Genomic DNA, 286,058 nt, shown 5'->3' with positions numbered 1-286,058 from the left:
ATAAGGTTAACAATACAAAATTACAGACCAAAGGCCAAAGATAAAAATAAGAGTAGAAATGATAAAATAGAAACATACGTTGAGAAGGTCTATTTGAAATGCTACAAAACTGGGCCCACATTCTCCCAGTTTGCCACATTTCTTTTTTTAAAGAAAACCCAGAAATCTCGAATTCTTTATATATTTCCCCCAATTTTTTAATTTTGGTGATTCATTCAAAAAATTTTTAAATATTTTATAGGTCAAATAAGACAATCCTCTTCCCTATAACTAGTTTCAAATCTCTGCTAGACTAATTTGATTTATGAATTTAGACACAAAAATCCCAAATAAAAAGTTAGCAGATCAAATCCAGCAGTATATTCACGATCAAGTGGTATTTATTCCAGAAATGCAAAAATAGTCTGAATTTAATGAACATACTAGTGCAGGGGTTGACAAACTATGCTTGCAGGCCAAATCTAACCCATTACTTATTTTTGTACAGAAAGTGAGCTAAGAATGGATTTTACATTTTAAAATGGTTTAAAAAGTTTGAAAAAATTAAAAGCTTTTCTGTGGCCATAAGATTTTTAAATTTCCAAACTAAAAAAAAATGAATCTAAGATATTTCTAAAATAAATGGCAAATATGTATATATGTACAAAGAAGTCTTACAGATCGGTAAGAAAAATATAAATGTACCAGAGAACATGAATAATCATTACACAAGAGAGGAAATGTAATTGACTAATGCATAAAAACTAGTAACCAAAGAAATAAAAAAGAAATTTTAAAAGAAGAAAAAAAATGCCTTCAAGAAGTTCAAGCTTTTGTATTTACAGATGAGACAACTAAGGTTTAGACTTGTTAACTGAATCAGATTGCTAAAGTAGGAAATAAAGAGTAGAGAAATAAAAATCCAGCCAAAAACCATTGCCCACCCTCCTGCAGAGTAGCTGGGCTACAGACCTAGTGGGAGTGAGACCTACATGGCTACACACTAAAATTCAACAAACATTTGCTAAGCTAAGTACCTATTTTGCTAAGTACCTATTTTGTGCTGAGCCTTCCACTGAGCATTGAGGACACAGAAGTGAACAATATGGAGTTTATAACCTAGTGGGAGATTGGATGAGTGTTCAATAAAGGAAATATGTCAAGCTGTGGCAACACAGATTAACATCTCACTTAGTCTGGGGAGCTGGGCAGATTTACATGACAAAGGAAGTCAGAGAATATTTCTCAAAGGAAGTGACCTGAAGGATGAGTTAGCCAAGCAGAGGAGTGAGAGAAGGGTTACAGGCAGAACGAACAAAACATGCAAAGGCCAGAAAACGAGAGTGAAGCATTGGACATTTGAGGAACTGAACAATGGGAAGTGTGGAGGGAAACTGACAGTTTGAGGGAGGGAGTAATATGCAAGACAGTAAACCTCATACAGGGCTTCATATTTTATTAAAAGGAGGAGTTTGGTAGTTGGTGCTCCAGTTGAACATCCAGATACTGATCCCCCATCCCTAGATAATCGGAAAGGGTGCTAAGTGAGCAGAAACTCATCACCCAGCGGAACTATCAAAAGTGTACCTCTTACAAGTTTTAAGATTTGTATTTCTGTAGAAAGGAAATGTGTTTTTTCCATTTGAGTCCATGCAGCTTCATCCCTGAAGGTTTTTAAAGAGTGCGTTAAACCCAGCTCTGAAAAATTGTAGGTCTCTAGAACAATTTTCATCTTTCATAAAAAAATCTTCAACCCATTTTAGGAATCTAGTGGTGTGCTGGAGCCAATTCATATAGGCCTATGAGAACACATTGCTAAATTTTCAGGACTTTTGCAAAGTCCTGATTGTTAAAGCCATTATTAAAAAATTTCATTATATAAACTAACAGTTAGACTCAAATTCTCAAAACTCATCATTTCCTAATTATTTTACTACACTTTATTATTTATGCTCTTGGGGGTTACTTACATCTATTGTGTCTGTATAGTATGCTACCGTGCAACTATTCCCAACTCCATGTTCAGTGATGTCACACTGGTAGTTTAAACCAGCCATGCTAGGAGTATTTGCACTAAGGAGATTAGCAAGTACTACAAATCAGGGCTTTATTTGATTTGTTGATTGTCTAGATTGGGATGCAATTCCATTTGTCAAAACACTGGTGAATTGAAACTATAGGTTGACTATGGATACAAGAGTTCAGAAAAAAATCATTGGAAGCATTCTGTGAAAATCAATTTACTATATGGAATTTGCAATAGAGTCTTTGTATATTTTTTAAAGGAGTTTGGGCTTTATTCTAAGAGCATAGGCATTTATTAAAAGATTTTTAACAAGATCCAAAACAGCCTTTATTTGTGTCTTAGATCACTCTGGCTAGAGTGGGAAAAAATGGATGAGGAGATGGGTAGCAGTGGGGTTGGAAACAGAAAAGTACTATTAGGTGAAGTCTTTTCCAGTAGTCCAGGTAAAAGATGACAGTGGCCAAACCAGTGTAGTAGCAGTAGGAATAGAAGAGGTAAAATCAACAGGACTTGGTGATTGATTGGAAGATAAAATGAAAGGAATCCTAGCTTGAGAAATTTGGATGTTTAGAAGTGCCCTTTACAGAAGTGGAGAACATGGGAGAGATCCCTTTACAAAGATGGCCAACTGAGGGGAAATTTGATGAGTTCAACTTGATGACTCTGCTAAGGTTGAGTTACCAATGTACTGTCCAAATGGAGATGTCAAATGAACAGAAAGCTTAGGCTAGAAATACAGATTTAGGAATTGCCAATGAAGCCATGGCACAGATAAAAGAGCCCAAAAAGAATATTCAGTGTGAGAAAGCTCAGGAAAGAACCAATAAAAGTACCAACCAAAAAAACGGGCAGAGGAAGAAAGGCCAGAAAGGGAGAAGGAAAGCCCGGGAGTGTATTAAGAAGGAGATAAAAGTCAAGAATGTCAGATACTGTTGAGAGATCAAGTAGGTTAAAAACTAAGAAGTGTCTGTTGGATTTAGCAACAAGGCAGTCATTGTTGACCTTCCATCCCAGAATAAAATGCTGGAAGGCAACAGCTCCACATGAATGAAAATGTAGCAAATTCACTTGAAAAGGAAAAATACCCTGGGCTCAAAGCCAGAGAATATTCTTGGGTCAGGTTTTTTTCTTGTCCTAAATTTAACCAGCTGGAATGCTTTGTTAAGTGGTATTTTATGCACTCTTGAAATGCAGGATTTGCCTTTGAAAGTATGTCTGCAATTCATCTTCAACTTAGAACACAGTATCTTTGGGTTAGTGGTTCTCCACAGGAGCAGATACTGGTTGCTGTAAATACCACTGAGAAACTTTAATTTGCCTCACATGGGGAAGATTTTGGTGACCTAAATACACAAACAGAGTGTAAGTGGGAAGTAAATGAAAAAATTCAAGATTTCAATTGACCCAAGAGGTGTTGTTTCAAAGTAGAAGTGAGCAAAACCTTTACTGCCAGCAGAATGTGAAATAGTAATCTGAGTCTAAAGATAAAAGGCAAAGACTTAGTAAGAGTTAGAAAAAGCAGAGTCCTCCATCTCTCCTGGAATGGCTCTGGGTCCTTGCGGTCACTTTGGAAGCCCTTTTCAAGAAGCACCCCTTTACCTGACCTGATAACAAGCCACTTGGATTAGCATAGTCAAGGGCTCCAGAGGCCCTCAAAAAGTTTTCCAAACTCAAAATATAATATAAACTTTTGCCTCCAACCAAGATGGAGTAACATCTTGGGACCAGATCCAATCCAGGAACAGGCTTTTCCCTCTCACCTGAAGCAATTAGAAGATTGGACAAAATATATGAAGCAGTAGTTTTCAAGATACTGGAAATTACGAATAAAAGGATAGTGATCCCTGAGTAACAGAAAACCAACAAGGTGAGCCCTAAGATTGTCCCAGTTTATTGGCTGGAGACTTTCTAAAAGGGTGAGGGAAGGAAGGCCAACTTCAAATCTCTGAATTGAGGAGTTCTGGAGCCAAAGCAGCTACAGTTCACAGAACAGAGTATCAGAGAAGAAAGAGCTACATGAAAAGAGAGCTCCAGAGATCTGCAGAGGGTGTCCCTTCACATCTTCAGCAATGTACTGATGAGCTCATAGGTATGAGGAACATACTCCAAGGAACAAAGAACCACTCAAAAGGATCTTTGAAGTTCACACTGGGCCAGGAATAATTCTTACTCTCATCAGCCAGCATGGAAAGACCTTCACAGAGCTTTGGGTAGGTACTCAGACAGTTTTGCCTCAGTTGTGGGGAATATTAGCCCTAGACTAAATGTTGTTCTAGTCCTATCAAAAAAGCTTAAAAGCAAGACCCAGCATGATCAAAATGTTTCTATATAACTTAAATACATCCCAGAACAAGCTCAAGCATATTTATAGGAATACGAAAATATCCAACACCCAAAAAGGTAAAATTCACAATGTCTGGTATCCAATAAAAAGTTACCAGGCATTACACTGATGGACAGTGACTGTAAAGGGTAGGTGGTGGGACTTGATAAGGGGGGGAAGTCTAGTAACCATAATGTTGCTCATGTAATTGTAGATTAATGATACCAAAATTAAAAAAAAAATTTTTTTAAGTTACCAGGCATGCAAAGCAGAAAAATGTGATCTATAATAAGGAGAAAAATCAATCAACAGAAACCAATCCAGAAATCATACAGATGACAGAATTAGTAGATAAGCACATTAAAATAGTTAATACAACTGTATTCTCTATGTTTGAGAACACTTTAAGAGAATGTTAAATACAGACATGGAAAATATGAAAAAGACCAAATACCTAGAGGTAAAAAATATAAATGTCTGAGATGAAAAAATACACAGAATGGGATCAACAGCAGCTTAGACACTGTAGGAAGAAGAATATTGAACCTGAAGACATAGCAGTAGAAACCTTTAAAAATAAAACACAAAGAGAAAGAGCATAAAAAAAAGATAAAAAGAACTTCAGTGAGCTGCAGGACAACTCCTAGTAGTCTAAAAGATTTGTAATTGGAATCCCTGCAGGAGGTAGGGGACAGAAAATATATTTCAAAAACAAAGCTGGGGGTATCATGCTCCTTGACTTCAAGCTATACTACAAAGCTATAGCATTTAAAACAGTGTGGTACTGGCACAAGAAAAGACCCATAGATTAATGGAACAGAATAGAGAGCCCAGAAATAAACCCATGCAATTAATATATTAAAATTAACATATGACAAAGGAGGCAAGAATATACAATGGGAAAAAGACAGTCTCTTCAATAAATGATATTGGGAAACTGGACAGCTACATGCAAGAGAATGAAACTGGATCACTGTCAAACACCATACACAAAAGTAAACTCTAAATGGATTAATGACCTAAATACAAGACACGAAACCATAAAAGTCTTAGAAGCAAACATAGGCAGGAAACTCTTGAACATCAGCATGAGTAAGTTTTTTCTGGATACATCTCCCCTGGGCAAAGGAAACAAGAGCAAAAATAATCAGGTGGGACTACATCAAACTAAAAAGCTCCTGTACAGCAAAGGAAACCAACAACAAAACAAAAGATAACCTAACGTATGGGAGAATATAGTCACAAATGACACATCCAATAAGGGGCTAATATCCAAAATATATAAAGAACTCATATGACTCAACACCAAGACAAACCCAAAGAACCTAATTTAAAAATATACAGAGGACCTGAGTAGACATTTTTCCAAAAAAGACATACAGGTGACCAAAAGACAGGCACACAAAAAGATGCTCCACATTACTAATCATCATGAAAAGGCAAGTCAAAATCACAATGAGATATCACCTCACACCAGTCAGAATGGCTCCTGTCCAAAAGATAAGAAATAACAAGTGTTGGCAAGGATATGAAGGAAAGGCAACCCTCTAGCCACTGTGGAAAGTAGTATGGCAGTTCCTCAAAAAACTGAAAATAGAAATACCACACAACCCAGTAATTCCACTTTTAGGAATCTATCCAAAGAAAACAAAATCACTGATTCAAACTATGTTTATTGCAGAGTTATTTACAATAGCCAAGATATAGAAGGAACAAAAGTGTCCATCAGTAGATGAATGGATAAAGAAGATGTGGTACATATATACAATATTATTCAGCCATAAAAAAGAAATAAAACAACATGGATGGACCTAGAGGGTACTGTGGTAAGTGAAATACACCAGGCGGAGAAAGACAACTACCATATGGTTTCACTTATATGTGGAATCTAAGAAAAACAAAACAAAACAAATGAACAAAACAGAAACAGACTCATAAACACTGAGAAGTGACTGGTGGTTACCATAGAGGAGGGGTTGGAAAGCATGGGGGAGGGGGAAAGGGAGGGGAATAAAGGGGCACAAAAATTTTCAGTCATAATATAACTTGGTCACGGATGGCAGTACAGCATGGAGCATATAGCCAATGATTCTGTAACATCTTTCTATGTTGACAGATAGTAACTGCATTTAATAGTATTTTAGAAAAGGAAAGAATGGGTGAAATTTCCCCAAATTTGATGAAAACTATAAACCCACAAATCCAAGAAGCTCAATGAACCCCAAACAAAAGAAACATGAAGAAACCTATACCAAAGCACATCATGATCAAATTGCTTGAAATCAGTGATAAAGAGAAAATCTTGAAAGCAGCCAGAAAAAAAAAAATTACACAAAGAGGAACAAAAATGACACTGGACTTCTTGTCAGAAATATGTACCATCAGACAATGAAATAATGTCTTGAAAGTATTCAAAGAAAAAAGTGCCAACCTAGAATTCTTTACCCAGCAAAAATACCTTCTTTCAAAAATGAAGGTAAAAATAAGTATTTTCTCAGACTTACAAAAGTTGAATGAATTCATCAAAACCTGCACTACAAGAAACTTAAAGTCTTTCAGACACAAGGAAAATATACCACATGGAAGTCTTGATCTACACAAAGGAATGAAGAGAACACCAGAAATGGCAACTACGTGGGTACATATAAAAGAGTTTTTTCTTCTTATTTTAATCTCTTGAAAAGAACAATGTAGCTAGGATAAAGAATCATCAACTAAAAAACACCCAGAGCTCCCTGCATCCTGGAATAAATTGTTATATATTGCCTTGTCTAAATTCTGATGAAGTAATTGCAAGGAGCAAACTCCAGGGAAGCAATTAGCAAGTTAGCATTTGCAGTTATGTGGGACTGTGGATTCTACTTATGGAAGAAAATAATACAGATATGTTTAAGTATAAAATGCAGCAACCAAGGCTGAGACCTGTGGCTCAGCTGGATTGAGCTCAAGCTTGAATACCAGGCTTATGTAAAGCAATGCCTATTTCTGGCTCATGTCACTCTGATGGTGATGTGCCCTTCCAGTGGACAGCAGTAGATCATACTGAGAGACAAAGGACATGGCATCCAGAGAACCCAAATATTCTCTGGGGAAATTTCACTGGGAACTAGGGAACATATCTAGGCTGCTTTCACCAGAGCTATAACAGAGAAGTGGCATATATTCCTTTGACTCTAGATTCTTACCAACCACTCTTGGACCCTTTTTTCTTCTCCCATCATTCTAATGAAACTGTTCACTCAGAGGTCACCATCAATTTTCTAATTATGAAAATCACTGCTTATTCTCAGCCCTCATCCACTTTGCCTTAGTTTTCCTCCCACTTCTCTGATAATTCCTGTTTCATGGCTCTCGCTGCCTTCTAGAGAGAAGTAAGCCCTTCAGTCCCCCTTCGTCAATATTCTCTCCTTCCAAGATCTCCTGTCATATAGCTACTGTCCCCTGTTCCAATGATGACTCCCAGAACTTCCTCCAACCCCAGGGCCCAGGGCCACCTCTGCTTTGCCACACTACCTAAAAATCTCCCTCCTCTCTGCACCCACCCTCCCTGTGACTGCTCATCAATACTGTGGCCCTAATTGTCTGTTTCCATATCTTTCTATCCAACTAGACTGTGAGCAACTCTAATGCCGTGAATGAGATGTATCATGTTATTAGCTATCTCCTGCCCACCCTAGTGTCAGGCACACATTTTAAAAAGCCAAATTTTGCCAGCAAATCCAGATCTAAAATCAGCATATATGGCATAGATTGTGAATAGCCAAAATTGCCCTCAAATAAGCCCTTAGTCACCCATAAAATATACATGGTATTGTAAATCAACAGCAAATTCACCTTCCCCATCTTGCACTCCCTCTGGGATGTATTTTCATTGCGTGGCAGAGCTAGAACAGCCCCTGTCAGTTGCATTTTATTCTCCCTGTCACTCCCTCCCACTTGTGCTTCATTTTTTGGCCCCACACACTGTTTCAGTTTCCATAAGTGAAAAGCATGTAGAACCATAACTCCACTGTGAAGGTTTGATGAATGAATTCTTTTATCTTTCCTTAACCTGGTTTTTCCTTTTGTCTTCATAGTTCTGATAAAAACAGCACCTTGCTGAATCAAGCAGAAAATTCTTTGATCCCTCCCTCTTCCTCACTCTCTCTTTCCAGGCCGTGGCTCCTGTTTTTTTCCTTTGCACAGCATCCCTTGGTCTCCATTCCTATGCCACCTACACACCCCAGGCCCTGATCTCCCTCCCATCTTGACTTTGATGATAGTCTCCTAACTGATCTCACTGGTCTTGCTGGACTCTTTCCAACCCATGTTTCACTGACATTAGATTCACATTTTCTAAAGCACTAATTTAGTCCTGTCACTCCCCTATTCAAAAGCCATCAAGGGCTCCCCATTGGCTATCAAATAGAGTCTACTCTCTCCAGCCTAGAATGTAAGGCCCTGAACAATCCAGTCACAAGCTGTCTCCAGTCCCACCCTCCACTCTTCCCAGATAGGAACACTACACTCCTTGCCTATCCCCCAGACTTTACCACCTGCACCTCTTCCCTCCACCTAAAGCCCCCCACCAAACACCTCCACTTTCTGAAACCTAACTCAGCCTCAGGTGGTAACACCCAAAGTGTCCCTCCTCCGTCTCATCACTATAGCTTATTCTTTGTGCCAGTCAGCTCCCCCTGCTCCATTATATGGACCCTAAAGAAAAGGAGAGATGTCATACATGTTTTCTATTCAGTTGTTCATGCAGCACACGTTATGGAACATTTATGATGTGCCAGTCACTCAACCAGGTGTTGAAGATATGCAGTGAAGACAGACGCCACGCACAGAACTTATAGTCTGGCAGTGCAGGATGGTAGCAGACAAGCTGTGAACCCCATAGAAGCTGGGATAGGAAGAGTGAATGAGGGGAACCTTACTCTGACCATAGTCAGAGAATGCTTCCCAAAATAAGAAATGTGTAATCTGAGACCTAAAGAATGAGTAGAAAGTAGTCAGGCAGAGCAGGGAAGAAAAGTTTTACAAGTTGAAGGAAAAGTACAGAGGAAAAAAGTCTGAAGCTATGAGAGGACAGGGCTCATTAGAAGAACCAAAAGAGAAAAATCATGGCTGAAGCACATGAGAACGGGGGGAATTGGGGGTCAGGAGACAAGCCGGGTCCAACTAGGCCAAGCCCTACCTTGTAAGCCTTGCAAAACAAGCAAGAGGTTGGGTTTGATCCTGAGGGCACAGGAGAGTTTAAGGAAAGGAGTATCATGATCATATTTGCATGTTGGAAAGATGGCAGAATGAGTGGCTGCAGTAAAGATCAGGGGTTGATACAGTGTCCCAGATGGAAGAAGGCCTGGACTAGGGTAGGAGCAGGAGAAACAGACAGGAGGGTGGATTTAGATGCTCTAGCTAATATGATTCGATGATTCACTGCATTCAAAGGGGCCATGAGAGGAAAAGCTCAGAGATGACCAAACAACCTGTGCTTTGCACACAATAGGTCTTCATTTAATATTTGTGGAATGAATGAGTTAATAACAAATAACAAATGAATGAACAAATGTACCAATGAATGAAAGGCAGAGAAGAATACACTAACACTAAATTAGGGGATTGTGGGGTATCATGGTTGGTGCACATGGTGTGTGGGGGGTCACAGGGAAAACAGTGTAGCTCAGAGAAGACATCTCTGTGGCATCTTACTACACTGATGGACAGTGACTGCAATGGGATATGGGGGGGACTTGATAATAAGGGTGAATGTAGTAACCACATTGTTTTTCTTGTGAAACATTCATAAGAGTATATATCAATGATACCTTAAGAGAAAAAAAAGAATGCACTAAATTATTTTTTGAATCCCTTCCAAGACAGAGCCATCCTTAAAAGTAATATAGACTAAAAAAAAGTCTGAATTTATTGGTTTTACCCTTTCTATATTTTTTATATAGGTGAAATGTGGTCAAGATAAATTTAGGAGATGTAAAGCAGTGTAAGAGCTTCAGATTACTTTTGGTATTTTTGCCTCCCTGAGTCTCTGTCCAACTGATAATCTGTCAGGATTATCAATAGCTCCCAACTTCCCAAAATCCTAGGTCTCTGGGTATGTTTCAGAATTTTCTGCACTCCTGAAATAGTTATTCCATTGACAATCTAAATTGTTCAAAGACTAATTCATTTGTTTATCAAGTATTTATTGAGTGCCTACTATATGCTAGGGCTATAACCTGGGAGTACAACCATGACAATAGACTGCCCCATCCTTCCAGAAGCTACTGTTCCCTTGAACATTTAAATTGGATCATACATATAAATATTGAAATGTGGGGTTTTTCTCCATTTACTCACAAATTAGTGTCTTTGGCTACAGACTGGCCTCAGAAGTAACCACAAGCCTCCAGTCTTTGAAGAGTATCATTTTCATGATGTAATATTGCCACCTAGTGGTACCAAGCAACTTTACCGATTGATCCAGGAAATTTTCTAGCTGTATTCCTGGAAATGACTACCTAGAACTTTTCCTTTCTCTATCATTATAACTTAGGGGTTGATTCTCGAACATATAATAGGTACTTGATGTTTGTTAAATAAATGTATAAATAGAAGGACAAATTGATTTCTTATCCTGATACCTGAGAGCAACTGGAGGAGAAAATGAAGAAAGTCTTTCCCATACTCATTTAGACTCCAGAGGGCCTCCAGTCATTTCTATCTAAAGGCCAGAGGTATTTCTGTCCTTAATTTAACAAACAATTCTTCTAGATGCATTTGAATAAACTGATTTTTTTAGAGGTCACTGCTGCCGTGGATGAAACCCTGACTCCCTCCCACCAAAAACAATCAAGAACAGATAGATTACACCAGATGTCAGCACCAAGACCAAAAGAAAGGACAACTGGCTCTGCAAGAAAGAGAGTGTTGACACAGAAGGTCTAAAAGTGCTTTCAGGGACTGCTTCTACACACAGGTCAGACTGGATCAGGTGTCACTCAGAGAACTATAGTGACCTAAATGAAGTGGCCTATCCCTAGTAAGGATAACAAAGAAAGAAAAGAACAAAGGGAACCAGAAACTAGTTTCTTAGGCATGTAGAGTTCCTAGGACAATATTCCAACAGGCTAAGCAGACAGTGGATCTCCAAACAGTTCTGGCTGGAGCCACCTGACTGTTAGGCCTTAATTCTCCTGATTCCTAAGGCCCACACAATGGAGAAATTGCCGTTGGCAGCAGTTACCTGGCTCTTCCTCTTTCAGAACATTGGAAGATGAAGCAAAGGGTTCCTGAGGGCTCCTGCCAGTCAGTCAATTCTTTTCTACATGGTCTCATTCTTCCTTTCCTATTAAGACTGTCCCACTGTGAGTTGGGCATTAAAGAGAGGCAACTGGAGAAGCATCGGAGTGCAGTGGATGAGAAGAGCAAGGACCCAGGTTCTAAGCCTAGCCCCCTTCACTGGATAGCCTTGGTGTTTCTGGAAAATTACTTAACCTCTCCAGCAAGGCCACCAGATACTATTATGAAGGTTGTGGACCAACTCTGGGGGTGAGGCTTTTATTGTAATCATTGTAGATGTATATATTCATTAATTTTTCAGCAGATGGTAGCAAAGTGTCCTAAAGGGTGCCTTTTTTCCTAATTCACTCAGAGACCCTATATGGGCTTTTATCAGCCCTATATTCTGAGCCTCAGTTTTCTAATCTGTAAAATGAAGATAGTTCACATCTATCGACATAGGTGGCCAAGAGAACCAACCAAAAGAGTGGATGTAAAATGCCTTGAAAACTCTACTGTAGTATACAGATTGTATTTCCCTTAATTCTGCTTGTGATTATCCAAATGTGAGGAATTGGTATAACAAAGGTGAAAGGTTTCAGCCTGCCAATGTTTGTCCTCCCTCTGAAAACAGAAGCTAAGGTTAGTGTTGAGATAACAAATATCTTCTCACTCAAAACATGCCATGATTCAAAAGGTAAACTTTGTACTCATCAACAGAGTTAAAAGAATGTGCCGATTTCTGGGAGTTATCAAGGAGTTGAGCTGAATTGGTTATCAAATAGTTAGACCTCTTCTCTGAATCTTCAGATAAAATGAGCAAGTGGAAGCTCAGCCCTGACCCATCCCCAACCCCTCTATTTACCACTGGAAGTCAGCTTTGCTCAGATGGACATGTCTGGGGGTATGCTAAGGAGAAGTGAAAAAAGTCATAATTCTTAAGTTAACCCACAGAAGTCATTCTGCAATGTAATGTACATTCGAGAAATAATTATTTCCAGGAAAACTGCCCACATAAACACCTCTTGGATCCCTCTAATCATGAAGATTGAGCCAAGTATAGTTCAGTCTAGTAACACAAATGATGTCATATCATTTTGATTTGGCTTGGAAAACAGGAATGGGTAGGCAGCAGTTTTAGCTTTCTAAGTTGGTCTGTTTTGAGAGAATGACATTTACTCTGGAGTTGGGTTTTTAATCTGCCTTTCTTATACAAACTGTACAAGCATTCAGTGACATTATTACACAATTTGGTTATTAGCATAACTAAGGCAAGGCAGGGACATGGGACAAGCATCATGATTGACTTTTCCTGCCTATGATGAAAAATGCCAAGATATAACTAATATAGTAAGAACAGGAGAGACTCCATCTTAAGCCTCAGATTCCATTTTAAAAACCAGGGAGTTATGAGGTAAGATTCCTAACATACTCTTTGGTAATCAGCCAACAACCTATCTGATGGCAAGACAAGCAGTCCTAAACAATATGTTCCCAGTGCTTGAGGGTAACCACTCTCTTGGAGAACAGGAACAATAAATTCCTTATGTTAAATTTATCTTAGAGAATTATCTAGAGGGCTGACCGCAGAGGGTGACATAATGTCTCTCACTGGAGAGAGACATCATGGGACCACATGTCAAGCCTTTGCCCCCACCCCAACCTCTGCCGTTTGCCCTATTTTTGAAAGCCTTAGAAGACAGAATCCTAAGCCCTTAAATGTGCCTTCTCTCTGAGGTTGCCCACCCTCCCCTCTCTTCAAGTGGGTACTTTTTGCCTTAAAGACTTCTTGCTGCTCAACTTACTGCGTCTTGTCTGTGCGCTCTTCCAGTAGTAAGCATCTTTGTTATTTCACTACTTCGTTCAATTCTCTAGACTTAAGCACAAGTCTTCCATCTGTTCTATTTCAGACAAGTAGGGAAGGCTACTGAGATCTCCGATTTGGGCTTCCAAGCTCCTGTCGCCTGGCTGGCCTGGAGAGGACTGCAGCTGTACAGTCATGCTCTTTAGTTGCCTGCCTGAAGATCTCTTTTCTTTGCCTTTGGGAAGTTCTCAGAACATCATCTCACTCCATCCAGTGCTCTGTAGCTCCCCCAAATCCTGGGGTGGTAGGGGCTTAGTTCCCACGCCGTGCAGATCCAAGTGGGTACTGGACGCCAGGTGACCCTGGCCTCAGGAGTTGGCAAGGGATTTGTCCTATGCCGAGCAGGAGTTCAATGAGCTTCCCTTTCCTCCCTCTGCTCTTCCTTGCTCTCTGCTGCCATTCACTGCTACCCTCATTTTCATGAATTCCTTCCTTATCAACCTGCTTGTCCATCCTGCTCGAGGCCTCCTGCTTGTTCAGAGTCAAGAACCCACCCCCGTCCAGGTTGAGGTTTCACCTAGTGCACAGGGAGAGACCTCCCCAGATGCAGCTGCCCAGCAACATAATCAAAATTTATGAGGGGTAAGTTTCTCTTACAAAAAATATCTCAGACTCAGTCCACAGTTTCACTTCCAGCTTAACAGTGTAAGGAGCCCTGCAGACTGCTCTCCAGTGAAATTGGTGGAAAAAAAATTTTTTTCATTTTTTAAGTCTCTGAAAATGGCTCTAAGGGCATACGTAAATGAAGAGACATTTGTTCAAGAAAATCTACAAAAATACAGTTAAGAACTGCAAGAGTGTACGGTATGTGACCCTAGACCCATGCCCTCCGCCCCCCTTCTTCAGCGAGACAGAAACTCTACTCCAGAGTGCTGCAGCCCAGGAACACAGGGCTCCCTCTCCCCCAGCTCCAAAACAAAGGGCTCTCTTCCTAGGAAGGACAGAATGTCATCATTTCTCCTGCCCACTGTGGTTGAGGCTAAGTACAGACAGCAGGTGGGGGCCCTCTTCTTCCACCCAGCTCCCACTTGTGGGAAGGAGGCTCGACTTTGGGTGCAGCGCTGCAGCATGCTGGGGCCCCAAGGGCCTTGCCCTGGCTCATGGGACATGAAGCCCAGGGCAAGGACCTTTATTGCCCACATCTAAGATACTGGGTACATGAAAGTCTCATTATGTTAGCCTCTTTACTTTAATGTAATTTTGAAATTTTTCTGTATTAAAAGGTTTTAGAAAAATTTGAAAAAAAAGTCCTTCCAAAAGCCCAAGGTCTCCTGAGACTCTGAAACACTGAGTCTTTATGGAGCACCGCTGAAACTTTCCCACACTCAGAAACTTAGAAACTGGAGCTTTAGACTCTTATAGGTTAATATGCATCCCATACCACATACACAGGAACACGTACACACACAACACAATGAGTGGTATCTGATAATGATGCAGATGCCATCCCAAAAGAAACCATTTTCAGAGGATGAGAGTTTCCTCTCTCATTCTAGGAACACAGTAGGGGTTCCCACAGGCCAAATTCATCTTCCTACAACTGGAAACCTTTCAAGAGTTTCAGAAGAAAGATAAAACTAATCCAGAAAACAGATACCAAGAAACCTTTCTTCCCTCCACCCAAAAACAGAATGAGTCTTCTGATTAAGCAACAGCTGTGTTTAATCACCCAAAATTATTCTGGCCCAGATGGAAGAAAAACATTTTAAGTTTAAAAAGGGTGGGACTTTTTTCCCTCACTTATTTTAGAGGCAAGTAGAAATGAATGAAGAATACAGAATCCCTATGGTCAGGCCCTGATAAAGGTTTCAGGGAGAAGTTCCCTTATGCCCTTATGTCCAGGGTCACAGGTGTCAGGATTCCAAGTATCCTGTTCTGGAATAAGACTGCCCCAGTGATGTCTTCTGCCTATGCCTCCATGGACTCTTCACTCTGTGACCCAGAGGTCTGGTTCCCTTCGTCCTCATCATGAGTGGCCTGAAGAATCCTCAGGAGTTTGAGCTCAGGGTTCCAGGTGGCTCTAGATATAATGGCTGAATGGTCCTTTGGGGTCTCCTTTTCGGCTTCCAGTACAACATCCATCTGAGCACTGATGTCCCCCTCATTGGTGGGTTCTGTCATGGATAATTCAGGATCTAAAAGAAGGTCCAGTCATTAATTGCACCTGTGGCCTTCTTCCACATAACTGTGAGAACAGGAAAGGAATGGCTGGGTGTCTTTAGGACCCTTCTGAGGGACGCGGATGTGTCCCCCAGGGAGGTGAACCATCTGGTCAACAGAGGCTCAGCAATCTGTCCTCAGTCACTTACTAAGGTTCCTCCACCCAGTACTTACTTTCCTCAGTGGGACAGGAATCCAGGTGGTCCTCAGAGTCGTCCCTATGTGGTCTCTCTTTGGAATCCTGAAATTCATTAGCATAAGTATGAGGAAACTTGAATGAAGACTTCAGGAAACAAAGGATTTTTCTAAAAGTTGCTTTTCTTAGAAAAATTAACAACTAAGACATGACATTGGTGGGTTCTGTCATGGATAATTCAGGATCTAAAAGAAGGTCCAGTCATTAATTGCACCTGTGGCCTTCTTCCACATAACTGTGACAAACAGAGAACAGGAAAAGAATGGCTGGGTGTCTTTAGGACCCTTCTGAGGGACAAGTCTCTTGAGACTGAAAAGAGGAGCTTGTATCATACATTCTTTGCTCTCCAGGCTGACCAGATGAAACCAGAACCCACTTTTCCCCATTCCCAACAGTCAACTAAGGATGAGTGCCTCCAAAGGTGGCTGCCAACAATTCCTGCCATTCCTGTTTGAGCACACCGTCCCTTCCACCAAGAGATGAGTTTGATTTCCTCTCCTCCAAAATCTGGGCTACACTTGTGACTTTTCACCAATAAGATGTGGCAGTACTGACACTGTTCCAGCCCCAGGCCCATCCTCAAGGAGTGCTTTCCTGAGATTACTACGCTGTCAGGAAGCCCAAACGAGCCACATGAAGAGGTGTGCCCCGTGGAAGAGAACTGAGGGAATGTGGCCAACAGCCCCAGCCCAACCTCCGGGTGGATACAGCTGCATGAGCAACACAAGCAAGACCAGAAAAACTGTCCAGCTAGCCCCCAGAATCACGAGAAATCACCAGCCACCATGGTCTCCGCTGGGGTGGTTTGCTGCACAGTGAGCGGTAACTGAATGCTCTCACCTGTTTCAAGGTGAGGCCTCCTGTGCTCCTCCGCTGCTGCCTGTCACCTTCCCGAACAGGGAGAGCTGTGCGACCTAGTGACCACAAAGTCAAGTCAATTCTCTTCTCACTGGTATTTCATATCCCATTGTTGGGCTTCTCGTTGATCCCTAGTCTATAAGTGACTCCCCATCCAAGACAAGACAGAACCTTAAACACAGGTAAAAGGGAGTTAGGCCTTCTGAGTTCTAGTTGTGATTCTGTTCACCTGGAACTGTGACCACGTCTATTACAGAATTAGAGACTAAGGTAAAGTATGTATTAAAAGACCCAGGATTCCTCCAAGAAAGCTAAGGGGCAAGTACCTGCATATCATAACTGCAACAGAAACCCCAACTCGACCCTTCCAGTTTGTGAGTATTCCTCTTACCCTCTTTTGCCATCCTTAAAGTACTCGTGGGCTTCTGAAAACAAAACCCCTCCCACAAAAAGCTCTAGTTCTATGATTCTTTTGCATCAGCTATTTCTCCAACTAGTCCCTAAATGCATTCATTCTTTCCTTTCTCAGTCTTTCTCTAAATGAATATCTTTCAAATTGCCACCAGAGATATTATACTATAGACAAAGCCAATCAAGGAACTTCCTTGCTTAACACTTCCATTGGCTCCCTACCAGCACTAGCTCTCTGTGTCACCTCAGCTGCACGCTGGAAGCACTGGGGATTCTAAAAAACACACTGAGATTCTGATTTAATAGGCCTTGGTGACCGCCTGGGTATTAGGGTCTAAAAGTATGCAGTGCAGTCAAGGCAGCACATCGCTGATGGGGACGATAAAGGTCAAACTATCCAAGCCCCTACCTACCTGTTTGGCCTGATTTACCACTCTCCCTTAAATAACTAACTCCACAGCCACAACGGACTACTCAGTGTTCCCTGAGCAGCCATGGTCCTCCAAGATGCCTTTGCACAGGCTCTTGTCATTTCCAGGAATTCTCCTCCACATCATGAAAACTCTCACACATATTCCAGAGCCAGTGCAAAATTCATCTCATCCATAAGGCCTTTCTCTGTTCCACAAGGCCGCTCGTGAGGACAGGCCAGTGCTCTAAGAACATAATGCAAAAGGGCACTCCAGCCACCCAGGAGAAACTGCTCCTATTGGAGGCATCAGGAAGAGGGACAGAAGGCATGGGAATGGAATTCAGGCAAGGACTGATCACTCCGGATGGGATGCTAACCTTGGACAAGTCACCTCCTGCCCTGGGCTGCAGTCCTGGTTCTGCCTACCTCATAGGAAAGGTCAGGAAACTTCTTAGATCCTCAAGTTAAGTATATGACAGCTCAGTGGAATTGGAAATAAACCAAGAGAGCAGCATATTTCTCAGGGAACATTTCACCCAAGCCCTCCCAGCACCTCAGGACTGGAGAGTTAATTCTTATGATGAAACAGTTATTTTCGTACTATAGTCAGCACTGTCCAGACTGAGTAGAGCAGAAGAATCTTCTAAGGTTTAGTGGGATTCTTTCTCCCTCCCTCCCATTCTTCACTCAAGCTGGAAAATGTCAGAGGACCAGGGTAAGTATATCCTTCAGCTCAGGTGTGACAAGGACTCCAAAAGGGAGGCTACCCATTCTCCTCTCTGGCACAAACACTACAGGAAAAGGATTGCCTTGCAAGGAGTATCTACCTGCCTTCTGGATGGGACTAGATAGTGTGCTGATCTGAATCTGAGGCTCCGGGAATTCCACCTGCGCCTGGGAGGCAGACAGCCCTGAGCCCTGCTTCCTCAGAACTCTCTTGGGGCTCTCGTGAGGGCCCCCAGTTCTTCCCTGCCTCCTTGGGCAGTGGGTCCTCAGGGGTCTTCTCCTCAGTGAACCTGGCCTTGCTCTTCATCCTCAAGCTGCTCTGCCTTTTCTCAGGGAGGACCTGAGGAAAACCGACTCTGACTCATGCCTGTGGTCATCTCCCCAGTCTCCACGTGAGGCAGACATCTGGCCCAGCTTGCTTGCTTAGTACATGCTTGAGGGAGGGGTGATGCACGGCAGACCAACCAAACCTAAGCACTCTGAGGAGAATTCCGAGTGCCTGGCAAAGGCAGGCCCCTAAGTGACAAGCCCGGTCGGCGTTTCCTGCCCTCAGCTCCCTCCTGGGATTCCGTCAGCCCCAAACCCAGAGTCTCCTTACCATGGCATGGGTCATAAACCAGGGCACTTGAACGTTTATGCAAAGTGTTCTGGCTCCCTGGATCGCTCTTGGATTTCTTTTTAGTCTCCTGAAACCCACATGAGGAGGAAATGAATCACGACTTTTCGAAGTAATGAAAACTTTTCAGAAGGAGTCTAAAAGAAGGAAGCTAGTATTTCCACCCAGAGGAGCTGCGCATCTATAACCAGACAGAACAGGGAGAATCGCACCTCTTGGGGACCTTCCTGTTCAAGCCGCACCCATCATGCCAGGCCCAGCGAGTCCCAGGGCTCCCCTGCTGCCCCCCTACCTGTTTCTTAGCAGGTGTTTTCACCTTCCTCTGTTGCTGCAGCTGACACCGCTGCGGCTTCCTGCGACCTGGGGGCCAGAGAGCCGGCTCAATCCTCTCCCCTGACTGCTCCCTCCCTCCCCTGGGAGTTTGCTGGTGCCCTGCTCCCCAATGGCAACACTCTGTCTCGGATGAGGACCAGCCCAGGGGGTGGGGATGGCAGGATGCTTCCTGGAATTGTGGTTTTCCGAGTTCTGCATGTGAGCCTCTATGCCTGTGGCCACAAATACAACTGAACTGGGACCCAGATGAGGTATGAAGAATGGGAGCAGAGGGGAAACGGTACCTGGAGATCTAGCAACACCAGCAAATTTACCTTCTGTATTCGGGTTATAATGTAATTTCCTCACATGCTCCGGGTATCTCAGTGCTGGTGTCTGGGGAAAACAAGAAGAAAAGCTATACTGTAAGTCTTTTCTTTTCCCAAACCGTATCCCCAAATGCATTTATCCACCTAGTCAACGAGCACTTTCTGAGCACCCAGTGTGTGCAGCATCGTACCAGGGGCTCTAGAGGGAAAAAGTGTGGGAACAAAGGGCCGAAGAAAGGGGGGACGTTGCTCTCCTCAAATCTCTCCCCATGTTTGTGTTGGCCTACATACAGCCCAGCCCTTCTGGGGGGCCTGGGTCCAGTGTGGAAGGAAAGAAGAGAAAGAAGACACAGTCAATTCCTCCAGCCTTGATGAGAGATGAGTTTGAATTTGCATCTAGACATCTTTCTCCAAGGCTCCCTCGCTCTTACTTGCAGGGTGAGGCGGTGTACAGATAAAAGCATCTTAGCAGAAATGGCGCTGTCAGGTCGGCTCCTTCCCAGGGGAAGTTTCTTTTTCATCATGGCCAGTTGTGTCTTCATCTTCAGACAAGGCATGGTTTTCCCTTCACCCGGCAAAAGGCTGAGAGGAACAGAGACAGCCAGTCAGCAACATGAGAAAGATGAGAAGGGCTCCAAAGTGAAGGAATTTCCAGTCTAGGCCTGACAAGGCCTGTACCTTCGGGTGTTCATTCAGGAACAGCTTTCAGATGCAATTATGATAATTACAGCTGTATGGAATTAAGTGTTTACCACACATCAGGCTCGTGTCCCTCACATCCTTACAACACCCCAGGTACCTTAACAACACTGTTATCCCCGTTTATTTAGCGTAAAGAGGCTAAATAAATTACCAAAATTTGCAATGCCAGTTAATTTCAATACAAAATTCAAAGGCTGTCTCACTCCAAACCACATAGCCATTCTGCCTTCCACTTACCCATAACTCACCTATAAAGCAAAGAGAGTAAGCATGTCTACTACTATGGACCTTTAAACGAGAGAATGTATGTAATGTGCCCTTGAGCCCAGGGCCTGACAGGTGGCCCGCGCTTGATAATTGGTGGTGATTACTGTCATCACCGCCTATTGGTTAAGTCCAAGAACCAAGTGCACAAATAAGGAGACAGCTTCTACCCCACCCCTACACTTGGAAAAACACACTGCACAGACCCCTCTCAGCTTGAGAGAGAAGCCTCTGGCTTGCCTCAGGCTGCATGATACTTACTCCTTCAACAGAACCTGAGGTAACACGTCAAAGTGGTTCCACAAAGGTATGGATTCTGGATGTAGTTGCTCGAACATGTGTACTGGGGAAGGCGGAGGCGCAGGCATCCAGGAAGGTCTCCGTGGCGTTTCTGTGTTCTGCTTTCTGGGCAGAACCAGAGATGACTTGTCTTTCTGGAAGAGAAACAATGACAAGAACTCCCTGAAGCCCTCTCTTCAATGCCGCTTCTTCCCCTCAGCATTCCAGGCTCCCAGCACAACCTCAGCACACAAAACTCCTGGTTTCCAGACCTACTCCAGGAGCAGTCCTACCCCTCTGCACTATGAGGGCCACCACAGTCTCCCCATGGCTCCCCGACCCTATACTGCTGAATTTGGATCACACAGGGATTAATTGCTTTGTTTTTTCCCAAAAAGGTTATTAATTTATGTGCTGAACAAACTGAGCAAATATTTATTGCCCAACTATGTGCCAGGGACAGGGCTAGGGCTGGGGATTCAGCAATGAACAAAGTGGACCAAGGCACCCCTCTCATGGACCCAGCAACCTTCTAGCTCTGTGACTTATCCAAGACTACATTGGCCCAGTACATGGCAGAATTAGAAGTCGAGGTCTGCTATAACTCCTCATCCATTGAAATTCTATTACTGTCACACTGGGAATTAGTTTTTAGTTGACCACAAATTACCCTGAATACCCAACAGTTCCTCCTAATATCTCTTTAAGGTACCTTTCACCTTCCTATAGGGAGACGGTAGGGAAAAAGAGTCTCCAACTAGAAGATGACTTGGTAATTATTTCCTAGAGTGATTTTCTTTTGCAGATTTTGTTCATTTAAAGAGAATGCACAGCAGTAGCCCTCCAGAAGGGTGTGAGGCCACAAGTGAAAGACAAAAAAAAAAAGAAACAGCAAAAGCCCCAGAAGGCTCCTCAGGAGAATGAGATGGAAGAGGACCCATCTGTCTCTTTCTCTAAGCTCAGGAAAAAGAAATCTTTTTCCAAGGAGAAGTTGATTAGTAGTGATCTCGAAGAGACAGTTGTCAATTAGGAGTCTTCCCCAGAGGAAGAAATCTCCCTCCAAAGAAGAACCAGGTAGTGGCCCTGAAGAGGCAGGAAATAGGAATGTCCCCAAGAAAAAGAGGATACTGCCTTCCAAGGAGGAGCCACTCAGCAGGGGACCTGCAGAGGCTGCTGGCACCAAGAGCTGCAGCTCCAAGAGAAAGGAAAAATGATCCCAGGAAGATTAGACTGGACATTTCCTGGTTGGGCATAATCCAACCAGGGTTGATATTTCAACCCCACCTCACCCCCTATATTCCAATAAAAACAAATTCACAAGAAAAAAAGAGAGAGAATGAGGTAAGAGGGAAAATATCTGAAAGGAAAACAAAAACTCTACAGAAAAATATCATAATTTAGCCAAAACATACTTACCACTATAAATTCCATTCTTTTCTTCTTCCCATCCTGGCTGGGAACAATATGCTTCTTCTCACCTGGACTTGAAATAAGAATAACCACAATGTATTCCCAGACATCTTAAACAAAAGCACCACAAATATTTGTGAATGAAGACGAAGATTTCTATCCTCTGTTGAGCACTCAGAGATGGCTAATTGGGGGCCCAGAGGCTGCTAAAAACAATACCCACCACCCACACATCTAAATTAGGTTCCCCACCATTCTCTCATACAATCCAATTATTACTTCCATAGCATTACTCCAAGTGAACAATTATATACTTAGGTGTGGTGATGTCTGTAACATCTGAATCGCCATAGGACTCCAGGAGGATAGGGACCAAAGTCTCTCTGGTCCTCCACTGAATTTTCACTGCTCAGCACAGAGGAGGTGCGCAAATATTTTTTGCTCTGCTGTCTTCCTCCTCCTTCTTGCCTGGAACATGGGTATGATGACTGGAGCTCTAGCAAGTCAACTTAGACCTTAAAGGTCCCCCTGAAGCATCGTAGAAGATAGAGGCCATGGGCTAAGGATGATGGCCCAAAAAGCTAGAAGGAGCTCTGGTTTCTGGTTTCTAACAGAGCTGACATTCTAACCCTGGCCCACCTACCTCTGTGCTTCATGTGCATGAAATAAACCCTTAGGGGGTTTTCTGTTAGCACTATATATATATTTATATACACATACATACACAAAAGCATATATAGAGACGCACTCACATGATTGTTTTTTTAAAAAGAAATTCTCAAGTCTCATCATCTCTAAACAGTCACTTAACAAGATCTGAAAGCCTCAGCAGTCACAAAAGAAAAACTAAACACTTTCTTCCAATGATTGCCAGTATTAGCATGCCTTTGGACCTTTGCCAAATAATCTTTGTCTCACTCAGCTTTGTACACAAGTTCTACATGCTTCATTTTGTACGACTATGCTAGGCCTTGGGGTTGAGACCAAAGATTCAAGTGCTTCACTGTCAAGTTTTTTCACCAGTTGCTGATAGCTAATAAAAAACTGAGAGTCAGAAAGCATTTGTTTCTCAGCCAAACTCACAAATACATTCAGTCATATCTTGTATGCTATTTACTGCCATGCAGAATTTGATATAGAGAAGTCCCACAGCATGAATCCCAAAGTCATTAAGGTAGAATTCCAGAGTAACAAGAGGGAAGGGAAAGGTGGTTTTAAAGGGATCACAAAAAGGCCTGCAGAGGCCAGTAGGGACTTGTAGGACACAAGAGTTGAAGACCCCTGAGTTAGACACATGATACTTACCTCACATGCTTCTCTGGTTCTTCTGGGATCCAGATTACAACAGTATTTCTAACATCCTGAGGGCAGGGAAGTTGTGTCTCATTCAAATTCAGCACTGAAAGCTAAGAGAAAGATGTAAGGCCTACGATGGCCTCAAAGGGCCCGCTCCTGATGGTATTCAGTACCAGACTCAGGACTGAAGTACCATGCTAATCTCAGAAGGGATCAAAGAGACATTTTTCCATGCCCAAAACATCTTCATAACAACCCCCAAGGAGCCGGGCATCGTACAGGTACTGGGCAAGAGTGAGCATTTGTACGTGGATAGCCTCCCCTGTCTCCCTGTGACATAAGGGTGACATTTCACAACTCCCAACCCCTTCCCTATGAGTATACCTTGGGGCTCACCTAAGAGAACACTAGTCACTCTGCTCACTCCACTCCAAAGACTTAGATCCCTGCAGATAATGCAATACAAGAGGGGGCAGGGAGGGAATTGGTAGAGACTAAAGCAAGTTTCTACCTTTACAAGCTGTCTACAATTATAGGCATCTACATAAAAGTCATAACTCTTTCCACATCTAGCTATTTAGTATACTAGAGCAAGAGTGTTCAAGGAAACCTTATAAACCATCTAGTCCATATCCCTGGTGGGATTCAGGCAGAAGGAAAAAACTATTAAAAAATAAGGTTGGCCCTGTGCAAAAGAACTGATTGGGTTAGGGGACAGGAGGAACTTCTTTGTGCTGTAAACCTCCTTATGCTTTAGAACCTGAATTTAGAATCATGTGCACATATTATCTTCAAATAGTTCATTTAAACTAATTTAATCTAGCCTTCTTCAAAAAGGTAAGTGATTTGTTCATCCATTCAAACCCATCTACCTTCTCTTAGTCCCTTACACTCTCTATCACATGACATAAAAAAGTGAAGTATCCCATGAAAATATAAAAGGCAGGAGGATTACAAACAATAGTAAATCTGCCTTTATTGCAGATAAGCAGAAGGGTTCTTCCTCCTAAACTCTAATTTACTTCTGCCCCTAACTAGCTATGTGCTTTAGCAAATCACGTGTTATCTGGTCCTCAATTTCCTCAACTGTAAGATAGATGAGACAGACCATAGTACTGTTCTTCGAATGGCAATTGCAACTTATTCCTAGGTGATAAAATCAAATTTTGTGAATTGCAACCTACATTGTTTAAAAATGAAATAAAATAGGACATGACAGAAAAATATCACAGTACCTCAGCCAGTTAACATAAGGATTGTTCCATATTTTGTTGTGAAATGTATTTCTTACCATAGCACATAGCTAAAAAAAGTTTGAAGGTCATCAGAGTGGATGTACTTAAGGCCCACTTTAGGTTCGACATTCCAGCATTCTAATTTCCCCGTATTATGAGATGCCAGTGTTTACTTAGTAACTGAACATGTTCCATGCAGGACTGAGACAGAGACAGGAAATTCTATACCAAACTGCCACAAATCAATCCTGCTTGTATCTAGGTTTTCTGGAAATAGTACAGCACATAGAGGCATTAGCATAGAGCCCAGTACATATTAGATACTTATCATCATCATCATCATCATATCATTATTCAGGTTATAGTCTTCCCGAATGTTAAATAAAGGTAAATATTTATTTCCACTAGTAAAGAGAAAATGCTGAGGAAGTACCTTTTCTAATCTGTGACTTACTTTAGGAGATCTATTAGTACAGTTGATTATATTTTTTTCAGGTAAATCCTTCTGAGGCCTAAAAAATGAAAGTTTCCAAACATGAGACAAAGACACAAGACTTATTGGAATGATGAAGTTAGTACTATGAGGAAAAACCTTCTACTTACCTACAGAAAACCATGGGCATAATGCTTACTGAATAAATAGAGGGTCTCAACAGCTCCTTAAGTTTTGTTTGTTTTTCCTGGAAGAGCTCCTCAACAGACATTGCATGTTGCAAATACTTCACAACTATTTGTTACATCAAACTGAATTCATAGTCTATGTCTCTCTCTCTCTCTCTCCTACTATAGTTATATCTCCATCAATAAAAGCTTATGAAGTACCCTTGATGTATTCAAAAACATGTTAAATAAACAAAACCTGGACATACATACAATAGAATATTTTTCAGCCTTAAACAAGGAATAAAATTCTGATACTTGCTACAGCATAGATGAACCCTGAAAACATCATGCTAGGTGAAATAAGCTAAAGACAAGAGAACAAATATTGTATAATTCCACTTATATGAGGCACCTAGAATGCACAAATTCAGAGAGACAAAAGTAGAATAGAGATTACCAGGGGCTGGAGGGAGGAAGGAGTGAGGGGTTATTATTTAATAGGTACAGAGTTTCTGTTTGAAATGATGAAGTTCTAGAAATGGACAGTGGTGATAGGTATACAACATTGTGAATGTACTTAATGTCACTGTATGGTGCACTTAAAAATGGTTAAAATGGTAAATTTTGTTATGTATATTTATCGCAACAAAAAAAGAAAATCATCCCCTTACATTTTCATATTACCTGCTATTTTATTTATTTTTTAGAAAACATGCTAAATGTATGTTGAAAGAATATTGCAGAGGTGTAAAACAAAGATCCAACTCCTTGGCCTCATTTATGAAGTCCTATGTGATGTGGGTCCCGCTTTTACTCCAGCTTCCAAGCCTCATCTTTGACCACTCTCCCATTCCTGTTCTGTGTTCTAGACACAATGAACTATTTTCCTGATCCCTAAAGAATTTCCTCTTGCCTCCATGCCTTTGCATATGCTATTTCTGTAGTCTAGAATGCTCTTTCTGTCCACCTCCCACCTGCAGCCCCACTTCACTAGACTGTTCTCATTTCAGGTGTAGGCACAGATGCCACCTGTACAGAAGACGGTTCCCTGGGAGGAACCCCTCCTGTGGGATCCCACACACCCAAGGAGCAATCGTTTCACCACACTCCTCACACTGAATGGCTCACCTCCCCAACTAGGCTGAAGTCCCCTTGGGGGTTAAGACTGTCTTGCTTACCACTGTGTCCCCAAATGTCCAACAAAGTGACTCCCACTAAAACACATTTGTGAATTCAGTGAGTGACGGAATGAATGATGTCATAGTCTTTGCCTTCATAAGCCCTGACTGAGAGAAGCCAGGGTTCAAGTCCTAGAGAAACAGAACGTCATCCTATCCTTTCCTATGCTATCTTGAGCCTAACAGAATCATCAAGGGCTGCTTAAATTGAACAGGAGGAAAAAAAACCACTACAAAGGCCACCACTAGTGCTTTGATTCCAGGCAACAGGGTCTTTGGATTTAAGTCTGTTTTCCATAGATACCAGTCGCTCAGCTTCCTATATCAGCAATCACTAACCAGCTGCCTTAGACTTTGAAGGAGAGTCAAAAGGAAATTATGGCACCTGCCTTTGAGAGCTTAGAAATAGTTTCATACCTAAAAATAAAGGAGAAAAAGACAGCATGTGTGGAGACAGCTTTCTGATGACCTATAGAATCTGATGAGATCCCCTTATGGGCTAAATTGTGCCTCCTACCCCCACCCCACCAAACTCTTAGATTGAAATTCTAACTCTCACTACCTCAGAATTTGACTATTTGGAAATAGGGTCTATTTGGAAATTAAGGTAAAATGAGATTACAAAGTTGGGCCCTAACTCAGCATGACTGGTCTGCTTATAAGAAGAGGAGACACACACAGAGGAAGACATACTAAGGCACAGGAAGAAGACAGCTACCTACAAGCCAAGAAGCACTCAGAAGAAAACAATTCAGCCAGCACCTTAACCTTAGACTTCTAAGAAATAAATTTCTGTTAAGCCACAGTCTATGGTACTTTGTGACAGAAACACTAGAAAACTAACACACACACCCATTTTAACCAACTCCTACAGCATAAATAAGAAGGATTTCTTTTTGTTTCCCATTGCCTAAAATAACTACTTCTTTAACTGATTTGGTTTTATTTTTTAATCCAGGTTACTCACAGTCATGGGTAAAGGAAGCCAACACAAAATACTGAGATAGTAAGCTCTTAAAGGAAGATTCCATGATAATTTACCTGCCTTGAAATTTGGAGTCAAACTTTGAACCTCGAGACAATAAAGAGCGAGACTTGGTGAAGGAAAATCCTGATAAATGATGATGAGCAGGTCTCTTGGCCTGGAAGCAGGAATTTGAGATGTTTACAATGGTGAGCACTGGGAGTTTGACTGAGAAAGCAAACCAAAAGAAAAACAGGTAACCTGTCAAGGGAGCCAAACAAATAATTCAAGTATCTTGTAAGGAAAGGGATAGGGCTGGCTAATTCACCTTCAGCATCCAGAGGAGTTTTACAAGGGGTGCCCAGGATTCGAGGGTGGCCCCTCTCAATCCGGCGAATAGTTGCCCAACATTGTGGATGCTGACAAACAGCCAAGTCACAAGTGGTTTCATCCCACTGGCTTTCATCTGGCAAGTCCATGGCTATAGTGGTTCAGGACAAAAGCCAATCTTGAAGCTTTCCAGCCTTCTGGAGAAACAACCACCACATATTAGGGAGTACTATATATTACCCATGCAGACCAAATATTAATTTGGACTCAAAGCATAAAATAGTTTCACTAAACCCGTATAGGTAAATAGTGGTCACAGAGTAACTAAGAACTGAGTAACAAGTAAGTATGAAAACATCTCAGTGTGAAGTACAGCGGCAAGAGTTTGGGAGCAGACTGACTTCAGAGGGTCTCCTAACTGGCCGTCTAACAGCTAAGAGACCTGGGACTTAGCCAGTTAGAGTTTGAGTTTTCTCAACTACAAAATGAAGATAAGCCTATTTCACAGGCTCATTACAGGTAAATTACTTAATGGGTACTAAAAAGTCTGGCATATAGCTCAAAGTTTTAGCATCCTTTCCTTTTCTCCTTCATAGTCATTAGCATCTCTCTCAGCCTATTTCTTTATATAATGTAGGCAAGGGGAAATCCCTAAGTAGGACTAAAGAAGCATTAAATGAGATAGTGTACTTTATGTATGATGATATCCAATAGGTGCCTGACAAATATTATCATCTTTCTCGCTCTAGGAATGTTTTTGGCAATTACTACCACCTGATCCTTAATAACTTTTAAAGGACAGTGTCTATTTTTTCTTCCTTTTACCCATTTATTGACTACCAAATACACGAAGGGACTTGTTATGGGCCTAGAGAACAGTAATTAACAAAATAATTCCCTGTTTTAAAGAGCTTTTATAATTCAGACCAAAGATACCAAACTATTGGCCTGCAATTGCACCTGGCCCATGTCTTGTTCTGTTTGGCCTGTACTTTGAGCTATTATTTTAAATGGAATTAGTCCATACTGTCCAGATTTCTGGCTCCTCTTAAAGATCAAAACACGTGACAACACGGAGCCCAATTCCAACTAGACAGCAACTAGCTGGAGCAGAGCATCTCCTGACATTTTCAACCAGGTCTGCTCTACCCAAGTGGAAAGTCTCCCACCAAACCCCATAGCGTCTGAGTTGAGATTTTGGTTCCCATTTACCATCGCGTTTGCTGTTGTTTTTCTCAAAATAAGTAAATATTTCTCTGTACTTATGTCTTTATTAAAATTAGGGAAACCAAAGGTAACTTGAGGAAGCATGTTTCAAGAAAAAAGCTTTAATACTCAAGAGTGAGGACAATTTCTACCTATGTAATAAGAAAACGATACAACTTTAAAAAGCCACTACAAAACCATGGCAATGTTTTTGATTGGGAGAGATGAAGGACGAACAATTCAATTAACTAAAAAATAAAAAATTATGTAACAGGGTTTATTAGTGAATGCGAATGCAATGCTGCGTTATTCTTACATTCGCAGCTTGTTGCAGTTTTATTACCTGACCTGCCCGGGTTGAGCCCCGAGGTCTAGTCACGCCCATCTCTAGCCATCATTACCGCTGTGCTCGCAAGTAGATTGCGTTAAAAAATTCTACTTAAGAGTTATTCTTAATACAATTATTACAGAGTTAGAAAGGGTGAAAAGATTAGAAAGTTGACATCAGCTCCGACACAGCAGGAAACAGAGTCCCTCCTTCACTCCGGAAAAGAGAAAACGGGAGAAACCGCCCTCAGAGTCATGTTTCCGCTGAAGCAAAGCCGATGTCCAAACCGTTAGAAAGCCGAAGCCCACTAGGAAATCGCCCACCAAGCCCCGCCTCTCAAGCGAAGGGCCCCGCCCAGCCGGCTCATACTTTCTCCCACGCCAGGCTGCGGCGCAGAGCACTATGGGGAAGGGACGGAAGCTTCAATGAGCCATAATTAATTCGGTGAGAAAGGTGAGGTGAAAGCGTGAAGCAGGGAAACAAGCCTGGGACGGACCGCCGGGTACTGGTGAGGCCGGACGGAAGTCTCGGCAGGCCAAAACCATAGTGGCTTGGAAAGTTTGGATTCACCGACGACTGGAGGAGAGGAAGACGGGGCTGAAGAAGGTGGGAGAATATGGCCGCGGGGCACTGTGGGATAGTGTGGACAACGTGGGGCGGGACGGAAGCCTAGTTGGGTCAGCCCGTGGCGACGCGGGAAGTCCGGACGCCGTAGTGTCCTGAAGAGGAACGCTGGGGTGGAGGCACGGCCCCCGGCCGCGGCAATGGCAGAGAGGCCCGAGGACCTAAACCTGCCCAATGCCGTCATCACCAGGATCATCAAGGAGGCGGTGAGCAGGGGACGGGCCAGGGGCGGACCAGCGGGCGGAGGGGAAGCAGGTCCTGGGGCCCGCAGCTTTGCTAACCCCCGGTCTTGTCACAGCTCCCGGACGGTGTCAACATTTCCAAGGAGGCCCGGAGCGCCATCTCCCGCGCTGCCAGCGTCTTCGTGCTGTACGCCACATCCTGGTGAGGCGGGCTAAGCTAGCCAGAGGTGCAGATAGACCCCCGGCCCTGAGTTCGTGGCCTGGAACCCACAAACCCCAATAATGGTGTCCTACACCAGTGGAGGGAGCTTCACAATCCTTAACCAATTCCTGCAGTGTGTCACAAAAACCCACGCATCTAAGACGTAGAATCTCCCATTATATGTCTGGGTGCTCCTTTTCCCACTCCATACGCAGAAAGTGGGGTTCTGACAGCCTCTGATATTCCTTAACTTTTTTTTCAGTGCCAACAACTTTGCCATGAAAGGAAAACGCAAGACACTTAACGCCACTGATGTGCTCGCAGCCATGGAGGAGATGGAGTTCCAGCGGTTCATTACCCCATTAAAAGAAGCTCTGGAAGGTAACGATTCTTTTGTTTTCTCAGCCAAATGTAAGAGGTTCTTCCTGTGTGCCCTGCTCACCTGATTCTGAGTCTTTCTCAACTTGGGCCAATAAGCAAGTATTGGATATGACTCAGAACCAGTTCATAAGGCACCACCTCAGGTCTATTCTGTTCCTTTTCCTTCTGTGTCTCAGCTTTTCAGTTATACAATAGAATTAGCTGCTGCAGTCTGTTTTAGCCCTGCCTCCTAATCTTCTCCTTCCTCCTTACAGCATATAGGAGGGAGCAGAAAGGTAAGAAGGAAGCTTCAGAACAAAAGAAGAAGGACAAAGACAAAAAAACAGATTCGGAAGAACAAGACAAGAGCAGGGATGAGGACAATGATGAAGAGGAGGAAAGGCTGGAGGAAGAAGAACAGAATGAAGAGGAGGACGTGGACAACTGAATAGAGTGGGGAGACTGGCACCTTGGAAGGTACCACTCTGAAATGTGGTACCCGTTTGTGAGAACCTTTTCCCTGCTGTCAGAGTAGTCATAGGCAGAAGAGCCTGACATTGAAGTAAAGACTGGAATGATCATCAAAACCAGTGCTTCCCAGACTCAAGAGCATCTAAGTAGCAGAATCCTGTTTTGCTTAGTCAGTCTTAACGTTATGTAACTTGTAGGCAAGAGGGATTCTGAACAGCTAATTTAGTCAGTCAATATGATCCCTCTTGTTTACTTATATATATATGGTTAGGCAGTTTTTGATCCCCAGTTCCCTCTCACCCCCACCTCCAAAAAAGTAATAATCACTTCCATGCTGCTTCCTGTGTTCCAGATCACAGAAGCAGTCAAGGCTCAGGAAAAATTGGGGCTTTGATCATGGTCAGCTTGTTTAATTGTATAGTATTTGGCAATACTATCACAAGTCATCAGAATGGCTTAGCTTTAGGAAACTAGTAAAAGGCTGTGGGAGAATAATGAAATCTGTTCTGTTGTCTCTTCACTTGACAGTAACATTAACAGACCCACTTGGCTTGGAGCCCACCCTTCTGTATTGCCTAAAGGCATTTGACCTGCTGGGGTGGCTGCACTCTGGGCAAATACGCTTTTAAGTCAGCAATGTAAAGTTGAATTAAGTGCCAGTGTCTCCTCTTACAAAACAGGTGATGAAGTCTTAGATGTACCTCACTGCCTGCCACTGTACAGCTATAGAATTTATCATCACCTCCTGGAAGGCATAAAATTTCAGGCTTTTTCTTCTTAGAGTCCATCTCCCAGGCTTGTGATTATGACTTCATTCTTCCACTTAATGACAAGTTCCAAGCTTTATTTTTTCTAGGCACAACTTTCTCCATCTGTGCTTCTTCCTTCCTGTCCCTCCTCTGTTCCCCATTCCACTTTCTCTCCCCCTCCTTTTCACAATTCTACCAATCCAGGAACTTATATGATAACCTAAATATTCCAATGTGTGGGTTCCTTTGATTTCTTAATTCTAATCTCATGTCTTAGAAATGATTTTGTAAACCTCTCAACCTTAAGGGAAATCTGATGTTGCTCAGGAATCTAATTTGCCTCAAAACCATCCCCTCTAACTGCTTCTAAGATACCTCTGTCGAACTTTTTTTTTTTCTCTTTCTATTTGGTGCTCCAAGCACTTACATATTTGTCTCTAAGTTGAGGGCTTGGAGGTTGCCAGGTAGTGAAGTGTAGTTTGACACTGTTGACTTGTTACATGAATTCGATAAAAAGTTTGTTGATAAATGAGTGAAGAATATTGAGAAAATCATAATGCTGTGTACAAATAAATAACATTCGTATTAAAAGTGATGACTCCTGTTTCATCCTGCTTGTTTATAGTATGTATTTGAGGAGGACCCACTGATCGTACCCTGTACAGTATTTGGGATGTAGACTAGACCACACCTTTGTAAACACGGGATCCTGCACCACCTTGGATGACCAGCAGATGCTGCTTGTTCACAGGCCAGGGCACAGCTCTTCAACCATGAGCTTCAACCAGAACTTTCCATGGCTCTGCTGGGCACCTTATACATGCTAGATGCTCAACAACTCCAAACATTCACTGAGTCCCTGCTGTGTGTCTGGCACTGTTATAAATGCTTTCAAGTATTAACTCTTAAGCCATATGAAGGAGTACTATTATCACCATAATCTCAACCACAACGCTATATTACCTCTCTAATCTATACATTTCAAATCATAAATTTATAACATTTCAAAAAGATTCAACCACAGTAGTCATTAGAACCAGTGGCTTTTTGCTTCACAGCAGAAACATCCTTAATTCCCATAAGCAACACTCAGCGAATCCCTGAAATACCATCTGGACTCGGCTTCCTTTGAGCTCAGCTTCCTGCCTCATCCCTGCTTCCCCTAGCTTCCCTTGTGTACTGCTTGCCAAGTGGATCTTCCTGGAACACTGCTGTTACAGTCCCTCACTGCTTCCTATTAAAGCAAATCCATACTTAAACCTGTGATTCAAAACCTGCTTAAAGAGGGCTCACTTTACCATCTTTTCTAATCTGGTTCTGTTTCAACAAAAGGCTCCAGTCAAGAATGAATCACCAAAAGAACTCTCCTTCCACACGGCTTTAGTTCTTACCAAACTTTGACTACCTTAGCAAAATGTTTGCTGAGAGGGGGGACTATGACTTAAAACTACAGAATTTAAGAACTGTGAGGAATCTTTGAGGTCATCTGCCAGTTTTCCCCAGCCACACCTCTTACCATTCCTTTATTGTTATCTAGATTTTGAAGTTTCCTTACTAGGCTTGTTACTGGGTGGTAGATAGTGGAATTGCTCAGTTCTTGTCTCCCAGGAAAGAATTCAGTGGAGACGCCTGTGACGGTGCCTGCCGTCAAGTCGAACAATCCCGAAGTGGAGGCGTGGAGCTGAATGAATATACAAATCACTCTGAGAGGACGCCCCACGTTGGGTGCCAGATGTAGTGTGCCGCACGTTTTCTTTGGGTGAAATGAAAGAACAAAAAACACAGACCGACAGTGGCTGCAGCCCCGATGTGGCACAGCACCTTTATTTTTATACTGCCTTTCTCGGACCTCAGCCAAGTGCTATACTCATCTTTCCCTTCTCATGGGGGGCAGGCCAACTCATCTTTCCCTTCTCATGGGGGGCAGGCCAGAGCACCTTGTTGATTTTCTTAGAAGCTGCCTGGTAAGCAGGGCCGGTGTTTTAACACGTCCTCAAGGTCTCTGTTTTCAGAGTGAGGCGTCTTGGCTCGTCTTCGAGGACAAGATATGTTTTTGTGGGCAGATAACTTCCAAGGACGGCACCAGTTCTCAAGCTGGTGCTTTCCCGTGCTGCACTCAGACATGGGGGAAGGTGCTTTCCCATTCTGCCTTCAGACATGTGAGAAGACAAAGGCCGTCCCCTACATGCCTGATAGAGGGTTAAAGCTGCAAAGGAATTTTTTATGTAGCAAAGCAAAAGGAAAATACGTTCAAGAGACACTGACCCTGAGGGTGGGTAAAGACCTGCTGAGTTTTACACTGTGTCCTTGATGGAGGTTTATTTGGTTTCCTCCCTCTCATTTTGTCATTCTTATATCATCCTTTGGATTTGTCTTGCTTCCTCTCCTTCAGCCTCTTTGTGCAAGTTTGTGATCATTTTTCCCATGAGTGCCTAAGAGAAACCCATGGTGGGGCCAAAACCATCATGTAAATTATATAATACTATTATGATGGCCTCAGGGTTATTAGTGACAAGGTCTTCCTTAAGTGTGTATGCTCTAAAATCAAGAAGGTCCCAGTGACCCGTATTTTTGCTTTTCAGTTTGTGCTGAACCTCAAAAGGGATTGGCCTAAGGAACAGGGGGGCCTCTGGATGGAGACAGGGTGGGCTGTCTCCCCCTTTCTCCCCTCCTTCTCACATCTAACTGCCTACTCTTTTTTTTTTTGATAGACACTCTTATGAAGGTTTCACATGAAAAATCAATGTGGTTACTACATTTACCCATATTGTCAAGTCCCCACCCATACCCCGATGCAGTCACTATCCATCAGTGTAGTAAGATGCCACAGATCCACTATGTGCCTTCTCTGTGCTACACTGTTCTCCCCGTGATCCCCCACACCATGTGTACTATACATAATACCCCTCAAACCCTTCTCCCTCCCTCCCCACCCACCCTCCCACACCCCTCCCCTTTGGTAACCACTAGTACCTTCTTGGAGTCTCTGAGTCTGCTGCTATTTTGTTCCTTCAGTTTTGCTTCATTGTTATACTCCACAAATGAGGGAAATCATTTCGCATTTGTCTTTCTCCACCTCTAACTGCCTACTCTTAACAAACTAAGGTAATATTTCTCACCCTTTTTTTTACTCATAGACCTTCATGCCTAGACATTCTGATCTGGATTTGGATGGTGGGAAGGTCACCATCTTTACCCATGCAAAATTACTTTTGCAGCCCAAACTATTTTTACAAATTGAAGTTGAGGCTCATCAGAGAGAACTGACTTGCTCAAGATCTTACCACTGATTTATGAAAGCACAGAGCTGTTCCAGTGGCCCATGGCCTTGTTTGTATTTCTTTTTTTCTAATAAGATTTCTATGCTGAAACAATTTTAGATATACAGAAAAGCTGTGAAGACTGCAGAGTTACCATACAACCATCACCCAACTTCCCTTCATGTTAGCATCTTACATAATCACACTACATTTGTAGAAACTAAAAAAAAAAACTATCAAATACCAAACTAATTATTTTTCTACTAACGTCCTTATTTGTTCCAGTATCCAATCCAGAATACCGTATTGCATTTGGTGAACCAATTATCTTCTTTAATTGAGATGAAACTCACAGAACATAAAATTAACCATTTTATAATGACCAATTCAATGGCATTTAGCACAAATACAATGTTGTGCAACCACCACTCCTATCTAGTTCCAAAACATTTCATCACCTCAAAATAAAACCCCACACCCATCAAGCAGTTACTCCCCATGCTTCCCTTCCCCAGGCCCTGGCAACCACTAATTTTTCTCTTTTTAAGCTCTTCACAGCATTTAGCACAATAACCTATACCCACCTGGGAGGCACCCACAATGATTTCATGGGGTTTTAGTTTTTCGTGGGTTGATTTTCTTGGGTTTTTTTTTACTTTTTATTAAGTATAATATGCACACTAAAAGGTTCAGGTAAGTATAGAGCTTGATAAGTTTTCACAAACTAAACACATCCACATAACTCACCCTCATATAAATAAACAACATGTCCAGCACCTTAAAAAGCCCCTTTGGTCTCCTTCCCAGTGGTAATTGCTATTCTGACTTCCAACAACACAGATGAATTTTGCCTGGTTTGTATTTCATACAAATGAAACCATACAGTATATACTCCTATGTCTGACTCCTTTTGCTCAACACTATGTTTGAGATTTTTTTCATATTGTTACTTTCTGTCAAGAATAAGAGAGAGACATGAGAAAAACAGATTACACCAAACAGCAGCATTCTTAAATTTTCCACCCTATGTGGGTTCTTAGAGGTAGACTGTCCTGATTATTTTTAGTTATCAATAAATTCAAAGTTGACACAGGTGTCATGAAAAAATTGTGGAAGGGATCTAAATTGTGAAGGGTGGGTGAGGAAAGAAAAACAGTAATTACCCCTATGAGTTGAAGGAGCATGGTTAGCCCGCATTGCAGAGAAATCCCAGTGTAACATGGGGCAAATTATTTCATCTCTCTGGCAAATCTTTGCCAATGTGTAAAATACAGATAGTAATAGAGCTGTCGCCAGAATTAGATAAATGAATGTGAAATGCATGGTACTGTTCCTGACTCTTTAATGCACACACAAAAAAACGTAACTTTCTTTCCACCAACCTTCCTTTTTTGACCACAGATTAGAACTCCTGTGTCATATTTCCCTAGCATTAACCCTCTTTAACTTGGAATACAGAGGTATAAAACAGGTTTGGGGTACAGACTTTGAGATACGAAATCTGATAGAAAGTGTAATACATGCAATCCACTGGCATTCTATACAGTTCAAACTCAACTCTTCAGTAATCGCTGACGCACCTTTATAAAGGCATTCCTTTGCTGTTCATGACCCCTACTTCACCCACCCAATCCTAACAGTTCACCTAAATCCCATAGACTTATCAGATCCCCTCTGCCCCTGTACATACTCACAGACCTTTGGTCAACCTCATTATACCCAGCATAGACAGGTCTGATGTCCCAGACCTGCAGCTTTTCCAGAGTGCCCATGTCTTTCACATCACATCTCCACAATCCAATCCACAGAGTAGAAGCTGAGTAATCACGTTGGAATTGATTTCTCAGAACTTTGGACCACAGCCTGGTGCTAAACTCAACAACTTTAAAATGCTCAGTCCGCAAAAATGTACTTAGCTATCGTATTAGGCATTACGGTGTTGTTCTAATGTCCTTGACTTCAATTATGCTTTCAACAATTAACCAGAGCCAAGTATGCGGTAGGCTGGGGAGAGGACTATAATGAGAACCTCGGAGCCTTAATCTCGCCGGAGGGTGTCTCACACCACAGCGACCCTCCCGCGCCGCTCCCCAGTGCCCGCTTCGGTTTCCTCCCGCCTTGCCCCCGCCCTCTTACGCGAGCCCGACGCAGGGAAGGACCTGCCCGCCAGCCCCTCGGCACACCGGATTGGCCAGGCCTCGAGCCTGACGTGAGTGGGCGGGGCCTATGCAGGTGTTAACCAACCATCAGGAGATATGCCGGCAGGGGCGTGGCCTGCATGCTGGTAGGGATGGGCTGTGACTGGGGGTGGAGCCGTTTCCGGGCGAGTCGCCCCGCCCCCACGTGGGGCCTGGGAGTCTAGAGCGCGCGAGAGCGGTGGCGAGAGCAGTGGCGAGAGTGGCAGCTCCGAGACCTAAGGAGGCCGGTGAGCAAGGCGGCTGGACTCGGGGAGATGGTGGACTTGGGAGGCGGGGGTTTGGGACACCAAGGGTTCCGTGTCCTCCGACCCATTTTATGCTGTGCGCTTGAACCGCTGGAGGAGCCTCTGGCAGTTCTGCCGGTGGCAGTCCCTGTGGGGCCCCTGTTTGGACTCTTAGAGGTAGATTGTCCTGCTGCAGCCGAGATTGGGGTCTCCGCTGGACGTAGCCCTTTGGGGCCGGGCTCCTCGTCTCTTCCCTGGGGTCCAGCCTTTCGGAGATCGCTAATACAGTCTCCGTCGGTGCAGAGCCCGAGGTACCTTACAAAGATGCGGGAGGGAGGTGGAAACACTAATAGCTGCTTTATGCTAGGCTTGTACGTACGTTACATGCATTGACCCATTCAGTCTTTACAACAGCCCAGTGAGGTCGGTTCAAGTCCCCATTTACCAGATGAGGAAACCAGGTGACACAATTTGAAAATGACAGAATCAGGATTTGAACCCATATCTACAAGCTCCAAAACCCACATACTTAATCATCATGCTGCCAGCTGCAGCCAGGTCCAGAGTCACCAGTCTGCCTCTTCTTCCATCCCCTTCACTCAGCTCTCCACAATTCCAGATCTGCTGTAATCAGCTTTGAAAGCTGTACTTAAAGTATCAAGGGGTAATGGTGCTGGAGACCTGGATTCTAGCCCCAGATCTGCCGCTGACCCCCTGGGTGATCTTGGGCCAGTGTCAGCTCTTCTCTGAGCCAAGTTTCACCATCATGTCAATGATGTAATCAACACGCTGTAAGGAGCCTGTTAGCCAAAATGTTCTAGGAATCTGTGGAACTGGCAAATTCTCCCTATAGCTCCAAATGGCTAAGCCCAGAGGAAACGGTGCTCTTCAAAGCCCTAGGTCAAGGCATGGTCTCATTCTTCTCTTTAATGTCTTTATCTAGCCCTGGGGCAGGCCCAAAGTAGGTATTCAGAAAATATGGGTTGAATAAACAAGTAGCCAACCTCGTCTGGGGTTTCTGCATCATCCTTTTTCCAGAACTACCTGACAGCTGCTGTCTTGGACCCGTCTAGGGCTTTGGATTTCTCAGCCCTGGCCACCTTCTACTTAAGCCAGTCCTCCTAACTGCCTCTTCTCAGGCTAGTGGCAGAGAGACCACCAGAGCTGGCAGCAGCTGCCAACCCCCTGTGCCAAAAGCACAGCCTCTGGAATCCTCAGAGGAATGCAACAAAGGGGTTCAGGCCTTGCCAGTCTTTCTCAGCCCCTCCTGGTGGCAGCTCTCAGGACCCAACTTAGGTTACTTCCACGTGGAAGAGGTTGCCTTCCAAGGAAGGAGATACCTTGCAATCAATCTGAAAAACTACTTATCCCTCATGTCCTCTCTTCTGTGAAGCCATCCTTGACTCCCAGAAACACAGGTCCCTCTCACAGCACCTATGTGGCGATTATTGCTCTTTCCAGGTCACTTCTACTCCTAATCATAAAATGGCCACATGTTTACTGAGTGCCAGGCATGTACCTCTTCGCTGTCTCCAGTTTTCTCTGGCAGCTTTGCAAATTTGGTGGTTTCATTCTCATTTTGTAGATTACAAAATAAAGATGCTGAAAGCCCAGCAACCTTGCCCAAAGTCACACCCAGAGCACAGACCAGACCCTGGACTATTTGATCCTCGAGCATGGTTCTTTCTGCATCACCCTATATTGGCTTCCAGCTGAGCTAACCTGTTCTAATGTGGGTGAGCATAGGTGCTAGGTCCCCTGGTGACTTGCTCTTGACCTCAGTGGGCTGCCCCAGGATTTAAGCTGACTTGCAGGCTCCATTGATTTGGAAGAAACCCTCCCAAGTGTGAAAATATCCCAATCTTTGATGGACTTCTTGTAAAGTAAAGCACCAGGCTGGATTTGGCTCTGCAAGCAGAGATGCAACTCTGTTGCTCAAGGGTATTTTTCTATTTCATAGACATTTACTGAGCACCTGTTGTAACAGAACGTTTGTGTGGTGTCAGTAATAGGGCACTGGGCTACAAGCTAGGATGCCCATGGTGAAGCCCAGCTCTGTGCCTGACTCAATGTGTCATGTCAAACAAGTCCCATCACCTCTCTGCACCCATTTTCCACGTCAGAATGTAGAGACAAATGGGATTAGTGACTCTCAACTTTCGAATTTTTTCAGCACTGATACTCATTTCTCAAATCAAATCTCTCCCCAACCCTAACATTTTAAAAACAGATAAGAGATGGACAGTAACTAATGGGGTATGTGGGGGGGACTTGGTGAAGGGGGGAGTCTAATAAACATAATGTTCCTCATGTAATTGTAGATTAATGATACCAAAATAAAATTAAAAAGGAAAAACAGATAAGAGTGGAACTGCCCCAGTGAGCCACACACCTCCCCGCTAACTAAGCACTCTCACCCTCTTCTCTGGACTCCGCTATCCCAGCCCCCATCCCCTGGGATTAAATGTAGACAGCAAAGCTCCTAGGCATTCCCACCCTTCTAATAAGCAGAAGGCATTTGCTCCCTCAGCCTGCTAAAGTGAATGGGGAGCTGATGCCCGTGGAATGCGCTGTGGATTCTGCAGGAGCCTGCTACCAAGGTTGTTCTCTGGGAAGTGAATCAGAGACATGTAGACCTAAGTAAAATCTGACTTGACTCTCCAGGATGACATTGACTTAAGGCTTCTGAGCCTCCATTTCTTTATCACTGAAAGTTACAAGTCTCTGCAATTAAATAATACATATACAAAGTATCTAGCCCAGTGCCCAGCACATAACATACATTCACACATTTTTCTCTCACATCCTCCGTCTCTGCAGCCTGCAAGACAAAGACAGTATAGGCAGAAAGATGCCTGTTGAATCAAGTGTTTATCAGTGGCATATAGTAAATAAAACCCTGCACTCATTGTCTAGAACAAATTTAATTTCTGGCTCATTTACTAACTAGTTGTGTGGTCTTAGGCAAGTGACTTAACCTCTGAGCTGCGCTAATCCCTGGCAGACCTGAAAGAAAATCTTACACAAAATGGGTACTCAGGACTTTGTATCTGCTGAATGATTGCTCATCTGGGGGTTGGGACATTTTTGGTAAGGCCTGTCTTGCCTCTGTGTCAGATGATGGAGCTGGCGCAGGGGTGTGGTGGCAGGTCGATGTCACTGTGGCTCCTGATAACCCCAAACATGCCAAGGAGGTGGACTGGATAAAAATGGGCCCCTGAGCTGGTTGGGACAGAGCTAAGGGGGCCTGGAAGACCATTGGGATGAAGGCACCATCACTGTACTAAAGGACTCCCTGCCTGGGAGTGGACACACTAGGCTTCCAGGCCTGCTGGTTTAGCCTCTAATTCACTGTGTTACATTGGGTAAGTCCCTGTCCCTCTGGATCTTGAGGTCCCATTCCCATTCTGTTACAAGGAGAGATTGGTGGCTCTTTTTTTTCCCCCTTCTTGGCTACTGGGGGTTCCCCCAGGAACCTCCAAAAGGAAGTATCTAGAAAAGAGCTCTCCACTTCCTCTCAAGCTCTGCTCCACACCGTCTTCTTTCTGCCTTGTCCCTGTCTCTGTTGCCCTCTGGGTCAGACAGGCGCAGAGTTTCAACCTCAAGAGGCAGTCTCTGCCTTCTGATGGCCCTTCCTTCTCCGCCCCTCTGACCCCACAGCCTCTGTGCTCCTCTGCTTCCAGCCTGCTTTGCTCAGGCTGCAAGAATTATCTTCCTACACCAGGCTTTGACTCAGCCGCTCCCCTGTCCCCTTCTCAGAAACCCTCCATGTCTTCAGTCTGGCCCCTTTGTCCCCTCCCCTCCCCTCCATGCACACAGTGCCTCCTCGGTCTTCAAAGGAGTCCACAGCCCTTCCTGCTTCCCCACCTTTCCCCTTTCCTGCCTTCCTAAGGGAACTTCTCTCCCTTCCCTCTGCCAAGCTGAACCCACTCATCCTGCAAAAGCAAATTCAAGCCCCTGTCTTCTTGGCAAGTTTCTTCTGACCTCCGAACTCATGTGAGAATGCATGGTCATCTGAGATAGGCTCCTCTCTGAGGTGATTTTAATCAGCCTGACCTCCTAGGACTGCAGTGCTAACTCGATGAGGAATCACATGTACAGGTGCCCAGCACAGACTGGTGCACAATAGGTGCTTAGAAAACAAATGTTAATGCCCCTAATTGCCTCTGTCTTAGTCACATATTTAGGGCTTGTTATCTTGTATTTCATGTAATTAAATATTTACTGTGTGGCAGAGTGCTGTGGGGGAGGCAAAAATGAACAAACTGTGGACCCTGCCCTGCAGAAGCCCTGTCTACTGGGACAGGAAAGGATAGGTCCACAAAGAACCGTTACGTAAGAGAGGTTGTGATCGATCAGGGCAAGAAGAGAAGCTTTAGTGGGAGAGGGAAGTGGGGGTGCCTTGTGGAGAAGCTGGTAGGGTATGGGGATGGGGAGGTTGTTGAGAGGACACCAACCTTCTGGGTAAAGGGGACAAGGTGAGCAGAGCCAGAAAGTGGCCAAGTATGGCTTCTATATGGGGAGGGCAGGAGCCTCTCAGGCTGGAAAAGACAGCTTCTGCCGGGGGTCTCTGTCTGTGTCTGTCAGGCAAAGTGCTATTTAAATGTGTCATGCCTCACAAGAAGTCCAAGGTGTTAACAGTGCTTTTCTCTAGAGGTAGAATTACAGGTTTTTTCTCTTTTGCTTATCTAAAATTTCTGCCAAGCACATGGACATTTTTCATGGAATAAACAAAGTGCAATGTCGGCTAAATCCATGCTTCTCGTGCCAATCTCCAATCCCACACCAATTGATTCTTTGATAAAATACAATAAAAATGAATTGCCAAAGAAATGTTACTTTAAAAAAAGAGAGCGCCCATATAAAATACAAGCCCAAATTGTTTATTGCCAGATTCAAATGGCTCTGGAAGTTTCTGAAGGTCTACTTTCACTTGTCTCCTTATCTTGTGATAGACCATCGGGCTTGGCAGAGCACACCGGGAGCGGCACTGGCTAGACAGCAGGGACTCAGGAATTTGGAACAGTGGGGGTATGTGACCATCTCCTAGGGACAGGGAACACTTCACGTACCTCCCGTTGCCCCCACAGAGCAGCAGACATCTCAGCAGCCCCGTGCTCTCGCTGCCCGCCATGCAGCCCCAGTCAGCTCTGCACAGCGGCTACTTCCACCCCTTGCTTCGGACCTGGCAGGCAGCCAGCACCACCCTCAATGCCTCCCATCTTATCTACCCCATCTTCGTCACGTGAGTCTCCAGGAATCGCCAGGTCTCCTACAGGCAGAGAGAGAGAGAGAGAGAGAGTGTGTGTGTGTGTGCTGCCAAAACAGGCATCTGTGTTGTGGGTGGTAAAGCGGACTGTCGGCTGGGAGCCACAGTGCTGCAAGTGGCCTACTGGGTTTAAGAACAAAACCAAAACCACCCTTCAAAAGAATTCAGTCTTCCCATTTGGAAAATAAGACAAATAACCCTTGCCTGCCATCCTGAGTTTTTGCAATAAGACAGAAGCCAAGATGGCGTCTTATAGATTATAAAGCACTAGGTATGTGTAAGAGCTGGCGGTTGTGATTATTAATAATAGCAATGGCTGACATTTATGGAGTACTTCCTGTATACCAGGTACAATGGCAAGCACCTACATATACGGTCTCATTCATTCCTGAGTTTGTAAGAAGAAGGCATGGATATTATCCCCTAGAATGTCAGTCTTCACGAAGGCAGAGTTTTTGTCTGTTTGGTTCACTGTTGTATTGCCAGAGTCAAGAAGATACACCTGGCACATAATAAGTGCTCAAGAAATATTTGTTGAATGAATGAATGAATTTACCCGGGATACAGATGAAGGGCCTGAGGGTCAAAGAGATGGTACAATTTGGCCAAATTTCACCAAGTCAGCAAGTGGCTTAGATAGCAAGCAAGGACCTTTTGACTTCAGAGTCCAAGTTCTTAACCACTTGACTCCTTCCTATGATGAGCATTCTTTTAGTATAATTGCTCTTGTCACTGTTATTCTTGTTGTTCCTATTGTTATTTCAGGCTTGAGCCAGGCTTGGCCAGGCAAGGGAACCAGACACTGGATCCCATCCTCTTCCCACCATCTCTACTTGTATATTCCTCCCCAGCTCCCAGCCATCCCTCCGCCAGTCACCCTGTCACCACTGTCCCGTCCCACAGCTACCAATCCATAGCCCACCCCCCACTCTTGCAGGGATGTTCCTGATGATGTACAGCCCATCGCCAGCCTCCCAGGAGTGGCCAGGTAGGAGACATGGTGGGGAGGGCAAGGGGATGATGAAGGGAGAGGTTTCCCAGGTGGAAGTGCTAGGAAGCAGAAGCAAAGCCAGGAGATAGAAGATCCAGAGAGGCTGACTTCAGCTTTAGTGAGAAGGGTATTCTCGGGGCCCACACTGTTCCACAACAGTAGAGGCAGCCTCATAGGGCATTGGGCGACCCATCACCAGAAGCATCACAGCTGAGTCTGTTGCAGAAGAGAGTTGAACTCCAGTGGGAGTTGAACTCAGGATACACGTAAACCTCAGAGGGCCTTACACAGCTCATATTCCATAGCTCTGCTACTTGGGGCCTTGGGCTCTCATCTTTCTGGTGGGTGCCCTCCTGCCCCCCCCTGAACTGTGGGGCTTGAGCCCTCATGGTGCCTCACGCTTGGCTCTTAACACAGGCACAGTGCAGAGGGTTGGCAGGGGTGGGGGGACCCTTGCCTGGGATCTGCATCATTTCAGCCCCTTTACCTCTCCTGCGTGCAGGTATGGTGTGAACCGGCTAGAAGAGATGCTGAAGCCCCTAGTGGAAGAGGGCCTACGCTGTGTCCTGGTGTTCGGTGTCCCCAGCAAAGTTCCCAAGGTGAAGAATTGAAGGCAGAGTTAGAGAGGAGGGGAGGGGAAGGGAAGGTTGGGTGAGGATGAGCTGTTCCACACTGACCACACCCTCATTACAACCTTGTGCTGGCCCTGGGGCACAGGTGAATAGACATGGCCCCTGCCGTTAAGATCGCACCCATGTAGGGGCAGGAAGCTAAGTAGGGCTGTGACACCCTAATCAGGTTCCCTCTACAAAATGGGGACAGTCCTCACTTCCTCCATTTTGGTTATAAAAGGAGAGGGCCAGGGCTGCAGTCTCTGAGAGCTGGCCATCGTGCCTCCTGAAGGCTTCGTGTAGCAGACTTAACTGCTCTGTCCTAACCCTGCCACTAGGATGAGCGGGGCTCTGCAGCCGACTCCGAGGACTCCCCAGCCATTGAGGCGATCCGTCTGTTGCGCAAGACCTTCCCCAGCCTCCTGGTGGCCTGTGATGTCTGCCTGTGCCCCTACACCTCCCATGGTCACTGCGGTGAGCTTCCTCCCTCTACTGGCCTGGCAGCCACCTCCATTCCCACAGCCTAGTTCTCCCCATTGTGGGACATGCCAGGGCCCAAGATGCTCCCCCAAACCCAGCTATTTGTCCTGCAGGGCTCCTGAACAAGAATGGGGTATTGCAGGCTGAGGAGAGCCGCCAGCGGCTGGCAGAGGTGGCACTGGCCTATGCCAAGGCAGGTGAGTGAACCACCAGCAGAGATGAACACCTTGGTCAGGGAGGTGGCAGAGAGGATAGGAAGGTCCCAGAGTTCTGAAGGCTACCCTCTGCCCTTAGGATGTCAGGTGGTAGCCCCATCGGACATGATGGATGGACGGGTGGAAGCTATCAAGGAGGCTCTGATGGCGCATGGACTTGGCAACAGGGTAGGGGCAAGAAGCACAGGGAGGGGCGTGGGGAGGTGAGGAGAAAACCTGGACCGGCCCTGCCCGCAGAAGTGAAGACAGCATTGGACGAGGCCTTTGGGATCCATCTCAACCTCTGTTCCTCAGATGAGGAATCAAGGCTCAGAGCTCCAATGGGACTAGACCACAGGCACCTACTTCCCAGCCTACATCCTTTCTCTCCCTGTCACTTCACCCTGGGACATGTGGAAAGGGCTGCCTGAGCCTTGACCCTCATTGTCGGTCCACATAGGTATCGGTGATGAGCTACAGTGCCAAATTTGCTTCCTGTTTCTATGGACCTTTCCGGTGAGTTGGGATAGGCAGTGTCTGCTGTTAAGTCTCTGACCCATTAATCCAAAGCTGGAGCCCACCCTGATGCCTCTGTTTCCCAGGGATGCAGCTCAGTCAAGCCCAGCTTTTGGAGACCGCCGCTGCTACCAGCTGCCACCAGGAGCACGAGGCCTGGCCCTCCGAGCGGTGGTGAGAGAGCCCAGCTTGAGCCCCACCCAGCCTGTCTCCCTCCCACCTGGTCTCCATGCACAACCCACACCATGCCTCATCCCTTAGGACCGGGACGTACGGGAAGGAGCCGACGTGCTCATGGTGAAGCCAGGAATGCCCTATCTGGACATTGTGCGGGAGGTGAAGGACAAGGTGAGCACAGAGCAGAGACAAGAGGGGGCTCAGGGAGATGAGAGAGTTTGTACACAGACTCCAGGACCTTAGATGGAGCAACTGCAGAATCCCAGAGTTGGAAGCAGTATGCTTCTGAACAGGAATCCTCCCCTTCACATCCCTGCCCCGCAACCACCGTGGGCTTTTGTACCAGGGCTTGAAGGAGCCTTTGAATAGCTCTGCTCTTAACAGTTCAAGGATGGGCCAAGCTGCCAAGAGCAACAGCTCAGGGCATGGAGCTCAAAATGGCCACAGATTGGGCATGGAGGGAGGGACACTCGCAGAGGCACTCCCACCCTCCATTTCAACCTGTCTGCCCACTGCTGCTTCTCTGTAGCATCCTGAGCTCCCTCTCGCTGTGTACCACGTTTCTGGAGAGTTTGCCATGCTGTGGCATGGAGCCCGGGCCAGGGCATTTGATCTCAAGGCTGCTGTACTAGAGGCCATGACTGCCTTCCGCAGAGCAGGTAAGCAGGTAGGGTGGGGTTTTTTGACCTATACCACAGGAACTGATAGGCACTTTGGCCAAAGAGAGAAATGAAGTCATGAGACAGCCTAGAGTCTCATGCTTGGAAATACCAGGGATCTAAACAGACACAGGCTAAGGAAAGAACATGGAATTGCAGAACAGGACACAGAACAGTGAAGAAAGCAGAGCCCTCTATTCCTTTAAGGTTTTGAGACCTTAGCTGAGCCCCTCTGAACTTCAGTGTCCTCATCTATGACTAGGGTTAAGAGACCTGGCGCATGGTTGTCAAGAGGGTTAAATGAGATGATACGTGTAATTTGTATATGCATATCACTCCATAACTGGGTGCTGGTTTTGTTGGTATGGAACATAGTGTGAGAAGAGAACTGACAACTTACCTATTGCCCCAACTGTATTTAATACATTGGTGGCAAACTGAAACCCAGAAAATGACTTGCCCAGGGTCACACAATGTACAGAACTATAACTGACCAAAGCTGGGCTCAGTCTTACATTGTGACACCCTCAAGCTGTGGCTCTTTATGGTAGCCTTCTCCCCGCTGCCCCCAGTTGGCCTTCATCTCCCAGAAGGTGTTTCCAGAACTGATGCCCAGCCCCTCCCCTGCTTGCTGCTTCTCTCCCGACAGGTGCAGACATCATCATCACCTACTACACACCTCAGCTGCTGCAGTGGCTGAAGGAGGAGTGACAGAGAGAGTTTTGGCTAAGACCCAAAAGCTAGGACTTCAAAAAGGTCCCAGGGCCTTGGAGAAGTGAAAACCAAAGTAAACGCTGCTTTCGAACTGTGCCCTTGTGCTGTCTTCCTGCTTACATGCCAGCAGGGGCCCTGCAGCCCTGGCTGGCTTCTTCCAAGATGCCAGATCTTACCCCTCACAGCGACATCCTCATAGGCTCTCCCAAGCTTCCCCATTCCTCCCCTGGCTCAGCCCTGAGGCTCACCTCTCTCGTCCCCAGCTCCTTCCTCTGCTGTAGTTTCAGCTCAAAGCCACCAGGAGTCACAGGCGCAGGCTTGGTGGGGCCTGAAAGAGGGGCTTTGGAAATAGGGGAAGAAGAGGGCAGTTGGATCATGGATCCTGAGAAGCTCTGGGAAGCCCAAGGCCTCTGGCAGCAGAGCTGGGTGCTGGGACTGAGGACTAGATTAACATCCCCAGGTTTAGAGTTGAGATTCACTGCACTTTTCCTGGAAGGTGATTCCCACACAGTCCAGGGGTTGCCAGGCTTCCTAAGATCCCATGTTCTACTCCCAGCCTTAAACCTAAAGAAAAATTACTCATTAACAAGCAGAAACATTGCCTGAGGATCAACATTCAGAAGCAAAAAGAAAGCTCCTGACTATCAGAGATGCCACCACCACAAAGGCTTTTTATCGAAGAGAGATTTTTTTTAGAACATCTGCTCTGTGCCTGGACACGATGCTGAGGATATAGCAAGACATACCTCAGCTTGTCTCTCTGCCTGGGATCTATATAAGGAGAATAGGGGAAACAATAAGAAAACAGACTAAGAAAGCAATTACAAATTGTAATAAGTGCTTTGAAGGAAAGAAAGGGTGTCTGAGACAGAATAACAGACGAGGGCCTTTCTTGAGAGGACAGTTGAGAAGCCCCCCTGAGGTTCCCTCCCTACAGTGGGCAGAGGGAAGTGCACCAAAAGCCACAGATGACAGGAAGCATTCAAAGACCTTGCAGCAGGCGGAGCTTGGCAGGGCTACTGGCATCGGTGAGGAAGAGGAAGGTGGCTGACGGGACTGGAGGGTGGAAGGGTAGACACTGCACCTTGAAAGAAGCGTAGATCTTATTTTGCATCTGACAGAAAGCCATGTGAAGGGTCTTAGCCAGAGGTTACATGTGCTCCAATTTCCCACAGTCTGCCACTATGAAAAACTGGAGGGCAAGAGAGAAAGAGCCTGGTTGGGAGGCTCTTGGAGACCATGGTGAGTGATGAGGGTGGCCAGTCCCAGGGCGGTGGCAGTAGGGAGAGGAGGAAGCAAATGTATTCAGGATGCATTTTGAAGACAGAATTAGCAGATCTCGCCAAAGCTTTAAATCTGGGACTGGGGAGACAGGTGTCAAGGGTGAGGAAAGAAACAGATGCTTCATTGGTTTCTGACTTGAGCATCTAGATGAGTGGTTTTACTTCATTCTTCTGAGACTGACACCACATGTTTCCCCCTAATGAAAGGTCCATCTAAGTAGGGGCCAGCTTGCAAGTCCACCTGCCTATTTGCAAAGTGACAGGACATTCCAACTCTAAGGGGCCCAAACCATTAATCGAAGATGAGCCACCGATGGGCCTTGGGACTTTGAGCAAACCAGAACCTTCCACCATCTTGATTTCCTGGCTTCCTCTCTCCTGGCCCCTGAGCTCATTTCTGGTTAGTGTAGAAGGGAAGGTTCTTCAAGGCCATCCCAGATTTGTCATTGCCAAGCAAGTAGGGGACCTGGCTCTGCTCTAGGCACAGAGAGACAGTAGATAGGCACTGCCCTTTAGCTACAAACAGCAGACAACTCTGCATCCAGACTCCGCCCCCCAGGGTAAACATTAAGGATTTATCACAAGGATGTGTCTCCCTGAGGAGAACCAGGAGACAGACGTGTCACCAAGTGGCACCTCGATAGGTGCTGTGGTGGTCACCAGGACCTGACCTGGTCTGAAGAACCAGAAAATGCTTCCTTGAGGGAGTGACATTGAAGTCTAGACCTGAAAGATAAGCAACCATGCTGATTTATCTGGTGAAGAGCATTCCAGGCAGAGGGACACTTGGGGTGAGATGAGCTGAAAGAACACAAGGCTGGTATGACTGTAGTTCAGGGAAAGATGGAGGAGGAAGTGACCTGGACCGAGTGGGGAGAGATGAAGGCCAAACCATAAAAGGGCTCAAAAGCCATGCTTAAGGAGGATGGAAAGCCTTTATTCCAAGAGGAAGGGGAGCCATTTGAAGGGTTTTAAGCAGGGGAATGACTCACTCTGATTTTGCATGTTATAAAAGCATTTTGACAGTGCTTTGGCAAGTGCAGATAAGAAATTTTGTGTCCAGGACTAGAGTGGAGACAGTGGGGGGTGGAGAAGGGGATGGATTTAGGAGGTAATTTAGAGGTGAAAAATGACGTTGGCTTGAGCTCCTGGATTGCATGGCCATTTAATGAGATGTGAAGGCTTAGAAGAGGGTTGCTGGAGGGGGAATCCTAAATTTACCTGGGTTTGCAATGAAGAAGCTATATCTAGACAGCTTATATGACTTTCCCCAAGGCCACTCAAGAAGTCTGGTAGAACTGAATCTGGAACCCCAGTCACGGAAAACATTGAGCTAGGATTTGAACCCACATAGCCCAACAACAAGGCCTTTACCCTAACCACTATGCAATACCAGCTCCCAATGTAGTAGCAAAATTGTGGGTCTAACACAATGCTATTATTAGCTCCAGTTATAGGGCAGACCAAGGGGCTGAGTTGCCTTCAGAGATCATGGTCTGTATGAGTGGTGGCCTCTGGAGTCAGGATTTGTCACCAGAAGTGCCAGCCTAGTGTCTTCTCCGGCCCCCCGTGTTTTGTTTACAGAGGCAGTAATGGAGGGATTTGGGCGGTCCGTGGGGTACTAGTTCCTCCACAGGCGCCTGTTTGTCCTGTTCTCACTAGTAGTAATGTTATCCTTGGGCAGAGAGAACTCAGCTTTCACAATCAGCAAGGCATATTGTCCTCAGACTTCCAAACATCACAACCAATTGGTGAACATTAAGGACGTTTCTTCCTCAAAGACAATTTTTCTTATTTCCTTCCCAGATGTGCCAGCTTGGGCTGTAATGTATCTTGTTTCTTGTAGGCCACAACAAATCACCAACACATTCCACTATCCTCACTTTTTGTTTCACTAAGATCCTAAAATTACAGCCTCAGTGGTCATACAGTCGAGGGTCTCAAAAAACAACAGGCTCTTCAACGAACCATTTTACTACAATTTCCCAATGAGAGTAGGAGAAATCCCCACCTGCTCCATACCCGATGCGGACTCTGCCAATTCTACATATTAGTGCCTGTGACATGCAGCGCTGTATATTCTGTATTGTTCTGGGTACTCTTGGCTGCAAGAACAGAAGCTCAATTCAGTAGCAAAAAGGAAATAATTGGTTTTCATAACTGAATAGTGATGCAGTCGGGTGTGGTTGGGTCCAGGGTCCAACCCTCTCATGGAGGCTCTGTCCCTTCCTAGTTCTCACCTAGTTTTGGTTTTATTCTAAGATGGGCTTTTGCCACTAGAAAGCAACACGATCCCTAGATAGTCCTTAAAACTTAGAATCCCAGAGAAAGATAGATACCTTCAGTCCCATCATTCATATAACAAGTCTCTGGAGGTCTCTGATTGGCCTTGCTCGGATCACATGACCAGCTTCTTGGTTTTAGTCACTGCAAACAATGGTATGGGAGATACGGCACCATCATTGACAAGGTCTGCCTCATTACACACAAATCTGGCGGGGTCTCAGAGCTTTCGTACCAGTGGTCCCCTTTACCTGGAATGCTCTTCCCCCAAATCTGTATAGCTGTGTCCTTTTTGTTAAGATCTTGGCTCAAATGTCACTTCCTCAAACCTGCCCTGACACCAAATTTAAAGTCATTCCCCTGTCACTCTGTATTAGTCAGGATTTAACCACAACCAGGATAGTGATAGCTTTTTAAGAGAGGAGTGTTCCTCCCTAAGCAGTACAGTCTATGTCAACACATAGTGTAGGGGGTCATGGCTCCTGCCTTGTTCTGTCTTCCTCAACATATCCTGGCTTCCATCTTGTGATCAAAGATAGGGGATCCAGTTGCCACCACTGGGTCCTCTTTTTAGTCAGCAGAAGGAGAAAGGCAAGTGGAGGGCATGACACTTCTTTATAAGGGCATAATCCAGAAGTTGCACACATCACTTCTGTCCACATGCCCTTATCTAAATTTAGTCACATGGCCATACCTAGTTGTATAAGGGAGGCTGGAAAATCGAGTCTAGTGGGGCAGCCACATGCTCAGTCAAAACTCAAGGATTCAATTACTAAGGAAGATGGAGATAATGTATGTGGGGATAAGTGGCCATCCCCACCACGTGGAGTTCCCTGCAGTCACAGAAACGGTGGTCAGAATGTCCAAAGAAATTGGTCCTTAGAACTAGGTAAACATAGTTTTTTATATGGGAGACAGACCCAGAGAGGCTACTTGTTGAACTTCACACAAGTCAGTGGCAGACCAACGCTGGGATTCAGGTGTAACTCCAAGCCCAGTGCTCAAAACTAGGGAAGGGATTATAAAGGAGTAGGGGGCAAGGGGTTGGTTTTAGAGGAACTTTAGCTTTTTATGTATTATCTAGCTTCAAATGCATTTTTATATTCATGTATTATATCTAACAAGGATATACTTGTGTTACTTAAATAAAAATAAATGAAAACTTGGCCAATACATGTATGAAGAGGTATTAATCTTCATTGGTCAACAGAAAAATTCGAATTAAAACCACAATGAGAAAGCACCATATATCCATCAGAATACCTAAAATATTAAAAAGGTAGACGATGCCAATTGTTGAGAATGTGAAACAACTGGACCTCTTAGCTGTTACTGGTACAATCACTTTAGAAAACTGGCCCTATCTACTAAAGCTGAATATATGCAGAACTTATGACCCAGTAATTCCACATCTAGGTATCTACCAGCAGAAATGGGTACATATGGTCACAAAAGACATATTCAAGAAAGTTCACAGCAACATTTTCTAATATTTGTAATAACCAAAAATGAGATAACCCTGGCATTTTTTATGAGAATGATGAGATAATGCCTGGCAACAGTAAAATATGGTATATTCATATAATGGAATATTATGGGTATGAGAATGAATGACCTATAATTACATATGGCAACATGGATGAATCTTACAAATAAAACTTGAGCAAAAGAAGCAAGACAGAAGAGTGCATGCTGTATTCTATATACAGTTCAAAAACAAGTAAAACTTCTATTTTGTATACTTTCTATACAAGTAAAACTACAAGTGAGGATAGTGGTTACCTTTTGTGCAATAAACAACTGGAAGCAGATAAGAGTCCTGAAAATACTTTTTCTTGGTCTGGGTGCTGGTTCCATAGGTATGTTCACGTTACAGAAATTCAATTACATGTACACTTCTTGCATTTTTTTTCTGTGTATGATATATACTTTTTAAAAAGCTTGAAAAAAATGAATGAAAGTTTAAAAGTAAAGAAAGGGAGATGTGTGATGTGTGTCTGGTGTGCCCAGCCTGAGCTTACTTTTTGAGAATCTCAAAAGAAAAAGCTTTCATGTAAAAAACTTGGTTTCTCAAATAGAAATAACCTAAGCCAGCTTCTAGTAGAGTGGCATGCCAGGTGTCTCCTGCAGCAAGCACCAGGCCAGAGTCCACACAAGGACAGGTCAGGGGATGAAACCCTCTGAGATTTCGGTCATCTGACTTAGGGTTGAAACTATACCCATTAGATGTACCTGTTTTGAACCGGCAAATCAAAAAGATGCTTGTTTGGATTAACAGGGACCTGTCATTGGCTTTCCTGTGACTCACAAGCTCCTTTTTATCTGCTAAAGAGAAAGAAAGGCAGAACCTAGAGAACAGTTAAATCAGGGCCACAGGGGACACATTTGCATAGATTAAAATGAAAATGCTCCCTTTGTGCAATGAGTGCCCTGAGTTGAAACAGTGATATGACTGAACAAAACCCTTCACCTCTCAGGAGATTCAAATACCTTATCTGAAAAGAATCATGTTCTCATTTGCCCCTGATAGAAACTTTGGTTCCATTGGCAAAGTTAATTACCTTGGAATTTAACATAAACTAGCCTGGATTTCAGTTGGTGATTATTTTGTCCAATCCCCTAATTTTGAATTTTGGATACTGAGGCCCAGATAGGAAAATAATTTAGTGGAAGGTTCCCACAGGATCAGGTAGCAGAGGCAGGACTGGAACCTCAGAGGCTGGGTCTCAGGTTGAGACAGGGCCCATGGATGTAGTCAGAGTAGGGTGAGAGCCTCTGGAGGGGGCAAGGTGGGATATTTGCAGTCAGAGCAATGTAACTACATGCAAGAACCCCCCCTGCTAAAACTCTTAAACATTGAGCTCTAGAATCATTCTTCAGTGAAATCAGTTAATGTTCCCCTGATAAAGAAGAGTAGCACATGTTTTATTATGCTAATCATTTGTAACCATGTGTAAGATTCACTTAAGCATGCTAAAAGGCCCAGGCCTATGTGCTGTCTTTCCTCCTTCAGATCTGACAAGGTGATTTTGCAAACTGAGCAACTAACTTAGCCTGCAGACCCAGCTGTAGACGGCATAGTAAAAGGCAGGAAGAATTCTATCTTGAAAGTAAGATTGCATTTTAACACCCAGAAGTTCAAGAGGCAAGATGCTTTAGCAAGTAGACAATACCTCAGCCCACGTTGAGGGCTGGGCAGGCAGCCTTTTGATATGCTCCCAGACCAAGGCGCCAGTGTCCCAGAGAGAAATCAAAGCAGGAAATTCCTTACAGTTAAGTTAAATTTTAATATTCAAGCACCACTTAACAAGTCCCCACCCCTAAGTTTTTTCATGTTCTCCTCAGCTGCCTATAAAACCCCCTAGACAAGGCACCACTACGGACTCTCTTGTCCCCTCCTGGCGGGAGCCAGGAGCTCTGTCCTTTCACTTTATCTCTAAATAAAAGCCTGTACCTTGCCCTCCTACCTTGAATGTTTGTGAAGCTCATTCTTTGGCTCCGCAAACAAGAACCCCAGCATCAAGGTGACCCTGAAAAGTAGACAATCTCAGACATTCTCGAGTGCTGTGAAATGCAGATGGATCTCTGGCCTCCCAATCACCGTTTTCACTCTCACTTGTAACACAGAACAAGTATTTCTGGCGAGTCCCTGGAGTCAGGCTCCCTCCCTTGCTGCCTCAAGCTCTGAGGCTCTGCACTTTGTATTTCCCCAGGCCTGAGCCCAGGGAGGGTGAGGTAGTTCTGAATTAAGTGAACAGACCAGTCCTGGAATACAGGAGAAAGTTCTGCTTAAAAAAAAGAGAAACAGAAACATCGGTATAAGGGAGGAAGAATGAAAATTATATGCATATTTGTGTGTTCCTTGAAAATGTCTGCTAGCATAATAACCAAAACTGCCCATGCAGCAACTGCTGGGAAGTGAGGAGAGAACAGAGACGCCCTCCTTCTTCACCCCCAGCTCCCTGCCCTCCACAATTGCTCTTGCTGTATAAGCAGGTTTGGGCCCCAGCATCTATGCACTTTCCTCACCTGGGGTATTCGTCTATTAATCTTTACATGGCTGCGTCTGATCTTTGCTCCTTCCCAACCTTCGCATCCAGAGAGGGCCCCCTGTCTCTGCTGATGAAACGATTCTGTTTTATTGCCTCCATACCACTCATTGCTACTTGAAATCTTGTTTGTTTACATGAGTTTTGTCTGCCCCTCCCATGTCCCATAAAAGCAGGAACCCTCTTGTTTCCCACCATAGCCTCAGTGAAGGGAAGGGTCAGACACAGAGCAGAAATGCTCAATGAGTAGTTAGTGAATGATGTCGGGCTTTTGTTTTTTACTTGTACACTTTGTATTTTTAAACATTTTTTATATAAGCATTATAATAATTATTATTTTAATCAAAGAGCTAGGTTACTGCAGAGGACTCTACCCTCAGCAAAACATCTTGGTTCAGACAAGCTCCCACCTGAAAGCAATTCCCTCCTGGTACTGATTAGAGACTCAAACCAGAGAGGGGCAGCGTCTTGCCCAAGTCCACACAGCACTCAGCAAGCCCCCTCTTCCCAAGTCAGCCTGAGCACCTCCCAGGGGCGTCCAGATCCAGGGGAGGCAAAGGAGCCTGGGAAAAAGGGAAGGGGGAGCGGAGGGAGCTCAGAAAGCTGGGGGAGACAGCGAGGGTGGGTCCGCATAGAGGACGGGAAGGGTGCAAGGTGACGGTGAGACGTGGCGTGGGGGGCAAAAGGGGGCGGGACGGGGAACTGAGAGGGTGGGGTCTCACGGAGGGGCGGAGAGAGTGACAGAAGGCCCTCGGAATGCGGAGGAGCGCGGCGAGGAGAGCGGGAGTAGCAAGGACAGCGAGCGGAGGGGCGGCAGAGGCTAAGGCAGCGAGAGGAAGAGGGCGGCCACGGCGTAGGGGCGGCGCGCGGGCCGCGGAGGGCTGCGGGCGCCGCGCGGGGGGCGGGCCCAGTGACTGCGTCGGCGGCTGAGCTCTGCACCTGTCCTGGGTCGGGTGCGGCTGCGGCTTCCCCGCGCGGCAGGTAGGTCCTGAGCCCGGAAACCGGCGCCCAGCCGTCGGAGCGTGCTGGAGCTGGGAGGGGCACCCGGGAGCCGGGCCGCAGCCACGGCAGGCGTCCGCAGGACCCTCCTGCCCCGCTCCCGCCGCACGGGGCAGCTGTAGAGATTTCGCTGAAGGGCAGGCTACCTGGATTTTGCCGCCGCGGAGCTCCGGAGGTGGGGAGGAAGGCTGAGCGATCCTGCAGTGCAGAGGCCGCCATTCTTGCTCCAGAAATGGAAATCGCTGTAGGTCGGGAACCCTTTGTTCTCGTCTTAGCTGTGCCACAGATTCCGTGTGACTTTGGGCGAGCTCCCCACGCCCTCCCGCCTTCCATCCACCCACCTGCAAAGTGAGAGGGTGTTTGGATAGCGCTCCCTAGTTTCCAGACTGACTTAAATTGATATCCTTGGCCGATTTCCTCTCAGGCTTGTCCCCAGATTCACTGGCCCCATCCCTTCCTCAGCAACAACCTGGCTGCCCTCTGAACTCTGGCCCATCAGGTTTCAACTAGACAGCCTTGGGCTATCTGAAAGTAACTAGGCGAAAAAAAGCTGCATCCAACCTCTGGACAACAGGCTGAGGAATTTGTTTTGTGTGCAATGAGGACCCATTTCGTTGGCTCTCCACTCAGCCAGACACTCACTACCTTCAGTAAAGATGAGGCTGGGGCTCAGAGAGGCTTAGAAACAGGTAGGGCTAGGCTGCTCTGTCCTGCCTTTTACCGTGTGCTATACAGGTTCACCAAATTCAGATTCTTTAAAAATCCAAATAGGTCTAAGCACGAGGGAAGGGCACATGGACTAGAGTCTGGAAGTTTGGGTTCTACTGGTGTGCCACTGATTCTTCTTAGGCAAGTATCTGCCCCTCTCTGGCTCAGTCCTCCCTAAAAAGAGTCAGGGATTTGGTCATATGGTCTGCAAGGACCCTTCTGTCTTTGACATTGCTAACAATACTAATAGTGGACATAATAATTGTTTCCTTACCTACAAGGCCCTGCCTTCCCAACGCACTGGACTTCTTGCCCTGCCTCAGGACCTTTGCACTTGCTGTTTCCAGGGCCAAGAACACTTACCCAACTCCATTTCCTGCACTGCCATTCTTCAGATCCCCACTGAAACTTCTTCACTTTGGTAGGAAGTTCCCTGACAACAAAGACTAGATTGGGTCCCTAGATTTATAGCCTTGTGGTACAAGCTGCCTTCTTTATGCTTAAGTGTTTATGCAGTTCTTTGTGTAATATCTGTATCCCTATTCTTTAGTGCCTATAAACACCTTGAGGGTGAGAATCTGTCCTATTCCCTAGCATCTAGCACATAATAGATACTCACAAATTTGTTGTGGAATGAACAGATGGTCTCATTAGTCCAGTTTTGTGAGGCTGGGTTATTGTGCTCCTCTTTGACATGAAGAGACAGATTCAGTGACACTTCTAGCGCGACACAGTGAGTTGTCAGTGCCAGAATTTTAACCCAGTCTGTCTCTGACTGCAAGGCCTGAATTTCCACCTCACCTGCCATCTCATTCCAGGATCTGCTGTGATGATGTCAGCCAATTGCCAGGAAATCTGACCCATGAGGCCCAGAAAGAAGACCTTTAAGTTGTGGAGGAGTAATCTGTGTAGCCGAGTTTCCCTTTGGCTTCTGGGACCTGAGGCAGACCTGGAGTAGACTTGGCCCCCTCCTGCAGACCCATGATGCACCGGCTACAGATAAGACTGCTGACATGGGATGTGAAGGACACACTGCTCAGGATCCGCCGTCCTGTGGGAGAGGAATATGCCACCAAGGCCCGGGCCCATGGGCTGGAGGTAGAGGCAGCCACCCTGGAACAGGCCTTTGGGCAGGCATTCAGGGCTCAGAGCCACAGTTTCCCCAACTACGGCCTGAGCCATGGTCTCACCTCCTGCCAATGGTGGTTGGATGTGGTCCTGCAGACTTTCCACATAGCAGGTATTCAGGATGCTCAGACTGTGGCCTCCATTGCTGACCAGCTGTACAAGGACTTCAGCAAACCCTGCACCTGGCAGGTGCTGGAGGGGGCTGAATCCACCCTGAAGGGGTGCCGAAAACGAGGTCTTAGGCTGGCAGTGGTCTCCAACTTTGACCAGCGGTTAGAAGACATCCTGGTGGGTCTTGGTCTGCGGGAACACTTCGACTTTGTGCTTACTTCTGAGGCTGCCGGCTGGCCCAAGCCAAACTCCCGCATTTTCCATGAGGCCTTGCAACTTGCTCAGGTGGAACCGGCAGTAGCAGCCCATATTGGGGACAATTACTACTGTGATTATAAGGGAGCACAGGCTGTAGGCATGCACAGCTTCCTGGTGGTTGGCCCAGGACCTTTGGACCCTGTGGTCAAGGATTCTGTACCCAGAGAACACATCCTCCCCTCACTGTCCCATCTCCTGCCTGCCCTTGACCGCCTGGAGGGCTCACCCCCGGGACCTTAGCAAGGGAAGTGGCTGGGCCTAATAAACATTGGAGACAGACGCCTTCCTTTCTGAGATGGGGCTTTTGCCTTCCTCTGCAGCCTGTGTAAGGTATTCTAACTGCAAAGCAGTTCCTGGTCTCTGAAATGGTTCATCACACCTGTGTCCTTTTTCTACCACGTGTCCCCCTCAGTATGAACAAGATTCACTGAGGGCCCAACTAGTTTCAAAAGCAGCCACTTTCGAACTTCATTTTAACAGCAGGGCCCTTTGGTCATGAGAGATCCTATGCAGAACTCCAATATGCAAAACAGGAAAAGCCAGAAACTGCCCAGGTAAAAGTGGAAGTCCTAGAGCCCCTAGGTCAGGCCCTGAAGCCTCTCCAACTCTACCCCTGGGAAGCCTGTCAGAAGAGCTTAGTTTGGAAATCAGGATGCTAAGTTGTGCTGTAGGGACATGTCCTCTAAGACTACAGTCTCCGCAGATTTTTATTTCATTAGCTCGAGAGGATTTAGAAAAATTTTGTATTGATGTATATTTGATACACAATTAGTTTCAGATATATAACTGATTCAACAATTATATACATTACAAAATGCTCACCATTGTCAGAGTGGTTAGCATGTCACCATACAGTTATTACAATATCACTGATTGTATTCCCTAAGCTGTACTCTTCATCCCCATAACTTATAATTGGAAGTTTGTATCTCTTTATACACTTCACCAATTTTGCCCATCCCCTGACTTTCCAACCCTCTGGCAACCACAAGTTTCTTCTCTGTATTTATGAGTTTGTTTTGATGGATCATTTATCTTTTGATTTCACATGTAAATGAAATACGGTATTTGTCTTTCTCTGACTTATTTCGCTTGGTATGATATCCTCTAGGTCCATTGAACGAGACTTTAGACAAAGAACACCTTAATTGTAGTATCAGAAGAAACTTTTTTTATGCCTGCCATGTATAAAGTAGTGTGCTGTCCTTTGTATAACACTCAAAACTACCTAGTGAAGTACATAATGTGACGTCCCTTTATACATGAATCAGATTCAGAGGTTAAGTAGCCTGCCTGAGGTCACAGCTAGTATGTGAGGGAGCCAGGGTTCCAATTTAACCATGTCCGACTCCAAAGCTCATTAGCTTGATCGCTAGGTTGTAAGTGGAAAGGGCTCTATGTCCTGTGAGATACGGTGCAGTGAAGATCCTGGGAGAATAGGGAAGGTGTCCTAAAGGATGTCAGTCTTGAAGGGAACCCCAGTCATAGGGACTAGTGTGAGAGTAGGCAAGCATGGGTAACAGATGGAGGCTCAAGGTGGCCAGAGTGCAGGGAATGTGGGGGAGTCACTGGAGACTGAAGTAGGCTGGGTTTTTTAAATTCCATGTCTCTTCGCCTTTCGTGTCCTCACACACCTACTTTACCAGACACCTCTGTGCTCAGTGCCAGGCATAGGAGATGCCATAGGTTTCACCAACCAAGAACTCTGTGGAGTGACCCTGAACTGGGAGTGGCAGCAGGCCTATGAACTGTGGACCGAAGGCTGCTGTTAGGAGTTAGATGGGCCATTTGGGAGCATGGCATAGGAGCCTTGAGGTGCCATGCAGAAGAGCTGGGCTTTGATGGAGGTTTTGGGGCACAGACTGCACCCAGGCAAAGGCAGGGAAGTTCTCTCTTGGTCAAACCTCTTCTGGGTCCTTCCTTAGGCTTGGTTCCAAGGCCAGGTGACTCGACATTAATTCTTGAGTGTCAGACAGTGGGGATGTGGGTCAAGCTGTGGTCTCTGAACTGCAAAGGCCTCAAAAGTCATCTCAACCAAAGAGGTAGCTAATAGGTCTTTGGATTGGATTCAATGCCCCCAACGTTTCAAATAAATTACTGAACAAACTTAGGAGTGGGGAGGGCTCCAGTCCCCATCATTGAGGCCAGGAGTCTGAAGTTGTAGATAAGATCGCCTTTGAACTGTGTTGTCAGATGAAACAAATGTGAGGACTGCTGTTCTAATGTGACCCTCAGAGAACAGGGAGGAACTGGTCCCAGCACCGGAGCGCACAGGACCATCGTCAGGCTCTTTCAGCTCTGTTTGCTGAGCTGCCACCCGCTTATAGATGGAAACATGGGTGACAGTGAGGAAGACACTGACTTCCAGCAAATGTACCTCCAGGATCTGAGCTGGTACTTGGGGGACTTGCCCAAGGTACCAACAAAGAACATGGAAGAAATTTTTCAATCTTTTAAAACTTTAATCACATACATGCTCCCTAAGGCCCTCTTACTCAGCTTTTTTTGGCTTGTAGCCTTCACTCCAGGTCTCCACATTATGTCAGAGGGCCCACTCATCAGTTGCAGTCAGGGGAAAAGTTCGTCCCAGTTGCCACGGGTGGGCACAGGCTGGAGTTCAGCTGCAGTGTCTGAGGCAGAGCTGCGGACAGGTGTGCTGCACGCAAGTCAGCTGGAGGTAGGACCCCCTCAATCATCCAAGTGGTCGGCAGGACCTGGGGGGCAGGCACAGTGCTGCTGCCCGCCTTCCAGGCCAGAGTCCTTTGGCCAGGAGCAGCCTGGCAGTAGTTCTAAATCCCTTTCAGATTGTCCTTGTATGAGAAAAATATTTTCTCTATGTGCCATGTCATGAAAAGGATTGAGAAGCACTAAATTAAGAGAATGAAAGAGCTTCAGCCACAGGCTTTTCCGCCAGAGAACTGCTGCTACATGCTCAAAGCTGGGGGAAGGGAGCTGGGAGGCAGTGCTTCTCCAGAGGAGTCTCCTACATGCACCCAAGTCACCTGTCCACCCACCTATCCAGCCAGCCAGCCAGCCAGCCAGCCACTCGCTCACCAAATATTTATTGCATACTCAGTGTCCACGGGGCACCATGCTGGATGCCAGAGATAAAGTGATAAACCGGACTCCCTCAGAGAGGCAGATGCACGGTGGATTTGGGAGACCAAGGCCTACGGAGTAGCGGGTTCCTCACAGACACCCAGCATTTAATGGTTGTACCAAAATCTGAAACAGATCCCTACTCCTCAAAAAGCTGCCCATTAGGCAGAGGCACCATTTGGGAAAAGGACTCAGAGGGAACACAGCCTGAAAGGGCAGTGGGAAGGTAGATCTGGGCTCCCTGTGGCCACAGGTCAGTGGATGATAGAAATGCTCTGGTCGGCCACAGCAAAGACTGGGAAGAGGGGCCCAGGGAAGGATGCGTGGTGGGCGTGGAGCACCGTGCCTGAGGCTGGCTCATAGAAGAGCAGTTCCTGTGCCTGCAAGTCCAGCAGCACACCCAGCCGGGCTGGGCAATGCAGCAGCCCCAGGGGCTCATGCTGCCCATCGTGTGAAAAACAGAACTCCTGGGCATAGCGGGAAAAGACCCAGGAGAAGGCATTATGGCCCAGACGAGAGTCATTGCCAGAACCCTTGCGGGGCAGCTCGCCTAAGGCCACGCCCACCTTATAGGCACAACTGTTCTGGACGTTCACCATCCACGTGTGCAGCCCAGCCTGGAAGGAGGTGGCAGCCAGAGCATTGGGCCAGTGGTCAAAGTGTTCCAGGCCATCTGCACAGGACTTGGACTTCTTGGCATTGAAGGTCAGGGTCCTTCGATCGTCTGACAATTGCAAGAAGGGGCCGACAGTCCTCTCGTCAATACGCACATCCTCCGTGCCTGCTAGAAAGAATTCAGAGTTGCCCAAAGTACCCCCCTCAGTCCTAACCTGGTGCCGCCAGGTAGTTAGGGCTTCCTCACCACTCACTGGTAATGTGACCTTAGGTAAGCCATTTATTTACTGAGTCTCAGTTACCTCATCTGTAAAATGGGGATCAAAATAGGACTTATCATAGGGTAAACATAAGAATCAAATGAGATGATACATATAAAGGCCTAGCACTAATACGTGCTCAAAAAATTGTGGCCATGGTAACAGTAGCTATTTTTAGACAAGACCTTCATCTGTAAATTCTGATTGAAATAAGGCCCAGAGAAGAGAAGCAAGTTGGCCAAAGTCGCACAGCAAGTTGTGGCAGAAGCAAAATGAAGATCCAGCATTTTGTTCCTATATCTAGCACTTAGCACTCGTCACTGCACTCTAGCTGGCCTACCTGCAGCCTCCAGATCAGACTTGTCCTAGGGACAAAGCCCCTAGAGCCCAGGAAATATCAGATACACAGTTTCCAATAACTAACTTGGTGGGCTTGCTGGCAAATTAAGCATTATGTTATACCAGAATCTAGAGATGACAAGCTATAACTTGCACTAACATTTTAAGGATAACATGCAGGACACAAGGGTTAAAATTAAGAAAAAAGTCAATCTCTTGACCTAACCTTCCGGTGAATTATGTAAATACCACAACTGGGAGTATGGAAGCCCCTGTCCAGCTTGGGGAGAGCCTGCTTTGATAACCCCAGCACTAAGTGGGAATTCCTGAAGGCAGGAGACTGTCACCTTCACCTCTGGGACCCCAGCACACAGCACAAGGCCAGGCCAGCCTGAGTGAATGTTTGTTAAGTGAGGGAGGCAGATCCAGGCAGCTCAGTTCTTGTTCCAGATGCTCACTGATTGGCCATTAATTATATCTCCTTGAAGAGAAGCTAGGTTTCCAAGAAACAATATTTAAGGAGGACATGATTTACAGGAACCAATTTACCCTAGCCCCAACCACAGAACAGGTTGGTCTGGCAACAGGAAGGACCTGGCCCAACTGCCCCAGGCCTGTTCAGAACCTTGGCCCCACTGAGCAGCCTGTATCCAGCACCACTGGTTGCTTAAACTACCATTGCAGAAGCACCAGTCTCCAGTATGGCCCAGCAGCAAACCCAAGACAGACAGAGGCGCAGCCATTCCAGCTGGGGCTGGGCTCCAGAGGCTCCTAACCTGAGAGGGACCCGAGGACCGCTGTTGCCCAGAGCTGGGTCAGTAGTAGGCTTCGAGTGCACTTCTCATTGAAGTTTAACTTTTCTGACTCCTGGGGATCCAAAATGCCCTCTGCTTCCTCAGTCCTTGTGCAGGAAAAAAACAGAGATTCAGGAAGATTCTGGAAATGTATCTGGATCAATACAGGGTGACAGAAGGGGGACAGAGGTAAAATCCTCTTCCCATGGAGGTGACATCAAGATTGGCAAGCCAGATCCCACATAGGTGCCCCTAAATGAGACTTGAGTCAAAAGGAAGGGTGGGCAATCTCCCTGTGTACCCCAGGAGCCTTAGTTCCAGCAAGGCAGGCAATTTCCAGGGAGGTATATACTTGGAGCCAGTATCAGAACTTGGGAGTCAGTGTGCTCTGTTGAAGCAACCTGCTGTGTTTCTCAGGAAGACAGTGGCAGAGCTGGGACTAGGGCCTGAACATCTGGGCACCAGTCTTCCCACTCAACCACCCTGTGTGGAGAAAATATCACCTCCCTTCAAAACCTTTGGCAGTGAAACCTATCGGTTTGGTCAGAAGGTTCAGCTGCTCCCTGCTCTTAAAATGCAAACACCCATGAGGGGTCACACAGGAAGGGACTACCAGTCATCACCCCAACTATAAATCAGTCATGGCACTTTGCTCCCAGTCACTGCCTCTCCCCAGCTCACAGCGGGGACTGGGTTTTGTGGAGGGTTTGGGGAAACATGAGATACCTGGGAGGGGAGAACTGGCCTGGCATTAAGCAGTATGAAGCAGCCTGACTCTGTGCTTGCTGTTTTCTCACAGAATCTCACACAACTGTTGCTATAACCTGGGAGGTAGTTGCGATCCCATTTGACAGGAAAGGACAGAGATTCAGAGAAAGTACTCATCTAAAAAGGGGAGCTGGATTCAAGTGCTATCTCCAGGCAAAGACAGAACAAACTATCTATGGACGACTGGACAACATTCAACATAATTTTTCCTTCAACTTGAAGTAAAATCTCAAAGGGGTGTAGGGCAAAGTGAGGATTCACCACAGAGCTTTGCAGAACTCTGAACTGGTTCCTGAGGAGAAACTTTCCCATTGCCTCTAATCCTGAAGATGGCTTTGGGATCAGGCAGCGGTTCGGAGAGCAAGCTCTTTCAACTCTCTTCTACAAATCTCATGGCTCCACCCATGAGTTACGGAACAGGGAGCCGGGGTGGCGCGTCTCCTCTTGGATGTGAGCTCTTTGCAAGCCTGTTACTGACTGTCCTGGCTTGGGAGGAAGGAGGGGGAAAGAGCCCCAGGAAAGCTGAGCCCATGCTCTGGCAACAAAGGCTCTTTGTGCTCAGGACAAGAGAGGGTCTCTTGCCATCCTCTCAGAGCACTAAGGCTGGCCCTGCAAGCGCCCCAGCCATTAGGTGGGGAGTATAGGGGAGCCAGTGTCAGCAGGACAAATCTGAGGCCAAGTGTAGACAGTAGAGTCTAGAGAACCAGCTGGACCAGCTACCTCCTGGTACAGAATGGAAATCTTGTGAGCCCAAAGGGATGGAAATTAAATGGGGCTCAGACACAGCTGGGCCTTGGCTGGGATCAGAATGCCCCTTCTGCGCAGCAGGACCCGTTGCCGTGGCCAGCCAGAGCTCTGCCCAGCCGTGGATGCGGAGCCAGCACTGGAGCCAACAACAGCGTTTCTCAGACAAATGACTTCTCAGCTAGAAGGGGCTTTTTGAACACAGTATTCTGGGAATATACACCTGCAGTCTCAAGAACTACAAACAGATCTTGAACTTTTTAGTAGGTTTGTCAGTAGTAGTGTAAGTTGAGCAATTCTCAAATAACTTTGTGTGTATTGTAGGATTGGACAAATGAATAAACATATTGATGTTTTTGGAAGCCAGGGGTCCTCACTAAGAAAGAAGAAAGATATAAATATAGAATGGGGGAGAGGCAAAGAAAAAACCCTGTGGTGTTCAAATGGGATGAGAAGTTGTGATACAAACTCATGAATAAAAAGATTACACACACACACACACACCTCCCAGCTGTCTGCTGTCCACTGAGAAGGCCTGAAAGCAATGACAGACACATCAGTAGCAATGTGCACACCTAAGGCCCAGACCTTGGTTTTTAAATATGATTCCCCACCAAAAGGAACTCCCTGGAGAAACGGCTAATTCCAGGGTTGAGGCAGGAAAAGAACAAGTTGAGTCTGGAATATCTTCTTGGGCTGGAAAGCAAGAAAATTCTCAAAGAATGATGGAACTTGTCAAAATGACACAGGATTCAGCTTGAAGGGGCTTCTACTGGCCAAGTCTAGAACAATTTTAAGAACAAAATTAATGACAACACTAGCAGATTATAATGCTTTGCATAAAATAAGAATCCATGAGTCCATATTGATGCTAAACACGTGAATGAACAAACAAGCAAATAGAAGAATTATTCCTGTTTGAGTTATTCCTTTATTTGCTTGCTTGTTCATTTATTTAGCATCAGTGGATGATAAAACCATTGAGTCAAAGGGTAAAAGGCTACGTACATAGAAAATATATCCTTAGTTGGTTATTAATTACAAAAGGGAAGCTGTAACTCTAAAATGAAGAAACCTGGCACGCACCACTATACCCAAGTGATCAAAATTAACATCCTTAATAATGGGACAAAGTGACATCACATGCCCCCTGAAATAATGGACAAAGGACACATCACTCATGAGATATTACTTCCAAAAATGCATAACCTGAACCTAATCTTGAGGTGATGTGATAAACCCAAACTGAGGAATATTCTATGAAATAACTTTCCTAGACTTTTTTTTAATGTGTGTGTGTGTGTGTGTGTCTGTGTGTGTGTGTTTTAGTTAAGGGTCAATTCCAGATTAAAACAGGCCAAGTGGAGCAGGAAAAAAAAAAAACCACCACCAAACACTCTTAAGAACCCTTTTGGCACAAGTGGTAACATTTGTACATGGACTATATATTAGACAATAGTCATATCAAAATTAAATTTCCTGACCTTAATAATAATTATACTCTGGTTATCTAAGAGAATGTCTTTGTTCTTAGGAGATAAATGCTAAAGTATTCAGGGAAAAAAACTCATGCTTTTTGCAACTTACTTTCAAATAGGTCAGAAAAAAATAAGTTTTTATATATATGTATTTAAAGATAGGAAGAGAGAGCAAATGTGACAAAATGTTGACAATTAGTATTTCTAGATGAAGTTCATTATACTGTTTTTGTGCTTTTCTATAAGTTTGAAATATTTCAAGACAAAAAATTAAGATCACAATTTTTTTTCAAAAACCAGATCAGCTTGATATTGAAGACAGACTGTATTAGGGTAAGATGAAGAGAAAGAGAAGACTAGCACAAGTGTGGAAAGGTTGTAAGACGGGAAAAGTGGGAACAAGCCAAGCACACAAAGGAGATAGTAAATAAATTTAGGTGCACCCACCCTGTGGAATACTTCACAGACTTTCCAAAAAATGAGGTAAATCTTTATGTACTGACATGAAAAGATTCCAAGATAGCCAAATACAAAACAATCTTATCTGTATTTAAAAAACAATTTTTTTAAAGAGGCAACCCCCCCTACCCCATACTCTCCTATGACTATATACAGGAAAACCCACAAGACACACATCTGTTAAAACTGACCACCTCTATGGAATAGGATTACAAAGAGGTGATGCAGATATGTTTTATTTTAAATAGTTTTATACTGGTGGAATTTTTTTTCTTTCTCTCATGCCCAGGTATTGCTACTGAAACTTAAATATAAGGATGAGAATGGACTGTGCTCCCCAAGTACTGCTCTGAAACCTCACACAGAGGATGTAAAAATTTAATTTGTTTGCCTGGCAAATTATATCCTCTTGGCCACTTCCTCTGGCTCTTGGCTCTCCAGGTAGGGCCTGGTGAAATCCTGTTATTACTACTGCATAATTCAAGTGAAATTTTGAGGGGCACTGTAGACTTAAATTTTAAAGATTTTTTCATCAGAGAAAGGGGGAGTGACGTAGAAGACAGTACTGGCCCAGGTGTCTGCTGGGGTCCAAGTCCCAGCCCTGGTGCTTAGCGAGTTCCTTCCCCTCTTTGAGCCTTGGCATTCTCACCTGTAGAGAGGGTGATAAAATGCTCCAACAAGGGGCCTATACATTTTTAAACAGGATAACCTTTAAGAAAGCCTGTGGCAAGCCTCTGATTGATAAGTATTTATTTCAGTGCCCTTCCACATTGGGTCTACAGCAATTCTCCAAGCTAGGGGTAGGAAGACGCCTGTTCGGGGAAGCCACTCAGCCGCACACCCTGGGCTTTCTCCTGGAGCAGCAGGGCCTGAACGCAGTGGACTAGCAGAGGCCTAAGGGCCATGAGCTCTGTGACCGCCTGAGCAAGTTACCAGCCATACTCACTTCTCAAAAATCTCCTGCTCCTTCTGCTGTGAGAAAAGAAAACAGAGTCAGTCTTAGAACCAGAAACCCAGCAGGTAGTCAAAATTTGAATACATTCAACTGTTGTAGAGGTCTCCACATGGACGGAGACTCTACAATAAAAAATTCAACTCCTTTAAGACCCAGCACAAAGCTGTATGGGTTCTTCTCTGCATTCCTCCCCCATCATATACAATCAGAGATAAGTCACTGTCCCCTGTGCCTGGGGACATCCTGAGTCTCCCTCAGCTATGCCTCAGGACAATCACGTATTTACCCCCAACAAGACTGTCAGCTCCTAGATGGCTGGGACTCTTTCTGAATCTTCTACTGTGACCGTCCCAGTGTTTGGAACGAATGTGCTCATACATGGAAGCTGTGTCACTAACTGAATGCACCATCTAGGGCAGCTATAGAAACTGCCCTACTGGACTGCAGTGGGACGGCTCAGTTGTCCCATATTCACATTCCTCTGCTTGGCATATGTACTTAGATATCACATTGTCCCTTAAAACTGCAGCTATCAATCTGCATATCTGTATAAAATACTTGGAAAGGATATGTACCAAAATATTAATCATGGTATGTGCAGGTTATAGGGTTAAGGATGAGCTCCATATTTTCATATTGGACCCTTTGTCAGCTCCCCTGAGTGCAGAACTGTCTCTGTGCTTCTGAACTCACTCTGCCTGTCCACTTGCTTTAGCGTAGCTGCTACCCTTAGCTTTCAGGCATCAGCTTCTAAGCCACTTCCCCACACCACCCTCAAGTCTGGATTATGGGGTCCCTATCTCCCAGTCCCAGTGATGTCCTCTACCATAGGACCTATCCCTCCACATCTTTATTGGTTTATACATTCATCTCTTTTTAAGGCTGTGAGTTGCTGACAGCTATATCCTATAACTCCACCCCATAGCACAATGCTTAGCACATAGTAGGCACTCAGGAAATATTTGCTCACTATTGAAAGAAGAGTTATCAGGTGCAAAAAAATCTGTATAACTTTATTCCCCTGCTTCATCCCTGCTCCAAATTATCATTATCTACCCACCTTCTACCAATAAACACTCTCCATGTTTTCAGACCCTGGGAAGTCTGGCCAGCTGGTCAGGCCCCAACCCTTGCCTGACTTACAATCAGCTGGAAGTCATCCAGATGGGTGAGCATGTCCACCAGGCTAGTGCGGATGGTGTCGAGTTTCCGCAGTGCCTCAGCCCAGTGTACTTTCTGTGTCAGGATACTCTGGTGGGCCCGCTCCTCTTCACCATGCACCTGTTCCAGCAACCGCTGTTCCTCACTCTCACACAGACTCCTGACCAGACTCAGCCGCTGGATGACCAGGTCCCGTGCTGCGCTGGCCGTGCTCTGACAAGGGATGAAACAAGGGGCAGGGTCCTGGCAAAGTTCCAGTCAAGATTAGGAGGGTCTGCATTCAGTGGGAAGGAGTGCTGGGATTGATTAGCAATGTCTGCCCCAGGCACAGTAATGGAAGTAATCGTGTTTAAGCCATCCTAGCCTTATGACCTAGCCTATGACCAAATATGGTCTAAGGTAAAGAAATTTGAGATCCAGACATCCAGGTCATATCTCATGGAGCCAGGATCACAGGAAGAGCTCGGCAGGGCCTAGAAACCAACTAGAATCACTTGCTTATTTATAGTTGGAAATCCCAAGGCCAAGGAACCAAGGTCAGAGAATCACAGAATTGTGGAGCAGAAGTGCCTACAAAGTAATCTCCATCATCAGGATCTGAACTAACAATAGTCCAGTTGATACTGTGACCATATCTGAGCACAAAATACTCATTTTTTCCTGGATTTTTCCTAATCCATCGCATGTGCTTCCATAGTAAAATTCTTACTTGCCATGCAGGAGGTCTGAAATCAATTTTTCAGTCAATGAAGTTCACATGTGTCTCCTAGCAATTCACACAGTGTTTGGCACACCACAGGTACTCAAATATTTATTGAATGACTGATGGGAAAGTTTTTTCCAACTTAGTCAAAAGTCTCTTGGTATGTTCTTATGTCAAGTCACTGACAGAGCTGGGACTAGATCCCAGGTCTCCTGACTCTCAGTCCAACACGATGTCCTACACCAGTGCCAACTGGTAACCCAAAGTTACCAGGACTGCCACCAGTCCTCTCCAAAGGCATCTGGTACATGAAGCATCTGTACTCTTGCCAGACAATTAAGAGGAGAATAGTCTCCTTCATGCCAGGAAGTCAGATAGCCAGAAGCTTTCCCTGTCCAGCCCCTGAAGATCTGCTTTGTAGTATGCAAGAGACAATTATCCCTGTTTTTTTTTTTTTTGGTATCATTAATCTATAATTACATGAGGAACATTATGTTTACTAGACACCCCCTTCACCAACTCCCGACATACCCCATTAGTCACTGTCCATCAGCGTAGTAAGATGCTGTAGAGTCACTACTTGTCTTCTCTGTGTTGCACAGCCCTCCCTGTGCCCCCCCCACATTATACATACTAATCATAATGCCCCCTTTCTTTTTCCCCACCCTTATCCCTCCCATCCCACCCATCCTCCCTAGTCCCTTTCCCTTTGGTAACTGTTAGTCCTTTCTTGGGGTCTGTGATTCTGCTGCTGTTTTGTTCCTTCAGTTTTTTCTTTGTTCTTATATTCCACAGATGAGTGAAATCATTTGGTACTTGTCTTTCTCCACCTGGCTTATTTCACTGAGCATAATACCCTCTAGCTCCATCCCTGTTGTTGCAAATGGTAGGATTTGTTTTCTTCTTATGGCTGAATGATATTCCATTGTATATATGTACCACATCTTCTTTATCCATTCATCTACTGATGGACACTTAGGTTGCTTCCATTTCTTAGCTATTGTAAATAGGGCTGCGATAAACATAGGGGTGCATCTGTCTTTTTCAAACTGGGCTGCTGCATTCTTAGGGTAAATTCCTAGAAGTGGAATTCCTGGGTCAAATGGTATTTCTATTTTGAGCTTCTTGAGGAACCTCCATACTGTTTTCCACAATCGCTGAACTGATTTACATTCCCACCAGCAGTGTAGGAGGGTTCCCCTTTCTCCACAACCTCACCAACATTTGTTGTTTGTCTTTTGGATGGTGGCCATCCTTACTGGTGTGAGGTGATATCTCATTGTGGTTTTAATTTGCATTTCTCTGATGATTAGCGATGTGGAGCATCTTTTCCAGTGTCTGTTGGCCATCTGAATTTCTTCTTTGGAGAAGTGTCTGTTCAGCTCCTCTGCCTATTTTTTAATTGGATTATTCGCTTTTTGTTTGTTGAGGTACGTGAGCTCTTTATTTATTTTGGATGTCAACCCTTTATAATTATTCCTGTTTTTTTTTTTTTTTTTAGTGTGGTGGTATAAATTTAATCATAAACCCTGCAACTATGGAATTCTGTAGATTTTTTTTTTTTTTTGAGAGGGCATCTCTCATATTTATTGATCAAATGGTTGTTAACAACAATAAAATTCTGTATAGGGGACTCAATGCTCAATGCACAATCATTAATCCACCCCAAGCCTAATTCTCAACAGTCTCCAATCTTCTGAAGCATAACGAACAAGTTCTTACATGGAGAACAAATTCTTACATAGTGAATAAGTTCTTACATGGTGAACAGTACAAAGGCAGTCATCACAGAAACTTTCGGTTTTGATCACGCATTATGAACTGTAAATCAGGTCAAATATGAATATTCGTTTGATTTTTATACTTGATTTATATGTGAATCCCACATTTCTCCCTTATTATTATTATTTTTAATAAAATGCTGAAGTGGTAGGTAGATGCAAGATAAAGGTAGAAAACATAGTTTAGTGCTGTAAGAGGGCAAATGTAGATGATCAGGTGTGTGCCTGTAGACTAAGTGTTAATCCAAGCTAGACAAGGGCAATAAAACATCCACGGGTGCAGAAGATTTCTCTCAAAACAGGGGGGGTGAGGTTCTAAGCCTCACCTCTATTGATCCCCAATTTCTCACCTGATGGCCCCCCTGTGACTGTGCCTGTCTTAGGTTGTTCCTCCCTTGAGGAATCTTACCCGTCTCTGGCTAACCAGTCATCTTCCGGGGCCATCCAGGGAAATGTAAAGTTGGTAAGTGAGAGAGAGGCAATATTGTTTGAAAAGGTTAGCTTTTTACTTCTTTGCAGATTTATGCCCTGTGGCTTTTAGGCCCAGCATTTGTCTTGAGGTATCTTTACCACTTGGAAGAATTATGATATTTGGTAAATTCGATATGAGGCACGAATTCTATTTAAGGGTTGTAATTAGGAAGGAAGAAGAAAAGCTATAGGAGTAGCAGACGGAAGAAAACATGGGAAGATTGATTATTTCTTTGACATATCTTCTTGTAGAGTAACTTAAGCATGTATAGGTTAATTATCCCTGTTTTACAGAAGAAACTGAGACCCACAATTTGTCCAGTGGGGAAGAGAGAGTGGCTAAGAGAAAAGCCAAGTGAAACCAGAGTTTATACGTTCCTGGGGACTCCAGCTTCAGTGTTTCCCTGAGGCAGCTTAACAATATTGGCTAGGAAATTAGGCTTTGGGGACCATGCCTAAGTTTAATGCTTAGCTGTTCCCTTTACTATCTGTGGAACTTTCATCATGTGACTTATCTTCCCTATGCCTCAGTTTTCTAATCGGTCAAATGAGAGTAATAACAGCACTTATCCCATAAGGCTATTTTGAGTTAATTAAATGAGTTATTACGCATAAAAGTAATAGAACAAAGCCCAGCACAGAAGTGTTCAATGACGTTAGCTATTGCTCTTCTCTGTCCCACCTTGATGCCTTCCCCACAGGGATGGGGCTCTAGTTTGTACTAGTAATCAGGACCAAGAACAGACCCTGACCCAAGATGTATATCAGGTATACTCCCTGAGGAGAAGACTGCAGTCAGTTTCAACAAATTTCTTGAGTCATTCCCAGAAAGGAATAACAGAGGAGAACAGAAAACTTCCCTTTCCAAAGATATACCAGAATAAACAAAAAACCCACCAAAAACAAAACACAGAACTGCTGGAAAATCTGCCCAAAGCATCCTCTTAGAAGTGAAGCTGCTCTGCAGACTCCCAGACCCCAGAAGGGACTAGCGGTTACCAAAGGGTGGGGTTGGGGAGGCAGGTGGGGAGGAAGGAAGAAGGGGATTGAGGGGTATTATGATGAGTACACATGGTGTGGGGGGGATCACAGGGAAGACAGTGTAGCACAGAGAAGACAAGTAGTGAGTCTGTGGCATCTTACTACACTGATGGACAGTGACTGCAATGGGGCATGGGGGGACTCGATAATATGGGTGAATTAGTAACCACATTGTTTTTCACATGAATCCTTCATAAGAGCGTATATCAATGATACCTTAATAAGAAAATAAAAAGTGAAGCTGCTCTGACAGCTCAGTAAAGGAAAGCCCCTAGAGCCCAACAGTGGAAAGGAAACTGAAAACCAGCGTAATCAAGAGCTGAGGACTCAGTTGCCCTGGGCGGGGCTTGTGATTTACTTCAGAATTTTATACTCATCTAACCATCATACAAACATGAGAGCACAATAAGGACCTATCTAATTGGAAAAGGAATATTTCCTATGAATGGAAAGAATTTATTAAAAGATGAACTAAACTAAAGTACTGAACAACATGTGAGACCAGAGGGGTTACTGGGGTAAAGCATTCTTACAGTACTTGTATTATTCACGATGATTCATTTTAGACATTAAGTATTTGTGTTAAAATCTGAATGGTACTGAAAAGAGACCATAAATAGGATGTATGGCTTCCAGACAAGCACAGGGGAAAAGAGGGAGAAGGGGTTGATTAACCCAAAAGAAGACAGTACAGGAGAAAAAAAGGATAGAAAAAGTAGACCAAATAGACAACATAAAACAAAATGATAGCTATAAATCCAGGTATAGTGATAAATGAATTAAACTCCCTAGTTAAAAGGCAGGAATCATAAGATTGAATTTTTTTAATAAAGCGAAACAAAATCCAGTGACTAGAGACTCCTAAAACCTAAGAACATAGAAAAGTTTAAGTAAAAGGAAAGAAAACAATGTATCAGGAAAATACTTGTTGGTATAGTAATGAATAAAGGACAAATTAGACCTTAAGGCAAAAAGAATTCCTGGGCATAAAAGGTCACTATCAAGTGACTAAAGGAATGGTTGTTTACCAAGCCCATATAACAAATTTAAATTATACATAATTAATAAATAGCACCAAAATATAAAAAGAACATTGAAAGAATTGTAAGGAAAAATAGACCAGCCCACACCATATAAGAACCTGTAAATGTCCCTTGCCAGTAATCAACACATCTGGCAGATAAGAAATTAGTAAGTATAGAGAAGATTTGAACCAATGAATAAGCTTAATTAGTAGACATATATAGGACCCTATACATTTTTAAGTGAATGTGAAACATTCACCTAACCTGACCATATATTAGGACATGAAGCAGTCTCCACAAATTTCAAGCAATTGGCATCAAACTACAATGTAGTGAAGTTGGAAATCAGTTTTAAAAATATATAATAATAATAATGATAATAATTTAAAAAGTAACACCATACATTTGGATATTTAAAAATACATCTTTAATGACTCAAAGTAAAGAAACAAATCATAATGGAAATTTTTTTAAATGCATAAATGAAGGAAAATGAAAACACTACATCAAATTTGTGGTGTGTACCTCTATCAATATGTAGAAGGAAATATATGGTTTAAATGCTCACCTTGAGAAAGAGGAAAGACTAAAATTAGTAGAATGTGTTTATCTCAGGAAGTTAAAATACAACTGAATATATCCCCCAAAAATTAGAAGGAAACAATGATAAAGTTAGGACGAGATGATAATGAAAAAAAATTTAAAGATACAAAAGAGAGGATCAAAATACTAAAAGCTGGTTCTTTGAAAACACTAACAAAATAGACAACCCTGTAGCAATTTTGACCAAGAACATAATAAATAGCACCAATTTGTTTTGACATTAAGAACAACTTTATGCCATTAAATCTAAAAACAAGACAAAATAAATTTTCTAGAAAATATTTACTAAAATGAGAGAGAAAGAATACTACAGTCATAGTGGGAAATGAATCAGTGGTTAATAATCTACCAAAAAAAATATCAGCAAGCTCAGTTTTACATGGGTGTCACCCAACACTCAAGGCACAAATAATTCCAATCTTATACAAACTCTTCCCATGAAAATAGAGCTCTGTTTCGCAACTCAATGAATGGGGTTTATGCAACCTCAATACCAAAAACTGATATGGACTATACAAGAAATGAAATTCTTTAGGCTAATCTGCCTCCTGAGCACCAAAGAAAAATCCTTTAAAAAGCCCTAAAATACAGCACTAAATTATGCTTTCTATCTTTATCTTGCATCTACTTACCACTTCAGCATTTTATTAAAAAAAAAAAAAAAGGGGAGAAATGTGGGATTCACATATAAATCAAGTATAAAAATCAAATGAATAATCATATCTGACTTGATTGTTTATAGTTCATGATTCGTAATCAAAACCGAAAGTTTCTGTGATGACTGCCCTTGCACTGTTCACCATGTAAGAACTTATTCACTATGTAAGAACTTGTTCACCATGTAAGAACTTGTTCATTATGCTTCAGAAGATTAGAGACTGTTGAGAGTTAGGCTTGGGGTTGATTAATGATTGTGCATTGAGTCCCCTATACAGAATTTTATTGTTGTAAACAACCATTTGATCAATAAATATGAGAGATGCCCTCTCAAAAAAAAAAAAAGCCCTAAACTTAGATTAGCAGTCCAAACCCAGAAATTTTGTATAACCATAATACAAGGGAAGGAGTATCAGGGAGGGGCTATAAAAAGGTAGCACAAGGGATCCTCACTATGAAACTGTTCTGCATCTTGATGATGGCAGAAGTCACACAATCTATACATGTGGTAAAACTGCACAGAATTAAATATATGTACAAGTGAGTGTATGTACAACCAGTGAAATCTGAATAAGGTGGGTTGTATCAATCTCAATTTCCTGGTTATGATATTGTACTATAGTTAGACAAGATTTTACCACTGGGGGAAACGGGATGAAGCTTATAGGACACATCACTATATGATTATCTCTTATAACCATACGTAAATCTATGATTACATCAAAATTAAAAGTTAAAAAGAGCATATATATATATACACACACACACACACACAAATGTATATGTGTGTATGTATATATATATATAAAATGATTGAGTTAGGTTGCTGGTTTACCCCGGGAATTCAAGGATGGTTTAGCATTAGAAACTCTCTAAATGTATTACATTAAGAGATTGATGGGGGAAAAAAATGTATCTATAAACTGACAAAAGGCATCTTTAAAAACCTACAGCAAAGGTGATAAATAATGGAAAACAGAAACAATGAGAGGAGAACTTCCACACACTCTGCCCATCACCTACCCATCTACCCGCACCTGGGCCCATATATTCTACTTCCTGTCTCTGTGGATGAACTGCCCATGCTCTTACCTATGGCCAACCCTTCCCCATGTTCACTAGATCCCTCTCCCTCTGCTGTCCCTGATTATCCCCTTTCTCCTGCATCATTAATTATCCCCTCTCTACAGGACAATTCCAATCAGCATACATAGATACATATGTAATTTCTCCCATCTTACAAATAAAACAAATAACCCTCTTGATCCCCAATTCCCCATCCACTATCATCCCTTTTCTCAGCTCCCATCCACAGCAAAGCTCCTCAAGATTTACCTGTGCCAACTATCCCAAATTATTATTCTATTCTCTCTGAAACCCACTTCAATCAGGCTTTCACTCCACCGCTCCACAAAACTCCTCTCATCAGGATCTCCAATTATAGGCGAGTTACTAAATCCAATGGTCCTTTCTCATTTCTTACCTTACTTGATATCTCTGCAACATTCAACACCAGTGATTTCCCCCATCTCCTTGAAACCTTCTGTGGGACACAACACCCTTTAGTTTTACTCCTGGCTCACTGATTGCACCTTCTTGGTCTATGTTGCTGGCAACTCCTATCTTCTCAATGGTTAAATGTTGAAAGCGCTCTCCAGCTCAGTCCTTGAACCCTGCTTTTTCCTATCTATACTTACTCACTTAGTGATATCACCCTTTCCCATAGCTTTCAATTTTCACTTTCATTTACACACAGATGAATATCAAATTTTTATCTGCAGCTCAGCCCTCTCCCAAGTTGTATATCCAGTTTCCTGCTCTACATCTTCACCTGAATGTCTAACAGGCATCTCAAGTTGAACATGTCCACAACTGAGCTCCTAATATCCTCCCTCACCAACCGTCACTCCACACGCAGACCTTCCCCACCTTGGTAAACGGCTGCCCAACCTTCCAGTTGCTCAAATGAAAAAACTTAAAGAGTTATTCTGACCCTTCCTCCTTTTCTCTCATAGCCTACATCCAACCAATCAGAAAATCCTGTGTTGCTTCCTTCAAAATACTTGCAGAATCCAGTCACTCCTCACTGTCACTCAGATACAAACCACTCTTTTGTCTCTCACCTGGATTACTGCAACGATTTCCTAATTGGTCTCCCTGCTTTTACCCTCCCTACCTACCTACACTCACTTCTCCACACAGCAGCCAGAGTGCTCCTTTTTTATCTTCAGTCATATCATCTTACTCTGCTCAGAAATTTCTAGTGACTTCCCACCTTACCCAACTAAAAGGAAAAGTCCCTATGTGGTCAGTGAGGATTCTATCCAGCATCCCCACCTCCTCGCCAACTTCATCTCCTGTTACCTTCTCACATGTTTACCTCTTGCTGTTAGTCCAACATGCCAAATACATGTACACTCCCACCTTCGGACTTTTGCACTGGCCATTCCCTCTAGAACACTCTTCCCCCACATATACGGTCCACTCCCTCACCTCCTGTCAATTTTGTGCACAATCAATCTTCTTAAATAGGTCATTCCTGATCACAGCATATGTAATTGCAACCCCCTCCTCAACATGTCCAACCACCCTTCCTGTGTTGTATTTCTCCACAGCACCTAGCATCTCTTGACATAGCATATATTTACTTGTTATTATCCCTCTCCCCTGACTAGAAAATAGGCTTCACGAAAATAGTAATTTGCAGATGTTTTGTTCGCTGCTGAATCTCTCGCAGGCAGAACAGTGCTTGGCACATGGGAGGTGCTCAACAGGGATTTGTTAAATAAATGGACTCCTAGCAGCTTTCTCTTTCCTGGCTATAGTCCCCTTTAGATTCTGAGAACTCCTGTATCCTGCCAGGAGATTCCCTGTTTCACTTGTGCCAGTTTGTCAATGGAGTTCTGTTCCATGCCATCGAAAGAACTTGACTAAGACAGTGCCAAGCCTGCCCTACGTACTACTTGGGAAGGAGGGAGAGCGTGTGCAGAAAGAAACTCAGAGCCTCTGCCCCTGAAGGGCATACTTGACAGTAAGATGTAGCTGTGGTAATGAGTCAACTGAATGAAGGGTCAGCAGTAGGCTGTGACAGGAGCACAGGCCTGGAGTCAGAAGATCCAAGCCATAGAACTGACTCTGGCAGGAGGATGTGGGACTTTGAGCAGGTCAATTACCCTCTATGGGACCCATTTCCCCATCTGTAAACAGTCATGTTGCTCCAGCTACTGAATAAGATGGTCATAAAGAATACTCAGTGCTACAGTCAATAGGGTATTTTATAATTCTGGGGATGAACACAAAATAATTAGATGGTAGAAGAATGCTACCTTTTCTGGTCCTTTACCCCAAGAAATTTCTAGCAGAATCTTTGTAGCCAGTGTGATACGGGGAATAATCCACTTTGCCCAGACGGTGAAAACAAGGCTCAGAGATGGGAAACCTCCCTTCCTGGGAGCTGGCGTTGGCTGGTAACACAATGAGCCTGTGAGGTTGGGAGGGAATCGTAGACTGGTCCAAGTTCCTAAGGCTAAGGTTTATCCTAGGAGGGGACCCAGAGTTGAGGGGAAAGGGGAAGAAATACCTACCACTGCTCTCTGGTTCTTCCCTGGCAGGACCTCAGCCACATACTTGGTGATGCTGGCACTCTGTAACTGCAGCCTCTCGCACTGGTCCACGATCCTGTTCTGCAAAACAAACACCTCCATGGCATCTTGATCCACGTTGGTCCATTCACTTATTCCAATGATTATTTTCCTTTTAATCCCCACTTTAGCCCCATGGTCACATCCCACACCTCATTACTATTGAAAACTACACCACCTCCAAAATCTTCAATGATCTCACACCCTGCCCACTACATCCTACCCTTCTAGATCACTAACTCTAATATCCCCATTCCAACAAATCTTAGCTTAGTTGGAGCCAGCAGCACATTACCTTTACCACTTTTCACTGTCCATCATCCCTTTTTGTGGCCTCACTTCCCTCCTTATCCTGAAACCCCGTGGCCCATCAGTATAATCACTTTCTTGCATACACTCCCAACCCTCCTTCACACTCAGCTCCCTGAATCTCCACATGTGCTCCGGCACAGAAGAACGTGGCTTCCCAAACTGTTCTTCCCCAAGTTATTGCCATCCACGAAACAGTACCATCAAGCACCCACCTCACTGCCCTGAGCAAAAACCCAGGGATTACTTTCCAAGCCCACATCTAATCCACCAGCAAGTCCTATCAGCCCTACCATCAGAGGCTCTCTCCCCCTGGACACTCTGACCTCCTCTCCCGCCATTCTATCCAGATCACCATGATCTCTCACAGGAACAGCTGCTAGAACCTCCTAACTGGGCTTCTGTTCTTGACCACTCCCCAGTCAGCCACTATTGCCTTCTGTAAGGAAATCTGATCAGGTCACATCCCTGATCGGACACCTCCAATAGCTTTCCAAAACACCCACAGTGAGATCAAGCTTCTTACATTAGCCAGCAAGGCCCTACCTGATGTGACTCTGCTCTCTCTCCAAAGTCACCTCCTATCACTCTCTACACTGGACTTCATAAAGACACCAAACTTGTCCTGACCTCAGTGCCTTTGCACCTGTTGTTTCTTCTATTTCTAGCAGTCTTCACACACGTGCCTCGCCTGCCCCACTCCATTCAGATGTCGCCCCTTTAGGAGCCTTCCCTGACCATCTTCACACCTTATTCCCTTACTTTGTTTATTTTGCTCCCTTGTGCTTATCACTCTCTGACTGTACATTATGGGTCTGTTTATTTTTTCTTTTGTATCTTTCCCTCCACCACTGGAATATAAGCACCATGACTTTGTCTTGTTCTCTGTATCTCACTACCTAGAAGAAAGTTTCTACCCACAGAGGCCCTGCATAAATATTTGTTGAATGAATGTATACCCACCTCCTTGACCACAAGAGATTCAGCAATTCACAGCTCCCAAAGCTGTGAGCCCACCCATGAAAGCAGGGGAGAGTTTTACAAATAAACTGAGGCCCACTAAGATGTGACTTGCCAAGCAGCTAGGACCAGGACCCTACTCTTCCACTCTATTTCTCCAGCTAACAACTGGAGCGCTTACAAGCTGCAACTCCTCCACTATTTTCCCTGAGAGCTTTGGCCCCATTCCATCTGCCACAGGACAACTCAGCTCCACTTCTAGACAGCCTCTGTAAAGCATTCTCTGCACATTTAGGAATTAGCCTTACACTTCACTGGTTCAAATACAAAGTTCAAGGACTGAGGTGACTGGAAGGAAGCTGTGATCACCACATCCCACAGGACTGAGGGAACTGGATTCTGAAAAGCTACAGAACAGGAATCCAGAAGGTAAGAGAGAAATTGAACTGGTGCTTTTTGTGCCCAGTTCATTAACAATCTTGCCCTAGGGCAAAATTTCTTTGCTGGCTACAAAGATAAAGGAAGGGGTGTGCAAAAGTAGTAACCTATTCAAAACCAGGGAAAGAGGGCAGGCCACACCTCCCTCCAGGCAAAGGAGGATGAATATGCTGAGAACTCCAGAGGATACAGGGAAGGTGCCCAAGGCAGAGTGCATTCCAAAACAAGCACCAGGCCTGCTACCCTGCCCCAGCTTTCACCCTTTCCGCCACTCAAATTCAGCCCTGATGGTAACTCTATTTAAAGATTTTTATTAAATTCTAACTCCCATTAGCATCACTTCCTCCCTCCAACCACTGAAGCAAAGAGGTGGTTTTCACTGGCCTAGTCAATGACTCCCCTGGTCCAGCCCCTGAACATTAGGTATCTTGGATGAGTTACTGCTCTAATCTGGAACTCAGTTTCCTCATCTGGAAAATGCAGGCAGGAACACCACTTCAAAAGCTTGGTCTAGATGGAATGGGATAATGGATATTTAAGTGCTTTGGAACTAGCAAAGATTCTGTCCATCATGCAAGTTTATTATACCACATTATCCAAGTTTATTTTCATCATCACTATCATGGACAGGACGAACCAGGAGCTTTTGTTTTCTGGTGTTTGCTGAGTAACTGAACCCTTCCTGCCCCCTCAGGTATGTTTATTACAGTTCGGTCTGAGTGGGCAAGTCCCCAGGAGAACCCTCAGGCTCACAGCTGGACAGAATCTCTCTGTGAGGTTGGGAGAATTGAACCACTTAATCAAATGGCAAGGAAATCCCAAGGGCCCACAGCTAAAGTGGAAGGAGGGAGGAAGCCCCAGGGTGACTTGGATTCTTCAGTCTCTGCAGCTCTGGGGAGGAGTGGTGACAGGAAGGTGACCAGCCTGGAGCTACCTGGAAGTGAGGGTGGGGTGAAATCTAGGTGAAGGACCCTAGTTGAAGGGTTCTAGCAGGAACCTGCAGATACCCTCCCCACCCACTGTTTGCCTAGATAAAACTATTACGAAATACAGTCAAAGCCAATGCTGAAAGCCAAAAAGAACCACCTCTCCAGGAAGCCTGAAAGGTGGATGAGGGGAGAGGTTTTGAGCTTAGGGCTAGGGAGTGGGCAGAGCTAGGTTTTATCGGAAGTCAGCTTCCCCTGGAACAGGAGTTGAGGCACACCTCGGCCAGGACAACTACAGCAGTGGAGCCCTTCATTGCCCAATGCCAGGCCTGGCTCTCAAAACTATCAACAGAGTGCTGGATGGGGTAGGGTGGGGTGGGGTGGGGTGGGAGGTGTTAAGCGATAGGCTAAACAGCACTTCATCCACTATATCTAATCTAGATCGCACAACGACTTTAATGAATGCATGCTACAATTGCCCCCGGAGTACAGCTGAAGGCACTGAGAGCAGAGAATTATTAAATTCACGAGGAGGACAGACGGAGGCGGGATTCGAACTCACAGCACCATGACTCCGGAGGCCACACCCTTAATCTTTCTTTTCTACAGCCAGTGCGACCGCGAAACCTAGGTTCCTAGACCGGCCACGGCGTTCGCACGGCCGCAGGCTCCCGGGTCCCTCTGGGTCTTGCCCAGCACGTGACCCTGCCGCCCCCTCCCTCCGGAGCCCTCCGCCTTCCAGGGCCCACGCCCGCTCACCCGCAGCTCTTCCGCGCGCTCCTCCGCCCGGCGGATGCGGTGCCCCCGGCAGCGGCCGTTCGGCCCCGCGCAGGCGACGCACACTGGCCGTCGCTCAGAGCAGCAGAACCAGCTCAGAGCCTGGCCGTGCTCGGGGCACAGCGGGCCCGACTTGGGCGCCGGCCCGGGTCCTGATCCCGAGTCCTCCGCAGACATGGCCGAGCGCCCGGCGCCGCGCGCCCCACCTGTCGCAGGTGGCTGCTGGGCGGGGCCTCCTTCACCCCGCCCTCCGGCCCCGACCGGCTGCCCTGCGCGCCCGCCGCTGCGCCTCCTCTCGCTTTTCTCTGGTAGCGTGGGGGACACCCACCCCGCACCCCTGACTCGACCCCGCTCCAGATCCCTTCCGCTTTAGACGTCTGTTTGATTTTTTTGGCTGAATTAAATCCCTCTGTATGCGTGTTTTATAAGAAACATAAAACACCAAATAATGTGACCGGAGGAAACTTAGTTGAACACTTAACTAAGTGCGGAGCTTTTGCCAAACGCTTAATAAGAGTTGTCTCATAATGCCACAGCGCTTTCCGAGAGGCAGCTTTAGACAAGGAGCTTAAAGGTAGGTTTTGGTGTCAGACTGCCTGGGCTCAAGTACCATTTAGCTGCTTGCTGGCTGAGTACCCTCGAGGGCCTCAGCTATAAAATGGGGACAACGAGGGTACCTACATCCAAGACTTGCGCTGAGGATTAAATGAGTTAAAAAACGGTATCTGGAGCACAGGCAAAAGTTGCAATTGCTAAGCTTCTGCTGAACACAGCATAGGGAAAATACTCCTATGATCCCCATTTTTACGAAGGTTAAGTAACTTGCTAGGTAGGGGTCACTGTTACTAATTGGTAGCAATGAGACTGGAACCCAGAGTTTGATGGTTAATATGATTAATAATTTTAAAATTGCACGTTAAGACCCAATGAGGAACATCTGTGTTAGGTTGGTTCCCCTAAAGTATCTACATCTAAATTTTCTTAATTTGAAAAAAATTTTTAATATTGAGAAAAATAATGCATGTTTATGAAGAAAATAGAATATGCAAGTAAACATGTGGATAAAAAACCCATGCGCCCCCCAAAAACACTGTTAATATGTATTTGAGCTGTCTTGGGGTTTTTCAGTAGGAACTGACAAGTCAGTATAAGCCCAGATTGACTTCTCTGCTGGGGCACCAGTCCAGTCTGCCTGGGTATGCAAGGAGAATGCTGATCCCCCAACCTCAAACGCCATTTTAGGAGATCTTGGCAGAAAGCTAGGGAGAGAACTCTGCCAAAGGGAGAAGGAGCCAGGCCTTGGGTGTCAGAGGGTATTCTGAGTTCACCAGAAATGGACGCTTGCGAGAGCAGTCTGAAAAATAAACATCTCTATATCTTGGACATGTTGGGACTCAGGCACCTTTACCCTGAGGCCCCTATGAGAAACAACTACAAAAGGGAAGAGAATCCTTCCCTTTTGTCAATCCCTACAGCATCAGCTCCTGAGGGTAAAGGCAGCAGATAGTCCCGAGATACACCTCTTAACAGCTTTGGGACCTGGGTCAGATTATTCAGTCTTTCTGTACCCCAGCTTGCTCTTTTCTAAAATGGGAGTGAAAAATTAATGCTTTTTGTCCCTGAGGGCTGCTTCAGAAATTAAATGAGATCTTGTCTGCAAGTTAGCTTGGGTGTATGGCATAAGCTAGGGGCTAATAAGTTTTATTATATGTGTGAGAATCTGTAAATACACTTGTAGCAGGTTTTCAGAATATAAATTGTATGAGGTCCCTTAGTGAGAGGGATACAACATTCCTGGCATCAAAAGAAGTTTCTAGTTCATTCCAGTGGGTGGGCGAGGGCCTCTTAAAGGGTATTTACCCGCTTCTGGGGGTAGGGATGGAAACTGGCTACCATGATTAGAGATTGTTGTTAGAGTTTATTTGTTCTAAGGGCTGGGGTTGTGGAGGGCTTTTAAACCTTACAGTAAGAACAAAAGAAACAGAAGAAGGTGACTTTGTGTGAAGGGAAAAAGATTGTGGAGGGCAGGGGAGATGGGGGAGGAGAAGGGTTAAGGTCCTTGGAGAAAGTGGGACCACTTCATTGGGTGTGACCCTGCAGCAGTCAATGGCCCTAGGTGGGCTGGAGTCAGGAAAGCCCCAGCAAAATCAGGCAGAGAGGGTCTGAAAAGAGTCTCCAGGCAGAGTGACTGAAAAGTGCAAGGAACTTAGGTGGGAATGGATTTACTTTTTAAAAATTGAGACCATTGGTTCCACCACTCGGGCTGAGTTGGACTAGACTGGAAAATCAGCCCTTTCCCTTACTGTGCATGGGGCCCTGCCCTATACTGTCCCCTGGTGAGGCCTCAGGATACTTATAAACTCCCAAGTGGTGGCTCTCAAATTTTATCAGGCTTCACAGTCACCTGACGTGGTTAGAGGAGGGGTTGTTAAGCTTGCAGACTTTCCAGTAAGATTCTCATTCACCAAGTCTGTGATGGAGCCAGGAATCAGCCATTGTGGCAGTTGCCCTGAGAGTAGGATACAAATGAGCAGCTTTCTGACTGCTCCTAAAAACACTGCCGTAGTGACTGGCCCATAATAGGTGGAGAAATCTTTTCAAGGGGTGGAGACAAGCATCTTTAAAAATAAAAAAAAAGAAAGAAAGAAAAAATTGAAAATATTGTTCATAGAAAGGGCTTTTTGTTTGTTTCAGTCATGTACTTGTGTGAGCACTGGGGATTGAATGTATTTCTTACTGACGGTCACAGTCATTTAAAAAGTTTGAAGACTGCTGCTCTAAGGTGACCCCTGGAGCCTTGGTAGGAGTCGGGAGAGCCGTTCTTGAACTTTAGAGCTTGCCTAAGCAGAACACCCTCAGCTGAGGATAGAGAAGAATGGACACCTTTGTTATATTTTAGTCATTTTTACAGATTTATTGGGCACCTATGTATGTGCTGGGCCATATAAAGATGCTGAGAATACAACCATAGAGAAGAACAAAGTCTACTGTTCCAGACAAATAAAATAAATGGATATGTAACATAATGTTAGAAAGTGATAAGAGCTATGAAAAAGATTAAAGCATTATAGGAAAGAGGGCTTGATGGAGGTGCTGATTTAAAAGGAGATGGAGGAGTGGCTCTGGAACTGTCCTGGGTAAAGACAGCAGGGTAACTGTGAGACTATCTGGGGGAGTTTTCCAGGCAGAGAGATTAACAAGGGCAAAATTTCTTTTTATGCCATGAACTCTGGTTACCCTCTCATCAAAGAACACACAATTTACATCCTGAAGAGGTGCTACAAGTTTATTTACAGATCCTCAAGCACCTGACAAAATATTCATTAACCCCTACTGAGTGACATAGGTGGGAATGAATTTATTTTTTATAAAATTGGGATTATCGGTACATTTCTGCTCTGAAACCTGACTCTTTGCTTGCTTGTTTATTACATTTGGTTTTGTTCCTTTTTTATTTTTATTCGATGACTTTTTATAGTGAACATTTGGGAAAGTTCACTGGAAAGGACTACCTTTCCCTGGCCTTTACTCTCCCTCAAGCCTCCTCTTCAACCGCAGGCCAGCTCTTGTCTGCCCATCTGGCAGTGTTCCTGGCCTATCACCAACCTGGCTTCACCCTGTCCCCAGGCCTCCTTCCTCCTCAGATCCTTATCCAGCCAGAGTCTCTGGTGTCAGGGCTGGAAGTCATCTGATGGGTTTGCACAGAGTAGCAAGACTATCAGCTCCATGGCTTCTTTTCTCTTGTGATATTTTCACAGCACAGTAGCTTCAACTGTCACCTTTAAGAAGGACTTGGCAGCTTGCCGGTGCAGACAAACTCAGACTACACGTGTCTCCTGTGTTGAATCCTCTTTGCTCAGGCCAGGCCAGACCAGACAGCACCGGATGGGATGAGACCAGATCTTGTCTCCCCAGGCTCTTAGGACCAGCCCCCTTCCCAGGAGTGACAATACCAAACTGAGCAAATTCAGGACAGAATAACCAGCTCAGGCAGTAAAGACCAAGAACTAGGACTGTAGTTACATAAAGCAGAGTTGGAGGCACTGGTATTGTTAGGCTGGGAGAATGAAAGGTGAGGGGGAAGGAGAGAGTACATGAAGTTATGTTGCTAACCTCACAGACACTGAGAAGTGACTGGTGGTTACCATGGGGGAGGGGTTTGGGTGCATGGGTGGGAAGGGTGAGGGGGATTAAGGGGCACAAAAACTCTCAACCATAATATCAGTTGTTCATGGGGATGGTAGTACAGCATGGAGAATATAGCCAATGATTCTGTAGCATCTTTCTATGTTGACAGATAGTAACTGTACTAGTGGGGGATGAAGTTTTAATAATATGGGTAACTATTGAGCCACTATATTGTATACTTGAAACCAATATAAGATGGTATATCAACTATACTTCAATTAAAAAAATAAACTATGTTGCTTACACCCATAGCATTCTATCTTGTTCCCTAATTGGCTGGCTGTGACTTCCCCTTTCCTTCTTTATTCAAAAATACTCAATGAGAAGACAAGTAATAATTCTGTAGCATCTTACTACGCTGATGGACAGTGACTGTAATGGGATGTTTGGGGGGGACTTGATAATAGGGGAAGTCTAGTAACCATAATGTTGTTCAAGTAATTGTACATTAACAATATCAAAAAAAAATACTCATTGAGCATCTGCTGTGTACTAGACCTGAGTTTTCCAATACCATAGACACTAGCCACATGTGGCTACTTCAGTTTAAAGTTAAATTAAAATTAAATACAATTTGAAATTCAGTTCTGCAGTTGCCCTAGCCACATTTCAAGTGCTCCATAGCCATATGCGGCTCAGGGCCAACATATTGGACAGTGCAGATATAGAACATTTTCATCATAGTAGAAAGTTCTGTTGCACTGCTGTGCTGGACCCTGGTGTTAGACACCAGCAATGGATACAGGTGTAAATAAGACTCAGTCACTGCCCTTATGGAGCTCACAGTCAAGCAGTCTCCAAGTAAATGAAAAAATCTTGCTATTTAGGGGAAGTATGGGGCTTTGGGAGCACAAAGGAAGGACAGCTACCTTGGTGTGAAGGAGGAGAGGGCTGGTTAAGGGAAGGCCTGAGGGTAGAGAAGGAGCTGGCCTTTAAGCTGAGGATAAATAGCTAGCCAGACAAAGATAGGTGAGGGGATATAAAAGAGATGCCCTGGGCAGAGGGAACGCTACATACAAGGATTCAAAGGTGACAGCAAAGAATGCTGCAAGCATATAGTGTGGATGGCAGAGGTGGAAGATGAGGCTAAAGAGATAGATACCACAACTTACAGACCTAACAAAGGAATTTGGGCTTCATCTTGGTATCAGTTATATGCTTGATATATATATATATATATATATACAGTGTTATAACAAGCCACCCCAAAGCTTAGTGGCTTAAAATGATGACATGATAGTAAGCGCACTAGTGGGGGTAAGGATTTAATAATATGGGTAACAGGTGAAACCAATATAGGATTGTATATCAATGATACTTCAATTTTTAAAAATGACAGCTGTTTATTTACTCACAATTGTGTGGGTTAGCAAATTGGGCTGAACTCATCTGGGCTGTTCTGATGGTTACCCATGTGGTTGCAGTCATCTGATGGCTCAGCTAGGGCTGGATGGTCTGAAACAGTCTCACTCAAATGTCCAGTATTTGATGCTAGCAATTGGATAGGCCATGTGTCTTAAACAGACTAACTTGGGCTTCTTCCCACAGTGGCATGAAACAGGAGACTACAAGACCTTTTGAGGCTTAAACTCAGAAGTAGCAAAATGTCATTTCCACTACATTCTATTGCTCAAAACAAGTTACAAGGGCAGCCCTGATGGGAGAAGCTACAAGAATTTGTGGCCATTTTTAATCTGTCACGTCTTGGGATGAAGTTAGCTTGAACCAAGGTAGTGGGCAAAGAGATATGGACAGATTTTTGTTTTTAGAAGATTTAGGAGGCAGAACTGAGAAGTCTTGGGGATTGTTCTGGAACAATGAACAAATGACTCCTACATCCCTGACATGAGTGAATAGTAATGCCCAGCACTCAGAGAGAAAAAAGGAAGAACAAGTTTGGGGAGAACATGATGTTCCCAGTGTGAATTGAATCAAGGATGAGGTGTTTTTAGACAGCCAGGTAGAGACAGGCAGGAAGTAGGTGGATATACCGGTCTAGGGAGAAGTGCTACAGGGCAAAGCAGTCAGTCTTTCCTGGTTGAAGATTGCCAGGCTGTTATGTGGAAAAGGGATTACGTTAGTAGGGAGAGCCCTCAGCTCTGAACAAAGATCAGTGTTGCAAGTGGCATGTGGGTAGATCCCAGCACCTGCCAGGAGGAAGTCTCCTAACAGGCCACTGGCACAGAAAGCAGTGAATACATCATCACTGAGGGAGGTCAGTAGGGTAAACGAACCTGTCAGGGCTGCTGTGGATGGGAATCTTTCTCTGGGTCGTGAGATAGACCCAATGGCCTGCCCTGATATTCTGTGAAGGTAAATGCCCTCACCACCTGTAACCCCATCCCTACAGGCACCCAACTTTCAGAAACTCCAGAGATCTTCACTGAAGACTGTTCTGCTGGGAGGTCAGCACTGCAGCAATTACCTACTAGGGTGCCAAAGAAACGTTGGCTAGGATTCCTGCCATTCATTCATTCAACGAACATTCAACAAGCCCTATTCTATTACAAGACCCTACTCTGTACCAAACCCTGGGTGCTAATACAGAAATGAATGGACTCTAGAAGCAATTAAACTGCAGCTACAAAAACTTTGTCTTGTAGCTGTTGGTAGTTTCTGAAACTGTCTTCCCACTGAATCTCAGGAAGGTACTAAGGGGGTCTCTTTGTTATGGTGCTGGGCTGTAAAGGTTTGATGGAAGAAAAAAAATGGGACTGGTGGCACCTGGGGAAGTGTCCAAAGGAGGAATTTCTGACTGGGTGGGATAAGGGAAAACTACAGAGAAATAAAGCAACACCTCAAATAATAATTTTAAAATAGACATTGTTAAGTCACGCTTTCTGAGTGACTATTACGGTGGTGCTCGGTTTTCTTGCATTACACAGAGTCTGGCAGCGTGGTCTTGGGCAGGCACACCGTTCCTCTTCTCTGGAATGCCATCGACGCATTGTTACAGTAAGAAAGCAGGGCAAGGCGCTGTCGGCTCGGACCCCGGAAGACGTCAGGTGAACGGAACCTTGGTTCAGTGGCCAGCGAGCGCTCCCGGAGGCTTTTCGTGGGCACTCCCGCCCTAACGACGCGCTCCTCGTTGCTAGGGGCGGAGGCGCGTGGAGCGCTGTGGTTGCGGACGCCCTATGGTACCGCGCCCCCGCCAGCCTCAGTTTCCCGCCGGCCCAGCCAGCCGGTGGGTCTGGAGCCTGAGGTGGGTGGAAGGGGCCCAGCGGGCAGGCAGGGAGGTGGGAGCCCTCACGTTCTGCAGACCGCAGCCGCACACCTGGCCAAATTGGGGAGGGAATTCCGAAGGCCGGTCTGGGATTGGGTGGCGCTACATCCCCATCTTGGGTGAAACCCCTCGCCTTGTCCCCACACCCCACCCCCGCCCCATAAAAAACAAGCGCTGGCTGGCTGGCTGGACAGGACTAGGGGCATTTGTGATGTGAACAGACAGAAAGAAAAAACTGCCCTCAGGTAGTCCCCGCAACCTGGGGCAGCCTTGGGGGTTCTGGCCGCATCCATTCTCGCAGACTATGCCTAAAGCCCAGCTACAAAAATGAAGACATTGGCCCTCCTCTCAAATATATTACATGTTCACAATATAAGCAGTGAAAGATAACTATAGTATTTTCATTTCTTCATTCTCAAGATTTAAATTGCCTTGCTATATAACATATAATGAATTCTTAGCCTGAGTATGAGCAATGTTATGTTTAATATATGTGTATTAAGAGTAGTATTTAATAAAGATGAAATTGCTAGTTTCAGTATTGCTATCACTGTTAATCTAGTAATCATGCGAGTAGCCATCATTAGTATCAGCAGTTTGCCAGAACTGAGGGTTTGCTATGCACTAGCTTTTGGAGAGATGCAGTATAGTCTGCTGGGCAAGGACAAGGCCTCTGGAGTCACACTGCCTGGATTCAAGTTTCAGCAGTGCCGCTTAGAGGTTTATGGAATAAATTAAATGAGGCTCAGAGGTTTGTGGAATAAATTAAATGAGTTAATATAAAGCACAAAGAACAGAAAACCTTGGCACATCCTAAGTGCTATTTTTAATCTTCACAGAGGCCAATGATAGAGTTATTATCCCATTTTACATGTAGGAAACTGACATTTAGGCTCAGCAACTTGCCCAATGCCACAGGAGAACTATAATTCAGACCTAGTCCTAATTCCCATGTTAATGCACCTAGTCAAATGTTGTTCTGACTCTTTTGTGTTTTTCTTAATTCTTAAAATAAACTACACTGTCAAATAGAGTTGTTAAAATGCAATAAAACTTTCTTCTTTGTAGATGTTTATAATGGAAATTCTGGACTAGAAATCAAGAAATCTACCTCATTACAATTTTGAGCAAATAATATTTCTGCTCAGATCTTTAAAGAGTTTATATGTGATGATTTTAAAAAGCTCTTCTATCTCAAATTCTGTGATTCATGCTTTAATTAAAGTATTATTTTAAACAAGGGAAATTGCCTTTCTCACAAAAACAGTAAGCTCTGAAGTAAGCAGCCAACTCTGAAAATTTTTGATAACAGAAGTCCAGTTATAATAAAAATGTTTATGATGCATTTAAATATACCCTACTTTGTATATTTAAAAATAGATGCATAATTAACATTATATACTTTCCCTATTTGTTGGAAATGTGTGAATTATATGATCTTGGAATTTTGTAAGATACCTCTTTCTTTGTGAGGGAAAACTATGCTTAATCTGCTTAATTAAATAAGGTCCTTATTTACTTTGTGAGTCTTTCAGTGCAAACATATGCTTAGACAGAAGAGATTAAGTGTCTTTTCAATAATTACAGAGATTAGGAAGTGGCCGCCTGAACTATTTTCCAAAGGATAAACATTATAAAGCATTGAATACAGCAGCTCACCAAAAAGATCCTGTTGGTTTGGGGGTAAGTAATTCTAAAAGTTATCTATTGTGTAGAATGTCCCATGATTTCTTTTCAGATGGGGAAGTATGGCTCTCTGAAGATACCAGCTTAGAATACAGTCAGTTTTAAGTAAAACTAATCCGTTTATACCATCTTCTGTTTCCAGTGACCTAGATCTATGGCTGGCATCTCTCCTTATTTGATAAGAATGTTGAAAAAAATGGGTTAGGCTGGCAGATAGGAAGCCCTGCAACCTCTGCCTGTCTATGAGCTTTTTGAAAACTATTACATTTTTCCTGTCAGACATCTTGTGCTTATTCTAGAGAATCCTAGAATATCTCAGCTGAAGTGACCTTAGATTCAGTACTTCACAACAAATGTTTTTGTGCAAACCATCTGAGGCACAAAGATGAATGTGACAGTGTCCTTCCTCTTATGGAAGTACTTAGTCTACTAAAAATAATTTAATCTGTTGTTCTCATTAGTTGATGGGGAAGCTAAGGCACAGAGTGGGGAAGGAGGAAGTCCTGGACACACTGAGAGGAGGTAGAGCTCAGACTAGAACCCAGGGCTCTTGATGCCACACACAGTGTTCTTTCCAATGCACTGTGCTTCTGTCCTGTTACCTATTCTTATTAGGAGGTCATTCTGGCAGCTTCTCAAAATGTAGGCTGAAATTCTTGTAGAAAACTATTTTTAATGGTAGGATTGAGAATACTTGCTTAGTGACTTTTAGCTGCTGTCCTTCCTATAGACTGTTCTTCCTAGAACTAGCATGGTGGTGCACATAGGAAACTTGTCTCCTACAACTTTTTTAAGCAGAACCCCAGAAGAGATGGGAACTGGGTATTCCCTTCTCCCCATTTATTTTCCTCTATCCTCTGGCTTCTCGGAATAGCTAATTGCAGAGGACACATGACCCAGAGGAGCTGAGATTAGCCCCAGTCAGATATCTTCAGTCCCAGCAGATGCCCACACTGGCCACATCTGGTCTTTTTTCTGTTTCACCAGCAACCAGAACAGGACCAGCATTAAGGGCTTAGGAGGTGTTTCCTGAATGAAGGTATGGGTGAGCATCTTTAAAAGTATAATTTATTCTCTCTTTCTCTTTACTTCTAGCCTCATTAGTTGTTGGGGATGATGCTAGTAAATCTGGAAACACTTAATTATTTTTATTCTAATATATTATTATCACCCATTATTGATATTGTTCAAGTCCTAGGCAAGTGGTTCTCTGACTTTTTGCTTCTGGACTCCCTTTCAGTCTTAAAAATGATTGGGGACCTCAAAGACTTTGTTTATGTAGGTTATAGGTTGGGTTCTACTCTACCACTTCCTATTGACATTAAGGTAGAATTTAAAAAATATTTACTATTAATTCCATAAGAAAATAATAAACCTACTGCATGTTAACATAAATAACACAATTTTATGAAGAATAAATATACTTTATAAAATGCAAATAAATTTGGTTGGAAAAGAGTGGCATTGTTTTATATTTTTGCAAATCTCTTTAATGTTTGGCTTAAACAGAAGACAGTTGAATTCTATCTGCTTCTGCATTCAGTCTGTTGCAATATATAGTATGGGCTGTAGTTTAGGAAGACACAGTTGGAGAAAGGAAGACCTCGCAGATTCCCTGAAAGGGTCTCAGGAATCCCCAGGGGCCCTCAGATCACACTTTGGAAACCACTTGTCTAGGTCATGACCTATATTGTCTCTTTTAGTATCATTATCTCTCACATCTCATACTTATTACAGAATAATCTCATGACTCTGCCACACCAATTTAGAAAAGTGTCACAGTGAAATTATTTAAAAACAATGCAGCAAGTTAAGAAGGTTATAACCTCTCAAAATAGCTAAGGTTCTCTTTCAAGAAATTCACTTGTGTAATTTATTTATTTACTTATTCCTTCATTCATTTTCAAATACAGCTCTTAGTATTTATTGTGATAGAATATACATGACATAAAATGTATCATTTACTATTATTATGTAGTGCATAGTGTCATGCAACCATTGTCATTATCTAGTTCCAGGATATTTTCGTCACCCTGAAAGGAAACTCTGTACCTATTTTTTATTAATTAGCCACTCCCCATTCCCCCATCACCCCAGCCCTTGGCAACCACTAATCTGCTTTCTCTCTCCATAGATTTGCCAAACTATGGATATTTCATATAAATGGAATCATACAATATGTGGCCTTTTGTGTCTAGCTTATTGCAGGCTTCGTATATTTTCAAGGTTCATCCTTGCTATCATATGTATCAGTACTTCATTCCTGCTGTATGGCTGAGAAATAGTCTATTGTATGTATGTATATACCATGTTTTGTTTATTCATTCATCAGCCATTAGTAATTTTCACCTTTTGGCTATTGTGAACAGTGCTGCTATGAACATTCATGTATAAAGTTTTGTTTGAACACCTGTTTCCATTTCTTTTGGCTGTATGCCCAGGAGTAGAAATGCAGGATCATATGCTAATTCTCTGTTTAACTTATTGAGGAACCTCTTGGTATTTTTTAAACAGGGAACACAACTTTCATCTGCTAATGCTTTATTGGAGGGTGCACTTCCAGGGCCATAAAAGCAAGTCAGGGAAAAGAAGAAAAGCAAATGCGGACAATTAATTTTTTTCAAAAAAGGGTTTATTTTTACATAACCATACCATTACTGTGCCTAACAAAATTAACAGTATATGTTCTTCTTTTTTACTAAACAGGGAACACAACTTCCAGCAGCCGCAAGGAATGCTGCTGCTCAGGTGCCATCTGAAATGAGCTCCTCCTCAGAAGGTTTCATGTGGGTTCCATGCCACCATGGGGAAACTGCAAAGCAAAATCAAACACAGCACTTACAAATACAGGTACTGCAATCCTACCTTGGGATCCCAAGTTTTATCGTGCCGCATTAAAATTCTCCACTCAAGAAAGAGAAGGCAGTCAGTCAATTTGAACAGTTTGGTCTGTTTTCTTTTGGATGAGAAACAGCTCAATTAGCTAGTGTCTGCGGCCACACAGAGAAGGCCCCTACATCTTCGGGACTAACTCTAGAGTTAGCCAAGATTTCTGGCTTCTTGGCTTCCGGATTCCCCCTTATCAGACTCCAATCATTCAGTCAACTCAGAATTTTCAGAGTTAATTATATAATTTCTGGCAGTGACAGAAATAATACAATTGCTCCTTTCTCCACCCTGTTTCCATCTCTCTCCTCAGCCTGGCCTGAATTGCTGTCATGGCCCCCACTCCTTCCCTTCACTCCACAGTGCACTCCCATGCCACTGGGCCTCTCACTGGCCATCCTCTCTTTAGCAGGCCCGACGGAATTGTAGCAGAGAGAATGCCAACTAAAGCCTGTCCAGAGTATAGCCCAGCTCACACGGATACTGTCTCTGTTGTTACCACTCTGAACTCGGACCTGTGCATCTCCGGAGGGAAAGATAAGGTGGGGTTTGCAGTGCTTCCCAGAGAACTAATCTGCTGCTGAGAAGGAAAGATATTTGGAAAGCAAGTGCTGGATTTGAATTTCTGGCATCAGTGCTGCGCAGTGTAAAAACATGGGCTTTAGAGTTAGAAAGACTGGGTTTAAATCCCTGCTCTGCCACTTCCTCTTACTTTGGGCAAGTCTTTACATTTTCTTGCCTTCAGTCTCCTTATCTATTAAATGGTGTGCTAATGCCAAGCTCACAGGCAGTGGTGAGGATTAAATTGTAACATCTTTAGCACTATGCCAGGCCACCCACGTGCTCTTTGTAAATGACAAGTATTATTGTTCCAGCCAATCCCTTTTCACACCTACAGGAGTGACTTGTCATCAAAAGGAGTCTTTTAGTCTCTTCTTTTTGCCTCTGTTTTGCCAAAATCTCTACATTGGTGTACATTGTGATTCCTCCCTTCTGTGTTTTTGTCCTTCCACCCACTGTCATTTTGACCTGGTTGCTTTCTGTCCCTCATATTTGGAGCTATCATAGCCCTCACAGCTCGGCTATTGGTAGCAAAAATATTGATTCTCTTGTAGTAAGTAATGCTTCTCATTTTCAACAGGCTTTTAGCATCTTCAAATTCCATTTTCATACTACAGTTCATGGATTCTAAGATATTTTCATATTCCAACACCTTTGAAATCACTATGCATATAAAAATATACAATAAAGCATGATATCATAATTTAATTGGTAGCATTTTGTCTTAAAATCTACTCAGATATATACAGTTTTATTTATATGATCCTCAACTGTGAGGGGGCACTAGGACAAGGATTATCCTCTTCATTTTGCAGATTAAGAAAGGGGGGTTTAACTAGGTCAGGTGCAAACATGCTCCTTCTCATCTCTAGCAATGAGCTATGGAGACTGGGCTAGAGTATGCTTTAGAAATGTTTAGGTGAATAATGCTTACAACAAAATACTACAGTATACACATGGAGAAAGACTGGACAACAAATTTTAACAGTGAGTCTCTCTGGCAGATGAGATTGTGAATGAGGTTTTTTGAAATTCAAAAAGGTGCGATCTGTTTCAGAACAATGAATATGCTTACATCACTGAAGTGTATGCCTAAGAATTATTAAAATTGTAAATTAAAAAAAAACTAAAAGTATGATACAGTTAGGGAAAAAAACTCTAATCCCTGGTAGAATTCTCCTTCAGCATCTACAACCAGAATCTCAACCTGAATCAGTTCCCCTTGAGTGTTAGTTATCCTAAAAAACTCACAAGAGTGGCCCAATGTCTTAAAGAGACACAGAGGCACCATCAGGAGGAAAGAAAAGAAACTCCATGTAGGGGGATATGAGGAGGGATACAACAATAAAACGCAAATGCTTGATGTAAGTCCCTTGACAGAGAGAAATTAAGTAGAGAATGAAGTAATGACTTATTGTTTCAGTAAATGAAAATGCAATTAAACTAAAATATTCTAATGACTCTCTGCAGACAGTTGTGGCCTATAATTGGAGAACTGGAAACGTGGTGAAAAGGTTCAGAGGACATGATCGTGAAATCACCAAGGTAACTGTTAACTGATTACTATCATGGAGGGAATTTGGAACTGGATGAAGGAGTATCTAATAGCTCGAGATGGTAAGAGTGACTGAACATTTGGTCTTCAGGAAAATTTGATGCTGTGAAGCCTCCTCCAGGCAAAGCAGAGCAGACCATCTGTTTGGCTATTGTTATGGTATATTAAGCACAATTTTCCTTTTGATATTAAGCCCTTAATAAATAGCTCAGTAGCAAATAGAGAACAGCTGAGAATAGTTCTTGCCATCTCATGCTAGCTTAGCAGGGACATCTATTGAAGGCTTACTGTGTGTTTACTGTAGCTAAAAAAAATGACAATATATATGCTCAGGAACCTTCTAATCTAGTTGGGGAAATTTTTTAAAAAGCCAACCACCATTAAACAAAAATTAATTTGTTAAATAGCATTACTGAGTAGAGTGAGCTTCCAACAAAAATGATAGAGAATGACAATTTATCTGATTCCCCTGTCTGAAGTCCACCTAAATGAATCAGAAATGAAGATGCAGACTGCATCCTAATGAAATTAAGCATCAGCCACAGTCCCATAGCATGCAATATGATATTGCCCTGCCAGATACAGCATGTTTTGAACCAGACAAAGAACAACAGGCTCTAACACTTTTATCCCATGGCTTTTTTCCCATTTTAAAGTCCAGTCAAGCAAGCACATCAGAGCTTTTTTTTCTTGAACAGATAGCCTGTATTCACAAATCAAACCAGTTCTTCAGTGCCTCTCGTGACAGGATGGTCATGATGTGGGACTTGCATGGTTCCTCACAACCAAGGCAGCAGTTCTGTGGCCACGCCATGGTGGTCACTGGATTGGCTGTGAGTCCAGGTAAAGTAGATCTCTTCCCACCTTTCTGAAAAGCCCTATCCCAGGCCCATCTTATGGACCATCTTCTTGCTATTATTTCCAAAGACTCATCACAGCTGTGCACTGGCTCTCGGGACAACACCATGCTTCTGTGGGATGTGGGGACTGGACAGTGTGTGGAGAGAGCTTCAGTCTCCAGGAATCTGGTAGGAACTCAAACTGGGTACAGAGTAGGACAGCAGAAGGGAGCCTGGGAGAGATCAGGAGACCCACGACCAGGCATTAGAGGCTTGGGTCCTAATTACCGCGCACCCCTAAACTCTGTCAGATGCCAACCTCTTCGGGTTATTGGATCAGATGATCTCTGGAGGTCGTCTGTTCCAGAGAACTATTCTACTAGTTCATACTGGAATTTTAAAGGGTGTCCTCATTTGTTCCTTCAAAATATAGTTATTCCATGTCTTGTGTGGGCCAGAAAAATAAAATAGAAAGCACAACCAGAACTAGCATAAATTGTGCTAGGAGCAGGATTAGTGACTCTGGACACAGTCCCTGTCCTCCAGGAACCCGTGGCTCATGCTTTTTATGTGTTCTGTATATGTAACATTATGCAGAGGAATAAGCATGACCTTTTGCTTTATGTACATTTGTTCTGTTTATGAAGGCCAGTGTTTTCTGGTTGCATACTGGTATATAAACTCTGTAGCCTTTGAGGTCATACCTGGGTTCAAATCATGCATTCATCACTTTTTAGCTCTGTTACCCCAAGGAAGTTACTTAGAGTTTCATGTCTTCATTTATAAAATAGGGAGAATAAATCCTATCACCTGACATGGTAGATGTCCCTGTAGTGGTCATCAAATGTCAGTCATAGTCATCTTTTCCAGTTTTGAAGACAACTGTCAATGGCAGGTTATGCTTGCCTTATGTGCTCCCTAATGTAGAGGTTGCTGGAAGAAAATCCTGTTATTTACCTTGGGTTGTTTTGAAAAATTGTTTCATGCCTGTCCAGTAGGGGGCTTCAGGGATTAATAAGAAAGAACACTTCCTAAACCCATAAAGCCTTAAACCAGGGCCCCACCTTAGGACAGGGGTTTAGCTGCCACCCAGCTAGCAGTCCTCTACAACATGTTTGGGTTTCAGACATTCTAAGAGTGCCTGCCTACATTCTGGTACTCACAACTGGCACAACAGCCACCATTGCTGCTGATAACCTAGGAGATGCAAGTAGAACATGGCTGATGGGTATCTGCAGAACATTAAATTCCTCTAAGTCAAATTTACTAGTTCAGCATCCTTGAGAAGTGGTGCAGAGATGCTGATTAGCACAGTTTACAGGAATTATGGCAGAGGAATGACTTGGAATGGAAAAGTTCAAAACTTTTTGCTGCTTCTAGGTCACTCACCTGTGCTGGGTCCCCAGAGAACCATATATACTACAGACATCTGAAGATAAAACCATCAGGTGGGCTTCCTGAGCAGCGTGAAGGTGTTTCCGGTGAAGGTTTGTGGCTCCCATGCTTACATGATTCTGTTCCCGCTCTGCTTCCCCACATTGTTGTGCCCTTCCCAGAGCCTTCCACCCCTCTGCCCTCGCCGTTGCTGAGGTCTCTCTGATCTGGCCCCGTGGTTCATCTGGTTGGAGGTTGAATGCCAGGAAGCCAGTCCAGGGAAAAGGCCCAATTCTGGGTGGTTTCAGAGCAGCTGATTCCACCCATCCCCACTGCGTGGACAGGCTCTGATTAGCCTCAGGATCGGTCACTTGCTCATGCCCCTGGCTGGCGCCTGGCTCTCTTTGCTGCCCCTGCTTGGCTCCTGCTGTTCTCAGTCACCCAGAGCTTAGGTGACGCTCTCTCTTGGGAAGAGAGGCAGAACCACCATCAGGGTAGTCAAATGAAGTAAATCGTTCTTAGAATGGAAAGCACAACTAGAAACTTTGGGTTCAGAAAAGAATCTACTTAGAAAATGGTAGTAATGAGGTCAAGAGGTAAAAATGAGACAAGAAGTAGAATAAAACACTCCTGAGTGGACCTTGTGGCCCAAGTTGGCCGAGTCCTATAAATCTCTTGTATCTGATTCTGGAATGATAACTGCTCCTCTGTATCATAGTAAGTATCTTTTAAAATATTTTAAATCACAGGCACAGAAATACCCTCTTGTGCATTGAAAGCAGCATCCCAAAGGGCCAAATTAACAATTAACTTGTACAATTAAGATGCTTGGTCTAAATTCCTATTAACTAGATCTCAAAATAGAAAGAAGTTAGATGTCACTCACTTTGGTTATTTCCTGCCAGCTTTGGAGTCTCCAAGATTGATCTGGTTCATGCTGCTGTTTTTAAGGTAAATCATGACATTCCATTTTGAGTGACTGAAGCAGCAAAGAGCCAAGATTTTCATGTTAATGGGCTATTTCAGATGTATTTCAGATACATTCACTACAAACTCATTTCCTGCTGTAATTTCTTTCAGATTATGGGACAGTCGGGGACTGCAGGTAGCTCATATGTTTTCCACAAAACAGCACATTCAGACCTACTGCGAGGTCAGTGAGGATGGACACAAATGTATCTCCTGCAGCAACGGCTTTGAAGGGGAAGGCTGTGAAGCCACAGTAAGAGATGATGTGCGGGTCCAGCTGTCTGGTTGCCCAGGAGCAAATTATTTACTCTGGCCTCATGCTTGTACTGAGCTACACAGGCAGGCTCTACTGATGACTCAGGCCTACTCCATATGCACACTGTTAAGTGATCCTTTACATTCTAGATGCTTCTTTCAGGAAATATCCATTAGCCTAGGGCTCTCTGAATTGATAGTAGAAAGAGGAATGGAATGAGAATCAAGATAGGAAGGTGCTAAACACAGAACTGGCCTGCTAACATCCCTTCTCCCAGCAGAGCTTAGAAAGGGGAGGGACTGTTTGAAGAGCCAAGGGTAGTCCCATTGTACATGTGGTCACAGTAGAGGAGGTTCAATCACTTTAGGAAGTTTGGAACTCTGCACCCCATCCCTTACCTATATACCTTTCCCTAAAATTAATTTTGAGATAGATTTCCTTGGCTCCTCCAAAGCACCTTGGATTCCTCATTGTAGAATATCAGTTAACAGGGTTATCTAGTGTCCAAATAGAACAATTAAAGCTGTCATTTTATCAAATATTTATTATGTTCTAAGCACTGGGAGAAGCACAGTACATGCATTATCTCATTTAATCCTTAAAACAACCCTGTGAGTTAGGTACTTTTATTATTCCTATTTTACAGATGAGGAGATAGAGTCATGGCAAGTTGAAATCTCATGCAAAAGACAACACCTCTAGGGTATTATGTTTAGTACACATGGTGTGGGGGATCACCAGGAGAACAGTGTAGCACAGAGAAGGCATATAGTGAATCTTGGCATCTTGCTGCACTGATGGACAGTGACTGCATTGGGGTATGGGTGGGGACCTGATAATATGGGTAAATGTAGTAGCCACATTGTTTTTCCATGTGAAACCTTCATAAGAGTATATATCAATAAAACCTTCATAAAAATTTTTAAAAAATGTATCTAAAAAAGACAACATCTCTACTAAGTGGTAGGTTGAGGTGTTGAATCCCAGGCTATTGATGTAGCATCTCTTCATCAAACTAAGCATTTCCAGCTCCTACAACTGTTCTGTGGATGAAATGGTATCCAGTGATTTCATTATTTTTTGGACACAATTCAGTTTGCTCTCCTCCCTGAACACTGTATTCGCCAGGTGTGGTCTGATATATATCAACAAGAGTGGGACTAGTGGGATTGTTACCTCCCTTGTTGGTAGACTCTTGTCTTCATATACCAAGGTTCAGCATCTAGGCAATAAATCAGGAGGTCTGTTCTTATATGTTCTTAAGAGAATATGCTCCTAACTATGGGGTCCCTACTGGACCCACAGATGCCAGAGACTGATATAAGGCAGGTTTTAGCTGTCATAAAAAGTAGGCAACCCCATACTGTACTATCGTGCTGTAGGACTTAGAGCCTCCACTTCCCTAACCATGACGTCAGTGAGGAAGACAACAGCCCTCTGGCACATCCTGAACCAGGTTGTTCGCGACATAGTTGATGCTTAAAATAACCACTGGATGGATGGGTGGTTGGGAGTGCAGATGGGATGGGTGAAGATTAAGGGGTGGCAACATGAGTAGATAAGTAGAGAGAATAGGTGTATTGTGAGGGTGGGGGGATTGATATCAATAAATGAAGCATGTGTGAAGCTAGAAAAATATGTATGTTGAGCTAGCCTATGTCACTACTTTGCAGTTGTGGGACCTAAGGCAGACACGGAACAGAATATGTGAGTATAAAGGACATTTCCAGACTGTTGCATCCTGTGTCTTCCTGCCAAGAGCATTGGCCTTGACACCTTTAATTGCTACCTCATCACATGACTGCAAAGTGAAGATTTGGAACCAAGATACTGGAGGTAAGTACTTGCTCTTGGTGTTTCTGAAAGGTACTTAATCCTAAAGGCTTCCCTAAAACTCTTTCTTTCCATTACTCAAGATATACAAAGCCACCCACATCCTGCCACTGTCCAGTCCACTAATGGTTAAAATACAATACCAAAATACCAGAATCTCTGTTCAGTCTCTGGCTAGAAGCCATCACCACCTAACCCCTGGTACCATGTTACACAGACTTGTTCCTGAGAGCTCAAATATATTTGGCCCTTATATTATTTTTACCTGAAGTTCCTCATCAGTTTTAAACTTTTGATGCTCAAAATGTCTGGTAAAGGGAAGAGGGATTGCCATTTTAAAATTTAATGTGCTCCTTTTTTATATCTAAATAATATTCTATTCTACAAAAAATATATATCATCAAGATTTGTTTATTCATTCACCTGTTAATGGAAATTTGGGTAGTTTCCATGAGAAAGAAAGAAATAAGTAAATTCACTTTTCAAGGACTAAAGTGAGAGCTGAGCAGAGCACATGCCTTATGTACACGGATTTCTTACAAAGACATCGTGTTTTATGATACTGCACTCTTGGCCTCAACTACCGGTTTCCCCTGCCTCCCCCAGCCTGCCTTTTCACCTTGTCTTTGGATGGATCAGGACCTTTGACTTCCCTGGCTGTTGGTGACACCATCTCCTTACTGTGTGCAAGTTTCAGCAGAGGGATTCACTTACTCCGAGTGGACCGCCGCCGAGGGCTGGAACTGCGAGAAGAGGCAGCATTCTGAGGCCAAGAGACATTGACCGGACAATATCAAACTGCGGCCCCTCCTTTGTCAGCGTGGCTTTGTTTTTCCATGTTATCTTGTGGGGAGGGTGATGTGGGACTGGTATTCTTTGCTTAGATTCACTTAGAAGGTTTAACAGTGTTAGAAATCAATTTAAGTCCTGTGGTTCAAATTCAGGTGTGGAGTTTAGGAATATGGACTAAACATAAGGTTCTCAATCTAAGTTAAATACAAATGGAATTTTTAGTGAGCTTTTGGGACTCCTTTTCAAGAAAAAGTTTATGGCTCAAAGTGATGACCCATAGGTAAAGGAGTGATAGGCCTTTCTGTGAGAGTCAGAGCAAAGGGCTTGAGTGTACTGAACTGATCTATTCCATGTCTCCAGAAAAGAAAAAAGTACATGGGGAGAGAACATCTGTTCTGGTTCAGAGTTGCCTAGATGGGAAAGCATAATGTGGCTCTGTCGAGGAAGTGGACGGTAGATGTGAGATGAAGCTGCAGTCACTAATCCTCAGCAATGTGAAGAATCAGAGCAAGGAGAACAAAAGCCTTGGCTTCAACTCAAAGCAGTAGCAGAGTGGAAGGTGGCCTATCCCTGCCTGCTCGTGGTCGCTTCCTTGACCAGTGCTGACGCTGCATGAAAATAAGACTTGAGGTCACTTGAAAAGGCTAATAACCACAGGCCCTTGCCCAGAAGTATAGGAGTTATCAAATCTGTGCTGTGGATAAGAAAATGGAGAGGTTCCAAGATTAAGACTATACAAACTTCATTTTTACATTTTAGTGTTTTTATTTCATTTTATATAAACTCTTTCTTAGAAATGGCCAGTGTAAGGCAAAGGGAATCTCTGCAATAACAATAGAATATGTGCAAAAAAGTAGAGGGATGGACTCAACTATGTGCCAGCCATTGAGTCCCCCTCAGTGAGGAGGGGTGGGGTGCTTAGGTCTGCCTGTGTGGTCCCCAGATCAGTCCCTAGCCTGGTGCTCACAAGCCCATTTTCTTCCTGGGAAAATAGATTCCCCCTGCCTTCAGGCAGGCCTACACATAAGGCAGCCAATGCCTGGAGATTCCCTTTTCGATGAGTCCTAGCCAAAGAGAGACTGCATTTGTCTTCCCTGGCCCCTGCCTGCCCCTGATACAGGGGCTGACAGCCATCTTCCTTGTCTCCCGCCTGCTCCTCTGGAGCCGGCGCCCCCATGCCATCTCCAGCTGCTGAGGAGGAGAATCTGAAGCTAGTGCAAAGCAGTGTCAGACTGGAGTTTGAATCTCCACTTCTGCATTTAGCTGGATGACCTTGGACAAGTTATAAAACCTGTTTCCTCACAATATGGAGCTTATAATATTATGTTCCTCACAGAGCTTATCTGAGGATGGGCCATAACTATAGTAAATGCCAAGCCAAGGTAGTGGGTGCTTTTAAGTGGTAGCCATAGTTACTTACTGCCCTCTCTGTTCAGACTAAGCACTCTCCCTTCCAAATGAAATGTTGACCATTCCTTTACCCATTTTCCTTAGATCTTACTTTCTAACCTTCAGTCATTGTTCAGCCTCCCGTTGACTCCTGATGTTACAGATGCTTGAGCTCTGGCAGGACAAAGGGGTCTCAGAGAGGAAGCTACTTCACTGAGCACCTACAAAGGCCTGAATACGTTTGTTCTCACCACAGTTCCTGTTATTCCAATTTCACAGATGATGAAGCTGAGGCCCAGGGATATCCAGTCCTTTGCCCAAGGTTATACACATAGGTAGGAAGGGTAAGAACTGAGATTTGAACCTGGGTCTGTCTGACTAAAAGCCGAATAATTTCCTCCCCACCCCTTTGCCTTTGCATGATGTCACAAAGTTCATTTTAGAAATTCATAGACCATGACATTCCTAGTGTATTTTCTAGGTCAGTTATTGACTTTTTGGCTTCAAGGAGATCCTTCTGGCCAGGTGCCCAGGAGCAGTACCCAGGTGTCTCAAGGAAAGCCCTAGCGTATACTGAACTGTTCGTGCTGCAGCTGACCCTTTCTGCTAGAAGGAAAACAGGCAGTGAGGCAGGAAATGCAAGGGAGTGGGTTGGGAGGAGATCCCAGGGAAAGGAACACAGGAACATATGTGAGAAATGGTTGACTTCTGATGAATTAACAGGGTTCTATTACCAATAAAATTGTTGCCCTAAACTCTACATGTGTGCTTGGTATACAAATGCATTATCTGTGCATTTTAAGTAGAAAAAAGATTAATAAATGCCAATGTTTTTATATGATTTTTAGTCTTACATGCCCTAATCAGGTACTCTGAGCACCTAAGATACAGTCTGCTAAAATACATCATTTGTCCATTGAACATTAATTGAACACTTCATTTTAGAGGCTCTCCCTCTAAAATCCTATAAAGGAATTTTCCAAAGACAGTTGCCTTTTTTCCTAAGAAAGTATATATGCCCTTGGAATCTGGCCAATTACATATTTAAAATTTAAAGAAATGTATGTTTATATATTTAAGAAAAATGAATGATGATGATTAACAGCCATCTCTTTTTTTTTTTTGGTGGCTTAGACTGTCTTATAAGAGGATCTTTATTTTTATTGAAAGGTTAAAAATGGCCTGGAAAAGAGTGAACTATATTTAGGCCAGTGGAGTACAATTGGAGTTCTATTCCTCACAGATAATCTAGGCTGTATATAATTTAGATCCCAATTTGTATTCAAAATACTGTTTTCTTAGGATCCCAGCCTAAGAAATTGCAAGGCAGTGGATATCATTGGGATCATGAAAGCCTCAGACAAGTTCCGGTGATCACTATCCTCCTGAACAATGATCGTTACAGAAAGTCCCCCAGGGGTTTTGAGTTCACAGTCACTAAGAAATGCTTCTAATACTTTTTGCTCTTTTAGTTGGTAGCAGCAGAAATTTACTTTCAGTTATATGTGTTCATCACTGGTACTGAGAGACGTGTTGTTTTCAGTCTGTAATGGCTTTCATTTTGACCCAGGAATGACAAGAATAGAACTCAGCTCACTTGGTGTTTTTAATCTTTTAACACTGAGAAAAAGGAACTTAGTTATTTTTGAGTGGCTTTTTGAAAATGTAGGTATTAAAGAACAGCTTCATCAAAAAAAATGTGGCAGACGGCTAGTTGTTTCCTGAAATTGGTACTTCCTGGCACAGGCTGCCCAGCTAAGACTGTGTTCCCAGCCAGGAGTAACCATGAGAATAAGGTCCTGCCAGTGGGCTGTGGGTGGGAGTGGCACGTGTACCTTCCATCTTACTAGCTCGAAAGAAACGTATTTGTCCAGGATTACCCCTCTGGATGCCTTCCCACTAGAAGGAGTGCAGAATGTCAACAGCAGCTCCAACTATTTAGAAGAGGGCAGTATGGTGGAACAGCAAGGGAGACGGAACCTGTGGCTCCAGTGGCCTCAAGGAGCTGAGTTGCTCTACCAGATGGACCTGCTGGGCTATGAGCTGAAAGAGAGGTGAACTTCATTCTTTTAAAGTCTCTCTCTCTATATATGTATATATATACATGCACATATTCAACTTTTAATTCAAGTATAGCAATCATGAACATTCTTAAGTTTATAGCCTGTTGAGCTGAACACACTCTGGTAACCAGGACGTAGATGAAGAAGTGTAACACATCCAGGAACTCAGATGTTCTTCACATACCTCTCCAGCCCTGTCTACTAAGGAATTTGTAACAGCATAAATTGGTTTTGTCTGCTTTTCTATTTTACATAGTGGAATCATACTGTATTATAGTAGATGGAAATTATGGCCACAGATTTCTCCCATCCCTGTATGTGTGACCCTTTGCAAGGTGACTTCCCATCACTAGGTAGGATCTATTCCCCACCCCTTGAATCTGCACTGGTCTTTTGACTTGGTTTGACTGATAGAATGCAGAGAAATGAAGGCTATGCAATTTCTGAGGCCTTGCTTCACCCTCTTGGAATGCTGCCATGTCAGAGAGGAGAACTGGGCCACATGGAAATGAACCAGGCACCACCAGATATGTCAGTAAGGTCACCTTGCTGAAATCAGAAGAGAAACGGCACAGCTATTCCACACAATCATGAAAAATAAATTGTTTTAGACGCTAAGTTTTTGGGTAGCTTGTTATGCAACAGTAGGTTTAAGTGAGATGAGTATATATTCTTATTTTTGGTCAGGTTTCTTTTGTTCAACATGTTTGTGAGCCTGATTCATGTTGTTGCACAAAGTTGAATAGCATTCTTTGTCATTGCTGTATAGTATTCTATTGTATGACAATATTATAACTTATCCATTTAACTACTGAGGGGTGTATGGGTGGGTAGTGTCTAGTTTGGGGCTCTTACAAAGAGTGCTTCTATGAACATCCTAATAATATGTCATTTGGTGAACATGTGCATGCATTTGTATTCATTATATAACTAGCGGAGGCCTTTCTGGGCCAGAGTAACTTGCATGATCAACTTCAGTAGATGCTGCTTTCCCAAAAAGGCCCCAGTTCACATTCCCACCTGCTGTACAGGAGAGTTAGCACAGTTTCTGTTGTTCCATACCCTTGCCAATACTTTGTGTTCATAAGCTTTGCAACCCTCAGTTTTAAAGGTGAGTGTATAGATATTGAAAAGTGTGCTAGGGAGGTGTTAGCTCCCCAAGCCAACGTTACAAAGAAGCTGAGCCAACTGGTTTTGATGTCTTCCTTTCTTCCTGACACCTCCAGTTAAGAGGCCAGAATTTAACAATAAAGCCTTACATATTAAACAGTGTTCTATATTTAAATACTACTTTCACAATTATAATTTCTTCCAAGTCCATTAGTCTCAAACCTGTGAGATAAGCAGCACGAAGATAACTATCTCTGTTCTGCAGACAAGGACAGGGACTTGACAAAGACCACACAGCATGTGGCAGATCCCAGGTGGAAGCCCAGGTCTTTGGACATGCAGATTGGTTCTTCCCACCAAGGCCTTCTCCTTTCAGTGGCATTATGCAGCTGGAGATGGGCAAGAAGGCTGAGGGGAGCCGGGCAGGTGGGAAGTGTTTGCTTTGCCCCTATGGAGTAAGTGACATAGGTTAAACATCACAGACAGAAGGAATGTCCAATCCATTCCCAGATGTTATCTCTCTAGGGTCTGGAACACAGCATCCTGCTTATTCGAGGTCTTGCACATAGCAAATTGGAAAGCCCAGATGGGTGATGGGGATTAATGTCAGCTCACACGGAATGTCCAGATGCTGGACTCTCGGTTCATCCAGAAATAGCCTTTTGGAAACTGGCCAATGTGATTAATAACCATGCAGACATTTAAAATGAGGCTGCATGGAATGTTGCCCATGATTTTCCCTAAGTGAAAAACAAAGGTAACAAAATGGCACCATCATCCCATTTTGGTAAAAATGTATCCTCACATATGTCCATCTATTTCCGGATAGATAAAGGTCCAGAAAAAAAAGCAGCAAAAATGTTAACAGTGTTACCACTGGGTATTGAGTTTAAAGATGAATTATTTTCTACTTTATGTTTTTCTGTATTGTTTCATTTTTTTCTGCAAAGAGGATGCAGCAGCTTCATTTTTAAAACTTACTTTTGAAATAGATAATCATTCACATCGTCACAATCAAGAGTACATAATTTTATGCGCTAAAGTCTCTCACCCACGTCTGCCTTCCATCTGGCTCCCTCCAGAGGTGACCTGTGTTACCGGCGTCTAATGTGTCCTTTCAGAGACTATGCGTATATAAGCAAATACATGTATTTGTAATTTCCTTTATCACTTTCATAATCAAAAAGCACTTTTTGATTTCTTCATTTTGAAGAAAAGATTGTAGAAGACTATTTTATGTAAAACATAAGTTAAATGTAAAAATATAAGTTAAAAAGGCTATAGAACAGTAAAGTATGACATATTTTATAATTAAGATACTTAAAAGAGACAGCAAGGCTATACACCCAAATGTCTCAGTGGTTCTCTCTGCCTGCAGGATTTTGGGTGAGTTAATTTTTTCCTTACAGGTGGCAGTATGGCCTGGAGGTTTAGGGTGTAGACTCCGGCCCCAAGCTGCCTGGTTCAGATCCCAGTCTGCTACTTCTTCACCCTGCAACTTTGGGCAAATGACTTAATCTCTCTGCGTCTTGGTGCCTCATCTATAACATGGAGGTGATATGATGATAACCACTTATCCACTGAGGGATCATCAGGAATGTTATTCGAGGGCCCCTTGAATAGTGCCTAGCATTGTTCCTAAGGGTCAGTAATTATTATATTCATCTGAGTGTCCTAATTTTTCTATATTGAACATGTATTAAAATAAAAGTTAAAGAATAAACCCCCATGACAGAAGGGAAACTACACAGATAGTGGCCACAGAAAAGAGGGTGAGACCATGAGGCCCCAGGAGGAGCAGAAGTGAGACCCTGCAGACCCAGAGAGGAGGTCGTCTCTGGCTTCCAGATTTTGAGACTCTAAAAGCCCTGTGAGAGGCTCCCTCTGCCAGTGCTGCCAGCTGAGCACTGTACGAGCAGAGCTGGACCCTGGCCCAGGAACCTTCCTGGCATTTGGAGAAGGCCTTTGAGACCTTCCTTGTACAAACAGCCTCCAGCCAACCCTTTGCCACTGTCTTCTGGCAGGGCTCACCTGGAGAAAGGCTTCAGAGTAAGTGTGAGGACTTATCTGGCTGTGCCTGGATCAACGTATCCTGAAGTCCTTCTGAAGGCCAATTTCTGCTACCCTGATGTGGCTGAAAGTCAGGAGGGTGGGGTGGGTGAAAGACAAGATGCTTTATTCACAATCCAGCTAGAGAAACAACTGTCCCATTTCAGCTCCATGTTTCTAAACAGCAGGCAGCATGTGCAGAAGGCATGTCGCCCTCATACTTCTGCTGGAGCCTGTCCCCTGCATGAGGACCGAGAGCTGCCCAGAAGCTCATGCACACCAGCCTCAGATGAAGGCAGGGCAGGAAAGCATAGGACCAGAAGTTGGAGGCCCTGGGGTCCAGTCTCAGCTCTGACATTTGCATTGATGTTAGCTTGGATGCACCCTTAATTTCACCAAAATCTGATTGCTTCTCACAGAATCTCTTGAGTTGGTGTGGGAATAACGATGTTGATGAGAAGTATATGAACTACTTTATATTTGAAAGAATATCGAGATCTTGCGGTTCCTGCTAAGTCTGAAATTAACAAGCACTGGACAATAGTATCATAAAAATGTTTCTAACTTTATTCAATTGACACATTCTGAGAATAAAACAATAAAATGGTTCATAACTCTTATCCACAATTCTAAAATCCCCACACTCTGAAGACAAAGCTTTTTCATTAAATTTGGTGTCCAAAATGACCTGACCATATGGTGCTTACTCTTTTTGGTATCTATACTTACAATAGATTGCAGAATATTAATGCAATTGATTACAGGATGCAGCCTTAGATTCCACTGGGAGAGTGAGAGCTGACTCAGTGTATGGTAAGTGCATCATACTATCTTCCTAAAATATGAAGTATTCTGAATTCTTACACACTACCTGGCCCCAGAGGTTTTGTGTAAGGGATTGTGACCTTAAAACAAATTCAGATGCTGCATAAAGCAGATGCAGGGGAATGCCCATTCCCGTGTTGGATTCATCCAACCCTGTCGGGGATATTTTATTCCTAGTCCCAGGTCCTTGGGAGATCTTTATGAATCTGAAGATGGATGTAATCAGGATGAATCAAGGAGCATGTGTTGGGGATATTTCTCCAAAATCAGCACTCTTCATACTTTAATATGTTTCTGAATATCCTAGGGATCTTGTAAAAATGCAAAAAAGGTCGGGAATGGGCCTTAAGTTTTGCACTTCTAATAGTCTCCCAGTGACTCCTGTGCTGCTGGGACTGTCCTAAACTCAGGACAGGCCTAAGGCAAGGTTCTGAGTGATGACGGTGTGATGCCCCACTAAGAGGGGCACCAAGAGTTGCCCCCTGCTCTTGGTAAGGGACTTGCTAAACACTGATTATCACCTGACCAAAACCTGCTTTGTCAATGCCGTTTCTCCGTCTTCCATGCTCATCTACCTTGTGCTGCCTCTTCATCCCCAGATGGGTTCACACCACCCTGCACCTCCACTCCAGACCCTGGCTTGGCTCCACTGAGTCTCATGACTCTACTCATCCAGTTCCAAGGTATTGCTTTGATGAGGTGCTTTTCCGGCTGGCTGACCTTACCCTACAAGCATTAACTAAATTAGTTTCACTCTCAAATTCCTGAGATGCCTCCCTATCTCTCCTGGGTATCTCCTCAGAAAAAGTTTCCACTGTTTGCAAAGTACTCCCTACCCCTGACCACCCAGAAACATTATGATAACACAATTGCTCACTAGACAATTAATGACCTGGAAAAGGCTTATTTAATTTTTATTTCAATGCTTGCAATGCCCTGACCTATTTCTTACATGCCCTTTCTACTTTCCTTTTTTAAGTTCTGGATTCCCTGGTTGCAGAAAACTCAGACTTACTTTTCAAATGAATTTTCTTATTACAAAAGTAATGTGTGTTTATTAATAAAAATGTAGAAAATATAAGTAAGAAAATGATAATATCAGTAAGCTTATCACACAGAAATAACCACTTTAATCTTTAGCCTTAGGACCTTTCAGTCTTCATAAATAAATTTTGTTTTACAAAATCTGGCTCACAGTACATATACTATTTTGTAAACTGCTTTCCCCTCTCCTCCATTTACAGTATACTGTACCATTTTCACAAGTCAATAAGAATTATTCTACAACTTCATGTTGCATAACTATGTAGTCTTCCACTGAATTGATGTGCTATAGTTGGGCTTTGACATTTTTTTCAATTGTTTGTGCTTAAAACTGCGTTGAATATCCTCACTTGGCCAGAAGATACAGGCAATGTATTCTGGTTGTGATACCAACTCTGATGTGTATTTTACTTATCAAACACCACCAAGCAATTCTCCAACACCTGCTCGGTGTCCTACAATTCAACTCAATTCCACCATGGTCTACATGGAGATAGACTCAGAGCCTACAAGTTAAGGGCTCAGTCCCAAGAGACTGCCTCCCCCCAACACATACTTCAGATACTAATTGCCATGTCCAGGTTGTCACCCGTGCTTCTTACTGACTGGCTGTAGATTGGAGGTTCCCGTGATCCTTCTTGGATTTGAATAATTTGCTAGAGCAGCTCCCGGAACTCAAGAGAAACATGTATCTGTTTGCCAGCTTATTATAAAGGATACAGATGAACAGCTGATGGAAGAGATGCATAGGGCAGGGTATGTGGGAAGGAGCACAGAACTTCCACACCTTCTCCAAGCCTGCCATTCTCCCAGCACCTCCATGTGTTCATCAGTCCAGAAGTTCACTGAACCCCTTTGAATCCTTTGGATTTTTATAGAGGCTTCATTAACCAGGCATGCTTGATAATATCACTGGCCACTGGTGATTGAACTCAATCTCTAGCCGCTCTCTAGTCCCAGGAGGTTGAGAGGAGGTGGTGTTGGGACTGGACTGACTGTTCCAACCTTTCAATCGCTTGATTGGTTCCCCTGGCAACCAGCCCACATTCTTAGGTCATGTAGGGGGCTTTCCAAAACTTTCCTCATTAGTCTAACAAAAGACACTGTTACCATTCTCCTCACTTAGGATGTTCTATGGGTTTTAAGAATTCCATGCCAGAAATGGGATGAAGACCAAATATCTACTTCTTATTGTAAATCACAGTAACATATATATCTTTTGATTCTTCCAGGGAATTATATTACTAGGTCAAAATGTATGAACTGCACGGTTTGCGTAAGTGTTGCCAAACCAGAAAGCATGGCTTCAGAACTCTCAAATACAAACCAGATCCTTCGGGCTGAATCGGTGCCTTGAATCTCCATTAACCTTAGTTAACCAGCAGGGACACCTCAAAGTGGGGAACCGTCGAGCTGAGAGGACACCCAGGGCACCGAGGCATGCCTTGAGCCATCCCTATCTCCCTTCAGAAAGAGGAGGGAAATTGCTTAGAGACCTTCTCTAGAGATTTACAACTTCCTGAAGTCCGCACCTTTTATTTTCACATAGTTCTAGGCTAATCTAAATCCTGCAATCATTTTGGCATTTATTTTTCCATCCAATCCTTATATATTTAACATGAAGGGATTAGATCGGTAGGAGAAAGGGTAAGCAGTTTACGGCACAACGTTTCAATGAAATACAACACAACCATCAAAAAACTTAAAAAGCTCCTTACGTACTAATACAGAATGTTATCTCAGATATATCATTTAGCAAAAAAAGTTGTAGAATAGTGTCCACCATATGCACAAATGTGGCTACATCACACTTTGCCATGGGAGTTTGTGCATCCATAAAATATCTTTGGAAAGATACAAAAGAAACTTTGACAGTATAATTCCTTAATTTTCAGGGAAACTAAGGGGCTGGTAGAACATTTTCATTGCAAAGTCAAATCTTTCACCTGCTGAACAACATGAATGTATTTCCTATTCTAAAACAAAAAAATTTAAAAACAAAATGAGGGGACTAGGGCATTTGACTACGTCATGAATCAAATACTTTTCTGTTTATTCTCCAAACCCCATTGAAAGGGCCATTAAAGGAATAAAAGAGGATCATAAGTACAGAGAATTTGAAAGGGGAACAAAAGATGGAGCATGTGAACACACTTTTGGGAGATGGTAAGGCAGTGGCCCAGATTTCAGAGCCAGACTTGCAGTCCCAGCTGCTTCTCAGGAACTCTTGGGCAAATGAATCCCTACTTACTTTGAACTTCTGCTTCCTTACCTGCAGAAGAGTAAGGATAAATCGTCAATTTTACATAGTCTGTACTGTGCTAGGCGCTGTGCCTTCTGGGATTGCTCAGAGGATTCATTCTCATAGATCAGAAGCTGTTAGTAAAGCACAGAGAAAACTGCTATTATTACTTTTAATAATAGCATTTTTTGCTACTATTATTTTCATATTTTTCAGTTTGATAGGAAAAAGTAACTTATTTACATTTTAATTTCTAATTACAAATGAGGTTGAACAGTTATTTACATTCCATTTGTATTTCTTTTTCTGTAATATGTCTGATCATATTATTAGTCATAGTTAACATTTACCACATGTTACTGTGTACCAGGCACTGTTATGATCTCTACATCTATTACCTCATTTTCTCTGCAGATCATGGAGGTGAAGTTATTGTGCCCATTTTCAGGTGAGGCAACTAAGGCTTAGAGGAGTTAGTTTGTTCAAGGTGCCCTTGTTTATAAGTTGAGTCTAGATTCTGAGTGAGGACTTGACTGGGAAGTCAGGCTCTTCAGGCTTATGCTTAGAAGACTCTCCTGTTTTTCTGTTGTATTCTTTGTCTTTTTCTTAATATTCTGCAAAAGCCCTATTTTTTGTCTGTAGGTGCTCAAAGTAGGGAGGAATATCTATCTGGGCTGAGGGACAGAACTGGCTTCGGAGACACCATGCCTTCCTTTCAAAGTAAGGCTGTTCATGAATCAAAGCAGTGCAGTCAGAAAAGATGGCAAAAAACCAACCCAATACAGAGCAGGAGACTGCAAAGATGAGTGGACTTTGACCCTCTTAGAGAAAAGTCAAGAGTGACTCACAGGAAGAAGATGAAGCCAAAGCTTCCAGGCTGTCTCCCATAAGCACGCAGGCCAAAATCACCGGAAGGAAGGGGAAAACCTGAAACAGAGCTGGTCAGGAGCTTGCTGAGGACTGATGCAAATGAGCCCCAGCCCCAGCTGCCTGGAAACCAGGTCACGAGAAGTCAGAACGCAGAGCACCTGCTGCAGGGCTGCACTAGGGAAAGGAGGCGGCGGCTCTGAGGAGCAGGTAAGGAGCCAGAGCGGGTCATGGAGGGATGGGTCATAGGGCCCTAGGCTTCTGAGAGACAGCATTGTCCCCCAGGTGAATACTGGCCTGGAGGCAGGGCTCCTAGGATCATCTTTGAAGCTCAGCCTGCCAAGCCACTTCACCATTCTGAGCCTTGGTGCCCCCATCTAGAACATGGGTATAAAAATACCATGCTAACTATGTATCGAGCACCTGCTGTGCTTTGCTGGGCACGCTGCAGACATTATCCCTCCCTGATAGTGAGCCTCAAAAGTGGGTTTATTAACCTATTTTACAGGGAAAAATGAGGCTCAGAGAGGTTGAGCCATTTGTTTAAGAACTCACAGCAAGTAAGTCTGGTTCCAAAGCCCACACTTTCAACTCCCTATCCTGCTTCCTCCACAGGGTGATTTTAAAGACTCAAATGGCCTTATACAAATGAAAGAAATTGTAAAAGACAATTATACCATGTAGATGTGAGTTGCTGCACTTAGATCCTAGCTAGAGGTCCTTTGTAAACTGTGAAGTGTTACAAAATTCCAGTTCTTCATCTCTCTACTCTTGAGGTTGTAAACTTAGGGGCAATGCTACAATTAACATTTGTCTGGTGACTTAGTCATAGACAGAAGCGATGCCTTTGGTTGTGATGTTTAGGACTTACTCTAGCTGAGACGTCCGGCTTGGGGTGGGTGGCGAGTGGGTACTTGGAGAGAGGCTCTCCTAGACCAGCTGGTCCTGAAAGAACAGTGGATGCCTGAGTGGACCATGGCAGATAAGGGCCCAGGTGCTGTTACAGCACTGAGCATCCACCTCTTGAACAGCCCTCTACAGCTTTGGCCATGGAACTTCAGAAAATGTAGGTCTGCTTTGTGGGGAAGGGGAGATCTTTAAGAGTTCTAATACAAGCTTACTATAGTAAAATTTGAATTTTCAAATAAGAGGGGAAAACCCACACCTATATTCTTACTCCCAGAGATAACCATTGTTGACATCTTGGTGTTCATTTTTCCAAACACTTTTTCCATTGCACACATACATTGGAAGATTGGATAATATTGTAACGTGGTTCTATTACTGGTTCTTTTCATTTCAGGACACATCACAAACATATTTCCATATCAGTAGGTGTTTTGGCATGTCATTTTAAAGGCTGCCGAATGTCTCTGCACGGATGGGGCAGAATTTATCTGGTCAGTGTCCTGCTGTTAAGTAACTAGGTAGTTTTCAGTACTTCACCATTAGGGGCGTGCTTCGATGGGTAGTCTATAATCAGATCTTTGCACAGGTCCTTGATTATTTCCATGGATAGATTCCCAGTGGGGAAATGGCTGAATCAAGGCAATGTACATTTTACAGCTTTTGATAAGTACTGAAGGCTTGCTTCTGACACATTCTGGCATTCAGAGACTCCTCAAAGCTCAATGCAAAAATTTCTGTGCCCTCAAAGTCAGCATTGACCCTTACATTCTCTCAGTCCATTTGTAGGGTAATGCCAGCCACTTCACATATAGTCTTTGCTGGGTGCCAGGCTCCTCTAAGAGCTTTACCCTCTAATTTATACTATTTTTAGCTTCCTTTGTAGAAGAAATTGAGGCCAGAGAGGTTGATCAATTCAACTGGAGTCACACCCTAATAAGCAGTGGAACTGGGGGCTAAGACTTGACAAACTGCTTCCATAATCTATGTTCTCCACTCCTTCTTGGGAAGTGCTTTTGATTTCATGTGCCAAGATCTGTTTTGCTCCATTCCTTTGATCTTCTCTGCCATCACCTCACCTACACCAAGTACCACCATCCTAGCCTCCCATTTCTACTGTCCCTTTTAGCCTGTTCTCTGCTCTGCAGCTGGAATAGTATTTTTTGAATGGAAATAGTGGTGGCAGATGGTAACTGCACTTACTCTGGTGAGCATTTTGTAATGTATATAATTGTTCAATCACTGTTGTACACTTGAAACTAACTTAATATTTTATATCAACTATACTTCAATGAATTAATAAAATAAAATGGAAATAGGGTCAGATCACCTACACACACACACACACACACACACACACACACACACACACACACCCATCCCCACCCCTAGAATAAATTCCAGATGCATCCCCCAGCTTGCAAGGCCCACCTCCTCCCTCCCCAACTTTGCCCTAAGCCACTTTCCCACCCCAGCTCCACCCACTGCACCTCTGTCACCTGGTCTCCCGTCACTCCCTGAATTTGGCAGAGCCTGTGCTCACCTTAGGGCTTTGGCGGAAGTTCCTTGACCTGGAAGGCTCTTCCTACAGTCTGCGTGGCTGGATTCTTCTCATCCTTCAGTATCACTTTTATATCACCTCTCTAGAGAAACTTTTCTTGGTACTCTCAACTGAAACAGCCAAGCCCCTAAACCCATTTTCCTTTCTGTCCTTTATAGCACTAATTAAAATTATGTATTTGTTTATTGCCCACTACTCATTAAATGTCTCTTTCCCTCACTAGATTCTAAATGTCAAGGAGCGTGGCTATTTGGTTACTCAGTGCCTAGCAGAATGCTTGGCATACAATGAGCACTCAATAATTCAACAACAATAAAGTGGGTGGATGGTCCTCATAAGAAGACATTCAAAGGCAAGCATCCTTGGTAAACTCTCCTGGCCTTGGTCAGAGCTATTTCATCCCCCTTCTGCGTGTCTTCACTTCCTCATCCCCACAGGGAGCAGCCACAGAGGTCTAGGAGAAAATCGGGAAGCCATGGGTACAAAAGTGGGAGCAGGTGTCAGTGCAGTCAGGGTGGGTGACATCATAGCAGGGACACATGGGAGACTCACTGCAGCCAGATGCCCTCAGCCTCGCTCCTGAATTCCTACTGCGAGAGATTATGGTCATGAGGAATTTCTGATAAAATGCAAACACTTACTATTTAGTTGATAACACACGCCCAGCAAGTGCCTGAATGGATGAGTGGTGTGCTTCAGCATGGAGGGGGACTGGAAGTCCCAGTGTCACCATTAACCAGCTGGGTGACCTTGGGTGAGAGCCACTTCCTGCCTCCCATCTGCAAACTGAGTGATTAGGAAGGAGAAGTGGTTTGTAAGCCTTTTTTGTCCTCAGTAGCTCAACTCTTCAGCTTACTCAAATGACCACTGTGAGAAAAGCTGTTTCTGGTTGAACTGGGGAGGTGTGGCTGGAGCCCTCCTCTTCCTGTCCCCCCGCCCCCATTTAAGTCCTTGAGGGTGGTCGGACTATCAACCCTTGCACACTAAGATCTCAGCAATCAGTGCCTGCCAGGCTGTCTGTGCTCTGAGAACAAAGAAGGCAGCCAGGCTTGTGTGTTGGGTGCAGCTACTTGGGCACCTGAACTTGCTGATTCTAATATTCAGAGGTTTAGCCTGTGTAGAGAGGAATTGCAGAGCAATTGAAGTGCAGGGCAGGCAGCCCCTTTGTGTTAGAAGGAGGTTTCAATCCTAGAAAAGAAATGAGGGTCCAGGAGAGATGAAGCCCAGAAGGCTTGGTTATCTTCTCCATAATCCAGAAGAAGGAAATTACCACCCCTACCTTGCCAGGCCAGGGATTCCAGGTCTTGAAGAGACAGCCCACAATCTTGCAGATACTTGGCTACCAGGGTTGGGTTGGTTGGTTGCCACACCCCCAGGAGGACAGGTCCCCCACCTTCCCATCCTGCTTCCTGCCACCCTTCACTGGCCTTTGCTGCAGGCAGGTAGCTCAAGAGGCGGCACCCCAGCCACCTGGCAGCTCCAGGTGCTGCGTGTGCGCTGCCATGGTGACGGGCCCCAGGGCTGGTGGCGAGAAGGCTGTCTCCCAAAGCTTTGCGGATTCAGGAGAGGGAGAGACTGGAGCCTCAGGCCCTTCAGGTAGTCTGCCTCATCACCCTGGTGCCAAGGAAGCCCAGGTGGGTGCCCCGGGTTTCTGGAGATAAGAGGGAGGGAGGGAGGAGGAGGCCAAGTATTGGGAGGAGACTCTGCAAGGGCTGATATGGGGACCTGGGCAGGGGAGGTTTTTCAAGCTTCCAGGCCAAGGGGAAAACCTTGTCAGGCCAGTGCAGTGCCCCATACAAAGACTGGGCAAATGGGCTCTGCAGGGTTGGTCCTATAGCCCAATGGGAGAGGAGAAAGAGGACCTGGCATTTGTCCCTAGAAGAGAGATAGACCAGGGAATTCACAAAGGCCATCTCTGCACTAGTCAGGGATTTGAGGCAGCAGGGAAGGAAATATTTGCCTTTCAGCATAAACCACTGACTGTGGCTCCGCTCCTTTTCCCTGAAGTCCAAGAAGGAAAGGGCAATTGCATGGAGCATAAGGAGCATTTTTGTCCTTCTCCAAAACTGGGGTCCTCCAGTGGCAGTTCATTCTTTGTGGGGTGGCTCAGGCCTTTTCCCTGAACACCAGGCTTAGTTCTACAGCTTAGGAACCAGGTGGTCTGGAATAAATCAGACTTTTTGAACCCGTTTTTCATCTGTGAAATGTGGGTGGCAGTACTTTTTAATTCAGAAGACTCTTGGCTTGGGATCAAGCACAGGGACAGAGCTTACCGGGTGTTCATTTGTTCCTTTTACCTTTCTGCCAGGCCTACGGATGTCTGGTCTGAGGATGGCCCATCAGCAGGGCCGGAAGCCTGAGGCAGAGTGTCCTGTCTGCTGGAACCCCTTCAATAACACATTTCATACCCCCAAAGTGCTGGACTGCTGTCACTCCTTCTGTGTGGAATGCCTGGCCCACCTCAGCCTGGTGACCCCGGCCCGGCGCCGCTTGCTGTGCCCGCTCTGTCGCCAGCCCACTGTGCTGGAATCCGGGCAGCCTGTCACTGACTTGCCCACAGATACTGCTGTGCTCACCCTGCTTCGCCTGGAGCCCCACCACGTCATCCTGGAAGGCCGGCAGCTCTGTCTCAAGGACCAGCCCAAGAGCCGCTACTTCCTACGCCAGCCCCGGGTCTACACGCTGGATCTAGGCCCTGAGCCTGACAGCCAGACGGTGCCCCCCCAGGACAGGGCCCCAGCCACCAGGCCTACGCCCGTCTCCATCCCCAGCCACTACTCTCTGAGGGAGTGTTTTCGCAACCCTCAGCTCCGGATCTTTGCCTACCTGATGGCTGTCATCCTCAGTGTCACTCTGTTGCTCATCTTCTCCATCTTTTGGACCAAGCAGTTCCTTTGGGGTATGGGGTGAGCATCTGTCCCCAACAAGAAACAAAGTCTTTCTCAGCGACTGCTGGGTATGGGGCCTGCAGGACCTCGTTTGGGTTGTCTGCCTTTATAGTATTGCTCATTTTACAATTAGGCCATGCATTTGCTTCTGGGAAAAGAGTCCTGCCATTAGAACCTCTGAAAGCTAAAGGGCTGAGAGAAGAGGCCAAGAGACCTCTGGGTATGAACTATGGCACCATGGAAGGGCAGAGCGATGCAGCCACTTGTGCCAAAGGGCTGGACAGTGGCATCCAGGAAGCTGGCTAGCCCGATAAGCAAGTTGCATTGCTCTGGATTCAGTTCACTTTTTGAGTTGCTTTTTAAATTACATGTTGCTAAACAACTTCTGAAAGTTGAGAGTCAATTCTGTGACCAAGTGTGTATGTCCCATCCTTTCAGATTCCTCTCCGGATGTTTTGCCATCAGTATCAGTAAAACTGGTCTGTTTTCATTCATTCATTCATTCACTTACTCATTCGGTAACCATGTATTTGGCTGGTGCTGTGTCGAAACTAGGGGAAGAGAAGGGCAGCATTATCCTCGGGGGACAGAGAGCCCTTACCAGCAAGGAGGGCATGTTCATCCGGCTTCTTCTTGTGCAAGACAACCTCATGTCCATATGTGGTTTATGGACTGCTAAGTATAAAAGTTTAAAGGCAAAAGCAGCTAGGGTCAGTTGATCAGGTCTGGGATTTGGAAGGTCCTGGTAGGAGAGAGTGGGCCTAATGAAAAGAGTAGGTGCAGAGTGGGCTGACTCCTTTCCCCTAAGCCCTGAAATGCTAACCTCAACAAGGCAGAAACCCTGGCTAGGGTAAAAGCCTTAGCTCCCATCGCAGCCCATGCAAGCAGGGAGCCCTTGTTTTCACTTTATGATGGATTCTAGGACCCAAGGAAAACAAGATAGAATTGGAAAGCTCAAGCTGCTGCTTGACGTTACTACCACTAGTTTCTAAAACCCTGGTTTTCATATTGCCTGGTGGCTCAGGGTTCTGAAATTATCTGAGTGGTTAAACAGCACCACAATTATGAAAAGGTAACATTTTGAGTTCTTCAAAATATTTATAGAATAAGCTTTCAGAAGCCAGAAATTGAGTTGGTTTTACTGCTCTAAATAACAATTCTGAGTTTAATGGAACTAGCTTCCATAAATTTTAGGGGTCTTAATGTACAAGATACTGCAAAATAGTCAAGACATATTATTTCATGTTTAGTAAGACCAGTCTTAAGCTCCAATGGGAAGAAAACATTTCTCCACTACAAAATTGGAAAGCTGCCTATGTATCCTGCCAGGAGACTAGCAACTACTTCTCCATTTGCGCCATCAAAGATAATTACCCTTAAGCTGAGACCTGACCTCTCCCCACTGACTTCATTTCTATACACATCTTTGCTCCTTCATCTTGTGGCAGGTAAATTAGGCAATGACCTCATCATGTTCTCTGAGCCATGAGGAACAGGAAGAGGAGCTGGGGGAGCTCAGGAGGAACACTTGCCTCTGCACAAGGGCCCGCTGTACCAGTTAAGTAAGCTTCATCCCTACTGCGCAGATGAAACTTAGGCCCTGCCGTTTAGAGCCTAGGTCAGGTTCACCCAGCTAGTAAGTGGTGGACTTTCAGTCAAAACAGAACTTACTTTCCTGGAATGGCTGACACACCATCCAAATAAGACATAAAGTTTGAGTTTTTTGGGATAGGGAAGAATATACTTAACATTATAGCGTCCTGTTTTTATATTCACTAGTTCTAACACTGGGGCAGTGCCATCCTCCTAGGGGGTCATTCAGAAATCTTTGGGAGTTATCTTTGGTATTCCAATGAAGGGGATGTGTTTTGGCTTTTGGTTCCAGGAGTCAGGGATGCTGACATGCTGCAAATAGTTAAGACTGTTCCACACAAGTATCATCTATCCCCAGATGCAAGTAGTTTTCTGTTGAATAACACTATAGACTCCCCCTAAATTCATGAGAAGTGAAATTAATGCCCTTTGGCATAAGTCAGAGTAACACATACAATGACTCAAAAGTGCAGTGTAAAATGGGAGTATCCTTTAAAAGCTCAGGCTTTGTACAGGAGACAGGCTATGCTGACTGGATTGGTCTTCTTATCTGGCCAGTATTGCCCACATACTCAATAAAGGCTGATGCAATCTTTTCATAACATCACAGACAGGAAGACCAGGCCCCACCACTTACTGAGTAACCTTGGGCAAGTTACTTAGCTTTTTTGAGCTTTGGTTTTATCTGTAAAAAGGGTATAATAATGAACTCACAACATCTGGAGGATTAAATGAGATGTCTGAATGTGCCTGGCATAGTGTCTAAGCAGAGAGTGTCCTGTAAAGTGGGGGCTATATTTATCTCACCATTATCATAAAATGCCACACTTGGCTTATGCTCCTTAGCTGCTTTTTTACAGTATTTCCAATGAAGAAATGTATATTCCACAAGATATTTGTTTTGCTGAAGGCTTAGATGAAATATTTTCACTCAGTTGCTACCTCTAAATCACTTAGAATGAAAAAAAAAGACAAATCTAATGGAATAGTAAAATATATAAACTTTTAAAACTGAGAACCTTTGTTAATGCAGTATATCCAAATTGCAATGCTAACACATTAATGTTCACTATTAGTTCACACACACAAGTAGTAATGAAAAATAGTTTCTTTTCATAGCTAATCATGGAGGAAAAGTAAGAGTCAATATTTAAGCAATAGCAAAGTACCCAACAGAGGGTAGAGCTGTTAATTCAGAAGCTTAACAAATATACACTATATGCAACTATTTGGTTATAATTGAAATCAGTTTAAACAGAATTATTTAGCTATAGGTCAAACATTCATAGTTTGCAGGAGTTATGCAAAACCATTCTAAGCCTCTCTGAACAACAAAATGGAAAGTGTTTTGAGTATTCAAAAAGCCTTCATATACACCCTTCTTGAATTCTCTATAAATTCTTTCTTTTAATTATTATATTTTTATGTGAATTTACTGTGTACTTTCAGTGGTTGTGTATTTGGGGTGGAAAGAGGTGAAGGTAATTGCTGGATGGTCATTGAGTAAGAATTAGAGTCCAGATGGAGTTTACTGGTAGTCTGGTCCACAATGCAACAGCCCTCTATTTCTTAAAATTTTTAAATTATTAAGAGTACTTATTAAGGAGACCAAAATTAGAATAAGCTGTATTCGAGATTTGTTACATCTGAAACCAAAAAAAGGAGGTCCTCTGATGGACCAATTGCTGGGATTCAGAAAATGCTTAACTATACAAAGTAATTCTTTAAAGGAGTTTTTATAACAGGATTTTACTCTGTAAAAAAAAAGTTTATGTTTAGGAATAACAAGGTATTTTTTTCAGTTATCTCAATATGAAGGGTACACATCCTTTAAATAACCAATAAAGGAGGCTGCAACAATACAGACATCATGTTTGCTTTCTAAGAATTTCATTAAATCTTGACACAAAGCCTAGCTTTGGGGTAACATGAAGGATGCCAAACTTCAAAGCAAAATGGAAGACATTTTCTGACAAGGCAAATGTTCAGTTCTGAGCTTCCTCACCCAGTTAGCACTCCAGGTGAATGCAACAGGAAGAGGCAAAATCTTCTTTAATTCATAACTCTGAGCATAGCTGTGGTCTACCTCTTCATCTCCCATTCTAAAGGCCAAGGAAAGGTTCTCACTCTGTAGGCATTGTTTCACCAGTGCATGGGGAGATGTGCCATCTGACCCGAGAGCTTCCAGACTATGGTCCAGCCATCTTGCTCTCTGGGTCACATGTAGTCCTGAAGCTTGTACCATGTACTGGAAAGCCAAGTTCCAAGAATTAAAAATGGAGTCAGTCACAATCCTGAGTGCTGTGAAGGAGGCAATAGGCATTCAAGCAAAAAATTAATAAGAACAATGTTTACAGTTTGTGGCAGGGCTTGAAAGATGAAAATTAAAATTTCAACCATGAAAATTAAAATTTTATGAAGTTTGGCATACAGGGACTGGGCAGGCTGCCTGTGTGGAGTGGGGACTGACATGGAAATCCAATTCTTTTGAGGGACTATACATAGTAATTGGCAAAAAACATGATAGAACCAAACATATTAATTCCTTTCTTTTGAAAAATGGCCCTTATGAGATTGCTTGAGGTGAGAGTCCTTTTTCCAAGGTCCTGCCTATTCAGCCATCCACAGCTTGAAGGTCCTGTCATATGAGCAAGTGGCTATGAGCTGCCCATCGGAAGAAATGTCCAGGCCCATCACTTTGCCTTCATGGCCAGCCAGAGTCTTCAGTGGAGACCAGCCTGGGTGGGTCCAGATCTTGGCTGTGTTATCATAGGCCCCAGTGAGCAAGAAATTCCCCTGGATAGCTACAAGAGAAAAGAAGGGAAGTTGCTTGAGGAATTCAATTATTCAAAAGACCATAGAAAATAAAACCACAAAAATATGAACATACTATTTTAAAAAAGACAGTATTTCCACATCCAAAAACCTCTCCCACTCACAACTATATTCCTAGTAGGCCTCCAGGGAAAAGGGACAATAGGCAGACTTAGTGAAACAAATAACATTATTAAGGTCTTTTGGCTCTCTTCTGGATGGATACCTGTCCACAGTAATATTAAGGACTCAGAGCTTTGGAACTTCCATGAGAAAGAAAAAGAAGCAAAGTATTCATGGAAGTCTCCTTTACTTCCCAGCAGCAAGATGCATGCCATGCCACAGCTCTGTCTGAAAGTATGGTAGAGGGAAGGAAATTAAAATTTGTTCCTTCAGCAGAGTCCAAAATCTCTCCAGTTCCACTTCCAACTTAAGCTAAAGCTGGCCCGCATTCCATGGAAGTGCAATCTGTCCCGTGATTAGGCCTAAAGTTGTAAAACCTTACGCTCAAACTTGACACCAGTCACTAAGTTCTGATGGGCAGGGATGGTGTAGACACAACGCCGCTGTCGAAGGTCCCACACTTTGCAGGTGTTGTCGCCACTGCCAGTTGCAACGTGATAGCTGTCAGTCAGATGAAGTATCCAAATTAGAAACAAAGAATACTTTCTGACCACTAGCCCTCCCCACCCCCCATTCAATGAGCTCGTTTTACCCATTGGGGGAGAAGTTTATTCCATAGATTTCCTTCAAGTGGCCTTCTAGGAACATGATACAACGTCCTGTGCGCAGGTCCCAAACTCGACCAAATGCATCCAGTCCCCTGATAAAATAATTTATAAATGAACATTTTTAATCCAGTTTTCTGTGGAAGTGGGCACAGCTAAGAGGTGAGACTACTGAGATGCCCCTGGTTATGTGGAAGAAGACTTACCCAGTGCCAGCCAAAGAGCCATCTTGATGGAAGGCGATGTCATATACACCCATGCTGTGGCCTTCCTGATGCAGGATCTCTTCCTGAGCCTCTAAATCCCATAAGCGCCATGAGCGGTCATAGCTAAGAAATCAAACAATTAACCAGCAGACACTCAGTTCCTACAATGTCTAAAGTGCTGTAGTTTGTAGCTCAAGTTATGTCTCTAAATCTCCCTATAAACCATATTAACAAGAATTTCTTTACAGGCATAAACAATGTCTCAACAACTGAACTAATCTGACTTTCTTGAGTGCTACCTGGGAAACCATGGGCTTCCTAAAAACCTACTTCAGTGGCTATTTTAAGAACAGAATTTCCTAAGAATGGCTCAGCAAAGACTCTGATGCCTTCTTTCTTAACCAATTTCACTATTATATCTTTTCATTCACTGAGAATTTGTTGGGCTCTAAATTGGTTGTTAGATACAAAAATCAATCATTAACAAACGGATCAACAGAACTGAAGAAAGAATATGGAAATAGACCCACGCATATATGGTCAAATGATTTTCAGTGAGGCTACCAGAGCTATTTCCATAGGGAAAGGAAAGTCTCAATAAATGGTGGTAGAACTGTCTATGTGCATGGAAATAAGGCAAAAAACAAACAAAAAACCCTATTAAAAAAATGGAAAAGTACCCAGACACTGCATGAAAGAGGATTTACAAATGGTCAATAAGTATATGATCAAGTACTCAACACCAATAGTTATTAGGGTAATAAAAAAATTAAAACTATGAGATTTCATTATGTACTTGCTAGACTGGGCAAAATGGCAAGATTGACAGTAGCAAATGTTGACAAGGATGTGAAGCAATCATAAATCTGGGAATGTAAAATGGTACAACCACTTTGGAAAACCATTTGGAAGTTTCAAAGAAGTTAAATAGTCATCTACCCTATGACCTAGCAATTGCATTCCTAGGCATTTATTCAAGAGACAGGAAAGAAAAACATGTTCACAAAAGGCATCATACAATTTTATAGCAGCTTTATTTTGACTAGCCAAACCCTGGGAACAACACAAGTGTCCATCAATAAGAAATGGATAAATAAGCCAAGGCAGAGTCAAACAACTGAATAGTCCTCAGCAATAAAAAGGAACCGATACATGTAACATATGAATGAATCTTCAAAATGTTATGCCAAGTTGCAGCCAGACAGAAACAAGTTCATACTGTATGAATAGACAGAATTAATCTATGGTGATAGAAATCAGACCAATGGTTGCTTTGGAATCAGGGGTTCACTGGGAAGGAGCATGGGACTTTTCTGGGGTGATGGAAATGTTCTATTGACAGAGATGTGGGTTACACATATTGTATCCATTTGTCAAGACTGACTGATCTATGCACTTAAAATAAATTCATTCCACTGCATGTAAATTTTGCCTCATTTAAAAGTTCTTTAACAGACTGTTAACTCATTAAACCTACAGAACCAGAAAGGGAGACCAATTTGTAAACAGAGATTATAATATGATGTGTAGCAAACACCCCTTTGGTATTGGTCACAGGAGAAGAATGAAAATCCTAGTTTTCTAGTGATCAGTGGTTGAAATTTCAGATTAACTGTGCTTTAAAAGCAAATACACTTAGCCTTAACTGGATCATACCCTCTTCTGATTCTGATTCATTGCAGTCCAACCAAATCCTATGTGATGATTTCTGCTCTAAAAATTTACTTGGCAGTTAGCTATAAAAGGTTAACAAGATGTCACAGCTCGCATGGATAGAAAGACAACAGGATGGCTTACCAGGTGGTACCCAAGAAACGCCCGGATGGGTGCCACATTACACGGGCCACACGCACTGTGTGACCTTCAATATCTGCCACTGGTTCATCACTGAAAAGAAGCCAAATATATGTGAGTAAACTATTTTACACTCATGTAAATATTCATTGAATTTATTAACTGTTTTCACAGATGCACCCATTTTGTATGATTCGAGATGTCAAATTGTAACTAAATTTGTTACTTGTTAAAAATAAAGGGCTTACAGTAATTTAAATCACTTCTCTAGGTTTTAAAAGGTTTGGGACTATTTCATGTGCCCACAAGGCAAAACTGCCCACAGCACTAAAATAAACATTGCCTTCCTATCTCAACTCATTATGTTAACTGACTCTTTATGCTACACCACTTAGGATTAGAGAAAAATAAAAAATAGTTCAGCTTGAAAGCAAAACAGTCTCTCTTCACCAAGTTGTGCTGAAATTCTAGAAAGAAAATACACTTTGATAGAGATAAGCTACAGAAATAAGTTTTGGTATGAGTGGATTACAGATAAATGTTTCTCCAACTTTAGCTTATTCAAGGATCCACATGAAAAAAGGAACTAGAGACTTAGTTCCTTTTGGTGGCTATTAAATTCTACTAGCCAGCAACTACATAAAGACCTAAAACACCAGTAAAAGGAAATAAACATGAACCCTAAAGAGGGCAATTAAAAAGGGAACTCTGTCAATGTGTACACACAGAGCTAAGCAAAGCCCTAGGGGAATAAATATTGCTAAGAATTACCAAAGCCTATTAAAACTTGCTATGCTCATAGGTAAGACCCGTCTGGCAGAGAGTAGAGACACTAATTAGCTCTTTACCAAATCCTGGAATAAAAGCCTCATGTACTTTTTTAAAGAAACTAAGCAACTGAATTCAGATTATCTCTTAGCCAACCAGATGCTTCTAAAAGTATCTTGGAAAACAATTATAAACACATCTTACTAATAAAAAAATGTTGCAGTTGGACCACACAGTCTAGGTAAAGGATGATGCTGTTGTGGGGAGACATCATTTCCCTGGCAATACTACTAGACAGAACCTCCCTTTTCTCTCCCCTGTGGCTGTTTGCTATGAACAAACATGCTGCCAAGTATATTATCTTTAGTCAATCTACCAAACAGGGCATTTCTCTAACATCAGTCTATTAAGGAGTAAGTATGATGGATCTTTCCAGAATAACTGGAGCTGGGAAACAGGGGCTACTGTGTTAAAGGAAAAAAATCAAGGCCCAAAGTTAACAAATAAGAAAAACCTGACACAACTCCTCTGATGAGAAAAGGTCTAAGAAAGCAATCCTCCATTCTTTTTTCACATCAAGTTACTCTGACTCTCAGAGCATCTCAGGGTTTAAATGGCAGATGTGCAGGTCCCAAGGGCCGACCAATCAACTATTTTTGTGACTGCTGTATGTACAGGACAGCAATATTCACCTGTCAAGGCTCCAAAGCTTCACAGAACCATCAGCAGCACAAGAAGCTAGATTGACATCTTTCTGGTCCAAGGAGACAGTGGATTTTGGATGGAATACAATTGCTCCTACATTTGTGTTATGACCTGAAGTAATACAAAAGAAAGTTAAAAGAGTTCCTGCCCCCTTACAACTTATGTGCAAAAACGGACTATGATGATTACTACAGATATGTATTAGGAAACATGTGGTCATAGAGTATTAAAGTGACTTTTCAACTATTAAAAAAATGAACTATTTTAAACTAATATTTAAATTACATCATAAAAGCAAAGCACACAAAATTTTTTGTTTTTGGTTTAGAGACTTTAAAATGCCAGAGTGGGGCTGGATTGAGAGAAAAATAGTGTATGTACAAAGTCATTATCTTCCAGCCTTGCAGTCAGAGAAAACCAAACCAAAACAAATCAATAAAGAATTAATTTTGTGCATATTGCACCTGAGTGTCAGCCAGAATTTTAGAACTTTACTGCTTGACAGAATTATTACTAGGAAAAGACTGAGATTTAAACAAGATTTTAACTCACCTCGAAGAGTGTAAAGAAGGTTGCAATCAGGAACAGACCAGAGCTTGCAAAGCCCACTCCTATCAAATACAAAGGAAAGCATCTCAGCCAGGGTTGGTCTGGGAAGGAAAAGGTACCTTGGTAACATTAATTAAGGACAATCTCTTTTCACCCCCAATAAACTTTACAGTGGCAGACAGAAAAAGAAAAGCTTATCATTTGAAGGGCTACAGAAGAAAGCTCCATCCAGGTCTCATGTACCCAGAGGCCTCTACTGGACTGCAATTAGTGTAAATTGTTATTTTCCTTAACTTTTGGATCAATTTGTGAAGGAAGATAGGACAAACTATCCAACAACAATAATGATACTATCTCCTTAAATATGAAAAGTATTTTGCTGCTTACAAAGTGCTTGAAGACTTTTTATTTCAGAAAATTTCCATCAAGTTACTTTTATACCTATTATCTCAAATAATCCTTATAACAGACCCACCAGGTATATAGAAAAGGAATGACCATCTCTACTTTAGAATGAAGGTAACTGAGGCTTGGAGAGGTAGAGGGATTTGTGTAGGTCCTTGGCTTTCTCTGAACCGCAGTCTCTTGCTGCCTAGTATAGTTCCTGTGCATACAATGTAGGAAGTTTCCCCTCACTGGATGGTCACATCCGTTAAAAACACTAAATAATTCAGTAGAACAAAACGATAAAGGTATCACATCTGAGAGTTTCCTTAATATATGATGGTAAGTACAAAACAAAATAAAGATACAAACAGCAATTCATGTTTACTGAGTGAGTCCTTACTATATACCAGGCACTATCAAGGCAAAATGATTTACAAACATTCTTACCCTACTTTACAGCTAAGGAAACTGAAGCTTACAGAGAGTAAGTACCTTGCCTAGGTCACATAGCTAAAAAAGAAAATTTATATTGAAGTATGCATTCTGGTTAGTCTACAATCTTCTAACTCCAAAAAGCTAGTGTCAGGAACACAACTGACATGTCACAGATCTCAGGGGTCCCTCTGAACACGAAGAAGGCTATATTGTATAACAAAGACTACATTGTATAATCTAATTGGTAAACACTAGAACCTTTAGTTTGGTGCAATCATGAGAACCATAGGAAAAGGACACAGAAACGGGCATCTAAGACACCCCATTTTAAGACAAAAAAGTCACTGTAAAATGGGACTTACCAACAAGCTGTGGCCAGCATTTTGGAATTAGGACTAAAGTGACAGTAGGAGATAGGCCGATCATCTCCAATCTGACTGCAGAAATTATTCAAAGACTAAAAAATAAAAGAAGGAAGGAAGTAAAACAATGAACATTAATAGGCTAATCTAGGAGTTTCTCGGCTTTTGCAACATTAAAAAAACAATCTTCCAGTTTCAACCCACCCCAAGATTCTTTCATAGTTTTTTTTGTTGTTGTTTAAGGGACACTTATGTTAACAACTGAATTGAGTCAAGGCTTATCTGGACTCCAGCAGACTGTCTTCTACAGTCTTAGTATCACCAGCATCTGTGTCAGCTAAATAAAAACAGGAAAACCATGGAGGGATCTAAAGTACAGCTTTGACATATTAAATTCAAGAGCAGAACCCAGGCCTCTGCTGAGTACAAAGTACGGAAGATTCCTGCCATCTAAACTGATGGTTCCTCCCAAATAGCAACAGTGTAAGCAGGAGGAATAATTATAGCTGCCTTTACCTACAGCTACCTTGGGCAGGCCAAAGTAGGAAATCTAATAAATATTACAAAAGCTTTAAGATACTGACTGGACAATTGCTGAGAGCCCCTTACCCGGAGAGATTTGTGCAGTTCTTGAACTTGGGAGGTTCTTGTTGTCTCAGGAATCTCTTTATGGAGACGGGCCTCTTCCAAGCGTTTCATTGCCCTGTGACACAGAAATGACATTATGACCATGAGTGAACGGGTTGTAAAGAAGGGTCCACATACGTATCTACCTGTCAATTTCATTTAATAACCACCATCATTATAAAGCAGATCCTCAGTCCTTGAGAGGAGACGAATAAAATAGGCTTCTTTCTCCTTTTAGAGGCTCTTCTTACCTGGGCAGTGAATAATTAGCAATCCATAGTCTGGCAACCTTCAGGCTGTTTGGCCCTTCGTGGTACCAGGTTTGATGATACTGAAAATTAAATTAAGAGCAGAAATGTTAAGTCTGAAGCATTCCTGCCCTTCTCATAGCTGTCAATTCCTTGTAACTGCCCAGGGAAAAGGTGAATTCGTTTAGTAATAGGGTGAAATCAGGCATACATGCTTCCTACCCTATTTCTTTCTATGAACTCTTATTGAATGGTTTCTGGTTCCTTGTTAAAAGGTACACCTTTTAACTAAGGTATGCTATGGTTCTTTCCTGAATGGGAAAATCACTCATCTGCATTACACCTACACAGAAACCAGAAACCATTGCCAACAACTCTTCTTAAATGGGAGAGTCTTCAAAGACATTCTTCCCCCACCATACAAACAAAGCAAACAACTGAAAACAGGAACTGAGAGAACTATATTCCTCATTTTCTTCATGTTTATACTATGAAGCCAAAGACATATTTTACCTCTTCTTTGGACTTCTTAGATTTCTCATCATCTTTTTTGGTCTTTTTTAAGGCATCAGTACCGACCACTGAGAGGATATTTCTTAACCTGTCACAAAACAAGATCAGAATTTAAACAGTGTTGAGATAACTTTGCAAAAAGTTTATCTAAGAAGGAAGCCCTATTATCACACCATTCAAACTTCAAGCAACTTTAACAGCCAAGTTATCATGTCTAAAATTCCAGTGTGTTTCAACCTTCTTTATCTGAAGATTCCCTAAATTGAACTATAAGCAGTTACCCTATTCAACTGAGAGTCAACTAGCCCCAACTGCTACCACTTGGTCTACAGCCAGCCTTCATTCCACACCATAGTGTGCTGGATATGGACTGAGGTGGTACATATACAGAAATGACTAACAAACAGTTCTTGATTTCAATTAGCATAGTCCTGGGGGCAGGAGGATGACAGAAAGCAAACAGAAACTATAGTACATTACATTATATATTATGACAGTGATAAGAACAGGGTGCTAGGGGGAAACATAAAAGGATTACCTAACATAGGCTTGGAGGGAGGATCAGGAAGGCTTCATAAAGGAGGTGTTACTTAAACTGAGCCCTCAATTAGACAGGTCAATAGGTCAGGAGTGGGAAAGGGCAGTTGAGGCAGAGGACTCAACAAAGGTCTGGAGGTAAGAACAGCATAAACTTGGAATCACAAATAGTTCAGTATGGCTAGAGCACGGAGTACTAGAGAAGGGCTGGTGAGAGACAAGGTGGCAAATGTAATTATGGGCCAGGATACAACAATCTCCTAATGCCTTGGTACGTATGGTTTACGTTTGAGAAAGATCCCTGGAAAAGTACAGAAAATGGATTGAAGAGGGAAGAGTAAAAGCAGGAAAATCAGACAGTATACTGTTGTAGGAATCCTCTGACTGCTAATGGTGGATTGAATTAAGATAGTGGCAGTAGGGACTCAAGACATTCACCTAAGGCACATAATAATAAAACAGACTTTGCTTTAGAGAAGACAAACAATAAACAATAAACATACCCTTTGAGAAGGCTATTAAGAAAACAACATGCTATGATAGAGAATAACGGAGGGGCCTAGTTTACAAGGGTCCAGGTTGTTAGGAAAGGCTTCTTTGAGGTGGTGGCATTTGTGTTGAAACCAAAAGAATAAAAAGGCTCTAAAAGACAAAAGGGGGAACAAAACCAAATTAAGTGGAAAGACAAAAGAAGTACTTGAGTATTGCAGGAGGGCAACTGTGGCTGGGTCTAGTACACTGGGGAAGAGTAGCACAAGGAGAGGTTTAAGAGCGTGAGGAGTTTTTGCTCTAAGTTTAATAAGATACTGTTGGACTTTAAGCAAGCAATTAACACTATACGTTTGGGGCTATTACAATAGCCTAGATATGAAAGCAGAGGAGGTGGAGAAGAGGACACACAGGAAGTAAATTTCAGAAGTAGAATAGACTAGATTTTGCTGATGTATTACAAAAGAGGTGTGGGTAAAATTGTAACATTTCCACAGTATCTCACCTGGCTTTAGTGCATTTGCATATCCTCAGGAGTGGAGAGAAGTTCATCTCCATGTCAACGGGTAATTACCTGGGCAACCGAGGGCGTGTCTGAACCTGAGAGTTTAAGGGGAGGGGCTTGCTTGCTTGCTGGTTGACTTCTTCCAGAGCAGAGGAGAGAGACAGCCCTGGACTGCAGTTTGTAAGCAATAAACAGGTTTTAAACTTTATTTCTCCCTTTGACTGATTTTGGTTTTTAGAGGTATTTTGCCCCGGGATTTCCTCTCCCCGGACTTACAGAGGTGAGGCAGTTTTTCAGCAAGGAGAATAGAAGGGTGGGGAACAGATGAGTTCAATGTAGACATGCCCCATCTGAAGTACCTATGAAATACCTAGACTACAGAGATCTGGGACTCATCAGAATATACCGCGGTAAACAATGCCACCAGAGTGGATCTGATTACCCAGGTTGACAGCAGGGTAAGGGCAAAGAATCTTGTACACAAAGATTAGGCAGGGCAAAAAGAGGCTTAGAAGAATTAGGGGAAAATCAGGAGGGCTTGGTCTTATGAGACCCAAGGAGAGGGAGTGTTTCAAAGAGGGAGTGGCTGGCAGTGTACTAGGGCTATTCTTAGTAAAGATGAGTTGGTGACTTAATAAAGAGCAATTTCGGTGTGGTAGTGGTCAACCAGTTTGAAGTGTCTTGAAGAGTAAATGAGGGGTAAGGATGTTAAGAGAGTAAAGATAGTGAGTGAGAAATAGCCCCAAGTCCTGAAGAAGCAGGCAGGCCAAGTGGGTCTTAGGAAAAGGGATCGTGGTGGGAGGGGCAGGCCATCATCCATGTTTCAGAGGGGGCTTGTGTCAAGGGCTCATGGGTTACTGGTTCTCCAAGTGCCACGGGTGGGCAGGTAGGGGCACTGAGCTCCCTCCTACAGTGTGCCCTGGTAGAGAAAGCAGTGATCTGTCCTGTCCCCCAAGCCCATCTTCTGAAGTGCCTTCTGTACCCCTATTAGAATAATTGTTCCCCTCCCATTTGGGAGCCCCTTTTTCTTTTTCTCCTCTAGTCCTTCGGTACCCAGCCACCTTCGCAGGCATGCCCCCTCCTCTCTCACCCCCCGACCCTTGTGGCCAGCTGGCTGATTTGATAAGATACTGGGTTGGTACCTATACCCTGAAAACTACAAGACACTCAGGAGAGAAATTTAAGACACCAATAAATGGAAATACATCCCGTGCTCATGGATAGGAAGAATTAATATTGTTAAAATGGCCATCCTGCCTAAAGCAATCTACAGATTCAATGTAATCCCTATCAAAATACCAACAGCATTCTTCAACAAACTAGAACAAATAGTTCTAAAATTCATATGGAACCAAAAGACCCAAAATAGCCAAAGCAATCCTGAGAAAGAAGAAAGCTGGGGGAATTACACTCCCCAATTTCAAGCTCTACAGTAATCAAGACAATTTGGTACTGGCACAAGAACAGACCCATAGATCAATGGAATAGAACAGAGAGCCCAGATATAAACCCACACATAAACGGTCAATTAATATATGATAAAGGAGCCATGAATATACAATGAGGAAATGACAGCCCTTTCAACAACTGGTGTTGGCAAAACTGGACAGCTACATGTAAGAAAATGAAGCCGGATTACTATCTAACTCCATACACAAAAGTAAATTCAAAATGGACAAAAGACCTGAATGTAAGTCATGGAACCATTAAAGTCTTAGAAGAAACCATAGGCAAAAATCTCCTGAATATAAACATGAGCAACATTTTCCTGAACGCATCTCTGCGGGCAAGGGAAACAAAAGCAAAAATGAACAAATGGAACTACATCAAGCTAAAAAGCTTCTGTACAGCAGAGGATACCATCAGTACAACAAAAAGACATCCTACAGTATGGGAGAATATATTTGTAAATGACATATCCGATAAGGGGCTAACATCCAAAATAAATAAAGAACTCATGCCTTAACACCCAAAAAGCAAATAATCCAATTAAAAAAATGGGCAGAGGATCTGAACAGACAGTTCTCCAAAGAAGAAATTCAGACAGCCAACAGGCACATGAAAAGATGTTCCACATCACTAATCACCAGAGGAATGTAAATTAAAACCACAATGAGGTATTACCTCACACCAGTTAGGATGGCCAACATCCAAAAAAAAAGGAACAAAAACTGCTGGCAAGGATGAGGAAAAAGGGGAACCCTCCTTCACTGTTGGTGGGAATGTAAATTAGTTCTACCATTGTAGAAAGCAATACGGAGGTTCCTCAAAAGACTAAAAATAGAAATACCATTTGACTCAGGAATCCCACTCCTGGGAATTTACCTGAAGAAAATAAGATAACAGATTCAAAAAGACATACACGAGGGAGCCAAGATGGCGGCGTGAGTAGAGCAGCGGAAATCTCCTCCCCAAACCACATACATCTATGAAAATATAACAAACACAACCCTTCCTAGAATAAAGACCAGAGGACACAGGACAATATCCAGACCACATCCACACCTGAGAGAACCCAGCGCCTCGCGAAGGGGGTAAGATACAAGCCCCGGCCCCGCGGGAGCCGAGCGCCCCTCCCCCCAGCTCCCGGCGGGAGAAGAGCAGGCAGAGCGGGAGGGAGACGGAGCCCAGGACTGCCGAACACCCAGCCCCAGCCATCCGGGCCAGAGCGCAGACACAGTGCGTGCGCGTGGGTGCCCTGGATACTAGGGAAACAGGGCAGCAAGAACAGTGAGCAGGTACCGGGGGCCTGGCGCCTGAGGACACAAGAAAAGCGAGCGGCCATTTTTTCCTTTTTTTTTTTTTTTCTGTTTTGTTTTGGCGAGCGATTTTGGAACTCTTAAAGGAATAGGGTCCCCAATACTAGGGTAACAGGGCAACAAGACTGGTGAGCAGATGCCTGAGGCTGGCGCCGGAGAATAAAGAAAAACGAGCGGCCACTTTTTTTTTTTTTGTGGTCGTTTTGTTTTGGCGGGTGCTTTTTGGAAGTCTTAAAGGGGCAGGGCGGGACACTTAATCCAGAGGTAGGGAATCCGGGGATCTCTGGGCACCCTAACCCCTGGGCTGCAGGGAGCAGGGAGGCCCCTTACGGAGATAAATAGCCTCCCAGCAGCTCCTGCTCCAAAGCGACTCCACCATTTTGGAGTAGCTGCCCGAGCCAGGCCACGCCCACAGCAACAGCGGAGATAAATTTCATAGCAGCCGGGCAGGAAGCAGAAGCCCAGTCTGTGCGCAGCGGCCCAGCACAAGCCACTAGAGGTCGCTGTTCTCCCAGGAGAGGAGGGCCACAAACCAACAAGAAAGGAAGTCCTTCCAGCCGTCACTCGTCCCAGCTCTGCAAACTATTCCTATCACCATGAAAAGGCAAAGCTACAGGCAGACAAAGATCACAGAGACAACACCAGAGAAGGAGACAGACCTAACCAGTCTTCCTGAAAAAGAATTCAAAATAAGAATCATAAACATGCTGACAGAGATGCAGAAAAATACGTAAGAGAAATGGGATGAAGTCCGGAGGGAGATCACAGATGCCAGAAAGGAGATCGCAGAAATGAAACAAACTCTGGAAGGGTTTATAAGCAGAATGGATAGGATGCAAGAGGCCATTGATGGAATTGAAACCAGAGAACAGGAACGCATAGAAGCTAACATAGAGATAAAGGGATCTACAGGAATGAAACAATATTAAGAGAACTGTGTGACCAATCCAAAAGGAACAATAACCGTGTTACAGGGGTACCAGAAGAAGAAGAAGAGAGGAAAAGGGATGGAAAGTATCTTGGAAGAAATAATTGCTGAAAACTTCCCAAAACTGGGGGAGGAAATAATCGAACAGACCACGGAAATACACAGAACCCCCAACAGAAAGGATCCAAGGAGGACAACACCAAGACACATAATAATTAAAATGGCAAAGATCAAGGACAAGGAAAGAGTTTTAAAGGCAGCTAGAGAGAAAAAGGTCACCTATAAAGGGAAACCCATCAGGCTAACATCAGACTTCTTGACAGAAACCCTACAGGCCAAAAGAGAATGGCATGATATATTTAATGCAATGAAACAAAAGGGCCTTGAACCAAGGATACTGTATCCAGCACAACTATCATTCAAATATGATGGTGGGATTAAACAATTCTCAGACAAACAAAAGCGAAGGGAATTTGCTTCCCACAAACCACCTCTACAGGACATCTTACAGGGACTGCTCAAGATGGGAGCACTCCTAGAAAGAGCACAGAACAAAACACCCAACATATGAAGAATGGAGGAGGAGGAATAAGAAGGGAGAGAAGAAAAGAATCTCCAGACAGTGTATATAACAGCTCAATAAGTGAGCTAAGTTAGGCAGTAAGATACTAAAGAGGCTAACCTTGAACCTTTGCTAACCACGAATTTAAAGCCTGCAATGGCAATACGTACATATCTTTCAATAGTCACCCTAAATGTTAATGGGCTGAATGCACCGATCAAAAGACACAGAGTAATAGAATGGATAAAAAAGCAAGACCCATCTATATGCTGCTCACAAGAAACTCACCTCAAACCCAAAGACATGTACAGACTAAAAGTCAAGGGATGGAAAAACATATTTCAAGCAAACAACAGCGAGAAGAAAGCAGGGGTTGCAGTACTAATATCAGACAAAATAGACTTCAAAACAAAGAAAGTAACAAGAGATAAAGAAGGACACTATATAATGATAAAGGGCTCAGTCCAACAAGAGGATATAACCATTCTAAATATATATGCACCCAACACAGGAGCACCAACATATGTGAAACAAATACTAACAGAACTAAAGGGGGAAATAGACTGCAATGCATTCATTCTAGGAGACTTCAACACACCACTCACCCCAAAGGATAGATCCACCGGGCAGAAAATAAGTAAGGACACGGAAGCACTGAACAACACAGTAGAGCAGATGGACCTAATAGACATCTATAGAACTCTACATCCAAAAGCAACAGGATATACATTCTTCTCAAGTGCACATGGAACATTCTCCAGAATAGGCCACATACTAGGCCACAAAAAGAGCCTCAGAAAATTCCAAAAGACTGAAATCTTACCAACCAACTTTTCAGACCACAAAGGCATAAAACTAGAAATAAACTGTACAAAGAAAGCAAAGAGGCTCACAAACACATGGAGGCTAAACAACACGCTCCTAAATAATCAATGGATCAATGACCAAATCAAAATGGAGATCCAGCAATATATGGAAACAAATGACAACAACAACACTAAGCCCCAACTTCTGTAGGACGCAGCAAAAGCAGTCTTAAGAGGAAAGTATATAGCAATCCAAGCATATTTAAAAAAGGAAGAACAAGCCCAAATGAATGGTCTAATGTCACAATTATCGAAATTGGAAAAAGAAGAACAAATGAGGCCTAAGGTCAGCAGAAGGAGGGACATAATAAAGATCAGAGAAGAAATAAATAAAATTGAGAAGAATAAAACAATAGCAAAAATCAATGAAACCAAGAGCTGGTTCTTCGAGAAAAGAAACAAAAGAGATAAGCCTCTAGCCAGACTTATTAAGAAGAAAAGAGAGTCAACACAAATCAACAGTATCAGAAACGAGAAAGGAAAAATCACGACGGACCCCACAGAAATACAAAGAATTATTAGAGAATACTATGAAAACCTATATGCTAACAAGCTGGGAAACCTAGGAGAAATGGACAACTTCCTAGAAAAATACAACCTTCCAAGAATGACCCAGAAAGAAACAGAAAATCTAAACAGACCAATTACCAGCAAAGAAATTGAAGCGGTAATCAAAAAACTACCAAAGAACAAAACCCCTGGGCCAGATGGATTTACCTTGGAATTTTATCAGACATACAGGGAAGACATAATACCCACTCTCCTTAAAGTTTTCCAAAAAATAGAGGAGGAGGGGATACTCCCAAACTCATTCTATGAAGCTAACATCACCCTAATATCAAAACCAGGCAAAGACCCCACCAAAAAAGAAAACTACAGACCAATATCCCTGATGAATGTAGATGCAAAAATACTCAACAAAATATTAGCAAACCGAATTCAAAAATACATCAAAAGGATCATACACCATAACCAAGTAGGATTCATCCCAGGGATGCAAGAATAGTACAACAGTAGAAAATCCATCAACATCATCCACCACATCAACAAAAACAAAGACAAAAACCACATGATCATCTCCATAGATGCTGAAAAAGCATTTGACAAAGTTCAACATCCATTCATGTTAAAAACTCTCGGCAAAATGGGAATAGAGGGCAAGTACTGCAATATAATAAAGGCCATCTATGATAAACCCACAGCCAACATTATATTGAACAGCGAGAAGCTGAAAGCATTTCCTCTGAGATCGGGAACTAGACAGGGATGCCCACTCTCTCCACTGTTATTTAACATAGTACTGGAGGTCCTAGCCACGGCAATCAGACAAAACAAAAAAATACAAGGAATCCAGATTGGTAAAGAAGTTAAACTGTCACTATTTGCAGATGACATGATACTGTACATAAAAAACCCTAAAGACTCCACCCCAAAACTACTAGAACTGATATTGGAATACAGCAAAGTTGCAGGATACAAAATCAACACACAGAAATCTGTGGCTTTCCTATACACTAACAATGAACCAACAGAAAGAGAAATCAGGAAAACAACTCCATTCACAATTGCATCAAAAAAAATAAAATACCTAGGAATAAACCTAACCAAAGAAGTGAAAGACTTATACTCTGAAAACTACAAGTCACTCTTAAGAGAAATTAAAGGGGACACTAACAGATGGAAGACCTTCCCATGCTTGTGGCTAGGAAGAATTAATATCGTCAAAATGGCCATCCTGCCCAAAGCAATATACAGATTTGATGCAATCCCTATGAAACTACCAGCAACATTCTTCAATGAACTGGAACAAATAATTCAAAAATTCATACGGAAACACCAAAGACCCCAAATAGCCAAAGCAATCCTGAGAAAGAAGAATAAAGTAGGGGGGATCTCACTCCCCAACTTCAAGCTCTACTATAAAGCCATAGTAATCAAGACAATTTGGTACTGGCACAAGAACAGAGCCACAGACCAGTGGAACAGACTAGAGACTCCAGACATTAACCCAAACATATATGGTCAATTAATATTTGATAAAGGAGCCATGGACACACAATGGTGAAATGACAGTCTCTTCAACAGATGGTGCTGGCAAAACTGGACAGCTACATGTAGGAGAATGAAACTGGACCATTGTCTAACCCCATATACAAAAGTAAACTCAAAATGGATCAAAGACCTGAATGTAAGTCATGAAACCATTAAACTCTTGGAAGAAAACATAGGCAAAAACCTCTTAGACATAAACGTGAGTGACCTCTTCTTGAACATATCTCCCTGTGCAAGGAAAACAACAGCAAAAATGAACAAGTGGGACTATATTAAGCTGAAAAGCTTCTGTACAGCAAAAGACACCATCAATAGAACACAAAGGAACCCTACAGTATGGGAGAATATATTTGAAAATGACACATCCGGTAAAGGCTTGATGTCCAGAATATATAAAGAGCTCACACGCCTCAAGAAACAAAAAGCAAATAACCCAATTAAAAAATGGGCAGAGGAACTGAACAGACAGTTCTCCAAAACAGAAATACAGATGGCCAACAGACACATGAAAAGATGCTCCACATCGCTAATTATCAGAGAAATGCAAATTAAAACTACAATGAGGTATCACCTCACACCAGTAAGGATGGCTGCCATCCAAAAGACAACAACAAATGTTGGCGAGGCTGTGGAGAAAGGGGAACCCTCCTACACTGCTGGTGGGAATGTAAATTAGTTCAACCATTGTGGAAAGCAGTATGGAGGTACATCAAAATGCTCAAAACAGACCTACCATTTGACCCAGGAATTGCACTCCTAGGAATTTACCCTAAGAATGCAGCAATCAAGTATGAGAAAGATCAGTGCACCCCTATGTTTATCGCAGCACTATTTACAATAGCCAAGAATTGGAAGAACCTAAATGTCCATCGATAGATGAATGGATAAAGAAGATGTGGTACATATACACAATGGAATACTACTCAGCCATAAGAAGAGGGCAAATCCTACCATTTGCAGCAACATGGATGGAGCTGGAGGGTATTATGCTCAGTGAAACAAGCCAAGCGGAGAAAGAGAAATACCAAATGATCTCACTCATGTGTGGAATATAAGAACAAAGGAAAAACTGAAGGAACAAAACAGCAGCATAATCACAGAACTCAAGAATGGAGTAACAGGTACCAAAGGGAAAGGGACTGGGGAGGATGGGTGGGTAGGGAGGGATAAGGGGGGAGAGAAGAAGGGGGGTATTAAGATCAGCATGCATGGGGGTGGGAGGAAGGGGAGGGCTGTACAACACAGAGAAGGCAAATAGTGATTCTACAACATTTTGCTATGCTGATGGACTGTGACTGTAAAGGGGTTTATAGGGGGGGACCTGGTATAGGGGAGAGCCTAGTAAACATAATATTCGTCATGTAAGTGTAGATTAGTGATACCAAAAAAAAAGGCAGTTCCTGTGTGGTGACCTCCAATGAGTTCTACACAAGGGTATAAAGGGCATATAAAAGTGTAGGCAAAGGGTCTGTTTGTGTTTATACAGAGGATCAAAGCCTAATTGGGCTACCCCGAAAATGAACTAAGATATGATATGAAAAGAATTTCCAATATCACCACTCTCTGGAAGACTCATGCCAGAAGATGATCATCAAAAAACCCCAACAAAGATCCACGCACTGCTACAGGTGTAGATGCACTCATCCCACCGGTTCCTGGACTTGCCATGGGAATGAAGAAGGATATATCTAAGCTGGCCTGTGCATACAGTAAAACAACAAATTTGACTGGACTCAACCGAGAATTAGGAGAAGTGCAAATTGTGGCGCTCCAAAATCTTACAACTACAGACTATTTACTGTTAAAAGAACATATGGGATGTGAACAGTCCCCAGGAATGGGTTGTTTTAATTTGTCTGATTTCTCTCAGACTGTTCAAGTTCAGTTGGACAATATCCATCATATCATAGATAAGTTTTCAAATGCCTAAGGTGCCTAACTGGTTTTCTTGGTTTCACTGGAGATGGCTGGTAATTACAGGTATGCTTTGGTTATGTAACTATACTCCTATTATGTTAATGTGTGTGTGCAATTTAAGTAGTAGTTTAAAACCTATACATGCTGAAGTTACTCTACAAGAAGATATGTCAAAGAAATAATCAATCTTCCCATGTTTTTTTCCGCCTGCTACTTCTATAGCTTTTCTTCTTCCTTCCTAATTACAACCCTTAAATAGAATTCGTGCCTCATATCGAATTTACTGAGTATCATAATTCTTCCAAGTGGTAAAGATACCTCAAGACAAATGCTGGGCATAGAAGCCACAGGGCATAAATATGCAAAGAAGTAAAAAGCTAACCTTTTCAAACAATAAGGCTTCTCTCTCACTTACCAACTTTACATTTCCCTGTATGGCCCCAGAAGATGACTGGTTAGCCAGAGACGGGTAAGATTCCTCAAGGGAGGAACAACCTAAGACAGGCACAGTCACAGGGGGGCCATCAGGTGAGAAATTGGGGATCAACAGAGGTGAGGCTTAGAACCTCACCCCCCGTTCTGAGAGAAATCTTCTGCATACGTGGATGTTTTATTGCCCTTGTCTAGCTTGGATTAACACATAGTCTACAGGCACACACCTGATCATCTACATTTGCCCTGTTACAACACTAAACTATGTTTTCTACCTTTATCTTGTATCTACCTACCACTTCAGCATTTTATTAAAAATAATAATAATAAAGAGAAATGTGGTATCCACATATAAATCAAGTATAAAAATCAAATGAGTATTCAAATTTGAACTGTTTATAGTTCATAATGCATGAGCAAAACCAAAAGTTTCTGTGATGACTGCCCTTGTACTGTTCACCATGTAACTTATTCACTATGTAAGAATTTGTTCTCCATGTAAGAACTTGTTCATTATGCTTCAGAAGATTGGAGACTGACGAAAATTAGGCTTGGGGTGGATTAATGATTGTGCATTGAGCATTGACTCCCCTATACAGAATTTTATTGTTGTTAACAACTATTTGATCAATAAATATGAGAGATGCCCTCACAACAACAACAAAAAAAAGTACACACTTCCAATTGTAGAATAAATAAGTAACTGGGATGTGATTTTAGCATAAGGAATATAGTTAAAATATAGTAACAACTTGGTATGGTGATAGCTGGTACCTAGAATTATCATGTATATAAATGTTGAATCACTGTGTTGTACACCTGAAACTAAAGTAATGTAATACTGTGTGTCAACTACCCTTCAATAAAAAATAATTATCTACTAAAAAAAAAAAAAAAAAAAAGATAGGGAAAGGGAACACTTTACCAAACAATAGAGGAGTCCTCACATGCAAATCACTGCATTTATTACTTTCTCTTACCTAAAGGATTCTGTAAAAAAGTGCTTTTTAGAGTACAATAAATATTTATGACAAAAAAAAAAAAAGACATACACACCCCTATGTTTATCGCAGCACTATTAACAATAGCCAAGACATGGAAGCAGTCTAAGTGTACATCAATAGATGAATGGATAAAGAAGATGTGGTACATATATGCAATGGAATAAGAAAACAAATCCTACCATTTGCAACAACATGGATGGAGCTGGAGGGCATTATGCTCAGTGAAATAAACCAGGCAGAGAGAGACAAGTACCAAATGATTTCCCTCATTTGTGGAATATAACAACAAAGCAAAACTGAAGGAACAAAACAGCAGCAGAATCACAGAACCCAAGAAGTGACTAGCGGTTAGAATGGAAAAGAGGGTGTGGAAGGTGGGTGGGGAGGGAGGGAGAAGGGGATTGAGGGGTATTATGATTGGTACACTAATGTAGGGGGGGCACGGGGAAGGCAGTATAGCATAGAGAAGACAAGTAGTGACTCTATAGCATAGTGCTACACCGATGTACAGTGACTGCAATGGGGTGTGGGGGGGAACTGGATAATATGGGTGAATGTGGTAACCACAAGTTGCTCATGTGAAACCTTCTTAAGATTGTATATCAATGATACCTTAAAAAAATGAATATCAGTGAACTATTCATCACTTTCTTAAGAGAATAAAAAAAAATACTGGGTTGGTGCAGTGATTTTTTTTTTCTTGTAAATAGGTCCAGCATTGCTGGTTCTGTTTAATGGATATAAGATAATGTTAGACGTTCTAAAATGATTTAAGATGCAGACTATGCAAACAAGAAAAAAAACAATGAAGGGGAGAGATGGGACAGTGGACAGAAAGAAAAGAGGATGTCCTCGTAATTGCACATGCTAGCCTGTCACTAAGAGACTCTGCAACCTTAAACTCCCAAGAGGAGGATTATCTGAGGACAGTGCCCATTTCTAGTAACATCCAAAAGACACTTACCATTATGCTTTATGTGATTGATAAAGAATGTACTTGTTGTCTAACTTTTCAAAGTTCAATGACAAATGTTTACCCAACTCAAAATTCCATACTGGGAAGGGGAAAGAGCATATTAACTCCCTGTTCATAGTTTCTGAAGAAAAATTAGTAGTGGAGTAAAAATTGGCCTAAGACTCAGATTATGGGCTAAACTAAATAAATACAAAGTAAGATATTCTGTTAAGATTATCTAAGACGGTCTATTAAGGTTTTAGTTACAGACACTAACTAAATTGGGAACTAGAACCTTAAGATTAAAAAACAAGAGCAATATTTAGAAAGGGCACCTTTCTCTTCTTTCAGCAGGACCCTCTCCAAAAAGTGTGATGGGCTCTCCCAAGGCTCTAAGGCAAGCCTTGACCTCTGAGTCATCTGTGGAAACATTGATTTGCCGGGCTCGCTTCCTTCTCTCAAACTCAGCTAATACTTCGGCCTGTCGCTCACTGATGTGCTCTTCAATTTCAAACACTTCTCCTATAAAAAAGAATACACAACATTAGCACCATCACCAGATGTTCTTCAAGTAAAGGTCAAGAAATAACTTCTTACTGTTAGAGTCTATGTATGTCCCTAGGGAAAGTTAACCATTACACACATTATAGTTTACTGTTTCTCAGTTTATTAAATTATGCCAAACACAGAAAACTAAATGACAGTTTAAAAGGCAGGAAAATGGTTCCATTTATCTTGTTTCATTTGGCAACCTTATACCTATATAAACACATAGCTTAGATGAGAAGAGTATGGAGTAAGTATCTTTAGCAAAGGAGTTAGCTAGGCTTCAATCTAGAAGGTAAAATAGATAAGTTATTTTAACAATCGTCTATTCTCTAAAACAATGTCAGTACAGGGACACTTACAAATGTAACTAATTGGAAATAATTACCATGAAAATTATATTCCTTGACTTTAAGGCTTTCTGGATAAGCTAGCAGCTAGTTTTAAAACTCACACCAAATATAAACATTTGGATGAAAATGAGAAGTACAGTGGTGAAGCAGTTATGTTCAAAACAACATAAAAGGTTTCAAAAGTTGCTAAGTACATGTGTACAGAAAAGAGAATGTGTGGGAGGATCAATGAGAAACTTGACAGAAGTCCTTTCTGCAAAGATCTTTTGATTTTATACCCTTCTGTGCTGTCTGAATTTCTTATGACCAACAAGTATATTTTATTCTAATAATATAGTGGACTACACATAGAGTGAAAAATGCAGGTTATAAAACAATTAGTATATCATGGTTTCATTTATGGAAAAAACTATATATTTCTTCAGCTTTATTAAATTCTTTAAAACATACAGACCCAATTAATAAGGATTATAGGACTTTGTAATTCACACATTTCTACATTATTTGATTTCCTTCAAAATAAAAATAGTATCATTTTCATAATTTAAAAAAGATACTTAATTTTAGTTAAAAATAATTGTAAAACTAAAAACGGGAGAATATTATGAACCCCAGAAGCTCCAAATCAATTCCAGATCTAGATCTCCAGAAGACAAAAGAATCAATCTGAATCCAAATACACAGTGAATAAATTCCTGGCAAAATTACTAAAAATTCACAGAAGAAAAACTGTATAAAAGGCTTTAAAGAAAAAGACTCTGGATGATACTAAATGAGGTACGCCAATTATGGCCTTATATAGATACAAGTTTAATAATTGAAATTTTGACAGTATAGAACTAGTGATAGCTAAGTTTAAGAAGGTATTCATTACAGAAAATTGAAGCATCAAAATGTGATGGAGTCACAATTTGCATCTTACCAGAAGTTATGTTAATATTTCCTGCTTCAATTCCTGCTTTAAGTCCTTCTTTTCCCAAAATCCCAGATTCTCCTTTGGCCAGACGCTCCCTCTCCTTCTCTTCCAAACTTCCATAATAGATGTGTGGTTTCTTCACAACAGGAGCGACTAAGTCATCAGGTGCCTTAGTTTTGGTTGCCTGCTAAATCAAAGACCTGGATTAAACTAAAGCTTAATCATAGCAATTTACTAGGGTTCCCCGAAGGATGAAGCTCATCCCCAGCTTCAATCCTGTATCTTCCCCAAAGTAAAGTTCAAGTTGGACACCAGTTGTCTTGTCTTGGGTTGGTTTCAGTCTCTCAATCGCTAAGTTTTGCAGATAGGAAGAAGTTGATAAAATTAGTTCATTTCTCTTGGTCATTTTTCTATCAAAGGTTTGCTTTGGAACGTGTTAACTTCATTCAGTTGGAGGTGCAATTTCTTCCAGGGTTTTATGAAATTTCCAGGATTATTCATCATCAAAGGGGAAATATCAAGGACAAGTGAAATAACCAACGCGGTGTTAAAGTGGAACAAGTTACAAAGTTACTGGTTTAAATATTTTAGACGTGAGGCAGTAGATATATGAAGTTAGGAGGCCTCATTTACAATTAAGAAGTCCGACATAAGACATAAATCTTGGCCAACACACTACTCCTTTTCAGAAATCCGTTTCTGAACCAGTCGGAAGGGGCATTTACCGTTCGGTGCTGTAGTATGCGGTGCAAATGAGCTAAAGCGCATCAAAGAGCTTGGGATGAGGGAAATCGCTGCTCAGCTAAGACAAGACAGGGTCTCGCAGTTTCCCTTCTCAGCCCTCCGCCACCTTAGCCCGTTCCCTAACGGCCCCATCCCGAAGGGACTCCCACCCCCTCGGCGCTCCCGGCCAGAGCGAGCTGAGATCTGTACCGTGGAAGAGGTTCGCGAGGAAGCCATGCTGGACTCTGGAGCCGCGAAGCCCCAGCTAAAGCGGACCTCTCCGCTTCAGACCGTCCACCACGCGCCCAGCAAAGAGGAAGCACGTCACCGACCGGAAGTGGGTCGAGGGCTGACGCAGAGCCCTGGGCGGCGCGGAGGGTGACGGGCATAGCATTCGGGGCGAGTCTGAGCGCGAAGAGAGGTATGACCAGTGCACGCGGTGGACTACGTTCTGCAAGAAGAGAGGCTCAGAGCAGTGTGGGAAGTGTAGTCCAGTTGGCTTAGCAGAAGACTCGTGGTGGGCGTCGATGTTCCTGGAAGGGGCCGAGCCGGCTTGACAAGAGGTAGGTGTGTCGAGTCGCGCGGCTCCAGTCAGACCTGAGGAGTGAATCCAGGGTTTCCGGAACCTGCTGTGGCTCCTGGCCCTGCAGTTGTCCTGGAGCCGAGGACCATGTATCCATGGAAACCTTCGCCTTGGACCCTCGAGTGCAGCCGTGGAGCTGCGGAAGGGGTGCTGTTCTTCTCTGTCAGGCTGTTCTCCCAGGGCTTCCTTTTTGCTGAGTGAATTTTTGGTGGATTTGGGCAGGAGCGGGAGATTAAGCTCGAAGAGCCCTCTAGCACAAAGTAACGTAAGGATCCGGCGGAGGAGCCACGGCCTGTTTTTGTTGTTTACAGCAGGGTCTTTGTTTCTGATTCAAAATGAGTGATGGATATGGAGGCATCAGGTAAACTGCAGGCACAGCTTCTCTGCGCGGCCCTGTGTTCCACTGGGTGCTGGGGCATCAGAGATAAACAAGACAAGTATCGGGAGTGGGGATACTCAACATACTGGTGTTCCTCGAGCTGTTACAATAATAATCACTGTTATTTATTGTGCGTTTTCTAAATGCCAAGTTATGTTACAGGAACATACTCTGCGTAATGTCATTCAATTCATGCAGATGAGGAAACTAAGATCTAGTGAAAGATGACACTAATTGTCCGAGGTCAGTGGGGATGGGATTAGAATCAGTGCCCTCTTGCCCTTTCGCCTCCAGAGCTAGGATTTTTACCCATTATTCTATACTGCTCCCTACTGGCGAGCTCTTCACAGTTTGTGGAAAAGTTAAGAAATGTATAGCAGGGTTGTTTTTTTTTCCTTTTAAGCATTTTTCCCCCTTTTCCCCACCCCAACTTTGGCTTCCTCTATCATTTGTCTACATAGGAATCAAGATAATATTGTTAGGAAGGAAAGGACTCAGCTCGGTGTCGCAGGGAAGTCAGGTACAGTGAGACGAGAGACCAAAGTCAAGAAAGCAAAGTAGGTTTTAATACACTCTGCATAGAGTAGCAGAGCGGGCCCTGCCTAAGACAAGACAGGCAGGCGTGGATGCTCATTCTGAGGCTTCTTTTACGCAGTTTTGGCAGGGCAGAGAGGTCCTTGATTGACAGCTGTCAGCTCTCCAGGCTTGTTCTGATTGGTGAAATGAGGACAGGGGCTGTGCTGTGCCTGTGCCTCTGATGTTTCTTATGTGGGGAGACCCTGGACATTTCCTGAGTCACTCTTGGACCCTGTGGCTTCATCTGATTAACTCTTTGAGTCATTTTTGGCTTTCTGGTTCTATTTGATCAACTCCCTGAGTCATCTTTGGGGGGCCCTTTCTCCTTTTCATCCTGCTCATTTCTGTCTTTCTGCCTAACAATATCTGATTTAGTACAAAGCAATTTGAAATGTAGGGTGCCAGTGTTTTATATTGATAATATCACTTGTATCTGTTCCAAGCTTCATGGGAGAAGGAAACATTTTTCCTTTGTATACTTCACAGCCCCTAGTTAAATCCTAGATACACATAATAATAATTTATATCTGTACATACTTTAAAAGAGCATTCACTTACATCATTCTCATTTGATCCTCACCTTGACCTATTTACAATTTGTATAGCAGGCTGACATTTGTGATACAAACTGAACAGCTTCGACTTCATCTGTAAATTAGGGGTAATTTTGTCAGCATCACAGGGTTTCTGTGTTAAACTAAAAATGTATTTAAATACATTTTAGAAGAATGGGAATGGAAAAGTATAGCATGGTACTCAAGCAAAGTTCATTTCACTTTTTTAAATTTAGATGTCGCAGTTTATTCAACAAAACATTGACCAATTGATTATTATAGATACACTACTGGATGCTCTGGAGAATATAAAGATGGTGCCATCAACAGGTTTTAAATTCAGTTAGGGAGTTTTATTTTCTTCTAAAGAAAAAAAAAGGTTTTTGTTAGCATGAGCATCACCTTAGGTTTTCAGACTCTGGGGTATTCTCTTGAGCCTCTGTGCATACTTGTTCTCACTGGCTGAATGCCCGTGATCCTTTCTCTGCCTCCTTCACAAGTCGACATCATCTCCACCAGGAGGTCTTCCACCTCCCTACCACCCCACACTCAGCTCACACTGGATTGAGTGCTTGTGCTACTCTCATCATCCCTTAGCGTTATGCTCATCAGAGTTCTTAATATACTGCATTGCAGTTTTCAGTTTACGTTTTTGTTTTCCATACAGACTGTGATATGCCTTTTACTTTGTAGCTGGGGCAAAGAAGTGTTTGTTTAATGAATGAATGACCCATTTAGGACCTGTTTAGACCCTGAGAATAACTCTGTGAATGGGTGAGTTAGAGGAAGTTTTCATGAGATTTAGTAAACTGATTTTAGCATTCAGGAGTGATCGCAGATGTCTCACAACTCTCATGTAGAGTCGATCAAACTTAATAGCTTGTCTCCTCTCTCACTAACTATTGAATTAAGATGTGATATTTTAACTTTATTTTCTTAGTTGGAGTATTTCTTTGAATGTGAGTGGAAGATGAGATTAAAGTAATTGTTGCCCAGAATTCTCTTTTATACACAGCTTACTATTTTAAGTTATTGAAGAAAGAGTTTTTTGGAATTACAGTTGTGGAACTCCATCATGTAGTAACACAATCTAATAATCGTATACCTAAAGACTAAAAGTCTGTGTGTGAATTGAAATAAGTCTTTTGTATCACCATTCATTTTAGCATTCATGCTGACATCTTGTTCTCAATTGTAACTGAGTTCTATTACCTCTAGTGTTTCTTCCTCTCTGTTATTTTTAACAGCTAATAGTTTACTGGGTCTGGCCCTTAGCATTGACTTCAGTATGCTGCGACGAAAACCAACCCGCCTGGAGCTGAAACTTGATGACATTGAGGAGTTTGAGAGCATTCGAAAGGACCTGGAGGTAAGAAGACTACAGCCTTCAAACCTTTAGGAATGTTTAAAACAATAACTCTAACTTTTGAACTCTAGACTCTCCTACCAACAGCTTATTTGAAATCTCTATTTGGATAGTTTATAGGCAACTCAGTGAATTTGTTTCCTGTGGCTGCCATAACAAATTACCACAGACTTGGTGGTTTAAAACAACTGATTTATTCTTTCACAGTTCTGTAGGCCAGAAATACGAAATCAGTATCACTGGTCCAAAATCAAGGTGTCAGTAGGACCAGGCTCCCTCCAAAGGTTCTAGGGGAGAATCTGTTCCTTGACTCTTCTGGCTTCAGGTGGCTTCTGGCATTCCTTGACTTGTGGCTGCGTCACTCCAATCTCTGCTTCTGTGATTACATTGCCTTCTGTTTTTTCTGTGAAATCTTCTGTCCCCTCTTATAAGGATACATGTGATGCATTTAAGGCACACCCAGGTAATCCTAGATACGTCTCCATCTCAAGATACTTAATTAAATCACACCTGCAAATACCTTTTTCCTGTATAAGGCAACATTTACAGGTTCCAGGGATTAGGACTTGATAGTTTTAGGGCTCATTATTCAGCCTACTACACTTAGCATATTAAAACCAAAAAAACCTCTTGATCTCTTCTTCAAACCAGTTTCATCTCAGTGTTCCCTATCTCAGTGTCTATGCAGTTGCCTAAGCTAGAAACCCAGGAGTCATTCTTGAGTTCTCCCTTTCCCTCACCTTTTATATTCAATCTATCTGTACATCCTTTAATTCTACCTCCAGAATATTTCTAGATCTACCCATACCATTTAATCTCTACTGTTACAGCCCCGGTCTAAGTAGCCATCATCTCTGTACAATTTCAATAGAATCCTAAATGGTCTTTCTGCTTCCATTTTTGTCTCTTCAGTCCATTCTCCACCAGGTATCTAGAATGATCTTTAAACAATTTTGGCCACATCATTCCTCTGCTTAAAACTCTTCAGTGGTTTCCTGCACTTAGAATAAAATGTCAATTCCTTATCATGGCCTACAAGATTTTGTGTGTTCTGGCCTCTCTCAGATTTCATTCACTTCCTGCCACTCTTTGCTTAGCCTCTGTACCCCAGGCACACTGGCTTTTTTCATTTCCTTGAACAGGCCAAACTTTCTTCCTCATGGCCTTACACATATTATTTCCCTCTGCTTGGAGTGCTCCCCTTTCCTTTATGTCTCAGCTTAAATGTCACTTCCTCAGTTTGACAGACCTCTTCTGACTCTATCCAAGTTAAGTGTGTCATTCCTATCCATGTTGCCTGCATCTCAGGCACTCAGGGTCTCTCAAAGCACTTTATTCTTTTATTTCATAGTATTATAATTTACAATTATTTATTTGTTTATTGTGAAACCGTTTACATTAGGAACCTTAACTGTAGAAATCATGTCTGTTTTCTCCACTGCTGAGTTGCCAGCATCCAGTTCATAGTAGGAGCTCAATATGTATTTTTAAGTGTAACCTTAACACACAGTATAGATGTCCTTTAATAAGACATAAATTCTTTAGTGACCTTCAGAATAAAGTCCAGATTTCTTAGGATGGCATACAAGGCCCTTTATGATCTGATCCTTACTCATCTCTCATCTTTATCTGTCACTGCCGGGTTATCTTTAACTTTCATATTGGTGCCTATGCACTCTCTGTTCCCTTTCCCTGAAATGCCCTGTCAGGATGGTTTAAACTTCAGTTGTAATGAGCCTCATACTGAACTCTGAGTCTGCAGAGTCAGCTCACAATTAAGTTAGGCTTACTACTAAAGACAAAATTATCCAGTGGCTTTGACCTGTTTTAGAGCATCTTAGGAGGGAGGGATAGTTTTGCCCTGAACTAAAATGAAATCGGTAGAAAACTGATATTTGATTTGTTACTAAAACTAGTTTGATTACATTTTGATGACCCTGGATTCTGAAACCGCACTGTTCACTGAGGGAAGCCTTGGACATGATTTCATTCCATTTGGATATCCTGGTTTCTCATGGCTTGTAAAACGATAGCATCCTTTTCCTTTTAGAACTTGTTTTCACAAAATTTGGGCAGAACTTTGTAATATTACTTATTGGTAGTGTAGACTAACTAGAGAGTAACTTAACAAGGTCATTATGTTTACATGTACTTATAAAGTAATACCTTATTTGATTCATGTAATTCACATAATACTTTGACTTCAGCATTTGAATGCTCACAGTTCAGCAATAAGTAGTGAAGAATGCTGGTGGTTCCAGTGGTTATTTGAGCCATTCTTCTAGTAGGAACTCCAGATAAAACATTTGTTCCTTCTCTCAGAGAAAGTTATCATCATCAAATAGCATCTTATAACATCTAAGTAGTAGTGGTAGTTAAGGGGTGTTAGTCTCTTTTTGAAAATGATCAAACTGAGACATAGACTTTGTGAATTATGCAGTTCACTTGTGACATTAGAGTCAAACCTTTTATCTGAAAACAAAAGAAAACTATTTTGATAACATAGCATGGGTTAACCCTTTTTATAAGAAAATTCAGGCCTTTTGATAGATAGTAAAGAAGCTTTTCTTGTGTTAATCTCATGGTGTCAGTCAAGCTGTTAATTTCTGGTGGTTATTGTTTTACCAGTCACTTAATTTTTTTCCATCTGTTCTCTTTAATACACTTAGTGAAATGCCCTTCTCAACTGCCAACTCTGTTTTTCTCCGGTTTTGAGAAACAACTGACATACATCACTGTATAAGTTTAAGACATGCAGCATGATGGTCTGACTTAACATATATTGTACCACAGTAGGTTCAGCTAACATATGTCTTATACATTTATTTTTCTAGTTGCAACTTCCAGCTCTGAACTTCCACCACTGTTCACCTAGCTCCTCACCTCTTCTTTGTGTCTCTTTGGCAGTGTGGGCTTTCTTGTCATAGCCCTGATCACCCAATGCTTTAACTATTTACCCTTTTCTCTGTTAGACTGTGTCATTCTGGAGGGTAGAGGTTGTATTTTTTTATCACTATATCCCTGTATCCCTCTTGTGCCCCTAACCACTTCAAACTAGGATTTCAGTTTGTTGTTCTACAGACCTTAACCCTATCCCTTACTCTAGACCCTAGTACATGGAAGGTGCTAAATAAATGTTTGCTAATGGAAATTATTTTGCCTTAATTCTAAAACTTGTGTACTTTCAGACTCGTAAGAAACAAAAGGAAGATGTGGACGTTGTAGGAGGCAGTGATGGAGAAGGTGCCATTGGGCTCAGCAGTGACTCCAAGAGTCGGGAACAAATGATTAATGATAGAATAGGTTATAAACCCCAACCCAAGCCCAACAATCGTTCATCTCAATTTGGAAGTTTTGAATTTTAGAGGTGGATTGTGCATGCTGGAGCCCTGGAATGGAGTAAAATGTTGGCAGAAGTGCTAATAAGATTTAGAGAATCAAGTGCTTGCTATCAAGCAGAATTTTTACCTCCTATTGAGAGAAATAATTTTGCATGAGATTACTATTGCTTAACATTCATTAAGCTGAAATCCAAACTCTAGTTTGTCTCTGGAAACTTTGACTCTACAAAACTTGTCTGATTTTTGTTTTTAAAAATAAATATATTTTTGGAAAACTGTGCAACATCCTTAATAGAGTATAATATAGCACTGTTAACCCCCAGACTTTAAAAGGTAAATGCTAGAAGAGGTAGCATAATTCATTTTTATTGAAAGACCCTAAAACTAAGCACAGAACCGTTCTGGTTGATCCCTGTCACTGACTTTAACTCACTTATTTAACCAGTATTTACTGAGTGTCTTGTCATGTGCCAGGTACTATTCTAGTCACTTGGTAACATCAGTAAACAAAATCAAAGGTCCCTGCCCTTGTGGAGATTAGATTCTTGTGATTTTATGTGAATTTGATCAAGTTGTACATTTCCAGAATCTGTTTATGGAATATATTTGTAACAGTTTGGGTATAATTTTGGGAAGCCAGGTAGTGGAGGCAAAATAATACTAGGAATGCTCCTGCAGTATTGCCGTCATTCCTATTTTCCTTCCGTTCCCAGCTTGTCTAAGAATTTTTGCCACCAGGAGCCAATCTGGAGGCAGCTCAGAGGGTAATTTAGAATCATGTCCTGTTGTTTTCACTGTTACTTCAACTACAGGGAAGCACCAACTGTGGTAGAAAGTAGCTCTGGAGTCATTGGTTCTAAAGGGATCCTTAGTACAATTTCACCCAGCTTTTCTGGGGTAGTTTTAAGTCTGGGTTCTAAGAATATGGGAGAAGCAGAGATAGAAGAGGGTATTAGTTTCCCTTCTTCCCCCAAACCTTGTCACAAAACCTTTATTCTTCCACTTTTATCTAGGATCTTCAATTCTGTTATCTTACAGTCTTAAAAACACAGCAAGTCAGACTCTAGACGTTGAGTTGTATTGTCTTGTAGCTTGCAAAGGCCAATATGGAAATGCAAATAAACAAAGAGAAAGAGAAGACTCTGCCTCAACTTCTGCCACTATGACTTTCCAGCATAAATAGGCATAGAAGCATGAAGACATTGTGTTTCATTTCTTCATTGTGTGTATTTTTTTCCCCATTCTTCCTAATAGTCAATAGTCAGAGAGCTGGGTGTGTAAGACACTGTGCTGAGTGCATTATACAGATGATCTCATTTAATCTTTAACTCCTATGAGAATATTTATCTTAATTTTAAAAGGTGAAACTAATGCTCATCTATTAAGGGTTAGAGTTAAGACTGGAACCCAGGGAGACATTCCTGAACCCATGCTTCCAAACTTTCTTGCTATGCTGCTTTCCAAGTCTCCCACTATTAGGTCTAAGAATGGAAGTTTTCATGGGTAGAATGAGAGGTTGCTGTTTCAGTTCTCAGGAAATGTCCATGCTATTTTATTTATAAAGAAAGACAATTACAAGATTAGTAGATGAGCTTATTGCAGCTGTAACAAATCAGATGCATTGATTCTGCATTTCCTAGGTTGTCCATGCTTATTTCTGGATTTCCCAAACTCTAGAGAATGGTCAAATGCTTGTATTCAAAAGAGCATACCTTTAAGGTCCTACCAACAGCAATTAGACAAAACAAAAAAATAAAAGGAATCCGGATTGGTAAAGAAGAAGTTAAACTGTCACTATTTGCAGATGACATGATATTGTACATAAAAAACCCTAAAGACTCCACTCCAAAACTACTAGAACTGATATCGGAATACAGCAAAGTTGCAGGATACAAAATTAACACACAGAAATCTGGCTTTCCTATACACTAACAATGAACCAACAGAAAGAGAAATCAAGAAAATAATTCCATTCACAATTGCATCAAGAAGAATAAAATACCTAGGAATAAACCTAACCAAAGAAGTGAAAGACCTATACCCTGAAAACTATAAGACACTCTTAAGAGAAATTAAAGAGGACACTAACAAATGAAACTCATCCCATGCTCTTGGCTAGGAAGAATTAATACTGTCAAAATGGCCATCCTGGCCAAAGCAATATACAGATACGATGCAATCCCTATCAAATTAACAACAACATTCTTCAACGAACTGGAACAAATAGTTCAAAAATTCATATGGAAACACCAAAAACCCCGATTAGCCAAAGCAATCCTGAGAAAGAAGAATAAAGTGGCGGGGATCTCACTCCCCAACTTCAAGCTCTACTACAAAGCCATAGTAATCAAGACAATTTGGTACTGGCACAAGAGCAGAGCCACAGACCAATGGAACAGACTAGAGAATCCAGACATTAACCCAGACATATATGGTCAATTAATATTCGATAAAGGAGCCATGGACATACAATGGCAAAATGACAGTCTCTTCAACAGATGGTGCTGGCAAAACTGGACAGCTACATGTAGGAGAATGAAACTGGATCACTGTCTAACCCCATACACAAAAGCAAATTCAAAATGGATCAAAGACCTGAATGTAAGTCATGAAACCATAAAACTCTTTGGAAAAAACATAGGCAAAAATCTCTTGGACATAAACATGAGTGACTTCTTCATGAATATATCTCCCTGGGCAAGGAAAACAAAAGCAAAAATGAACAAGTGGGACTATATCAAGCTGAAAAGCTTCTGTACAGCAAAGGACACCATCAATAAAACAAAAAGGAACCCTACAGTATGGGAGAATATATTCATAAATGACAGATCCGATAAAGGCTTGACATCCAAAATATATAAAGAGCTCATGCACCTCAACAAACAAAAAGCAAATAATCCAATTAAAAAATGGGCAGAGGAACTGAATAGACAGTTCTCCAAAAAAGAAATACAGATGGCCAACAGACACACGAAAAGATGCTCCACATCACTAATTATCAGAGAAATGCAAATTAAAACTACAATGAGGTATCACCTCACACCAGTAAGGATGGCTACCATTCAAAAGACAAACAACAACAAATGTTGGCAAGGTTGTGGAGAAAGGGGAACCCTCCTACATTGCTGGTGGGAATGTAAATTAGTTCAACCATTGCGGAAAGCAATATGGAGGTTCCTCAAAATGCTCAAAATAGACTTACCATTTGACCCAGGAATTCCACTTCTAGGAATTTACCCTAAGGATGCAGCACTCCAGTTTGAAAAAGACAGATGCACCCCTGTGTTTATTGCAGCACTATTTACAATAGCCAAGAAATGGAAGCAACCTAAGTGTCCATCAGTAGATGAATGGATCAAGAAGAGGTGGTACATATACACAATGGAATATTATTAAGCCATAAGAAGAAAACAAATCCTACCATTTGCAACAACATGGATGGAGCTAGAGGGTATTATGCTCAGTGAAATAAGCCAAGCAGAGAAAGACAAATACCAAATGATTTCACTCATCTGTGGAGTATAAGAACAAAAGAAAAACTGAAGGAACAAAACAGCAGCAGAATCACAGAACCCAAGAATGGACTAACAGTTACCAAAGGGAAAGAGATTGGGGAGAATGGGAGGGTAGAGAGGGATAAGGGTGGGGAAGAAGAAAGGGGGTATTAAGATTAGCATGTATAATGTGGGGGGTGTGGGAAAGGGGAGGGCTTTGTAACACAGAGAAGACAAGTAGTGATTCTACAACATCTTACTATGCTGATGGACAGTGACTGTAATGGGGTTTGTGGGGGGGACTTGGGGTAGGGGAGAGCCTAGTAAACATAATGTTCTTCATGTAATTGTAGATTAATGATAACAAAATAAAAAAAAAAAGCATACCTTTAGCCAAGAAATGGAAGCAACCTATGTCCATCAGTAGATGAGTGGATAAAGATGTGGTACATATACACAATGGAATATTATTAAGCCATAAGAAGAAAACAAATCCTACCATTTGCAACAACATGGATGGAACTAGAGGGTATTATGCTCAGTGAAATAAGCCAGGTGGAAAAAGACAAGTATCAAATGATTTCACTCATATGTGGAGTATAAGAACAAAGAAAAAAACTGAAGGAACAGAACAGCAGCAGAATCACAGAACCCAAGAATGGACTAAGTTACCAAAGGGAAAGGGACTGGGGAGGATGGGTGGGAAGGGAGGGACAAGGGGGGAAAAGGGGATTACGATTAGCAGACATAATGGGGGGGGCACGGGGAGGGCTGTACAACACAGAGAAGACAAGTAGTGATTCTATAGTATCTTACTATGCTGATGGACAGTGACTGTAATGGGGTATGTGGTGGGGACTTGATGATGGGGGAGTCTAGTAACCATAATGTTGCTCATGTAACTGTAGATTAATGATACCAAAAAAAAAAAATGGGCAGAGGATATGAAGAGACAGTTCTCCAAAGAAGAAATTCATATGGCCAACAGGCACATGAAAAGATGCTACACATCACTAATTATCAAGGAAATGCAAGTTAAAACCACAATGAGATGTCACCTCACACCAGTAGGATGACCAACATAGAAAAGACTAGGAACAACAAATGCTGGCGAGGATGCGGAGAAAGGGGAACCCTCCTACACTGCTGGTGGGAATGTTAACTAGTCCAACCATTGTGGAAAGCAATATGGAGGTTCCTCAAAAAACTAAAAACAGAAATACCATTTGACCCGGGAATTCCACTCCTAGGAATTTACCCAAAGAAAACCACTTCTCAGATTCAAAAAGACATATGCACCCCGATGTTTATCGCCGCACTATTCACAATAGCCAAGATATGGAAGCAACCTAAGTGTCCATCAGTAGATGAATGGATAAAAATGTGATACATATACACAATGGAATACTATTCAGCCATAAGAAAGAAACAAGTCCTACCATTTTCAACAATGTGGATGGAGCTAGAGGGTATTATGCTCAGTGAAATAAGTCAGGCAGAGAAAGACAAATACCAAATGATTTCCCTCATTTGTGGAGTGTAACAACGAAGCAAAACTGAAGGAACAAAATAGCAGCAGACTCACAGACCCCAAGAAGGGACTAGCAATTACCAAAGGGGTGGGGTGGGGGAGGGAGGGATAGGGGGAATGGGGGGTATCATGATTGGTACACATGGTGTGTGTGGAGTCACGGGGAAGACAGCATAGCTCTGAGAAGATGAATAGGGACTCTCTGGCATCTTACTACACTGATGGACAGTGACTGCAATGGGATATGGGGAGGACTCGATAATATGGGTGAATATAGTAACCACATTGTTTTTCTTGTGAAACCTTCCTAAGAGTGTGTATCAGTGATACCTTAATAAAAAAAAGCATACCTTTCCTTTTCCTGAAAGCTGAAGTAATAATAATCAATAGATGATTAAATTTACTTACTATGGCTTGGATGCCTAATATGTGCTGGGTGCTTTATACATATTACTTCCAATTCAGAGGTAGTCTGCCTTTTTATAAATGAGAAAACTAAGGCTTTGGGATTATCATCTTAGTTATTATTAATACCTTGCCAAAGTCTACACTTGTAGTAAGTGGTGGAGCCAGAATTCAAGCTCAGGCATGCATGCTCATCATATCACAATACGGAAGAGACTAGGGTGGTGCTGAATGGCAAGATGCCCATCCTGGGAGTGGGGGACTGAGGGGCAAATACATTAACACTAGTATCAGGATCAATGGGATAGGCAGGGCCAATGCTCATCTTGAGGCTCAGCAGTGAAATTCCTAGAGACCCATCTCAGGGCCTCTTGCCTGACAGCATAAAGTCAGACAAGAGATTATGATATTAAAAGTTTTTAAATTCAGGAATCCTTGGCATGCTGAGACATTTGGAGCTTCAGGAAGACCCTGTCTGTGTACAAAAGTAGATCTTCTGGCATGTACTAGCTTGTCATTTTAAATAGGAGAGTGAGGTGAAAACATAAAGGGATCATGCCACTAGAAGATGAACTGAAAAACTGATGGTAATGGCCAGACTCTATGTGGACAATGAAGAGACTACTGACTCTGAGATCACTCTGGGTAGAAAGACATACACAGAATCACAAAATCAAAATATTTATTTTGTTCTTTTGCACATGACACTGTTAAAACATTCCTACTACAGCAATATTGCTCTCCAGGAGCTTACAATCTAAAACAGTCAACATTAATTGTAGACCCAGTGATTAAGGCATTATATCAAATGCAGACTTTGTATCTTTAGACATTCTTCTGAAAGCAGCAGCTGGAGAGAGCAGGATCAAAACTAAATGATATGAAAATGTACCTCCTGCCCCTTCCCTTCCAGCTTCCATAAGGAACCCCCTGTGGCTGAAACCCAAGACCAGTGCCCCACAGCCTGAAAGGGAATTCCAGATAACCCTACCATAGAAGTGAAGACAATCTCTAATTCCTTGGTGGATACAGAGGACTCCCTGTTTGTGAGCAATGGGAGACTGGGTGTCCCTCCAGCACAGATTCCTCCAGACAGCACCCAAGATTCTGTAACTCTGCGGATGGTCCTGGGTAGCCCTTTACCCAACCTTACAGAACTTCTCAGTGGGACAATTTCTCCTCAAGGTGTGCTTAAGGTCTCTACCAAGTTTTACAACTTCTGCTTGGTATTTGCACCTACTGCATTGCAATATCCACTGCATCAGGAGGACTAGGGAGATTTAATAAACTAGGTATATGGGCTTGAAGACTGAAAGACAAAGGGAAAAGGAGAGCAGAATAAGGGGCCAAAGAAATGGGGATGCAGGCTTCTAATAGATGTGAACAGGGAAGGAGGAAAAGTGAAATTTGGATCCAAAAGGAACAAAGCAATCAGGCACTAAATTCCAAATGAAAAGGTATAGAAATGAAAGTCAGTGTGATAGTTATTACAACCCAAAAGCTCAAGAAAGATGGAATATAAACTTTAGTTTTTTTCTTCTTCACTAACTTCTTCCTTGGCAACCTCCTCTAAGAATCACTAGAAGCCAGATTTTTCATGAGACTCTACCTTGAACACCTGAAGACCTAACCCAAACTGATGTTTTGGTCTGTGCGTTCAGATTCATAGCACTTTGTCTTAACTAGACTTGATTTGTCTTACCTTACTGGTAAGGTCCCATTCCTGAAAGGGTATTTCATAGCAGCTTGTGTCAAGATTTTTAGAAAGCACCAGGGTCACTACTGAACATTGATTCTTACTTTATTTCTTACAGTTTTATTATTCCTTGGCTTATGAGACAATCACAGGTTATTCAGACCTTACTGTTGGATTTTGTATTTGTCATTCACTCTGTTCTTGCTAAGTATCAGCACTACAAGGGGTTGTAATGAGAGAAAAGCACAAAACTCCAGCTGTTGATTCTTAGATTTTAACCTCAGTAAGCTCATAACCCTCTCTTGGTTCAAAGCCACGCAAGTTCACATTCCTCACTCTCCAATATTTAACTGACACTGACAGAGAAAGTACAAACTTCAAAACTATAACAGAGGCCATCCAGAGAGCTGTGTTTTGTCTCCTCTGTCCTGAGGGACAACTGGAGTCTAGCACCAAGGAGGGCAGGATTTAACAGACCAGTGCAGAAAGTGTCACTTTACAGAGGTAGTCTGGACTGGGAACAAAACTGCAGTAGACTAACAACCGACCAGAATAAAAGTCCCATCTGATTCTTCATAGGAAAAGAGGTTTTGGCCACTTATGATATAATTAAACCCCCAAGAGTAACAAAGATGGTCATGTAGAGGATGACCTGTTTGGTATGGGCGTGGATGGCAGGGGCTGAGGAAAATCTGGCTGTCAGCAGACTACACCCTAAGCCTCTCCAAAGAGAGGGCTAGGATTTTTTGCCCTTCTGACCTGGGAATGGCTGATTTACACTGCAGATCAAAGGTCTTATTCAATCTTCAAGCTACTTTCAAGAAACCACAGATCTTTAAAAATAAGAACTAGTGGTTTCATACATGCTGACAAGTTACTTTGGCTACAGCCCTTTGTGCATGAATGCTCGGGCACACTACACACAGTTGGAGCTGAATAAATGTTTATGGAATGATTATGTATTGACCAGCAGCATTTAGTACATGAGTTAAGCCTAAACATACCATCTACCAATCAGCAACTCAAATTCCCATGCCCAGTACCAGGTAGCTCACTCCACCAGGTGATACTCCCTTAGTTTAAAGCAGAGATTCTCAAAGTGCTGTTCCCCAACCATCAGCAGGAGCATCACCTGGGAACTTGCTAGAAATGACAATTTTGGGGCTCTGGGTTGAGGTCCAGCAACAATTGTTTTAACAAGTTCTTCAAGTGATTCTCATGCATGTTAAAGTTTGAAAACCACTGGTTTAGAGGCAGACACATGAAAACAATGGGAAAAAATGACAACCTCTTGCTTCATTCAGCTGTGACAAACCAAGGTACAAAGTAAAATGCCAATGGTTTTAAAGTACCTATTTCTGTTTCTCAAATTGATTGTCATCCTTTTTTGACTGACAAGTCCATTCTTGAATCAAATGGACAAGTCCATTTGACTCAATCAAAATGATGAGTCAGCCACCCAAGAATGCACACTTCTGCAAGCTCCAGGCCTATGTTTAGCTCAAACTACCCCTCTGCACACTACAAAGATTTCAGTGCAATACATCACACCTAGGAAAAGGCACAATGTATTTCCCACTCATTGAATTCAGAGACTGGAACTTATTTTTTAATGTTAAGTTTGGGTTCTGGGTTTAGTTGGGCAAGAATTTCCCTCAGCTGCCATTAATCCTGGCTGAAGTTAATCCCTTTCCATCACTGACCCAGGAAAAACCCACCAAATTCACGTATTGTCTGTTAACAAAATAAAAACAAGACTAAAAAAGGAAGCAGGTGATCAAGTCTTTGAACAGAAAGCTAACTGATGACCGAAGAACTTATAACTTGGATCCAAGATGATGGGGGAGGAGAGGACATCTCACAGATGGCTTCACCTCAACAGAGATGAGAATCTCAGCTCATGAGGGAGAAAACAGGGAGGTTACCACTTTAGATCATATACTGTAAGGTAAACCACTGTTGAGCAGGTGTGTGTGTGTGTGTGTGTGTGTGTGTGTGTGTGTGTCTAAGGAGGTAAGGAGCAAGAAGGGAAGATTGGAGTAGGAATCATGTCTTCCAGTCTTGAATGCTTCCCGCTGCAATCGATAAGGCCACACCATGGAGTTGGATGTTAATGGCAATGCTCTGTGATGTCCACTACCACTGCCTTCTTCCAGCTGAAGAGAAAGTAGCCTGTGCCAGCCCCGGCTGCTACCGCAATGCAGAGGTACCCGTTGTAAGTCATGAAGATGAGCATGAGGAAGTAGCTGATGACCACCTGGATGATATGCAGCACTGTTTGCAGGAGGTGAGGAAAGCTCAGCATCTGCTGCCTGGGGAGTAAATAAGGACACAACAATCAGGACCCTAGTAGTGCTCGGGCCACTCTGCATATCAGGAGAAAGGGGGAACAGTCACAGTCAGGAGCTCAGCTGGAAATGGACTCTTGCACAGCCACCCTCGCAATTCATGGGTACTTGTGTGCATGTGTGTTGTTTATTGGTCCCTACAAATGAGACATGACAAGTCTATCAGGCTAATTAGCATTGCCCGGATAAGGTTGTATGTCAGCAGGAAGAACGCTCTTTTGGAAGGAAGGTGGAGGAAAGCAGACTTACCTCTCTGACTTAATTCCATCTTGGATCCTGAAAGGGAAGCCCTAAACCCACCCATATGTATTTGCCTGAACATTTTCAGGCCTTCCACCTTTGCAAAGCTCACATTCTAAAAAGATGGAAATAGAATTGAGGGTTGTGTAGTGCAGTATAAAGTATTGAATTAGGGATCAGGAGACCTGGCTATTTATTCCCTCTGTCACTTATTCTGTCACCTTCAGCAAGTCACAACCTGTTTGGGCCTCAATAAGCTCATTAGTTTAATGAGAACAAATAATACCGTACTCACTTGATAGGATATATGGTCTACAGGATTCCTTGAATTCCAATTTGGTTTTAAGACCTACATTTCTACTAAAACCGAATCTCAAAAAGTATTTGCCAATCTGTGGATCACCATCAAAATACTTTCTTAGATGGAATACAGACATGTGTACAGTCTTATATTGTATAGACTAGAGCTGCATTGATAGAACTTTCTATAGAAGGAAATCAATTGTATTCTGCCATTCTTCTATACCCTGACCTGAATTTCTTATTTCTTATTATTTTGGCAATTATTAAAAAAGAAGGTGAGAAATTCCTTACCTTCTACGAAAGTGACAATACTTACAATTTGGGACAAACAGCCATGTTTGCAGGAGGCTTCCTAGCATTCCTCCTTTGGCTTGCTTATGACTTACAACCCCAAGCTTCTGAAGACAGTTCTGATCAAGGTCATATGGAATCACTAACTCAAGAAGAGGGCTGTTGCTAATAAAATAGCTGTTTTGCTGCTTGACTAACCCAGTTCTTCAGAACTTCCATCTAGATATGTTCAATCTTCTTACCCAACAGTTTTGTGCGTCTCCATAAGGATGGTTCCATTTGGCCCTGGGACAGGCATGGAATTATAGCGAATGCTGACTTGTGACTTGCGCAGCAGGCTCTCTCGGGCTATCTTGAGTCCCTCATAGAACATTGCTAGTAAGAACACTGCCACAAATGCTCCAGCCATTTCTAAGCAGGGGAGGAAAAGACAGGGATACTGTCAAACATGCCAAATCATTAGCTGGTGTGCTGTCCAAGCTAGAAAGACAACATAGCAAAAGTGCTACTCTCAATTTCTCAATACATTATATTGCTGCCTCTTCACTTACACCGTTGGAAGAGAACAAAGATGGTGTTAGTGAAAACCATTGGCTCCAGTGAAGAACACAGTCATTTTCTGATTATGATACCAAAAAAAAATCTGAACAACCTTTTGGTCTGGCTGCTTTATGCAATTAAATTAGCTTATTACATTGAAACATGATGTAGAATATGCAAAAGGAGAATAAAACAATATTTTAATATGCTGACTGTATTTCTTGAATAGACATTTTACTTCTAAGTCTCACAATGTGATGTGCTGGTAATGATATGAATGTATTCCCATTGCTGATTTCATACACTACCTGAACTAAATGCTCTCTTTCTTCTAAAACAAATTGATTTTGTGGATCCAAAGATATACTTAAGGAAGTCCAACCAACTATTGAGCTTGTGCAATTTAAATTTAAGGCACATTAACTCAACATTATAGACACAAAGATATGGATGATTAGTTACCCAAAAACTAGGACTGACCCTAAGATGAGTCATGCCTAGAATCAGATATGATGTAGACCACAGTAGGCAGGTCTAGAAGGTTTGGGTCCCTGACCTGGCTCTGACATACTAACTCTGTGTGATTTAGGGCTAATCATTTCACTGTTAGAGGTTTAATTTGTCTACAAAATGGAAGGACTGTACTACATCTATAGTTTTTAACCTAGTGTTATTTTGTGGTATGTATATATAAAATGCTTATGTCATTTGAACTTGACTACAGTTTTATGTTCATGACGAATACATTATCACACAAGGAAGCACTCTGGCAAAGGAGAGAAGGAAATGGATTGCAAAATACTTCCATCTAATATCTAAATTATTCTTCAGAAACTCTAAAATAAACACGTTATTTAAGGGAGGCTTATGATAGGACCAAAATAAGCATTGTGTAGCCTCACCTTCTAGGTAGGAAATATGAAGCAAAATGGTTATATATTATAACCATAATGACTGGGTAATTACGGCAGAAAGAGGTGTTGGGCTTCCAGACTCTGTCATTGTCTCTCACGTGTCACCTTCTCAAACACCACCTGATGGCTTACTCACCTCCAGCCGTATTGATCACCAAACCAGAAAACAATAGCTCCACATTCTTATAGTCAAAATAGAAGGTCATCTGCTGCCAGAAACCAAAACAAGTCAGTTAGAGATGACTGAAGATTTTAAATGAGACTTTCAAGTTTTAAAGAAGCTTAGATCATTTAAAAGTAGCAGATTTGGATAAGAGACATTCACTTTAGTGGGAGGCTTTTTTTTTAGTAGTTTTAGCATTACTGCCACAGGCACTCTCCACAAGAACTCTCCCTTGCTCCCCCAATCCCCATCAACTTTTGTCTTTTTTTTTCTCTCTTTTCTATACAAAGGAGAAAGACTAGAACTTAATTCAAAAAAAGGTTCGTTTTAAAGAAAGGAATACAGAAGAAGAACCCTAGAAATCTCAGTTCTGGTGTGGCACTGAAATTAGCCTGTCACATGGTCTTAGACAAGACTCTTGATTTGTCTGGTTGGCCTTGGTTTTTCCTTTTTTGGTAAATGACCTGTACAGATACTATCCTCCCAGTCCTAAAATTTGATTACTTCTATTACCCAAGCAGGTGGGAGAGGGCCTGGGCTACCTCTCCTGTGGCACTCACCATCATCATCATGTCATCCATTCCATGGGAGTGGGGGGCTGCAGTAGTATTGCTGTGGTCCATAGAGGTCATCCCCATGTGGTGGGAATGGTTCATTTTTCCAGGAAAAGTTGAGAGTCAGCAGAAGATTCTTTAAAGAAAAACAATTTTATGTAATAACTTAGGGATATAACATCTTGGTTCTTGATAAATGCTTTGTCTATTTGGGATTTTTTCCAATGAATGAATGCTCTCCTAGCATCTTTACCCAGCATTATTTTTCATAATCTACAGATGGAGACATAAGTAACTGTGCTGACAGGGATCACTTTTAGAGATTGTGGCAAAAGGGATTCGCACTAAGGCTTTTAGAAACCTTATTCTGCAGAATCATTCCTTTAAAAGATACATGTTCAATGCATGTTCAAATTTAAATATAAGACGGAGAAGAAAAGTAGGTTCTTTGGGTTGCAGGAAACAGACAATTTGTAATAATGGACAAATTGATGGCATTAATGAAATTTAACTGCTCTAAGGTTTGCTAATCATAAATGTCAGCCAGTCGATAAAAAGCAAGTACTTCAGATAATTCATTCATCTAATTGGACATCCTGTGTTCAATCAGGATACTAAGAATACATTCTCACATAAAGGACAACTAGCCTTCATCTAATTGAAACAAAGAAAAGGTCCATTGCTGCCCTAGGCAAGCAGTGTGCTCAGAATTTAGATACAATTACAATCCTAGGAGAGCATTAGAGCTAAGAACACTGAAAACTAGGTATGAATTGCGTATTTTATATTAAATTAAGTCTAGACAGCTGTATATTCAGTCTTGTACCTCTACTACCACATCACTGCTTTACTGCAAAAGTCCATCTAGGACATAAAGCAAGGAGCAAAAAAAAAAACTGTTGCTGGGGTGGGGAAGCTGAAGAGGTAGAGAGGGAGGTGTTGGTGGATTCTCTTTATGTGTCCCTCAACTTCAAGTTGAGGTAGAGCAGGGATATGAGACAAGCATCATGGTTAGTTTTTCCTGCCTATGATGAAATCTGACAAGACACAAATAGTAGAGCAACAGAAGGGACTCCACCTTAAGGCTAAGATTCCATTTTAAAAACTAAGGAGTCAGGAGGTAATATTCCTAACATATTTTATGCTAATTAGCCAACAACCTACCCTATCTTAAGGCAGGGCAAGCAGTCCAAAATGATGTGTTTCCACTGCTTGAGGGTAACCAATATCTTGGAGAAGAACAGGATCAATACATTCCTTGTGTTAAGTTTATCTTACTGAATATCTCTAGGAATAACTATGGATGATGACCTAGTATCTCTTACAGATCATGAGACTACATATCAAGCCTATACCCCCTGGCCCTCTGCCCCATTCTTGAAATCCTTAAAAGATAGAATCCTAAGCCTCTAAGTGCATCTCCTATCTGAGGTTGCCCATACTTCCCTTTCTTTGAGTGAATACTTTGCTTTAACTAAAGCCTTCTCCCTCCTAAACTTACTGCATTTTGTCTCTGTGCTCTTCCAGTAGTAAGCATCTTTATTACTTTGCTATTTTATTCAATTTTCTAGACTTAAGCACTAGTCTTCTCTCTCTTTGTTGTACTTTAGACAAGTAGGGAAAGGCTACTGAGATCTCTGATTTGGGCTTCCAAGTTCCCACTGCCTGTGTGACCCAGGCAGGACTGCAGCTGTATGATCATGCTCTGTAATAGCCTGCCTGAAAATCTCCTTTTTGCCTTTGGAAAGTTCTCAGACATAATCTCATACCATCTAGTGCTCTGTGGCTCCTCCAAATCCCGGAGTGGTAGGGGTGAATCCACACCATGCAGATTCAAGAAGACACTGGACACCAGGTGACCCGGGCCTCAGGAGTTGGCAAGGGATTTGCTCTATGCCGAGCAGGAGTTCAGGGAGCTTCCCCTTCCTCCCTGCTATCTACTGCACAGCTGCTGCCATTTGCTGCTACTCTCGCTTTAATGAATTCCTTCCTAAGCTACACTACTACCCTGTTCAAGAATTTTTTCTCAGAGTCAAGAACCCCAGCCTGCTCAGGGAGAGACCCCCCCAGATGCAGCTGTCCAGCTGCCCGACAAGTTCATGGAGGAAAGAGTGCTTTCGAAATTCCAAGTCAGTATTCATATTCATGAATATGCCTGAGTGTGCCTTTTGTTATTCATTTAATCACTAAATATCAAACTCTACTATGTACCAAACTCTTAACTAAGTGCTAGTAATTCAACAGTGAATAACACAAACAAGGTACCCGAGGGAGAAAGAAACAATAAACAGAACAATTTCATGGTGTGATTAGTGCTGCGAAGGAAATTAACAGGGTAATATGGCAGCATTACTAAGAGGTGGAGAAGAGGCATACTTTAGATAGGAAATCAATATAGATTCAGGGAGTCACATATGTCTAACTCAAAAGCACAAATATTCAGCCATCTATTTGTCCCTCTTCAACTTCCATCCTATGATTCTATGACAGCAAACTTAGGAAATATGCTCTTATTTCCAGCAAAGGACAAGGCAAAAGTGCTAGTTAGAGATAATCAAAATTGAACTTTGAATTTAAGTAATTTTCATGCCAGACATTATATTACTTCATAATTACAGAGCTTGACAATCTGGTATTATAGAGACTAGACTGGATGTACAAAGAGATATATAACAAGATCTTTGTCCACAAAGTTTTTATAGTAAACAGTAAAAAATAGAATACACACGAAAGTAATCATCAAGAGAGCTCACACAGTTTCAGTGATAAGACAAATGGTAAGTGGGAGGCAGTTTTCAGATAGAGAACCATGGTAAGAATGGAGAGATCACTGGTATCTGATTTTGAACCAAACAAATTGAGTGAAGTAAGAATGAAAAGACTTTTGCCAGCCAGGAAGACTGATAACACCTCCTCATAAAAGGACTGAAGTGTAAGTGATAAACTTTGTTCTCTTCCAATTAGAGTCTGGAAAATGATTAGTGTGTAAGAAAACCATAAAGGATAACTTTATTCCATACTGTCGACCTGAATTCTGGCCATTGATTCACTGAGATTTATAGAGTTGTCTTCTGGTGTAAGAGACTGCGGGAGCTACAGAGATAAACCAGACAGAGAGGCTTTCTTCAAGGACCTTCAAGGCTAAAAGCTAGAAGGGGAAATTGAACAGACAATAATTTTCATTTTGGGGCATAAGATGACATGTAAAGGATAGTTTAAAAAGTAAGAACATAGCACCAGCAAACTAAGATTTATACCCTTGATTTCTTTAATGAACTTTTACATATTCCTTCCATCAACATTTTTTGAAGAGTCACAGGTTCCTAAATGTTCAGGTGCTTCATTACCAATTAGAGACACCTACTCATGAAGCTATGTAATCAAATCTCTTCAGGCATATCAGTGACTCAGTAGTTCATTCATCCAAATGTCAAGAACGCCTTTCAAAGTATGCACCTGTTTTGGAGCGCGATCTTTGTAGGATACATTTCACATTCAAACATACTAGGAAATAGGGTAGCAATAGACTCAGCTTCCTCTCACTGACAGTGGACAAAGGATTTCTTGTAGTGGAATCCTATGCAAGTCTTGCTTAATGGTATATGAATAGAAAGATGCAAATCTGGTGGAAATTAACATACAAGCATACACTGTAGGCACAAATTCAAACCAATCCTGGCAAGTCCTTACACTCACTAAAAGTCTTGTTCTCAGAAAAATCACTTGGGAATATGCCAAACGCAGACGTTATCAAAAAAGGAAAAACTTAAGAAATTTATCATTAAAGCATAATAAATAAAAGCAATTATACTTTTTCTTCCTACTTGACTTTTCAGAATGTGCCATATGTATTTAGATACCTCATATTCTAAAGCATTCAAACACACCGAATCCATTCTTTCTAGAAGAGAAATTCTATGACAGAAGGCAAACTAGAAGTTTGTTAGTGTTAGTCTGTTTCCTTCAATAGCTTTAATATTTAAAGATCCAAGTTCAGCTTTTTCCAGAATAAAAATGGGTATTGAAGTATGACTAAATCAAACAACAGTGACATAGCAATGCTGTTTACTGTCTCAATTTGTAATCTTAAGAAAACTGTTTAATCATGAGCTGTGCTATTTTGTCTTTGGTTTATTCAATCTTCTCTAGAGGCCACAGCCAGCTTTACCTACTTGCTCTCCAGGAACTTTTTTCTCTAATCTTAGCTCCACCCCACTGTTTCTTTCTAAGAATTGGGTTCAAGGTCCACAAAGTAGCTGGACTATACTTTTATGGAATCAAGTTTCTTGATTTGTAAAGCAATTACAATTAATGGAACTTCTGGAAGAGTTAGTAATGATGAGTGATAGGTGGAACCTTCACAAAATTTCTGTATTTACTGATTCATTGGATTTCTGGTTTTAGGACAGTCTATGTGTATATTTCCAGGCTGACACTCCTGTTCTTGTTTAAAATCTCCACCATTCATATTTCTTCTTCAACACCATCAAATTAACAAGTTATTTATAAAAAAAAGTATCAGCAACCAAAAAAACCTGAATATGAACTCAAGGACACAACTGAAAAATAACAAATCTTAGGATTTCCAAGTTTCTATCTATAATAAAATCCACCTATACTATTTTATTTACCAAGCTGAATTTATAACTTGGTGGAAAGGTTAGGGATACTGTACTTTCACTTACAGGCAAAATAGAAAATTCTGTTTTCCCTAACAGAATTCACGAGGGACTCATATTGAAGATACACCTTTGTATTAGATAAAAGGGTGACGAGCTCAACTACATAGCTGGAAAATACTGTTAAAGAATTTGGAAAGTGCCTTGATTATATGACTTGAGATGATTACTTAGCCTCTCTGCAGCTGGTTCCAGGCCAGTAGAACTTGGGAGGTCTGTTGGGAGGATAAATGAGATGCTAGAGCATCTAGCAAAGCACCTGACAAATGGCAGCTATTATTGTTATGTGGAATATGAGGGGATAAAATACCATAGATGGGGAAAAATCCAATGAGTGAACTTTGTGGGAGAGGATGTAATCCAAGTATTAGCTTTCTATTAGCTTCCTTCCTGCAAAGTATTCTAGCCAAGACCACCTTCTAGCCTCTTTCTGCTGATTCTGTCTCCTGAGACCACAAAGTTGCTATCAACACTCATGTGGATAGTTCATAAGTTTCTTCTCCTAGCATAGAAAACTTCCTGTATCTTTAAGAAAATGTAAGAGAAATGATCTAGGAATTGACTATAGAAAAAAATTAAGCATGAATTTCTATGGAACTAAGTTCATATAAAGCAGTTATTTCTCAGGAAAGCTTTCTACCATTCAGTTTCTAGGGAACATTTATCTTATCTTCAGTTGGGTACCTGACGTTGTCTATACCAACTTGTTTCTATTGCCCTGATTACTATTAGATATGAAAAATGAAATGGCACATTCTACATTGAATGTCATATAGCTCTGTATTTCTTTCTGCTTTCCCCCATTTAATAAATATTGTGAAGAATTTATACAAATTGGTTTCAAAACTTCCTTGTACTCCAGGGTCTAATTCTTTCCAGCCTACTTCTGAGGACCATTGAAAAAGTTTTATTTATTTCTGCCCATCTCCTACCCCTCCACCCCCAACACTCAAACATTGTAAAGCTTAGCTAGATGGCCAGATTCTTCACAAAATCTAGCACCTCTAGCAAAATAAACAGGAATTTATGGACAGAAGTTAGGAAATTATCAAGAAGGCCCATTCTGAGTCTTAGCATTGACCTTACTTCTGACAGGTTTAGTTTTAACTTCAAATTCTCTTATTTTCCTGGCATTGCACAACGATGGATAAGAAACAATAATCCATAGGGATGATGGACGTTAAACCCCACAAAAAAGTACACATAAGTGGTCATACATCTGCCACATGGTCCCTCTTCTCCAGCTCAGACAGATTAATCTAGAGCCTCAGTTCTTTTGAAGACTGCCTACAGTCTTTCCTCACTTCTATGACATGGAAGATAGGGAAGAAAGTTTTTAATCTTAAAACGATTAGGGTCATGTTCCTTTTTAGATTTGTAAAAACATTAAACAAAGAGAAATGCACCTAGTTGTTCTACAGCCATTATTTATGACTGGTGACTCATCAGCTTTTGGCAAGCAGAGATGGGAGATTCAAGGTCAAAGACAATGTTCTATCATAAATAGGGATTCATGTTATGGAGTATGGTCACATGATTAAGCAATCAGTTTAAGTGGACTAATCCTAATCCTGCCTTTGATAACTTGTACAGGTCACTAGATATCCTGAGTAATGGCTCCGGCTTTGTTTCAAGTGCCCCTATAGGTGAACTTCAAAATTCTCTTGATGGCTTTATGAATTATACACTTAGGTTGTCTTTTGGGGAGGGAGGTGGTAAAGGGGATGTAGGGGTGAAGGAGAGATCTTGATATAATGCAATAATACATGGGGCGTAGGTATCTCTCCATAACTTGGCATTCAAGGTCAATATACTGGTGTTTGGAAAAAACAGCTCTCAGTAGGGAGGGAGAAATACAATTTGATAAATATATCGGAGGAAGACCCTTCACCTTGAAGGCTATGATGTTGTTCCACTCATCCCCTAGGCCCTGGCCTCACATTCCTACTCCAAATAGACTGGCAGAAATGTGGCCATAATTGCATGAATATAACCACACAACCCTTTGGACATTTTAGCTGCCTTCCCTGGCCTGTGTCCTTGGGGTGCAGAGATCATAAGGACATTTAATTTTGCCAATATAATTTACAAAGGATATGAAGCGTGAGTAAATCATGGGTTTACACTGGTTCTCAGCCAGAACTAGCAAAAACTTATGACCCCTGAAGTTCTGCCAAAAACAGTAAGTAAAATGATGCAGGTAGGGAAGAAAATAGGTCAGGTCAGTAAGAAAAACAGAAATGTAAAAGACCTTAAAATTACACACACACACAAAGTGTTGTCCCCCTACCCCTCCACTTCCTGATTAACTTTGGCAGGTGATGGGAATTGACAGAGCACTGGCTACAACTGTAGTTTCATAAAGACAGAATTCAGGAGAATAAATGCCAAAAACTCACTACCATCACTATCACCAAAAAAAAAAAAAAAAAATTAAAAATCTTAGATTTGTATCCTTTTCAAGATTGTTTAATAAAACAAGGGTACCATTTTCCCTTCTAATCTTTTGCTTTTGTTGACAACAAAAATAATTCCAAGGGATCATCTGTTACAAATTCTCACTTGCTCTTCCTCATGGCAATGGTTGGACTGAGAAGAGAAAGATGTTTATAGAACTGGCACAGAATTAATTTAATGATTATTTGCAGATTTCAGTATTATTTGCTCTTTCTTTCACCATATACCAAACTGAGTTCTACTACTTCAGATAATCTACACAGGATTCCCTGAAAGCACTTTTCATGCAAAGAAACCAGACTATGCAGTTTATATATTCAAGTACTAGCAGAATCTGTGGCTGAATTACTCATACATCAGACTAATGTGCTGCATCAAAAGCAACCAACTGCCAGAGACATAAAAGGGAAAACTACCTCAAACGACTATGCTTAAACTTAAAGAGCCTTCTTTTATGAGTGGCCAATATCTAGGCAAACAAAAAATGCTGCATGAACTGACAAGGTTTTAGGAGAATAAAAATGAGCTATGAATTAGTGGGAGTAACTCTTTTGCTCAGAAGTTCTTGGCTAAGAATATCTAGTTTAGTAAGAACAGGGGTTATTCAGGAACTGCCTAGAGAATCTCATTTTAACTATTTACGGAAAAGACAGAAAGCAAACCTATGATTTGATTCTAAATCAGCATAAGACAATACTTTGTTTTCAGATACTGGCTTGAGGTCATTCCTTTCTATTATAAATTTCATCTTTTCATATCTCCAGTATACCTTGTTAAGCTGCTCAGGTGGAACAAAGGAATTGAGAAACTTGTTGGAGCAAGACAGATCCTGGAGGGACTGGTTACACAGAGAATTATACAGCCACCAAGACTGTCATTTTTAACAAAAGCACGCTAAAGACAAACTTCATTTTTTAAATGCCTGTTATCCAGTCTCTAGATCACCTATGCCTTCTGGGCAAATATGAATGGACTTCAGTTTGGAGAACAGAATGCTTCTCTATCCTTATCCTTACCATTGGATTGTAAATTCTATGAGAACCCTATCTTTTTAATCTATGAATCTTCTGCATTTTCTAACACCCTGCACACAGCTGTAGACTACAATAAATGTTTTCTGAAATAAATGCTTTTTTTTTTCATTTCTCTCTTGACAATTTAGACATAAAATGAATAAATTATTAATTTCTTACATCTGTTAATGACATACTGGGCAAGCTTCAATTTTTCTCTCTATGACTTTAATGACTCAGAAATGCTATTTAACAATATTTGATGGATGTGCTTAGGAGTTACTCAATAGCTCTATTATCAAAGTAGTAAATGTAGTGATATAGAAGTACATAGACAAGTTGAACTTCTTAAGGGTTGGAAGGGTACTATGAATTCATATAGTTTTACCTATTCATTTCATAGAAGCCTAGAGTGTGAGACCACAAAGTTCTTGGGAGAATCTAACGTTTACATTTTCTGGCCTAATTAGTATTTATAGATATTTTTGCAAAATAATTTTTTGTGTGTGTGACAAATATGAGGAGACTGTAAACAAAACACATACTTGTCTTAAAAGAAGAAAGGAAGAGAACACTTATCTGGAACGACCTTTAAGTGTTGTGAAATGCCAAATCCAGATCCTATACCTGAATTATGTCTCCAGGGCACTAAACCTTGACAAGTCCACTTAAAAGGATAGTAGAGAAAACAGCAAACTAAGAAAAGATCAACTTAAAAATGTTTTCACTCTGTACATCTTCCAGGTGAATAACTGCATGGAACCCGAACAAATGACATGGTACAAACAGTGGCATTTCCTTCCTATAATTCCAACTTTATAATCCTATTCTATCCTCACAGTATCTCTTCAAGGTTCTGAGGAACCTAGGCACAGAGAGCTTACACAACCTATTCAGTGTTAAACTAGAAAGCTGTGGAGGCACCCTAGCTAGAATCTATGTATGCTTACTCCTGACCCAAGGCTTAATCTCTGTTAATCTGCCTTACTGTTTACCCAATGTCACTATTTTGTACTCAAAATTGTCACAGTTTTGATCATTTTCCTAATCCCAGGTAAATTAGAAGATTTACCTAGCCTGCCTCTGGCCATCAGCAGCTCTGTTACAAACAAAGCTTATCCTAACAGCACCCCTGCCCTCTGTTTATCTTATATAATGCATCAATGACAAATTAATCTACCTAAGGCACAGCTCTACTTCTCTGCTCAGAAAATTTCACCACCTACTAACTTGTCCATTGTCCATTAACCTCCTTGCTCTGGGTTCACAGATCTTTTAACTAAAAGCTTCAACCTACGTTTCTGCCTACAGGTGCTTTGTGTTCCTGCTAAACAACTCCAACACCCAAAGTTTCTCCTGTTGCTAGGACATACCCCATGCTTTTCTGTCTGGTATCTTTGTTCACATTGTTTCTTTGGTCCGGAATGCCCATCCTTACAGTGCAACAAATCTTCCTCATCTTCCAAGGTCTAGTTCTAAGACCTCTGAACATTCATAGCACATTGTGCCTCTCCTAATAACTAGGAATAGGTCTTAAAAAATACCGTTTTTGTGATCTTTTCAATCTGTGCCTATTTCTGTCATCATGGTAATAAAATGGTACTGAGAAAAGGGAGAAGCACTTGAGTGGAGAATTTCTCCAAAAATTCCTTTTTACCTTCACTAACTGCAGACATTTAATGAGCTCCTCAAGGATGCTTCTGCTTCTTGACCCAGCTAAGGAGAGAAGTCTAGCTCCAACAATTAGGCCTGAAAAAAAGATAGATGAGCCATTCTTCATCTATATGCAGACCACCTGAAACTGAAGCCTGAGTGCCCTGTCTGTTAATCTGTGAGTCATGGAAATTTCAGAGTTAGAATGACCTTAGAAATCATTGCATGGGGCTCCTCAGCAATATACCAATTCTATAACTGTTCAAACATCCTTAAGGATTTGTCAGGCTAGTGTGTTGCTCCCTTCCAGAAATATAAGGAAGCAAATACTCTCTTCCAGCCAAGCCAAGTAAGAAGATGCTCCACAAGAATCTGAATCTTGTTATTTGTTGGTGATGATGTTGATAATAGAACCAGTATTCCAAGCTAAACTAGTATTTGTACTCAATGACCATTTACATGTATTTCTCAAGCTATAACTCAGCGAAACATGGAGATAGTATCTGTCCTACTCTCCTTCAGAGTTGTTACATGATCCAAATGGAATAATGAATGGGAAGAAATACTGATAGAAGAAAAAAGAGCATATAACATATGTAAAAGCATTATTATTACTCTGTGAATTCTCAATAATGAAGCTGAAGAAAACTACTCACATCTTGTTTACAGACTGCACTGTAAAGCTTAGGTTCAGGCTATGTACAGTCTAATGTACTTTTTAGGTAGGCATTCAATAACTATTTGTTTGCTGAGTGATTCTGAGTATGGGTCCAATAGTAACTTCATTTACTTTTGTGACATGTTCTTAGGCTTTTTTTCTGAGCCACAACAATGTAGGATGTTTCCAAACCTAAGTGCACTTGTAGGATGGGTCTGGATTAAATAAGAACGGCTAGTCATTTTACAGATGGACAGCTGAGGTTGACTGACTAGCTGAGGTCCTGTGGCAGCTAGTCTAGTGGCAGTCTTCCATTAGAATCCAGATTCGACCTCAAGTCCAGTGTTCTTTCTCTTACTTGTATCACGGTACTTTGATCCAACTATCTTGTATCTTTATTTCTCAACATGAAGTTAGCCATTTTGCTTTCTGGGGGCCACCCCGACAACCTGAGATAAGGAAGCAGGGTTGTAGTTTTGAGAGGCTTAGAAAGAAATACAGACATATTTCAACTGAGAGGCAAAAGTGGATACTCCCTACATTTGCGGTAAACCAGGGTCAAGTTATCCAAGTGTCCTGTCAAGTCTATGAAATTCTTGCCCATTAAATTATCCAGGAGGAGCTAAATCTAGTTGTTACCAACCTCCAGAGTAAGCTGTGTCTTGCAATGCTTTATACTATGCTATTTGTGCTAAAATAATACACAATTTGTGCTAAAACTGTTACCTGTAGTATTCTTCATTGCTCTACCTTTATGTGACTCTAAGGAGAGAATGGAGTTCCAAATAGCCTGAGCCAGGCCACATTTCACCATTCTGTTAACATTCACAAAAGCCCCAGATGCCATTCTACAATATATTTTTTAGTGTCAGACACAGAACTTTTTTTTAAAGAATAACTCATAAAAATGTCACTATTTATTCTACTTCTTTAAAATACTAGGTCACCTCTGATTATTATGCCTCTTCATGAATGTTCAAATGCTGAATGTTGTCACAAAAAGTAATCACTACCAACCACTGATTCATCAGCCTTCTGGACACTTCTCAGGCAACATACGGTTTGCAACCCACCATAATCTTTTGATGACTATTACCATTTAAAAGAATATAAAAGTAGAAATCAGGAAATTCTGGTTCCAGCCTGGGTTTTTCCATTACATCAGTTAATTTAGTCTTTAACGGTCACGGTTTCCTTAGTTAAGAGAGAATAAATATCTTTAGGGCTTATTCCAATTAGGAAAGTTTAGGTGTGAATAATACTGTACAATGAGAAACAAATGCATACTTTTCTTTTCTAGACACATTCTGATATTAGTTGATATGTTTTAGACATTCTAGCATTTTAACGGCTTTAGTAGTTAACACACACATTTCAGAGCGTAGTATTCATACCATTTTCTAACATTTTCCAATTTACCAATCTTAAGCAATCATCTCCTCTGAGAGACACCTTGCTGAAGCAGAAACAAAAAGAGCCCTCCTGGTCCTTAGAGTCAGACTGCTGACTATCATAAGGCTATGCCAGCTTTGGAACTCAGAACAAGTTACAAAACCTGTGTGGGGATAATACATGCATATAAAATGGGGATAATAAAATCTCACAATATTTTGAACATCAAATATAAAAGTATATATGAAACTAGCACATTAATAACATACATAGTAAATAATAAATATTAATGATTTTCCTCCTAACTCAAGCATTCATCAAAATGTGGCCCTAGGACCTCCTAAATCAGAATCATTTGAGATGTTTAGCTATAGTGAAAATTATGGATCCCACTTTAGACTACTGAATCTCTTCTCAGGGGAATGGGTCTCCAAGTCTAGATACTTACCAAGCTATATAGGGGAATTCTTTATTTTTTTAATTTTTTTAATTTTTTATTTTGGTATCATTAATCTACAATTACATGAAGGCCATTATGTTTACTAGGCTCCCCCCTTCACCAAGTCCCCCCACATCCCCGTTCACAGTCACTGTCCATCAAAATAGTAAGATGCTGTAAAATCACTACTTGTCACCAAGTTCACAGTCACTGTCCTTCAACATAGTAAGATGCTATAAAATCACTACTTGTCTTCTCTGTGTTGCACAGCCCTCCCCGTGCCCCCCCAACACTATGCATGCTAATCGTAATGCCCCCTTTCTTTTCTTTCCGCCCTTATCCCTCCCTTCCCACCCATCCTCCCCAGTCCCTTTCCCTTTGGTAACTATAGTCCATTCTTGGGTTCTGTGCTTCTGCTGCTGTTTTGTTCCTTCAGTTTTCTTTTGTTCTTATACTCCACATATGAGTGAAATCATTTCGTACTTGTCTTTCTCCGCCTGGCTTATTTCACTGAGCATAATACCCTCTAGCTCCATCCATGTTGTTGCGAATGGTAGGATTTTTTTTTCTTATGGCTGAGTAATATTCCATTGTGTATATGTACCACATCTTCTTTATCCATTCATCTACTGATGGACATTTAGGTTGCTTCCATATCTTGGCTATTGTAAATAGTGCAGCGATAAACATAGGGGTGCATCTGTCTTTTTCAAACTGGAGTGCTGCATTATATAGGGGAATTCTTATACTCTAAAATTCAAGAACTCCAATTCTGAATTATAGAGATGTATAATACAGATACATAGTACACAGAATCTAAGGATTGAATATTTCACAAGAAGTTTAAAAAAAAAAGAAAGAAAAAGAAAAGAAGAAAAGTCAAGACTCAACCAGGCACTAAAATAAAGCATTTGTTTATTTTGATACTCCAAAAAGGCACAGTCTAGCGTCGTCTCACTTAAAAGGTACACATACCAACACCTAATAATCAAAGAACCTTCTGGGCTATCACTGAATTTAATACCAAATGGCTCATCTTTGGGATTTGAAAGAGGTTTTTTTCACACACTATGTGAATGAAACCCCTTGAGTTAGAGATGAAGGGGAAATCACATATCTTTTGTAGTTTTATTTTTTTAGATTAGTTGCAAAATACAGGAATTGAACTACTAGAAATATAGGAAATGCAGTTTTACAGACTTAAAAAAAATACCCTTTGTGTGAAGAATCACTGGATGTAGTTGCTAACATGACTAATTAAGTCAAGACCTGCTCTCAGCTGAGCATTCACAGATCTATCCCTAACCATGAAACTCCTGCATTTTTGAGATTTGGGGTTCAGTTTGAGATCCTGAATAGCCCACCAAAAACAAACAAACAAACATGAGAAAGCTGTAGGCAAAAAAGACATTTTCCCTTTCTTTCTTATGACAGCTCTCTAAGTACATACTCACACTCCAACTGGTAAAACTGTACCTATTGGTTGTGGGCCCTTGGGCAAATCATTTACTATCTCTTGCCTCAGCTCCAAAATTGGGATAATAAAGATCGCCTACCTCATCAGATTGGTTTAAAGACGGTTACGAGTTCACTGAGTCAATAGCCTGGTGGTTAAAGGGGGGCAAGTTTCTCCTCAAAGATTGGGATGACAGCAGCACCTACCCCAGGGCAATGTGCATTTAAACACTTACTCAGCACACTGCCTAAACATAGTAGCTCTCAATAAATGTTCACTATTGTTACTTCTTAATCTACTGTTCTTTCTAAACTGTTCTTACTCAAAAGCTGAAAGCTAATTTGTAAGGTGAATATTAGAAACTCAGGATCAAATAGGACTGTCTCCCAAAGACACATAGGTGCAGTTCACCACATCCTTTGATCTGTCTTTCACCCACTACTTCATAGCTAACCTTTCTAACCTTTGCTGTTCTCATTTTGGGAGTTTGCAGGGTGTGCTAGCTAGTGAATCCTTCCCCTTCCCTTCCCAGGGAGGGATGTAACTTCATCTATGCTGCATCAGGTGGTCAGTAATTTGCTTCAGTTTGATTCTAACCTGCATTTGTATTCTTTGAAATTTCTCAAAGTTTCAGGCTTCTCTCTCTCTCTGCTTTCAAATTATAAAACATGCTTTTAATAGGCACTTCCAAGCAATTCTCTGACACCAGTTGGGTGTCCTACAATTCAACTCCACTCTGTATAATCTACCCAGAGATAGCATCAAATTCCACAGGTTAAGGGGCTCAGTTCCACAAGGCTGCACTCCACTTCAGATGCCAATCACAAGCCCAGATTGTTACCGATACTTCTGACTGCCTGGCTATATAAACCAGAGATTCCCACAACCCCTTCTCCTTAGGTTTGATTAATTTGCTAGAGCAGCTCATAGAACTAAAGAAACCTGTTTTTTCACTAGATTACTGATATATTACGAAGGATATTAAAGGATAAGAATCAACCATTAGCCATAAGAAGAAAACAAATCCTACCATTTGCAACAACATGGATAGAGCTAGAGGGTATTATATTCTGTGAAATACGCCAGGCGGAGAAAGACAAGTACCACATGATTTCACTCATATATAGAGTATAAGAACAAAGCAAAAACTGAAGGAACAAAACAGCAGCAGAATCACAGAACCCAAGAATAAACTAACAGTTACCAAAGGGAAAGGGACTGGGGAGGATGGGTGGGAAGGGAGGGATGAGGAGGGGGGGAAGAAAGGAGGCATTATGATTAGCATGTATAATGTGGGGGGAGGCATGGGGAGGGCTGTGCAACACAGAGGAGACAAGTAGTGACTCTACAGAATCTTACTATGCTGATGGACAGTGACTATAATGGGGTTTGTGGGGAGGACTTGGTGAAGGGGGCAGCTTAGTAAACATAATGTTCCTCATGTAATTGTAGATTAATGATACACACACAAAAAAGATTCAACCATTAGATGAAGAGATACTAGGGGGAGGTCCTGAATAAACGACCTCTGTCCTCATTGAGTCTGAGGCCTGGCACAGAGGTGTCCTTAAGTGTTCTGGTTCCCTAACCTGGAAACTCTCTGAACCCTGCTCTTTTGGGTTTTTAAGGAGTTTATTGGATTTCACATAGGTATGATTGGTTAATCCATTGGTCATTAGTGACTGAACTCAATCTCCGGTCCCACTCCCCTTCCAAAAGGTTGGCTAAAAGTTCCAATGCTCTTACCACAAGGGTTGGCTTTCCTGGCAACCAGCCCCCATCCTTAGGAAATCCCAAGGGTTTTAGGAGCTCTTGTGCCAAAAACAGGATAGAAACCAAATATATATTTCTTATTATAAATTACAGTATCACAACTTAACATTTAAAAAAATATTCCTACAGGATTTTGAGAAGGAAAAGGAATGTGCTCAAAATGCCATCTTGAAATGGAAACAATATATTTTTGTCCATCTTAACTTTTCTACATTCTAGTTTAAGAGTAGGTCAGGCATGGTAATTCTATCCCTTAATTCTAAGCTGCATCATAGCACCATACACCTTGTGGTATTTCTGAAACCATAATAAAGGAAACTCTTTTCATGGCTAGTTTCTAGAAAGCCCAAGGGCCATTTTTTAAAAAGTTGTCCAAATAACAGGCAGAAAGAAGCCTAGCGAGGTATCTAGTTTGAGCTAGACAGCAGTGCTTTTCCCTGGGAATGTGGCAGTAAGAAAGCTTACATTTGAAAACAGAGGACTTACATGGGTAAACTGCATATTAGGCCCTATAATCCTCTCATCTATAACTACAGGAGTTACAGTCCACAAATGAGCCTGTTTATCTCCTGTCTCACAGTGTATCAGAGCTATTTCACAGAGAAGTCTATGAGTGCTTAAAGCATGGTCCACAGACAAGTCTCTTTGTTTTGAAATTTAAAAAGTCAACAGTAATCAAATTGTCCTTTCTAAATGCACAACTTCATTCATTTATAAGCCAAGTTTGTATGCATCTAATATTCACTTTGGTCTTTATAATTTCATACACATGAGATTTGTGGGAATAAAAAGATACATGTTTATTTTGAATTGCATATTCCTAGGCTATGCCTACTGAGTATGTCTAACTCCATAGCTACTATTGTAACTATGAGTGTAGCTAAATAAATAATGTTCCAAATTCTTAACTGCAGCACAAGGAATGGCAATGGGAACCAGATGGGTATGTACGTGTACATTTACTTAAACATACACAGACACATACTCCTCTTTAAGATAATTTACTTGGTCTTTCGTCCCTTCCTGAATCATATTAAGTGTGTAAAGGGTTGGAAGGTATGTCACACTGTTCAGGGAAAAGGTGGGATATGTCACCTTAGAGCATAGCAAAGTAGAGGCTAGGTCATCTGACATCCACCCAAACTCATTTCAACAAGTATTTATTAAGCACCCTCCGTACCAGAGGCTATATGAAATTTAGAGATGAAAAGGATGGAAACTAAAACCTGCTATTTACAGAGTATATTTCACAAATAGCTTAAGGAACCTAGAGAGAATGACAGGTTAAGAAAGGGAAGGAAGGAAGGTTATTAGGTCTGGTCAAGAAAGTATGAGGGTTGATAGGATTCTTATCTGCTTTTATGGTCCTTAGCTCCTCAAAAAGACAAGTAATTGTCATGGTATCACCCATTTCACAAAGTTATCACTCATAATTATAAAAAAACCTGAGAAGCCAGTACAAAACACATATAAACAGAAAGATATTAGTTAGGTGCTCTTTTTTTGTCTTTCCACTTTCATTCCCTACATGGACTTTAATAAACAGATCATCTTCTCAGTCCTCTAAGTGTAACATAAGTATGAGTACAAGTCTTTGGGAGACAGTCCTTTTTTGTCCTGAGTTTCTAATATTCACCTTACAAATTAACTTTCAGCTTTTGAGTAATATCACACTGAACAGCTAGAAAAATCTATAGGATCATGATGTAGATGACTTCTGTCAAGTTTGCAATTCAACACCACTTTAGTGAGATTGCTCACGTTTGGCCCTTCCTTAAGATGGAATCTCTGAATAATAAGAAATAAAAATTTAGATGTTTTCAAGAAAATGATACCTTTTCACCTCTTTCACTATTCATTTATAATTAAAATCTCACTGCATATCAGAACTAGAAGAGTTTTTAATTATCAGTCTGATGCACATACCCTCTAAGCCAGCAATTCCACTTCTAAGTATCCATCCTACAGATACACTGACACATGTCAAATGTTATAGGAGCAAAGTTATTTGTCATAGGACTGTGTCCAATAGCAAAATATCTGCCTAGGGCACTGATTAAATAAATTACCATATTTCCATAAAATGGAATACTTTGCAGCCATAAACAAAAATGAGGAAGCTGTTTATGTACTTGATGATCTTCATCTTGATGAGATGAAAAAAGAGGTGCATTGTGTGCTATCACTTGTAAAAAATTTTAAAAGGGAAAAAAGTATATACATATTGTTTGCAAACTATACTACCTATACTACCTCTGGGGGAGGGAGCACAAGAAAGTGGTAACATTGTGATCCCAGGAGGAAACTGTCAGATACGTAAAGCACATTTTTCACTAAATATTCTCGTGTACCCTTTGTATTGTGAACTATGTGAATATATTTCCTATTTCAAAAAAATTAAATTATCAAGCCTAACTCCTTCATTTTACAGAGGGGGAGCTGAACCGATAACCTCTGCTTCTCATATAAAGCTTCTGTAACACCATGCTAACCACTTTCCCCAGCCCTCCCAGTTGAGATGGTTTGCTGGGAAGCAACTAAGCAGGAGGGATTTCAGAGCTTTACATATTCTGGCAAATAACACAGAAGCTCCTGTTTCTCTTGCCCACTCTCATCTTTCTGTACAAAGAAGATTAAGTGTACAACTACATTCTTCATAAAGGCCTTTTTTAGAAAAGCTTTTATTTTGCTTGGTCCGAATAGGACAACTCAAATTTGATATGTTAAACAAACAAACTGAAAAGGTCTTTTGGTTATGCAATGATAGAAGGACCTAAGTCCAATGGGGAGTGGATCTCCTGGCTACTATACTCTATTTCTCAGATACCTTTTGTTGTTAGTTAAGCCACATCCCGGAATAAAGCAATCACAAGATGCACCCTTTCATACTCCTCTTACTGGAAACTTTTGTAGTCTTGACACAATTCCAACGTGCTAACCACAAGGGTTATAGTATGATTTATGTAAATATTTAAGACGGTTTTATAGTGTGAAAGGAGTGGAGAAAACACTGGATAGATATCAGAGGCTCTGAGGCGCAGACACACATTGCAGTGTCTTAGCCATGTGACATTGAGCAAATCACCTAAACCCAAGTACGAGTGTCCTTATTGCAAAATGGATATAAAAATACATACATACCCTGCCAATCTCACCAGGTTAAGAGGATCAAATAAAATACATCAAAATACTTTTCTAATTCTAAGTTATAGTAAATATGAAATATTAATAATAGCCTCCTTACTCTAATTAGATAACAAAATTAATCTCTGAAAGGAGATGTCCAAGTCACATATAGAGCTCACTTTCGTGTCATTTACAGTATTCAGCCTCTTATACTTTGATTTAAAGGACACTAGCTAGTCAGACACATATACATTACCAGAGCATTGCCTTCTTGTTATAATCAAAGGCAGATACAAGGTCTCTCTTACTTAAACTTTCTTATAGTTATACTATATAGGATTTTAACAGTCTAGATCACAACACTGTTAGTTTGCCTGTGGAAAATACTGGCAATTAATTTGGTGTGAGACAGAAACCAGAACACCTTTTAACTGCTCCTTTTTTAATTCCTCCCTCCCTTTAGTTAATAAAGTATGATTTAATGAAAATGCACTGAGAGAATATAAATGAAAATGAGACAAGTTGTTCAATACCTCAGACTGAGGCTGCATGGTATGGTGAAAAAGTACTCAGCGCTAGATCAGAAGACCTAGGTTCTATAGATCTGGCTCTTAGATCTTATTATCTGTATGATCCCCCAAAATTCACTCTCTTCATTTACTCATTTTACTCATTCATTCATTCAGGTTATTGTGTACCTATTGCGTGAAGGTATAATGAACCTCTAGCCTCAAGTCCAGTCTGATGGAGGGATACATATGAAAAATTAAAATATAGCATGAGATGTACTAAGATATAGATTATGCACAGGGTTGTGTGGGAGCAGATAAAAATCCACCAGAAAATGTAGGGGAGAGGAAAGGGGGCCTGTGGGTACATAATAAGTAGCATCCCTCTCTTTCATTGCATAAATTGAACAGCTATTTCTAAGTGCTCTAAACTGTTTCAAAATTATTATAAACATTCAACACAGTTCTATTAAAAACTCTACTACCTATTTAGGGAAACACTCAACCTGGCTAAAAAAAGTCAGCTGCCATTTCACTGGTTGCTAGTTTTGGTCTCTTTAAGAGTTCCCTCCAAAGCATTTCTTGTTTACTTTTGCAGTGCAGCTTTCCACTTCATTATGCTCTACTGCATAATGTTCTCAACCTACAAAAGCAGGTTGTATACAAAAACCTACGGCCTTTGTGTAAAGGAAAAGAGGTAGGGTGGACCCTTCTCAAGCCTTTCCTTCTCTGCAGGGCTCTGTATTCCTAAGGATGGGCCCCTCCTCTGATTGGGGATGTTACCTAAGTCATGAAATTATATTACTCAAAGCAAGAGAACTTCAAAAGCACTTCCTTCCCAGGCCCTACTGTATGATTTTTTTTTGGCATAAACTTCTCATTTTAATGTGTTAAATATCAGACTACTGATGACTTCTCATACAAACTATAGAAAACTTTTGATTTTTTTTTAAATGGCTTTATAATGCTAAAAGTTGCATGTAGGAGTGCAGGATCAGCAACCAGCCCTCTCTCCTACCTCCCTTTTCCCCAGTCATGCCTTCACCAACTTTAATTGGCTGGGTGCTGCCTGGGCACTGATTTTATCTGACATCTACTTGTTGAGATCATCTTTCACTGTAAACTCTTGCTTTTCCAGTAATAATTATGTCACCTTTTTCTCTTTTGTAGCACTCCTGGTGAGAAAGGTGCAAAAAGGAGTCAACACCAGAGTCAAATTGGAACAAGGAGAGGAAGAGACTTAAGTAGCAGAGACTCTTAAGAGAATGATATAAATTGTCACCTGCAGAATAGTCACTTAATTTTTTACTCAACATTCAATCTAGAAACTTAATTTTTCTCAATTCAAAATTGAGATTATAATCAAAAGAAAAACTAGATTAAGGCTTTGAACAGGTGCCACAGGTAGTATTTACCATGCCTTATCTTTTTCAATCTTCACAACTCCACATTCTAAGGACTATTAGAAAAATGAAGTGGCCACTCATATGGGATAGGACTAGGGAGACTTTTACTTCTTACTTCATACACACCTAAACCATTTGAATTTTTTAATATCAATCATGTCATTTAGAATAAAAAATTCCATTTCTGCCTGGGCTAAGCACAAACTCATCACCTTGGCCTTCAAGGTATTTGACAAATATGGCTTTGGTCTCCTCTTCAATTTTAATCGACTACTTTCCTATGTGTACTGTTTTAGCAAACTATCCCACAGAACTCTCTTAACCAACCTGACTGATTAACACACTAGCCAGGCTATTCTCCAATATCATGGGAGCAACACTTCTATTCTCCCTCAGGGAAGTTAAGTGTTTACCAAGGGTGTCACTTGTTTGTTCACAAACCAACTTATGCCAGTTGGGCTTATGATTATAAACATGTAACTTAACACAATACTATGTAAAGCAGTGAAGTATAAATGAGAAGAGAAAAACAACAGCAGCAGCTAATATTGAGCATTAACTGCTAGGCTCTACGTGCTTTACATGAATTAACTCCTATAATCTTCATAAGAACGGGAGGAGGAACTAGATGCTATCATTGTCCCTTTTTTACAAAGAAGGAAACAGGGCAACTTGCCCAAGGCCTATACCACTAATAAAAGGCAAAACAATTTGGCTCCAGAGCTTAAAAATGTCACTACTGTACTACACGAACTCCCTAATAGTCATTTATGTGAAAACCAAGTTGGAAGCTTTTGAAAGACTAGGTAAAGGTAAGTCTCACAGATACCCACACCTACTCAACTCAACCTTCTATCTGAAAGTAGCCATAGATAATATGTAAACAAATGAGAGTGGTTGGGTTCTAATAACACTTTATTTACAGAAACAGGCAGCAGCCTAGGGCAAGATTTAGCTCTTGTGCTGTAGTTTGCAGGTCCCTGAAACCCACACTCCAAGAAAAGGTTTATGTTGAAAGAATGGCAAAAAGATGTTTATGTTTTAAGTTAAAGTGTTTAAGGTCTGTGTGTAACTGGTATCTGTATGATCCCCTGCTTTAACTTACCTTTTCAGTTGACCAACTATTGGCCCTAATAGCATCAGAAAAGAGGGCAACTCTTCTAAGAAACTTATGCATTCTTTCCTGCCTTTGTGCTTTTGCCAAGGCCATCCCTGCAACCTGGAAAGCCTTACTTTCTCGCTTCCACTTGGAATCCCACTCTTCTTCAAAGCCCATTGTCTAACCCCCACATCCTCCTCCAAACTATTTATGATCTCTTCTTCCTTTGAAATCCTGCATGAATTAATTTCACTTATGGGACTAACTTTGCTACGTCCTCTATTATGGTTATTTATATACTTCAATTATCCTCATTATTCAACTACAAGCACTGTGAGGACAGGATAATGACTTACTCATTTTCCTGTAACAGGTAACATCCAGCATAGTACCTTATACATCACAGGTTTTCTGTTATTTCTTGAATTGTGTTTTCTGACATTCTTCTGTTTTCAGTGACTGAATAGAAAGAATACTACATTGACCCTCCCAAGCCTATATTCAATTCATATCCCTATCACTACACCTATGATCCAACTTGGTTATAACTTTCAACTATTCATTTTAAAATTCATTCATTAGTACAGATTAGTATGGGCATACCTGTATATAAAAATTGTCATTTTTAGAGCACAATTGCTTATAATTTTAAAGGAACTGTTAAAATTGCTGCTTCTTGGTTAATCTTTAAGGGATTGATACATTTTATAAATACATTGAAAAGCTGTGTACTTATGCAAAAATCAAACAAACAAAAATGCTTAATTCAAATTTGAGATTAAGATTGTGCCTTACTTACCTCTGTATCCCAGCAGTGCTTAGTGGATATCTGATTCTAATGCACTCCTTTTACAAGGTGTTTATGGAGCCTGGTAGGCTGGGATAGGAATTTAGGTTTCCTGAATTCTAGTTCAATATTCTAATTTGGAAAGACAGTGGCTTTTTAGGTCTATCCAATTCTGCAATTCAAGTCTGAAAGACTGAGGAAGACTCATTACCATCTTTCCCTTCCTCATACTTCCAATCAGATCAAAATCAGCAGCTGGATTCCCATGATGGTGATCTGAGCAGGAGTATATGTGGTGTCCCAATCACTGAAAAGCCTGATCTACATTTTAGGTTCCTGCCTATTTAAAAAGGCTACTAAACACCCTGAATAAAACAACCTGACTCAAGAATGCAAGATAGGAGCTCAAGTGATCCTTCAGCATTTAAAAAAAAATCACTATGCAGATGTTACAGTGCTGGAATGATCACCAGTACTGGGTCTGGGGTTAGAAAGAGCTAAGTTACTTGTGCAGTTCACCCTTTTTTTTTCTCCTGAGAGGTAGCCAAGGTCATGTTCTAAACAGACCAACTGCAGAGGGTCCAATTCCAGTGCTTAGATTCCAGTTGCATCATTGCTTTAACACGGTCAGCCTCCGAAGCTTTAACCATCTTAATCTGTACAATAAACACAGGAAGCAGACGACCGCTCTATCCCTCAGTTTAATAGAGGAATACTTTACTAAAAAATTTAGAGTTACATACAGTATTTCTAGCTATCCCATTCCTGCCTTTTCCCCTCCCCTAGAGCTTTAAAAAATAATAAAATAATCTTCAATCAGCGAAAGAAATTAAGCAACCCAGACAGTTCACAGCTAGGACAGCATTTTTATCTTTCTGGAAGCTACCTATAAAAGACAAGAACTACCTCTGGGCTCTCTCGGTCACACGGGAAAAAATTCCCAAGTGCGCAAACCAAGGAAAAGGGAAAAGGATGAATCCCATTGCTCAATCTAACAAAGAATTAATAAGAATCCACTATGAGTAAGAAGGCATAGTCCTCTGACACAGGAGACAGACAAGATGAATAAAACCGTCCCTGTCTTTGAGGAAACTTACAACTTAGAAGTACACAGACTAATAAAACACAGAACAAGGGAAGTGCCAAGAGGTACAAAGTTCTCCGGGAAAAGGCTATCAATCACTTCACTTCAATTTCATACTGATCAATTAAAACATTCAGGTAAGGGACACCTGTTGCACTAACGTGATTGAGAAGCCTGAGTGAAAGAACTCTAGTGAGATCTATAGGCATGGACACTATAGCAGGACATTATCGGCTTATCCATTACTTGGCTAAGCCCGGCCTGCCCAAAGATTGTTCCAAGAATTGTATCAGGTTAACCAAACAAAATACTTATATAAGATACAGACAGGTTGGAAATCAGCAACAGAGAAATCAGCAACAGTGGATGTGGACTTGGGTCTGTGTCAGGAAGATTACACAGAACTCATGCCAAGGTTGGAGTGGGGATTTTTCAGCTTCTACAGTTTCCTCCTTTTCATCACCCACCAACAGAATATCCCAGCTCTCCTTCACCTCATCTGCATAGGTGGACTCTAGAGAGAGGACTTCTCTCCAGACGTATGCCACAGTCTAGCCATAACCACTCTGCAAGAGTACACAGTGTTGAAAGGCTGATAAGGTTCTTGTTCATCCATCAGCTCACTAAGTCTTGAATGAATAGACCAGGGATCCAGCCCAGTCTGCTTTACTCCGTGTGACCTCGGACTAGTCATCCAAGTGATCATTCCCTTATTTCCCGATCTGTAAATTCTGGGATGATGAAGAGACTGGGATTGAATTCAGTGACCTCTGAGATCTAAAAGCTTCTTCATCAGCACTGGACAAATATCCCGTTGAATAAACAGCGAGGTCGGCCACAGGGACAAATGGTAAGAGGCATAAGGCCCGTTTTATAGACAGGGAAACTGAGGCACCAAACACCCTGCCCCCAGGTCATTCCAACTACGTCACCGCAGGGGCCAGGCCGGACGCTGGTCTCCAGACTGCAAGTTTCGGGCCCTTTTTCCTTTCGCCGAGCAAAATGAGTGGCGCTGAAGCGGGGGTGGCGGGGAGTCCTTGTCCCAGAGGGGAAAGAAACGTGCCCGTGCCAGGCTTGCGACGGGCGGAGGATGCCTTACCTTCCCAGATCGAGCCTCGCCACCAGCGTCTCCCTCTCACAACCTTAAACCGTCAACCCTCCAGCACTCTTCTTAAGCCCCCTCCACTTCTGCCCGGCTTGACGTGTCCACGACCGCCACGGAGGCCACCGACTCCCGCCCCCTATCCCGCCCCCTGCTTCGCTGGCCAATCCTTGAGCAGGATTTCGGAGCTCCCGCGGATTTCGTCGCCTCTGCGGCTGGAGAGGCCGTACGTCACGGGCGCGCGTGCCCGCGAGGTCCTCCTATTTGCCTTTGCCCCACCTTCTCCGGAGCTTGGTCTTCTCTCTGCGAGGCCACCATGCGAGAGTTTGTTCTGCCGGAAAGCAGCACGCCGCCGCGGCATTTCGCGACGTAGGCGGGGCAAGTTCCTGGAAGCACTCCGACTGCCTCCTTCCAGCCCGGCTGAAGTTGGCGCAATGTTTGGTGCAGGCGACGAAGACGACTCCGATTTCCTCTCGCCTAGCGGCGGGTGAGTGACTGAGGAGCTTGGGACAGAGGGTGTGGCTGAGAGAGTCATGCAAATGATTCCAGGGGTCTCTCTTATGAGACATCCTCCCAACTTCCGGGTCCAGACCCTTGCCACCTTCCGGTTCTCTACAGGTACCAAAATGCGGGCTGAGCTCGAAAGTGCGCGGTGTGCATCCACCTGGATTCTGACCTAGCATCTCCCCTGACACACAATATGACCCTGGGATTCGCCTTTTTCTTTCTGAGTCACTGTACCTCCTATGAAATGGGGTTGATTACTGATGGGAACACCTGCCTCAGTTTTTATAGGAGTCAGCCGGGGCTGATTCGAGGCTTTTCTCCATGGCCTAGGTGGTGACACTTCATAATTGTCCCTGGTGGTTTAACTGCAGCATCCTTCAAGGCCCAGTATGTCGCCTTTTTAGTGCTTTCTCTTCTCCTACAGACGCAGGCAGAAAATTGCTTTCTCTTCTTTGTTCCCACAGCTAGGAGTGTTTATCTCTACCCATGCACACCAAACCTCCTCGATTACGAGCCCCAACAGGACAGCGGCTGCTTATGTTGTTCATCCCTGTCTAGCGCTTAATGCACTACCTGGCACATGTGAGTGCTCAGGAAATGTCCACTGTATGAATAATAGCTGAAAAATTGCACTCTAAAGCTTAAAACCAATGTAAGAGACTGTGGTTGTTATTTCCTGCCCCGTATCAGTATATATACTTGCTTGGGTTATGTAATGACTTAAAAAGGTAGGGCTTTGTCTCTTCCAGTAATCAGTTTCCCTTTTCCCTTGTGTTATGGACAGCCTGACTCCCTTCAAACTTGTGAGCTGCTGAGTTCTGACCCATGCAGAGCCTTTCATTGAACGTCTGTTTAGCAAGTTTAAGAATGTATTGAAGAATACCAATATACCAACATATACCCCTCATTCTACTAAATTCTGAGAGGATACAAAGATGATTAAGTTGCTGTGTCTGCCCTCAAGTTGCTTCCAGTCAGTCCTGTGAGAAAGTTCAATACAGAAATGAATTCAGTACATGAATTACTACAAAATGATATTGGCTGTCTTGGATCTTAAATAGAATCTTTTGACTTACACTGTGACCAGCTCTGTATTACCTATCATTAAGTCCTCTTCACTCTCATCACCCTGTTCCACTCTTCCACCCACTTTAAACGGCCTTCATGCACTTAGTTCCGCTATGGGTTCTTTCAGTTGCTCAGTTATTTTAGAATTAAGCTGTGCTTTGGTTCCTTTTTTCCATGTTCCACCCAAAACGTTCACTAAAATTTCCGCACAGCCCAGCCTGCTGATGTTGACTGTGTAGTCAGCCTCTGACTTAGGCTTAACTTACCTATTTAAAAAAATGAGATGAACTAACAAATAGATTCAGGTGAAAATAAAGTGATGAACCCAATTTAAACATGGGCAAAAGATTTAAAGAGCTATTTCTCCAAAGATGTACAAATTTCCAATATGTATATGAGAAGATGTTCAACATCGTTAGTCATTAAGGAAATGCAAATCAAATCATGATAACCACTTTACACCCACTAGGATGGCTATTATCAGAAGACAGACTATAATGTGTTGGTAAGGATGTGGAGAAATTGGAACCAAATAAAGACAGTTCTCACTTTGTACAGTAGTGTGTTACTGCAAATATGACCATGCAAGCCAAAAAAAGCACTCTTCATAATCAATGGGAAAGATTACAGTTGTTCAGTGGCCTGTAAACATTTTGGTCAAAACAAGCTCTTAATGTTGGTACATTGAGAATTAAAGCGTTTTATTTCTTTTTAAAAAACTTACAAAGAAAAAAATGTCAAGAGTGCTTGCTTTCTTTGTATAACTTTTGATACAGAGTGAGAATTTTTTCTATGCCTTCCTAAATTGTCATACTTCTAAGTTTGGTTTAGGTTCCAAAATTCAATCCTTTGTGTTTTCAGTGTTGTGAAATGCTTCCAAGAGTTCCTTTGAAGTTTTTTGTCCATGTAATTTCTTCTGGGACATTCGTCATAGCTACTTATATTGATGTTTGCCTTCACTTAAGTTCCTCTGGCTGAATATCTGGAGTCTCTCAAACAGCAGTGGTGTCAACAATTCCACAGTTTACTGTTTATCTTATACAATGCCATTTGTATTTGACCTCAGTTTCCCTCCTAGCATTATCACTTTAGTTCTTTTGCTGCACTTGTATCTTTTTTGGCCAATTCCCTCTTTTGATTATCTATTTTTGTAAAATGTCACATGGGTTTATCACTGGGAAACGAGACAGCACAACTACAAGCCTTGCTCTCTGTCCTTGCTGACTGAATAACACGGGTGCAATGTCCAGTTACTGACAGACTTTGAAAAAGTGACATAATTGGTCACTGATCATGACACGCATCTGTTATGTAGTGATTTGTGGACTGAAGAGCTAGCTACAGAGTTTGCACTTTATAAACTACTCAGAGTTAATATGCCATCACAAGTGAAATCTGAATCATGTTGTTGAGGGACTAGTATTAATGTAATTAAAACATGGTAACTGAAAATGTTGGGTGTAAGAGTCATGCAAGCTTAGGACTTCTTGTAATAGAGCAGCAACTGTCATAAAGCAGAACTACAGGATATAAAAGGATCAACAGGCACATTAATAAAGGAGACTTTAACAAACATTTCCCAAAGCTAGGTAGATAAAGTAGACAAAAATTAAGAGAATATTTGAAAAAAAGCCATTTGAATTAAAATTTTTCATACAAATCTGTTTTGTATATGGCTGTAAAGTTTGGAAGTTTCTAAGATATACTTTAAATTCACAGTCTTCACTGTGAAAGTATTTGGGGGAGGTCTATACATGAGTGTTTGGGCTCCCAACTTTTCTGCAACAAGTAGTCCACTGCTGACTGAAAATTACAGGGCAGATAATTACAGTCAGGTGCTTTTTTCCAGATTCCTGACTTGAGATAAATTTTTGGTGGCTCAGCTATGCTGCTTTCCTGAGCAGGCTCATTAAGGACCTGAAACACTTTAGTTCTGAGGCATGTGACTGTGCTCCTACATACAGACAACAGCTAATTGAATGATAAAAGCTTAGTAAACAAATTTATACAGATAACTTTTTTTTTATTAAGGTATGATTGATATACACTCTTATGAAAGTTTCACATGAAAAAACAATGTGGTTACTACATTTACCCATATTATCAAGTCCCCACCCATACCCCAATGCAGTCACTGTCCATCAGTGTAGTAAGATGCCACAGATCCACTATGTGCCTTCTCTGTGACACACTGTTCTCCCCGTGATCCTCCACACCATGTGTACTAAACATAACACCCCTCAATCCCCTTCTCCCTCCCTCCCCTACCCCTTCCCTTTGGTAACCCCTAGTTCCTTCTTGGAGTCTGAGTCTGCTGCTATTTTGTTCCTTCAGTTTTGCTTCATTGTTATACTCCACAAATGAGGGAAATCATTTGGCATTTGTCTTTCTCCGCCTGGCTTATTTCACTGAGCATTATGTCCTCCACAGATAACTTATTTTTGTTCCCAGTAATAACGAGAAAAACCAAATTAATTTTAAGATTGAGAATATAGAAACTTTACCAGCATTCTCTGATTCAGCTAATTCTTTCTTTGGTTTTCTCTAAGGAAGTAGATCATAAGACAGCAGCTGCTTTTCAGTTCCTCTTTTATAACTAATCTACTGTAAATATACTTGCTTATTAATTTTCAAGTATCTTGACTTAAATATATGACTTACTTGATTCCATTTAGGATATTCAAGTCTAGTAGAAGTGGAGTATTAGTGCCTAAGTTGGCTGTTTAGATATTTGATAGTCTGTGTTCTAAGTTTCCAGGTCTCTAGGTCTCTCAGAGTTCATGGTTAACCTAGAAGTAGTAATCAAAAAGCTTGCCTTTTTTTTTTTTTTTGGTCTTGGCTCTTTCCTCACCAGTGTGACTTTGAAATGAAGAAATGTGTGAATGCCTGCTAAGTGTTTGGTAATTGGCTAATACAACTAGGAAGAAGGCATACTTCCTGTACCAAGAAACTTCCAGTTTAGTAGTAGAATAAAGTCAGTCCAGTAATAGTAATCACAAAGCATTTTAAGAGGCTAGTTCTGTATGTACCTATGCTTTAGATTATATAAAAGGTGTATGTAGGCAAATCTGATTAGTGTAATATAGTATGTAGGCAAATCACCGTTGTAGAGGTAGAAAAAAGATAAATCTGGAAATGATCATCAGAAAGCATATTTAAGTTCTATAAAAGATACAGAAAAGCCTGGATTCCAGTGTTGATTCTGTCCCTGTTAGGAGTGTGACTTTGGTCAAGTCACTTCCCATCCTGGGCAGTCCCTACCCCAGTGTATTCCATAATGGGGTTTGCCCTAGATGATCTTTGAGACCTTTCCCAGTCCTATAGTTTTGTATTTATGTGAATATCAGTTTATAGTTACAGATCAATTTGTGCATCAGCTGAGCATGCAGTCTTCCTCACAGGGGTATCTGAGTTGAATTGACATTTCAAGGTAATAGGATGTGTGCACATGTATACAAATCATTGTGTACTTACTCAGTGCCAGGCATTGTACTAAGTAATATGTATATACATTATTGTATTTACTTCTCCCCACTACTCTATGAGGTACTTTTTACTATTGTACCCATTTTACAATTGAGAAATTAAGGCTCAGAGAGGTTAGTTGCCTAAAGTCACACAGCTAAAAAATAAAAGAGCCTGGATTTGAAACTGGGCAAGCAGATTTCCACTAAACTGCCCATGTACCATCATTTTTATTATTATAGAAGTAGATGTTTGATAGCACAATTCATAAAAGAATTACTTTAACAACAAAAAGAATGTGTTTATTAAAATATAGTGGTACAGCATAAATGTATATGTTATTGTTTTTGATGAGAAAAGAAAAGGGATATAAAACTAAGGTTAGATAAGGACTTTGGCAACTAAATACACTGGCTAACAATTATTTTTTAAATGTAATTAATGCTATAATGACTTTTCCCATGAATTATAAACGTAGAGACTCAAGTCCAGAGTTAGCAAGCCCATTCTTGCTAACATAGTTTAGGGAGATGTATACATTTGAAACACTTGAAAAGTGGGAAAATATAATGATTTACGAGAAACTTATGTCCTTAAGTGTGTATAGAGGTCATTTAAAAATGTTAATAGAAATATAGAGGTCATTTAAAAGTGCTAATAGAGAGGCGGAGCCAAGATGGCGGCGTGAGTAGAGCAGCGGAAATCTCCTCCCAAAACCACATATATCTATGAAAATAGAACAAAGACAACTCTTCCTAGAATAAAGACCAGAGGACACAGGACAACATCCAGACCACATCCACACCTGCGAGAACCCAGTGCCTCGTAAAGGGGGTAAGATACAAGCCCCGGCCTGGCGGGACCCGAGCGCCCCTCCCCCCAGCTCCCGGTGGGAGAAGAGCAGGCAGAGCGGGAGGGAGACGGAACCCAGGACTGCCGAACACCCAGTCCCCGCCATCCAGACTAGAGCGCAGACACAGTGCATGCGCGGGGCCCTGGATTCTAGAGAAACAGGGCAGCAAGAACGGTGAGCGGGCACCGGAGGCCTGGCGCTGGAGGACATAAGAAAAGCGAGCGGCCATTTTTGTTGTTGTTGTTGTTGTTTTGTTTTGGCGAGTGCTTTTTGGAAGTCTTAAAGGGACAGGGAACCCAATACTAGGGAAACAGGGCAGCAAAACCGGCGAGCGGGTATCAGAGGCTGGCGCCGGAGAACAAAAGAAAAGTGAGCGGCCAATTTTTTTTTTTTTTTTTTTTTGTTGTTGTTTTGTTTTGGCGAGCACTTTTTGGAAGTCTTAAAGGGATAGGGACCCCAATACGAGGGAAACAGGGCAGCAAGACCGGTGAGCAGATGCCTGAGGCTGGTGCGGGAGAATAAAGAAAAACGAGCGGCCATTATTTATTTATTTATTTATTTATTTTTATTCTAAAAATTATTATTATTATTATTATTATTTTTTCTGGTTGTTGTTTTGTTTTGGCGGGTGCTTTTTGGAAGTCTTAAAGGGGCAGGGCGGGACACTTAATCCAGAGGTAGGGAATCTGGGGGTCTCTGGGCACCCTAATGCCCTGGGCTCCTGGGAGCATGGAGGCCCCTTACAGAGATTAATAGCCTCCCCGCTGCTCTCCCTCCAACGCGACTCCACCACTTTGGAGCAGAGGCCTGAACCAGGCTACACCCACAGCAACAGCGGAGATAAACTCCATAGCAGCCGGGCAGAAAGCAGAAGCCCTGTCTGTGCCAGCTACCCAGGACAAGCCACTAGAGGTCGCTGTTCTCCCAGGAGAGGAGGGCCACAAACCAACAAGAAGGGAAGTTCGTCCAGCCATCACTTGTCCCAGCTCTGCAAACTATTCCTCTCACCATGAAAAGACAAAATTACAGGCAAACCAAATAACAGAGACTCCAGAGAAGGAGACAGACCTAACCAGTCTTCCTGACAAAGAATTCAAAATAAAAATCATAAACATGCTGACAGAGATGCAGAGAAATATGCAAGAGATATGGGATGAAGTCCAGAGGGAGATCACAGATGCCAGAAAGGAGATTGCAGAAATGAAACAAACTCTGGAAGGGTTTATAAGCAGAATGGATAAGATGCAAGAGGCCGTTGATGGAATTGAAACCAGAGAACAGGAACGCATAGAAGCTGACATAGAGAGAGAGAAAAGGATCTCCAGGAATGAAACAATACTATGAGAACTGTGTGACAATCCAAAAGGAACAATATCCATATTATAGGGGTACCAGAAGAAGAAGAGAGAGGAAAAGGGATGGAAAGTATCTTGGAAGAAATAATTGCTGAAAACTTCCCAAAACTGGGGGAGGAAATAATCGAACAGACCACGGAAATACACAGAACCCCCAACAGAAAGGATCCAAGGAGGACAACAACAAGACACATAATAATTAAAATGGCAAAGATCAAGGACAAGGAAAGAGTTTTAAAGGCAGCTAGAGAGAAAAAGGTCATCTATAAAGGAAAACCCATCAGGCTAACATCAGACTTCTGGACAGAAACCCTACAGGCCAGAAGAGAATGGCATGATATATTTAATGCAATAAAACAGAAGGGCCTTGAACCAAGGATACTGTATCCAGCACGACTATCATTTAAATATGATGGTGGGATTAAACAATTCCCAGACAAGAAAAAGCTGAGGGAATTTGCTTCCCACAAACCACCTCTACAGGACATCTTACAGGGACTGCTCTAGATGGGAGCACTCCTAGAAAGAGCACAGCACAAAACACCCAACATATGAAGAATCGAGGAGGAGGAATAAGAAGGGAGAGAAGAAAAGAATCTCCAGACAGTGTATATAGCAGCTCAATAAGTGAGCTAAGTTAGGAAGTAAGATACTAAAGAGGCTAACCTTGAACCTTTGGTAACCACGAATTTAAAGCCTGCAATGGCAATAAGTACATATCTTTCAATAGTCACCCTAAATGTTAATGGACTGAATGCGCCAATCAAAAGACACAGAGTAATAGAATGGATAAAAAAGCAAGACCCATCTATATGCTGCTTACAAGAAACTCACCTCAAACCCAAATACATGTACAGACTAAAAGTCAAGGGATGGAAAAACATATTTCAGACAAACAACAGTGAGAAGAAAGCAGGGGTTGCAGTACTAATATCAGACAAAATAGACTTCAAAACAAAGAAAGTAACAAGAGATAAAGAAGGACACTATATAATGATAAAGGGCCCAGTCAAACAAGAGGATATAAGCATTCTAAATAAATATGCACCCAACACAGGAGGACCAGCATATGTGAAACAAATACTAACAGAACTAAAGGGGGAAATAGACTGCAATGCATTCATTCTAGGAGACTTCAACACACCACTCACCCCAAAGGATAGATCCACCGGGCAGAAAATAAGTAAGGACACAGAAGCACTGAACAACACAGTAGAGCAGATGGACCTAATAGATATCTATAGAACTCTACATCCCAAAGCAACAGGATATACATTCTTCTCAAGTGCACATGGAACATTCTCCAGAATAGACCACATACTAGGCCACAAAAAGAGCCTCAGAAAATTCCAAAAGATTGAAATCTTACCAACCAACTTTTCAGACCACAAAGGCATAAAACTAGAAATAAACTGTACAAAGAAAGCAAAAAGGCTCACAAACACATGGAGGCTTAACAACACACTCCTAAATAATCAATGGATCAATGACCAAATCAAAATGGAGATCCAGCAATATATGGAAACAAATGACAACAACAACACTAAGCCCCAACTTCTGTGGGACACAGCAAAAGCAGTCTTAAGAGGAAAGTATATAGCAATCCAAGCATATTTAAAAAAGGAAGAACAATCCCAAATGAATGGTCTAATGTCACAATTATCGAAATTGGAAAAAGAAGAACAGATGAGGCCTAAGGTCAGCAGAAGGAGGGACATAATAAAGATCAGAGAAGAAATAAATAAAATTGAGAAGAATAAAACAATAGCAAAAATCAATGAAACCAAGAGCTGGTTCTTCGAGAAAAGAAACAAAAGAGATAAGCCTCTAGCCAGACTTATTAAGAAGAAAAGAGAGTCAACACAAATCAACAGTATCAGAAACGAGAAAGGAAAAATCACGACGGACCCCACAGAAATACAAAGAATTATTAGAGAATACTATGAAAACCTATATGCTAACAAGCTGGGAAACCTAGGAGAAATGGACAACTTCCTAGAAAAATACAACCTTCCAAGACTGACCCAGAAAGAAACAGAAAATCTAAACAGATCAATTACCAGCAATGAAATTGAAGCGGTAATCAAAAAACTACCCAAGAACAAAACCCCCGGGCCAGATGGATTTACTTCGGAATTTTATCAGACATACAGGGAAGACATAATACCCATTCTCCTTAAAGTTTTCCAAAAAGTAGAGGAGGAGGAGATACTCCCAAACTCATTCCATGAAGCTAACATCACCCTAATACCAAAACCAGGCAAAGACCCCACCAAAAAAGAAAACTACAGACCAATATTCCTGATGAATGTAGATGCAAAAATACTCAACAAAATATTAGCAAACCAAATTCAAAAATACATCAAAAGGATCATACACCATGACCAAGTGGGATTCATCCCAGGGATGCAAGGATGGTACAACATTCGAAAATCCATCAACATCATCCACCACATCAACAAAAACAAAGACAAAAACCACATGATCATCTCCATAGATGCTGAAAAAGCATTTGACAAAGTTCAACATCCATTCATGATAAAAACTCTCAGCAAAATGGGAATAGAGGGCAAGTACCTCAATATAATAAAGGCCATCTACGATAAACCCACAGCCAACATTATATTGAACAGCGAGAAGCTGAAAGCATTTCCGCTGAGATCGGGAACTAGACAGGGATGCCCACTCTCTCCACTGTTATTCAACATAGTACTGGAGGTCCTAGCCACGGCAATCAGACAAAACAAAAAAATACAAGGAATCCAGATTGGTAAAGAAGAAGTTGAACTGTCACTATTTGCAGATGACATGATACTGTACATAAAAAACCCTAAAGACTCCACCCCAAAACTACTAGAACTGATATTGGAATACAGCAAAGTTGCAGGATACAAAATCAACACACAGAAATCTGTGTCTTTCCTATACACTAACAATGAACCAACAGAAAGAGAAATCAGAAAAACAACTCCATTCACAATTGCATCAAAAAAAATAAAATACCTAGGAATAAACCTAACCAAAGAAGTGAAAGACGTATACTCTGAAAACTACAAGTCATTCTTAAGAGAAATTAAAGGGGACACTAACAGATGGAAAGTCATCCGATGCTCGTGGCTAGGAAGAATTAGTATCGTCAAAATGGCCATCCTGCCCAAAGCAATATACAGATTTGATGCAATCCCGATGAAACTACCAGCAACATTCTTCAATGAACTGGAACAAATAATTCAAAAATTCATATGGAAACACCAAAGACCCCGAATAGCCAAAGCAATCCTGAGAAAGAAGAATAAAGTAGGACGGATCTCACTCCCCAACTTCAAGCTCTACTATAAAGCCATAGGAATCAAGACAATTTGGTACTGGCACAAGAACAGAGCCACAGACCAATGGAACAGACTAGAGAATCCAGACATTAACCCAGACATATATGGTCAATTAATATTTGATAAAGGAGCCATGGACACACAATGGTGAAATGACAGTCTCTTCAACAGATGGTGCTGGCAAAACTGGACAGCTACATGTAGGAGAATGAAACTGGACCATTGTCTAACCCCATATACAAAAGTAAACTCAAAATGGATCAAAGACCTGAATGTAAGTCATGAAACCATTAAACTCTTGGAAAAAAACATAGGCAAAAACCTCTTAGACATAAACATGAGTGACCTCTTCTTGAACATATCTCCCCAGGCAAGGAAAACAACAGCAAAAATGAATTAAGTGGGAGTATATTAAGCTGAAAAGCTTCTGTACAGCAAAAGACACCATCAATAGAACAAAAAGGAACCCTACAGTATGGGAGAATATATTTGAAAATGACAGATCCGATAAAGGCTTGACGTCCAGAATATATAAAGAGCTCACACGCCTCAACAAACAAAAGACAAATAACCCAATTAAAAAATGGGCAGAGGAACTGAACAGACAGTTCTCCAAAACAGAAATACAGATGGCCAACAGACACATGAAAAGATGCTCCACATCGCTAATTATCAGAGAAATGCAAATGAAAACTACAATGAGGTATCACCTCACACCAGTATGGATGGCTGCCATCCAAAAGACAGACAACAACAAATGTTGGCGAGGCTGTGGAGAAAGGGGAACTCTCCTACACTACTGGTGGTAATGTAAACTAGTTCAACCATTGTGGAAAGCAGTATGGAGGTTCATCAAAATGCTCAAAACAGACTTACCATTTGACCCAGGAATTGCACTCCTAGGAATTTACCCTAAAAATGCATCAATCAAGTATGAGAAAGACCAATGCACCCCTATGTTTATCGCAGCACTATTTACAATAGCCAAGAATTGGAAACAACCTAAATGTCCATCGGTAGATGAATGGATAAAGAAGATGTGGTACATATACACAATGGAATACTACTTAGCCATAAGAAGAGGAGAAATCCTACCATTTGCAGCAACATGGATGGAGTTGGAGGGTATTATGCTTAGTGAAATAAGCCAAGCGGAGAAAGAGAAATACCAAATGATTTCACTCGTCTGTGGAGTATAAGAACAAAGGAAAAACTGAAGGAACAAAACAGCAGTGGAATCACAGAACCCAAGAATGGACTAACAGGTACCAAAGGGAAAGGGACTGGGGAGGATGGATGGGTAGGGAGGGATAAGGGGGGGAGGGATAAGGGGAATATTAAGATCAGATGCATAGGGGGGGTGGGAGAAAGGGTAGGGCTGTACAACACAGAGAAGACAAGTAGTGATTCTACAGCATTTAGCTATGCTGATGGACAGTGACTCTAAAGGGGTTTATAGCGGGGACCTGGTATAGGGGAGAGCCTAGTAAGCATAATATTCTTCATGTAAGTGTAGATTAAAGATAACAAAAAAAAAAAAAGAATGTAAAGGGGATTACTCCATGATAGGATAAACTAACTGTAAATCAACGATTAATGCATGGTTTTAATATCTTTAACTTTGATCACTTAAAGGGTGTCAGATGATCGGCTATGGAGGTACACTTTTCTGATAATATTCCTTTCTTTTAAAAAAAAAAAAAAGCAGTTCCTGTGTGGTGACCTCCAATGAGTTCTACACAATGGTATAAAGGGCAGATCAAAGTGTGGGCAAAGGGTCTGTTTGTGTTTATATAGAGGATCAAAACCTAATTTGGCTTCCCAGAAAATGAACTAAGATGCAATATGAAGAAGAACTTCCAACATCAGCACTCTGTGGAAGAGTCATACCAGAAGATGATCATCAAAAAACCTCAACAAAGATCCAGGCGATGCTGCAGTTGTAGCTGCATTCATCCCACTGGTTCCTGGACTTGTCATTGAAATGAAGAAGGAGATATCTAAGTTGGCCTGTGCATACAGTAAAACAACAAATTTGACTGGATCTACACTGTTGGAACTCAACCAAGAATTAGGAGAAGTGCAAGTTCTAGTGCTCCAAAATCTTACAACTACAGACTATTTACTGTTAAAAGAACATATGGGATGTGAACAGTTCCCAGGAATGGGCTGTTTCAATTTGTCTGATTTCTCTCAGATTGTTCAAGTACAGTTGGACAATATCCATCATATCATAGATAAGTTTTCACAAATGCCTAAGGTGCCTAACTGGTTTTCTTGGCCTCACTGGCGATGGCTGGTAATTATAGATCTGCTTTGGTTATGTAACTGTATTCCTATTATGTTAATGTGTGTGTGTGCAATTTAACTAGTAGTTTAAAACCTATACATGCTTAAATTACTCTACAAGAAGATATATCAAAGAAATAATCAATCTTCCCATGTTTTCTTCCGTCTGCTACCTCTATAGCTTTTCTTCTTCCTTCCTAATTACAACCCTTAAATAGAATTCGTGCCTCATATCAAATTTACCGAGTATCATAATTCCTCCAAGTACTAAAGATACCTCAAGACAAATGCTGGGCATAGAAGCCACAGGGCATAAATCTTCAAAGAAGTAAAAAGCTAACCGATTCAAACAATATGGCTTCTCTCTCACTTAGCAACTTTACATCTCCCTGTATGGCCCCGGAAGATGACTGGTTAGCCAGAGAAGGGTAAGATTCCTCAAGTGAGGAACAACCTAAGACAGGCACAGTCACAGGGCGGCCATCAGGTGAGAAATTGGGGATCAACAGAGGTGAGGCTTAGAACCTCTCCCCCCCTGTTTTGAGAGAAATCTTCTGCATCCGTGGATGTTTTATTGCCCTTGTCTAGCTTGGATTAACACATAGTCTACAGGCACACACCTGATCATCTACATTTGCTCTCTTACAACACTAAACTAAGTTTTCTACCTTTACCTTACATCTACCTACCACTTCAGAATTTTATTAAAAATAATAATAATAAAGGGAGAAATGTGGGGTCCACATATAAATCAAGTATAAAAATCAAACGAATATTCATATTTGACCTGATTGTTTATAGTTCATAATGCGTGATCAAAACCAAAAGTTTCTGTGATGACTGCCCTTGCACTGTTCACCATGTAAGAACTTATTCACTATGTAAGAATTTGTTCTCCATGTAAGAACTTGTTCGTTATACTTTAGAAGACTGGAGACTGTTGAGAATTAGGCTTGGGGTTGATTAATGATTGTGCATTGAGTCCGCTATACAGAATTTTATTGTTGTTAACAACTATTTGATCAATAAATATAAGATATGCCCTCTCAAAAAAAAAAAAGTGTTAATAGAAAGTAGAATTAATCTGGAAGATTTTTGGGTTAACCTGGTTTTTGGATTGACTTTGCAAACATCAATTGGCTGACCTTTAGGGCATCTATGGAAACAGTTTACCTATTGTAGTTTGGTCTTTCCATTGAAGAAAAACGTACTTGCAAAATTAAAACAGTAAAACCAATATCTATAGTTAACTAAAGCTAACAAGGACATTCTTTTTTTATCGATTATCTGTGCATATGCTATCATATCTTAACTAGGTTCTAAGCATTGTAAATCTTTCACTGTGTTAACTATGTTAAAAACATTGTCCAACTCTCCCAGAATTTTATTCTTTTAGGGAACCTGCCAGATTGCCTGGCTAAAAGGAGAAATCTTGGTGTCTTCTAAAGTTCATTAGCATTTGTTCATGTCCTATTTAGGCCAGCAATGCTCTCTGTACTTGCAATCTCATTTAAACCTCGTAGTACTTTAAAGTAGGCGTTGTTGGCTCCATTTATAGGAAACTACCCTGAGAAAACAAGGTAATAGTTTCAAGTCATACTAAATTTATTTTGTAAAATGTTAGTATGTATTAAAACTATTGGGGAAAAAGGCCAAAAGTTGGGAAGTTTCAATATTTACCTAAACTAAGGATGCTTTTGGACAAGAGAAGCACAAATCTAGACTATACTGAGTTCATTTTTTGAGCCTATTACATACCAGACCCTAGGCAAAATATACAGTCAAGTGGTGATTATAGTAAATAATGAATTACCATGTTATTATTGAATGGTAATGAAATACCATTAAATTATTGAATAACTTGTATTAATTTCTATGGATTATAACTATAACTCCATATAGTGACTGCCTGTTATATAGCTCATATTACAATTTGCAATTTATACATTATGTAATGTCTAATTCCTTTGTTAGAGTAAATAAGCTCCTTGAAAATAGAACCCACTTTTGCTCACAACATATACCTAGCCCTTAGCACAGTGTCTGGCACATTTCTTGAATGAGTGAAGTACGGAGTTCTATGCAAGCCCCTAGGAAGTCCATCTACCTAGACTTTGAGACTAGGGGCAGCTTCCAGGGGAGAGGAGGAACAGGAAGAATGTTTCAGGCAGAGGAAGCAGCATATCCAAAGGCTGGAGATTAGAAAGCTCTTGTCTTATTTGAGCAACTAAAAGCTCCTCAGTGTAGCTATAGCACAGTTGGGGAAGAAATGGCCAGATAAGAAGCTGGGGAAGTAAGGAGAGGTGAGATCTTGAAGGGCTTATTAAAGCTGTCTGGTGGAGTTTGGCTTTTTATTTTGGTAATATTGAGGTATCACTGAGGGTTTTCAGGAGGAAACAGACTTGGTCAAATTTGGTTTTCAGAAAGGTTACTGTGGATGCAGTAAAGAGAATAGATGAGAACCAGGCAAGACCAAGGCAGGGAAATGAGCCAGGAGGTTGTTGCAATAAGTCAGGCTAGAAGGATGTGATACGGCCTTGAACTAGGGAAGTGGCAGTAAGGAGGGGGAGAAGTGAACTGGTTTGAGAAATATTTAGCAAGTAAATTCAAATGGGCTTGGGGATTGATTGGTCACGGACACCAGGGGGAAAAAACATCAAGGGAGGATGTCCAGATTTCAGTTTTGGTTGTGGATGTTTGCAAAGAAGAGTTAACAGTAAACCTGAATCTGTTGTTCTTAGAAAGTCCTGCTTATGAGGTTGGCACTTGGCTGGTAACTGCAAACGTGATTGGTAAATAGTTTCCCACGCTGATATGAAGCTTCCCATAAATTATAAGAGTGGCTTACTGTACCTAAACTGGACAAACAATATAGTTTGTATTGAACCTTGCCTTCCGTCTAGGAGTCAATAATTTTGGTTCATGCTAGAAGGTTTCTATGTGACCAGCCCCCAGTAAGAAACCTTGGGCACTGAATCTTGAATGAGCTTCTCTGGTAGACTGAACTTCACACATGTTGTTACAACTTATTGCTGGAAGAATTAAATATGTCCTGTGTCACTCCACTGGGAAGCTTGCTCCTGGTTTCCTCTGGTCTTTGCCCCAATTGCCTTTTCCCTTTGCCGATTTTGCTGTGAATCCTTTAGATCTTAGCTGTGAATCCAACTATATGCTGAGTCCAGTGAGTCCTAGCAAATCGCTGCACTTGGGGGTGTTTTTAGGGACAGGAGGGGAGAGGAGAGAGGAGGAACAGGAAGAGGAATGACACAAAATGTCATTTACCAAGAGAGGGAGCACAAGAGTAAGAACAGATTTTTCTGGAACAGATGGGAAGATAGGAGTTCTGGTTTGGGCATGTTGCGTTTATGTTGCCTGTGAGATATCTGTGTTGTCTGACACTCAGGAGCAAGTTGCCAGGGCTGGGGATACAGATTTGAACATCATCAGCATTTGGATAGCACTTCATAACAAGACAAATAAATTAGATTGCCAAGGTAGAAAGAGTATGAAATATTGGGGGCATGGATATATATACAGGCTGGGCAAAGGAAGAGTCCAAGGAGTTAAATGAGGAGCCAGAGAGATGAGAAGACAACAAGAGGGGCTCTCATTAGCATTTATTGGTGTCTTATTTAGGCCAACCCCTCCTCCCACCCCACAGTTACCCCCATAGAAGCCAAGGGAAGAGTTTGTTTGAGGAAGAACAAATTAGTTGACAGTGTAAAAAGGTGGCAGGAAGGCCAAATAAGATAAGGACTGATAAACTGTGTTTACTGACAGAGAGGTTGTTAGTGACCTTAGCAAGAGCAATTTTATTAGAATGCTTGGGGCATAAGATTCATTGCAAGGGATGATGAAAGAATGATTCTACCTCATAGAGGAAATGATAGACAGGACCATATTTGATGGAGTAAGTTTGTAGTACAGTTTTATTTCAATGTAATAAACTAGTAAAAAGTAGGAAATTGTAACTTGCTAAAGGTAAGAATTTAGTTTGAAGAGACCATGGAGTGTCAGGCCCAGTCACCGTGACTTACAGATGTGGAAACTGAGGTGCAGAAGGACGAAATGCTTTGACCAAAGTCTTTTGGATGGGCAAGGTCAGCTGATGCTGTTCAAATCAGAAATACAGTCTTCATTTCAAAGATACATAGCTGCCATTTCCAGTATTGAATGGTGGAATACACAGTCAAGGAGATACTTGTTCAAGGTTGGAGGTAAAGCAGCTTTTCTAATGATTGCAGGTTTGAGATATGTGTTCATTTTCTACTAACAGTGTCAGATTGGCCTCACTTTTTGGAGTGGACCAGGTAGCTGCTGGCCATGGAAATGAATTCTTCCAGTACACAGCCCCACGGCAGCCTAAGAAAGACCAGGGGACAGCAGCAACAGGTAAGTTAAGAGATTAGGATTGGGCCCTAACAGGTTAGTTGAAGGATGCACAGCCTTCCAAAAGTGACATGTCAGGTCATTCATCCTCTCTCCATCTTGCCAAGCTCACTACCAGTGGTGCATACGACTGTAAGCTCTTGAGATCCTGCATTCCAGAAGCTAGATAGTATGCCCTTGACTGGAAGCTGAGGAGGAAGGTCGCAGGTGAGCTCTCCTACCCTGTGTGGGCACCACTCACCAAAACTCTGCTCAGGGCACTCTGAGTAGGCACTGCCTGCTGCTTGGGCGTAAAGGAGGGACTGCTTTCAGTTCTTTCATCTGGACGGATTAGGTGTGTGCTGACAGTGAATTTTCCCAGTGAGGCAGTGATACTCAGTGCTGTAGCCCTGTACCCTTCATCATGACGAATATAAGAGCATTGAATGAACATGTGCTGAATGAAAGGAGAGAGGGAGATTTGTATTTCTAAAATGCCTGCTATTTAGGTGTCTAATCACAGGTGCTTGACATCGATTGTCTAATTTAATTCTCATGGTAATTCTGTGAAATAGGTGAGAGTACCACCATATTAGAGGCTCCGAGAGGTTTAGGGACTTATCAAGGTCATACAGTAGTAAGAGCTGAAATTTGAACCCTGATGTGACTCATCCAAAGTGGGTTAGTTTTTGCAAGGTTACTTTCCTTTAAAGTAAACTTTCCTTTGGTTACTTTAAAGGGTCTATCAGGCAGACTACCTAACTAGTGCTGACCAGGAAATTCCTGATTGACTAGTTTAAGATTCTGTTTCTGGGAGAGCTGAAACTGTGATTAAGTCTCTGTTTGGCAAAGTGGAACTTAGCATAGGTGACTCTTATTTTGGGCCTGTTATCTTGTTATTAACAATACAAAACAAAACCAAAAAAAATCCAAGGATACTTTAGAGAATAAGTTCTTGGTTGCTGTGTCCACACCAGTGTTCTCACTACTTTTCCATCAACATATTCATGTGGGGAGTATAAAAATGTTATTTACTCTAAATATGCTGTTTTAATGTTAGTATTACTCTGTACTGCTGTAAAAGTTAAGTAAAGGACATGATCTGAATATCATCATACGTTTTCTACCCCAGAAATAAGGGAAATAACTTTATTATAGCTGTCAAAATACAATGTTGAAAGAGGAGAAAGAAGGAGAAAAGAAAGTAGACTCACTTTCTAGACATGCTTCTTATCCAACCCAAAGACATGTTTGGAGTGGAGCCTGAGTCCTGGATTCTAGTCTTAGGCTTGCAACTGCAGTGTGTATAAAGCCTCAGTTTCCTCATCCCCAGACAAGGTCATAAGGCTGTTTGGTGGATCAAATGACAATACTAGTCATGAAAGCATCGTACCATTCACTGTAAGGTATAAAGAAGAATTAGAAGATGCTTGAATGTTAAAAATCAGTTTCAAGCAAGAAATGAATGACAACTTCTCTTTCTCCTTCATATTCAGGAAATCAGGCGATACCAAAAACAGCACCCACCACAACAGGCGCCTCTGTGGTGTTGGTTGCAACCGCAGTCCACGCATATCGATAGTAAGTAGATGAGAAGAAGTGCTTTCTGAAGTTGGAGTGGGGTTAAATTCCTCTTTTCTCAGTAAGCCTTTTTCATTGCAAAATGACTACACAGCCCTTGCAAAGACAAAGGATCAGTAATGCTTTTCAACATTTCACCTGGAGAATTCTGCACATAAACTTTGAAGAGCCATTATCTTATATACTCTCTCTAGGAAGTGCTTGTAACCCAACAGCTGCCTTTCAAATGCTCAAAGAAAACTACTTGGCTGAGATACCATGGACAGATATTTAAAAAGTAAAGAAGTTGTGCAAAAGCTTCAAATTATAAACTGCTTGTCTCTGTTCCTTTCTAGAAGCTGAATGACTAGATTCTCCACTTCTATATGGCAGAAAAGAAAGCTGGTTCTACTTAGTTTAAGGAAGTATTAATAACTTGGTTTTTGTTTATTTGTTTGTTTTTGTTTTGCTTCTGTAGCACAAATGGCCAATATGTAAAACAGGGCAAATTTGGCGCCGCAGTCCTGGGGAATCACACAGCCAGAGAGGTGAGAGTGCCCTACATCCCACGTAGTCAGGTGACCCAAATCATACTGATGAGCTGGTTTTTATCTGGGTTTGTCCAATCCTTTGTGTGTCAGACAATTAGAATGATTGTATTGAATGTGAATTTTTAATATTAAGTATATAGTAACAATCATAGTCACATTTTACCTACTATTGTGCATAAAAACAAATCCAACCACTCAAAATCCTTGATTGACCTTTGTGATAAGGGACTAGCTTAAGAATTGGGAGGGTTTTAGAGGAAACCATATACCAAGGACATCCCTTTGTTAGGTAATGAGCAACACTTAGTGTACCTCTTTAGTGCAGGTATTGAGACATAATGCTTTATGACCAGTGTTTATGCTCTGAAAGTCGATAATGAGATGGGCCGTTGATCACACAGTATGATATAGGTTTGGTTCAAAAAGAAAATGTGGTTAGGAGCCCCGAGACTGATTTCCTTATGTGGGTTGTAGCTAGTTTCAAATTCTGCTCTAGAAGGTCTTGAACACTATTGAAATAAGCATAAAAAGTTATAGAATTTCAAAGGTCCCAAGAGTATGAAGTCCATGTTCCTCATATACTTTCAGACTCAGAGAAATGAGATGACCTGGATAGTTTAGCTAATGTAATAGATAGCACTCATTTGTATTAGAAGCAAACAAATAACTAAATCATGGAAATTTGAAAACACATATAAAAATTGTGGGACTGTAGATGAATGGATAAAGAAGATGTGGTATATATACACAATGGAATATTATTCGGCCATAAGAAGAAAACAAATCCTACCATTTGCAACAACATGGATGGAGCTAGAGAGTATTATGCTCAGTGAAATAAGCCAGGTGGAGAAAGACAAATACCAAATGATTTCACTCATATGTGGAGTATAAGAACAAAGAAAAACTGAAGGAACAAAACAGCAGAATCACAGAACCCAAGAATGGACTAACAGTTACCAAAGGGAAAGGGACTGAGGAGAATGGGAGGGAAGGGAGGGATAAGGGCGGGGAAGAAGAAAGGGGGCATTATGATTAGCATGTATAATGTAGGGGGGGCATGGGGAGGGCTGTGCAACACAGAGAAGACAATGAAACAGACTTAAGGGACATAGCAACTAATTGCAATGTATGGAACTTACTAGATTCTGACTAAAAAACAAACTGTGGGGAAAAAAAAAGATGATTAGGGAAATTTGAACACTAACTGGTAATGAATCGGATCAAAGAATCATGGGTTTTATTTGATTCTATCATTGATTCTATAACATCTTACTGCGCTGATGGACAGTGACTGTAATGGGGTTTGTGGGGGGGACTTGGTGAAGGGGGAACCCTAGTAAACATAATGTTCTTCATGTAATTGTAGATTAATGATAACAACAACAACAACAACAAAAATAGTGGGACTGGAATACCCATTATTAGGCTCTAACATAATCTTGTTTCATCTTAACTCCAGTTAGTCTTCCTTCTTCCCCCACTCAGATTATTTTGAATTAATCTCTAGCCTACAATTATAGCTGTAAATAGTATGTATCTGTACAAGGTGAAGTGTTTTTTAATGTAACCATTATGCCATTATCACACCTAATAAAACCCATGATTCTTTGATCCGATTCATTACCAGTTAGTGTTCAAATTTCCCTAATCATCTTTTTTTTTTCCCACAGTTTGTTTTTTAGTCAGAATCTAGTAAGTTCCATACATTGCAATTAGTTGCTATGTCCCTTAAGTCTGTTTCATTTTACCATCTGGAGGTAAATAATGTCTGGTTGACTTTCATTTTGTTATGTTAGCAGCCATTGATGATTATTATCTAAATCTGTTAATTCATTAGGGGTTAGCTTTTGGATTTTAAAAATCTGGTATTAGGACCTCACCACCTTTCACTGCCAGATAAGATATAGTAGGTAGTGGTAGGCAACATTCCGACTGTACAACTATAAAAAAAGCAGATAAATTTCAAAAATCGTATTTTAAAATGCATTGGAGAGCTGTGAGAACAATGAGAACTAGGTGAACTAAAATTTCAGAGAGGGAAGAGTCAGTGAGCTGAGTGTTCCCTTAATTCTTTTTGCTGATGCCTTGGAATAGACAAAGCAGCAGGTTTGGTCTAAGCAGAGAGACTACTTGGAAAAAGAGACATTGGCAAAAAACTAGAGGAGCCCCCCACCCACAAAACTGGTTTTTCCCCATGGGACATTTGCTGAGTTGTGGGATGCTGTGGAAGTCCAGGAGCTGTGCCTGAAAGGTAGAGGGAAATTTCTGCAATCTTGTGGTGTATAGGAGACACAGTTCTACTCTACAATGGGAACACATAACAAGTAGCAACCTTCCTCACAGCACATTTGCTAGATTTTGAACTTCATCGAGAGGAGGCTAAAAAACTCAGATCAGAATCTCTGATGGGCCGAATTTTCAGACTAAGGAGTAAGGGACCTTCTGGGCTCTCTTATCAAAAGCATAGGAAGATAATGCTTGAGAACAGGGACAAGGGACAACCCAGAAGTGGAACAGCTCTTCGTTATCTATGATCCTTCCCTGACTAGCTCAGTCTATCATTGAATTGAATTGAGATGATCAGCGCCTCACTCTATCTACCTAATGTAGGATAAGGAAGGGAAGGTCCTTTCTGGTACCAGATTATATTGAGCCCCCATAGTCCCTACATCCCCTCTGAGGTTGAGTTTTAATCACTTGTTTAACTGTGGTTTGTATGTGTGTGTATAGTAAATATATAAGATATTATGCATATAAATTTTAACCATTTTTAACTGTACAAGTCAGTGGCATTAATTACACTCACAATATTGGGTAACCATCACCATTATTTCTACTTTTTCATCACCCCAAACAGAAAATCTGTAACCATTAAGCAATAATTCCCCATTCCTCCTTCTCTTATCTCCTGGTAACCTCTAATCTACTTTCAGTCTCTGTGAAGTTGCATATAAGTAGAATTATACAATATTTGTCCTTTTGTGTCTGGCTTATTTCAGGAAGCCTAATGTTCTCAAGATTCATCCATGTTGCAGCATGTATTAGAACTTTATTCCTTTTTGTGGCTGAATAATATTCAACTGCATGCATATAACACATTTTGTTTATTCATTTATCAGTTGATAGATACTTGGTTGTTTCCACCCTTTGGCCATTGTGAGGAATGGTGTGGTAAACATTGGCATTTGGTATATTTTTGAGCCCTTATTTTTGGTTCTTTTAGATGTATACTAGGAGTGAAATTGCTGTGTCATATGGTAATTCTATGTTTAACCTTTTGAGGAACTACCAAACTGTTTCCGCAGCAGCTGTATTGTTTTACATTTACATTCCCACAAGCAATATATGAGGATTCCAATTTCTCCACTATCTTCCTAACACCTTGTTATTTTTCCATTTTGTTTTGCTTTGCTTTTATTATAGCCATTCTAGAAGGTGTGAAGGGATTCCTTATTGTGGTTTTGATTTGTATTTCCCTAATGACTAGTGATATTGAACATCCTTTCATGTACCTTTTGGTCATTTGTATATCTCTTAAATTACCCTTTGTACAAATGAAAACACCAACAAAATAAAACCATTGCTAATTATAGTTAAAGAGTGAGGCCGAAATGAGAAGAGGTGGATAGTGGAAAGATACAGCTTAAATCTGAGCTTTAAGGGAAGAATTGAGTTTTGACTTTTGTATCTGTTAGGAAGCACAACCCCTGACATCTTACTGCTGATATTGGATTACCTTTTAACTTCTGTTCTTTTTTTCCTGCCCATCTTTGCTTGACTGCAGTATCGAATTCTTCTTTATATCAGTCAACAACAGCCAGTTACTGCTGCCAGGATTCATCTGAACTTTGAGCTAATGGTAAGACTTCCCATGTTGGAATCATTAGCTCCTTTTGGACAGGTTTCTGTATAGGAGAGTTTGGTGTGTTCTTACCTGACAGAAATTAGATCTACTGCTTCAGTCCTGGACGTCAAAGTGGTATCTTAACAGAGCCTCTCAGAAAGGTCTCTTGGCTGCCTTCTGGGCATGTGGACGAATGGGCAATTGGTAGAGGTTGGCAGGGAAGAAGAAAGTTCCCTGATACCTTTTTGGTCCACCTGAGTCCAGCTGCTTCTTTATGAGTTTAGGGAGTAGGTTGTGCTGCCCGTCATTGACTTACCCCAACATTTCTCCTTTCCCCAGGTTCGGCCCAGTAACTACAGCACCTTTTATGATGACCAGAGACAAAACTGGTCCATCATGTTTGAGTCTGAAATGGCTGCTGTGGAGTTTAATAAACAGGTAATACTATCTGTTTCTTCCTGTGAAAAGCCAAACACTAGTCTCAATTTCTCTTGATTTTAGAAAAATATATAGAAAATCCATAACCTGCTGTATTTTGTTAGTGACAAGCATTAAAAAACACACTAAATTTGTCACTTGAGCTGACTGTTATTTCAGGGGAATAGTAGAAATAATTATTAAAATTGCTTAAAAATGGGACTTTAAGAGAAAAAAGACTAAATGTAAATAATACTTCTTGAAGACATTTTCTACTTCACTAATTATCTTAAGGAATAAGTAAAAATATCTTTAAAAAATAGTGTTTTAAAATCATTTTTAAAAAGTTACTGTATGATCATTGTAGAAAAATTTTTTAAGTATTTTTTAAAAAGCCACTCATAATCTTACTATCCAAAGTAACCACTATTGACTTTTGTTTCTTTTTTCCCTATGCATATATATATATATATATATATGAGGATATATATATATATATATATATATCTAAGTAGATATACTCCTTTAAGAGTTCTATATCTTGCTTATTTTATATAACAGTGTATAATGCATCTTTCCCCACCTCATTAAAAATTATTTGGAAACATTTCTGAAAGCTGCAAATAGAATACTCCTTAATTTAACCATTCCCTTACTTTTAGGCATATAGATTGTTTTCAGTCTCTGAAATGATAGTGTAGTGAACATTTTTATATATGTCTGTGTCCTTTTTTTTCCCCCTCTGATTATTTCCTTAGGTAGGTTTCTACGAAGTGAAAGATTGAATCAAAGGGTCCAAATATTTTTAGGTTCTGTGCCTTTCGCTCACTGCTTTTCAGAGAGATTGTACTATTTCACATTCATATCATTTCTCTCACTATACCTTTGCCAACATTTAGAATTATCATCTTTTTTTCCTTTTAGTCTTATTTGCTTGGTAAGAAATTGTTAGGTGGATATGAATGGGATGAAAAGAAGGCGGGGCCTACCAAGAACTCAGGGAATTTAATCAGGTAAAGCCAGAGAGCCAGAAAGGACTCGGAGTTAACGCCTTTTGCAATGTGAGTTCATTCCACTTGTTGTGAATCTGGGTTGACCTTGAGACTTGCTCTAGTTGATGCAGGTGAGACAGGGCAGAGACATGAGACAAGCATCATGATTAACTTTTCCTGCCTGTGATGAAAAATGCCAAAATACAAATAGTATAGTAAGAACAGGAGGGCCTCTATCTTAAGGCTAAGATTCCATTTTAAAACCCAGGGAGTTAGGAGGTAAGATTCCTAACATATCCTTTGGTAATATGACAGTAACCCACCTTATCTTAAGGCAGGGCCAGCAGTCTTAACTGGGATGTTCTCAGTGTTTGAGGGAAACCACTATCTTGGAGAAGAACAGGAAGTTTATCCTACAGATTTATCTATAGAGGACTGACTGCATGGATAGTGACACAGTATCTGTCACCTGAGAGCATCATGAAACTACAAGTCAAGCCTATACCCAACAACTCCCAACCCTGCCCTTTGCCCCATTCTTGAAAGCCTTAAAAGACAGAATCCTAAGCCCTTAAGTGTGCTCCTCTCTGAGGTTGCCCGCACTCCCCTTCTTTGGAGTGTGTATTTTTGAAAGACTCCTTACTACTCAACTTGTTATGTTTTGTCTTTGTGCTCTTCCAGTAGTGTGTTTGTCACTTTACTGTTTCATTCTATTTTCCAGACTTTAAGCACAAGTCTTCACTCTCTCTGTCCTACTTCAGATAAGCAGGGAGGGGCTACTGAGAGCTCTGATTTGCACCTGCACATTCCCATCAATGAGTTTCCCTTCCTCTCAGCTTTTTTCAAGTAAACCTGCCTTTGTCTACCTTGACTCTGGCCTCTTCCTCTCTTAGAGTGTATTCAAATAAAACTTTTGTTCTGCCTCACTACCATGTCTCTGCCATTCAGTTCTTGGTTGCAGCGGGGACAAAAACCAAGGAGAACAAACTCAACCCCCAACAAAATGACATCTCATTGTTTTAGTTAGCATATGCTATTTGATTACAGTGACAAAACTTTTCTTTTTTTTAAGAAAATGAGTAGCAAGTTTCTAAAATGTATGCTGTGTTAAAACATTGACTGTAGAATAATTATCCATAAAGATATGTCTGACTCTTCTCTAAGATCTGTGCTAGTATAATATGGCTAAATCTGTAAGTGGAGGTATAAATTCTGGGAATGCAACATTGTTTTGGGAAGGGCCTTTTTTCTAGGGTATCCTCTTTAGAAATGCCTTTTGAAATTTTTTCAAAGCTCCTCTTTCTTTCATAGGTTTCCAAACATTGAAGCAGTAAATCAGTATAGTAATGATTGCTAATGTTTATTATGTACTTAGGGTTATTTGCCAGGCACTGTGCCAAGTACTCTGCTTATATCTGCTCAGTCTTTATAACTACCTTAGGAGATGTGCAAAGCTTTTATCTCCATTTTATAAAATACCTTTATGACATAAGGTTCACAGAGGTTATTTGGTTGAGGCACAAGTTAATAAGTGGCAGTGCCCAGATCTGTATCCAGACAGTCTGACTCCACAGCCATAGTCTAGGCACTTTGGTTCCTGGCAAGATAACTGATTTTGGAATGGTTTACTTCTAAACATGTAATCTGTTTCGTTGGTGGATACCACTGTTTGGAAAAGAGCATTAGCAATAATGAAACGAGTACTCACTGAGCTTTAACTAAGTTCATGCTGCTTTGATTTGTCCTGTAGGTATGCATTGCCAAGTGCAACAGCGCCTCCTCCCTGGGTGCCGTGCTCTCACAGGACCTCAGTGTAACAGAGGGCCCTGCTGTGGAAGCTGGAGACTCTTTGGAAGTGGCCTATACCAGCTGGCTCTTTCAAAATTATGGGCTAGGCCAGGTAAGAAAATGTACCCCGCAGGTCACGAGGGCTATTGAAATGTAAGGTATTATTACTGTGAAATGCTGCTGTTGGCAAATAGAAATGTTTTAGGGGCACGCTTTAGTCACTAGGATTGCTCTGGGAGCAAAGTCATCAAATGCTAAGGTATGAAGTCTACTCACTGCCACTATGTCTTTTCTACATAGAGAAAATGGAAGCTGATTTCTCAAGTGTCATTTTTGGCAATTGTTCACACATATGTCTTGTCCTCCTGTGCCAGTTTTAAACTTGAGTATGTTCTTACGGGTTTAGGTCTTAAAACTTTTTTTTAGACCTTCCTCACAGTGGTTTCTGTTTTTCTTATTGTAGATACTGTAAATAAACAAGGCTTATTGTGTTTTAATATTTTTTTATTGAGGTACATAAAATAGTATGCATAAATCTTAGTGTACAGGTCAGTGCATTTGGACATGTGCATATGCTGTTACCATCACCTAGAGCAAGATATCAAACATTCTTGTGTTTTAATATTAAGCCCTCAAAAGCAGTATGGTATGATAGAAAGAGGTTTAGACACTGATTCAAAAATAGGTGGATTCAAGTCTCAGTTTTATCCTAACTTGACCATGTCATATCATTTGAACTCTTAATTTTTTCCCTGCCATTGGTGAATGGATGTTAGTGGTGCTTACTTATCCTGCTTACTTGGCAGGATTGGTGTCAGCATCAAATGAACTACATTGAGAATTCTTTCTAGATGCTAATGTTCTTAAATCCTTGGTGATCAAAGTTTTTTTTTTTTCTAAACCTGGAAAATCTTTGTCTCAGAGATACTCAGTATGATAACACCCTGTAACCATGATGTGGTCCTTTCTTCTAAGGTCTTTTAAAAACTGTTTTCCCAATATATTTGACATTCACTATTTCAAAAATAGTGTGCTGGTATGTATTAAGTTGAATATTATAATGATGATTGTTATTTTGAAATGGGCTAGTTTCATTTACTTTAATCAAATTGCAGGTTTTCGATTCCACTGCTAACAAAGATAAGCTGCTTCGCCTGAAATTAGGATCAGGAAAAGTCATGAAGGTAAAGGCTTCACTGTGTTCTTATATGGGTTTCTCAGTTTCAATGAGCTTAATTTAGATTAAATTGTGTGAAATTTCTAATGTTGGTGTATTTTCTGAGCATCTAAAAAGACTTGGTTAACAAGTAGGGGGAAAAATGTGTTACATTATCTGCATTTGGGAGATATTTACCTATGAGACAATATTTTGAAGATGAGTACATTTCTTTTCTCTAGTCCCTACCCTTTCTTTTTCATCCTGTGACTCTGAGGAAATTAGTAAATCTTTCCTCTAGCCTAATAGGTAAAGAGGTGAAACCATTTCTTCTTAAAGTATATTATAATAGCCAATTTTTGTGTGTCTGGGATACTTTGAATCAGCACTTCCCAGTCACTATGGGAAGCAACGACGACATAGCACAAGGAACACTGGGATTGAAGTCCAAGGGCCTGGGTTCATATTGAGAATTCTTTCTTTACCAACTATGCAAGTGTTGTTTAATGTAGAGGGTGTTTTATGTGTGAGGTATCATTGTAGCAGGACATATGGATGCATTATGAAGTACTCATTCATCCATATTGTTAAAATATTTTCTCCATAGTCTTGTTTATGACTCCTTTTCCCAGAATCCTCTGGAGATTTTTTTTCCTGTGGATCATAGCACTTAAAACATGATCCTTAAAGCTGGACAGATCTAATGTTGAATTTTGGCTTACTAGTTTACAGTCTGATCTTGGGCTAATTACTTAACTGCCCTTTGCCTCAGTTTTCTCATCTGTAAAATGGGTGTAATGCTGCTAACCTTATGAGATTATTTTAGGAATTAAACAACATAATGCAAGTAAAGTGCTTACCACAGTACTTGGAAAATGTGTTTAACAAATGATAGCTTTTATTTCTCTTCTCATGCCATTCTTCTAGTCCTCCCAATTTATCTTATCATCTAAGAGAAGTAAGTATATTTCACTCAGGCCCAGATATGGTAGCTTTTACAAGTGAATTTAGAAGCAATATTCTAGATATTCTTATAACCAGTGAAGGGAAAGGGGAATAATCAAATTTGACCTCTCTCCAGAGGTCCAAACCTGAGAGTGTGGATAAGTGAAACCTGATGATCCTATACTTCATTTTTTCTTAAGGAGGTTTGTGTCTAGTGAGCTTTTTCTCCTTTGGTTCTTAAAGGCCTGGGAAGATGGCATGCTGGGAATGAAAAAAGGGGGGAAGCGGTTGCTTATCATCCCTCCAGCCTGTGCTGCTGGTTCTGAAGGAGTAGTAGGATGGACTCAGTCAACAGACTCGATCCTGGCTTTTGAGGTGGAAATCAGGCGGGTGAGTGACATTCTGCTGTGTGTGTTTGATGAGCTCTCTGTTCTGGTTAAGTAAAATGGATAAATATATTTGAAAAATAGGTTCTGAAGACTTTCTTTTTTTTAAAATATAAATGATGCTGGAAAGAGCAACAGTTTTGGAATCTAAAGACCAAGGTTCATGTCCTTCCTGGTTCTCTATTCAAATTCTAGAAGAGGTTGTGATTACGCAAATCACTTCTCATCACTTTTTTATTTTGTATATAAAATAGTGATTCCTACCTTATGTTCATAACCTTTTGACTTACTACTTCCATTGCTATAAATTTATCCTAACAATATGTTTTTATAAGTATGTAATGATATCTACATATAAATATAGATATATCATTATTTGTAATAGTCAAAAACTAGAAACAACTGTCTGTTATTGAGAGACTGGTTAAGTTATGGTTTCAAAGAGTAGATTTTACATAGTTCTTAAAGAATATCCAAAATATGTTTTAAGTGAAAGAAGCAAGTTGCAAAATAGTATGGATAATATAATGTATGTGTATGTGTATGTGTGTGTGTGTGTGTGTGTGTGTGTGTGTGTGTGTGTATATATATATATACACACATGCACATATAAATACATATATATGCCCATATGTTTATAGAAAATTTGAAGCACAAAAATAAATGATTAAAAGTGATTTCTTTGGAGAATGGAAATGGAGTTCGGAAACTTAGTTTTTATTTCTACTCTTTTGTACCATTTAAACATTTTATCATGAATATGTATTGGTTCTATAATAAAATTTATGACAAATTGTGATTAATTAAATAAATGCTACTTCCCCTCCAGAAAAAGACCCTGTTTGCTTTATACTAATCATTAGGTCCAAAATGTGATAGTGTTTGTGACTATAAACTATAAACTACAATACAAATAATAGATATTATGGTTATCTTCATTGTGGCTATTATTTCTGCTCAAAGGATGTGCTTTTCTTTTCAATGACTTTTTCCTAATTGGACACTCTTGTCTCTGCTGGGCCATTGTAGCCCTCTTACTAATATACTTCCAGCTGCTTTTCACAGCTTTTGTATTCTCTCTCAATTTTCCTGTGAGTTTGAAGAAATCATGGATGGTGATATTATAACAAACCAATTTGAATCCATCAAGATTGGTATTTTGTAAACATACAAAAAAATATTCTATTTCACCAATAATCAAAGAATTACAAATTGACATGCTTATTAAATTGATAAGGCTGATCTAGAATGAGAATACCCAGTGTGACGAGTGTTGAGAGAGATTTATACACTATTTATGGAATGTAAAGTGCATTTTTTATGGTGTGAAATTTAATGGTACACATCAGAAATCTTAAAAATGAACGTATCTGTCATCCAATTTAACTCCTGTGAATTTATACTTTGGAAATGATTATGTGCACAAATACAGATATAAAGATATTCAGAGAGGTATTATTTGTGATGTGATAGGAGAAATTAGAAATAAACTGTCCAACAGCTAGGAATTGATGAAATATATTTTGTAATAGCATAGATATTTATGACTCCTTTTCCCAAAATCTTTTGGAGACTTCCCTATAGATAATAGCAGGAAAGCATGAGACTTCCTTGTAGATAATGGTATGTCTTGAAGTTAAACATACTCTTCAGTAGTTAAAAATTATATAGGTTAATCTTTTAGTAACATAGAAATATGTTAAGAAATCAGTGAGTGAGTGAGCAAAGCATGTTACAAAACAGTGTGGCCCCATTTTTGTAAAAAATACACATACGTAATATAAATCAAATACTGCATCCAAAATTCTAACAATGTTATGGCTTAGTTCCAGTGTGATTGGATTGCAAGTGATGATTATCTTTTTTTTTGCTTATCTGTATTTTCTGATTTGTCTATAGTGAATAGGTAATGACTTGTGTAATGAAGAATAAGTAAGTTAAAAGAGGATGGAGGGAAAGGGCGCCTTTTTTGTAGCCTATTCACCTGTGATTGATCTTCCCCTAGGTCAAGTTTGCCAGAGATTCTTTCTGTGATGGGCACAGTGTTAGTTCCTGGGATTCTGTGGCCCCTTCTTCCATACCTCTCTCTGCTGATCCTGTTCTGTCAACACCCACATCAGTGCCTTTCAAATCAGGGTAAGATAGCTGGCGTTTTGTATCAAGCTCTTTTATTGTCCTTAAAAATGATTCTTAGAGGGGTTCAGAAATAGGGATATAGTTGAAAACTAAAATAATTTTAAATAATTGTGGAAAAAAATGGGGAGAGGGAACTGGGGAAAATACTTGCATAATTTTTTTCTGAAAAATGTTTAATCTTCATAGTCTATAAAAGCACTAACCCAAATACATAAGAATACCTGCCAAACTCTAGAAGAAAATTGGGCAAAAAGATATAAACACAAAATATATACCCAAGGAAAAAAATGTAAGTAGTAAGCATTTGAATGAAAAAATTTTCATCTTCATTAGCTTTCAGAGATTATACAACCTAAAGAAGAGTTAAAATTCTGTTTTACAGCCATTCAGTTGCCAGACAGTTTCAAAAACAGTTTGTTTATTCAGTGTAATCTGGACTCTTGATTATGGATCTTATTTTTAATCTCAGGGAGCCATGTCTTACTCTTCGTACCAAATCTAATTCCCTCAGTGAACAGCTGACAACAAATACAGTGAGTATACGAGTCTGTCTCCTTCCCCCCCAGGTTGCTGAGAAGGTTTCATGTGCCTAGGGTATGGTAGGTTAGGGAGAAAGAAATTGTTTATTGCCTCTTATTTAGGAGTCACTATAAATTAGACTGAGCTTCTGTGTAGACACACCTAGGGTCAAAGCTTTATTCCTACAAGCATGTGGCCTTGAGAAAGTTATGTAACTTCTCTGAGCCTCAGCTTCTTCATTATTAAAATGAAAATTCTCACAGCCCCTTTACAAGGGTCTTGTGGTATGTTCATGAAGCACTAAGCTCAGAGCCTACATATAGTATGTCTACAGTAATCTCTCAAGAGATTTTTATGAGGTTTAAATGAAACAATGCCTGTGGAGTTTTTAGTATTATGTGTGACATATTGTAAGAGCTCAGTTAACATTAGCTCTTATTATCATGATTATTGCTAACACTGTATCCTTCCTGCTTTTCATTCTCTCAGAGCAATTCTGCACTAAGTCACCGGTCAGTGGACTTTAAGCAGTTCTCCGGGTATCATTTTTCCCCAAGTGTAAGATGAGCAGACTAGCATACCATGGTAGTAAAATTCAGATTTGAACCCCTTTAGGAGGATGTAGGCTGTAGTTAACTGCTGCCCTGTCTGGTCTGTGACACTATCTGAGTTTGCTTCATGTGGATGAGATGATTGCGGAAGCACACTCCAAATTCTAATGCCCCGTAACATTCACTTACCACATAGGGAAACAGGATAATTGCATGGAGTGAAATTGACTAATTTCTGTTAACTCTAGTTTACTTGTTTATATTCAGCTGAAAGCAGGAATTATTAAGGCAATAATTGATCTGATATATGTAAAAAATGATCTAAACCTGAAGGTGAAGCCAAAAGAATCAAAATTGAAAAGCAATTATAACCTCAGGTCTTTAACCAGCCACAAAAATCGTTCGGCATTGGCTCTGTTGTACTGTCTTGGCACAACTGCTTTTGTCGCCTCTTCCTAAGCTTCAGTGACTTGTGGTAGATTAATGGTCTCCAATATTTTTTTTTGGTTTTTTTTGTAGTTCTGTTTTTTTAATTGAGGCAAAATCCATATAACATACAGTCAATACTTTTTTCTTCTACATTTAAGTTCTTCTCCATTAGTTTTTAGTTTGAATAGGTAATTACTTTAATATGGTACAGTTATCAAACCCATATAACAATATATACATTGAGAAGACCCACTGCCACCCCTGCCCCATGTGCCCCATCCTGTCTCACCCTGCCTTAAGTAACTGCTTTCATTCATTTCTTTTTTTTTTTGTAGGTAATTATTTTTTTATTGAAGGGTAGTTGACACACGGTATTACATTACATTAGTTTCAGGTGTACAACATACTGATTCAACATTTATTTATTTATTTATTTATTTTTAAATAATTATTTTTTATTGAAGGGTAGTTGACGCACAGTATTACATTACATTAGTTTCAAGTGTACAACACAGTGGTAGAACATTTATATACATAATTCTAGGTTCCAGCTATCACCCTACCAAGCTGTTACAATATCTTGACTATATTCCTTATGCTATACATTACATCCCGGTTACTTATTTATTTTACCATTGGAAGTCTGTCCTTTTTTTTTTTTTTTTTTTTTTTGTGAGGGCATCTCTCATATTTATTGATCAAATGGTTCTTAACGACAATAAAATTCTGTATAGGGGAGTCAATGCTCAATGCACAATCATTAATCCACCCCAAGCCTAATTTTCATCAGTCTCCAATCTTCTGAGGCATAACAAACAAGTTCTTACATGGAGAACAAATTCTTACATAGTGAATAAGTTACATGGTGAACAGTACAAGGGCAGTCATCACAGAAACTTTCGGTTTTGCTCATGCATTATGAACTCTAAACAGTCAGTTCAAATATGAATACTCATTTGATTTTTATACTTGATTTATATGTGGATACCACATTTCTCTCTTTATTACTATTATTTTTAATAAAATGCTGAAGTGGTAGGTAGATACAAGATAAAGGTAGAAAACATAGTTTAGTGTTGTAAGAGAGCACATGTAGATGATCAGGTGTGTGCCTGTAGACTATGTGTTAATCCAAGCTAGACCAGGGCAATAAAACATCCACGTATGCAGAAGATTTCTCTCAGAACAGGGGGGGTGAGGTTCTAAGCCTCACCTCTGTTGATCCCCAGTTTCTCACCTGATGGCCCCCTGCGACTGTGCCTGTCTTAGGTTGTTCCTCCCTTGAGGAATCTTACCCGTCTCTGGCTAACCAGTCATCTTCCGGGGCCATACAGGGAAATGTGAAGTTGGTAAGTGAGAGGGAAGCCTTATTGTTTGAAAAGGTTAGCTTTTTACTTCTTTGCATATTTATGCCCTGTGGCTTCTATGCCCAGCATTTGTCTTGAGGTATCTTTACCACTTGGAAGAATAATGATACTCGGTAAATTTGATATGAGGCACGAATTCTATTTAAGGGTTGTAATTAGGAAGGAAGAAGAAAAGCTATAGAAGTAGCAGGCGGAAGAAAACATGGGAAGATTGATTATTTCTTTGACATATCTTCTTGGAGACTAACTTCAGCATGTATAGGTTTTAAGCTACTACTTAAATTGCGCACACACATTAACATAATAGGAGTATAGTTACATAACCAAAGCATACCTGTAATTACCAGCCATCTCCAGTGAAACCAAGAAAACCAGTTAGGCACCTTAGGCATTTGTGAAAACTTATCTATGATATGGTGGATATTGTCCAACTGAACTTGAACAGTCTGAGAGAAATCAGACAAATTAAAACAACCCATTCCTGGGGACTGTTCACATGCCATATGTTCTTTTGATTCAACATTTATATACATGACAATTCTAGGTACCAGCTATCACCATACCAAGCTGTTACAATATCTTGACTATATTCATTACATCCCTGTTACTTATTGTTTTACCATTGGAAGTATATACTTTTTTTTTTTTGTGAGGTCGTTTCTTATATTTATTGATCAAATGGTTGTTAACAACAATAAAATTCTGTATAGGGGAGTCAATGCTCAATGCACAATCATTAATCCACCCCAAGCCTAATTTTCATCAGTCTCCAATCTTCTGAGGCATAACAAACAAGTTCTTACATGGAGAACAAATTCTTACATAATGAATAAGTTACATAGTGAACAGTACAAGGGCAGTCATCACAGAAACCTTCGGTTTTGCTCATGCATTATGAACTATAAACAGTCAGTTCAAATATGAATACTCATTTGGTTTTTATACTTGATTTATATGTGGATACCACATTTCTCTCTTTATTATTATTATTTTTAATAAAATGCTGAAGTGGTAGGTAGATACAAGATAAAGGTAGAAAACATAGTTTAGTGCTGTAAGAGAGCAAATGTAGATGATCAAGTGTGTGCCTGTAGACTATGTGTTAATCCAAGCTAGACAAGGGCAATAAGACATCCACATATGCAGAAGATTTCTCTCAGAACGGGGGGGTGAGGTTCTAAGCCTCACCTCTGTTGATCCCCAATTTCTCACCTGATGACCCTCCTGCGACTGTGCCTGTCTTAGGTTGTTCCTCCCTTGAGGAATCTTACCCGTCTCTGGCTAACCAGTCATCTTCCGGGGCCATACAGGGAAATGTAAAGTTGGTAAGTGACAGAGAAGCCTTATTGTTTGAAATGGTTAGCTTTTTATTTCTTTGCATATTTATGCCCTGTAGCTTCTATGCCCAGCATTTGTCTTGAGGTATCTTTGCCACTTGGAAGAATTATGATACTCGGTAAATTTGATATGAGGCACGAATTTATTTAAGGGTTGTAATTAGGAAGGAAGAAGAAAAGCTATAGAAGTAGCAGGCAGAAGAAAACATGGGAAGATTGATTATTTCTTTGACTTATCTTCTTGGAGACTAACTTCAGCATGTATAGGTTTTAAGCTACTACTTAAATTGCACACACACATTAACATAATAGGAGTATAGTTACATAACCAAAGCATACCTGTAATTACCAGCCATCTCCAGTGAAACCAAGAAAACCAGTTAGGCACCTTAGGCATTTGTGAAAACTTATCTATGATATGGTGGATATTGTCCAACTGAACTTGAACAGTCTGAGAGAAATCAGACAAATTAAAACAACCCATTCCTGGGGACTGTTCACATCCCTTATGTTCTTTTCACAGTAAATAGTCTGTAGTTGTAAGATTTTGGAGCGCTACAATTTGCACTTCTCCTAATTCTTGATTGAGTTCCAACAGTATAGATCCAGTCAAATTTGTTGTTTTACTGTATGCACAGGCCAGCTTAGATATCTCCTTCCTCATTCCCATGGCAAGTCCAAGAACCGGTGGGATGAGTGCATCTACAGCTGTAGCAGTGCGTGGATCTTTGTTGGGGTTTTTTGATGATCATCTTCTGGCATGAGTCTTCCAGAGAGTGCTGGTGTTGGAAGTTCTTTTTCATATTGTATCTTAGTTCATTTTCGGGGTAGCCCAATTAGGCTTTGATCCTCTGTATAAACACAAACAGACCCTTTGCCTACACTTTTATATGCCCTTTATACTCTTGTGTAGAACTCATTGGAGGTTACCACACAGGAACTGCCCTTTTTTTTTTTTTTAGTATCACTAATCTACACTTACATGACGAATATTATGTTTACTAGGCTCTCCCCTATACCAGGTCCCCCCTATAAACCCCTTTACAGTCACTGTCCATCAGCATAGCAAAATGTTGTAGAATCACTACTTGCCTTTTCTGTGTTGTACAGCCCTCCCCTTTCTCCCACTCCCCCATGCATGCTAATCTTAATATTCCCCTTCTTCTTCCCCACCCTTTATCCCTCCCCACCCACCCATCCTCCCCAGTCCCTTTCCCTTTGGTACCTGTTAGTCCATTCTTGGGTTCTGTGATTCCACTGCTGTTTTGTTCCTTCAGTTTTTCCTTTGTTCTTATACTCCACAGATAAGTGAAATCATTTGGTATTTCTCTTTCTCCGCTTGGCTTGTTTCACTGAGCATAATACCCTCCAGCTCCATCCATATTGCTGCAAATGGTAGAATTTGCCCTCTTCTTATGGCTGAGTAGTATTCCATTGTGTATATGTACCACATCTTCTTTATCCATTCATCTATCGATGGACATTTAGGTTCTTCCAATTCTTGGCTATTGTAAATAGTGCTGCGATAAACATAGGGGTACATTGGTCTTTCTCATACTTGATTGCTGCGTTCTTAGGGTAAATTCCTAGGAGTGCAATTCCTGGGTCAAATGGTATGTCTGTTTTGAGCATTTTGATGTACCTCCATACTGCTTTCCACAATGATTGAACAAGTTTACATTCCCACCAGCAGTGTAGGAGGGTTCCCCTTTCTCCACAGCCTCGCCAACATTTGTTGTTGTTTGTCTTTTGGATGGCAGCCATCCTTACTGGTGTGAGGTGATACCTCATTGTAGTTTTAATTTGCATTTCTCTGATAATTAGCGATGTGGAGCATCTTTTCATGTGTCTGTTGGCCATCTGTATTTCTGTTTTGGAGAACTGTCTGTTCAGTTCCTCTGCCCATTTTTTAATTGGGTTATTTGTCTTTTGTTTGTTGAGGCGTGTGAGCTCTTTATATATTCTGGATGTCAAGGCTTTATCGGATCTGTCATTTTCAAATATATTCTCCCATACTGTAGGGTTCCTTTTTGTTCTATTGATGGTGTCTTTTGCTGTACAGAAGCTTTTCAGCTTAATATACTCCCACTTAATTCAATTTTGCTGTTGTTTTCCTTGCCCGGGGAGATATGTTCAAGAAGAGGTCACTCATGTTTATGTCTAAGAGGTTTTTGCCTATATTTTCTTCCAAGAGTTTAGTGGTATCATGACTTACATTCAGGTCTTTGATCCATTTTGAGTTTACTTTTGTATATGGGGTTAGACAATGTTCCAGTTTCATTCTCCTACATGTAGCTGTCCAGTTTTGCCAGCACCATCTGTTGAAGAGACTGTCATTTCACCATTGTGTGTCCATGGCTCCTTTATCAAATATTAATTGACCATATATGTCTGGGTTAATGTCTGGATTCTCTAGTCTGTTCCATTGGTCTGTGGCTCTGTTCTTGTGCCAGTACCAAATTGTCTTGATTACTATGGCTTTATAGTAGAGCTTGAAGTTGGGGAGTGAGATCCCCCCTACTTTATTCTTCTTTCTCAGGATTGCTTTGGCTATTCGGGGTCTTTGGTGTTTCCATATGAATTTTTGAATTATTTGTTCCAGTTCATTGAAGAATGTTGCTGGTAGTTTCATAGGGATTGCATCAAATCTGTATATTGCTTTCGGCAGGATGGCCATTTTGACGATATTAATTCTTCCTAGCCACAAGCATGGGAAGGTCTTCCATCTGTTAGTGTCCCCTTTAATTTCTCTTAAGAGTGACTTGTAGTTTTCAGAGTATAAGTCTTTCACTTCTTTGGTTAGGTTTATTCCTAGGTATTTTATTTTTTTTGATGCAATTGTGAATGGAGTTGTTTTCCTGATTTCTCTTTATGTTTGTTCATTGTTAGTGTATAGGAAAGCCACAGATTTCTGTGTGTTGATTTTGTATCCTGCAACTTTGCTGTATTCCGATATCAGTTCTAGTAGTTTTGGGGTGGAGTCTTTAGGGTTTTTTATGTCATCTGCAAATAGTGACAGTTTAACTTCTTCTTTACCAATCTGGATTCCTTGTATTTCTTTGTTTTGTCTGATTGCCGTGGCTAGGACCTCCAGTACTATGTTAAATAACAGTGGGGAGAGTGGGCATCCCTGTCTAGTTCCTGATCTCAGAGAAAATGCTTTCAGCTTCTCGCTGTTCAATATAATGTTGACTGTGCGTTTATCATAGATGGCCTTTATTATGTTGAGGTACTTGCCCTCTATTCCCATTTTGCTGAGAGTTTTTATCATGAATGGATGTTGAACTTTGTCAAATGCTTTTTCAGCATCTATGGAGATGATCATGTGGTTTTTGTCTTTCTTTTTGTTGATGTGGTGGATGATGTTGATGGACTTTCGAATGTTGTACCATCCTTGCATCCCTGGGATGAATCCCACTTGGTCATGGTGTATGATCCTTTTGATGTATTTTTGAATTCGGTTTGCTAATATTTTGTTGAGTATTTTTGCATCTACGTTCATCGGGGATATTGGTCTGTAGTTTTCTTTTTTGGTGGGGTCTTTGCCTGGTTTTTGTATTAGGGTGATGTTAGCTTCATAGAATGAGTTTGGGAGTATCCCCTCCTCCTCTATTTTTTGGAAAACTCTAAGGAGAATGTGTATTATGTCTTCCCTGTATGTCTGATAAAATTCCGAGGTAAGTCCATCTGGCCCTGGGGTTTTGTTCTTTGGTAGTTTTTTGATTACCGCTTCAATTTCGTTGCTGGTAATTGGTCTGTTTAGATTTTCTGTTTCTTTCTGGGTCAGTCTTGGAAGGTTGTATTTTTCTAGGAAGTTGTCCATTTCTCCTAGGTTTCCCAGCTTGTTAGCATATAGGTTTTCATAGTATTCTCTAATAATTCTCTGTATTTCTGTGGGGTCCGTCGTGATTTTTCCTTTCTCGTTTCTGATACTGTTGATTTGTGTTGACTCTCTTTTATTCTTAATAAGTCTGGCTAGAGGCTTATCTATTTTGTTTATTTTCTCGAAAAACCAGCTCTTGGTTTCATTGATTTTTGCTATTGTTTTATTCTTCTCAATTTTATTTATTTCTTCTCTGATCTTTATTATGTCCCTCCTTCTGCTGACCTTAGGCCTCATTTGTTCTTCTTTTTCCAATTTCGATAATTGTGACATTAGACCATTCATTTGGGCTTGTTCTTCCTTTTTTAAATATGCTTGGATTGCTATATACTTTCCTCTTAAGACTGCTTTTGCTGCATCCCACAGAAGTTGGGGCTTAGTGTTGTTGTTGTCATTTGTTTCCATATATTGCTGGATCTCCATTTTGATTTGGTCATTGATCCATTGATTATTTAGGAGCGTGTTGTTTAGCCTCCATGTGTTTGTGAGCCACTTTGCTTTCTTTGTACAGTTTATTTCTAGTTTTATACCTTTGTGGTCTGAAAAGTTGGTTGGTAGAATTTCAGTATTTTGGATTTTGCTGAGGCTCTTTTTGTGGGCTAGTATGTGGTCTATTGTGGAGAATGTTCCATGTGCACTTGAGAAGAATGTATATCCTGTTGCTTTTAGATGTAGAGTTCTACAGATGTCTATTAGGTCCCTCTGCTCTACTGTGTTGTTCAGTGCTTCCGTGTCCTTACTTATTTTCTGCCCGGTGGATCTATCCTTTGGGGTGAGTGGTGTGTTGAAGTCTCCTAGAATGAATGCATTGCAGTCTTTTTCCCCCTTTAGTTCTGTTAGTATTTGTTTCACATATGCAGGTGCTCCTGTGTTGGGTGCATATATAATTAGAATGGTTATATCCTCTTGTTTGACTGGGCCCTTTATCATTATATAGTGTCCTTCTTTATCTCTTGTTACTTTCTTTGTTTTGAAGTCTATTTTGTCTGATATTAGTACTGCAACCCCTGCTTTCTTCTCGCTGTTGTTTGCTTGAAATATGTTTTTCCATCCCTTGACTTTTAGTCTGTACATGTCTTTGGGTTTGAGGTGAGTTTCTTGTAAGCAGCATATAGATGGGTCTTGCTTTTTTATCCATTCTATTGCTCTGTGTCTTTTGATTGGTGCATTCAGCCCATTAACATTTAGGGTGACTATTGAAAGATATGTACTTATTGCCATTGCAGGCTTTAAATTCGTGGTTACCAAAGGTTCAAGGTTAGCCTCTTTAGTATCTTACTGCCTAACTTAGCTCGCTTATTGAGCCGTTATATACAGTGTCTGGAGATTCTTTTCTTCTCTCCCTTCTTATTCCTCCTCCTCGATTCTTCATATGTTGAGTGTTTTGTGCTGTGCTCTTTCTAGGAGTGCTCTCATCTAGAGCAGTCCCTGTAAGATGTCCTGTAGAGGTGGTTTGTGGGAAGCAAATTCCGTCAGCTTTTGTTTGTCTGGGAATTGTTTAATCCCACCGTCATATTTGAATGATAGTCGTGCTGGATACAGTATCCTTGGTTCAAGGCCCTTCTGTTTCATTGCATTAAATATATCATGCCATTTTCTTCTGGCCTGTAGGGTTTCTGTCGAGAATTCTGATGTTAGCCTGATGGGTTTTCCTTCATAGGTGACCTTTTTCTCTTTAGCTGCCTTTAAAACTCTTTCCTTGTCCTTGATCTTTGCCATTTTAATTATTGGTCTTGGTGTTGTCCTCCTTGGATCCTTTCTGTTGGGGGTTCTGTGTATTTCCGTGGTCTGTTCGATTTTTTCCTCCCCCAGTTTGGGGAAGTTTTCAGCAATTATTTCTTCCAAGATACTTTCCATCTCTTTTCCTCTCTCTTCTTCTTCTGGTACCCCTATAATACGGATATTGTTCCTTGTGGATTGGTCACGCAGTTCTCTTAATATTGTTTCATTCCTGGAGATCCTTTTATCTCTCTCTATATCAGCTTCTATGCGTTCCTGTTCTCTGGTTTCAATTCCATAAATGGCCTCTTGCATCCTATCCATTCTGCTTATAAACCCTTCCAGAGTTTGTTTCATTTCTGCAATCTCCTTTCTGGCATCTGTGATCTCCCTCCGGACTTCATCCCATATCTCTTGCGTATTTCTCTGCATCTCTGTCAGCATGTTTATGATTTTTATTTTGAATTCTTTGTCAGGAAGACTGGTTAGTTCTGTCTCCTTCTCTGGTGTTGTCTCTGTGATCTTTGTCTGCCTGTAGCTTTGCCTTTTCATGGTGATAGGAATAGTTTGCAGAGCTGGGACGAGTGACGGCTGGAAGGACTTCCTTTCTTGTTGGTTTGTGGCCCTCCTCTCCTGGGAGAACAGTGACCTCTAGTGGCTTGTGCTGCGCAGCTGCGGGCAGACAGGGTTTCTGCTTCCTGTCCGGCTGCTATGGAGTTTATCTCCACTGTTGCTGTGGGCGTGGCCTGGTTCGGGCCTCTGCCCCAAACTGGTTTAGTGGCGTTGGAGGGGGTGCGGCCTGGAGTCTATTTATCTCCGTAAGGGGCGTCCCTGCTCCCTGCAGCCCAGGGGTTAGGGTGCCCAGAGATCCCGGATTCCCTACCTCTGGATTAAGTGTCCCACCCTGCCCCTTTAAGACTTCCAAAAAGCACCCACCAAAACAAAACAACGACCACAAAAAAAAAAAAAAAAAAAAAAATTTTTTTAATTAAAAAAAAAAAAAAAAAAGAAGTGGCCTCTTGTTTTTCTTTATTCTCCTGTGCCAGCCTCAGGCATCTGCTCACCGGTCTTGCTGCCCTGTTTCCCTAGTATTGGGGGCCCTATCCCTTTAAGACTTCGAAAAAGTGCTTGCCAGAACAAAATAGCAAAAAAAAAAAAAAAATGGTCGCGCGCTTTTCTTATGTATTCCGGCACCTGGCCTCCGGTGCCCACTCACTGTTCTTGCTGCTCTGTTTCCCTAGCATCCTGGGCACGCACTGTGTCTGTGCTCTGGCCCGGATGGCGGGGGCTGGGTGTTCGGCAGTCCTGGGCTCCGTCTCCCTCCCGCTCTGCCTGCTCTTCTCCCGCTGGGAGCTGGGGGTTGGGCGCTCGGCTCCCGCTGGGCCGGGGCTTGTATCTTACCCCCTTCGCGAGGCGCTGGGTTCTCGCAGGTGCGAATGTGGTCTGGATATTGTCCTGTGTTCTCTGGTCTTTATTCTAGGAAGGGTTGTCTTTGTTATATTTTCATAGATATATGTGGTTTTGGGAGGAGATTTCCGCTGCTCTACTCACGCCGTCATCTTCCCTGTTCCCTCTCATTCATTTCTTATAATTATTATATTGGCCGGTGTAAGTAAGTAGGAATGTGTATTTTATTTTCCCCCTTCACAAAAAAGTAGCATACTATATGTATTATCTACCTTGCTTTTTACATATTATTATGTATATAACAGTGTCTTTCCATGTTAGTGTATAGAATTCTTCCTCATTCTTTTTTATCTCTAGATCGCAGTATTACATTGTGTGGATATAGTTTATATAGTCTTCTTTTGATGGGCTCAACTTTCTTTGATTATGTGTCTCCATCAGTTAAGAAAAAATGAACACACACTTCCAGTGTGTCTGTTTATAAATTATATACATAAAGTACTGTCCATCCCTGTAAACAAACTTAATTAATGTCTTATGCTTACTATAGCTTAAAAATAATTTTAAAATGGAGGTTAAGATCATTTATTTTTATACCCAGTATGTCATCTTGTACACACTCAGGGGTATGTACTCCACTCTGAAGGCTGTATTTTGGACTAGTTAATAGATACAGAGGCCTCTAGCATGGGCTAGTAGTCCTTGCCAAGACAGAGTTAAATAAACCTGAATTTAGAACAAATTCTCACAGCCCATTTATAGGGTTTCCTGTTTCTTCTCTTCCCAAATCTCCTCTAAGTATCTATCTATTGAGTTGCTCCCAGGACTTTGAAAGGGTACTAGCATCTGAAATGCTTCCCTCCCTTAATCTGTGATTTAGTTTTTCATCCATAAAATGAGAGTAATTATGGTAGGGAGACTTGATTGAAATGGAGTAATACATATGAAACCACTTTGTCCATTCCAATATAGAGGGAATTAGTTTTAGTTTTACTGCTATTATTAACCCATCTGTGCTTGTAGACAGGAAATCTTTAATTCTCATTTTCTAGAAGAAATCATTTCATATAGATATGGCAGGGGAACTTGTTGAAGGATTTGACACAAGAGCTAAAGACATCACTCAATGAGTCCCCATTTCCCTTCCCCAGTCCCTAGCCACTACCATTCTAGTGTCTGTCTCTATGAATGTGACAGCTCTAGGGACCTCACAGAAGTAGAACATATAGTATTTGTCCTTTTGCCGTTGGTTTATTTGACTTACATCAAAGTGCATCCATGTTATAGCATGTCAGAACTTCCCTTTTGGGGCTGAATATATTCCATTGTGAGCCACATTTTGTTTATCAGTTTGTGTAAATGGGCACCTGGGTTGCTTTTACGTTTTGGCTATTGTGAATAATGTTCCTATGAACATGCTTGTACAAAAAAAAAAAAAAAGAGCCAAAGACATAGAGCTGACTGAAGGTGAGGGACCTTGATTAAACTGATTTTTGTGACTTTTCCTCTCTTTTTAGAGTCCTGATACAGTCAAGGCCAAGTTGATCTCTCGGATGGCTAAGATGGGCCAGCCCATGCTGCCTATCCTTCCTCCCCAGCTGGATTCCAGTGATGCAGAAATCGAGGTATGCCCCATTGGCTGTATTAGAATCAGTAGTGTAGACGCTGCTGTCTTCTGTTCTTTTGGTTGAAATTACTGCTTTTTCTGCCTCAAACCCAGAATCATTATTTAGAGAGCTTATATTCAAAATGGTAACAGGTTAGTATTGGTATATGTATTTCTATTGTGATTAGTACTTCCCCTGAGAAATAGAAGCAATTCCATACAACTGCCACAAGAACTGGGCAGTTTTAAGCAGTTAATTTAATCATCTACTAGAATCTTATTGTCAGTTAAAATCACTCATTAAGCATGGTGCCCAACCTATAAAAGATGCTCCATTCATATTTGTTGATTGGATGTTGAGATTCTCTTGGAAATGTTGGTCTTCCCACTGATGTCAACCTGTTACTAAAGATCACACTGTTGTGTCTTTCGGCTGTGTATGTGGTGTGGTCTTTTTTGAAGTTTAGGAATTTTATTGTAGTCAAATCTTTCAATTTTTTTCCCTTTGTTTTTTATTTTTGACATTATGTTTAGAAAGCCTTCCTACTTTCAGGTATTATAAACAGCACATGTGTTTTCTAAAAATACTCATTATTTAATATTTAGATCTAAAATTTTAAGCCGTCTGGAATTTGGTATATGATATGCAGTAACTTAGTTTTCTAACTTAGTTCTTTTCCTATTGATTAGCACCTTACTGAATAAAATCATCTTTTCTCAATTGAATTGAAATACTTAACAGGGATCAATTTTTAAGATTCTTTGTCTTCAACATAAAACAAAGAAAAGGTGATGCTCTTGAGAAAAAATTCTCCAAAATAGGCTTTATTTTTCACAATTTTGTTTTATTTCTTCCTGGAAAAGCTGTAAGTAGATTTAACATTTTAAAGGAGGATAGGATTTCTGTACCCTGTTGTTATAGGATTGATTTTTACCTGGTTTCTGGAAGTGAAATTTGGATAAAAAATATTCTTATTAAGCATTTTAAGTGTTACTTATTCATTATAGAAAAATTTAAACTGTAAGGAAGAAACCTATTTAACAAAAAGGGTATTCTTCATTACATGTTGCTTTGTAACTTGGTTTTTTAACTTACTGTTATGTCATGAACATTTAATATCAATTATATAAATAATGTAATTAAATAAATAAAGCATCATTACCTTTAGAGGCAACCCGTATTGTGTTACAGTAGTTTCTAATAATTCCCTTCACTCTATTGTAAGACATTTAGGTTGATTTATAGTAATGTAGTGATGTAAAACTGGGATGCTCTTCCTGAAGTACATAATACATTTCTGGGACTATTGGAGGAGGGGAAATTCTAAAGTAAAGGAATGTAGAGAGATTTCAGCCTTTGAACTGTAGCATAGCAGATCACAGTTGCTGTAAATTGTTCCTCAAGTTTTTCTTTTCCTTATGAATCAGGAAGGCATTTGTAGGATATCTTTGTTTAGAATTATAGTAGGGACCAACATGGCTTTAATTTTTATGAAAAGAAAGAAGAGGGGTGGGGGAAACACTCTAAAACCATATTATCCACAGTAGAGGCACAGAGAATCTACTCTGATTTTCAGTGAGTACCTTGAGATCTGTGGAGATTATTTGACAGAAGAGAATGAGGCTTCATTATTCTCTGGGTTTCCTTGCAAGAGACCCCTCTTCTGTGGGAACAGACTAGGTCAGTCTTAAGGTAGCCACTGGCTTGGAAAATGACATATTCTAGAGACCAGTCACTTCACTGCTTCAGTCAATAAAACATCAACAACTTTTAATGTCTGAGGAAATTAATTATACTTAATTACTTGATAGGATTTATAGGAAAAAGGGATCTTACTCTGGTAGATAATAAGGTGCTTTTTCCCCACACCTACACCCTAAACTCTTGCTTTTCCTTCTTCTTTGCCTAAAAACACTGGTTGTCAGTAGGTTTAGGGTGGACGGTCATCCTCAGTCTTCAGTTAAGGACCCATAAACCTAGGGACCAAAACGCTTCTTCCTGTTTCAGGATGTGAATGCTTTGCGAAGCTCTGGGCAGCTCATGGCGACTCTGTCCATGCAGCCGTCTCTTCAGCCAGTCCACCCAGTGTTACCGCAGATGACTTTACAAGGTAAGGACTTGTCTGAGGCTCTGAAGCCTTGAATTGAATCAGCACCAGCGTTGTGATTACTGTGTCTTAAACGGTTAGTACTGTTTTAGTACTGAGAACCGGGCTAGAGTGTGACACTTGTCGGTTTGTCCCCAGGGAGGGGGGCATTTTTAGACCTGGAGATGTATTTGGTCTGCTTTCCTTGTCTTCTGCTGTGTTGCATTATCAGTTTTGGAAACCTGCACCCAGCTAATGAGACATTTCCTTGTGGGTAATTCTGCACTTCTGTTAGCTGATGGGGTCATAGGTCTGAGTCACATGCACCAGAAAACACCCTTCCACTAGCCCATGGCTGAGACTCCAGTAGAGTTGGTTTTAGGAGACTAGGTGACAAGATGGTCACATCGGAAGTGTGGTGGTATGTCAGGTGCACATCCAGACTCGTACCAAGAAGCAAGGGTAGGTGACAGTGAAAACTTTTTGCTTTCTCTTAGTACCTCAGTCATCTGCTTCTGGGCTCCAAGCAACCTCTGCTGCCTTAATGCAAATCAAATTGCAACTCTCGATTCCCACTCAGCTGTGTCTGGAAATGCCCAGGCCTTTCAGATAGTCACATTTTAAACCATATCCATCATAAGCTACACTCTGTTATGGGTCTAGTTCATCTCTTTTCTTCTTCCCTCATGTTCTGTACAGTAACAGTTCCCCACAATCACAGTTTATCACTTTTCCCCTCCCTGAACCACTACCACCTCAACTCTGAACCAGGCAAAGGATTACCTACCTACCTTACCTACCTATCCTACAGACCTGGTGTAAGGTCTGGCACGTGGTAGAGGCCCAGGCAGTGTTTGTTTTCTTTCCTTTTCACACATGTCTAGTTGAGGGGTATGTATTCAAGTCTTCTGTGTTCTTTTCTATTAAACAGCTGATAGGCTGAGATTCTGTACTATTCGTAGCAGAATCATTGTGGATTGAGGATTGGGACTGTATGGAAAATACAGCTAAACACTGCTGTCTACTTATCCTCCAAAATGCAGAGCTTTTTCTGTTTTCACAAAGGCAGTGATGGCAGCAGCCTGTCTGCCTCTGCTGACTTTTGCCGGATAGTGGGCTCTATCTTCTCCCCCAGCACATCTGATGGATGACATGTGCTCTATGGAAAGAGGGCCTCCCTCCCTTGGCCACTGTTACTGGAGGGGTGGAAGTGATAGTAGACTGGCTATGCCTCATTAGGATGGCTTGAAAAAGTCCCATCTTGCCCTCTCCCACTGCCTAATGGAAAATTACTCACCTGTACACTTAGATTTTTTTAACAGTGGATAGCTAGTTACATCTGTCCCTGGAAATGAGCTGGATTTCCTTAATTCAAAGAAGAGTAACTATTATCATTAAAATGATAGCTGTTTACTGAACATTTCTTATCTGCCAGGCACTTACCAGTTATTAGAAACTTTACCTGTATATCACTTCATTTAGTCCACATAACAACCTTAAGTAGTGTTATTATTTTAATTTTATAGTTGAGGTAACCGAGGTCAGGGGAAAATGAGAGCTCTTAGTCATACAGAATCTAACAGGGGAGAGGCATCCTTTGCAAACCAGTAGGTTTAGTTTGGAATCTCATTGAACACCTCTCCTTTTAACCTCTGGAAACTAAGCTGTGTTTGTTTAGGTTTAAAATTTCTTAGACCATCAATATAGGCCTGATGGTTGGGGAATGAAATTCCTGCTTAATTAAATCATCACCAGAGGACTAGGGAGTGACCTAGGACACCTTTCTCTTATTTTCTGAGCAGGACTTTTGTGAAAAGGTACCACTGGATTACATAGGTAACTCTCCTGCTGCAATTCTTGCTCAATACCAGATCCTGACCATCTGTCTCTAGCTTTAGTGAAGTTTTATTCTCCTTCCAGCATATCCACTTTATTCCATCAAAGACAAATTAAGCAGAAAAGAGAGGCATGCATGTTTCATAAGCTGCTGTAACTTGCATTTTCTCAGCCCTATGCAGGTATGCAAGGCTACATTTATCCCCAGGCAGCAACCATCACCTCCCAGCTGCAGCCCCCGCGGCCCTTGCACCCAGCACCACTCTCTCATTCTCCCCATTCTCAAGGTAGGGAGTGATCGCTTCAGTTTCTCATCTTCTGCTCTTTCTGTGCTCTCCTTCCTCCCATTCCTTTTTCATTTTTACTCCCTCTGCCCTATTTTATTTTTTTAAGCAGCTTTATTGAGGTATAATTTAGATACCATACAATTTACCTGTTTTAAGTGTGCAATTCAGTGATTTGTTAGATGGTTTACAGCTTTTGCAACCAGCACCACAATGCAATTTGAGGGCATTTCCATCACCCAGAAAACCCCCTCCTGCCCATTTTCTGTGTTTTATTTCTTGCATTTTCTTCCACTAGCCCGTTTTCATTCCTGTGCTAGAGTGGCTCTGTAGAGTTTATAGAGAATGATAAAAGAGTAAAACATTGGAGGAAATTGGGAGAAAGCGTGATGACTGTTTGTGGTTCAGTTTCTTAAATGAAAACTACTTTGTTAAAATGTTTAAGTAGTGAAAATAACATACTTTTATAAGAAAGTCAAGCAACACAAAAGGTATAAAGTGGAAAAAAATCATTAAAATGCCCTGACTATAGGAAACTTTTGTGAATAATTACTTAGTTAACTCTTCGGGTATCTTGTATGCATGCGCAGTGTGGTTGTCTTGTGTCAAAAACAAAACAAAATCAAATGTAAAGAGCTGAGATGATACCCTACCTTCTTGTTCTGTACTTTGTCTTTCACATAATAATCACTTTTGGTATTAAGACAATGGTAGGAAGAAGCAAGTATGTTCTACAGCATAATTATAGTCCTGGAGTGGTAAGGGTTTCTTGGAGTAGTATTTGTCTGGAAGCCCTGCCACTTCTCCATCTGAGAAATCATCACATCTGTCATCTCCTCTGGGAAGCCTTCCCTGATTGTTACCCAGAGATGTGTGTCACCAGAGAATAACCTTGCTTTTCTCTGTGCTCCTTTTATACCTTGCACATGGTCCATTTTTTTAACTTAAAAAAACAGTCATATGACCTCTTTACATGTGAGTCTCCCCATCAGACTGTGAGCTTGCCAAGGGCAGGAACATGTTTTATTCATTGCCATATCCCTGGTATCTAGTACAATGCTTGGCATGCAGTTGGATAAATGGAGAAATAATCTGAGCTAGTGCTGAGTCAGACCAAAGTGGGCAGACTGGTGCCTTTGGACCAGACAGTATCCCTCACAGCATTTCATAGGAGTGTAGCTTAGTTATTGTGGGCTTTGCAGCCCTTTTGCCTCCATCTCCTTTACATTTTCTCCTGCCAGTGTGACTCACCCATAGGATTTCCTAGAATTTGGAAATGTTAATTTCTTTCTTTCCTCCACTGACATTGCTGTTGGCTTTTCCTCATACAGTATCCTTTGTTCCAGTTTCATAAGTTTCTTTTTGGCTTATGTCTGTTTAGGATCAGGTGACATGGCTTCATTTCTGTTGACTGAAGCCCGGCAGCATAACACTGAAATTCGAATGGCAGTCAGCAAAGTGGCTGATAAAATGGATCATCTCATGACTAAGGTGACTGAGTCGGGGCTGGGGCTATGAAAGTGGAGGTACAATCGGGATAAGCAGGGAGCAACCAGGGCTACAAGAAAACTCTACCTTGGTATCCTGTATTTGTAGGAGTTCATAGTTATTTCCCTAGAAGGATGGTTACTATTTTGGGATCTAGTTAGCAGAAGAAAACTAGCTTATAGATTGTCTCAGAAACTTATTATCCCCCTCAAAAAGGTGGTCAGATTCTGGGTAAATAATATTTCTCCATTGAAGAATTTCTCATAAATTTCACTGGTACCCCTTTCATAGGTTGAAGAGTTACAGAAGCATAATGCTGGCAATTCCCTGCTCTTTCCTAGCATGTCAGTTTCAATGGAAACAAGTATGATTATGAGCAACATCCAACGAATTATTCAGGTGAGAGTGATAGAGAATAGAACACAGCCTGGAGATCTTGCCGCTGCTCTCTCCCAGGACATACTACTCTTTAAACCCTCTGCTCCAGACATAGAGCATGTGACGAATGCTATAGTGAGTTGGGAAATTCTGGAAAATCCAATGTGGCTTAATTTGGTCCAAGTGACTTACCACTCTACAGTCAGAAGGAAACATTTCAGAATTTTGCTTTCAGCCATTTATATGTTTAGTCTGTTGAGAATTTGTGTGCTTTATATGCATCAGATGTAATTTGATAGGCTGTTTTAAGTGTTATATTTTTGCGGACGTAGTTCTAGTTTTTTGTCTCAAAACGTAACAATGTCATGTGTTGGTTCAAGTTTATTCTTTTTCTCTGACAGTTTTCTGTTAAAAACTTAAGTTTTACATCAAGTACTTTGTATTTAGGAAAATGAAAGATTGAAGCAAGAGGTCCTTGAAAAGAACAATCGGATAGAAGAACAGAATGAGAAGATCAGTGAACTGATTGAACGAAATCAGAGGTAATGACAGGTATAGAGCACTGTCTAGGATGGACAAAAGCATTTAATTTATAAATTAAGTTTAAGTAAACATGTTTGTTTAGGCTGGTTTATAGGTACTTCTGCTATTTCTGTTTCCTGCATGTCATGTGAATTATTGCTTTTCTAAGAGGCATTTCGGTAGAAAGAGCTCAGTAGACTATGATGTAAGGCAGATTGTGTCTGAATCTTGGCTTTGCCCCTCATTTGTTGTGTGGCTTTGGGCATTTTATTTATTTCTGCTGGCCCTAGTTCCCTGTAAAAGTGATGTTAATACATTGAAAACTCTTAGAAATACTCTGTCAATCTTTTGTGTGTGGGCTGACTCTACTTCATCAACAAGAACTCACCCAGAACTTTATTGATTTCCTTATAAAACCCAAACATATTGCAATTTTTCTAGATCCTTCTGAAGATTTTGTTGAAGGGGGGTTCAGGGGAATGCATCACAGCATACTGCATTTCACTTGAAAAAGTCATTTCTCCATTGTCTCTTTTCTCCCACATGGTGTGTGGTTGGGGAGTAGCTTTTTGTCCTCCTTCCCTGCTTCTTGCAACCTTCTTACTCCTGTCTCTTGCCTCTCACTACTCCTGCTTCAGACTCCTCTCCTCCGGCCGGCCCAGATTCCTGCCTCCCACTTGATTACTGAAGAGCTAAGGGAAACAAAATGCTTTCAGATTGTTTTTGATAAAGGTCGAGAGCAATGTTGTGAGGACTGAATGTGCATTGGGTGGTGCCTGGGGTACATTTGGTGCTTAAAAAATATTTTCTTTTTCTCTGTTTGTTTCACAGGTATGTTGAGCAGAGTAACCTGATGATGGAGAAGAGGAACAACTCACTTCAGACCGCCACAGAAAACACACAGGCAAGAGTATTGCATGCTGAGCAAGAGAAGGTAAAGTAACTGGGAGCGAAGAGCCCAAGTCAGGATGTGTAGAGCTAAGGAGTGGTCCTGTGTGCATACTTACCAATCTGCTTTTCAACGCAGTTTTTGCCATTGTTGGGAAGAAAACTAGAAATATTCCAATTATAGCCACCATCCAAATTTCTGTCTGATAATTGCTTTGCAATGAGTTGACTCAGAAACTAACACTGATCTTAGTAATTTGATTAAGGTCAGACTTACATAGATTTTTAGAAACTAAATTTATTCTTTCTTGTCAAAAGAAAATTCCTATTAAGCCCCATAACAAATGTTTTTAGTGAAATTTAAGATTGTTCTATTTGCTCCTTCATATGTGTCTGCCAGAGCATTTTGCAGTACTGCTGTTTGACTTCAGTGAGTTTAGAATTAGGAATTTCAGCCTGTTCCTGGAATAAGTATAAGGAAGACTCTAGCAGTCTTGGGTTGAGATTGACTGATTGTGAAGCCCACTCCTCTTGTCTTTGCGCTGGCAACAGTTTGTCCAGAATGAATTCCTTCTTGTTTGGGCTATCAGTTTTCAGCTGCTATTTTTCTGAGAGGTTTTAGAAATAGTTTATATCGCATATTTGAATTTTCCTTGAAAACATGGAAAGTTGAGTGGAGTGCACTTTCTTACTCATGGAGTTTAGTCACTTTCTTAGGCTCTGGTAATGATGAGGATTTCTTACTTGTGTTTATGCTAATAGTCTTTGTGTTCTCTTAGCATAGTATCCAGGCAAGTAATAGCTTTGACCCGTTATCCTCAGATTAGCAGTGCCTTGCCCTGCATAGCCTTGTCCAGTCCTGACCCTGATTCTTTCCCATTGTGACTTTGCACTGTCCCAGGTTTGCTGTGGCTCCCTCCCAATGCCTTGGTCAAGATCAGCAGCCTGTGACGTTGTTATCGTTAAACAGTCCTGGAGTCACTTCACACTCTCCATTAAGTGTACTTTTACTATTTCTTCTTCTTCTGTTTGTATTTTCTATTTCTTTGCTTTACTTTTTCCTTTTATTTAAAATCCTTAGACCTGGCAGGGGCACCTATGTTGTTTGATCTAGCTGTAACTGGTCAGGTCTAAAATGATTACTACAACTTGTTTGAGATCAGTGGTTCTCAAACATTAATCTGACTGCTTCAGAATCACTTGAGGAGCTGCATTAACATATTCTTTTTTTTTTTTTTAACATATTCTTAAACCTTACCTAGAACATCCTTGTAGCAAAATTTTATAATCTTGTGTAATATTTCCTTAAGGATAAATTTCTACGAGGGAATTGCTGAGTCAGAGACTTTGCACCCTTGGGAGGCTTAATTTCAGTTTACTGCAGGTGAAGCAGGCCTTAGCTTTCTTCCTACCAGTTCAGTCAGCATAGAGTATGTGAGGTTGAATCATCACTTAGAGGCAAGGGTCACCCATGTTTAAAGTGACATCATACTTTGTTCCTTTTCAGGCCAAGGTGACAGAGGAGTTAGTAGCTGCCACTGCTCAGGTTTCTCATCTGCAACTGAAAATGGCTGCTCACCAAAAGAAAGAAACGGAGTTGCAGATGAAGCTGACAGAAAGCTTGAAGGAGACAGACCACCTCAGGGCCCAACTCTCCAAACTGCAGGCAGAGCTGTCAGGTATTCCTTCGTGGAGGGACGGGGACTTTTACCATTAAAATTTAAGGAATTAAACTGCTGTCTTCCTCCCAATCTGTTTGGCATAGTGCTCATGAAGCTTGTGAAGGACTGAGCCAAAAGTTAAGGTGGACCAGTGTCAACCTACATGATTGTTTGACTATAGGATGACAGAAGAACTGGCTATCCCCTTAGAGTCGATCAATCGCTAGAGTTCTGCTTTGTTTGGGCGAGTGTTTCTTCAGTGTCTTTGGAGCTTCTGATTGGCCTCATAGGCCTGAAAGAGTTCAGGTGTTCCTCTAACTTGTGACTCAGTGAGAGTTTAAGAAGGAGGTGCTTACTTCCCACTGTGGTTGCGTCTTTCTGGAGGGTGGAATGTAACCCTTGAGCCTGCCCGCAAAGCCCCTGCGGCCTGGCTTATTTCCCACTATGCTGTTCAGTTCACTCTGGCTCTGGACATATTAACCTGCCTGCTGCTGCTTCAGCACATCTGTAGTTTCTGTCTTGCTTTTAATCCCTGCTGTTCTCTGGTCTTGGTATGCCCACCATCATCAGTATTTGCTTGCAGTTCTCACCAAAATCTGCCTCTTTCAGAAATTTTCCCAGTTTTTTTCTAGAACATATTATCTCCTTTAAAATCCTCTGGCTCTTGAGTGCATTATTATGCCCATTATCAGAGAGAGCCTTTGATCAGCACTATATATCTGTTTTTCCTTCAAGAATACAAGCCTCTGGAGGGCGAGGATGGTATCTGCTTGTCTTTGTAAAGTCTTTTCTTCCAAGTTAGTGTTAGTTCAGTGTCCAGCACAAAGGTGCTGCTCAAGACTTGGTGGCTTGAATAGAAGATATGTACTGATGCAGCATGTTGGTTCATCCCACTTGCTGTATAGAAAAAAGTGTGGAAGGCACAAATGGGACCAGTGGGTTGGGTGTAGCTGGAACAGCAGCAGATGGGAGAAAGGAAGCAGGGTTTATTTGCCTGATGAGAGAACTAAAAAACACTGATGTCAGTTGGTAAAACCTTGAGGATGCATACAAGGGACAGTTTTAGTTTAAATGTCATATAGATACCCCTTTTCTTCTTTTGTGATGCCCTATGACAGTTGTCTCAGGGTTGCCATAAGGGTCTCAAATGTTTTCCAAAATTTGATGTGTTACATGTTAAAGAAATATTCCAAATAGCTTCATTTGAGAACGGACATTTTGAAAGCAACTCTTGGTAGAATGTCCCAGCTATCAAGAAAATTGAAAGTATCTTACCCAGACAGTGAGAAAGAGCTTAGACCAGTACTAAACAAAGATCTGACCTTGTGTTGAGATGTGACTGAAATGGAATTGTGGGAGTGAAGTATTTCAAAGATGGTCTCTGATTGCTAGGAACACTTGTTTTCCATTTTGTATGTATAGAAGGTGACACATATTTGCTGAGGTAATTATGGGTTGGTGGGAGTGTCAGTTTATGGGTTGCTCAACCTATTGTTCAGTGAGGTGACACTTAAAGAAGGGAGTGAAAGACGCTCACGTGGGAGGATTGGGAGATGGCAGGATGCAGCTCTGAAGGAGCTGCTGGGACGCCAGCTGGCCACTGCAGCTCGGGTTCTGCAGCCAAGTGTCTGCTGTTACATCCCAGAGCTCCAAGAAACCTCTGAGCGAGCACAGTCCAAATTCAAAGGTGAAAAGCAAAGCCGGAGACAACTGGAGCTCAAGGTGACATCCCTGGAGGAAGAGCTGTCTGACCTTCGATCTGAGAAGGAATCTCTGGAAAAGGTAAAATCTACAACCAAAGTTTCTCTGTTGGACCCAAGTGGTCAGTGTTATTTAATAACATTTTTATTTTCCTCTTAAAAATAACAGTAGCCAGTGCTCACTGTAACAAATACAAGTGATACAGAAAAGTATAAAATAAAAAATAAAACTGATCTTTTTCTCCTCTCTAATCCCACGCATTAGAGGTTGACGTGTGATTATACTTCCAGGCTGTTTTCTGTGTATATAAAATATATGTCATGTATACACTCACTCACACATACATATATGTACACTGGTGCTATTTTTTAACAATAATAGGATCATGTTTAGTGCTTCTTTTAAATAAGGACATGGTATTAATAAGAATAAGAACTTTCTCATTCTTCTTAACTGCTGCATAGTAGTGAAGCTAGACCATAATTTATCCACCCACTGATGGGTATTTATGTCTGTATTTTTTCACTATTTTAAGCATCACTGCTATGGACATCCTTGTACTATATAACTATTTTTGCAAATTCTTGTAAGCATTTCCATAAAATGTAATGCTTGAATTGGAATTGCTGGATCAGAAAAAAATGCTATACATCTAAATTTTTAAAATAAATGTTGCCAGATTATCCTCAGAGTGTGCCAGCTTATGTTCCAGGACTGTGTATGCAAGCCCATTTCTCCATACTTTTTCCAGCTCTGCATATATCAGGTTTTCTGTTTCTATAAACATCTTATTTTAATATGTATTTTCATGAGTAGTTGTAGCTTTCATATTTAATGTCTGTAGTTCTGTGAATGTTCCTTTTAATGTTCTTTGCCCTCTTTCCTATTGTAATACTTGATTTGTAAACACTATTAAGGGTATTAATTCTTTGTCATAGATGTTACAAATATTTTTCTAGGTTACTGTTTTCCAACTTTATATGTGTTTTTATTGTGTTTAAATTTTAACATCAGGGTAATACTAGCCCCATGGAACAAAATGGGGACATTTCTGTCTTTTTCTGTGTTTAGGAATAGTTTAAATATGAAAAGGACAAACTACTTTTGAGGTTTCAGTAAAACTTTCCAATAAAGGCTCTTTGATCGACTGCCTTTTCAGAGGATAAATCTTGGTTTGCATTTTCATTTTATTCTATATAATTTTATCAGGTTTTTTTTTTTTTAACCCAGTTTCTTCTGCTGTCTTGGCTGTTTTCAGTTTTTCATTGTTATGTATACTACTTCAGTGACCATCCAGGTAACACATGGTTTTTGTGAATATGATTTATTGGTTCTTTAAGATGAGTTTGAATTTGTGGAATTTCTGGGTATTTTGAACGTCTTCACAGCACTGCTGAATTGCTGTCTAAAGAGGGTATACCCATTTATATTCCTACCAGGAGGATGTGAAGGTGTCCACTTCCGTGTATCCTCACCACTGTTAAGATGTTTCCCATCTTTTAATAGAATGATGGACAAAACTCTTCTTGTTTTCCTTTTTCTTATCACAGTTTTTCTCACCCAGTAGCCAAGAATGTTAAATGTGTAGGGAAAATTAAACTAAAAATGAATTGTTTCCAGAAACAAAGTAGGTATCTAATGAGGTGAATAACCACCATCACTGCCATCACCGCCATGACCATTTATCCTCTGTCAAAGAGCGAGAGCTGATGGTGGTTCTCTTGTTCCTAAGAACCTCTCAGAAAGGAAAAAGAAGTCAGCTCAGGAGCGCTGTCAGGCTGAGGAGGAGATAGATGAAATTCGCAAGTCATACCAGGAGGAAATGGACTCACTTCGACAACTCTTGAAAAAGGCTCGGGTGTCCACAGACCAAGCAGCTGCAGAGCAGGTAATGGGAAACTGAAGCACTTTGGAAATAACAGGAAGGCATGAAGGTTTCAGAAAAGCTTCTAGTTTCTTCCTCATCCTTTAGGGTGACGTTTCTCATAGTTGATGCTCTGACTTGGGAGAAAAGCGAAAGAAGGCAATCCAGACACATACAGAAGAGCCGGGACTCAAACAAAGAATGCCTTTCTTTAAAAGATTAGTGAAATTTAATTACATAAATAAACATGAAAAAAAGTCTTCATTAAAAAATTCCAACGATGATAAGGCCAAAGTCCTCAATCACCAGATACCATCCAAGACACAGTTGGATCTCTAGCCCATTTGATAGGGACCTTTCTCCTTATAAGTTCATAAACTCATATTCCTATGTCTGTTTAATCATTGAATGAATTGGTGCCCTCAGTTTGAGCAACTCTGGGAACTATGACAAAAATCAGTTTCTTTTGAACCTATGAAGTTTAGAGCCTGGAAGTATGATCCTGAGAAATATGATCACATTACAGCCCCACCCTCTAGGCACCTGTCTATGTAGTCTCATCTTTATCTGGTTGGTGTACCTTTTGGAGTCCTGAGAACCAACGACATCCTCCTACATTAAAAAAGTACATTTACTTTTAAAATAATCAAGGTCTTTTGAACAGTCATTTCTCTATTAAATCTGGGCTGTTAGCTTATTCTTTTTGCCTTATGAAAAATGGACTTCCCTGAATGCAACTGGACCCACCAGGATAATGGTGATTACTTTCTCTCGGCAGCTGTCTGTAGTACAGGCTGAGCTACAGACCCAATGGGAAGCAAAATGTGAACATCTGTTGGCCTCCACCAAGGATGAGCACCGGAAACAGTACCAGGAGGTGTGTGCACAGAGAGACACCATCCAGCAGAAGCTCCTCCAGCTTCAGGAAAAGGTAGGCGTTTTCTCTGGGCCAGACAGGTCAGACAGCCCAGTTAATCTGAGGTAAACAGGTTGCTTGAGTCTTGTAGACCTTTTTTAATCTAAAAGGTATTAATAGCTTGAAAACAAAATCATACTTTTTCAACATTCCAGTTAATCAGTCATCTTTCACATAGTTACCTAAAATGACAGGTTCAGTGACCTAGAAAAAGAAGAGCAACACTAGTGTTCTGGAACATGTTTTCCATTATTACTTGATTCTTCATTTATTAAGCAAACACTTACTGAGCACCAGTTGTGTTCGAGACGCTGTGTTGGGGAAGGGCTTACAAAGAACTCTGCCCTCAAGAATCTCATAGGAAGAAAGGGAGCTAGAGAGAAACAAAGATGAGCATTAAGTGCAGTAAGGCCCAGAAGAGGCAGTGCCTAGGGGAGCAGAGCCAGGAAGAACAAGTCACTGTGGTAAGGTGGGGAAGGCGGCAGAACATCCTTGTCAAGGACACTGAGGTGGGATGGAGCATGCCTGTTGTGGGGTCATTTGGCATGAAAACAAGAGAGGAGATAGTTTAGGGCCATGACATGAAAGTCCCCATATGTGGGACTTAGTTTCTTAAAATATCCAGTTGAAAATCTTTGACTCAGAGCTGATGAAGGCAATCTTGTAGGTGAATTGAAGGTTGCTTCTAATATCCAGTGTTCATATGTGACCCCCTTTTTTCACTATATTCTGGATTAGGAACAAGGCAAGTTACAATGTTGGGAAAGAGGAGGTAAAGTTGTGAGTTGAGACTGAGTAATGGGAAGTGAAATGCTCTGAGTCTGCAGGTCTGGGGCAGAGGGGGACGGGGTGGACACCAGCAGATCTGGGTTGAGATTAACACTTGTTGCTTAGAGATGGTTCTCTTCCTCCTGGGCTTCCTGACTTTCACCTGGTAGCCCAAGTTTCTGAGGCCACAGCCACAGTCTGTTCGTTTTGCAGTGTTTAGCTCTCCAGGCCCAAGTCACAGCCCTGAAAGAGCAAAATGAACAGCACAGCAAGGACCTGGAGAAGAATAAGGCCCAGGAGCCTGGGATGGAAGCCATTGCTACTGACCCCTCAGAGAAGGTGAGCTGGTATTTCAAAGAAGCAGCAAACCAGTTACATAAAGAGATTGAATATGCATATCAGCACAACCAATTTGTTGTGTTGACAGCTTTTTTTCTAACTTTAACATATACCTCATGTCTGACTTAGGTTCCAAAAGATTAATTTTTACTTAGCAGTTTGCTGGCAAATCCCAAATAGCCCTATTTGACAGATATGGGAAGCACCTCTAAATTGTAGCCCCTGGCAGCACTAGTGGGGGTCATGGTAGCAGGGAGTCATCAATAAATGCTTTAAGCAGTTCTCGGCACACATATTGCAGCTTACTTGTTCTTCATAGCCCTTGCATCGGGTGCTGCTCGTTACCTAACATTGTCCTTTCCACAGTGACAGCTTTCAGCGTCTCCGTTCATGACCAGCTGTGTCCTGCTGTAGAGTTCTGAGAGGGCTTCCTTGAGCCTTCCAAGCCCCCCTCTGGAATTTACATGCATCCCTTAATCACTTGATTTTGGAAGCATACATTTTGATACTGTTTTCCTCTCATGTCTTCACACAGATAAAGAAAATCATGAACCAGGTGTTCCAGTCCTTGCGGGGAGAGTTTGAGCTAGAGGAATTTTACAATGGCAGGACCATTCTGGGAACCATCATGAATACTATCAAGGTAGAGTCAGCTCTTGATTGTTTTGTTGAAATGGGTATCATGGTGCTTAAGTACTGTCTAAGGGATCATGGATAAAAATAAGACTTCCTTAATAATTAGGATGCCTGCAAGGACTCTTACTGGGCAGATAAGAAGCAACGTCATTTGAACTAGACAGTATGTTAATAAGGATTGAAGAGCTAGCAGTGCCTGCTATTTTCCTCTTAGTGATCCTCTCCTCCTTGGCTTTTGAACAGCTTGTAACTCTTGAGCTTTTAAACCATCCTGAGCGAGAGAAGGGAGAGAGCAGCAGTGAAGAGGAGGAAGAGGCAGAGCGACCTCGGCAGGCTCCCCAGGAGCAGTCGGTCTCAGCGGGCTCTGGACTGTCTCACCTACCCCTGCGCAGGGAGTCCGCCATGCTGCTGTCAGAGCGGGCAGGCCGGGAAGCTGTCCCACTGCCTCCTCAGGCCCCGCCCGGTTCCCAGGAGGATGTGCAAGTAAGGGAAGGGGAGCCCTCGGCAGCAGAGGTGCTCTTGGAGATAAAAGACGATTCCCTCCCACCCGAACTGGCTTACATCCCCTCCCAGAGAGCTCTGGGCCCCCCAGCTTCAATCCCTCCCAAGCCTCTGGGTCCTGCCCCTGGGGACTCTGGGTGTGAGGAGACACTTGCTGCCAGTCCATTGGAAGACGCCTGTGTCGGAGAGCAAGAAAGTGCCACGAGACTGTCCCTGGCTTCAGACCCCAAGAAGGGGGACCCGCTGGCCTTAGGCCCTGAAACTCCAGGACAGCCTGAGCCTGCAGAGCTCAAGAAAGATGAGGATGTCACTGGCTCTGCTGTTCCCTCCAAGGAGCCGGGCAGCACAGAGGCAGGTTCTCCTGCTGTAGAAGCAGCACCGGGCCCCAACCACTGTTCTCAGCACTCCAGGTATGTCCCCGAACGGGTTTTCAGGTACAGGTGGCTGCATGTAGAAGTAGTCTTTGGTTTTTCCAGGGCTCACAACTCATCCTCAGAGACTGACTGACTGATTCACTTATTTATTCATTGATTCATTCATTCATGTAGTTATTCAGTAATACCTACTATGAAAAAGGCTCTGCAGTAGGCAAGGTGGATTTGGTTCCTGAATTCAGCTTACAGCCTAGTAGGAGACAAATATTTATATATTTTTAAAGTGTGATAAGTGCTTAAAAAAAAAACACAGGGTATATAATAGAGAATGAAGGGAGAGTTATTCTGCTTAGACAGAGCAGTTAGAGAAAGATTCTGAGAAGGTATTGTTTAAGCTGAGATCTGAAGAAGGGAAAGGAGTCTTCCATGTGAAGAATGGGAGGAAGAGATTGCAGAAAACAAGAATAGCACATGCAAAGGCCCTGTGGTAAGAAGAGACATGACACAATCAAGGAACTAAAAGAAGGCACAGTATGTAGGAGGAGAATAGTGTTAAGCTGAGTTGGAAAAACTCAGTAGGGGCCAAGTCATGTAATATTTTGTGTCACTGTTAGAAGTTTGGACTTTAAGTTCAGTGAGAAACTATTAAAGGAATTTAAGCAGGAGAATCACATGATCTGATTATTGGTCTGATTATTAGTCTTAGTCGTTTTAGAAGATCACTCAGGCCGCAAGTGATGGAAGGAATTACGAGAGCTAGGGGCCAGTGTGGAGAGGGGAGGGATTCCTGGGTAATTGCCACAGCTGTTGATTCTTACTCCAGAGCCTGTGGGCACTGTGGCCTGGAGCAGGAGCAGCAACATTTCAGTGACAGGATTTTCTCTTTTTTCCCTTCAGACTTTCTGGGGATGATGACAATGAACTCTTTAAAAGGGCAGCTCTTAAAGTTCCAAGGCCCAAAGCACAGCCTGAGGAGGAAGATGAAGACGAGGTGGTAAGGAAATCCCAGGCACTGCGAGGTCCTCACTCCCCCACGTGGGGCCCCTCCCCACTGGCTCAGAATTGGAGGCTGTGGGTGGCCCACTCCCTGGGCTCTGTGTGCGGGGCGTGTGGGAGCAGGCGTGGGGCTGGGAGAGGGCAGCTCTGTAAGCACAGTGGCCGTGGTCAGATACCCCTTCACTCTTGAAAAAGGACCACAATTGCTGTCCCTGCAGGAAGAGTTTCTACTTTAAGTGAAGAAAGTTGGGCTGCTTAGTCTCCATTAGTATGCTAAGACTCAGGTTTCCTCAAGTGTGGAGGATACTGTTTATAGTTTAGAACTGGAAAGGGTTTGGAAGACCTTCTGTCCTGACATCCTTATTCACAAAGAGGCTGGGGCTCGGGAGGATGATTTACCCAAAGCCACAAGATGAGTTCCTGGCAGAGCTAGGCTGAAAGCCCCAGACTCCTACTAGGATCTCCTGTTTCTGAGCATTTTCTGTTTCTTCAGCCTGCTTTCCACCATAAGGCCTTGTTTTGTCATGACCGCATCCCTGCAGAAAATGTGTTAGGTACTTAGAGCATAGCCTCACTTTACAGAGCTCCAGGTGAAGGCCAGGGGGATGAGTTGTCAATGGAGCCTAGATTTGTGCCCCTATTCTTGCTTCTCCTGTCCTCATTGTGCTAAGTTCAAGCGTTCTTGGTGGTCATTAGGACATTTCACTGGAGTATGAAATGTGTATGGAGAACACAGATGAGCTTCAGGCTCAGTCTGTCCCACGGCAGTCTAGGAGGTGAATGGGGGCACAGCCCTATAGGTGTCAACCAGAGCACATTTTGTCTCTTGCCAAAGCGTTGGGAAAGTGGCTGACAGAGCCAGAATCTGGCTCGTGTACTAGAACCCTCCCCTCTTGCCTGTGTTCCTTTGGGGAAAGTGCGCCATTTCCTTCTATCATAGGAGTCTTTCTTTGCAAGAATTAAGTTTTCATTTGAGAATTCTGCACTTAAAAAAAGTATTAAGTATCCCAAGTGACTGTCCAAAGTATAGTTGAAATGTTTTAATTAGTAGTATATTATTGGTATTAATAGTGATACCATCAAGTTAACTTCTGTTGCTTGGGTACCCTGAATACTACTTCACAGACGTTCTCATTTAATTCTCTACTAATCTAATTAAGTAGGCACTTTTGTCTCATTTTATGGAAAAGAGGACTGAGGCCAAAAAGGTTAAATAACACGTGCAAGGTTATATAGCCAGTGAATGTAGAGCCAGGACTTTAACCAGAAAAAAACAGAAGCAGTGAGCCACATTTTAAAATCCTATCCTGTCAGAGTTTAGAGGTCACTTAATTGATGCGCAGAGAGGTGTAAGGTCTGCTAGTTGCTGGTAAAGATGTCATTAGCTCAGGGACCTCTGACCACATCGTGCTGCTTTCCCTTCGGCTGGTCCCGTGAAGACTGCTGCTGGGCCAGAGTGGCTCCCCAGAGCACACAGTACCTCGGCAGAGAATACTTGGTGCAGGTCTATCTCCAGCATCAGTCCCTGCTACCCTCTTGAGACCTGCTCCCTGTCAATCCAGAAGAGAAAGACCAGGAGCTCAAGTCATGAAAAGCGGAGGAGAGTTTCCTCTGTGGACATCAGCTCCCCTTATTCTCCTACTCGGGTGGATGCAGCCAGGGAAGAGAGACCAAGAGTGTGGGAGGCTGTGGCCCTTTCTGTGGGCTTTCTTCCTTTCTTGGGATGCTCCACTTCGTAATGTGGCCAAGCCTCTAAATTCGACTTTCCCTCTACTGGTGGGGCCACATCCAGAACCGGACAGGCCACCTTAAGCTGTGACGGTTTTTCAAATGTGATTGTGTTCTTGCCCCCCTCCCTTCATCTTCCTATATCCTCTTTCATCCCCGAGGGCTGCTCTACCACTCTGTCTTTCTCCTAGTCCCATCTCTCCCCTTCTCGTCCCACATGATTGTTTAAGTTACTGCATGAGAGGTAACATGTCAAATCAATACATGTGTTTCACAAGTAAATTACAAAATTAGCCAAAGTTGGTCATCTTGTTTCTGTGTTGAAAGACTGTCTCCCTTCTCTGCCTGTTTGTCTCAGCTTTATCTGGAAGCCTGGTTTGCTGGCCTCAGGGTGAGTCCTTTCAGTAAAATCCCAACCAACAACCTCCTTTCCAATCTGGAGCCAGGAACAGATGTTGGCTCACTTGACTTTCCACAGGCAGGAAGTCCACCTGGTGCGGGGACAGGTGAGGACTGACTGCTCTTTCCTGTTTTGTCAGAGCATGAAGGGACACCCGCCCCCAACACCCCTTTTTGGAGATGATGACGATGATGATGACATTGACTGGCTGGGATGAAGACCCAGGAAGCTGGTGCAAAGGTTCTCCACTGACCCTTCCCTAAGCATGATTTTGCACAGCCAGCCCTGGGTCTAGACGAGCCACAGGGTGTGGTGAACATGAGCATTCTAAGGCCAGCAGTTCAGATCTCTGAAGTAGCGAACTCCTGGGCCCCCTGCCTGGCAGGGTGAAGAGGAGTGTGAGCCTGTCTTCAGAATGCTGGGGTTGCCAGAAGCCCACTGTGGTCCTGCCTCAAAGTCCCATTTGGAGGGAGGGATTGTTGGTTCCCCTCCAGCCAGTCACCTGCAAGGGTCTTGCCCTCTTCCAAGACTCCTTTTAGTCTCTTCACTAACTTGCAGACTGATCTGCCCCCCAGTGCCCCACTGTGCCCCCGCAACAAGACCTGTCAGCTGGGGCAAGGTCTCCTGGTAGAACCAAGGGCGGATTATACCATCGAAACCTTGGTGTGGTTAACAGAATTGCTGGCAGTCTTGGGACATGTGTCTTTTCTCTGCCTTAAATCTGATACAGGAGGTCAATGGATATTTGAAATTAATAAAACAAATAAATATCTGCAACGAAATTTGACTGAAGCTTTTGGAGAGAAGCTGAATTTGGCTCTAAGGGATTCCAGGGTCAGGAGTCGAAGCGGATCTGAGTTGGTTAGCCCACACAGAAGCATTGTGACATGCCCTTTGGAACCTAACCCTGGAATTCTTAGGCTTTCAGAGAAAGTTACCGCTTTGCTGTCCCAGCTCATCACAGCCACATTAAGGCTCAGGGCATCGTGATTATCTGAGGACCAGTCCTGTCATCCACTTGCTTCTGCAGGCCTGGTCCTCTACCCAAGGAAGCCATGCAGAGAAGATGTGAGGGTCCCTACATTCCACTGTTGTCCATAGTGGCACCTGACAGGTTGATTTTTCATTTTGAGATCAGCTTCTGAATTCAGGGCCAGTACTAATGCAGAGGACAGTAGTGAGAAAATATTTGAGGTCATTTTACTTATTCCAGGATCTTCCAAAGACCATGTAACCGTGCGTCAAAAAGCAGGATAATTTAAATAAAAATGTTGCAATTTAAAATATTTATATGATAACCTAATTCCATTCCAATGTGGCCTGACATCCTTTGTGATGACAGCTTTGAGCCTGTCTCACATATGTGGGACAAGGAGTCAGTAAGAATTACCATTTACTGAACTTTGTTATTTAACAAGTAGGCACTGTTGTTGACCAATTTACAGACTGTCTCATCTCCAGCAAACCTTGCAGAAGACACTGTATTCCTCATTTTACAGAGGAGAGACCGAGGCTTAGAGCGGTAATTTGTCCATGGTTACATAATTAGTAAGCAGTGAAACAAGAATTTAGATCCTGGCCATTGGATTGCTGGGCCCCAGTGCAGACCTGAAACAGAACTCTGCTCTGTTAGGGTAAATTATGCAGAGCACAGGTGTTTTTGGTCTCCACTATGTGCATTCATCCCCTTGGTCCACTGGGTGCTGTGGTCTTAGGCAGTTACTCTCTCAACCTCCCCTCTCCACTTAGCTGACGGGCAGACTTGGGGCCAGGCCGCCTGGTTCTGCTGCTTAATAGCTGGATGACTATTCAAACTTCCCTGTGCCTCAGCTTCCTCATCTCTTAAAACAAGGGCAGAAATAGTTCGTACATGTTCTGAGGATTACATGAGCTAATATTGTGAAGTGCTTAGAACACTGCCTGGCACATAAAAGCACTATGTAGGCATTTGTTAAAAAAAAAACTTCAAATAGAGAAAATACAACCTTTTGTAACCTGGCTCTGAAGAATGTTGAAATGCCTACTTAGTCTAACTGTATAATCGATGCCTCTGGAGCATAGATTTTTTAAAAGCCCTCTATGCTTTTTTTTTTTTTTTTTTGTAGATAATTATTTTTTATTGAAGGGTAGTCGACACACAGTATTACATTACATTAGTTTCAGGTGTACAACATAGTGATCCAACATTTATATACATGACAATTCTAGGTACCAGCTATCACCATACCAAGCTGTTACAATATCTTGACTATATTCATTGCATCCCGGTTACTTATTATTTTACCATTGGAAGTGTGTACTTTTTTTTTTTTTTTTTTGTGAGAAAAGCCCTCTATGCTTTAAAAGCCTCAAATGCATGATCACATTTAGGGAGACCATATCACAATGGGAAGAGGTTGCTGATCAGCCATGGAGATGCTCATCTCTGTGGTGCCGAAGGGGAGGGAGCCTGAGCCTGTCAGGATGTATAAATGGAGGCACGAGGCTCCATCAGCAAGACTGCCCTGGACATAGAAAATCTTCTGTCAGTCATTACACAGAGCAGCATTCCACTTGCCTGCTTATGTGGGGAGAATGCACCAGTCATTACCAAAGGTGCCACATACCATGTTTTCTGTTAATTCTTACCGTAAATCAAGAAGTGGCTTTGATATGGTTTTGCTCCTGCCCTCGGGGAGAGAAGGTGCTAATAGTGCCAACAGGGTGTTTACAGTCTGGGTGGCAGCCAGTTCTTTTTCCCATGGCAGGCACCCAATCAGTATTTGTTACCTGGCTAAAAGAAGGACTGGACGAGGCTGGCACTGGAGCATCTGCCTGAGGGCATAGCGTTTAGGCCTGGGTTTCCCTGAGTGTGGAGTTGTCCTCTTTGTAGCAGATGGACAGCCTTAAGCCTTGAACAGCCCTACAGCCAACGCTACCAGCTCTGCGTCCCTCTTGGCTCTTGGCAGTTGTTACAGGGGTTATGTGTATTTGCTGTTTGAATGAGAAGCACAAGAATGGTCACAGACTGTTTAAAAATATATATTTATTAAAAGGCATTTCTTTTTTAATTCCCAAAGCTTAAGACCATCTTCCACCCAGCCCATGAGGTACTTGGGCATAGACATTACAGTAGACAGCAGTGATTTTTTCTCCTGGGTCTCTCGTGTCCTTTTCTTTTGTAAAGCGAAGAGGGTCAAGTATCTGGAGAGTCCCACCTGATTCTACAAACATAATGCTTTGGTTTGACTGCTTATTGCATCTTCAGGCAGTACCTCCGTCCCATGGCTTACTCAGTATTTTAAGTGAATGAATCATGTTTCCCCACCAGATCATTACAGGTGAGTAATAAGTAATAGAGAATGTTTTGAATGTTATTCCACGCAGTTATCTGTTATGTGTAAAAGAAGGATCAGAGAAGAGGGGGCATTAAGGCCCTGAAGAGCACCCCAGACACCTAAAGCCATGAGAGTGTCTTCCTCCTGTAGGCAGTACCTTTCAAGGGAGGCCCTTGTTCTAACCATAGGGAAAATCAGGAGCCCTTAGAACAGTCCTGCTTCCCTGACTTTAATCTGCTGTCACTCTCCCCACAAAAGAGGGAATCAGGTCTCAGCAGATGTTGCCATCCTTCATTATAAAAATCATTGCATTAAAAATTTTGTATTAATGTGCAAAATTGCCAACCACGAGTTCAATGGGAAAAATGAAAAAAATCTTAGTATGTCACCACGATCCATAGAGGAGATGATCTTTCCATGTTCCAAAGGTAGAAAAGTGAGAAGAAGGAGCCAGTTTGGTCTCTGTCTCCCAAAGACAGAAGAGGTCAGACAGTCCAATGGAAGATGCTCCTCTAGGTAAGGCACAAATCAAGGGAGCAGACGGTATCCAGGCTCCATGCCCTTCATCACCCAGAACCCATCTCTCTATCTTGAAGATCTTTGGAAATTCTTGAGTTTTGGGTCACAGAGATAGTCATCATGGGCTCCGGAACCCTGCCCCCAGGTTCTGGTGTGTCCATTCTCTCTCTGGTCACAGCAGCCTTCTTCAGGCACAAAGAGACCACACTGCATCCTATGCAGGTGGGCTGAGGAGAGGTCACTGCAGTGGCCTCTGAGCTCCAGGGGAGTAAGTGCTGGCTTCAGCTGAAAGTTTCCAGGAACCAGGTGCGAGGTGAGGAACAGCCATCAGAAAAAATGGAGACATGGGGCTGGAAGTTCAACATCTGGAAGAGGGGGCCCCAGCTCTCTCCACAGCCATCAGTGCCTGCACAGCTCTCAACAACTAAACCATGCTGAGAAGTGGGTAGGCAAGGTAGTAGCCCACAGCCGAGCCCAGGACCACACCCAAGAAAATCCAGGTGTTGTAGGACATTACAGCCAGCATCATGAAGTAGCCAATGACCACCTGAGCAACATGGATTAGAGACTGGCCGAAGTGACACAAAAACCACCTAGATAAAAAGGAAAGCCAAGTTAATGTTTGTAACAGGCTAGAAGCTAGGAACTTCCTACTTCTTGGTGTCAGGAAGTAGAAAGAGCAACTGAGTTATAGGACCAGTTTATGTGTAATTTGTATGCTTAAACCAGGGGAGAATTCCTTTTAAAGAGATCTATCAGAAACTACTGATAGAGAGGGGAGAGGGACTTGTACAAGATGACTAGGATAATCACTTCTTTACCAAATTTAGCTCTGAGTTTCTGGCATCCTTGGCAAAAAGGGAAAACAAGGTATATAACCTATTATGTCTGATAAGGAATAATACAAAGTTGTCAGTAAGGCAGATTTTTTTTTTCTCTGAATCTACTGTGGCAGGCACTATTAACAATGGAACGAGCCTGGTCTTTGGTGACAGGTCAGTTCCTAGCTCTGCCACTTAACTATGGCTCAGCCCAAATGTCTTAGTCTCTTTGGAGCTTAAATTTCCTCATCAGTAAAACAAGAATAAGAACACCTCCCTTGCAGGGTGCTGGTGAATATCTGAGATGCCCATGTAATGAGCGGGCAGGCTCATTAAGCACAGCTGGACCTGGAGAGAGGGCAGGAGTGGGAGCCCAATTGGCTGCTCTATCCGAATGGGAAGAAAGCAGAGGAGAGAAGAGCATGGTTGGACACATTGCCAATGGCAATCCTTAACCATTTGTGTAGGGACAGCTGCAGATCCCATCTGGGTTTGGAAGCCTTAGTGACCTAAAGAAGCCTGCTGATGTTCGAGGGAAAGGCTAGGTGGACACCCCTGTTGCCAGCCTAAGGTCTGCCCCAGAGCTCTGCAGATCTGAGCCTTCTGAGTGGCTCTCAGCAGAGAGGCTCCAGTCTGGGCATCAGGAGCTAAGCTCTAGTTCATCTCACTGATAAGGGGGAGCACTTTGGCAACCCCTGATCCTTCCCTGGGCATCAATTTCCTTTTTTTTAAAGTGGGGCTAATGGCCTCTGGGCCCAGCCTACCTCTCAGGGTGACTGCAAGTACTCTGCCCATTTCCACCCCCAGCCCCTGTTACCTGACACGGTTTCTGCGGACTGGGGGTAAGTCTGAGCCTGAGGAATTCTCGTCTGTCTCTTCAGTGAGCTGCAGGCTGGTGGGCAGGGCCATGCTCACCAGAGCCTGGTGGAGCAGCTTGGCTTTGCCAACCTTGATGCTTTCGTACAACACAGCCAAGAGCAGGACCACCAACACCGAAAGGGCCATACCTGTCAAAGGGAAGCTGAGTTGCAGAGACCTGGCCAGGCAAGCCCTGCTCCCCTGCCGGCAGCTTCCCCTAGAACCTGGTACAGGTGCCAGAAGAGCACCTCTGCCCATCCCTTCTGTCCAGCTTCCTCTCACATCTTCCTCACCTTCACTGGGCTAGGGTCTAAGGGTAAAGAAGCCATACGCCATCACCCAGAGGTGCTCCTCCAGGCCCAAATCTCTGTCCTGACTTCTACTTAGGAGAGCATGCACAGCAAGGTCCTATTTACACGTATGAACACAGAAAAGTCCGGAAGGAAGGAGAGACAGCAAAGGAGTCAAAATTATCTCAGCCAATTAGGATACAGGAGGCTTTTATTTTCTTCTCACCTAATTTTACAAAGTTTCTCTGTATATAATACTTCTGTAAGAGCGGGGAAAACCAATGTTATTTTAAAGAAAACTGAGTGTTTACTAGAGCTGCTTTGTAAAATTAACTGCTAATTGCTACTTCTATTTTACAAGTGGAGGGAATAATAAATGGTCCAACTATAGTATTTTATTGAGCTCCCAGGCGGAAATCATCTGCAAAATATACTTTTTTTAAAATATAAAATTATAGGTAATTCCTTGAACATGGTATAAATTCAAACCATGCAGAAGGGCATAGAGTGAAAAGTAAGTCTTCTTCCCAGCCCAGTCTCTCAAAACCCCAGTTCTCCCCAGAGCAGCTTCTGTCAGCAATTTCCTGTATAGCTTCCCAAGGATACTCAATGCATAGATAAATCTTTACTTGTCTAAATGACAGCATCCTATCTGTGCATATACTCTTCTCCCTCTTCACGTTGTCATCCAACTGCACCTTGTATATGGATTCCTCTTAGTTCACACAAATCTACCTTGTTTCTGTGGCTTCACAGTATCTGTGATAGATTATATTTTCCAAATATGGCCACCTCACTATTCCATGTCACATTGCTGTTCTTACAATGTCAACATCCTGCCATCAAGTGGAGGGGTCCATGTTCCCTCTTCTTTAACTGAGACGACCTTTGTGTCTGCTTCAACCAATAAAAGTGGAAGCAACACTTCCAAGGGTAGGTCTTTAAAAATCCCCTGCACTTCCACCTTGTTCTCTTAGGACACTCATTTGCTTTTGGAGCCCAGGTGCCTTGCCACAAGGAAACTCAGGCCACAGGAGACACCACATGTTGGTGTTAAGTCAACAACCCTGCTGAGGTCCTAGGTAACCACCAGCATCAACCAGCAGACATGAAAGTGAGGAAGTCTTCAAGATGACTCCAGTTGCAGCCACTGTCTGACTATATCTGCATGAGACACATTGAAGAAGGACTGCTTGGCTGAGCCAAGTCGACTCAGAACCTTGACAAAGAATAATAAAATGACTGTTGCTGTTTTAAGCCACCAGGTTTACTCTGCATAGACTGATTACTAGAATGGTGGCCCATTGGAGGGATGGCCATAATTCATACGATCAGCACCTGTAGTGATGAGCATATGGGTCATTTCCATTGCCAGTTTATTTTTAAGATGCAATTATTTAAGTGTAAATACAACTCCATCATGAATTAGTGCCTAACTCTGCTTTTCAAGTCAAAGGAATATTTCTCTTCCAAATTGGTGTCTTATTTGAGGTCCAAAGATGGAGGAGCTGCTCTGGGCTTCTGAGCTGATGTTGGGCAGAGAACCCTGGATGAGGGGAGGGGAGGCCTTGATCTAGTTGTGGCTTACTTGCTGTATGACCCTTGATGAGTCTTTTCCCCTCTCTTCAGTTCCATCCCTTGTAATAGAAGGGGGAGCTGCATCCCAAATCTCTCTCTTGGCCTTTCTGTGCATTAGTGAGATAACGGAGCTTTTTGCAAACTGAAGGGCAGTGGCTGCAAAGGAATTAAAAATGCAAAGTTCTCAATGTTTATACAAGAAGAGTCAGGCTCAGTCATGTCCACAGAGCATAATAAAGAGAAACCAGGTTCTCCATTGCCTGGAGCTACGACTCCCCAGGCTACAAGCCTGGGCTTCCCAATGCTTACCTGCAGGACTGTGGACATTCCAGAAATCAAACAACAGCACCACCTCATCTGAGAAGATGAAATGCATCTGAAAGAGAAGGGGATCTGCATCAAGGGGCTTCAGGCAACGGAAGTCATGGTCCCTAGTGCTCTCCAGCAGCCTCCTCTAAAGGTCCAGAAAAATGGGGTCACGGGATGTAAGTGCTGGAAGAGCCATTACTGGTCATCAGGGCCAACTGAGGCCAGACAGGGCAGGACTTGCCTGAGGTCCCTCAGTGGCGGCAGCAGAGCTGTAATTGAGCTGGCCTTGCTCCAGGTGGAAGTGAGGTGTCAGGGTGCCCATCCTTACCGAGCCAACCAGGTCACAGTATTCTCAGGCCATGCTGAGCTGTCCCCTCTGTGCCAAGCAAAGACTGAGGAATGACTGCCTCCCTTACCCCAGACCCCAGCCATTCTGCTCCAGCTGTGTTTGTCATGGAAGAACGCAGGGGCAGCGGTCTCCATTCTAGCACACCTGTTCACTCATGCCCTAAACATATGCTGTGCCCAGCATTATGGACAAAGACAAAATTCTCTGCCCTCAATGAGCTCACAGCCTTCTAGAAAGAATGAAGGTAGAAGCAATGGCAGTGTCTGAACATCCTTTTTAAAGAGCATCTGGTCCATCCTGTGTTCAGAGTGGCATCAAGGGCTTTTCATGTATTATCTCATTTCACAATAGTCTTCTGTGTGACAGAGACAGTCAGGCTCTTCTCACAGGAAGGAAAATTGGGGAAATGAGGCTCAGAAACAGTAATTTTGCTAAAGGTCAAAAAGCTAGTAAGTTGGCAGAGCTGGGATTCAAACCTGGGTCTAGTTGGATGCCAAAGCCCTGTGCATTCCAGACCACCATGCTGCCTCTTGACTGCCAAGGTCAGGATAGGGACTGGATGGTGATTCTAAATGCCCACAGCAGGCTTAATGACTGCTTGGCAAGATTAAAGCCAGCCAGATCAGTCAGTTCACTCTCTCAGGGAACGTCACCTGGGAAACTTGCTAAGACCTCCTCAGCTCCAGAAGCAGCTCTGCAAACACTGTCTGCACCCACCCAGCGAAGGAGGTCCTGGCTGAGCTGGGATCGGGTAGTGGAGGGCTTTGGCTTCTAATACAAGTATTAGAATCCTCAAAAGGCAGAGCAGGAAGTATTCTCAGAGAGTTAATTTTTTTATTGAGATAACTGACACATAATGTATTAGTTTCAGATGTACAACATAATGATTCAATCTACCCATCTATTGTGAAATAATCACCACAATATGTCTAGTGACCATCCATCACCACAGTTACACATTCTTTTTCTTGTGATGAGGATCTTAAGATCTACTCTCTTAGCATCTTTCAAATATACAATACAGTATTATTAATTACAGTCACCATGCCTGCACCTTACATCCTAAGCCTTACTTGTTTACTCAGTGCATTTTCAGTCCTCTAGTTTTCAACTTTTTTTTTTTGCCAGGGAACACTGCAAATAAAATCTTGTAACTCCACCATATAAAACATAGGACTCCGGGTGAAGTGGGGAGAGAGGTCTCAGCTCTACTGAAACTCAGTGTGAAAAACACTGATCTGGTCCAGCTCTGGCTGCTCTCTAGCCCCATCCCATTTCCAGATAGGGAAATTGAGTCCCAGGAGGGGAAGGGATTTGTCCAAGACCTCATAACAAGAAAATGAAAACCCAGGCAGTCATTTAAAAAGTATGTTGAGGAATTTAAAAATAAAAATAGCTTCTTATTCCTCTAATAGGAAAATGGTACTTGCTCAATATAAAAAGCTGAAACAGGATAAAAAAGAAAGTAAAAATCATTTTGAATCTTACTACCCAGAGATATCATTTGTTAAGGTTTTAAAATGAACATTGGTTGCCAGGCAAAATGTTCACAAAAGATATGCAAAAATAAATGGGTACAAATAATCCCGTGAAACTCATTTACACTGGAGTACCACTCATTCAACTTCAGCCTCCAGCACCATCTCCGCAGTGGGAGTGGAGGGAGTGTTGCACCATGCCCCCTTCTCTGCGTTCACTGGATAGAGCACTTGGCATGACTGGAATGTCCTCAGTGGCTAATTAACCAGACAGGTTTCCTAACTAGGTTCATTCTGTCACCCCTGGGCCTGGGTCAGCTATCTTAGGAGCCCCAAACAGCTTTTGCTGTAGACCCAAACACCCACAACACAGTAAATTTATTCAAGCAGCAGACATTTACTTTTGTTGTGCCAGGGGTGCAGATGCTGGAGCTACAGAGATGAATGAGACAATTCCTTGGCCCTCAGGGAGCTAGCCATCTAGTCGGGGAGAGGAGAGAACAGATCATTACAACAGGGCCAACAGCATGTATGTAGTCAATGAGAGGAAGGCACAGGGGAGGCCTCCTGGAAAGTGCTGGGGATGAAGCCCCCTGGGGACACCTAGCCTGGTGTCTAGGACCTCTTCAGAGGCAGGAGGAACAGGAGGCAGCCAGGGGAAGACAGTCCAGTATGTTCCAAGCTGGAAGTGCCCACACTCAGTGTCTGGTTCCACCTCACTGGGGAGAGAGCAGCGCAAAGGACAAAGACTCACCTACTCTTGCCTTTTCACTGGAGAAAAAGATTCAGATCAGCACAACCTGACTTGGGGCTGCAATTTTCAATTAAAGGGTCTGTGGTCAGATAAACAAGGGGCTGGGGTCTAATCTTGCTTCTCCATGTAGGATGAATCTGCCTCCAGCAGCTGGGTTTATCTGCGCCTATTCATGGCCCCATCCTGGGTAAGGAGGGGCTGAGCTCAAGAGAGCAATCATGGGACTTTTTAAATTTTCTTATTTGGGGTTACTTAACCTTTGAGAAAAGATCATTTATAAACCAGAGTTTAGGGGAAGATTAGAGTCCCTGTTCCTGCCAGCTGCCTGGCTAGGGGAACTTTTCAAAAGTGCTCCCCATCTATTTCCCCTTTTAGAACAACAGCGGTTGCTGGGGATGGGCGTTTGACTAACTGTTGGTTTCCTGTACCTCATATTCTGTGGCATTCTTCATGGGATAAAGAAAATTATATGATTTCTGTAAGGACCAAAGAGCCTTGCAACCTGTCATTCTCTCCAGCCTAGGTGAACTCTGCGAGAAAAAGTTTTATCTGAAACGCTATTTCTGACCCGTGTAGGGAGGATGGAAAGTAGCTGGGTTGGTTCCTCTCCCACCACCCAAACATTAGACCAGGAGCTTGACAAGACAGAGACCTGCCCGAGGTGTGGGTGCTGGGTGTGTGGGCGCCGCAGGCTGAAACGCACCGGGGCTTCCCTTTTACTGGGAGCCTTCCCGGAACCGCCCCCGAGTCACCGCGCTTAGGGCAAGGGACCCCAGGACTCTTCTATCTTCAGCCACCGCGCCCCAACCTCCCACCCTCAGCTGCGCCACAGCAGGTGCACAATTACTGCTCGTCCAGCCGGACTGACCCCCAGCAGGAGGGACAAAAGAAAACCCAGAAGCCACCGCCAGCTCCACTTCCCGCGCCCTCCCCAACCTTGTTTCTGCTGTTGACAGTGCTGCCAACCTACTCCGCCACCAGTCCCTCGCCAGATGCCCGGGGCTGCTGCTGGAGGGGCCGCCCCACCCCGCGTCCGCTCCTCTCGGTGGTGCCCGGACTCACCGCTAAGGAGAGCGCACTGGGTGGGCGCCGGGGCCGCTGCTGCTGGCTCTGGTCTCCTGGCTGCGAGTCCGTCCCGCCGCCGCCGCGATCGCGACCCGAGCCGCGCGGTCACATGGTCAGGGCGAGGCATGCGCACGGGCCCCTGGGAGTTGTGGTCCCCAAGACGCGCCACTCGGGCGCACCCAACGGCCCCGACCCCCAGCCGGGTTTCAGGTCCCGAGCCGAGCGGCGCTGCGGCGCTAAGAGTCGCAAGCAGCACGGGGCTGTCTCCTGCATTCCGTGTGGCCTCTTACTGCTTTGCATTTGACTTATCTTTGCAATTATCATTAAAATGTTTATTGCTACTAATGAACCATGCGAAGCTTCACATGAGAAGTTAAAAATTGAAAAGTCCATCCTATGGACAAAATAGCAACAAACCAGGAATAAACTAAAGAAAGTAAACCCAGGCTTTATGTAGCCATTCTTAATGTAGCCATTCTTTTTTCTTTTTAAAAAAATCTTTTTGCAATACACAGTTGTAATTTTAATTTGTATTTCTTTGTTTACCAGGGTGGTAAACGTTTTTTTTTTTTTGTTTGTTTTTTGCTATTTCCATTTTTGTGTTTTGTCTGTTCATTTTATCCATCCAGTTTGGCTGGGGAGGGTTCTGGGGGATGAGAGACTTTTAACAGTATTAAAAATTTTAATATACTAAGTAACCCTTTGCCAGTTATCCTATGAAGAAAGGGGCTGGAGGAGAAACCTTACCAGAGAGTGTACTAGCTGAACTTGAGCCTGGAATGTGACCGCAGTTCAAATCCTGACTCAGTATTGGATATGGGACCTCAGGCAAATGGCTTTACATCTCTGGGCCTCAGTTTCTTCGTCAAGCAAATGAAAATAATAATGGAATCTATGCCACTGGGGTGTTATAAGGCTTATGACTGTAGGAGCTTGCCTGATAAATGGTAGCCATTGTCATCATTAGTGGCAAATATTTCCGTTTTATGAAAGGGCAGGGGACCCCGGGACTCGTCTATCTTCAGCCACTGCGCCCCAACCTCCCACCCTCAGCTGCGCCACAGCAGGTGCACAATTACTGCTCATCCAGCCGGACTGACCCCCAGCAGGCGGGACAAAAGAAAACCCAGAAGCCACCGCCAGCTCCACTACCGGCGCCCTCCCCAACCTTGTTTCTGCTGTTGATGTGCTGCCAACCTACTCTGCCCCCAACCCTCTGCCAGATGCCCGGGCCAGCTGCTGGAGGGCCCGTCTCACCCCGTGTCCGCTCCTCTCGGTGGTGCCCGGACTCACCGCTGTCCTCCCCCAAACAATCTGGCCAAAGGATTTGCAGCACAGCTTTATTCATATGACTAAATTTTATGAAAGGAAGCTGACTGCAAAAGGTCAAGCCACTTGCCCAGGGCCATACAGCTCTTAAAAGCCTCAATCTGGAAAATAGTTGGGGTTAGAGGGAAGTCAGGGATTGGGGCAGCTTCAGAGGAATACAGCCTGGGCACCGGGAGAAGGTCGGGAAGGGAGGCCCACTGCTGTCTGGAGTGTGCAAGGCTGGGAAGAGGCAATGGGGAGAGAGGGGGCTATTGGATATTCTTGAAGCATCTGGGCCCCAAGACCTTGGGAGGGATTTGGTGATTCACATGTAAGTTTTCACCTCTTTAGCTCTCACCTGAAAAGTAGGAACAAGAAGGCTTGACCTTCAGACAAGCAGGCTCCCTTGCGCTGTCCTCCCCGAAACAATCTGGCCAAAGGATTTGCAGCACAGCTTTATTCATATGACTATTTTTGTTGGCTTTGGCACAATCTGATGACCTTCACACTTAGTTTTAACTTCCTCATATATGTTACAGCTATAACAGTCCTAAAGTTCTAAAGTGTTCCTTTTCTTTCTGAGCCACCAGAGACTCCCCTCCTCTGGCCTCCAGGCAGAGAACTAGGTGCCAATCCCAGCTCATAAGATCATACTACCACCAGCCAAGCCTTGGTCCATGGCAAGAGGTTCTTTCTGGATTCTGTATTTTGACAGCCCATGGACTCCCTTCCTCCCAAAGAACAATAGACTGCTCTTGTCTTTCCAGCACACATCTAGAGCCCCTGGATAGAATCCACAGTCAGGAAAGATGGTGCTGTCTCAGGTGGCACAAAGATTGGCAAGGGGCCCTTTATCTCGGGTGCTCGGCTCATCCATGGTCTGCTGTGGGAGGGGACATCCAACCAGTTGCTTCTCCTTCTGAGGTTCCTCTCCTTCTGAGGAACTTGAGGTGCCATGAAAAGACCACATGCACAAAATGTTATTCCTGTAGAATATCTGACCTTGATGAGCAGCTAAGGCTGTGTGACCCCAAGGATGCCATTATCCCTTTCTGGGCTCCAGTAAGGGGTGGAATGGATGACCTCTAACTGCCCCTTTACATGTTTGTGATGATCTGCAGTGGTAAGTGAGCTTGAGGTTGGAGTTGAACATCTTATGACTAGGAATGATTTCCAAGTCACTCCATTCAGCTAACCTCCCACGTTCTCCCACAGAGCTCTATTACTGTGTATTTATGCTCTGAGTAGCATTATGTATCTGCTGCATATGGCACTGGGAGAACATGAACGTTCAAGGTTGGTGGGAGAGCAGCGACAGTGCGCATGCCTGCTCTGTGTGTATGTGTAGCAGACTTTGTGTTGGTGAGGCTGGAGAAGACAGGAGCCAGGCCACCAACAAGCCAAAGGCTATGTTTAAAGTAAGAATTTATTCTGGGACAAAGAAGAGCCATCAAAGGACTTTTAACGTGTGTTTCTCTTTTCTGCATTTTTCTCTTTTCTTTCCGGAATGTCACCATATTGCTGAGGCTTACTCTGACCCCCCTATTTAAAACTGCAATCCCCTCTGTATTCATTGCCCTACTTACTCTGCTTTCTTTTTTTTTACATAGCACTGATCACCTTGTGACATACTACTTAACTTGGCTGTTCATTATTCTCTCTCTCCACTCAAATGGAAGATCAAGGACAATGAGGATTTCTATAGTTTTGTTCAGGAAAACACCACCATCCCTAAAATAGTTCATGTCACAAAGCAGACTGTCACTAAATATTTGTTGAATGAATGAATCCCAGCAGGCCCACGGTTTGCACCTCATTGCCTCAGAGGAAGGAAGTGGCAGCAATAGAAGCCGCCTCTGAGAGGTGATGGTTTTGTTTCCCGTGAGCCTTGCGGACAGGTTCAGGAAAGCTTGCGGGTGAAAGTGAGAAAACAATTTATGCAGGAGCAGGAGGAGCCAGCAGGGCTGCCCTCCCCACCTGCTGAATACTTCAGCCTCGAAGAGGGGGCAAAACTGAGGGGCCTGGAGCATGCGGCCTGGGGACCGGCTTGGGCAGGATCAGCAGGGAAGAGCCCCAGGAGGAGAGGCAGCGAGGTCAGAGGCAGCAGCCCTGCTGGGCAAGGAGCAACCAAAAGGGTGAGAGGTCCTGGAGCCCAGGACAAAGACAGCAGGCCCAAACGGGGCCCTGCCTCTGGAACTGAGACGCCAGGAGCAAAGAGACCACCGAGCACACTTCATTCCAAATTCCTGCCCCACAAGACCTTGAGCAAAATAAAATGGTTGTCTTAAACTGCTAAATTTGGGGGTAATCTGTTAAACATTAATAGAGAACAGGAACAGTTACAATCCAGCTAATTTCTTCTTCATCCCTTGGATTCATTTAGTGGAGGTCAGGTGAGACCAGGGGATGGGGAGTGTCCTGAACATTTTCTTTTGCTAAAGGTTTATTTAGAATTGACTATTTGTTTATTTATTAATGTGTCCTGCCTCCACACAAAGGCTTTGAGGCAGCTCACAGAGAGACAGTCAATAAAAGATAAAAAATGAAGTAAGTGAGGGAAAGCTAAACAATGACCAGGGAAGAATAGCAAGGATATTGGTTGGAACAGCCCCTGGGGACATTGAGTTGGCCCTGAGAACTCAGCGGGTGCTTGCTAACTGGCAGCTGTAACAGGGTTGTGCTGTGGGACTTCCAGGCCCTGCAGGGACCTGTCCCAGCAAGGACTCTCAGGGAGACATCAGGGCAGGTGCCAGGAGCAGTCACATGTGGGCAGTCATGCATTATCTTCAGCCCTGGGGACTTTGCCCCCTTTGGAGTCTGGGGCTTTGGTTCTGGGCCCTGTTTTTTCTAAGAATGTGGTCAGAGCCCAAGTTCCTCCCTGCCTGAGGCATCTCTCTGCACTGGCTCTGTTACCAACAGAACCTGAGGTTTTCTTTGCTCCTGAACATGACCTTGCTCATCCTGGGTTGTGAAGCAGCTAGAGGGCAGCTTCTCAGGGTTCCTGTCCCCTGTTTCATAGTTCTCAGGGGGCCAGGACCACGCTGATGCTCTGTCTCCCTGATGCGTGCTGCATCCCCTGGGCCTCAGCTCCCTCCTGTTTGAGTAGGGGCCCCCAGGAGTGCAGGGCACGCTGCAGTGCCTCTGGATGCTGCCTCCGTCCCCTTTGGTGGCTCTGAAGCCTGCTGGGATGAAGAAGGGCATGGGCCGGCCAGCCAGCTGTGGGGGTGTATATTGGTTTCCTTGGGCTACTTTGACAAATTACCACAAATTTGGTGGCCTTAAACAATACATAAGGATTCTCTTACAGCTCTGGAAGCCAAAAGTCTGGAGTCAGTCTCACTGGGATGAAATCAAGGTGTCCCTTCTTCCAGAGGCTCCAGGGGAGAGCTCCTATCTTGTCCTTTCCAGCTTCTAGACCCGCACTGCTTGCATTCCTTGGCTTACAGGCACTCCCCTTCTCTCCAAAGCCCGCAGTAAAGCAATTTGAAATCTCTCTTCAAATCTCACATTGACTTCTGTCTTGCCCCTTTCTGCCTACCTGGTTTTGTTTTTGTTTTTGTTTTTGCCTTTGTGTAAATGCCAAGTTTCTGTCTGGTATCTTTTCCATTTAGCCTGAATAACTTCCTTTTTTTATTATTACTTTTTTATTTTTATCAAAGTATCATTGATATATAATCTTATGAAGGTTTCACATGAACAACATTGTGGTTTCAACATACACCCATATTATCAAGTCCTCACAACGCTCCCCCACTGCAGTCACTGTCCATCCGCGTATTAAGATGCTGGAGAGTGATTACTTGTCTTCTCCATGCTATACTGCCTTCACTGTGACCCACCCATACTGTGAGTGCTAATTAAAATGCCCCTTAATCCCCTTCTCCCTCCCTCCCCATCCAACCTCCCCAGCCCCTTCCCTTTGGTAACCGCTAGTCCCTTCTTAGAGTCTGTCAGTCTGCTGCTGTTTTGGTCCCTCAGTTTTGCTTTGTTGTTATACTCCACAAATAAGTGAAATCATATGGCATTTGTCTTTCTCTGCCTGACTTATTTCACTGAGCATAACGTCCTCCAGCTCCACCCACATTGTTGAAAATGGTAGGATTTGTTTTCTTCTTATGGCTGAATAATATTCCATTGTGTATATGTATCACATCTTCTTTATCCATTCATCTACTGATGGACACTTAGGTTGCTTCCATATCTTGGCTATTGTAAATAGTGCTGCGATAAACATAGGGGTGCATATATCTTTTTGAATCAGGGATCTGGTTTTCTTCCAGTAAGTTCCTAGGAGTGGAATTAATGGGTCAAATGGTATTTCTATTATTTTGTTTAGTTTTTTGAGGAACCTCCATATTGCTTTCCACAATGTTCGAACTAGTTTACATTCCCACCAACAGTGTAGGAGGGTTCCCCTTTCTCTGCATCCTGGCCAGCATTTGTTGTTTCTTGGCTGTTGGATGCTGGCCATCCTAACTGGTGTAAGGTGATATCTCATTGTGGTTTTAATTTGCATTTCTCTGATGATTAGCAATGTGGAGCATCTTTTCATGTGCCTGTTGGCCATCTGAATTTCTTTGAAGAAGTGTCTATTCAGATCCTCTGCCCATTTTTTAATCAGATTATTTGTTTTTTGGGTGTTGTTCTTTTTTTTTTTTTTAATTAAGGTTACTGATTACCTGTTTTAAGGACACTCACAATTACATTTAGGGCCTAGCCAGATAATCCAGGATAATCCCATCATTTCAGTTTTGCAGCAGCTTTTTGATGCTGACATTTTGTAAATGCCATCCTATCCAACTATTCTTTTACACAAGATACTTCATTTATTCACATTTGCAAAAGTCACCTTTTGCCATATGAGATAATAATCACGGGTTCCAGGAATTAGAACCTGGGTAATTTTTAGGGCCATTATTCAGCCTATCATAGGTTGTACCAACATTTATAACTTCCCTGCTTATTTAGAAGGGCTTTTAGCCAAACCAGAGCAAGCAAAAGGATTACAGGCAGACGAGAAAGAAAAGAATGGTTTGTTTGGCCTCACTGAGAAGAGAAGTTCTGTGTAAACCTGTTAATTCTTTTTTTTTTTTTTTGAGAGGGCATCTCTCATATTTATTGATCAAATGGTTGTTAACAACAATAAAATTCTGTATAGGGGACTCAATGCACAATCATTAATCAACCCCAAGCCTAACTCTCAACAGTCTCCAATCTTCTGAAGCATAATGAACAAGTTCTTACATGGTGAACAGTGCAAGGGCAGTCATCACAGAAACTTTTGGTTTTGATCACGCATCATGAACTATAAACAATCAGATCAAATATGAATATTCGTTTGATTTTTATACTTGATTTATATGTGAATCCCACATTTCTCCCTTATTATTATTGTTATTATTATTATTATTTTTAGTAAAATGCTGAAGTGGTCAGTAGATGCAAGATAAAGGTAGAAAACATAGTTTAGTGCTGTAAGAGAGCAAATGTAGATGATCAGGTGTGTGCCTGTAGACTATGTGTTAATCCAAGCTAGACAAGGGCAACAAAACATCCACGGATGCAGAAGATTTCTCTCAAAACAGGGGGGGTGAGGTTCTAAGCCTCACCTCTGTTGATCCCCAATTTCTCACCTGATGGCCCCCCTGTGACTGTGCCTGTCTTATAAACCTGTTCATTCTTGAAGCCAGGGTTGAGCAGGGTAACACCTGTAGGATTCCTTAGGCACAGCCTCCTGGCCGGACTCCACAGGAACTCTGACTTGAGTGGTCTTGACAGGAACCTTCCCCACCTGCGTGAGGTTGTCCCCTCCAGCTGCCAAGGACTCTGGACTATGTATGTCACACACACACACACACCCTGCTTCCTGCAGGAAGACGGAGGGGCTTGAGGAGTTCCCATCAGAGCTGCATTGACTCTGAAGGCCAGCCCTTCAGACTGTCCCACATTTGTAGGGTCAGAAGGTCTGAAAACAGGCTTGTCCATATCCCATCCAGCTGATGACAGCATATTCACAAATGCTCTTTTTTTAATGGTAGAAAATACACATAACATAACATTTGCCATCTTACCCATTTTTAAGTGTTAAGTGTGCTCACACTGCTGTGCACCCTCTCTCCAGGACTCCTCATCTTGCAAAGCTGAAACTCTACCATCAAATAACTCCCCATGTCCGCCTCCCCTCAGCTCTTGGTAACCTCTCTTCTACTTCCTATCTTCACGAATTTTGACTACTCTAGATAGGTCAGAAAGGGAAAGTGTGCAGTGCTTGTCCTTTTAGGACTGGCTTATATCACTTAACGTAATGTTCTCCAGGTTCGTTCATACTGTAGCATGTGTAGGAATTTTCTGCCTTTCTAAGGCTGAATAATATTCCTGTGTGGGTGTGTGTTTACACGTATGTACATACACACCACATTTGGTTTATCCATTCATCTGGCAGTGGACCCTTGGGTTGCTTCCAGCTCTTGGCTGTTGGGAATAGTGCTGCTTTGAATGTAGGTGTTGCAAACACAAGTGCTTTTTAAAAGTGAGTGCTTAATCAAGACTCTTGACTCTGTACTGCTAGTTGTTATGGAAAGAAGGTGGGAACTGACCTCCCCAGCCCTCTTTCCCTCTGTAGGATCCATGCTGTGTGCCGTCCTGGGTGTGTTCCTGAACATCTCACCCGGATCCTCACTGTACAGTACTTCCTAATCCTAGGGAAGATTTGGCAAAGCAGGTTTTAATATGGAAATTGTCCTTTACAGCAGGTTTTTCTCCCCATGGTAAGAAAGGAACTCATTTTCATCTTTAGTAATTTTAAAACAAACCAAACAGGAATATCTTGTTACTATCGACTTGCTTATCAACTTTGTATATTTTGGCCCCTAATGTATCAAAAATCAGACCATCACCTGATATTGGAGGAGGTGCCCAAGCGGAAAAAGATATTCAGGCTTGTTTACCTTATCTCTTGAGGTGTGAGAAAGTATTCATTGGAACCAGATGAAATTGCTGACATTTGACCATTTTGAACCTGCGGAAACGGCTATTTCATACAGGTCAACCAATAGCTGAGCCCTTTGCGGGTAGACACCCTTTGCTCGGCCTGGGTCGGAGCGGGGAAGGGAGCCAGTGCTAGACAAACCACTTGGCTCCAACACAGTCACCCTGGGGGAGATGAAGCTGATTCTGCTCTGATAGTAAGAGTTGTTTTTCTGCTCTAGGTAGGTGGGGGTGGGAGGACACTATAAAGAGTTTGAGCTCTGGGCACAGCCTGAGGCCGCAGTGTAGTTAGTAGTATATGTACCCGCCAGGATAATGCCTTTGAGATGCAGCCCTGTTCCTTTGGTTCTATCAGGATAGGGAAGATGAGACTCCAGTAGCCAATAAGGAGAACCCCTTATGTCATGTCTGTTTTGAGCAGCCTCCATCCTAGGAGGCAGCACGCCCAGATCTCGACTCCACCGCTGGTGATCAGTACTCAGTGGCTGCACACTCGGTGCCATTTCTATCTTCTTCTTTTTGGTTGATATTCCCCATGTATAAACTCTTGTCTTTTAAGGGATTAGTATTAAGGAATACCTAATTTAGCCAAAGGATGTGTATAGTTTGGCAGTAAATAGTTGAAGTTGGCCCACCTGTATCACATCACAGTGGTGACTTAGAGGCAAATCCAAAGAATCAGGTAATAAGCAGTTGGTTACTTATTTACTCAACAGACACCTTGCACTGTTTGTGTCCCAGATTTTGCAGAAAAAGAACCACATGGAATTTATAAGTCAGGGAGATTTTTTTGCTCCGAGTACCGAGAAGTCCAGGCACCTCTCCCAAGCATGTCTGAATGTCCCCTTCTGAGAAATCACAAGTGATGGGTAGGGAGAGGCCAGCAAAGCATTGTGGGTGAGGGGCCACCTGTACGTGTATGAGGATGCGGATGTGTGTATGGTGAGTGTCTGTGTAGGTGCATGTGTAACTGTACATGTTTGGTGGATTTATCATTCTGAACTTGTGAGTCAGAGTGAGTGATGAGTCTGAGTTTGTATGAGCTAGTGTGGGACTTGAGAAAGTGTTGGAATGGCAGGTGTGTTGGGGGTGTGTGTACGAACATGTAGATCTGTGTGAGTATAGTACTTCAAATGACAAGGGAAAGAGGACTGTATGGATGCTCATCGCTGGCCATGCAAAAACCCCCAGCAGGCAAATCTGAGACATGAATCTGCAAGGTTAATAGACAATCCATATCACTGGTCCCTTACTTGGCAAACCCTAGGGCTGGTGCTGCTTCCAGCCGAAGCCAGGGTTGATTACAATGTGCCTTTCTAGAAGCAGGGCCAGTCTGTCTGCGTACCTACCCTCAGACCAGCCTTGAAAGTCTCCTCCCATTTCTTTGTGCCCTGGGACACCTTCTTCTATAGAGTGTTTCCATCTGTAGACTCCTGCTTGGTTTTCAGTGGGGGAGATGGGATTACCTCCCAGAAAGCAGCCTAGAGTTATTTCTGTAAAAATGGAATGAACACAAGACCCAGTGAAAAGGTAACCTAACCTGTCTCTCCTGTCACTGAGAGATAGCTGTTTCCAGAAAACTATAATCAGAGCTCTGGGGAATTCAAAGAAGCAAGGATACGTGTCTTTCCTTTAGAGATATAACAGTAGTGGACGTCACTTCTTGGACTGAGACTCAGGAGGCCTGACTCCAGATAATCTACTGCCTTAAAAATTCAGGAAAGTTGTTTTCCTCCTTTGGGCTTCTGTAGGAATAAAGATAACCTAGAGCACAGAATCTCTAAGATTTCTTCTTTGTCCAAGTATAGTATTGCAATCATCTGTCAACTTGACTTGCCCCAACTAAAATGTTGTTATGTGAATGTTTGTGGTCCCCTCAACCCTTCAGGATGGTGAGATTTGCATGATGGGATTAGTGTCCTTACAAGAGCAGGGAGACCAGAGCTCTCTCTCCCTGCCATGTGAGGAGGACACTGTGAGAAGGCAGCCATCTGCAGACCAGGAAGAGGGCTTGTGCCAGGAATCGATCTGCTGCCACCTTGCTCTTAGACTCCCCCACCTCCAGAACTGGGAGAAAGAAATGTCTGTTGTTTGAGCTCCCCACCTAGTCTCTGGTATTTTTTTTATGGCAGCCAGGGCTGACTAATATAAGTGTGGAATTTCTCTGAATTTCCAGCGATGTCTCGAGTTTCTGGCATATATTATAGGTGGCAATAGCAACAATGGAATCAGACAGTTATTGTGCATTTACTATGTGCTGCTTCAGTGAGAACTACTTCACTCGGATTATCTTTTGTAATCAGCACAATAACCAATGCCATGGATACCATGCTGATCCCTATCTCTACAGAGAGCAGCTTGCTCAGGGCACACAGCTGCTGAAGGGCAGACCTTGAGCAGGCAGATTCCAGAGGCCCCTCTTAGTGGTAAGCAAAATGGCCTTCCTTAGTAGGCAAATCAAGGTGTTCCGTAAGTGAGGATTAAATACTGGTTGAATGAAAGAAGCTCCTCCCTGCAATTGAACGCCCTTCCCTTCCCAACCTGTCAAATACCTTTTCAGGGCTCAGTATCCCTGACCTACAATCAGGACGCCGCACTATGTCATGGATACGTTTTTGGGATTTTGTAGGAATAAAGATAACCTAGAGCACAGAATCTCTAAGATTTCTTCTTTACCCAAGTATAGTATTGTGATCATCTGTGATCATCATTTTTGGTGTTTTTTCTTCATTCTTCCCTTAGTAATCTTTGACTTACTTCCTGTTGCCTTTGTGGCCAGCTCCAGGGTGGGCCTGTGTCTTATTTACTTCTTCCCAATCCACGACCTCTAGATGGTCCCAGGCATATGATAGGTGCTCAATCAATGCTGGGTTGACTGAAAACAAAATACCAAGGATCGTTTCTGAAAATTTCCCCAAAGTGTTCACATAATTAATATGTATAAAACCACTGGCCTATGGAACCATATTTGCAGAACAAAATGTGTGAAAAGTAGTTACGTGGAAAACACATGTTTTAAAGTGACTCTTATCCCTCGATTTTGGCTTTTAAAAATGATATATAACTTAACAAGGTATAATTTACTTAGCAAGGCATAATGCACAGCTACAGTGAGTTCTCACACATATATACACCCATAAAACTATCACCCCAAACAACATACAAACTTTTCTGTCATCCTGAAAAATAACCTTGTGTCCCTTTCTAGTTCATTCTTCCCACCACCCCTCTTGCTCTCTACAAGAATTGCTCTGATTTTTATCACTATAGTTTAGTTTGTCTATTCTAGAACATCATCTAAATAGAATCATATGGTATGTACTCTTTTGTGTCTGGCACCTTCTGGTAAACCTAATGTCCCTGAGATCGTCCATGTTGCTGCCTGTAGTGCACTCTTTTTTTTTCAGTTGCTGAGTAGTGTTCCACTGTGCAGATATGTTATTTCCTGTCAATCTATATTTGGCAAGTACAAGAATTCCCACATACAAGGATTTTGTGGACATAACGCTTTCATTTTTCTTTGGGTAATGCCTAAGAGTGGAATTGCTGAGTGAGGCTCTTTTCTTTGATATCCAGAGATGCTTTGTAATTGTTAAAAAGAATTTTTTTCCAGAAATTTCCCTTAAAGTGACACATCGTCATCATAGGGCCTGGAGATTTCCTGGGGCACAAATGTTTTGTGTTGCTTTAATTGGGTGTGCTGCAGGGCTCTATCCAAGCACACCAGGCAGTATATAGGGCTCAGTGCAGGCACAGAGAAAAGAGAACAAAGAAAGAGTGTGGCCTTCACACAGAATTGTATGAAGCTTCTGCCCATTTATGGCTTGAGCCCAGTAATGGAAGACACAAGAATCACCTGGTCAGTGCGGTCCCTTGCAGGAAAGACGTGGACAGGACTCGCTGGGGACTCAGACTCTAACTTTGGGTCTTGGCTAAGCCATGTCCTAGCTGTGTGACTTTATATGATATTGCACAGCCATCTCTGCATCTCAGTGTCTAGCTTGTAAAATAGCTAAGCCTTGTGAATGAAGATAGACATTCTCCATGCCCTGCACAGGGCTGCTGTGAGGATGACTGAAGATAAAGTTTGCCTAAGTCTCACCTTGACAAACTGTAAAGTGCTGTCACCTGTGAGCACCATGTGGCAAGGGCAGGGACGCACACAGAGCTTGTTTTGGGCTCTGATGACCGGCATTTATTGATAAGGCGACTCAGCTGTCCTTTTTACAGGGGACTTCAGGCAAGGTCAGACACACAGCGACAATCATTCTCTGTGAGCTGCCAGCTGGACCCATGTCCCTCTCCATTGGGTCCATCCATGCGAGGGGGACTGCCCGGCTCTGTTCCTTTCCACTCATTCCCCCATCACAGCCACTTCCCCCCATGCAATATGTCTTCAGCTTGCTCAGCCCTCACTTATCTTTATTACCTGATTCATTCTCAGTCCACCACTGCAGATGACAAAAGGGTGAATATTTTCTGAAAAGTCTGCCTGCATTAGTTCTAGCCAAAGATGTCATAGATAAATCCTAAATGGAGATGAAAGATGAGTGCAGGCAGAATCATATGACTGTGTTTGTTGAGAGCTTGCCTCCACATGCTAAGTGCTCACAATCACTGTATGAGCTGGGAACTGTTACTATCCTGTTAACAGATGAGGAAATGGAGGCACAGTTTAAAGGGAAGAACACAGGACTAGGAATCTTAGAACCCGAGGGCTCCACTGCTGTCACTACCCCAGCTACTGCAGGCCACATGATGCTTGTTTCCTTATCAGTAAAATGACAGGGGGGTTTCTCTTCCTTTAATCTCTGACATCTTTTCCAGCACTTCTTGTGAATCTGTCTGACTCTGGGTGAGTTAAATAGCTGCTCTGAACCTGTTTTCTCATCTGTAAAATGGGAAGAGCCACAACCACCTGTGGTCGTCCCCGCAGGGCTGTTGGAACAGCATCTGGTGAAGAGCTGAGATGCTAAGTTCGTGCCTCCTCAAGGCCCCTGAGCCCCTAGGAAATGGTGGGGCCTGTGATAAGCAGGAAATCTGCCTCTTCCTTACCACTTCCCCCAGTCACTTAGTCAGGAGTGGACAAAAGAATTAAAGAGAGGTTCTGGGATATTTTGACCTGATAGGGCCTTGGGGTCATCTTGTTAAATATTTTCCATTTGATAGAAGAGAAAACTGCTGCCAGCAAAGGTAGTGCTTTCTCCAAAGACACCTGGAAAGCAAGGTAAGAGCTGGAACTCAGCCTGGCTCACTGTTATCCAGGTCAGTTCGTCCGGAGACATCAAGGGGCTCAGTGTGCAAAGAGCAAGCCGCATCACCCCCTGGCCCCATCCTCTGCCTGGGTTTGATTCCTGTCTAGCTGCATTTCTAGTAATTAGAATCACCTGTGGCTAGTGGCTACCACACTAGACAGTTCCAACTCTGTGAAGTGCTGCTGTTTTAACGGGGATTGGCCACTGGGTGGAGCTGGTGTTCTCTTTGATCAGCAGCTGAGAAATGGTTCAGATAAGAGGCCCAAGCCAGGTACTTACCACCCCTGTCCTTGCCCATCCTGCCTCTCCCCCAGAAGACCTATTACAGAGAACTGAAGCATACCTTCAGGAAGGCTCCCCGGATTGCAGTAGGTGATCTCTTATAACCCCAGAATCCAGCCGGGCATTGGGGCAGTCAAGCTGAGCCAGATAGTGGGTGGAAGATGCCAGCTGGGGCCAAATGCCCTCCAGTCTTGGTAGATTTCCAGGCTATAAAAGCAAGGGTGCTGTCTTATGGTGCCTGGGAAATCTTGTGCAGAATTTTACAAAAGAGTTTGGATATCCAAGCAGATGTTATCGAAGCTTTATTAGGAAAATGCAGAATATACACCTGTGACCCATTTCTTAAGAAAAGACAGTTGGAAAGAAGCCCAAACCTAAGTAATTTGTTAGGAAATTCTAGTTAATCAACGTGTTCTCTGGAATTTTAACCGTTAAACTCTTTCTTGTGTAAACCTCTTTCTTGTGCAAGCCTGTGGTCTCTGGACGTAGTAGTATGGGAACTACAAATGCATTTTGCCTGTGTAGTCCCATGTTTGCCTAAGACTGGCTCTACAAATGGAGTTTGTCTAGTTTCACCCTAAAACAGAGTAACCTATGGCAATTACATTATACTCATGCTGAAACAGTCCAGTGAATGTGTCAAGAGCCTGGGTATTTATATCTTTGCCCAGGTAGCATAGCAAGTATTGAAACAAGGGACACAGTCCTTCTAAGCTTCTTACCTCTCAGATACCAATTTTTTTTTTTGTAGATAATTATTTTTATTGAAGGGTAGTTGACACACAGTATTACATTAGTTTCAGGTGTACAACACAGTGATTCAACATTTATATATATGATAATTCTAGGTACCAGCTATCACCATACCAAGCTGTTACAATATTTTGACTATATTCCTTATGCTATACATTACATCCCAGTTACTTATTTATTTTACAATTGGAAGTGTGCACTTTTTTTTTTCTTGTGAGGGCATCTCTCATATTTATTGATCAAATGGTTGTTAACAACAATAAAATTCTGTATAGGGGAGTCAATGCTCAATGCACCATCATTAATCCACCCCAAGCCTAATTTTCATCAGTCTCCAATCTTCTGAAGCATAACGAACAAGTTCTTACATGGAGAACAAATTCTTACATAGTGAATAAGTTACATGGTGAACAGTACAAGGGCAGTTATAACAGAAACTTTCGGTTTTGCTCATGCATTATGAACTATAAACAGTTCAAATATGAATACTCATTTGATTTTTATACTTGATTTATATGTGGATACCACATTTCTCTCTTTATTATTATTATTTTTAATAAAATGCTGAAGTGGTAGGTAGATACAAGATAAAGGTAGAAAACATAGTTTAGTGTTGTAAGAGAGCAAATGTAGATGATCAGGTGTGTGCCTGTAGCCTATGTGTTAATCCAAGCTAGACAAGGGCAATAAGACATCCACATATGCAGAAGATTACTCTCAGAACAGGGGGGGTGAGGTTCTAAGCCTCACCTCTGTTGATCACCAATTTCTCACTTGAGGGCCCCCCTGCAACTGTGCCTGTCTTAGGTTGTTCCTCCCTTGAGGAATCTTACCCGTCTCTGGCTAACCAGTCATCTTCCGGGGCCATACAGGGAAATGTGAAGTTGGTAAGTGAGAGAGAAGCCTTATTGTTTGAAAAGGTTAGCTTTTTACTTCTTTGCATATTTATGCCCTGTGGCTTCTATGCCCAGCATTTGTCTTGAGGTATCTTTACCACTTGGAAGAATAATGATACTCGGTAAATTTGATATGAGGCACGAATTCTATTTAAGGGTTGTAATTAGGAAGGAAGAAGAAAAGCTATAGAAGTAGCAGGCAGAAGAAAACATGGGAAGATTGATTATTTCTTTGACATATCTTCTTGTAGAGTAACTTCAGCATGTATAGGTTTTAAACTACTAATTAAATTGCGCACATACATTAACATAATAGGAGTATAGTTACATAACCAAAGCATACCTGTAATTACCAGCCATCTCCAGTGAAACCAAGAAAACCAGTTAGGCACCTTAGGCATTTGTGAAAACTTATCTATGATATGGTGAATATTGTCCAACTGAACTTGAACAGTCTGAGAGAAATCAGACAAATTAAAACAACCCATTCCTGGGGACTGTTCACATCCCATATGTTCTTTTAACAGTAAATAGTCTGTAGTTGTAAGGTTTTGGAGTGCTACAATTTGCACTTCTCCTAATTCTTGGTTGAGTTCCAACAGTATAGATCCAGTCAAATTTGTTGTTTTACTGTATGCACAGGCCAGCTTAGATATCTCCTTTTTCATTCCCATGGCAAGTCCAGGAACTGGTGGGATGAGTGCATCTACACCTGTAGCAGTGTGTGGATTTTTGTTGGGGTTTTTTGATGATCATCTTCTGGCATGAGTCTTCCAGAGAGTGCTGATGTTGGAAGTTCTTTTTCATATCGTATCTTAGTTAATTTTCAGGGTAGCCAAATAGGCTTTGATCCTCTGTATAAACACAAACAGACCCTTTGCCTACACTTTTATATGCCCTTTATACCCTTGTGTAGAACTCATTGGAGGTCACCACACAGGAACTGCCTTTTTTTTTTTTGGTATCATTAATCTACACTTACATGACGAATATTATGTTTACTAGGCTCTCCCCTATACCAGGTCCCCCCTATAAACCCCTTTACAGTCAGTGTCCATCAGCATAGTAAAATGTTGTAGAATCACTACTTGCCTTTTCTGTGTTGTACAGCCCTCCCCTTTCTCCCACTCCCCCATGCATGCTAATCTTAATATTCCCCTTCTTCTTCCCCACCCTTTATCCCTCCCCACCCACCCATCCTCCCCAGTCCCTTTCCCTTTGGTACCTGTTAGTCCATTCTTGGGTTCTGTGATTCCACTGCTGTTTTGTTCCTTCAGTTTTTCCTTTGTTCTTATACTCCACAGATAAGTGAAATCATTTGGTATTTCTCTTTCTCCGCTTGGCTTGTTTCACTGAGCATAATACTCTCCAGCTCCATCCATGTTGCTGCAAATGGTAGGATTTGCCCTTTTCTTATGGCTGAGTAGTATTCCATTGTGTATATGTACCACATCTTCTTTATCCATTCATCTATCGATGGACATTTAGGTTGCTTCTGATTCTTGGCTATTGTAAATAGTGCTGCGATAAACATAGGGGTGCATTGGTCTTTCTCATACTTGATTGCTGCATTCTTAGGGTAAATTCTTAGGAGTGCAATTCCTGGGTCAAATGGTAAGTCTGTTTTGAGCATTTTGATGTACCTCCATACTGCTTTCCACAATGGTTGAACTAATTTACATTCCCACCAGCAGTGTAGGAGGGTTCCCCTTTCTCCACAGCCTCGCCAACATTTGTTGTTGTTTGTCTTTTGGATGGCAGCCATCCTTACTGGTGTGAGGTGATACCTCATTGTAGTTTTAATTTGCATTTCTCTGATAATTAGCGATGTGGAGCATCTTTTCATGTGTCTGTTGGCCATCTGTATTTCTATTTTGGAGAACTGTCTGTTCAGGTCCTCTGCCCAGTTTTTAATTGGGTTATTTGTTTTTTGTTTGTTGTGGCATGTGAGCTCTTTATATATTCTGGACGTCAAGCCTTTATCGGATGTGTCATTTTCAAATATATTCTCCCATACTGTAGGGTTCCTTTTTGTTCTATTGATGGTGTCTTTTGCTGTACAGAAGCTTTTCAGCTTAATATAGTCCCACTTGTTCATTTTTGCTGTTGTTTTCCTTGCCCAGGAAGATATGTTCAAGAAGAGGTCACTCATGTTTATGTCTAAGAGGTTTTTGCCTATGTTTTCTTCCAAGAGTTTAATGGTTTCATGACTTACATTCAGGTCTTTGATCCATTTTGAGTTTACTTTTGTATATGGGGTTAGACAATGGTACAGTTTCATTCTCCTAGATGTAACTGTCCAGTTTTGCCAGCACCATCTGTTGAAGAGACTGTCATTTCGCCATTGTATGTCCATGGCTCCTTTATCAAATATTAATTGACCATATATGTCTGGGTTAATGTCTGGATTCTCTAGTCTGTTCCATTGGTCTGTGGCTCTGTTCTTGTGCCAGTACCAAATTGTCTTGATTACTATGGCTTTATAGTAGAGCTTGAAGTTGGGGAGTGAGATCCGTCCTACTTTATTCTTCTTTCTCAGGATTGCTTTGGCTATATGGGGTCTTTGGAGTTTCCATATGAATTTTTGAATTATTTGTTCCAGTTCCTTGAAGAATGTTGCTGGTAGTTTCATAGGGATTGCATCAAATCTGTATATTGCTTTGGGCAGGATGGCCATTTTGACGATATTAATTCTTCCTGGCCACGAGCATGGGATGACATTCCATCTGTTAGTGTCCCCTTTAATTTCTCTTAAGAGTGACTTGTAGTTTTCAGAGTATAAGTCTTTCACTTCTTTGGTTAGGTTTATTCCTAGGTATTTTATTTATTTTGATGCAATTGTGAATGGAGTTGTTTTCCTGATTTCTCTTTCTCTTGGTTCATTGTTAGTGTATAGGAAAGCTACGGATTTCTGTGTGTTGATTTTGTATCCTGCAACATTGCTGTATTCCGATATCAGTTCTAGTAGTTTTGGGGTGGAATCTTTAGGGTTTTTTATGTACAGTATCATGTCATGTGCAAATAGTGACAGTTTGACTTCTTCTTTACCAATCTGGATTCCTTGTATTTTTTTGTTTTGTCTGATTGCCATGGCTAGGGCCTCCAGTACTATGTTAAATAACAGTGGGGAGAGTGGGCATCCCTGTCTAGTTCCTGATCTCAGAGGAAATGCTTTCAGCTTCTTGCTGTTCAATATAATGTTGGCTGTGGATTTATCATAGATGGCCTTTATTATGTTGAGGTACTTGCCCTCTATTCCCATTTTGCTGAGAGTTTTTATCATGAATGGATGTTGAACTTTGTCAAATGCTTTTTCAGCATCTCTGGAGATGATCATGTGGTTTTTGCCTTTCTTTTTGTTGATGTGGTGGATGATGTTGATGGACTTTCGAATGTTGTACCATCCTTGCATCACTGGGATGAATCCCACTTGGTCATGGTGTATGATCCTTTTGATGTATTTTTGAATTCGGTTTGCTAATATTTTGTTGAGTATTTTTGCATTTACGTTCATCAGGGATATTGGTCTGTAGTTTTCTTTTTTGGTGGGGTCTTTGCCTGGTTTTGGTATTAGGGTGATGTTAGCTTCATAGAATGAGTTTGGGAGTATCCCCTCCTCCTCTATTTTTTGGAAAACTTTAAGGAGAATGGGTATTATGTCTTCCCTGTGTGTCTGATAAAATTCCGAGATAAATCCATCTGGCCCGGGGGTTTTGTTCTTGGGTAGTTTTTTGATTACCGCTTCAATTTCGTTGCTGGTAATTGGTCTGTTTAGATTTCTGTTTCTTTCTGGGTCAGTCTTGGAAGGTTGTATTTTTCTAGGAAGTTGTCCATTTCTCCTAGGTTTCCCAGCTTGTTAGCATATAGGTTTTCATAGTATTCTCTAATAATTCTTTGTATTTCTGTGGGGTCCGTCGTGATTTTTCCTTTCTCGTTTCTGATACTGTTGATTTGTGTTGACTCTCTTTTCTTCTTAATAAGTCTGGCTAGAGGCTTATCTCTTTTGTTTATTTTCTCGAAGAACCAGCTCTTGGTTTCATTGATTTTTGCTATTGTTTTATTCTTCTAAATTTTATTTATTTCCTCTCTGATCTTTATTATGTTCCTCCTTCTGCTGACCTTAGGCCTCATCTGTTCTTCTTTTTCCAATTTCGATAATTGTGACATTAGACCATTCATTTGGGATTGTTCTTCCTTTTTTAAATATGCCTGGATTGCTATATACTTTCCTCTTAAGACTGCTTTTGCTGTGTCCCACAGTAGTTGGGGCTTTGTGTTGTTGTTGTCGTTTGTTGCCATATATTGCTGGATCTCCATTTTGATTTGGTCATTGATCCATTGATTATTTAGGAGCGTGTTGTTAAGCCTCCATGTGTTTGTGAGCCTCTTTGCTTTCTTTGTACAGTTTATTTCTAGTTTTATGCCTTTGTGGTCTGAGAAGTTGGTTGGTAGGATTTCAATCTTTTGGAATTTTCTGAGGCTCTTTTTGTGGCCTAGTATGTGGTCTATTCTGGAGAATGTTCTATGTGCACTTGAGAAGAATGTGTATCCTGTTGCTTTTGGATGTAGAGTTCTGTAGATGTCTATTAGGTCCATCTGCTCTACTGTGTTGTTCAGTGCTTCCGTGTCCTTACTTATTTTCTGCCATGTGGATCTATCCTTTGGGGTGAGTGGTGTGTTGAAGTCTCCTAGAATGAGTGCATTGCAGTCTATTTCCACCTTTAGTTCTGTTAGTATTTGTTTCACATATGCTGGTGCTCCTGTGTTGGGTGCATATTTATTTAGAATGGTTATATCCTCTTGTTGGACTAAGCCCTTTATCATTATGTAATGTCCTTCTTTTTCTCTTGTTACTTTCTTTGTTTTGAAGTTTATTTTGTCTGATATTAGTACTGCAATCCCTGCTTTCTTCTCGCTGTTGTTTGCCTGAAATATGTTTTTCCATCCCTTGACTTTTAGTCTGTACATGTCTTTGGGTTTGAGGTGAGTTTCTTGTAAGCAGCATATAGATGGGTCTTGCTTTTTTATCCATTCTGTTACTCTGTGTCTTTTGATTGGTGCATTCAGTCCATTAACATTTAGGGTGACTATTGAAAGATATGTACGTATTGCCATTGCAGGCTTTAAATTCGTGGTTAGCAAAGGTTCAAGGTTAGCCTCTTTAGTATCTTACTGCCTAACTTAGCTCGCTTATTGAGCTGTTATATACACTGTCTGGAGATTCTTTTCTTCTCTCCCTTCTTATTCCTCCTCCTCCATTCTTCATATGTTGGGTGTTTTGTGCTGTGCTCTTTCTAGGAGTGCTCCCATCTAGAGCAGTCCCTGTAAGATGTCCTGTAGAGGTGGTTTGTGGGAAGCAAATTCCCTCAGCTTTTGTTTGTCTGGGAATTGTTTAATCCCATCACCATATTTAAATGATAGTCGTGCTGGATATAGTATCCTTGGTTCAAGGCCCTTCTGTTTCATTGCATTAAATATATCATGCCATTCTCTTCTGGCCTGTAGGGTTTCTGTTGAGAAGTCTGATGTTAGCCTGATGGGTTTTCCTTTATAGGTGACCTTTTTCTCTCCAGCTGCCTTTAACACTCTTTCCTTGTCCTTGGTCTTTGCCATTTTAATTATTATGAGTCTTGGTGTTGTCCTCCTTGGATCCTTTCTGTTGGGGGTTCTGTGTATTTCTGTGGTCTGTTCGATTATTTCCTTCCCCAGTTTGGGGAAGTTTTCAGCAATTATTTCTTCCAAGATACTTTCCATCCCTTTTCCTCTCTCTTCTTGTTCTGG

The 286,058-nt window shown here is 42.0% G+C and overlaps 12 protein-coding genes across 34 annotated transcripts; 7 read left to right on the top strand and 5 right to left on the bottom strand.

Moving 5' to 3' along the window:
* Positions 1–15,096: 15,096 nt before the first annotated feature.
* C3H9orf43 (chromosome 3 C9orf43 homolog) lies at positions 15,097–29,533 on the bottom strand. 5 transcript variants are annotated; one of them, XM_036915585.2, is made up of 14 exons: positions 29,283–29,533; positions 27,732–27,930; positions 27,481–27,631; positions 25,113–25,170; positions 23,433–23,533; positions 22,134–22,200; positions 20,700–20,872; positions 19,904–20,054; positions 19,479–19,539; positions 19,124–19,191; positions 18,814–18,901; positions 16,649–16,722; positions 15,787–15,853; positions 15,097–15,587 (listed from the first exon to the last, which is right to left on the bottom strand). In XM_036915585.2, exons 2-14 carry the CDS (start codon positions 27,880–27,882, stop codon positions 15,361–15,363), a joined length of 1,437 nt encoding a protein of 478 aa, XP_036771480.2. In that variant the 5' UTR covers positions 27,883–27,930; positions 29,283–29,533; the 3' UTR covers positions 15,097–15,360. The 5 variants fall into 5 exon arrangements, with proteins under 5 accessions (XP_036771480.2, XP_057354948.1, XP_057354949.1 ...); XM_057498965.1 differs by having other exon boundaries at positions 27,732–27,927; XM_036915591.2 differs by having other exon boundaries at positions 15,503–15,637.
* Positions 29,534–29,805: 272 nt separating this feature from the next.
* On the top strand, positions 29,806–32,464 carry POLE3 (DNA polymerase epsilon 3, accessory subunit). Its single transcript, XM_036915597.2, has 4 exons — positions 29,806–30,097; positions 30,190–30,275; positions 30,538–30,656; positions 30,911–32,464. Exons 1-4 carry the CDS (start codon positions 30,032–30,034, stop codon positions 31,081–31,083), a joined length of 444 nt encoding a protein of 147 aa, XP_036771492.1. The 5' UTR covers positions 29,806–30,031; the 3' UTR covers positions 31,084–32,464.
* A 4,945-nt stretch (positions 32,465–37,409) lies between these two features.
* Positions 37,410–47,244, top strand: ALAD (aminolevulinate dehydratase). 3 transcript variants are annotated; one of them, XM_036915593.2, is made up of 12 exons: positions 37,410–37,540; positions 42,628–42,782; positions 43,744–43,794; positions 44,300–44,396; positions 44,747–44,882; positions 45,002–45,085; positions 45,183–45,271; positions 45,543–45,598; positions 45,685–45,772; positions 45,860–45,946; positions 46,305–46,434; positions 47,084–47,244. In XM_036915593.2, the coding sequence occupies exons 2-12, from the start codon at positions 42,670–42,672 to the stop codon at positions 47,143–47,145; spliced, it is 993 nt and encodes a 330-aa protein (XP_036771488.1). In that variant the 5' UTR covers positions 37,410–37,540; positions 42,628–42,669; the 3' UTR covers positions 47,146–47,244. The 3 variants fall into 3 exon arrangements, with proteins under 3 accessions (XP_036771488.1, XP_036771491.1, XP_036771490.1); XM_036915596.2 differs by lacking the exon at positions 42,628–42,782 and having other exon boundaries at positions 37,449–37,540; XM_036915595.2 differs by lacking the exon at positions 37,410–37,540 and having other exon boundaries at positions 42,511–42,782.
* An 8,133-nt stretch (positions 47,245–55,377) lies between these two features.
* HDHD3 (haloacid dehalogenase like hydrolase domain containing 3) lies at positions 55,378–59,393 on the top strand. 2 transcript variants are annotated; one of them, XM_036915600.2, is made up of 2 exons: positions 55,378–55,423; positions 57,289–59,393. In XM_036915600.2, the coding sequence occupies exon 2, from the start codon at positions 57,452–57,454 to the stop codon at positions 58,205–58,207; it is 756 nt and encodes a 251-aa protein (XP_036771495.2). In that variant the 5' UTR covers positions 55,378–55,423; positions 57,289–57,451; the 3' UTR covers positions 58,208–59,393. The 2 variants fall into 2 exon arrangements, with proteins under 2 accessions (XP_036771495.2, XP_036771494.2); XM_036915599.2 differs by lacking the exon at positions 55,378–55,423 and adding an exon at positions 55,554–55,744.
* Positions 59,394–60,408: 1,015 nt separating this feature from the next.
* Positions 60,409–82,208, bottom strand: BSPRY (B-box and SPRY domain containing). Of its 3 annotated transcripts, none has more exons than XM_057498968.1 (6): positions 81,954–82,208; positions 78,505–78,603; positions 68,622–68,852; positions 67,470–67,492; positions 63,057–63,181; positions 60,409–61,850 (listed from the first exon to the last, which is right to left on the bottom strand). In XM_057498968.1, exons 1-6 carry the CDS (start codon positions 82,146–82,148, stop codon positions 61,321–61,323), a joined length of 1,203 nt encoding a protein of 400 aa, XP_057354951.1. In that variant the 5' UTR covers positions 82,149–82,208; the 3' UTR covers positions 60,409–61,320. The 3 variants fall into 3 exon arrangements, with proteins under 3 accessions (XP_057354951.1, XP_057354950.1, XP_036771493.2); XM_057498967.1 differs by having other exon boundaries at positions 67,470–67,495; positions 81,954–82,206; XM_036915598.2 differs by having other exon boundaries at positions 60,409–61,847; positions 67,470–67,495; positions 81,954–82,203.
* Positions 82,209–89,033: 6,825 nt separating this feature from the next.
* WDR31 (WD repeat domain 31) lies at positions 89,034–102,883 on the top strand. 4 transcript variants are annotated; one of them, XM_057498940.1, is made up of 12 exons: positions 89,034–89,361; positions 90,970–91,065; positions 92,056–92,107; positions 93,775–93,918; positions 94,364–94,496; positions 95,986–96,060; positions 96,769–96,913; positions 96,998–97,098; positions 98,290–98,357; positions 99,364–99,505; positions 101,182–101,344; positions 101,948–102,883. In XM_057498940.1, the coding sequence occupies exons 4-12, from the start codon at positions 93,872–93,874 to the stop codon at positions 102,106–102,108; spliced, it is 1,035 nt and encodes a 344-aa protein (XP_057354923.1). In that variant the 5' UTR covers positions 89,034–89,361; positions 90,970–91,065; positions 92,056–92,107; positions 93,775–93,871; the 3' UTR covers positions 102,109–102,883. The 4 variants fall into 4 exon arrangements, with proteins under 4 accessions (XP_057354923.1, XP_057354924.1, XP_036771498.2 ...); XM_057498941.1 differs by lacking the exon at positions 92,056–92,107 and having other exon boundaries at positions 94,367–94,496; XM_036915603.2 differs by lacking the exon at positions 92,056–92,107.
* A 10,825-nt stretch (positions 102,884–113,708) lies between these two features.
* Positions 113,709–119,571, top strand: RNF183 (ring finger protein 183). Of its 2 annotated transcripts, XM_057498938.1 has the most exons (3): positions 113,709–113,932; positions 116,413–117,823; positions 118,498–119,571. In XM_057498938.1, exon 3 carries the CDS (start codon positions 118,506–118,508, stop codon positions 119,097–119,099), a length of 594 nt encoding a protein of 197 aa, XP_057354921.1. In that variant the 5' UTR covers positions 113,709–113,932; positions 116,413–117,823; positions 118,498–118,505; the 3' UTR covers positions 119,100–119,571. The 2 variants fall into 2 exon arrangements, with proteins under 2 accessions (XP_057354921.1, XP_036771507.1); XM_036915612.2 differs by lacking the exon at positions 116,413–117,823 and having other exon boundaries at positions 113,712–113,932.
* Positions 119,572–121,656: 2,085 nt separating this feature from the next.
* On the bottom strand, positions 121,657–146,716 carry PRPF4 (pre-mRNA processing factor 4). 3 transcript variants are annotated; one of them, XM_036915609.2, is made up of 14 exons: positions 146,561–146,716; positions 145,634–145,811; positions 144,148–144,334; positions 130,807–130,894; positions 130,297–130,376; positions 130,028–130,121; positions 129,419–129,513; positions 128,238–128,296; positions 127,673–127,796; positions 126,216–126,305; positions 124,419–124,541; positions 124,200–124,307; positions 123,990–124,108; positions 121,657–123,474 (listed from the first exon to the last, which is right to left on the bottom strand). In XM_036915609.2, exons 1-14 carry the CDS (start codon positions 146,585–146,587, stop codon positions 123,281–123,283), a joined length of 1,566 nt encoding a protein of 521 aa, XP_036771504.1. In that variant the 5' UTR covers positions 146,588–146,716; the 3' UTR covers positions 121,657–123,280. The 3 variants fall into 3 exon arrangements, with proteins under 3 accessions (XP_036771504.1, XP_036771503.1, XP_036771505.1); XM_036915608.2 differs by having other exon boundaries at positions 145,634–145,814; positions 146,561–146,693; XM_036915610.2 differs by lacking the exons at positions 130,297–130,376; positions 130,807–130,894; positions 144,148–144,334; positions 145,634–145,811; positions 146,561–146,716 and having other exon boundaries at positions 128,238–128,335; positions 130,028–130,042.
* A 26-nt stretch (positions 146,717–146,742) lies between these two features.
* Positions 146,743–153,441, top strand: CDC26 (cell division cycle 26). 3 transcript variants are annotated; one of them, XM_036915614.2, is made up of 3 exons: positions 146,743–146,913; positions 149,690–149,811; positions 152,997–153,441. In XM_036915614.2, exons 2-3 carry the CDS (start codon positions 149,731–149,733, stop codon positions 153,171–153,173), a joined length of 258 nt encoding a protein of 85 aa, XP_036771509.1. In that variant the 5' UTR covers positions 146,743–146,913; positions 149,690–149,730; the 3' UTR covers positions 153,174–153,441. The 3 variants fall into 3 exon arrangements, with proteins under 3 accessions (XP_036771509.1, XP_057354922.1, XP_036771511.1); XM_057498939.1 differs by having other exon boundaries at positions 146,756–146,913; positions 149,718–149,811; XM_036915616.2 differs by lacking the exon at positions 146,743–146,913 and adding an exon at positions 146,960–147,198.
* Positions 153,442–159,244: 5,803 nt separating this feature from the next.
* Positions 159,245–190,398, bottom strand: SLC31A1 (solute carrier family 31 member 1). Of its 6 annotated transcripts, XM_036915620.2 has the most exons (7): positions 190,259–190,396; positions 176,447–176,537; positions 175,435–175,526; positions 165,635–165,764; positions 165,048–165,120; positions 163,700–163,868; positions 159,245–162,587 (listed from the first exon to the last, which is right to left on the bottom strand). In XM_036915620.2, exons 4-7 carry the CDS (start codon positions 165,728–165,730, stop codon positions 162,386–162,388), a joined length of 540 nt encoding a protein of 179 aa, XP_036771515.1. In that variant the 5' UTR covers positions 165,731–165,764; positions 175,435–175,526; positions 176,447–176,537; positions 190,259–190,396; the 3' UTR covers positions 159,245–162,385. The 6 variants fall into 6 exon arrangements, with proteins under 6 accessions (XP_036771515.1, XP_036771513.1, XP_036771516.1 ...); XM_036915618.2 differs by lacking the exons at positions 175,435–175,526; positions 176,447–176,537 and adding an exon at positions 187,645–187,747 and having other exon boundaries at positions 190,259–190,398; XM_036915621.2 differs by lacking the exon at positions 176,447–176,537 and having other exon boundaries at positions 190,259–190,367.
* A 160-nt stretch (positions 190,399–190,558) lies between these two features.
* FKBP15 (FKBP prolyl isomerase family member 15) lies at positions 190,559–254,240 on the top strand. Its single transcript, XM_036915625.2, is given in 29 exon segments — positions 190,559–190,748; positions 207,404–207,519; positions 208,992–209,076; positions 209,534–209,603; positions 213,394–213,468; positions 213,793–213,891; positions 216,613–216,762; positions 217,766–217,834; positions 218,995–219,141; positions 221,143–221,273; positions 221,743–221,806; positions 234,003–234,110; positions 236,100–236,202; positions 236,676–236,728; positions 236,731–236,790; positions 238,187–238,301; positions 239,680–239,789; positions 240,078–240,185; positions 240,612–240,706; positions 241,518–241,620; positions 243,082–243,253; positions 244,881–245,017; positions 246,669–246,824; positions 247,579–247,731; positions 248,698–248,823; positions 249,359–249,466; positions 249,703–250,370; positions 251,232–251,328; positions 253,598–254,240. Coding segments are annotated over 29 exon segments (3,609 nt in total). The 5' UTR covers positions 190,559–190,695; the 3' UTR covers positions 253,676–254,240.
* Positions 254,241–256,463: 2,223 nt separating this feature from the next.
* SLC31A2 (solute carrier family 31 member 2) lies at positions 256,464–264,923 on the bottom strand. Its single transcript, XM_036915626.2, has 4 exons — positions 264,794–264,923; positions 261,151–261,217; positions 258,933–259,122; positions 256,464–257,887 (listed from the first exon to the last, which is right to left on the bottom strand). Exons 2-4 carry the CDS (start codon positions 261,215–261,217, stop codon positions 257,719–257,721), a joined length of 426 nt encoding a protein of 141 aa, XP_036771521.2. The 5' UTR covers positions 264,794–264,923; the 3' UTR covers positions 256,464–257,718.
* Between the last annotated feature and the right edge of the window lie 21,135 nt (positions 264,924–286,058).

Source organism: Manis pentadactyla, chromosome 3, assembly GCF_030020395.1.
Source record: "Manis pentadactyla isolate mManPen7 chromosome 3, mManPen7.hap1, whole genome shotgun sequence".
In the NCBI taxonomy this organism is placed as follows: Eukaryota; Metazoa; Chordata; class Mammalia; order Pholidota; family Manidae; genus Manis; species Manis pentadactyla.
This window is presented reverse-complemented; position numbering and strand designations above follow the sequence as displayed.

What these genes read in the sequence shown, in the direction of transcription:
- C3H9orf43 (XM_036915585.2), bottom strand. Translation starts at nt 27,882, where the DNA reads ATGGACTTGCCAGATGAAAGCCAGTGGGATGAAACCACTTGTGACTTG. An exon ending in AAAGAATGGAATTTATAGTG is followed by an intron (nt 20,873 to 22,133) that starts GTAAGTATGTTT and finishes TTTCTCTTCCAG; the next exon opens with AAAGACAAGTCATCTCTGGT. An exon ending in AAACACCTGCTAAGAAACAG is followed by an intron (nt 18,902 to 19,123) that starts GTAGGGGGGCAG and finishes TGTGGGTTTCAG; the next exon opens with GAGACTAAAAAGAAATCCAA.
- POLE3 (XM_036915597.2), top strand. Translation starts at nt 30,032, where the DNA reads ATGGCAGAGAGGCCCGAGGACCTAAACCTGCCCAATGCCGTCATCACC. An exon ending in CCAGGATCATCAAGGAGGCG is followed by an intron (nt 30,098 to 30,189) that starts GTGAGCAGGGGA and finishes GTCTTGTCACAG; the next exon opens with CTCCCGGACGGTGTCAACAT. An exon ending in ATTAAAAGAAGCTCTGGAAG is followed by an intron (nt 30,657 to 30,910) that starts GTAACGATTCTT and finishes TCCTCCTTACAG; the next exon opens with CATATAGGAGGGAGCAGAAA.
- ALAD (XM_036915593.2), top strand. Translation starts at nt 42,670, where the DNA reads ATGCAGCCCCAGTCAGCTCTGCACAGCGGCTACTTCCACCCCTTGCTT. An exon ending in ATCTACCCCATCTTCGTCAC is followed by an intron (nt 42,783 to 43,743) that starts GTGAGTCTCCAG and finishes CCACTCTTGCAG; the next exon opens with GGATGTTCCTGATGATGTAC. An exon ending in GACTGCCTTCCGCAGAGCAG is followed by an intron (nt 46,435 to 47,083) that starts GTAAGCAGGTAG and finishes CTCTCCCGACAG; the next exon opens with GTGCAGACATCATCATCACC.
- HDHD3 (XM_036915600.2), top strand. Translation starts at nt 57,452, where the DNA reads ATGATGCACCGGCTACAGATAAGACTGCTGACATGGGATGTGAAGGAC.
- BSPRY (XM_057498967.1), bottom strand. Translation starts at nt 82,148, where the DNA reads ATGTCTGCGGAGGACTCGGGATCAGGACCCGGGCCGGCGCCCAAGTCG. An exon ending in AGCGCGCGGAAGAGCTGCGG is followed by an intron (nt 78,604 to 81,953) that starts GTGAGCGGGCGT and finishes TTTGTTTTGCAG; the next exon opens with AACAGGATCGTGGACCAGTG. An exon ending in GGTCCTCGGGTCCCTCTCAG is followed by an intron (nt 61,851 to 63,056) that starts GTTAGGAGCCTC and finishes AATTCTTTCTAG; the next exon opens with CAGGCACGGAGGATGTGCGT.
- WDR31 (XM_036915605.2), top strand. Translation starts at nt 93,872, where the DNA reads ATGGGGAAACTGCAAAGCAAAATCAAACACAGCACTTACAAATACAG. An exon ending in TCTGAAGATAAAACCATCAG is followed by an intron (nt 98,358 to 99,363) that starts GTGGGCTTCCTG and finishes AATTTCTTTCAG; the next exon opens with ATTATGGGACAGTCGGGGAC. An exon ending in TTGGAACCAAGATACTGGAG is followed by an intron (nt 101,345 to 101,947) that starts GTAAGTACTTGC and finishes TGCCTCCCCCAG; the next exon opens with CCTGCCTTTTCACCTTGTCT.
- RNF183 (XM_057498938.1), top strand. Translation starts at nt 118,506, where the DNA reads ATGTCTGGTCTGAGGATGGCCCATCAGCAGGGCCGGAAGCCTGAGGCA.
- PRPF4 (XM_036915608.2), bottom strand. Translation starts at nt 146,587, where the DNA reads ATGGCTTCCTCGCGAACCTCTTCCACG. An exon ending in CCTCGCGAACCTCTTCCACG is followed by an intron (nt 145,815 to 146,560) that starts GTACAGATCTCA and finishes TCTTTGATTTAG; the next exon opens with CAGGCAACCAAAACTAAGGC. An exon ending in ATGCTGGCCACAGCTTGTTG is followed by an intron (nt 128,297 to 129,418) that starts GTAAGTCCCATT and finishes TGTATTTGATAG; the next exon opens with GAGTGGGCTTTGCAAGCTCT.
- CDC26 (XM_036915614.2), top strand. Translation starts at nt 149,731, where the DNA reads ATGCTGCGACGAAAACCAACCCGCCTGGAGCTGAAACTTGATGACATT. An exon ending in GCATTCGAAAGGACCTGGAG is followed by an intron (nt 149,812 to 152,996) that starts GTAAGAAGACTA and finishes GTGTACTTTCAG; the next exon opens with ACTCGTAAGAAACAAAAGGA.
- SLC31A1 (XM_036915618.2), bottom strand. Translation starts at nt 165,730, where the DNA reads ATGAACCATTCCCACCACATGGGGATGACCTCTATGGACCACAGCAAT. An exon ending in TGGATGACATGATGATGATG is followed by an intron (nt 165,121 to 165,634) that starts GTGAGTGCCACA and finishes GGTTTCTGGCAG; the next exon opens with CAGATGACCTTCTATTTTGA. An exon ending in GAGACGCACAAAACTGTTGG is followed by an intron (nt 162,588 to 163,699) that starts GTAAGAAGATTG and finishes TTTACTCCCCAG; the next exon opens with GCAGCAGATGCTGAGCTTTC.
- SLC31A2 (XM_036915626.2), bottom strand. Translation starts at nt 261,217, where the DNA reads ATGCATTTCATCTTCTCAGATGAGGTGGTGCTGTTGTTTGATTTCTGG. An exon ending in GAATGTCCACAGTCCTGCAG is followed by an intron (nt 259,123 to 261,150) that starts GTAAGCATTGGG and finishes TCCCTTTGACAG; the next exon opens with GTATGGCCCTTTCGGTGTTG. An exon ending in GTCCGCAGAAACCGTGTCAG is followed by an intron (nt 257,888 to 258,932) that starts GTAACAGGGGCT and finishes CTTTTTATCTAG; the next exon opens with GTGGTTTTTGTGTCACTTCG.